The 288,358-nt window shown below is 40.0% G+C and overlaps 1 protein-coding gene across 1 annotated transcript; it reads right to left on the bottom strand.

Annotated features, from left to right (window-relative positions):
* Positions 1–87,657: 87,657 nt before the first annotated feature.
* EYA4 (EYA transcriptional coactivator and phosphatase 4) lies at positions 87,658–210,155 on the bottom strand. The gene is given in 20 exon segments (XM_032216984.1): positions 87,658–88,161; positions 90,414–90,514; positions 91,554–91,675; positions 93,225–93,339; positions 101,304–101,464; positions 101,562–101,620; positions 107,777–107,866; positions 122,888–122,971; positions 123,944–124,080; positions 126,167–126,332; positions 126,489–126,568; positions 128,692–128,728; positions 128,730–128,763; positions 128,765–128,834; positions 128,957–129,099; positions 131,435–131,501; positions 136,602–136,697; positions 140,094–140,218; positions 165,290–165,339; positions 210,071–210,155. Coding segments are annotated over 20 exon segments (1,851 nt in total). The 5' UTR covers positions 210,104–210,155; the 3' UTR covers positions 87,658–88,080.
* Between the last annotated feature and the right edge of the window lie 78,203 nt (positions 210,156–288,358).

The raw sequence follows: 288,358 nt of genomic DNA, 5'->3' as shown, positions 1-288,358 counted from the left end.
TCAAAAGGGTGTTTAGCCCACTCCAAAAAATGACGCCAGATCATCAAAGCCCACTGACCGCAAAAGCCTCCTTTTCTCAAATAGCCCAATGTCTCTCAGTCTCTATTAGCTTTCGAGAGGTATAAGCACAGAGTTGCAAGTTCCCATTTGCATCCGCCTGAAGTAGCACTGTCCCTACTGCCACATCACTAGCATCTGCCTGGATCACAAAAGGTGAATCCATGTCCGGGTGTTTCAAAACTGGTTCAGCTGCAAAAAGCCATTTTAGTTTCTCAAATGCTGCTTGACATTCCATAGTCCAGTTTAAGGGTTACCCGGCCTTGGTTTTGCCCCCTTTGATTTTAGGAGGTTTGTGATTGGCAGGGCAATCTTGGCAAAGGAAGGAATAAATTGACGATAGAATTAGCAAAACCTAAGAAACTCTGCAACTGTTTCCAGTGCAGGGGGCCGCCCATTCAGTGACGGCTTGGACCTTTACTGGGTCCATTTCTATTCCTTCATGGAGATGCGATAGCCCAGGTAATCCACCATCTCCTGATGAAATTCGCATTTAGACAATTTAGCATACAGTTCTGCTGCACGAAGCTTTTTTAGTACTGTGCGAACAGGTTTCACATGTTCCTCACGTGTTTCCGTGTAAATAAGGATATCATCAAGATAGACCATCACGCCTTTGTAAAGGTGGTTATGTAAAACTTCATTAATTAACTGCATGAAAACTGCTGGCGCCTCCTGTAGTCCAAATGGCATAACACGAAATTTAAAAACAACCAAGTGGGCAGTTTTCCATTCATCCCCTTCTTTAATTCTGACTTGGTAGTAGGCCTCCCATAGGTCTAACTTGGTGAAAATCCTCCCTTTACCCAGCTGGGCCAGCATATCCTTCATCAATGGCAAAGGGTAGAGATTTTGGACACAAACACCGTTCAGGTTTTTAAAATTCACACATAAATGAAAGGAACCATCTTTCTTTTCTCTAAACAAGACTGGAGCAGCAACTCGGGTCTAGCGGGTTCAATGAATCCCCTCTCCAAATTTTTGTCAATGAATTTCCTCAATTCGTCCATTTCCCTAGGGGTCATTGAATAAATGAGGCTTAGGGAGCTTTACCAGGGGAAGGTCTATGCTGCAATCAGTGGGTCTGTGGGAGGGTAACTTATCTGAAGATTTTTCACTGAAAAGGTGCCAGTATTCTTTGGGGATTTTTCTTCCCTTCAATTTTTTCTTGCCCTCTGGCCACTAGATTGGGGTCTGACTTATTCGGTTCAGGGACCCTTCTTCCTTTTCAGGGGGTGTGGTAGATCGGATGCATAACCAACCCTTCCTCCAATTTATGTGTGGGTTCCACTTACACAGCCAGGGCAATCCTAATATAAGGGGCCAGTCCATTGCTGGGCTACAATAAAACTTATTGTCTCTTGGTGGGTTCCCATCCACATCTCAATTGGCTCAGTAACAAAATGAGCAGGGCTCCCTCCCGCAATAGAGCCATCCAATTGGCAAAAAGCGATTGGGATTTTCAAAGTTTTTAGCTTCAATCCCAATTTTTCTACTATTTCTGGGCTAATGCATCGTGTGCATCCAGAATCTAAAAGAGCTAGAATTTTCTCTCGTGCGCCAGAAGAGGGCACCCTAAGCTCAACTGGAATAGTCATGGGTCCAGACCAGGAACTTACCCAGTGTCCATCATCAGAGTCACTTCCTTCAGAAGAGCTGGGAGTGTCCTCCCCCTCTTCACCAGGGTTGAAACACTGAGGAGGTTCCTCCCCTTTCAGGGCAGGTTCTTTCCTCTTGCGGGAGGTTTCCAGCCTCTTCTCTCTCCAAGGGGGGCCTTTTGGGTCATCCTGACTCGGCAATTAACTGCACGATGCCCCCCTTCCCACAGCGGAAACACACGAAGGGTTTTGGCTTGCTTGCAGCAGAAGATCCACCTTTCCTTTTGGGATCCTGGGGGGGGGTTGGCAGGGGGGGATTTTTTGCCCTCACCCCTTGGTAATTCAACCTGGACAGGTCAATTCTACATCAGCGACCACTTCATACCAGGGCGGCAATCTACGGGGAGGTCTCCTGTTCACACATGCTGGTAAATCTGCTGTTTAACCCATCAGTGAAATGGTCTAACAATGCTTCTTCAGACCAACCCCTCATAAAAGCTGATAGGTCCCGAAATTCTTGTACATAATCAGCTACTGGCCGTTTCCCCTGGGTAAGAGTTTTAACTTAATTCTGGCTCTTCGCTCTGTGGGGATCATCAAAGCGTTTCTCAAAGCGGCCATAAAGCCATTGAGGTCTCTTAATAGTGGGGAATCAGCGGTGTGCAAACCCACCATCAAGCTGCCGCTTTTTTCCAAAGCCATCATAATCACTTATTTTCTCATCAGAAATCATTCATCGCCATACATTTGCATATAGTTCCAGGCTGAAAAGGAAGAACCCTAGATCTTTCGGTTCTCTCTACATATTTTACACTTAAGGGAGGAACTTAGCCATCCGGCATCTGTGGGGGGTCCCCCGCTTATTGGAATGTCTATGCACGCTGTGACGGAGTCGGTGCTGGGTCATCTTGTTCAGCTCCCCCTTCAGCCACTCGAGTTTCTCTCAAGTCAGGCAAGATATATCTTTTCTCTGTCATCCCAGTCAAAGGTTCTTCAGGGTCTTCTTTCCGTTCCACTCCCCAAGTCCACCTGGGTCAAACAGATCGTTCTTCCAAGTGCAGGCCAGCCATCCGCTCCGTCTCTGAAGGGCATGCTGCTGCTCCCATATCTTCTTCTTGATCACTGCCTTGGTGGGACATCTTTCAGGTTTTGGGTGCACCCCCCTTGGAAGGTGTGTGCAAGATGAGATCCAGCTTAATGTCAATTGCTACTTCACTTAAATCATCAAGAAAGAAACCACTCAACTCCATTTTGCAGAATTAAGAGTACTTTTACTGATTATAAGTAAACAGAAGCTAGGCAAAGCTGGATCTGAGCAAAAGCACGCGAAAGCATTAGATATCAATACATGATTCAATCCCCTCCCCTTGGTACCCCAGTCCATAGGAGGGCTCGCTACGTTACAGAGATCCCTCCTTCCGGCCCTATGAGTCCCACTCCAAGGCCAGATGGCGCGAGTAATCAGGACCCTGGTCTCAGGCTGTTGTCGCTAAATGCCAGGTCTGTAGTTCACAAGGCTCCCCTCGTCCGGGACTTAATTTTAGATGAGAGGGCAGACCTGGCATGTATTACTGAAACCTGGCTGGGCCCGGAGGGAGGAGTCCCCCTCGTAGAGATGTGCCCAGAAGGATTTCAGGTGCTCCATCAGCCAAGAGCTCAGAGAAGGGGTGGGGTGTGGCTATTGTTATCCGAGAGTCTTTAGCACCTCGTAGGATCCCTGCTCCGGAGCTTGTCGGGTGTGAGTCCCTACTGGTGAAGTTGGACCTCAAGGGTCAAGTGGGTTTGCTGTTAACATACCTGCCTCCCAACAGTGTTGCAGCAGCCCTCCCCTCGCTCCTCGAGTCGGTAGCCAAGCTAGCAATTGAGTTCCCCAGACTTATGGTCCTGGGGGATTTCAATTTGCCTTCGCTCGGTGAACACTCTGATGGGGCGCAGGAGTTCATGGCTTCCATGACAGCCATGGGCTTGACCCAAGTAATTCGGGGCCCAACCCACTCAGCGGGTCACATGCTCGACCTCGTATTCCTCTCGGAGCAGTGGACTTGTGATCTTGGTCTGAGGGGTAATGAGATCATACCCCTGTCGTGGTCAGACCACTGCCTACTGAGGCTCGACTTTTGGAGACCAAACCCCCACTGTAGGGAGGAGAACCGACCAGGTGGTTCCGCCCCAGGTGACTTATGGACCCCTTGAGGTTCCAGACAGAGCTTGGGGTTATTCCTGATACCCTCGCCCACAGTCAGGTGGAGACTCTGGTTGCTGCCTGGAACTCAGCAGCGACGGAGTCTCTTGACCAGATTGCGCCACTACGGCCGCTCCGAGGCAGTGGATTCCGGAGGCCACCTTGGTTTACCGAGGAGCTCCGGGAGAGGAAGCACCAGAAGATACGCCTAGAGCACGCATGGAGGTCCAACAAATCCGAATCGAACCAAGCACTTTTAACATCTTGCATCAAGGAGTACATCAGGGCAATTAGGACGGCAAAAAGATCGTATATTGCCACCTTGATTGCGTCCGCTGAGTCACGCCCAGCCGCCCTGTTCAGGATAACCCGCTCCCTCCTAAATAGGAGGGATACGGGGGACCCCCTGCAGGATAGGGCTGAGGATTACTTCCAGTTCTTGGCGGACAAAGTTGCTCGGTTTCGGTTGGACTTGGACTCCGATTCTGCAGATCCAGCCAAGGCACAAGGGAATAATCTGATAGATCATCGCTGGTTGAGTTTCAGGATGTTGCCCCGGGGGATGTGGACAAGGCCATGAGAGCTGTGAGTGCCTCCACTTGTGTACTGGACCCATGCCCCTCCTGGCTGGTTGCTAACAGCAGGGAGGTGACACGGGGCTGGATCCAGGCGGTTGTTACCGCCTCCCTTCGGGAGGGGGTCTTTTCCCCCGCACTTAAAGCGGCAGTGGTGAGACCCCTCCTGAAGAAACCATCCTTGGATCCAGCCGTTCTTAACAATTATCATCCAGTCTCCAACCTCCCCTTTGTGGGGAAGGTTGTTGAGAAGGTGGTGGCCTTCCAGCTCCAGCGGTCCTTGGAGGAAGCTAGTTATCTCGACCCATTCCAGTCCGGCTTCAGGCCTGGTTACAGCACAGAAACCGCTTTGGTCGCATTGACCGATGACCTCTGGAGAGCCAGGGATGGAGGCCATGCCTCCATCCTGGTTCTCCTTGACCTCTCAGCGGCTTTCGATACCATCGACCATGGTATCCTTCTGCGACGACTGCGGGAGGTGGGGGTGGGAGACACTGTTTTGCAGTGGTTCTCCTCTTACCTCTCGGACAGGTCGCAGTCGGTGTTAGTTGGAGGGCAGAGATCGACCCCATGGCCCCTAACATATGGGGTGCCACAGGGTTCGGTCTTATCCCCCCTACTATTCAACATCTACATGAAACCGCTGGGCAAGATCATTCGGCGGCACGGGATAAGATACCATCAATATGCGGACGATACCCAGTTGTATCTGTCTGCCCCGTGCCAACTCAATGAAGCGGTGGATGTGATGAACTGGGGCCTTGAAGCTGTTAGGGACTGGATGAGGGCTAACAAGCTTGTGCTCAACCCGGATAAGACCGAGTGGCTGTTGTGTTTCCCTCCCGCTAATTTGGCAAGTGTTCCATCTCTCAGGCTGGGGGGTCAAACACTACACCCCTCAGACAGGGTTCACAACTTGGGAGTCCTCCTGGACCCACAGCTGACCTTTGACCATCATTTGTCAGCTGTGACCAGGGGGGCATTTGCCCAGGTTCGCCTGGTGCACCAGTTGCGACCCTACCTGAACCGGGAGGCCCTCACAACAGTCACTCGTGCCCTTGTGACCTCTAGGCTGGAGTACTGCAACGTGCTCTACATGGGGCTGCCCTTGAAGAGCATCCGGCGACTTCAGCTAGTCCAGAATGCGGCCGCGCAAGCGATTGTGGGTGCACCTTGGTTCACCCACATAACACCTATCCTTCGCGAGCTGCGCTGGCTACCTGTTGATCTCCGGGTGCGCTTCAAGGTGCTACTTGCCACCCATAAAGCCCTCCATGGTAGTGGATCTGGATACTTGAGAGACCGCCTCCTGCCAATTACCTCCTCGTGACCAATTAGATCACACAGATTAGGCTTCCTCCGAATTCCATCTGCCAGTCAGTGTCGACTGGCAACTACGCGGAGGAGAGCCTTCTCGGTAGTAGCTCCGACCCTTTGGAACGATCTCCCCGTGGAGATTCGTACCCTCACCACCCTCCAGACCTTCCGCACAGCCCTTAAAATCTGGCTATCCCGTCAGGCCTGGGCTAAAGATTTAATCCACCCCCACCCGAATGGTATGAATGTTGTGTTCTTTTTAATTATGTATTGTTCTTATGTGTCATTGTTTGTATCCCCTTCCCCATGAGTTGTAAGCCGCCCTGAGTCCCCCCAGGGAAAAGGGCGGCCTATAAATAAACTTTCAAATTCAAATTCAAATTCAATCCATAGGCCAATCGTATATCTCCCCAGCTGTCAGGTCGGAGACATCTTCAAAAATCATCATCAGGTTGGTATGCCGGAGAGTTGGCCTTGGCGGGAAACTCCCCTCCTTCCACATGCGCAAATGAACAGTGTGAACAACCCCCAATTAACAGTCCTCCTGTACAGATTATTTCCCTCACCCAAATACCATGCCCTCCCTCCCTGTTTCAATGGCAGCCGAAAAGCAAGCAGCAAAACAGAGGCGCTCACACACACACACACACACACACACACACAATAACTTCATTTCACTATAGTGTTCGGGGAGAATTTAACCCTTCCCTACCAATTTTCTCTAGTCCACTATGTACCATTTTAAAATTTAGAGGGGAAAATGGTGATACTACTGGAAGATTTTATTTTTAACTAATGAATGGTGGCATTACTACTTTGATACAAATTGGCTTACCTGGATGCTTAACATTATAAATAGTAATTACACAGAATTTGCTTCTCATAGTACACTAGTATTTTACTCTTGGCCTATATTGGAATGTATCTTTGCCACCATTTCATTTAAAAGCCTTTATCTTTAAAACAATTTAACAGTGTGTAAAGCAATTAAGATATTATTTGGATAACAATAATACATAGATTGGGAAATAATAATTCAGTGGAAGAATCAATGCTTGAAACCAGAGATTCTAAGTTGCTGCCCCTTGCATCTCCAGTTTTAAAAATAAAATTAAAAAAAGGGGTGGGGGAAGGCTGTCAAAGTGTCATCAAGAGAGCTATCAATCAAGAAATAAGTGAAAACTAGGCTAGATGGTATAAGACAACACTGTCTGAAGACAACAGCCTGAAGACTGAAACTACATAATTGGAACCATTGCTAAGTGGAAAATAAAATTGGAACAAGTTTACTTCCTGTGATTCTATTTCCCTTGCAGCAATAGCACTTAGATGTACATACTGCTTCACAGTGCTTTACAGCCTTCTCTAAGCGGTTTACAGAGTCAGCATATTGCCCTCAACAATCTGAGTCCTCATTTTACCCATCTTGGAAGGATGGAAGGCTGAGTCAACCTGGAGCCTGGTGAGATCTGAACTGCCAAATTGCAGGCAGCCAGCCATTAGCAGAAGTAGCCTGCAGTACTGCACTCTAACCACTGCACCACTGTGACTCATAATATTATAGATGATATGCAAACATCTAATTTTCTCCTGGACTTTTTAGGAACTAAAGTATCTGTAATCTTGTAAGCCAATGCTGGTATACATGTTTATATACCAAAAATCATTTTTGTCATATTTCGGAAGCCAAGTGGGAAATGAAATCCTTCCCCTCATAATATGCTTCACCAAATGAGAGCAAATGGTTAATCAGAGGATGAAATCACTGACATAGATCAAATGCAAATGTATCCAAGCAAATAACACATTTTCTTTTTTTTTAAAAAAAAGAAGTTTGGGGACTTGTATGGGAAACCGAGAGCACAAAGCAGTTTGGATTGTAGTCAAAAAGCTATTCCGAGCAGCAATCTCAAACCATGACACATTTCCAGAGAATTTGTAACCATAAGAATCCTATGATAAATTGTAATCAAAGCAGGATCCAGCTTTGTGGGAGGTGCCCAACTCTCAGACATCATTTATAGGTTCCCAGTATGACCTATGTCTAAAAGACATTTTAATGATAACAAGGGAAAGTAGATGGATCGACTTTACAGAGTGTTGAAGGCCCTGTTTGTTGTCATCCTCAGCTTCTATAAAGACCAGAGATTTTTAGAGGGACTCATCTGTCTTGCTATCAGCCCATAGTACCACAAGGACGGAACTATCTCAGATTAAACATGCCAGAGAGACATTCACGCCTCAGCATTTCCTGTGGGAGTCTGCCCCAAATATAGTTGTATTAATAAATATGAATTCTAGACCATTATCATTTCCAGGAATGATTTTGGTGAGGTTTTACTCCTGGATTTTTATAATCAGAAGGAGTTTTTCTCAGGCTGTTTAAACATTAAAAACTGCAAGCAGTCAGAGTTTAGACCTCCCCACTGGGACAATTCTTTTAAATTACATTAAAAGCTCAAAGGCTCAGATCAACTTCCATGATGAGGAGTCTAATTTGCTAAATACTTTAAGTAATGTGGGATCTGCGAGTCTTATGTATTCCAGACCTTTAGAATGCCTGACAAATAGATGAAATCTGGAAGCATTTTGCATTACATTCCCTTGTTTTATTCATTTATTTGTTCATTTGTTCATTCGTTCATTTATAGCAGTGTTTTTCAACCACTGTGCCGCGGCACACTAGTGTGCCGTGACATAGTGTAAGGTGTGCCGTGGGAAAATTACTTTATATATAGTCAATATAGGCACAGAGTTAAAATTTTTTAACATTTTCTAATGGTGGTGTGCCTCGTGATTTTTTTCATGAAAAAAGTGTGCCTTTGCACAAAAAAGGTTGAAAAACACTGATTTATAGCATTGAAATTCTAGAAAAAATATACAATATTGTACTAGTTATTAGTGCTGTAGCAAAGCAAATTACTTGCTCCTCTGGCCAGAAAGCTCAAATAAAGAAAAATCCTACCTGGAACCACTTGTTATTACTTTAGATAATAGTTGTTCTTCAAAGTAAAAATACCTAAAGATAAAGGTAAATGTTCCCCTCGCACATATGTGCAAGTCGTTCCTGACTCTAGAAGGCAGTGCTCATCTCCGTTTTAAAGCCGAAGAGCCAGCACTGTTCAAAGACGTCTCCGTTGTCATGTGGCTGGCATGACTAAATGCTGAAGGTGCACGGAACATTGTTACTTTCCCACCAAAGGTGGTTCCTATTTTTCTACTTGCATTTTTACATGCTTTCGAACTGCTAGGTTGGCAGAGGCTGGGACAAGTAATGGGAGCTCACTCCATTAAGCGGCACTAGGGATTCGAACCACCGAATTGCCAACTTTCTGATCGACAAACTCTGTGTCTTAACCACTGAACCACCGCATCCCTAGAAATACCTAGAGCCACTGAAATAATTGTTCTGATCAAAGGCAGATACTGTGATAAGGAGATAAGGAGTCAAACTCAGTTATCTGTTCTATACCTTTTTTCTTTGTTCATTCACATGCAAAGGATGAACTCAATGAAATCATTTTATTGCCTGAGATCGAATATTCAAGTGGCATTAATTTGCCAAGGTGCACACCCACACTTACACTAGGGGCCTTTCTCCGATGAATGGAGGCTTTGCAGACTATCTATATTTTGCTAGCCTTGTATCATTTTCTATCTTCTACACATGTTGTATTGCCAGTACAGTCCCAAACTGGTTTGTTGGTGATATTTTCACCCTTTTCTGTGGTGCACAGCTCTAAGTTCCAATAGGGCAGTTGTCATGTAGATATTAAAAGTGCATAAGTAATTGATGTTTGATTTTCTTCACAACAGTTTCTTCTTATTTAGCCTATGTTCTGCAAGTCTTTTTGGTGGTGTTCTTAGCTTCTGAAGTAAATGAGGATGTTGGGCATATATTTATTATTTATTTATTGGCTGTCATGCTGTCCTTTCTGGAGAACAGCCCCCCCTTGAGATGAGATGCTGGCATTTCCCAATGAAGTTCTCTCCCATCCTCTCAGTATATTGGATATTTTATTGGTTATAGCAATAGCACTTAGACTTATATATCGCTTCATAGTGCTAATACAGCCCTCTCTAAGTGGTTTACAGAGTCAGCATATTGCCCCCCCAAAATCTGGGTCCTCATTTTACCCACCTCAGAAGGATGGAAGGCTGAGTCAACCTTGAGCCTGGTGAGATTTAAACTGCCAAATAGCAGGCACCAGCAGTCAGCAGAAGTAGCCTGCAGTATTGCACTCTAACCACTGCACCACCTCAGCCCTTACAGTACAACAGCACAGGCAAGGATTTCTAAGTGCTGTCTTCTAAGTTCAAAGCCAGTAATGATTCCAAGAAAATAGCACTGGTCATTGTGTTTTTGGCTCAGCTCTGTTACCAAAATGTTGGTGTTCTGTCTTACCAGAATTAACTGGTTGTTAGAACTAATTATGGGTGAATATGAAAATGAAAAATGGTTGGGAACTTCATTAAGTCAGGCACCAGGCACTGCCTGGCACTGCCTGGTGTACAGGAAAGTGCATCCTTGGTCTTCTCTACCAATGTAATTCTATAATATAACTGAGATCCTCAGTCAGTATTATGATTTCACTGCTGCTTATTAATATTGCCTCTGTGATCTGATTACATTTTTAAAAAATTATTGCAATGTTACAGTGACATTAGCATAGCTTGAAAGATGGCATTGTAACAGCTAGCAAGAAACAATCCATGGTAGAAAGAAAGAAAGAAAGAAAGAAAGGAGGGAGGGAGGGAGGAAGGAAGGAAGGAAGGAAAGAAAGAAAAGAAAAGAAAGAAAGAAAGAAAGAAGAAAGAAAGAAAAAGAGAAAAAGAAGAAAGAAGAAATAGAAAAACAAAGAACCTTGTATTAAGGGTTGCTTCTAGGAAAATGGTTGCATTTTCAGGGGCATTATTTCAACTCTCCTTATCCATTGATTGTTCCACAGTTTAAAGTGGGTCAAGGCACGCCAGCTGAAGCTATGATGTGACAAAAGCTCTGATACATATGTTATTCTGAACAAAAAGATGATAATGAGTAAGTGACATATCTCTGCTTGTTTTACAATTGTGGAAGTCTGTCTTGGTCCTTTACACAATGAACGTGGTTATCCATCAACAAGGGAACCTACTGAAGCCAGGGAAGGTAGCATCCCATGAAGTGGCATGAGATAGAATTTGCTAATCAGGAGACTGCCTGTACAAGGTAGAGGCATTTTTAGATTAGGCTGGAGAGTCTATAGGATAAACAAAGTCCTGGGCAGAAGTCACTTTGAACAAATAATCTATAGTACATTCTGAACATGCAATGTGGTTTTTTGAAAGGTAGAGGAGGTATCAGTCAGCAAAGTTTTTCAGAATTTAAGGGAGTAAATTTGGCCTTTGGTATGGAGTTAGATGAGCAGAGCCCTCCATTAATGAGACCTCCAACTCTTTTGATAAAATATTTGGTGTACTGCCAAGCACCTGCATTGAAATGATTCCAGAGCGAACTTTGCAAACATTGAGTGTGGTTGCAGTTATATAATTGGATTGATATGGAAGGGAAGGAAGGAAGGAGTTACAAAACTTTGTGGTTGGGGGAGAGAAAGAAGAAAGGGGAGAGAGGGAGGGAGAGAGGGAGTGTGGGAGGAAGGAAAGAAATAATATTACTTCTTTGCTTTACAGTAGCAACATCTGGCACCTGAAAATTGGTATAATCAACAGCTCTTGCAGGATTATATTTATATTTGCACCTTAGTATGTAAAAAAACAAAGTTCATTGCAACCAGTTATTACATAATTTAGATTAGATCCCTTATTGTATGTCCTCACAATACATCGTTCTTACATATTACAAATGACTTGTATAACCTCATTCCTTGTTGCAATTGCATTCATAATAAAAAGAGCAGTAGAATAAATATTTTTTGTCTCTCACAATAATATGCTTTTCCTTCTGAGATAATGCAAAATCCCAAAAGAAAGAAGTAATCTGGCTTTCCCATGCAAATAACTATTCTGGGATGTGTTTTTTTTTCCTAAAAAATGAAGCAAAACAACTGCCCTGATATAAAAGAAGGAAAGGGGAAATGATCTGATTTTTGTGATGAAGGAAACTTTCTTAAGCACAAGCTGTGAGACAGGAGGACCAGGCAAAAGAAAACAGGGCCTTATGTCATACATATTGACAAAGGAGGTTGGCCATGTGATGAAATATTTCATCCCAAGTATCCAGTATCTCTCCAAATGGAAACTGAGTAGGAGGAAGGAAGAATGAGGCTTAGAATTAAGAAAGATTGGACAGATAGGGAGCTTGGAAAGATTAGATAGAACTACAAATCATTACCAAAACATGTCCCTGAGGTCATGTGCATTCACAAACATTGTACTGGCAGCCATTGAGGTTTCAACAGTTTAGAAATAATGGATAATTAGTAGAGCAATGAATTATTCAGTAGATTCACTTCGTAAATTGTATTCGTACAGGTGGGGCAACATAAAGATTAATCTACAATATCTAACCTATACCTCTGTTCTGTATCTAATTAATTAATTATTAATTAATTAATTAATCAATCTTCAACCAGAGGTTTCACAAGCAGACCTTAAGGTAAAGGTAAAGGTTCCCCTCGCACATATGTGCTAGTCATTCTCGACTCTAGGGAGCGGTGCTCATCTCTGTTTCAAACCTGAAGAGCCTGTCTGAAGACATCTCCATGGTCATATAGCCAGCATGACTAAACGCTGAAGGCGCATGGAGCACTGTTAGCTTCCCACCAAAGTGGTCCCTATATTTTTTACTTGCATTTTTTACGTGCTTTCGAACTGCTAGGTTGGCAGAAGCTGGGACAAATAACAGGAGCTCACTCCATTACGGGGCACTAGGGATTCTAACCACTGAACTGCTGACCTTTCTGGCTCAGCGTCTTAGCCACTGAGCCACCGTGTCCCACTATAGTTTATCTTATTGTCTTGTTATTTTGTCTCTCTGTTGAAAGAATTTTCCATCAAGGAGAAGACAGCTCTCTGCTCTTAGGTCCTGTTCTGACAATACTCTTAACCCTATCAGACATTAGCCCACTCAGATGTCCTTGAGATTTAGACATTATGATGGGTTGTGCAGCTGGAAAAGGAGTTGGCAATAGCACCACAGCTTCCCAGAGAGAGATGGCAGCATTTTCCAGAGAGAGACCTAGTGAATGGGTACCAGTTGACAGATTCTAGTTCTAGTGCTTCTAATAAAAGCAATATGTGGTGCATTCTTTGTTTCCCTTTTATTTAATAAGAAAAAAGAATGAGAAAATATGGGAGAATTACAAAGAATTCCCCTTTAGCTTAAAAAAAAAATCTAGTAAGAGAATTACATAACAATAACCTGCATCCCTGCTTCTTATTTCAAGATATTTCACTTCATTTTCTGGATAATGAGCCTTCCGGAGAGAGAAACATCAACAGCAAGTTCTCCCTTACCTTCAGAAATTCTTTCTTACAATGTTTTCAGCATACTGGTGGGATTCAAATGTTTTTACTACCGATTCTGTGGGAGTGCCTTAGTGGGCATGGCATGGCTTGGCAGGCATGGCTTGGCAGGCATGGCAGGGGAGGGATACTGTAAAATCTCCAATTCCTCCCGATCAGCTGGGACTTGGGAGGCAGAGAATAGATGGGGGCGGGGCCAATTAGAGGTGATATTTACCAGTTCTCTGAACTACTCAAAATTTCCACTACCGGTTCTCCAGAACTGGCAAGAACCTGCTGAATACCACCTCTGATTCTGGTTCTATTTCTTAAGACAAGAACTTGCTCATACTGAACTGGCTTTGCTGCCTTCTCTCAGGACATCAATGAAGGACCAATTACAGCTGTCACTATTATGCATCTCTGTTTTCTTAAGGGATCCTTGAATCACTTCTCATCTACCCAAGCAAACTGAGGACTAAGCAAGCCTGGTTTGAATGAATGAATTCAATGCCTTGAAGTTGCCGCTTCACACATTGGACATGTCATAGATATCTATAGTGTTAGTTGATCTGATCAGGGAAATAATATGGAGAAGGGTAAAAGGAAATGTCAGGGAATTCTAACTTCAAGAAGTTCTAAATTCAGAACTTCAGCAAATAATTGGCCTTAATCCAGCCTATATCTCACCCCATTCTTATGAAACACTCAAACAGAACTGTCACAACTCCAATGAATGCATGCTTTTTATAATAAAACAACTGTTGAGTACAGCTATAAAATATATGGTAAATTTTCTGTAACATGCTTAAGTCTTATGTTCTAAAAAGTTTTATTCCTGTATTAGCAGATCATTTTCATAGTTTTTCAAGTTTTGTCTTTCCAGAGTCCGTTTTAATGCAAAATGTGAGAATATATACATTCAATACATATATTGAATAATCTGGAAAAAATGCAACTCTGCCCATGTATCATTTCAGAATATGTATAAATATTTACAAAGGATAAAGCTAAATCCAATGTGTGGAAATGAAGTATACTGCAATGAGGTGGGAAAGGTTGTATTCCAAAAAGTATGAAAATGACACATCAAATCCTTTCCAATTAAAGTCTTTTTAAAAAAGACTTTAAAGACCATTCATGTATCTTGTTCAACTAATTTATTTCCCATATTTCAAGAAGAGTCTGTTCCCCAATTGCATATGAGTTTTATATGCAACATAGTATAAAGTCATTATATATCTGACTTTGCCTTTAGAATATTTGGCACCTCTTCAGCATTGGCAATAAAAGTCATCAATTAATTAATTATTAAGTGCTTTGTTTTTTTCCAAACTTTGGCTGTATCATTAGCTCATGATTCATAGTTCATGATCTTTAGATTCAACTTTCCAAAGAACTTTCCTTTCCAACTTTTCTTCCTTCGAAACTGTTAAACATTACTTCCTCCCCAATCCAGAAATCTTCCTTTGTTGCCTTACAGAAAATGGCTGACTTGTAAAGTTTAACTGAACAATACTTAGTCCATGTTTTTGGCTATTTTCAGAGGTTCTTTTAAAGAATTTGGATTAAAAGATGTAAATTATACTAAGGGGATATGGCCAGGCTGACTTTCCAGGCTGACTGGAAAGTTTCTTTTCCAGCTAAGGAAAGGAAAGAAACTCTGTAGCTATGGCCTCAGAAACCTCCCAACATTCTGGAAGACTGTACATTGGGAAAATCTGGATTATCATATAGTAGAAAATAGTTGTGTTGTATATATGTATATATTAGCTACAAACATTAATTAATATGTAGTTAACTTGTTGAGGGATGTGGTGATTCAGTGGCTAAGATGCTGAGCTTGTCGATCAGAAAGGTCGGCAGTTCGGCAGTTCAAATCCCTAGCGCTGCATAATGGAGTGAGCTCCCGTTACTTGTCCCAGCTTCAGTCAACCTAGCAGTTCGAAAGCATGTAAAATTCAAGTACAAATATAGGGACCACCTTTGGTGGGAAGATAACAGCGTTCCAGGTGTCTTCGGCATTTAGTCATGCCGGCCACACCAGAGAGACATCTTTGGACAGCGCTGGCTCTTCATCTTTGAAACAGAGATGAACACTGCCCCCTAGAATTGGGAATGACTAGCACATATGTGCGAGGGGAACCTTTACCTTTCTAGTTAACTTGTGCTTAGATCTGTCCTATAATCAGTTTTCCATAAGGCTCCTTCCTCTTTAAAAGTAGAACTCAATTTCTGATCTCTGGGTGGGGCAGCACTATTTTTTCTACTCCATGGGCTACAAGGTGTATTAAGACTCATGAATTTCACAGAATTTCCCAGTCAGCCATGCTTAAAGTTGCCAAGGTTATTTGGAGGCATTTCCTCCTGCTTCATTCCAAGCTGTCTTTGGTATTTGTCATTTTTTTCTAATTTTTTAAATGATTGAATACTGGTGTTTTAAAATGCCTTTCGAAATTTATAAAGAAATAATCAGCAGTAAAAAAAAGTTTATTCCCATTCCCATGAGTTCTTACTATTCTTCCATAAGAAGTAGGGTCTGCTGGGCGGAGGGTTGGACTAGATGACCTACAACATTAATCTGACCAACTCTGTTAATCTGTATCTAAGTGGGAAGTTGATTGGAAGAATCACTTCCTTGGGCACAGGTATCTAACTTTCTGTCAGGTTTGAAGTCAGTTTTATTATTAACTCTTTTTTTTAATCCCGCAGGAGTTTCCAAAATCCTTGAGAAGCAGATCAGATCATTCTTTTAAACCCCAAATGAGAAGGATCCCATCTCAGAGGTGGGTTCCTACCAGTTTGGCCCGGTTTGGCCAAATAGGTAGTAACTCAGCCGCCCACGCACTTGAACTGGTTCTATTTTTGGTGGCGCCATCTTTATTTTTGCTTCTGTGCATGCCCAGAACAATCTTCATCGCAGAAATGTAATCCCCCCCCCTTTTCTTACGTTCTGTGCATGCACAGACCTTTTTAGGTGTAAATGCACATGCGCACCAAACCGGTAGTAATGCTGGTAGAAACCTACCCCTGTCCTATCTGCCCCACTCTAAAGAAATGTAAAACCATGTCAGTTCATAGACTGGAATAGACATGGCAACAGGTCAGCCAATGGGGACTGTTTGGAAACTGAAATGTAGTATTTGTTTGTATGGGGCCTTAAGAGACAGTTTGGAGTCTGGGCATGGCTTAGACTTGCTGAACTGTATATAAGAGTTAGTTTAGCCTCTGTATCTTTGCAGCTTCTGTACAATATATGGGGCCTCTGTATCTCTCTACTCTGTAATGACTTGCTTCTATGAATATTGCTTCGGTATTCCTGATTTTGTATGCTGACTTCTGCTGTATGGCATTGTATGTAAGTTTCTTATGTAAATGAATCCTGGACAAATTCATTCATTTGTGTGCTGGTTGGATATGCTCCATAAATTCTGACAAACCCTAGGGGTTTCAGTAGACCTCATCTGCATTCCTGATAATTTCAATTTGTATTTTTCACACTTCTTTGTTTTTTTAAAAGATACATTTGAGTGCTAAGCTATTTTTTACTGATGCAATTTTTATGCCTATAGATTAAAAGGATACTTTTAATTTCTATAATTTTAATTAAAGTTAAATTAAAATGGTTAGTATCTCAAACAGCTAGAGGAGGAGCTTAAAATAGTTAGAAGCTGATTTAAAACAAAAACAATACCTTACTACTCCAAGTTGGTTAAATAAAACAAAATGTTGTGAAAACAATCTCCAGCATCCAACTCTTCAACAGCAATTTCTAACTTTTAAAGTTTTTTTTAAAGCTGATCTGAGCCTTGACATAGTCCCATTAAACATCTTTTCCTCAAATTTATTTCCTCCGAGGGATTTTACAAAAGACAAACATATTTCACTCTTTTGGTTTTCCTTGTTGTTTAGTATTGTATTATCAGATTTTCTGACATCCCCCCAAATAAAACAGAAATTCGTCTTGGTCTTAGATTTAGTTTTTTTCTTGGACCTTCCTATTATGTTACATTCTTCTAACTTTGTTCCTAAAAAAGTGGATGAAAGGAAACGGGCAGAAAACATCCTAATATGTACTTTTACAATGTTGGGAAGTTCAGATTGATGAAGTGTCCAGGACTCTGCCTCTTAAATTCCCATTTGAGATTTCCAGCCTTGAAAAAACACTGGGTTGTTTTCTAGCTACGTCCATGTTATTTGTTTCTCTGCAAAAACAATTCTTGTCTACAAAGGCATTTTACTTAAGTAAACAAATACTAGTCAAATCTCTGCTCTGTCTTTGGGCTGCTACTTTCAGCTTCATGATCCAAAGTTGTGGGTGGTACCATGTATAACTACATTTTGTTCTCTTTGGAGAAAAGGGAGACCAAAGGTGTGTTTTATTTCTTCTTAACATCTTGAAATTCAGACCCTTTCTCACAAAAACCAAAAGAGTGCCATGACATTAATTAGTGTCCTTTAAAATGTGAAATCTCATCTTAAATACAAAATGTCAATGGAAGAAAGTATGTATGTACGTATGTATGTTTCGGAGGTGGTATTCAGCAGGTTCTGACCAGTTCTGAAGAACTGATAGCAGAATTTTTGAGTAGTTCAGAGAATCAGTAAATACCACCTCTGGCTGGCCCCACCCCATCTATTCTCTGCCTCCCAAGTCCCAGCTGATCGGGAGGAAATGGAGATTTTACAGTATCCTTCCCCTGCCATGCCCACCAAGCCACGCCCACCAAGCCATGTCACACCTGCCAAGCCCTCCCACAGAACCGGTAGTAAAAAAAATTGAATCCCACCACTGATAGGTTGTATGTATGTATGTATGTATGTGTATGTATGTATGTATGCATGCATGTATGTATTTTTTATTCATGGAAATTTCTATGCTGCTCAGTTCCTGTAGGCTCTGAGTTGTTAACAACCACCAACATGATGCAAAACTAGAAGCACTAATCATATCAAACATACTGAACCAAAGGATCTTAGTAGGGCCATCCAGGAGGCTAGGGCAAACTTTCGTATCCCCAATTATTTTTCCAGAAATCCAAATTTTTATGCCGTTTGGAAGGCCTATTAAATGGAGAAGGATGAATATCTGAGGGCAGTGATTGCATAGAAGGACTACCATCAGCAAGAAGCTTTGTCCAATAGTTGACATTCACCTAAGGACTTTCAGCAAAACCACAACAAAGTTTAATATGAAATTATTCATGACAGTGTTCTTAAGGCTTTACGGCTGATTTGGCTAGAAGTTCTGATCCAGTCCTTCTGGCTAACTCATCCAAGAACGCTTGGGTATGCCCTTAGCATTGACCTCATAGGCTGTCTGGGTAGTTGCCTGCCTGGATATTCAGAATGTGTTATGTCTGTGATCTTTGATTGAAAATCAGGACAAAATGTTTTCTGCAAGGTGAAGGAATCAATTTTAGCAGCTTAGGGCAGAAAACACAAAACTTAATACATGAGTGGAATGAAGAGGTAGATATGAGGATGACAAACAGGATAAACAGAGCCTTTTTTGCATCATTAACTACCGTTATGTGTTCATTTGCACTGGAGCCAATGTTGACTCCTGGCAACTGCCTGGACTGGACAGATTTCTTAAATTTTGTTAGCAACCTTTTGGGAATTGCTTGTTTCCTAGGGCTGAGAGAGAGTGACTGGCCCAAAGTAATCCAGCTGCTTTCATGCTTAAGATGGGGCTTCAATTTACAGACTCCTGGTTTTCTATCCTTGTGCACTTAACCATTAAACCAAATTAACTTCCATGATATTATTAAGAAGCATCAAAGGGGATTTTAAAATCAGTCACTTTTTAAAATAGATTTTTTTAATGGAGCTATTTTAGTCGTGTGTTGTGTTATGTTTCTGTTACCTTTTATCCCATCTTTCCCCTGGCACCTTAAGGCAGCTTTCATGGAGAGCTCCTCTTTTTTGTCCCCATAACGATAACACCGTGAGGATTGACTGAGAAACGATATCTTTAATTACTTAATACAAAATAATTTAAATCATGAATCTCTTTATAGTCTACAGTCTAAACGAGAAAGTTCCAGAGTACTTTCTAAAAAAATATGAAGTCATTATTGGGAACTGAATGATGTTTTCATAGATATGGCCTGGTTTTTGATCTAGAATTTGCAAAAGCCCAATGTCAACATGTAACAGCTGAGGTTAACTGCAAGGGATCAACCGCCTACTCCCTCTTATTTTTAATATTCCATGTTGACGTCATCTTATTTTCAACTATGTCCAGAGGGAGCCTGTTGTTGCATTGCTTTTTGCAAGGAAGTCCAAAGCATAGCTTTCCAGATAGTACTGGACAATGTCTCTCACCATTGACCAAGTTGGCTGGACATGGTAGGAATTAAAATTGGAAAGGCACCCGACATTCCACCCTCATGTTTAAAAAACTTTCTACATTGCTGGGCTAGAGTTACTTTTCCTTTCAGAGCAAATAACACTGTCTGTGTTAATACATTAAGCTGCCTTGTATTGAGTGTTGCTTTGGCTGTCCTAGGACTGATTCAGAGGTGGTATTCGGGCTGGTTCCGGAGAACCAGTAGTGGAAATTTTGAGTAGTTTGGAGAACCGGAAAATACCATCTCTGGTTGGGCCCTCTCTCCCATCCCCATCATTCCCTTTCCTATAGTCCCTTGTTTTTTAACTCAGCTGATTTGTGCGGCAGAGTGGATTTCCGCACTTCAGCTGAGCTAAAAAACAGCTCAGCTCACCAGCGCTGACACTGAGGGCGGTCTTTGAGTGCTGCGCATGCACGCGCATGAAGTGCGCTCTCACAGAACCAGTAGGAAAAGATTTAGAATCTCACGACTGGACTGACTTTGTCAAGCCTGAAGTATAAAATGAAAACATATACTCTTCCTCTGAGCTATGACACCACTCCCTTTTTTCCAGCAAGTTAGCAACAAGGACCTAAATCTCAAGCCTAATCTGCTTTCCATTCACATGCTGTTTATTAAATCCAAGGTAATACTTTACAAAAGAATACATTGCAACTTGCTTAGCACGGCATAAAATAAGATGAAAAGAAAGTGGAGGTGAGTGAATGTGGTATTTAAAAAATAAAATAAAATTAGAAGTTTCATTTTTCAATTACCAGCTGCTAATACTTGATGTTCCTTGCCCTTCTGAATCTATTTCATAACATATCAACAGGCACATAAGGGATTTGGGTTTATTTTTTTGCTAGTGTGGGATAAATGAACAGCCCCTCCCCACTGCGTTTCTGACATGGTGCCAAATACCTATGAGCAAGAAGCTTAAGAATAGTGTGTTTCAATAAATCTTGAAGCTTGTCCGAGATTGATCGTCCTGATATTGTCATCCATTACTGTATTCAAAGGAGCTGCCTGCATGAAAGTTGATAGAGGGCAATCAAATCTTTGGCATGGCTCAAAATTATATCATTAGGTGTCTGCCTATGGCTGACTTGTTCTCAAGCCCCCAAAACTAAACACAGCTGAGATCTAAATCCCCTGACAAATGAAGGAAATGTGCAAGGATCATGAATAACACATGGCAAATGGAATTTCTAAACATCACTCTGCCATGTGGCATACACCTGATAAATGACTGTCTGCAAGAACACTGTTGAAAGATACTGGACACTGGCCGAATGCCTTTCCAATAGAAGAAAGGAAAGAAGCACATTAAGAGAGAATGGTAACGCACATTTTAAAGTTAGGAATTACACACACACACAGGGAGGGAGGGAGGGAGGGAGGAGGGACATTTCCATGTCCACTTTTCTTCATCTGGTAAAATTTGGCATCAATGAATGCAGAGACTAGCCTTTGTCAACACATCAGGCGGGCACTAGATGGCTGGAATGGCTCTGAGTTATCGTTTGTTTCCCCAAACACCTGGAGGTATCAGGTTGAAGGGAATGAGTGTAGGGTAATAGAACGAATGGCAGAGCTTTAGACTCTCCCTGTACCTTCCGTACATATTCTCCTATCAAAATCTGGGCCAAAGCTGCACACAAAATGTATCTGCGCAAATTAAAACAAAAGCATGCTAGTTGACATATCCTGGCATACACCTATCCTGCATAATTGGATTGTTGCAATTAAATCATTAGTACTTGCTCTTGTGCCTGAGGTTACATCAGACACAAACAAGTTTCTTTTTAATTCCTTTTGAAATCATTGACACAGATGTCTAAAGGTTAAATCATGGCAATTGGGCCCACCTTTGTTCATCTGAGACGTTTCGATGCTCATCCAAGAAACTTCATCAGTCAGAGCAAAATTAGTTAGGCAGAAAATTGTTGGGATGCCACACCAACTTCAGGGGTTCTCCCCAAAGTGGCTTGTAATATGTCAATGAAGACTCTATTATCCAGTCCAAAGGTATCTAAAGGTTGAATCATGGCAACCTTGAGCAACCTTTGTTACTCTGAAATGTTTCACAGATGATCTCCTCTCATTCTAAAATCAAGAAAAAGAATGCCTTTTCTTGTTTTAATATATTTCAAAAGTATATGAAGGAATGGGGAATCCTGCTAGCAAGGAATGGCCTATATTATTACCTATAAGAGAAGCAGTTGTGCTCATGTGTCACTTTCTTCCCCTATTTGGTTTCCCTAGTTTAATTGATGTGGATCAATCACTATAGAGTAGACAACTGCTCTGTAGCTAGAAAACTACCAGACGTCTTAGCTATTCCTACAAATGTGGCATGTTTCATGTAACAGCCAACTAGACGCTATGATAGCATCCTTGGGCTGCTATGTTTAGGATGATTGATATTATATAGGTTGTCCTTTTTACTTGGTACCAGTTGCTTGGTAACCATTCAAAGTTATGACAGACCCCCAAAAAGATACTTACAACCTGGGCCACCCCTTCATGGTCATGTGATTGCATTTGAGGGCTTGGCAACCAGCCTGCATTTATGACCATTTGCAGTGTCCCAATGATTTACAACATTTTTTTTTTGCTGGAAATTAGCATTTATTTCCAGTTTCTGGCAAAAAAGACACCCATTGTGGACAACAGGTTTGTTCACTTAAACAATCACCACAGAAAAATGCAATACCCAGGCTCAATTATGGCCGCACGTCAAGGACAACCTATAATTCATAGCATTCTTGACGATGGCCACACTGGGAGCTATAATCTCAGTGCAACTCGTTTGCATGTGAGTAGGGAAAAGTCACTGTAAGAAACTTCAGATTGGTCCCTGCGTTTCTTTTCAGCTTGCTGCTGCTTTTGTCCTATAATCACATCTTCTGAACAGGAAGTACCTATGCTAAACATGCCACCCATTTATTGGAAGATTACAGAAATATTCAAGGATCACAGGAAAGTTTTCCTTCTGCTGCTCGTTTGTTCCAAGATGTGGTTGCTATTAAGGAGATAAGCTTTTGGAAGCAGCCAAATATTCCCAGCTGTTGCATGACTAGCCTTCTATAACAGCAGCAGGTTCTCGTCGCTAGACAGCAGAGCAACCCAGAGCACCCACAGGCATGGCAATGTCGGGAAGAGCATATGTTCCCTGTACACAGTAGCCAAGACCAAGAGACAGCAATTAGCACCAGCTGAATGAAAATGAATGGTCATATACATAACCTTAATAAAAATGTCATAGATGAGGGGTGGGGAAATTCCTACCATGTTGGATCTTTCTTCTTGGTAAGAAAAGATATGGCTGGTTCTCTGCTTGTTCATTCACACTACCAATAATATAAAAACTGCATTTAATTATCTCTCTCTCTCTCTCTCTCTTTCTCTCTCTCTTTCTTTCTTTCTTTCTATCTATCTATCATCTATCTTATATCTATCATCTATCTATCTATCTATCTATCTATCTATCTATCTATCTATCTATCTATCTATCATCATCTATCATCTATCTATCTATCTATTGCAATAATCTCCCCCCCTTCCCATCATCTCCTTGAGGGACCATGATATTCTATATAATCTATATAAATAAAAATGTAAATGTTCATTTGTTCAAAATCTTAAATCTCTGAAAGTTCTTGAAATTTTGACACAATGTTGCATTGGAATATGCACGTGTTTTTATATACCTATAATATAGAGATGTCACACTTGTGACAGGTAAAACATGCTTTTTTGAAAACCAGCGCTATCTGTTGGACGTAAAAGCAACACACGCTATACTAAATATTTCACAATTCCATTTCAATGTTTCCGATTGCATTGTTATATGAATTTTCATACATTTTAATTTATTTTCATTTTGATTTAATTATTTCATGTGACATTGCATTGGAATTGAGCTATGTCGTTTACCATAGTGTTCATTTCGTGAGTATAGTATATTCAGAACAGTTCGGCCTCTGTCCAGCTTCATCCCGATGGTCCCTTTATATGTGTGACTGGGCACCTCCTCTGACGAGCTTCAGCCATTTCCGCCAAGGGGAGCCGAGGTTGCAGGGGCCATGTGGCTCACTTCCATGCGGGGGCTGCCTCTACCAGGGGAGCTGTGGCTGGTGCAGTGAGTGGCAGGGCCCCCCAGGGGGCAAGACCCTCACAAACCTTGCCGCTGCTGGCAACGGCATGACCCTGCCCGGAGGGAACCACCCTGGGAATGTTTCTTTCTTCGCATGCTGTTGGTAAATGTGCCCGGTCCAACCTCTTTCCAACAATTGAAAATTGTTTCTCACATGGACAATTATATTTGCGCGTTCTAGAGTTGGCAAACCAGACAATGTCTATATCTGCACAGACAATGGAACAACAACAAAAAAAGTATACCCACAAGCATTGTGAAATTAAACATATTAGAAACTTGCACTTTCTCTTTTCTTTCTTTTCCATTTAACCAGACTGGGCTACAGCAACACGTGGCTGGGTACAGCTAGTATAATTAATAATTATTTTGTCCTTCTTTCCTTTACATTCATCTTTGCATAGCTACTCCAGGCATCACCATTCTACTTTTGTGTTCTTCTTCTACATTCCAGGTCTTTGATTCCATTGTTAAATTAACTAGGCTAGCCAGACAAATGCAACATTTTTATTCACAAGTTGGGATCTTGTATATACTTTTTCCTTCAAAGGTCAATCATTTCTAGTGATGTAACCAAGAGGAGAATCTTGTTGTCATCATGGCAGATGTCTCCATTCACTTTGGCAGTCCAAAGAAATGACAGAAATCTTGAACATCACTAGCTATGGAAATAAAGGGGGCAGGGGAGGGGATTTTGCTATGAAAGCAGGGTGAGGACCAAGTGCAATTGAAGCCAAAGATTATGTTGATGACCCAATATCAATATAAGCTGATATCAATGATCCATTCTTTATATGATGGGAGGGGTTAGCTCATTCGAGCTATCTTTGCAAAACATCTCTCATTCAGCCTCTAGTGCAGTGTTTCTCAACTTTGGCAGGCAGCCTAGCTGGGAAATTCTGGGAGTTGAAGTCCACATATTTCAAGTTGCCAAGGCTGAGAATTACTGCTCTAGTGTCTTCAAGCAGGACTGAGAACCCTCTTACTTGAAGACCCGGAGCTGTTGCTTTTCAGCATTGGCAAGACAAGAGCAGCATAATTTCCATATTTCCATTAAGGAGAGTTCACCCAGTGCTAACCCAAAGGTAATGCCTCTCTTGCATTTGGGCTTTGCAATTTCCAAGAATGAATGCTCTGTGATATCATAGCTGAGAAAAGGAAAAAGTCTACTTAGGCGATGCATGAATTGGAATAACATGGTTATGAGAGAAAAGATAGAATAACCCTAAGGGTATCTTCAATAGTGCCTACCACTTAAAAAATTAAATCAATTTACCATCTGATAAAAGCCTTTAAGTTTCTAAAATGTGTAATTTTACCTTCATATGTTACAATTTTGTTTGTAAACCCATATTTATTTTAGAGTTATATTTGTGCCCTCCACACCCCAAATGGACATATTAATGCAATGAATGATACTTGAAGTCAGGTTTTCTGTTAGCATACCAGTTGCCCTTGTGTGGAATTCCACAGCATATCCCTGCAAAGTATTTTTTAATATTTGAAATTTTAAAAAATATAATTATATAGCGTGTTTGGTTATGGATATAGGTTCTGCTCCTGACTTGGCAGCCAAGTATGTATGTTATATCTTCTCTGTGATTTTTATTTGTAACTGGCACCTCATCTCATGCAATGCTGTTGTGGGGCACACAATTTGCACACTGGGTTGTAGTGGCCTGGCTGAAGAATAATGAAAGCCATTACAACCATCAGAACAAAACAGTCAAGTCCCATCCTTTAAGATGGAGAAGACAGCTGAAAGCAGGGAATGAGGTGGTGTAGGAAAAAGACATAATAGCTCTTGATTCTGAAGATTATTTTTAAAACACAACCGTGTATTTGAATAGATGAAATATCAAATATACTAAAAATCCCAGTATGCAGTTATAAACATATTCTACAGAGGGTTCTGTACTGCTGAAGAGGGAACATTTATTCCACAATTATCTAGCCCTTTGAGTGTACAGTCTAATTGGATCCGGAGAATGGACTTCATCCAAGACCAGTTGATATGTCTTGTCCTATATGTGTTTCTATCAAGATTGAAGTGGAGTCCTGCCCAAAAATTCTACTGCTGCTGCAGTACTTCCAACCAGCTCTTTACAGTAGTCTAGGAAAACATGTATTTTTCTCCAAGAACACGGAGCCAAAATAGAAGCCAAGTAACTCTGCTTCTTCATTAGTATCCATTAGTGTTTTGCCTACTTCATACTTTTGTCATCCTCAATCTCCTTCGTCATTCTTCACTTTAAATACACTACAATGAAAGTCAGAAAATCTGCCTTTTAGACCAGCTCAGCTATTCAGTATTAAAATACTTTATTAGTTTGCACTCTTCTTCAAATGTACCCAAAGTGTATCTCCAAGTTAGCTCATGCTCTAAAAATTCATGGAGCCTTTTGCTTGTTTACTAACTGGTCAGTGGCATGTAGTGGTGCGCTACTAACTGTTTAAGAACTGATTCTGTTGGCTCCATTGCCATGCTGGGACATGCTGCTAGCTGCAGAACATCTAATTAGTCTGCTAGGCATCAAGGCTCACCTCTGATGTCAAATGGCTTGCAAATTTCAGAAAATTTAATTCTCATGATTTGGTGCAAGTCTGCTGCAGCACTCCAGTGCAGTGGTGGGTTCCGGCTCCTGTTGCAACCAGTAAACTGCAATGGGGCTGGGCGTCCACCATGTGCACGCGTGCAGCACATGCATGCATACCCACTACCCAACATTCCAGCTGCTCAGTGGAGCGTCGTGCAGGCGCCGTACACCCCGTGCGCATGCGCAAATGCCCTAGTCGGCTCAAATAGAGGTAAGGAGAGCGGGCGGGTGGGTGGGCCCTCCAGAGCACCGTACCGGAATGGTACCTGGTGCTCCCAGCAGGCACCGGTACGCCTGTACCAGGCCGTACCGGTGTATCCCAGCACTTCTCCAGTGGCTATAACAGTCAGCTAAAAAATGGCATTAAGGAAATCAACCCTGAATGGTCATCAGAAAATACACTGATTTTGGGAAAGATTCAGGGGTGGGCTTCAAAAATTTCAGCAATGGGTTCTCTGCCTGGTTGCTGGATGGACGTGGCCATAGTGGGCATGGCCTAGTTGGCCTCCTGTACCACATGGGGTACATTTTTGCCTTCCCCAGGCTCTGGAGGCTTTCCTCGAGTCTCTGGGAGGGCAAAAACTACAACCCCTGGGCTCTGGAGGCCTTCCAGGAGTCCCATTTCCCCCACTCTGCACTTACTTCACATCCAAAACAGGTCATGTGGAGACTCCTGGGAGGGGTGGGGTAGGGTGGGAGGGGGCCAGCCAGGGGTGGGATTTGGAGGTTCTCCGAACCGGCCATAACGTTAGCTACGGGTTTGCCTGGTTTCAGCCCACCTCTGGAAAGATTGAAGGCAAAAGGAGAAAGAGATAGCAGAGGATGAGATGGTTAGATGATCTTATTGTTGTAATGAACATGAATCTGAGCAAACTTCGGGGCAATGGAGTTCAGAAAGGCCTGGTGGTTCATAGGGTCATGTAGACTTAGGGACTTAGGGCAGTAGTGGGTTGCTGCCGGCATTACTGTTGGTTTGCTGCATGCATGCTTTCTGCGCGCACTGCTTGCTACACTCACGCGAACCCCCGCCATGCATTGCTTGTGCATGCACAGTGAAAATTGTTCTGTGCATGTGCAGAACATTATAAAATGACAAAAGAAACCATGCTGGCAAGGGCATGGGTGACCGAGGAACCGGTTCAGGGGCAGGCCAGCCTGTTGTCCCTAGCACTTCAGCGACCCAGTCACAATTGCCACTACCAGTTCGCTGGAACCAGTGCAAACCAGTAGCAACCCATCTCTTACTTAGGGACTGAACAACAACAAGAATGGCATGATTTTTCTCTTCCTTAGAATATTAGAATAACTTCACTAGGAACATTATGAACAGCATTACCAGATTTCTGATCAAGGGTAGTAATTACATTGTAGTAATATTTTCCTCTGGGGCTTGGAACTGAGGGCCACTCCAGAAAACCAGCTAATGGAGGGAAACATGAAGGACTGAATGCCACCATATATAACTCTGCCAAGAATATAGGAAACCAAAAATCAGGGAAAAGGATGGGATTTGAGGGTAATGTTTATTCAAACATGCTGTCTTCTATTCGTGCTCTTAAGTGGTATTGCCTGGGGCTAAATATTGTTGTTGAAATGTTACATTCCCATGCTCTAATTGTTAGTGGTCTGTGCCAAGATGATGCTTTCCTTAACTGCTTTACATAACACAGTGTTCCATTAATTTCAAAATACGTGATGAGATTCTAAATTCCTGAAAGAACCTTTCATCCAGAATATACTCACATCCCTTCTTACTGAACACCCCATCTCTGATGGATCCTGGAGGAGAAATCTGATTTTAGCCTTTATTTATTTAACAATAACAATAAAGCCTCTCTATATATTATACATTTGCTAAGCCAAACAGATTTGGTGGGATCCAAGCAAGCGGGATGCCAGTTACAAATGGTGATATGCAGGTCAACAGATGTTCTGTGTTGACCTCACCAGATAAAGAAAAGGATGCAGCTAAAAAGAACAGAAAATGTGCAGAACTCTTTTTGGTCATTTCTAGAACATGAGAGACACACATCTCTGCTCCCTTTTATACTTTGTAAATTTCATGACAATACAGCCTAAATTTTGCATGTCCATTTTAACAAACCGTGATATTAGAAATGGTGTTTATTTTATAGCCTAGAAACTCCATCTTAAATGTTAGTGTAAGTTTATATGACGGTTCTATTAAATATAAAACGGGCCCATTACAGAGAAAACCCTTTCTGCCTGCTTTTCTGTGACTCAATGGCAGAGGCAGCCCTGCAACTCCTCAAGTAAGACGTTTTTAGAACTCTATTTATATTACAGCCATAACAAACTCGCAACTAGAAAATTATAATGGGCACAAACAGCTAATAAAAAAGTGATTGTTGAGAAATACTTCTTAATAGCAACTTACAAGCCATTCCGATAAAAAAAGACTCTCTCTCTCTCTCTCTCCTTGGAAAAAGGCCACTTCTGTAACCGGAGCCACTTGGCAATAGGTAGGCCTGTCTAGCTTTTCATTTTCTAAGATTATTCTTGCCAAGCCATTGTGAGTAAATGGGCATTTCCTTTCTTCTTCATGTGATGGCCTCAAAAGTAAACTGCCCATAATATACTATCTCTGCCAAATCAAAGAGGAATGGCTTGTGGCCAGGGGTGAAATCCACTTACCTTTGCTACCGGTTCGGTAGCAATGCATGTGCAGAGCGTCAAATGTTATCCAGGCAGGTGGGCGGAGCATGCTACCGAGCATGCCTGCAAAGGTAAGCGAACACGGGGTGGGGGAAATCCACTGTGCCACATGATTTAGATTAGCTAGAAAGCAGGAAAGCCTGCTTTCTAGCTAATATAAATTGTGTGTCACAGCTGATTGTCAGAAAAAATGCTTCACCAGAACTAGTAATATTTTTTTTACTACTGGTTCAGGCGAACCAGTAGCATTTTTTACTACCAGTTTGGCCAAACCATTCCTAATCAGTGGCATTTCACCCTGCTTATGGCCCTCCAGTCAGCAGTTAGAGGTGTTCTCCCAGTGATTTGATGATGGCTTGATAGGAATCCTTATTATACTGGTGCAGCTGTGGTTTATGTTGCTAGTTTCCAAGGATTTTTCAGAAATTTCCAGGTCCTTTTCTAAAGTAAACGAAGTCCCAGAAAATGGGAGACATTATTTTGTCCCTACTCCCAAATAAATAAGAGGTAGTAAAACCTTTGCTAGAAAGTTTTTTCCAATTTTCTCATTTTTATATAGTCAGTCTATATGTGTAAATTAAGGAAAGTGTCATTTTGCCATTACTATGCAATGATTGGTGTTTTGAAGGACATCTTCTGTGCATAATTGAATGATAATCAGGGATGCTGGAAAACACTTTGTTATTGACTGGTATCACTTCGGTATATATTCTGTCTGAGAATACATATTGGCCTTCCCTAATCTGGTGCTTTATAAAGGAACTGAGTTTCATTCATATTCAACCTACCATATTTTTTGGACTATACGATGCTCTGGACAATAGGTCACACCTGGCTTTTGGGGAGGAAAACAAAAAAAACATCTGCCTCTGCCTCCCAGCAATTTGCCTCCTTGTAGCAAACAGCAAACAGCCTGGTCAGCTTCAGCACAGGCTGATTTAGCATGAGCAGCTGATTGATGGTTGGATTGGTCTCCCAAAATACCACCCATCACCTGTTCTAGGATGTAGGGATCACTGCTGCCCATCGGCACCATCGCTGCCCATCGGCACTGCCACATATCACCGTCTCCGCATGCCCCATTTTTGGCCTCTGTGTGTCCCATTTTTGGCCTCTGTGTGTCCCATTTTTGGCCTCTGTGTGTCCTGTTCCAGGCCAAAAACAAGATGCACAGAGGCCAAAGTGCATGGAAGTGGCAATAGCTGGCAGAGGCGATGGGCAGTGATTGCATTTCCAGCCACTTTTTGGGCAGGTGGGGGAATTGCTTCTTATAGTCTGAAAATTACAGTAATTGGAGAGTATCATGCTAAAGAAAATAGCTATATCAGATCCCAGTGCTTGAGCTTGCTAGTCATGAAAAACCACAGAAATATGGGAAGGAGAGATGTCACAACTAGAATTAATCTGCCATTCTAAATAAACAGGAATTCAATTGATGCTACTATAAATGTTCATAAGGTATGCTAGTGCAAAATAGCCTTTGGTTTCACATTTGCCTGATTCTTAAAATGAGGGCCTTAATCAAGGTAAATGTTTATCCTCGTAAGACATCAAAGGAAGTAGGTTTAAATGGGACCCTCACAACACTTTACAAAGTCTCACTACATCAGTTATCACTAACCATCTGTGAGTCTGGTGCTCTACCAACAAAATATAACCTGATGAATAATTGAATTGTCCACATTTGAAGTGAAAGATGAATCAGAAGTCTGAAAGCAAGCCAAGGTAATGTGTTACAGGGTGTTCATGGCTGAATCAATGACTGTTTATTAAATGTGTGTGTAGATTAAAAAAAATTAAAACTGCAGTATTCAACTTCAGATTCAAAAGTGCATTTGTCATTACATAAGAATACACACACACACACACACACACACACACACCGTATATATATACATGGTTTCACAGGTATGTTTGAGAAACTCAAGCAAAGTTTAGTTTGAGTTTAGTTTAGTTTGAGTTTATTGCAAGCACTGCATTTAATCAATGTAAACTAATCATGTGGAACAAGGACATTTCCTATGGAGAAATGTCCCTCAAACCACGTGAATTACACTTCCTATGACGAAAGTGAATTGTTTCCTTCTCATTCACCCAGTACACTCAACTGATTTGCTAAGCAGTGATTCTTAAATGTGCAATGACAGAGGGAGTGTAGAACAAACCTGTAGGGCTAGGGAATGGTCATGGGATCAAAGCACTCTAAGGGTTGCACAGGCAATCATTTATATATATATATATACACATATCCCCAAAGAAATACAATATGATTAAATTACATTGAAAAACAAATCTAAGTATTCTGGAAGGTAACACCAGCAGATCTGGCATGATAAGAAAGTCAGTCATTTTGTATATATAAAAAGGGGTGGGGGAAAAGAATCGTTAGATCTAGATTTTCTATAAAAGCTGCTGTATTTAAACAAAAGCTACATCTGCACAGCTCTTCTTGCTCACCCACCCATTAGGCATGTAAAAGAATTCCACCATAAATTCTGCTGGAAACGAGGTTGGGTGTTCCATTTCCACTGGACTTTGTGAAGGAGTTAATGTTAGCATCCCACAAAGTCTGCTGGAGTTCATCATTCCCAGATCAAAAATCTACCCCCTCCCCTTGAATATGATCTCAGTGAAACCTGCGTGCAACCTTCAATATTTATCAAAAGGGTGCAAGGTCTCCCATCTGGAACTTCAACTTGGGGCTCATCCACATAGACTGCTTTCCATGATACAAAAACTCTGTCGACTCCCTATTTGCTGAGGATGAGTCCTCACAATGAAACCTTCACCTTATGGGCAACCCACAGGCTAAGGCAGGTTGGAAATGACCAGTGATGGGTTGCAGATGGTATGCTCTGAAGAGCCCACCCGCCCAGCCGAGCTCCTTACTGGTCTTTTAAGTCTTTGGCACTTCCACACACGTGCATGGTGCATACAGTGCCTGCACAACGCTCCACTGAGCAGCTGGAGCTCGCGGAGGCTCGTGGAAGCAGTAAGATGCATGTGCATGATATGCGCATCCATGTGGACGGCACCAGGCCTGTTCCAACCATACCAGTTGGAACAGGATCCGGAACCCACCAGTGGAAATCACCCAATGTGTTCTATCATGAATGCAGTGTATGCAGTTATGGGGGAATAGAAGATTTCTCATCTGGGCAATCTATGATGCATGGAGAATGAAGATTGGGTGATATGATCAAAGATGGACAATCTTAGCTACAGCTGGCCAACAGGTTTGGTCTGGGGCTGTGCCTTTCTACCCAATCTTTGGACTCTGAATATATTCTGCCATTTGGGTGAGAGAGAACAGAAACCAGTTTCTGCAGATATTTCCTTCTTTAAATTGATTGCTTGATTGATCAATTTAGAGAGTGCAAGATAACTAGCCTACCTTTGACTTAATATATTGAAGGGACTCAGCACTTGTGATTCCTTTCCCAGTGGCTACTGTTCTCAGAAAAATCTGATTCCTCGGTTTCTCTCATGTAATTTTTCCCCATCATCAGTAAAGTAATTTTTATTTATTTGATGAATATGTTTCCTCTGCATGAAAGCAATCAATGACCAAATGGCAGCCCCCCACACAAGAGATGAAAATGCTCACTCTTTGCTGTTCCCTAGTGGGCACATTTGTTTGAAGGATGAGCCAGCCAATGGGTCAAAATTCTGCTATCTCCTATAGTTGATGGGGTCTCTCTCATACATCAAAATCCCTTTCTTCAACTCCAGCTTCATGAATACTTGAGCAGCACATACATCTGGCCTGCACAAATATTGGTGAGCAATATTATGGTGCAATTGAGAGAAGCACTCTGCCTACAAGTACTGTGTTTCCCTGAAAATAAGACAGGAACTTATTTTCTTCTGGCCCCCAAATAAGCACTTGGTCTTATTTTTGGGTAGGTCTTATTTTTGAGGTGCAGGAGGTGGCGAGTGTAGTCAGCTCATGGCTGTCTGTGTTGCAATATTTTCAGGAGGGCTTATTTCCAAGGGTGGGATTATTTTAGCTCATGCACTCAAAAGCCTAATTTGGCTTATTATCTGGGGAGGTCTTATTTTGGGGGAAACAGGGTAGTAGTTGTTAGGCCAATCATTTGACAGTGTTTTTGATGAGTGGGGGAAGGGGATGCAAAAATTGAATTCGGTGAAACATTCAGATCTTCCAAACACTACTCCAGTTCAGATTTGGCATGTTAAGAACATCCTGTTCCCCCCCCCATCACTGCTTCTTACGCTCATCATATTTGATGGTGAAAGTGACAGTCTGCCATTGTCTCCTTCAAGTTCAAGTGAAAGGAAAATGATAACAGTATGATCTTTTCATTCATTCATTCATTCATTCATTCATTCATTCATTCATATAGATTCTCATCTCAATTAATGATTCTGGGTGACTTACAGTTCCAAATCTATAAAACTAATATAAAATAATACAATAAACTTTAAACAATATTTAAATAATAAACAATAATTAAAACAGTAAAAATATCCAACAGCACCTGAGATAGTTGGTCTTGGGGTGGGATAAGGATTCAGAGAGCTGGTAAATGGGGTCCATTCAAAACTTTAGCCCTTTACCATGGCCAAAGTAGACAAACACAGTAGAATACTTTATTGGCCAAGTGTGGTTAGACACACAAGGAATTGGTGTCCTTTGCATAAACTCTTAGTATACATGCAAAAGAACAAAAACAATACTCATAATATGTGTCCAGTGCACAATCTCTTAGTGTATACGCAAAATAACAAAATAATAATTATCATGATAATTGCTATAATGAAAAAAAATCCTTTCTGAAAAGCAGGTTTCATTTTAGTGAGATTACGTGCTGGAGACAGCACTGTTGCCTCTGCAATCGGATGTTGTGAGGTGAAGCAAATCCTCCAGCCTCCAAAGCAGGCGCCATAGCACAATGTTGGAATGCATGCTTCACTCCCGGGATGGAAGACATTTTGGGAATGAGGCTACACATCTACATAACATTTGGATATTCTATACATCGGAAGTTGCAATGTTCTCTTCATGTGTGTGAATGTTCTTGAGAGCAGGCATTGAACCTGAACAATGATTAGTGAAATAGGCTTTATAACTATAACAAAAATAAGATTTATTTGGAAGAAGTATGTTTTATGGGTAGGCAAAGCCTAATCCTACCCTTTTACGGATAGGCAAAGACTAACTTTCCTCTTTCCAGTGTTTGGAATTAAAGCCATTATGTCTTGCTAGACTATAGCTGAGCAAATGTTTGACTCATAGGTAGGACTAAGATAAATGGACTGTCTGTGCAGAAAGCTCATGCTCATTTCATCACATGTAAGTGAACGAAAGACAGGCATGTTCCTAATTCTGATATAAATGCAAAAGAAAAGAAGGCTTTTAAAAGTTTTCGACCAATCTCTCCCTCCCAAGCTGCATAGCCCTTTAAAAATAATAATCACTCTTGACAGTCATTTAATAATGGTGAGTGCTGTATGGCACTATTATTATGTGTTTCATCTAATGATGAATTTCCTTTTACCCTATGGACAAAGTACAAAGCAGGGAAATTATCGCGGTGATACTTTTAATAACTTCCTGTGGGAATGTAAATGCCATCCGGTGCTGTCTCTACAAGAGTTAAATCATGCAATTTCACAGATTAGACAACATAGAGTTACTAATGAGAAACTTCATTTTGGTGATAAAGTCCCCCCCCCCTTCAAGAATATTTTGAGAGGCCTGTAACCTTTGGCTGACACCCAAGGAGGCTATTAGTTTAACCATGGGACGCACCAGCAAATATTCACGAGTCAGCAGAAACTCTCTTTTTCGGAAGGCAGTTCGTAACCTTCTCTACAAAGACTTTGAAAACTCAGGAAGAGCCGAGAGAAAGAAGAAAGTACATCGGAAAAATAAAACATTTGACTTATCAGCTTCCGATAGCTGCTTCGCTTTAGCTTCTAATGTCTTTTCGCCAATGTAGTTTTAACTATAGTGCTCTGCATCCCCTTTAAAATGTCATGCTGCCCTCTGTTCTATAAACATGTATCATCCATCACTAAATATTTAGATCTGAATTGTTGGGGCTGAGTTCTGTGCCAGGGGTAGGGAGATTAATTCTTCTCAAGGTCCTGGTTTGATAGATTCTTCGCTGAAGTAAACATCCGAGCCAAGCATATGCGGAGGCCATAAAATGTAGAAATCTGCTTGGAAGTTTAACAAAGGGGTCATTTGAAGCATGTTATCATAATTTACAGGGAAATTGTCCGGGTTTTTTTGCATGACTCATCAATGTAGGCTCCTCCCTGTTTGACAAAAGCCATTGCCATGCAAATGATACCATAGAAAGAGATATACCCACCCTATCCCCTCACCCCTGGGGAAACACTTGAGGGTTCTCAAAAAGGAGGCATGATGGACTGTTTGCTATCTCACATCTGCCTAATGAACTGAGATGTTTTACAGACACAGGAAAACTATGTCAGGGTTTACAGAAGAGGTGACAATGGGAAGTAGTTCTGAGTGAATTTCTACAAAGTTAGATCTCCCCCCCCCCTTTTGCCCTCAAGAGTGGCAGAACATTTACTTTGGTTTTCAACCTAAGGATCTAATTCTATTGTCATGAGATCATAGGTATTATGTCTGCATATAGATGAAAATTATGGTGCTGGAGAAGACCCCTGCAAGTACTTTGGACTGCAAGGCGATCAAACCGGTCAGTCCTAGAGGAGATCAACCCTGACTGCTCTTTAGAAGGCCAGATCCTGAAGACGAAACTCAAATACTTTGGCCACCTAATGAGAAGGAAGGACTCACTGGAGAAGAGCCTAATGCTGGGAACGATTGAGGGCAAAAGAAGAAGGGGATGACAGGGAATGAGGTGGCTGAATGGAGTCACTGAAGCAGTAGGCCTCAGCTTAAACAGACTCCCGAGAATGGTAAAGGACAGGAAGGCCTAGAGGTCCATGGGGTTGTGAGGGGTCAGACATGACTTCACAACCAACAACAAAATATGTACACACACCAGATTCACTTTTTCAAATTGATATCTTGGTTAAAAAAAAAAGTAGAAAAGTGGAAATTGTGATGGGAAACTGTTCTAAAAGTAAATGGTGTAAGATGTCAAATGGTCCACGACTCTTAAATCAATTAATAAAACATCTTTGTTTCATCTCATGTCTGCTCAGCTGAGGAACAACCTCTAGGAATCTGAGAGAAAGGAATCTGAGAGGAAAAAGTCCTACATTGTATATTATGAAGAATATCTGATAGTCTTACGTATGGTTGCCTTGCTGTATCCAAATTTCTGAAACTCTTTGATGGGAAACTTGCATGGATCCCTACTTGGCTTGAGCATTAATATGAATTAAAATGATAGAATATTAGGAGGTACAATGTGAAAGGATCTACTCCCTTATCCAGCCCTGAAATCCAAATTAAAGTATTCCAGAAAGATAGTAGTTATCCAATGACCGTTGAACATTCAGTAAAGAGGACCTCTTGATATTTGGTGTCATTGTTGAACTCTTTTTGTTTTTGGAAAGTCCCACCTCCAGTATAAAGTATTTTTTGGAGAATAAGATGCACTTTTCCCCCCTAAAAGAGGCTGAAAATTTGGGTGTGTTTTATACTGCTAATGTAGCTCTGCCCACCCGCCGGCCACCACCCTTCGGCCTCCATGCATCCTCTTCCTGGCTGCAGAGATTGCCACAGACAATGGCATGCATTTTTGGACTCTCCAGCTTGCATTTTCAGCCTCCAAATGCCCCATTTGAGACCCATTAGAGACTCAGAGCACATTGCTGCTGATCGCCATTTACACGCATTGCATTTTTTGGCCTCTGCGCATCAGGTTTTTGGGCTTTGCACATTGCATTTTAGGTCTCCACATGCCCATTTTTGGCCTCTGTGTGTTGCATTTTCGGATGGTGATTGGCAGCAATGTGCTTTGGTGATTCCTGCAGCCTTCAACTGGTCTTAAATCAGTGGTGGGTTGCAGGTGGTACGCTCCGGTACTGGCATACCGGAGCCTGCCCGGAGCACCGGGTACTGTTCCAGTACAGTGCTCTGGAGAGCCTACCCACCCAAGCCCACTTGTCCTTTAAAGCCTTTGGCGCTTCCGCGCAGGTGTATGGCACATACAGCACCTATGCGAGGCTGCACCGAGCAGCTGGAGCATCATGGAGGCTTGTGGAAGTGTCTCTGGCAGGTACAACACAGGTGCATGTTGTGCCCATCCATGTGCACAACGCCAGGCCCGTTCCAACCGTACCAGTTGGAATGGGATCCGGAACCCACCACTGTCTTAAATGAAGCATTTGGAGGCTGAAAACGTGAAGCACAAAGCCCAAAATGGCAACCCAGAACAGCTGTTGCTTTGTCTTACCGCTTCTGTGCTTCACCTGCTTTACTAACTGGAGCTCCCTGTGACAATCAGCTGTCCTTTAGAACCTGCTAATCAGCCCCAACACTTACACACTCACAACCAGAGAACTAATGTGCTGAAGCTGACCAGGCTAAGGATACTAGTGGCAGAATTATTTTCCTTTTTTTCTCCAAAACCTAAGGTGTGTTTTATACTTCGGAGTGTCTTGCATTCCAAAAAATACGACATGTATTATTTTCCTCTGAACTTTTCCTATATTTTAGCTTCATAGTTGTGCTTCAGCATAGATTGAAGACTTCCTTGCTTATCTAGTTTAATGAAAAGAAGGACTAGGGGAAACATGATAGCAGTGTTCCAATATCTCAGGGGTTGCCATGAAGAAGAGGCAGTCAAACTATTCTCCAAAGTACCTGAGGGCAGGACAAGAAGCAATGGGTGGAAACTAATCAAGGAGAGAAGCAACTGAGGAGAAATTTCCTGACAGTTAGAACAATTAATCAGTGGAACAGCTTGCCTCCAGAAGTTGTGAATGCCCCAACACCGGAAGTCTTTAAGGATATGTTGGATAGTCATTTGGCTGGAATGGTATAAGGTTTCCTGCCTAGGCAGGGGGTTGGATTAGAACAGTGTTTTTCAACCACTGTGCCGCGGCACACTAGTGTGCCGTGACATAGTGTAAGGTGTGCCGTGGGAAAAACACTTTATATATAGTCAATATAGGCACAGAGTTAAATTTTTTTAACATTTTCTAATGGTGGTGTGCCTCGTGATTTTTTTCATGAAAAAAGTGTGCCTTTGCACAAAAAGGTTGAAAAACACTGGATTAGAAGACCTCCAAGGTTCCTTCTAACTCTGCTATTGTATTGTATTGCATTGTATTTATTTGACACCCCTCCTTTTCCCCTCGACTTTAGATGGTTAACAACAGAGAACATCCCCCTCCCCCTGAAAAAAAACTACCACAAAAACAAAACCATCAAAACAGTATGCAATATTTAACCTACCAAGACCCACTTAAAGTAATTACGGTATTCTTCACTGAACCACAGGGATTAGACTCCCCTAACATTCTAACTCCAATAGTGAGGAAAGGGGCAATTTTAAAGGTTTTCCTAGAGGTTAAAATGGTTTGGACTACCCAAATCTTGGGACAATTTTTTTCCCCCTTTCAGACAGCAGACACCATAATAGAGTAGGCATATCTCCTGGACCCTATTAGATGACATTTCTTCACAGAATGAACCTACAGCATGCCCACTTTTTTCTTTTGTACATTTTTCTAAAATATGGTAGAATCCAATGGTCCTCTTCTATGATACTTTTTCCAAATAATTAAATAGCTACTGCCCTATATGAGACCTCCATTTTTTTTTCTCCAAAAGTTTGATGATGCATCCACAGCTGATCATGAGATACTGCAGAAAGCAGGAGAGGAGCTAAAAGTCCTCCAGTGCAAATAGTCATCAGGTCACATAATGTTGGATGTGTCAGCGTTCTCATAAGCCTTTCCAGTGACAAATATTACTACATCTTTCCAATGGTTTGCTGAAATAGTTGCTCTTAACGAAAATCAGTGATTTTTTTTTAAAAAAAACCTTAAGTTTGGCTGAATTTTGCTCTAAATAAGAACAGAGAAATGAATAATAGTTCATAATTTATGATTCTAACACCAGTATTTCATGTGCAAAGATTCTTGGGTGTGGACAATTTATTTTTTAAATAAACAAAGAAAAAAAAAGAAACAAAACAGTGCACATTTCATTTGCAAGGTTCTTCGAGTAACATCAGAGAAAGAAATGTAGAACACAAGAAAATCCATCCCTGAATAGATAATGTCTGAACTTTATGAAAATTACAAAGTATTCTTGTAAATTACAGAAAGGCTTAATGGGTAAAAAGATTTGTCCATTTTCATTATGTAACATAATGCTGTTGATAAGACCTCTCCAACATTTTTACTATTAGATAATAAGTTTGCCTCTAGGTGGGTTTTGAAATTTAGCCAGGGCTTAATCATCCTGACAGGCTAAAAGCTAAGGGAGTTTCTAAGTTTGCATGTTATTTCAAACATAATATAATCAAAAAATGTTTTTGATAAGATACAAGGAGGCCCACCTAAGAGGAATAGTTGACAATTCAGATTCAAGGTGAAAGTGAAACTAAGAAGGGCTTTCTTCAAATTTGCAACAGTTATATACTCCTCAATAGAAAGAATAAAGAGTGTTGTTCTTGGCATGACAAGAGATTTGTCTAACCAAGTGGTCATTTGTGAAGTCACTGCATTATAATGGCTTAATGTGCTCTTCAGTTGACTTTTAACCCAATGGAACGTTGTTATGGTGTTCTCCTTCAGAAACTGTAATAACAATATAAAATGTAATAATAACAACCAACATTATGCAATCGGATATTTTTTATAAGATACAGGGAGGCCCACTTAAGAGGAATATTTGACAATTCAGATTCAAGGTGAAAGTACCAAGGTGGTTGATGTGTTTGGCCATAATCAAAAGATCTGAATGCAACAGGAGTAGATAGAATCTCAATTCATCAATTACAAAAAGCTGCATGAGTTACAACAGCAACTTTATTAGAACATTATCTTTGACTACTCTATATCCTTGGAAAAGATCTGATAGTCAAAAGGATCATATCTAGTCAGAATTATCTGTTCGGTTGTGTGTAAATACTGTAGCAGGATTAGGAGTAATAATAATAATCCAGAAAGTATAAATATCTAAAAATGAAGTTGAAAGATTATGGTATAAACTGGCCATAGTAGTCCCAGTGGTTATCAGTACACTGGGTGCCATACCAAAATATCTTGGACAGCACTTAGAAAATAGGCACACTGACAAAATCTCCATCAGTCAATTACAAAAGGTCGCACTGCTTGTAGATGATGATGATGACATTGATGATGATTTTGTGTGTGTGTGTGTATGTATGTGTGTATGTATGTGTGTGGTGTGTGTGTGTGTGTGTGTGTGTGTATATATATATATATATATATATTCATTATTTATTTATCAGCACAAATGTAACACAGACACAGACACACAGACACAGACACACAGACACACAGACACACAAACACATATTTGTAGATTTTCACGGGTACAGGTATCCTGGTCTTGTTGTATTTGGGTCTTTTCCCATGTAAGATTGAGATTCTCTTGGCAACGTTTCAGCGAGGTCTCACTCGCCATCTTCACTTTGGGTTTTGGGCTTAAAGTGTGATCGGAGCTGCCCTCTTTCTATAAATCTTGGTGGGGGTGAGGGGTGGAGTGCTGGTTTTGTTTCAGTAAGTGGAATGATTGGTTGTGTGGTTGTATCATGATTGGTAAATTAGTGCTGATTGGTGCTGGCTGTGTGTCTATTGTTGTTTCGTGTTGTAATGGCCTGGGTGATGGGTGGGGCTCATTTGTTGACTAGGGCTGGTTCCAGATGTCTGGTAGGTGGGAGCAACAAACACAACCCCCCTAAACACATCCTGGACCTGACCAACCACTGCCTTACAAACACGTACTTCATCCATAATGGACAAAGATATGAACAGATAGAAGGAGCACCCATGGGATCACCTTTCTTGCCTGTCATCGCAAACTTATACATGGAACATTTTGAAACTAACGCCTTAGATAAATCTGAACACAAACCCAAGCTCTGGCTTAGATGTGTTGATGACACTTTCGTGATTTGGCCACATGGGAAAGAAAAACTGGAGAACTTCCTCACACATTTCAACAGCCTACACCCCAAAACACAATTCACCATGGAAATAGAAGCAAACAACCAACTTCCCTTTCTGGACATCCTAATCTACAAAAAAACCAATGGCTCCCTAGGACACACCATCTACCAGAAAAAAGCACACACCAACCACTACTTAAATGCACAATCCCATCACTACCCTGCACACATCAATTCTGTAGCCAAGACCCTCATCTCCAGAACCAAAGCCTAGCCGACAAAGACCACCTGAAAACTGAATTACACACTCTCACAAATGTATGTATCTCCAACAGATTCCAAAGAAAAACAATTACCAACCTAATCCAAAGGGAGACTCCCCCAAAAAACCAAGACACAGAACAGGACAATGGCATCACCATCCTCCCTTACATGAAAGGCACCACAGATAAAATCAGAAAAATTCTCCACAAACACAATATCAAGACAGCCTTCAACACTGACCAAAACATAGCCAACATCTTAGGAAACCTCAAAGACAAAATCCAACTAGAAAACCAAGAGTCTATGAAATACCATGCAAAATCTGCCCTGCAACATATATTGGACAATAAAAGCACGCATCACAGAACACAAGATCGCAATAAGAAAAAAAGAAAAAACTTCCTCCCTTTTCCAGCACCTTAAAGGTACAGGACATGAAATTAATTTTGAAGGAACCAAATTAATCTCCAAAACAGAACACGTCAACAAGAGAATAATTATGGAATACATAATTATTGAAATAGAGAAACACCCCCACAACATGGATTGGGGCGATAGATAGGATATGCTGTATGGAAAGCAGAAGAGCAAATGATAATTACTGTGAGTTGATGGGAATAGAAACTGATATAATATTGGATAATATAAAATAGTGTTGGTTAAAGATGTAACGGTATACTTGTGGTTACTTGTATGAAAATGAAAATAAAAAACCTTTTTCAAAAAAACCAAATACCTCACAAGGGGCCTGTGTTGGAATATCCCTCTGAACGGTGAAGGGGACTCAGATTCCAGGTTGGCCCCATCGCCACAGGCTGGCCAGACTGAGGCGGGACCATTTTGAACGCTACATGCTCTCCAGACTCACCAGTGGCATCTCCCTATAATAGATCCCCCAATCTTGCATTTTCTCACTAGAAGTTTTTCAGTTAGCTTAATTGGATCTGGGGATGCATTTGAAAGAGTAAAAGCAGAGTTATTGGCCATACAATACAATACAATACAATACAATACAATACAATACAATACAATACAATACAATACAATACAATACAATAGCAGAGTTGGAAGGGACCTTGGAGGTCTTCTAGTCCAACCCCCTGCCTAGGCAGGAAACCCTATACCGTTCCAGCCAAATGACTATCCAACATCTTCTTAAAGACTTCTAGTGTTGGGGCATTCACAACTTCTGGAGGCAAGCTGTTCCACTGATTAATTGTTCTGTCAGGAAATTTCTCCTCAGTTCTAAGTTGCTTCTCTCCTTGATTAGTTTCCACTCATTGCTTCTTGTTCTGCCCTCAGGTGCTTTGGAGAATAGTTTGGCTTCCACTTTGTCCCTGGGATATTGGAAGACTGCTATCATGTCTCCCCTATCCTTCTTTCTCTTAAACTAAACATACCCAGTTCCTGCAACCGTTCTTCATATGTTTTAGTCTCCAGTCCCCTAATCATCTTTGTTGCTCTTCTCTGCACTCTTTCTAGAGTCTCCACATCTTTTCTACATCGTGGCGACCAAAACTGAATGCAGTAATACATAATGATGGCCAATAATAAATAATGATGGCCAATGTTCACTTATCCTTCAGAGCTGAGTGTGGGGGCCATCATGTACAGAACTGGAATGGGGGGGGGGTGTCTAATTTTCCATCCCATCTTTTATTGCTCCAAAGAAAACAGAGATAATGTTTGACAATCTTGCTCAGACGTGTTTGACATATGAGGGGAATAAAGGAGTGCTTTTTTCTTGCCCTGTACTGCAGCACAGATGCACTTGCTGAACTCAAAGTTTTGAGCTCCATCAGCAAGCTACAGTAGCTATCTGGACAATGTTTGGAAAGTGGATTGTTCAACATCAAGGCCTAGGCAACCCTAAGTATTTCTGTGAAAAATACAAAGAATCCGGCATTAGCAAGAGCTTTCCGAAGAAAGTCTGGTGGAAAAGTGAAAAAACATGAGTGTCCATTCTGGCTACTTTGGTCAGAATGAAGAAAGCAACATCATGACCTCTGTGTGCAAGCTCCACCCCTTTTGCACGTGCATGCAACATTATGAAGTACAGTATATGCTACTGTTTTTGTCCTTGTGCCCCACCTGCAGGTGCAGAGAAGGGAAAATACAGCAAGATTCACTTTGTGCTTGAATGATGATTGAAACTAAAGAACAAAAGAATTCAGGAGAAAGGCATCTTTAAGCATTTTATATTTTATTTTATTATTTTATTCTATTTCATTTTATTTTTTATTTTTTTTATTTACCAGTTTATTTTTTTTCACCTTTCTTATTTTCTAAGTAACTCAAGTGAACATAGCAACAACAGCAACCCTGTGAGCTGAGATAAAAGTCACCCAGCTGGCTTTCATGCCTATGGATGGACTAGGACTCACAATTTCCTGGTGCTTAACCACTACACCAAATTCATTGCAAATGAGACAAGTATGACTGTTATGGCTATTGCGAGATAGCCCTCTTGCTGAGAATTTAGGGGGAAAAAACAGCTAAAGATAATTTGGCACAAGGAAGGCTTGTTCTTTTTTTATAAGTTTAGAGCAGTTTATGTGATTGTTCTTTTTTTTAAAATTATGGACCTCATGAACTTGGAGGAAATAAAACCATCCAGATGCAAAATTAACAATAGTAAATGAAGAAATAAATTATTCTGACTGTAAAAAATGTGAAAGCAAAAGAAATATTGTTTGAGAGATCTTATTTATGTATTTTAACCTATATTTTACAAGTATTTTTTATCCCCAAATGTTTTTCAGCTAAAGAAATTGAGGAAATGCCCAAGAAGTCAGAATAACGCCTCAAATGATAGTACCATAACAATTTTGAAAATCTCTTCACATAACTTTGATAATTGAAAATGCAGAGAGACATTGATATCTTTTCTAAAGGGTGGGGCTCTTCCAAATTCTAAATGGGAGCACATTCCAATGTTTGGAATCAACATAGTGACAAAACTATTTTTTCCCCTGTAAATATTGATACTCACAAAAGGACAACGTCTTATTTTAATAGGCTTCTCCTAATACCAAGCCTGTGAATAGCCAGACAATAAACCACTTTAAGGTTTGAATGCTTCAAATCAACACTGGGAATTAAATCTCAAAATCATGTGGCAATAGAGAAGAAATGTGCCTTGTAATTTCTCAGAAATCACCCTTATTTGCAGAGCAAATGCCTGTCTTCTTACTTTATTCTTAATTGCTTAAGGAATTATTTCTCATTTCTCTTCATTTTCCTCCCATTTCCATTGCATAAGAGAGTTCAGCTATGTAACAGAACCTCACCAGTATTGGCTAATAATCTCAAAAAGATATGCCAGATTGGACCTATTTAGTAATCAGATTAGGGGCAACCAGGTATTCCAGGACTGGAATGCAATTAAAAAAAATCCTCCGGAAAATGTAATGGCAAACTACATTCTGTATTGTTACAAAACAAGCTATATGGGCATGTGTCCATGATGCCATCAGGAACTGAACAGATTTGAAGAAGACTGATTTTATTGTATGGGGCAGCTCTTAGCACGTTTGTTTTGTTACTAATCTGTCAATCACTTTGAAGCCTTCATAGCTAACTTCCTAATCTGAATAATCCCCATAAAAATGGGTCTATGTGATGATTTCCTTTGACATTTAAGGAAGCTAGAGCGGATGTAATCCGTTGGAGAGATTATTATACAAATAAGACAGGACATTGACATCCTTGACCAATTCATAACCAAGTTCAGTGTAAGATCAACACACTCCTTCAAGGAGAATTTTACAAGCTTTCTCTTCTCTTTTGAAATAACTTTTGAGCTTCCTTTCATAGAGAAAAAAATATGGCTGAGTAATTTTAGCACTGTATTAATATGAACACTGTGGAGTGGAGAATCTTCAAGGATAATATGATGAGCTTGCCTAAGTGAATACAATGCTATAAAGGTGGAGGCACAGCCATTATTTGAATATTCAGGGATAGAACAGAATTAATCCAACCTATGAAGCTGAAATTATTGAATCATACAATCATAAGGCTGGAAAGATAACAGAGTAACAAGAGTTGGAAGGGATCTTGGAGGTCTTCTAGTCCAATTCCCTGCTCAAGTAGGAGACCTTATACCATTCTGGACAAGTGATTACTCAGTCTCTTCTTGAAAACTTCCATAGATGGAGCATCCAGATCTTCAGCAAGCAAGCCATTTGACTGATTAATTGTTCTCACTGTCAGGAAATTTCTCCTTAATTGGATCTCTCTTATTGAGCTTCCACCTATGACTTCTTGTCCTGGCCCCAAGTGATTTGGTGAATAAGTCAATCTTCTCTTCACTATAACAGCCTCTCAGTATTAGTCTGTTTCTTTGTTACACTAGGCTTAATTTGTTACTTCTCTTAATTGTTCATAGTACCCTGTTCCTCTGAAAATAAGACCTCCCCAGATAATAAGCCTGATCGGGCTTTTGAACGCATGCGCTAAAATAAACCGTCCTCCCAAAATAAGCCGTCCCTGAAAATATTGCACCACGGCAGCAGCCATGAGGTGACTACGTTCACTGCCTCCTGCACCTCAAAAATAATAAGACCTCCCCCAAAATAAGGCCAAGTGCTTATTTTGGGGGTCAAAAGAAAATAAAACCCTGTCTTATTTTTGGGGAAACATGGTATGGTTTAACCTTCGGACCCCTTATCATCTTCGTTGGTCTTCTCTGTACTCTTTGTAGGGTCTCAGCATCTTTTCTGTATCATGATGACCAGAGCTGGATGCAGTATTCCAAGTGCGGCCTCACTAGTATGGTACATAGCAATACTATCATTTCTCGTGATCTTGATAGTATTCGTCTGTTGATGCAGCCTAGGATTACATCAGCTTTTCTGGCAGCTGCACTGCTGGCTTATGCTTAAGTGGCTGTCCACTAAGACACCTAGACCCTTCTCACAGTTACTACTGTTGAGCCAGGTACCACCTATTCTATACCTGTGCATTTGGTTTTTCTTGTCTAAATGTAGGACCTTACTTTTCTCACCAGTGAACTGAATTTTGTTGGATAGGGCCCAATGCTTCTGAATCCCTCAATATCTCTATCTTCCGTCTCTTATAGCAAATCGGAATGGGTGAGTATTTCAAACTATTTTTTTTTTATTCATTCATTCATTCATTCATTCTAAAAAAGACTAACTCAGTATTTGTCCCACTTAGAAGTTTTACAGAAGAATGTGTTCTAAAATTTAATTCTGCATTGACCTATGATCTAAGTTTCATTCAGAAGCTCAAGATGACATACACAATATTCTCTTGTCCTATTTTCTATAAAGCACATTCCTGTGAAGTAGGCTGAGCTGAGAGAGACCCATCGGCCTCCTTGGGAGTGAAGCAACAAACATATGGAAAATACATTGCTCATGCTCTGTAATTCAAACTAATGAGGCATTATAATGATTTTTCTTGATTGCAGTTCACTGGATATTGAAAGTGAAGCTTAGTGTTCCAGAGCAATAGGACCCCGTATCCATTTTTTAAAACTGTGTGAACAGCTCTAAGGACTTCATATTATTGAGTTTAGATAATGACAGGTCTGCTTTTATCTCCACTAAGATAAAACAAACCCCAGTGTGAGAATCTGTGTGAGAGAGATCAACTTTAAAAAAAAAATCTGTTAAATTCTGATAGTCGTTTTTAACTTTTGGCCGTGCTTTGCCTGCAAACAATTGCCTGCAGGTTTATTAGCATATCTTTCAACAATTTAAATGGTTAAAAGGCAAACAATCCCATTCCCTGCTCAACTTTTCCATCTTCTGTCATTCTTGCAGGATAACCCCGACAGAGTTTGAACTTAGAAAGCTAGGAGAGGTGCTTTAACATTTGCATCCCATCTGCTGTCATTCCTTTTCCAGCATTCCATATAGGCTGGGGTGCCTAGTATTAAAATGCTGCTGGTGACAAGTCTCTGTTTTACAAGTTATTGCTGCTCATATTCCACAGTGAATAATAAATCCTCAAGGAGATCTTTAATATAAACATTAATAGTTTCCCACATCTTTGTTTAGAGACTCAGCCAAGGATTTCTAAACTTGAAGAGCTTATTCTTCCCAGAAAAATGGTTCTACTTTAAAAGCTCCCACATTTTAACCTTTCCAAGATTAGGCTTATTAGCAAACTCAGCCCAAATTTACAAACTGTTGTATTGTGTGATTTTGAGATATTTCCCAGGATCTGATAGTTAGATTAGGCTAAGTGGGCAGGTAGGTATTTGTGTGTATGTCTGTATGCCTAGGGTGTGTGTGTGTGTGTGTGTGTGTGTGTGTGTGTGTGTGTGTGCGTGTGTGTATACATACATACATACACACATACATGCAAACACAGTATTTCCTTGTTTAGAGACCCCAGTTGGTTCCCACAAAATGATCATTAAGTAAACCATATAACTGTGAGAGAGAAATAGCAATGGCACTTAGACTTACATACCGCTTTACAGTGCTTTTACAGCCCTCTCTAAGCGGTTTACAGAGTCAGCCTATTGCTCCCAATGATCTGGGTCCACATTTTACCCACCTCAGAAGGATGGAAGGCTGAGTCAACCTTGAGCCTAATGAGATTTGAACTACCGAATTGCAGTCAGCTGGCAGTCAGCAGAAAGTAGCCTGCAGTACTGCACTCTAACCACTGCACCACTGTGGCTCATGTGAAGATCACTGTTTGTTGCTATGTCAGTTAGGTAAAATTCTCTTTAGTAACAATGCCAGCATTATTTGCAACAAGTACAATGTGCATTGTTGTCAGATGCAGAAATGTAGGCATAAGTACACACATTGGTTGGAAGTTGACTTGTTTACTACAGTATACTACTGTGCATTACTGTTTCGCTTGCAAATAGTCACTAATTGAGCAGTTACTAAGTGAGGCAGGAAAGCATTTGTCCTTACGTTTTAGTTATTTTCATCAATGTATACATGCTCATATTCAGAGTGGTGCTGTGGCCGAGAGGTGGAGCTCTCATCTCACAATCAGTTGTGAGACTGTCAGTTTGATCCTAGGTAGAGGCAGATATTTCTCTCTCTGGGCACAATGAAATATATCTGCTGAACAAAACTCTGCATTGGTGACAGGAAGGGCATTCGGCCAGTAAGCAGTTGCCCAAACTCCACCCCGCAAGGGATTATGCAGTCATTTAAAAGAAGAAGAGGATGATGATACATGCTCATATTCAGTTTTGTATTCATATTCTGTCCCTTCATTTTAATGCTCTTTTATGATGAAACATGTCAAATAAAGAACATATTTTTTACATGTACATTTTTAGAGTGAAAATTAGTTATAAAATGCCAGACAACTGTAGTATTTGTTTGTTAAAAAATGGAAAGTAAGTAAGTAAGAAATTTCTGCAACACTGGCTGGTTGGGAAAGAGAAGGAGAAAAGGAGAGATAAAAAAAGTCAGAATGGAAGAATGCTTGGCAGGAAAATGAAAAGAGGTGAAGTATGCTTGGAAGGCTGCATTGGGCAGTAAGAATATGACCTCTAAAAAGTGCTTAACCAAGTGTCTCCAACTCCAGGCATTGGGACAATAAGATTCTGTGGGTTAGACATGAATGATACAGTTATGACCTTTCCTTGATTTTTTTTTTTGGGGGGGGGTTATTTGTACTTGATTTATTTGTCTTTTTATCATTATTGTTAGTCCTTTCCTGTTCCAGAATTGTGTGCTCAAGATTTTGGCCATATAAATCTTATGAATGAATGAATGAATGAATGAATGAATGAATTAATTAATTATTAATGGGTCACAGTTTTGAGATCTGCTTAATTCTCCAACTCTGTGCATACTCAAAGGTGTTGAAGACTGAATAAAAGATCCATTTTACATGTCACATCATCATAGTCTAGCAGTTGTTTTTATCAGCTGCGGTTGCTCCTGGAAAATAAGGTTTTCAACTACTGTCCTTTTAGTGCTGGTAACGTCTAGGTAGCCTTTGTAACATGCTTTATGTGATGCTGCACTTGTTTTGAAACAAACTTGATTCAAACTTTGGCTGTTGTTCTACTGATGAATAGTGAAAGGGCAGAAGAGAGTAATGCACTGTGATAATATATTGCATGTCTAGTCAGGAGAAGATAGGACCTCTATCAACAAGCATTCATCCTAATAAAGTAGCCATAAACTCCCAATTCATTCATAAACATTACTAGCCCATCAGAACACAAGCTATTTTAGAGCTTTCTTTTAAAAAGAAAAAGAAGCAGATATTCAAACGAGGAAGTTAATAATAAAATTAGATTTGATAACTGTTCTTGCTCCCTGGCTTTTAAATTTAATTTATTTTTAAGGTCTCTTCTCCTACTTATGGCATGTGTTTAAAATAATGTGCTTGTAAAAGAAGGGTTTTTTTTAAAAAAAGATCAGGGAAATATGAAATTAAAGACTTAAAAGCCATAATTGGAGAAGTAAACTGGCAGTCTCATAATGGGACATTAGTATTTAACTGTGTCATGGAGCAAACAATAAATTTTCTTCCAGAGCTCAATTCCATGCTGTTTTATAATGAGATAAAGTACTAACAATTACTAAAATATGTGGACACAATTTCTTCAGGAAGATAGTGAGAGCTCATTCCTCTTTATGGCATTTTCACTTTATTGTACAACAATCTAGTGACCTAGTGTGAGTAACAGCTCATTCTACAGGCATCCAGTAACTCCGACCACTTATTATTTATTTCTGTAATCAGGATCTAATCTTCTGGAACCAAATCATAAAAATAACTGTAGTGAAAGGAGGAACTCCACAAAGCTACACATGGATGTCTTATAGAAACTTTATGAGGATCCTGCATATTGTTTGATGTTTTCCCCAAGGAATGAAGTGTTCTAACCTTCAGCACGAAAACTACATGTGGGTGGAACTCTTAAAACCTCTCCATACCTCAGATCCTATCAGACTCTCAACATTCACTCCAAAGGAAAACAATAAGTGGTTTATCACCACATCTTTCTACTGTCATGGTACAAATAGAGAATACAACATATTTATTTATTTGATTTATATTTTAATTTTACACCAGGAGCCAAGGGCAACATAAGCTCCTCCATTTTTTCCCCATAACAACTCAGTGGAATGGATGGCTTGAAACTGATGGCATAAGGTCGCCAAATGAGTTGTCTTCATTGAGCCTCCCCAGGATAAAATGCCACTATTTTAACCCTACACTTACCTGCTTCTTTGTTGTGTAGGAAAATATTCTTACGGGTCCTCTTTCACCAGGATGAATTGCTTGAACATCTTGTAATGTATTTTTTCTCTTAGGTGTGGAAAGGATTATAAATGTCGTGACATGGCTGTGTCATATTTGCTGAGGGACATATTGTTCTTGAGTTTTCAGATATATACTTAAATTCCTAAGGAGTTTCCACAACAAACAAGATTTTAGCTCAATTATACAGATATTTCATGGTGCAAGTTTCCATTCCTGGGAAAGAAAAAAACCCTTGGTAGATAGCCACTGTCCGCATTTGCCGGTTTCCGTAATCTATTCTTTTCATATAACTTGGAACTGCGGTTCCCAAATAACACGGAGGAACAATGTATATTAGATCTGGAGCAGTGGTGGGATTCAGCCAGTTCGCACCTATTCAGGAGAACCGGTTGGTAACTTTCTAAGCAATTCCGAGAACCGGTTGTTGGAAGAAATCTTTGTTTTTTCCCACCTTTACAGGGCTATCCTGTAAGGAAGGCAGGAAGGAAAGATTCTGGTGTTGTTTCTTAGCCTAATCTTTCTTGCCCTGCTTACAGAAACTGCCTCTCCAGTAACCCTTATTCCCATTGTAACAACTAAGGTGAAGTGCCCATCGACCTGAGTGACATTGACTTGGCCATGCCCACAGGATCACATGACCACTGAGCCCCCGCCTATCGAGCTGGTCATTAGGGCAGAGAACTGGTTGGTAAATTATTTGAATCCCACCACTGATCTGGAGACTACAAGCTGGAGGAGGGACACTGTAGGCCGGGGCTGTCAAACTCACAGCCTTCAGGCCAGATGTGTCATGTGCTGGGCATACCGATAACTGGTTTAGCGAAGGGGGGGAGTCACGATACATCACGTGACACTGCCATAATGACGTGGGTTTGACACTCCTGCTGTAGACTGAAGAATCAATGGATTTACACCTTTGCATTCCACCCCCATCCCATTTGAACAAAAAGAGAAAAACAAGTGTGCTTTTAAAATAATAGCTATGTGCATATAACTATTTTGTGAATAATGTTATAAATATTCAACTGTAATGTTGCTGTCCTTAAAAAAGAGCCGAGGTGGCGCAGTGGTTAGGGTTCAGTTACTGCAGTGCCAACTTCAGCTGACTGTTATCTGCAGTTCAGTGGTTCAAATCTCACCAGCTCAAGGTTTGACTCAGCTTTCCATCTTCTGAGGTGGGTGAAATGAGGACCCGGACTGTGGGGGCGATTTGCTAACTCAATTTGTTAAAAATCTGTAAACCGCTTAGAGAGGGCTGAAAGCCCTATGAAGCGGTATATAAGTCTAATAATAAATAAATAATAACTAATAAATAAATAAATAAATAATAAATAAATAAATAAATAAATAAATAAATAAATAGTTAAATAGTTAAATAGCCTCTCATATAAAAATGGGTCTGTCCCACTCAGTTGCACTAGTATATGGTGGACATGTCTTCATGGAGCCTCAAAGCACATATTTAAAGGTGAACTATATGGACTGCACCTGGTTTAGCATTTTAAAGGTTTAAACCAATGTTTTGAATTGAAGTGTAAGACCCCACTAAACAAAGTCCATGACATTAAAAATACCATTGTTTTGCTGAGCACATTTTTTCTTCAAATACCCTGTTCTGGAACCTACTTTCAGGTAGAGCGGCCCACAAATGTGGTATGGATGATATTGATAGTCACTTAAGAGTTCTAACAACTATAGGACTCTTCCTCTTTTTGAACTGCATCCAGGAGGAGGAGGAGCTTCTTCTCCTCCTCTTCCTCCTCCTTCTTCTTCTTCCTCCTCCTCCTCCTCCTCTTCTTCTTCTCCTCCTCTTACTCCTCCTCGCCCCTTCACTCCTCTCTATCCCCTTCTCCCATCTCTTCTGTTAGCTTTGATATATATATATACGGTACATACATATATACAGTACAACAGTGGTGGGTTCCTTATCCCGTTCTAACCAGTACGGTTGCAACAGGCCCAATGGCGTCTACATGAACGCACACTCGCACACATGCATAGTACTGTCCAGCGCCGCCTCCGCGACGCTCCAGCTACTCAGCGGAGCGTCGCATAGGTGCTGTATGCGCAGTGCACATGTGCCGAAGCGCTGAAGACTTTAAAGACAGGTAATAAGCATGGCGGGGTGGGTAGGCCCTCCAGAGCACCGTACCAGAACGGTACCCGGTGCTCTAGCAGGCTCCGGTATGCCTGTACTGGGGTGTACTGCCTGCAACCCACCACTGCAGTACAAGCAACAGTTGTCGGCTTTGATTGCTCACTAAAGCCTTTCCTCTGTGAAAAAAGTATCTTTAGAGTATCTTTGTTGAGAAGGTTCAAGAAGAAGTTTTAGAATTTCTCTGGTCACTTACTTATTAGGTAGAGGAGCCTCTTGCCTTCTTCCCCTGCATTGAAGAATCTCTTCTACTCATGGAAATATGACATTACAGAAGTTGAGCTCCTTAGAGGAATGGTGGGTTCTCTGTGAAATAACAATATTTTCAAGCATAGCGACAAACCATGATTTGATGTTCCTTAATTCAGAAGCCAAGCCAGATTGACACAGGGAGATGCCTAGCATTAGTTAGATGAATGTCTTTTGTAGCATAAGACAATAGAAGCATCTGCAAAAACACAACTGCAAAAAGCTCTGCAATTTTTATTCAGTTCAATCCAGTTTTCATCATTAAACTGTTATTTAAATATAACTTGAGTACTGTTTTTCTTCACACATTTGTTTGTACCTTTAAAAAAAAAAACTGATTGTATATTTAATAATGCATATGGTAACTTTATACCCTTTCAATTGGAAATCTCCTTTTTAGATTAAAAAGGAAAGAATAGAAGAATAGAATTCTTTATTGGCCAAGTGTGATTGGACACACAAGGGATTTGTCTTTGGTCAGGGGTGGGTTTCAAAATGTTATCCTACCGGTTCTGTGGATGTGGCTTATTTTGTGGGCATGGCTTGGCAAATTTATGTTTTCAGGTTGGAGATGGAAAATAAAATATGCTGTAAAACGTTTAAATAAAGGCAAAAGAAAGCAGCAACTCGAGCTGTGGCGAGCTGAACCAGGACTGCTGGAGGGTCTGAAGATTGTGTGATTTGTTTGCTGCCTGTGAGCTCAAGGGGGAGGGGCAGCAGCTGAGTGAGCAAGCCAGCAATCTTCGGCTGCCCAAGCACCCTGCTCAGGAGTAAACACGAGTAAACTTGCTCATGAGTAAACTGAAGATTAGAGGCAGCCGGCAGATCCTGGCATGCACACTTGGCTGCTACCCCCCCCCCCCAAGCTCACAGGCAGTAAACAAAGCTGCTGCCTCCTGCTTCCGTGCATTGAGGAGGCAGGGAGGCTCAATCCCACTTAGGAGGAAGTGGTTGCGAAGCTCCCTGAACAGCCCATGCTGCTTGCCTGTGTGTAGGCACTAGGAGGCAATTGTGTGGATGCACATGGCGAAGATGAGACAGGGCGAGCATCAGAGCGAGCTGATTTGGGGATGTGGCCAGCCAGCCATCACTACCGGTTCAGCAACCCACACATAATTACCACTACTGGTTCTCCTGAACCGGTAGCAACCCACCTCTTTCTTTGGTGCATATGCACCAAAGAGACTTCATCCTGGGTTGTCTACAGAGTATAGAATTTGGTGTCACCAAACATTCCCACTTGTGATACCTATATAAACAATCAGAGCGTAGTTTGCACCCTGTTGTCATCTTGAGCTTTTTAAACCATACTTTGGTCATACACTGCTTGGGATGGTCATATGGAGGCTGAGTTGATGCCGAAGGAGGGTTTCCATACTTTCTGCCATTGTTAAGAAACTTGGTAGAAAATTACATTACCTTTCACTGATAGTAATATAATCATGTTCTCTCATGGTTAGAAAGAGGCAGACGAAGTAAAAATTGCATTTACAGCTCTTCTTGAATGGAAATGTTCACATTTTGTTCTGAAAAATATACTGGGCACTTAATAGTGTAGCTCAAAGTTCAGCTTGTTCAATGTGAAGAGAGTTGTGTGGATGGAGGCCCCAAGGTTAGTATGTAGTGTCCCTCCCTGAGAATGCTTGCTAAAATATTTCTTACAATTGGGTGCATCCCAAGGGAAATAAATTGTATCCAATATGAACTTCTGGTCCTCTCTGATAAAGAACGATCTGGAAAAGATGTGGTAAGAGTTCAAATTCTATCAGGATATTCTATCAGAGGAAAACCCAAGACAATGCTCTGGTGCATAACTCTTTTTAGCTCTAAAAGCCTAATTAAAGACAGGGTAAAAGAGTGGAAAGATTGTGTGCATTTTCCTAGAAACCAGGGAAGAAACACAATCTTTTTTTTACACCTTAAGCAGAAAACTCCAAAATCAGCTCAGGCATTGAATAGCCCAGTGGTTCTCAGCCAAAGGCCACATGGCCCCCTAGAGCCTTAGGATAATTCATAGGGTCCATAGATTTTTAAAAAATGCAACAGGGGGCATGGCACATGCTAAGGGGGGGGCAACAAAAAATCAAAGTGAATCAAGCTGCAAATACATTCTTTCTGATACCATAGCAATGTTTCATGTCCCTATCCAGAATGAACCTGGACAGGAGTCCACAAGAGAAAATGACAGATGGGGATCACAGCAGAAGTGGGTTGCTCCTGGTTCGGCCCAGATCGGACAAGCAGGTAGTGGTGGCAGGGGCAGGCTCCGCCCACACACCCATACACTTTTGCGCATGTGCGCTAGTGAGCATGAGCAAACCAGTAGCGCTGGGAATTGCAACCCACCTCTGGATCACAGGCAAAAACAATAAAACTGAGAAACATTTATATAGTTGATACAGTATTTACTCATCCCTGCAGGATTTGAGTTAACCAGGGCTAACCTATCATGTGCATGTATGAACTGGCTCCCTGTTTTAGTTAGATCTGATGACTTCTTCTGCAAAGATTCTGCATTTTATTGGGGTTAAGGTCTAAGAAGTCCACTCAATTTCTGCATGGTGACATTTCCTTAGGATATATTGCTATCTGGGGAGGTCTGTGATTTGTCGTGCTTTGCATAACTTTGGGGTCTCAAACACATAAGATCTTTATCTGTTGCTGAATCTAGTCCAGTGGTATGCTAAGTATGCTGTAGCAGGGCTTCTCAAACGTCGTGATGCCGTGACCTCCTAAAATAATACAGTAATAAAACTGTCAGACTGCATTCTGATGTGGCTCCTGAGCATGCTGGCTTCTGTATTGACACATTTGTCCTGCTGGAAGAAATGAAGAGGTACAGTACAGATGGTCTAGAGTGGGTGTCCAGCTTAGTGCCAAGATCTAATGTGATGGAGGCACCCTTGGAAGAAATAGGTGAATCTAGATAAAAGTTGATCTAGGACAGGGGTGTCAAACTCACACCATCACGGTGGTGTCATGTAATGTATCAGGACTTTTCCCCCCTTCACTAAACTGGGTGTGGGCATAGCCAGTGTGTGATGCATCCAACCTGCGGGCCAGGAGTTTGGCTGCCCTGATCTAGGGCATTGCAAGAACCTTGATGCCCATGCAAGGACAATCAGAGAAGAATCCTGATATCTAGACCTTGAAGTCTAATCCATTGAGGCAGGACGTGATAGAACACAGCTCCCTTTAGACTTGATCAGCTAGACAAGCCCTGTGCTGCAGATGGCCAAAGTTATATGGTTCTTGAGTAGAGGATTCCTTAAGCAAATGGGCCTGGATGAGATGTGGGTGGGTCAGTGGTGGGATTCATTTTTTTTACTACCGGTTCTGTGGGCATGGCTTGGCAGGTGTAGCTTGGCTTGGTGAGCGTGGTAGTGGAAGGATACTGTAAAATTCCCTCCCCACCCTAGTATGTGCCTATTGGTAATACTTAGATATTAGGCTTTTACTGATAATATTTTAATATTTTATAAAGTGGAATTCAAAATAATGTCATTGCACAAATATAATGAGGAGACCCTATGCTTTGTCCACTCCCCTCCCCCCAACAGAATAGAGCTAAAGCCAGGCACTCCTATAATAGAGGACAATAGACAGCCATTACTCTGGAAGCAACAAGAAAGTAAAATATTTTGTTAGTTAAGAAGAAAAGAAGCTGCACTTCATCCTCTCAATATAAGGTTTTGCAAGTTTTGAGTCAGTTATAAGGATCCTTGCAGATGGAATGATTTGAGTCAATTCTCAAATCATTCCATGTGCCAGGATTCTTATAAGGCCTTTTTGATATGGAAGAAACAATTAAAATGTGATCATGAGGCTAAGGAGTATTTCAAAGCTAAATTCCTACTGTCAGTCTTTATTGTCTCTCTTCCAATCTGAATCTTTTTGGTGACGAGACAGACTAGGCTTCTGCTACGGCTACTTGTGAACTCCACTGTCATCATCTTTGCTGCATTCTTGTAGTACTAAACATGGATGGGCTTTGGTCCTTCATGGTCATGGTCACTATTTGATCCCTCTGTCAGTCAGGCTTTTTTTAAGAAGACGGTCATGTTTAGAAATAACCCAGGACAGGTAGTAGGCATGGAGCACCTCCACACATTCTACCTGTTAGTCATTAGAAGAGCCTACCTAAACTGCCTTATCCTGAACCATTCTTTATTACACAAAATAATTAATGGCTTTGATGGCTTTTCAATTTAATGTTTAATGTTAATGGCTTTTTCCCATCAGCAGATGGTACTCATTGAAAGGAGACGTGACCAACAAGGTTTCTTAATATGTCTCACATAAAGCCTCTAAGGACAGCACCTGAGAATAAACCCAGGGTATCGAACTCAAGGCCCGTGGACCAATCCGGCCTGCAGGGTGCTTAAATCTGACCTGTGAGGCTGACCTGGAAACAGTGATGGGCCAGCCTGTGGTGCCTCTGCCAGTGAAAATAGAGCTTGGAAAGGCCACACACGGCCCTCCCAAGCTCTGTTTTCATTGGCAGAGGATTGCAGGAGGCTGTCATAGCCAACAACAGAGCTCAGGATCCCGTTTTTGCTGGCAGACCGCTCATGTCACCACAGGCGCCCCTGATATGAGTGACATTGAGCTGGCCCTGATGCAGTCCTCAAAGAGCCGAGGTGGCGCAGTGGTTAGGGTGCAGTACTGCAGGCCACTTCAGCTGACTGTTATCTGCAGTTCAGCAGTTTTAATCTCACCGGCTCAAGGTTGACTCAGCCTTCCATCCTTCCGAGGTGGGTGAAATGAGGACCCAGTCAGATATGCTGACTCTGTAAACCGCTTAGAGAGGGATTTTTCTGCATTCCTGCAAGGGTTATAGCTGGAGGGAATTATGCCATAAGCCTGGACTTCCTCAGAGACCAATCCACAACTCTATCCCATGGATTTTCAAAGCTATCCATTTGCAATTGTTTCAAGAACAACTTTGGTATACATGAAGTAATTGCACTAATATAATTTCTGTACATTCTTGGCTGTAAAGTTTCATTAATTTTATCCATCCGTTTATTTAAAAAATAGGAGGATGAACCTGTCATCCAATGCCTATCATAGAAAGTAAAATTAGGTTAGCTTTCATATAATGTAACATCTCTTCTTTATTTTATTAACTATTCAAAGTCCATTTAAGGTCTGAATAATTAGTAAGATTTGAATCAGGATTTATTTATTCTTCACAGAAGAACAAGAAGTTCAGGCTGAGCTTTTTAATTTATTTTTATGACAACGAACACTAGAAGTGATATGAAATCAATACTTTGATATGACCTGTGGCAGTCCAATATTGTTGGTCATATAGACTTACTCCGTCTAGGATAGGCTAAGCATATTGACATGTAGCGGAAATACACCAAAGAGAGGAGTGGGAAAGAAGGATGGGAAGAGAAGGATAGGAGAGAGGGTAAGGGGGGAAGATGAGAAGGATAAGGAGGAGTGGATTGTAGAGAGAGGAGCAGTAGAAAGGGAGGGGAAGTAGAGTAGAAAAGGATGATGGAGGGAAGATAGAAAACTGGAGGGTGGTAGAAGAGGTGTATGGAGAGCAGAAGAGCTATAATGGGTTTCTATTTTTGGGGGGCATTGTTGACAAGAGGAACTGATGTAATTATTATTTAATACTATATGATATGGGCTATGTATAGTATACATGTGAGTGTGTGTTATGAAAATGAAAATAAAAAATTTAAATTAAAAGAAAAAAGAAAAAAAAATCAAAATAGACTTACTCTATTGGTTGCTCTCATTACAGTAATAAGAAATTTCTATTGGAGAAATACTTTTGCCTGTGTTACAGCACATTTTTCAAACCTTGGTTTATGATTGCATGATCAGTACACCAAAACTAAAAACTTTGAAATGAGGAGGTGAACTGTGATTCATCACCATTTCTCATCTGTCAGACCATCAAGGTGGAACTGAGTAGCAGCTAAACTGCGCGAGTGCTGATAAAGCCCAGGAAAGTCTGGATTGTGCTGATTAGCTAATCTGACACGCCTCCCTGAAATTACCAAGAAGATTGAATGGCACACTGATAGGGCTGCTTACCCAGGGGATCTGAAACAGCCTTCCCCATTCATTCAGTGGCAGGAAATGCTCCACACATCTTGTTCTGCGAATTGTTCTGAGCATTCTCTGACAGTGAAGTGAAAGTCTTTTATGGATACATTTATAAACAGTTGCAAAGATATGTAAGGCACCAGCTTTGTACCATCTAAAGCAGTGGTCCCCAACCCCCGGTCCGCGGACCGGTGCCGGGCCGTGGAGTACCTGGCACCGGGCCGCGCAGCGGCCGGGGGCCATGATCGCTGCAGCGCAAAGGCTCCTGGGCCGTCGCGAACAACGCCCTCCCACCCCTGCGCGCACTCAGCGGGCCACGGTAAAATTATCACAGGCTGACTGGTCCGCGGCGATAAAAAGGTTGGGGACCACTGATCTAAAGCAATCCCTTTTCAAAGGATCTACTGGTTCCCAAATGGCCTGAAAATGCAGTAGGGGGGTGGCTGCAGAGGTTAAACAGCGAGAAGCTCAGCAGCTGCAAACTGTCATATAACATCTCACTTAAAATGTCCTGCATGCTACTTGGTTGAAACTGTCACCCCTCCAGCATTAAAGAAAACAATGCAGAGAAAGCAGATGTGTTTTCTATTTAGAATTAAACAGTTTATCTCAACCACTGTCATTGTTGCTGGGGGGAAATAAATAAATAGCCCTGGTAATGTAAACTTCAAAGGGATGGTCTTGCCAAAATGGCGGATTTTGAGTCTGGTATCCACTGAGAACCTTCATTTTGGCCATAGAGATTCTTCTCTCCCCCTCCCTCTTTCTAGAAAAAGAAGGGGGATATTGGCAGCTTGTGCTGGAGTGGAGTGGTCAGAAAGAATTTTTGGCTACTCTTAACATCCCATAACTCATGTCATTTGTATGTAATGGCCCAGAAAATTTAAGTAAACATCATAAATGTCTTCTGTTATTAAACTTTCCATTCAAGCATTTTGTTGAACTCTTAATGGATAGTAAAGGGGGACATAATGAAGCATATAGTGATTTGCCTCCACAGTCCTTCTGACTCACAGACTTTGAAATGGATAGCTGAACCAAAACCACGCCCCAGGTTTTCAGCTGTCCATGTAAAAGAAGAGGCTACAAGAAAAGTTACTAATGAACAAAGCTTTTTTCCAGGTTGGAAATTAATGTCCTCGACTAGTTTAGGTCATGCTGAGGCTCCCTACAACCCCCATCATAACTAGACAAAAAGGCCAAAGGCCAAATACTGATGGGGGAAAGGGGAAATTGTTGCACAACAATAACTGGAAGTTGTCAAATTGGGAAAGGTTGCACTAAATGCTCTTTCAGGGTGTTAATTATTACAATGACTACAATGCTGTCTTTCCTAGGAAACAATCATTGAATTGTTCTTTATCTTCAAAACAGAAAGAACAAATCTTTAAGATAGAGAAGCAAAATGTACAGTATGTTGGAAATAATGAGCAAACACCTCAGAGCAAGGCACAATCACTTTGATCCGGCCACATTTTTAAATAAACATTCAAATAAAAAAACTTCCAATTATTCTAATGTTAACAGTTATATTTCTGGTGAAAAATCTTCCACCAACTTTAATATTTCTTCTAAGAAAGTTAGATTATACTTAGAAGAGATGAAGATGAAAGAACCCTAACTTTAAAGCTACACCCAGTACAATGATCTTTTCAGATCGCCCTTCTTAACTGTGAAAGGTACTCCCAAGCATGGCATCTCCAATGGACATCATCAAACAAGTCAAAAGGAATTGTTAAGAGAGGTCATTTGTAGCCCTTGAAAACTAAGATGATATTGATGATGGTGTTGGCTTCGTATCTTGACTGCCTGGATAAATCACTCCATTTCTTTACCAGATTTTTGGAAGTGGTTTGTCCTTGCTTTCTTCCTTGAGCTGAGAGAAGTGAGTGATCTAAAATTACTCCAATAGCTTGGTGACTAAGGCAGGGCTTGAACTCACACCCTAACCACTACCCCAAACTGGGTCTCATGGATATTTGAAAGCAGAGATGATGGAGTGAAATATAGCTCCCCAAAGAGTGGGTGTTGTAACTTGATGACTGATGGATTTTAATCAGAAATTAAATAAAGAGAATGTTTTGTCTTTGGACAAGAGTTTTACTTTGGTTTAGTTATTTAAGCTAAGCAGTTATTGGATTTCTGTTACACATGATAATCATATTGTGATAAATAGCAATAGCACTTAGCCATATTTGCTGCTCCATAGTGCTTTACAGCACTCTCTGAAAGGTTTAGAGAGTCAGTATATTGCCCCAACAATCTGGGTTCTCATTTTACTGACTCAGAAAGATGGAAGGCTTAGTCAAGCCCCATCAGAATTGAACTCCTGGCTATGGACAGAATTAGCCTATAATACTGCATTTTAACCACCAGGGTTCATGCTAAGGTGGTATAAATCAGAATGTAACTGGAAGCTGAATAGAGAATTGTACCAGGATGGTCTCTGCACTAGAGTTCTAAATGACTGAATGGCAGTCCTTTTCTGAAATGGCCCCATCAGTGTGAAATATGCTATCTTTAGAAATAAACTTGGCTCTTTCAAACCTGGTTTTAGGAAATCTCTAAAATGTCTCTCTCTCTTTTTTTTTAAAGCCTCTTTTTTAAGTCTTGGTGGTCCAGATATCTAGTGAAGTATAGGGGTTTTATCTTAATTTATTTGTTTTTACAATTGTTATTATTCTGCTTGGTTGTGAAATTCTCCTCAACACTCCTTAGAGGTGTTTGATTGGCATTGTAAATAAATCAGTATTAATAAATAAATAAATAACAATGATGTGTTCACTGGAAGTAATTAGAAGGGACAATGTTGTACATATTAGCTATGAATGTTTGACACCTATTTATTCTTGTTTGATTACTTTGACAAGGAAAGTTCAGCCCCACAAGGATACATCTGGGATAATAGACTCAATGCCTCGCCTTGAAGATGGAACTGAATCTTCTTCGTGAAACTGAAATTGAGGATAGCATTTTATTATTTATGAAGCTTCAAGTAGGATTTTAATTATGTTTCTTTTAATATTATGTTGGTCTATATCAGGGGTGTCACACAGGCAACCTGCAGGCCAGATGTGTCATGTGCAGGCCACACCAGGGGTGTGTTCCTGCCAGTTCTAACCTCTTCTATAGAAGAGATTCCACAAATCTACAGTGCTGTTTAGAACCGGTTCCAGCTCCCTCCCCCCACCCGTCCACACATCATCAAGATGAAGAGCGAGAGGAGGAATTCTGGGAGTTGAAGTACACAAGTCTTAAAGCTGTCAAGTTTGAACACCCTTGGGTTTTTTTCCCTAAAGGGTTAGGGGTGCAAGGGTCTTGTAACTTGACAGCTTTAAGACTTGCACACTTCAATGCCAGGGTTTCTGAGCCAACATGACTGGAGGAGGAATTCTGGGAGTTGAAGTCCACAAGTTTTAAAGCTGCCAAGTTTGAACACGCGTGTTTTTTTTCCCTAAAGGGTTAGGGATGCAAAGGTCTTGTAACTTGACAGATTTAAGACTTGCATGCTTCAAATGCCAGAGTTCCTGAGCCAACATTTTGTTTGCTAAGCAAGAGCGTTGTTAAACGAGTTTCACCATATTTTACAAGCTGGCCATGCCCATTCAGTCACATGGCTGGCAAGCTACTCCCACAAAACAGGCCACACCTACAGAAGAGGTTCTAAAATTTTTTGAAACCCACCACTGGGCCACACCCACCACAGCTGTGTGAAGGGAAAAAACACTGCACTATAACATGTGAGGGCAACATGACGCGGTGAGTTTGAAACCCTTATCTATATTGTTAATATGTTTTTATCCATATTTATTTACAAACACTAGCTTTTTTACACACTAGAAAAAACTGACAGGCATTAAATGAAAAATTGAATGAAACATTTCATACTGTGTATTCTGTAAATTCTAAATCTATCTTGAATAACTGCAAACATTATATTTCATTATCCTTTAATAAAAAGTACCATATTTTTCAGAGTATAAGATGCACCGGAGTGTAAGACACACCAAGATTTTGAAGAGATAAACTAAAAAAACCCAAGTTTTTGCACTCTGCAGACCTCCCAAAAACAGCCCGTTTTTTGCGAAAAAGCCCCCCCCCCTTAAAAGGGTATGAATAGCCTTTAGGAGGCTTGTAGAGTGCTCCTGGGGGGGCAAAATGAGCAAAAAATGCCCCATTTTTCACAAACACAGGCCTGTTTTTTGTCAAAAAAAGGGCATGAATAGCTTTTAGGAGGCTTATAGAGTGCTCCTGGGGGCTGGGGAGGCAAAATTGAGCAAAAAATGGCCTGTTTATTGCTCATTTCTGCCCTCCCCAGCCCCCAGGAGCACTCTGAAAGCCTCCTAAAGGCTATGCATGGCAATTTTGGTGAAGGGGGTGGGGTTTCTGGAGGCAAATAAATGCTGTATTCAGTGTATAAGACGCACCCAGATTTTCAGCCTCTTTTTTGAGGGGAAAAGGTGCGTCTTATATTCTGAAAAATACTGGTAACTGTTTGTCTGTAATGCTCCCTACCAGATTGTTTTATTTCTTCTTATTAGAAGCAGGGGAAGGAGAAACAGAAGAATTAATTCTCTTGAAATGAGGGTCTTTTGTTAAGCTTCTAGAAGCTACCATACTGTGAACTAAGACTCACCAAATGAAACCCATTGTAAAGAATATAATGTAAATATAATGTAAGAATGCAATAATTTATTTATCACAAATGAATGGAGCTCAGAGTCAACAACAACTTCCATTATGTCTCAATTTCAATAGGATAATTTAGAACCTTAGTGCTTAATTTGAGGATAATTTGGGCCTAAACCGAGATAATGGAGCAATTTGTAATTGCTTATTTGTAAGTTGAGGATCCATTTGGAGATTGCCACAGCTAAGATGCTTGTGTAAAACAACAGCCTGGGAGTTTGATGGGAAGCAATGTTTTTGAGACTAGGAAAAAGGTAATGTGATCAAGCAAGTTAAGATTAATATTATAATTTTATGTTATAATAAGCATATGTGTATTCATATGTGAGAATAGTTTTATTGCTATTGTTGTGGTGTTAAACAATTCAGAATCAGAATCCTGATTAAATCCACTGCAGGATCAATGCTTCTTATTTTATTTATTTATTAAATTTATTGGCCACCCACCTAACCACAGAGTAACTCTGGGCAGTTTACAATATTAAAAAGTAAAACTATATAAATAAAATACTACAAAAAAAAATAAGTATTTTAAATACAAATGCTAAAAGATAGGGAGAGTACAATGAAAAGAGGGGGAGATGGGATCTGATACTAATGTATCAAATGCCTCCTACATAAAGGTCCTCCTTTGGTGCTCCAGACCAACTGGCAAAGTCAGGTCTTTAAACTCCTGCAGAAGGTAAGGAGGGTGGGAACCAATCTGACTCTGGGACGCAAGATGTTCCAAAGGGCAGGCGCAACAGCAGAGAAAGCCCTTCTCCTAGAGCCCACCCATCAGAATACCCTGGCTGATGGGACCCACAGCATGCCTCCTCTGCTGGCATGAGTAGACCGGGTCAATCGCAGTGGGATGGTTCTTCATTGAAGATTATGAACCATCATTCAGGCCTGGCTACAGCACAGAAACCGCTTTGGTCGCATTGACCGATGACCTCTGGAGAGCCAGGGATGGAGGCCACGCCTCCATCCTGGTTCTCCTTGACCTCTCAGCGGCTTTCGATACCATCGACCATGGTATCCTTCTGCGATGACTGCGGGAGGTGGGGGTGGAAGGCACTGTTATACGGTGGTTCTCCTCTTACCTCTCGGACAGGTCACAGTCGGAGGGCAGAGATCGACCCCTAGGCCCCTAACATATGGGGTGCCGCAGGGTTCGGTCCTGTCCCCCCTACTTTTTAACATCTACATGAAACCGCTGGGCGAGATCATTCGGCGGCACGGGATAAAATACCACCAGTATGCGGACGATACTCAGCTGTATCTGTCCGCCCCGTGCCAACTCAATGAAGCGGTGGACGTGATGAACCAGGGCCTTGAAGCTGTTAGGGACTGGATGAGGGTTAACAAGCTTGTGCTCAACCCAGATAAGACCGAGTGGCTGTTGTGTTTCCCTCCCACTAATTCGGCAAGTATTCCATCTCTCAGGCTGGGGGGCCAAATATTACCCCCCTCAGATAGGGTCCGCAACTTGGGAGTCCTCCTGGGTCCACAGCTGACTTTTGAACACCATTTGTCAGCTGTGACCAGGGGGGCATTTGCCCAGGTTCGCCTGGTGCACCAGTTGCGCCCCTACCTGAACCGGGAGGCTCTCACAACAGTCACTCGTGCCCTTGTGACCTCTAGGCTGGAGTACTGCAATGTGCTCTACATGGGGCTGCCCTTGAAGAGTATTCGGCAACTTCAGCTAGTCCAGAATGCGGCCGCGCGAGCGATTGTGGGTGCACCTCGTTTCACCCACATAACACCTATCCTCCGCGAGCTGCACTGGCTACCTGTCGATCTCCGGGTACGCTTCAAGGTGCTACTTGTCACCTACAAAGCCCTTCATGGTAGTGGATCTGGGTACTTGAGAGACCGCCTACTGCCAATTACCTCCACTCGACCAATTAGATCCCATAGATTAGGCCTCCTCCGAGTTCCATCTGCCGGTCAATGTCGACTGGCAACTACGCGGAGGAGAGCCTTCTCGGTGGCAGCTCCGACCCTATGGAACGATCTCCCCGTGGAGATTCGTACCCTCACCACCCTCCAGACCTTCCGCACAGCCCTTAAAACCTGGCTATCCCGTCAGGCCTGGGGTTAAAGACCGTAACCCACCCAAGTTGTATGAATGTTGTGCTTTTAATGATGTATTGTCTTATGTGTTAATCTGTTTGTTTTCCCCTCCTTTTGAATTGTAAACCGCCCTGAGTCCCCCCAGGGAAAAGGGCGGCATATAAATAAACTACTCCAATACTCCAATACTCCATTGGTTTTCAGTTGTAGGCTGAGATACAGTGACTGGCTCAAAGTCAACTGGCTTCCAGGCAGTGGTGCGATCTTACTGGTTTTACAATTGGTTTGCTGACCACGCGTGTCCAGGCAGTTTAGAGAATACTTACCTTCCGGATTGCTGCTTGGGAACAAAAACAGCTGAGGCACGACAATCCACTCTGTCACGCGACTCAGCTGGGATGATAAAGGTAGGTAAAGCACAGGGGTGGGCAGGTGGGCGGGCTCACTTGCTAGTAGGAGTGAACCAATTCACTCCCAATGGATATTTGGAGCTACTGGTTCGCCCGAACCGGTCCGAACTGGTAGAATCTCACCCCTACTTCCTGGCCTGAAAAGAGCACAAAACCTGGGCCTCTCCTTTCCTAGTCCACCTCTTTAACCACCATAGGATCCTGGCTCTCATTTATTTAGTTATATGAATAAATAAAACCATGGTGATTTCATTTACAATTATGTTTACAAGAATCAGTTGAAGAAACCTGGTCTATGCTTTTCCGCTCCTCTACGCTGTAGATATGAACAATTGATTCCTTCTTATAGAAGGTGTATATTATTCTCATTCATGCCAATATTATCTTTTCTGTGTGTCAGTCATGCGTCCACCATTAACCTCCATAATTTAGAGCAGGGATAATCAACCTTTTTATACCTACCGCCCACTTTTGTATCTCTGTTAGTAGTAAAATTTTCTAACTGCCCACCGTTTCCATAATAATGGTGATTTATAAAGTAGGGAAGTAACTTTACTTTATAAAATTTATAAAGCAGAGTTACAGCAAACCCTTACCACCCACCATGAAAGCTGGAACGCCCACTAGTGGGCGGTAGGGACCAGGTTGACTACCATTGATTTAGAATATCCATCTAAGACATGTGAATTGGCCATATATTAGTATTGTCCTTCCATCTTGCCCTGGATTTACAGAAAAGTAATTTCTCAAAATTGTACTAAGTCTGAGCTATTGCTTTAAAAGGAATGTAAAATTATGCAGATGGTCAATAATGGAAGACCAGGTGGACTGCATCTGGCAATGTTTATCATTTTTAATATTTTGAAAGCAGATGTTGGTGCTGAGATACTATGGGTTGCATTCATAGGAAGCATTGTTGGACAGAGTGACTTACTAATCTCTCGTAAGAAACTACAATGTTTTGATCTAGTTAAGATTAGGTATTAATATACAACAAGCTAAGCATTGCTGAGGTTTTTTTTTAAAAAAAACACAGAACAGATGCTTGATAAAAATAAAACTATCAGCCAAAATCATTCCTGATCTTTATATAAAAATGTAAACTTAAAATATTTTATTTGTCTTTTAATGAACTGCTATGAAACAGCTTTAGTAGTCAAAATATTTCACAAGCTTATGCATATGCAAGTTGTCATTGGTTAACATAATCCACCTTTCAACTGTTGCTCTGAGAAAATAGACAGTATGGACTCTCACGCACCAGGATGGCAAATGACATACACCAGGACCTTCTGAAGATTTTCAGATCTCACATGTCAGATCTGCTGTGTACCTTAATCTGGAATGGCCCATTCTTGAATGGATTGCTTATCTGGCAGCCAAGCCTTGACATAGATACTTACTCTGGAACCTGGAAGTATTGTGTATATATCCTGTGATTTTAAGAAGTGATACGGAGGTGTCACAGGTTGTAAGACCAAATACCACTTGTATCCCAGTGACAATAAATGATTTTTTTTGTGAAGCTGCCTGGTTTAGAGTTTGTTGAGTGGAGCAGATGCAGGGATGGAGTGCAACCAGAAGGGACAAGATCATTCCTCCATTTACCATGCTTTAAAGCTTTCACAGGTGAAGGTTTTTAAGAGTACAAAGAAAGAAGCTACTTCACATGCGACATAAATGCTATTCTTCTTCACTTCCACCCGTTTAACATGGAAGGACAGTTGTCTGAGTAGAATTTATGATAAAGCCGTGAGTTGGGATTCTACAAGCTAAAAACTTCAGTTTCGTTACACAGATATCTTTCATCATGAAAAGACCGCATCAATAAATGTGACCCAATATATAAAATGAGCATTCTGTGTTGAATTCATTTTAATTAATAAATGTACTGTAATCCAGCATTCCTCAACCTTTCCAGATTGACAGCCCGGTCCAGGGAGGGAGGGGGAATAGGGGATGGTTTTATGTGAGAAGCAGGTACATGTGCTGGTTGTGAATAGGCCACAGCCTGGTCATGGTCCATAGGTTGGGAATCTCTGCTGTAACATGTATTATTTTTCATTATTCTATGTATCATTAACATCTGTAAACTCACAAGGATTCAGATGATGGTTAAATTGCTTCATTGTTTCATCCATCTATCCATCCATCCATCCATCCACCCAATCTAATACAAATATCAGACATTGAGTCCAAATGCAGATTTGATCATTTACCCTACAAAATCTGATGTAAATAAAATAGAATTCATGCAAATTAATAACTGCATGACTTACAACTTGATTTAATTTGGTGATCACAGAGATTGGATAAAATCCGTTCTTTCTCTTCACAAGAGAATAAGATTGCATTGTAAGCAAGTATTTGAATATGTCAATAGCTTGATAATTATGACTCACATTCCTCTGTTCTGAATTGGATCTTCTTGTGTCTGATTATTTTCTTTTTTTCTTTTTTTTGAGTGAGTCAGCATTGGACAAACCTAGTTTGAGATATAAGTTATAATATGTCACAAGCTATGGGCATCTTTCATCTGTCATTTTAAATCAGAATTCTGCACCAAGGTCAACTAAATTCTATCCCTAAAGGAAGTCTAGCATAGAAGAATGCCTGTCCTCCTAGTCATACACAGTGTGTAAGATTTGAGTCAATATTCCCATGCACCCAGTTTCATAGTGTCAAGCGTCTGGTGTGCCCACACACACTTTGAAGCCAAATAGTTTGAAAATAAGGAATTATGGCTTTAAAAACATTACAAAGCACTGATTCCTCTCAGGTCTTCATCCTAAAATGCAGAGGTGGTATTCAGCAGGTTCTGACAGGTTCTGGAGAATCGGTAGCGGAAATTTTGAGTAGTTCGCAGAACCAGCAAATACCACCTCTGGCTGGCCCCAGAGTGGGGTAGGACTGGAGATTTTGCAGTATCCTTCCCCTGGCATGCCCACCAAGCCACCCCACAGAACCAAAGTTGTCAAAATAATTTTGAAAGCCTGGGCTGGACTAGCCTGGAATTAACAGAATAACAGAATTGAAAGGGACCTTGGAGGTCTTCTAGTCTAACCCCCTGCTCAAGCCATTTTAAACAATTACCCAGATACCATGAAAAACAACACCTCTCCCAGCACCTTTCCAAATTAAATGTAGCTTAATGTAGTTTTCTTAACATTACAAGCGAAATACAGTTAATTGCTTTTTTTAGATAAAGATGAATAAGATTGAAATATATTGGTAATACGTAAGGGGTGAATAATGAGATATACAACAATTTACCTGCTATAGTGCTTCCAAGCACGTTTATTTGGAAATAAGTGTTAATAATTTATTTTCCTTTCTCAGAAAAGCTAGGTATTGACACTAGAGAAAAAGAGTATAATGCCCTCTTGTGTTATTAAGAGAACATAGCTAGGTTTTAGAACCAGCAATAAAGTATTACAAGTTAAAATTTAAAGATCTACCATTATGTGAGACTATGAAGAATTAAAAAATATTTGATTAACTGAAACAAATTTGGAAAGATAGACAACTAAATTAAAAGCTGAATATAAGAAAGAAGTAATTGAGAAGCGAGCTGAAAATTGGAAAAGCAAAGCTATGCATGGCCAATGCTTGAAAAGTATTGAAGGCAAAGCTGACCAAAAACTAACTTGGAACTGGTTAAGATCAGGAGTACTGAAAAAAGAAACCGAAGGCTTTATTTTGGCATCTCAAGAACAAGCCTTAGCCACAAACTGCATGATGACTACTTACGCCATGACCGCGTTGCTAAGATCATTCACTGGAAATTGTGCCAGAAGTTTGGATTTGAGTACAATAAAAAGCACTGGGAATATCAGGTTGAGAAGGTTCTAGAGAATGAAAAAGTCAAGATTTTGTGGGATTTCAGAATTCATACTTGGCCTACAATGTACCTGACATAACAATGTAAGTGGAGCTCTTGGAGCAATACCCAAAGGGCTACCTCTCTATTTGGAAATTCTAAATTTATTGTACTTGAACATTCTGATTCTACAAAAAACCACCCTACTTGGAACAGCTTATATCCTCCGACGTTACCTTAACAGTTCCTAGGTTCTTGGTTAGGACTCGAATTGTTGAGCTACCAACCAGCCCCAAAAGCTGTGAATATCACCAAAGATTAAACAACAACAACACCTTTTGTCCAATCTCCCAAAGTATTTTTCATGCACCATTATATCATCAGTCCAACTGGAAGTAAATCCTTGTCTCAAATAGTGTAACCTTTTACGCAAGTAAAGCTTTTTTCCCCAGTGTAGCCGGGCAGTATTTCTCCGAGCATAAACTTAATATTGCGGAGCTCCCTGAGATTGTGATTCCTACTGAACCAGACTGAGAGACCATTTAAAGGCTCAGGAACCCTTTGCCGGTGTTATGGCTTAATTAGCTGATTAGAGTGGGACACTTTGAGCCTAGAATATTGTACCTTTTCGCAATATTCTAATTTTCTGAGATTGTGGATTGGGGTTTTTCATGAGCTGTAAGCCACAATCATGACAAATCACGGCTTGAACTATCTCACTTTGCATGTAATGAGTCTATCTCATATATTAGTTTCACCTTTTAAGTTGCATTACTGAAATAAATGAACTTTTGCACAATATTCTAATTTTTCGAGTTTCACCTGTAGGTATAAAAACTTTACAAAGCTTCCCCACTTTATGCCACAAAATATTTGCTTCTTGGTTTTGGAAAGGAAAAATGGATTCTGAGATTAACAGGACCATTCTTAGTGGACTTGGTGTTCATACCATTAGAATTATAGCATACGTCTTGTCCAGCATAGGGTGCTTATCAGTGAGATCTAGCTGCTTTTGGAGGCAGTTCAATTTAAAGACAAATCTATCATTCATCACATGATGTTTTATGATGTTTTTCCAATTTGTGGAGCTGGGTGTGGGCGTGGCCTGCTTGTGACATGACACATTCGGCCTTTGGGCCACTAGTTTGACACACCTGACATAGGCAAAGGCCTGCATTCTGAAAGAGATTAAGTGTAAAGTAAGCTAAAAAAATGTGGGAATTCTAAAGTTCGATTTGCTGAATAGCCCCCTCCAGCCCATCATACTAAGTAGGTTGTAAGCTGAAGTAGTTATATCCTGATGAAGTAAAATAACTTTCTCAATAAAAGCCACTTTCTCCAACACTAAAAACTTTTTTAGAAACTGCCTCCAGAGCTGGTTGAACAGTGGGAAATGGGGGAAGAAGATACTTTTAGTTTCTTGAAAATTTCAAATGTAGCAAACAATAATTCCTGCTCACCAATTATTTTTTAATAAATGGTCCAAAATATTGTTTCCAACAGGTTATAGAGGAAGTGAGAAACCTTGTCAAATCAACTATGGTAAGATTTTAATTTCACACATTTCCTGTTCTTGTGATGAATTCATTTGGACATGTATGTACATACAGTATATGAGGATGCATATTAGAAAAGTAATTCTTGAATTCAGTGCTTTTCTCGCTGCCTTCTTGTATGATAACCAAATGGTGCCAGGTTTGTTTTCTTAGGAAGATCAGATTTTAGGAAATCTACTCTTAAGGATTTGTTGTTAACAATTTGCAGCTGAATGACCGCCATTCATTTTACCCATTCGTTCAGCCTCAAATTCATTCCCATCCTTACCTCCTGCCAAACTGAGAGAGTAAGATGTAGATGAATTGTGTTTTTTTTTATTTCAGACCTTTAAATAAAATTCATAATGCTTACCAGATGAGGGCAGCATTTGATCATTCTAGATTCTTACTTGCATCCAAAGCCTTGTCAAAAAAGTTTAGGGTTGTCCTTTGGCTTTCCAGATATTTGAATCTACAGTTGCAAACAGATGTCCTAAATTAATTCCTTTTGTTGTTCAAAAAACAAGAAGCAAGATGGAAGAGCTGGCAGATTGGCCCCCTAAGCAAATAATGGAGTCACAGCATTGGAAGAATACTGCCAAAGTACAAAAATATGCTTTGTAGCTCAATATTGTGACTTACAATTTCAGACATGGCCTAAATACATTAGAGTTAATACAGCAACAAATTCCTTGCTGTGACGGCAACGTGACGTGGCAAGTTTGACACCCGTAATCTATGTTCTGAAACTGAGTTCAGAAATCCTAGAACTTCTAAGTCACATCAAGATGACTTGACTTAGCAGGCTCTTGCTGTGTTTGGAGAAAAGGGCTGAAACATCATCCCATCTCAGGGAGCTCCGCAATATTAAGCTTATGCTCGGAGAAATACTGCTAGGCTACACTGGGGAAAAAAACTTTACTTGCGTAAAAGGTTACTCTATTTGAGACAAGGATATACTTCCGGTTGGTCTGATGATATAATGGTGCATGAGAAATACTTTGGGGGACTGGACAAATAATTGTTGTTGTTATTATTATTGTTGTTGTTGTTTAATCTTTGGTGAGATTCACAGCCTTTGGGGCTGGTTGGTAGCTCAACAGCTCGAGTCCTAACCAAGGACCTAGGAACTGTTAAGGTAACGTCGGAGGATATAAGCTGTTCCAAGTAGGGTGTTTTTTGTGTAAAATCAGAATGTTCAAGTCTGATAAATTTAGAATTTGCAAATAGTGTGATAGCCCTTTAGGTATTGCTCCAAGGGCTCCACTTACAATCAGGACAACATACAATTTCTTTTTCCACAGTCATTCAACTCCAATTCGCAAGTCCCAGTACTTTGTGATTTTTTCTTATTATTTTACATTTTTCTCTATTACTCTATGATTGTCTACCTATGTGTTCAGATATGTTCAGAAAACGTCTGTGGGATGTCTTTCCTTTCCCTCGGAATTTAATTGAAGCTTGGAAACTTTACAAAGCCTTAGTGCGGCTACACTTTGAATACTGTGTCCAGTTTTGGCCACCGCTATTTTAAAAAGATGAGATTCTGGAAAGAGTACAGACAACAGCAACAAAGATGATTAGGGGGTTGGAAGCTAAAACGTATGAAAAACAGTTGCAAGAATTGGGTATGCCTAGTCTAGTTAAAAGAAGGATAAGAGGAGAGATGATAGCAGTGTTACAATATTTGAAGGTCGTCCACCAAGATGCGGGGGCAAACTAGTTTCCAAAGCCCCGCAAAGCAAGACAAGAAGCAATGGATGGAAACTAATCAAAGAGAACTAAGGAGAAATTTCCCAACAATGAGAACAATCAACCAGTGGAATGACTTGCCTTCAGAAGATGTGGTGCCTTATTATAGCAGGCTTTCAAGAAGAGACTGGGCAATCATTTGTCTGAAATGAATAGGGTTTCCTGTTCATGTTGGGGGGTTGGATTAGATGAACTCCAGGGGCCCATCCAACCATGTTATTCAGTTAGGTCACTGGAGAGATGATTGAACAACAAAAGCTTTCAGCTCTTATAATTTATTTTTGCAAGATTCTTTAAAGGCTTCAGAATGTCATTTTGTTCTGCTCCTTGGAAGCAATTGTACAATTAAAAGCCTCACTGAAATAGAATTAAAAGAAATATGTTTTCTTCTAGGCTCTGTAAACCTGCTATCGAGATTTGAGCACCTGCAAAAGCAGAATTATATTTGGGGTGGGGTGGAGTGACTGATATAACAGTGCAACTTTGAAATGGAAATGCAAGAAACTTGCTTGTGCAAGGAATGATATGAACTGGGCAATCAAAATAAATGCACTTCTAGCAAGGATGGATTATTTGCCACCCCCACCCCCAAAAAATATGTTGTTGACAGAAAATAAGCTTTTAAATATTTCCTGCATTTTGAAATCAAACATTCAGGTGGTGTGAATAAGTATCTTATGCAATAGAAGTGCAGAAACAACTTGGTAAATAGAGAATCAATTAACATAGGGCATTGGAAGTCAGTTCTTAAAATTTGCTGGTCAGATGAGGACACAGTAACTGTGAAATAGACAAATACAGTCAAGAAAGAAGAAATCAACATTACTTGGATTTTCCCCAACAACTCAGAAGCTCAGCTCGATAATGAGTACTTCAGCTGCTCTTATCAACCAAGAGCATTTTCAAGTGCTTTATTCAGTCAGGAGGGGTAAATTTTTATTCTTTCCAGACTGAGAGCTATAGCTCATTTAAAAAATCTAACTGTGGTGGGTGGCACATACTCTAGATTGTGACTGGCCAAGGAAGAGAATTGTGCATCTATTGTTCCACCAAAAGTTGCAGAATATTTCTACGAAGATGTATTTTAAAATATTACAATCTATTAGTTTGATTTTGTTAACTAATAAAATTTGAATAATGTTAACACACATTTTTTCAACCGACTTTAAAAAAGGTGTGCCTCCCATTATCCTTGGAGTCATACTAAAAATCAAAAATGTGTGTACAATTGTAAATAAAGAAATAAAGAAACATGGTAGATGTCAGAAAATTGCAATTCTCCACCTTTCTGTTTTGTGTAGCATTCACTCTTTAGGCAAATATTTGTGTGAACATGGATATAGAATCAGTGCTGGGCTATCAGCAGGTCTTTGACATCTAAAACAAACAGCAGACCAGGATTTATATATGAATCACAACTGAGAATCAAACTGGAAATGGTGATCATGGCCAAAAGCAGAAAGGAAACAGAGATCCATCCAAACATGGACACTTTATTCCTCATACAATCTTTTAAATAGTCAGGGGCATCCAGGAGGATCTAATGATCAGTCCAGAATATTCTTTTCCTCACCAAATTATTCTATTCTTTATTTGAGAAAATAAATAGAACTGCAAGTGCAGATTTATTGAGGTGCATTCTTTCCCTGCCTGTTCTCAACCTTCTACCATCATTTGTTGGAAAGGTGAATGACATAGCCAGATCAAAATATGTTGAAAAGTAAATGTGCTTCATGTGAAAAGGGAATGGTAATTTGCTGCCACCCACAAATGATCATGGGTATTCCAGCATAGGAACTCCCCTCCCCAATCTTCATTGCAGCTCTCACAAATAGCTTTTTACAAACCAACTCCATTGGGGATACAGGTTGAAATGTTCTCCTTCTATGTAACCTGTACAATGCAGCTGAACAATGTAATGATGAATGATAGATTTGTCTTTAAATTGAACTGCCTCCAAAAGCAGTTAGATCTCACTGATAAGCACCCTATGCTGGACAAGACATATGCTATAATTCTAATGGTATGAACACCAAATCCACTAAGAATGGTCCTGTTGATCTCGGAATCCATTTTTCTTCTCCAAAACCAAGAAGCAAATATTTTGTGGCATAAAGCGGGGAAGCTTTGTAAAGTTTCTATACCTACAGTAGAGCAGGGGTGTCAAACTGAAGGCTGGATGCGTCACACGCAGGCCATGCCCACCCAAGCTCCACGAAAGGGGAAAACGTTACGATATGTCATGTGATGGCAACATGACACTGTGAGTTGACATCTGTGACCTAGAGTAATCCAGACTACCTCAGATTAATGAAATTTATTTTGCTTTTGGGCCAAAGTCAAAACATAATCTAAAACTTTACTAATCTAAAACTTTACTATAATTGCTGCCAATAATTTACTGCAGATCCTAATATTGTCATAAGCACATTAAATAAAGGGAATCTGATGAACTGTTTTTTTTCAAAATAGAGAAATATGTTGCACTCAAACTCCATCTCCTAGAACTACATGCTCATTTTCCCTCCTATGATATTTATAGATTTTATTAGTAGTTTCTGCACTTCTTATGATACGTTCATATATTCCATTTATGCTAAGTAATTAAGTATTCCTATGTAGAAAGGGGAAAAATCATGTGGTATTCAATTTTTAAAATACATTTTGTGGTTAGTACAAACATTTTTGTCATAGTTACTTCTAAGTAACTATGAACAGTTTCTATGGAGTTTTGCCCCATTTTATAACCTTTCTTGACAGTTGTTAAGTGAATCACTGCAGTTGTTAAGTTAATAACATAGTTGTTAAGTGAATCTGGCTTCCCCGTTGGCTTGTTAGAAGGTTGCCAAAGATGATTGATGATGTTTGTCCATCATGTTCAAAGAGGACCTTGACATCTAACAGGTTGTGGGCTGTCCATGTGTCTGCAGGTGGCTGGTAAGGCCTATACGGGCACGAAATGTTCTGCCAGATGTTGGACAGATGTGTGTGTGTACCATTGTTGCAGCATTTGCAACTCTGGCTTTGTGGAGTACTTGCTTCTCTTGTGTTATATTTGTCCTCAGACGTCTGGCACCAAGATGTCTTTGTGGATCAGTGTGCGCCATGTCTACCAATCTTGTACTAGGGTTTCCCAAGTGGTGGTGACTTGAATCAGGCTTTCAATTTGTCTTTGTAGATTCCTTTACCCCCCATGTCACTGCTTTCCTTGAGACAGCTCCCCATAGAGGAGCTGTTACAGATGTGATGGTCTAGCATCCTTTCAACATGGCCTGCCCAGCATGTTTGGGCTTTCATCAGTAGGGTGTGAACTAATGGCAGGCCTGTTCTGGAGAGGACTTCTGTGTCTGGCACTTTGTCCTGCCACCTGATCCTCAGAATTCTACAGAGGCAGGTCATGTGGGAGTGATTCAATTGCCTAGCGGGCCTCCTGTACACAGTCCAAGCCTCACTGGCATACATCAGGATAGTTAGCACTACTGCTTGGTAGACTTTGAGCTTTGTAGAAAGGCTTATTCTAAGGCGGTCCCAGATGTTGGTCAGTAATCTGCCAAATGCAGAGCTTGCCTTGGTGAATCTTCAGTTGACCTCAATGTCAATTGTCACTGCATAGGAGAGGATGCTGCCAAGGTATGCAGATTGGTCCAATGCTTTCAGCTATTGTCCCTTCACTGTGATGGTGGGCTCTTGGTATTGGGCTTTTGGAGCTGATTCAAAGATGATTACCTGACCCTGGGGACATTGCAATCATCATAAATATGAGTCAGTTGCCAAGTGTCTAAATTTTTATCATGTGACCACAGGAATGCTGCAATGGTCTTAAGTGTGAAAAATGGCCATAAATCACTTGCATTTTAATTTAGAATTGTCACTAAATGAATGGTTGTAAGGCAAGGACTATTGGTATATAAAATCTGAAACAAAATTGGACATCATTTTGCCCTGAGACAGCAGGTAGCAAGAGTAGATACACTAAACACCCAGCTGGATGAAGTTTCTTGAATAGGCTATTGTAAGGATAAGAGGTATGAATAATATTAGAGGCAGATAGATAGATAAAATGAAGATCTATGTCACGTTTCTTCAGCTGTCAGAAAGCCCATAGATCACATCAGATGAACCCTGAAACTGACTTAGGTGGAAACACCATGCCGGGATCCCCTTCTATGCAGAAGGTTGTCTCTCAGGGATGAACTTGTCTGTCTGTTCTTCTGGATTAATCACATCTGAGGCTTTGGAAAAATAGATTCCCAGCAGCTGGTACATGCCTCAGACATACCATCATACATGGATAAAAAAGTCCACCTAACCATACCAGTCAACTCCCTGCTCTGGATGGCTACACTTGGGATCAAAGATCTGAGATCTTGACAGGCTGATCTAATTCATGAAGAGTTTGGAAGAAACCCTGACATTATGCTATGCTGATTATCATGTCCCCAAAAAGCAAAGGCAGAAGAAATAAGATTCAAGACATCAAGTAGAAACACTTAACTAATGCTTACAGTCTGTATGCATTTATTACCTTTAAAAAAAAGAGGAGAGAGGAACTATGCACATAGGAAAAACCGTATGCCTCACCTTTTCTCTACAATTCTACTTACAAAGATGGCGCGGTTAATAGAAATATAAAATATATACAGGATCCTTTTAAGCGCTAAAGACTGTTTTTAAGAAACTCAACCAAAGGCTTATCTGTCTTGTATATCAAGGCACATGGCAAGGTCACATATTTTAAAGGTGGAAGATTTTTTATTTTAAAAGAAACAGGATCAACTATTGCACTAAACATCACACAATAGTTTTAGGCTAAACAAAAGAATAAATATGAGATGTAGAAAAGGTGAACTACTAATCTGAAACCCACGTTACACAAACACCTGATGAAGATGAGTGAATAGAGCATGTGTGTAGCTTACTTCTATGGAGATAAAGTCATCTTTCAAAGTTTCAGAAGTTTCTCCTAGGCTCATTCTGGAGATGGTGAGATTTAAATATGGGATTTTCAACAAACCAAGTAACAAACCTGTGCTACCTTCATGGGTGGAACATTAATAATGATAATATAAGCCTGACATAATTTAGCAATAGCAATAGCACTTAGACTTATACATTGCTTCACAGTGCTTTACAGCCCTCTCTAAGTGGTTTACAGAGTCATATTGCCCCCAATAATATGGATCCTCATTTTACCCACCTTGGAAGGATGGAAGGCTGAGTCAACCTTGAGCTTGGTGAGGTTTGAACTGCCGAACTACAGCCAGCAGTCAGCAGAAGTAGCCTGCAGTACTGCACTCTAACCACTGCACCACTGTGGCTGATAATTTAGATCACAATAATTAAAATAAACACCATTATGCATCAGTGAATTTAAAAGAATGTTCCTGAAATGCATCAAATATAAGAGCAAATATAAAACTGTATCATGCAAAAGCAACATATTTTGCTTCTTTCTTATGAGGAGGTGCACTCATTCACTTTTTACTTAAAACAGTTTATTTGGTAATCAAATGGATCAGAAGTGCAGCATATCTTCTGCATCATTATTATTTTTTTCCACACAAAGTGAAAGTTTGGAAGAATAATGGAATGGGATCCATCCAAGCATTAGTTGCTCATTGGAAGCTCCTTTAAAATAATTCATCAGGAATTATTGAGGACCCAGAATTGATTCAGGAAATCTGCATTCATGCCACTTAGCAGTAACATCAGGCATCTGTTGTGGGAAAAGGAGTATAAAAGACAAGATGGTTGACCACAACCATGGGACTAAGACTGCCATCTTAACTTTTATTTTGAGCCTTATCAACCCTGCTGATGTATCTGAATACTACAAAACCAACAATATTTGTTGGGCTTCTTGAGTAGAAGCAAGCATACTTACCTATCCTTGAGCAATTGTATAGTTATTTTGTTCAGAAAGCTTTGTTTGCAAACAGTAGCTTTAGATTTCAGATATGTATGAATCAGGTATAGTTTGTCAGATTCCTAACTTGATTTGATTCAGGCTGCTTTTTCAGAAAAGCTTTTCTAAAAATAAGATGACTGCAAGATTGCACAAAGAATTTCCCCCCATTTTATTTGTAAAGGAAGTAGTAGGCCTAGTTTAGCATATGAATAAATCATAGCTCCTGGCTTTTACACTTGGCTGACATTCAGAAACTCTCTGTGTTGCTTATCATGCATGGAGCCGATGCCAAAAAATTTAAACAGTTATCATGCACATTTCCCCCATCTTTCTTAGCCAACTACAGACAATGTAGCCAGTGTTCTGTTTAAACTTAACTGCATCATATCCAATGTGCTCAGATTCCACAAGATCCCAGGTCACATTCATAATGTCACTCCATCCAATAAATCTCTGGGTCTTTTAAAAGCAATTCCTATAAACTCGCTTTTGGGAAAGAGGCCCTAGAATATGATCTGTCTTATCCAACCCAGAATAGAAGCAGTCACTCCTTAAAAATAGGCAGAGCCACTAGTAACATGCTTTAGTCAGTTATATTGGGGTTAATTTTTCAAGTCCTGCATCTAAAATATTTAGATTTTATTTTGTTGGTGGCTTATTTTTAGATATATTTGCCTCAGCTGTTCAATAGCATATACCCGTGAAAGCGAACCTATGGTGAACCTATGGCACGCAAAGCCCTCTCTGATGGCACGCAAGCTGTCACCGAGCTCAGCTCCACCATGCGTGTGTGTGTGCCTCCCACCGGCCAGCTGATTTGGGGGTCTCTGTCGCACACGTAAAAGACACATATGGACACGTGGGAGGCGCATGCACAAGGGGTTGCACACACATGCCTGGGAGAGCATGAGGAGTGCAGCACGCTCTCATTTTTGGTCCCAGGAGGCTTCAGAGAGGCCTGCTAAGCCCAAAATGGGGCACAGGGTGTGTGTGTGCATGCACGGGTGGAGCACGTGGGGCAGGTGGAGTACAGGGTTTTTTGTGTGTGCATGCACAGGGTGCAGGCCACATTGCATTGCGGGTGTGGGCATGCACATGCGCAGTCACATATGCACACATGATTTTGGCACACGAGGACAAAAAGGTTAGCCATCACTGGTTTATACCTTTGTTGTTCATATAGATTTTCATGCACTGCCAATTAGAAAGCTAATCACTTCTATAAATTAACTTATGGATATGGTTTAGTGCATACTGTAAAAAAGCCTATGAAACGTGTCTCAATCATTCTTGAGACTGTGTATTTGTGTAAGATTACAAGGGGAAATCTAAATTAATGTGGGGTACAAATTTTTAGGGATTATTTCTCTCTCCAAATTTTCTTTTCAAATTTACACCCTGAAAATGTACCAGTATATTTTAATTGTGGTATTCTCTTGAAAGTTCCTACTCTATATTATACTATGAAAAAATTGCCCCATGGACTTTTTCCTACTAGAGCCTTGCTGCCTATCTTCTGTTTGCAAATCTTATGAAATTGAAGTCAGTTTAATACCTTTAAACTGTACAGTTTGAAGCTTAGCCCTTTTGGTAGAGTTCAGTCCTTTTAATATTTTTTGCAGTTTTCAATTTTAAAAAATGCAAGAATAAATATACGCAACTGAGCAGCTTGCTACAAGAATCACTCTTATCTAAATGAAAACTCCAAAAGTTGAAAATTGAAGTGCTACACTGGAACATGTTTTCTGCCACAGACTGGGACTGAAATATTGATATCAGTAATAAAAATTTGGTATCTACATTTTTCTTGTTCATAGGAATGGGTGAGCAAACCAGTTTCCAATTGGGGTCAGCGCAGCTCTATGTTTTGTTGATTTAAAAACTTCTGAAGAGGCCTTAGCAGTATCTGCCTATCTTCTCCCTCTTTTCAAAGGGACATTTCTTGCCTTTAGTGCAGAAAAAAGGGGGTCGTATGGAGCGTTTGTAGAACATTGGGGAACAGAAGCCTGTAGTACTTGCAATACCCTGGTTCTGTTTACAGGAATTTGAGGATTGTATAAGCTAAACATTAAACATGCGAATGATGACAATATTTCATTATTCATATGCAGGGAAATTTACGGTGGCAACTGAAATTAGATGCCATAGGCCAGCCTGTTATTTGTATGCTGCAGCTATGATAAGTTTACCTTCCAATGAACAATTTTGCCAAGGGTGATATTAAATAAGGCTGATTTCAGTTGGAAAGAGTTCAAGTTGTGCAAGAGACAGTTAGGTTTAGTGGTTAAAGCAACGGGCTAGAAAGCAGGAGACATGATTTCTAGTCCCGCTTTAGCCATGAACGCCAGGTGGGTGACTTTGGGCCAGTCACTCTCTCTCAGCCCAATTCACCTCACGCAGCTGTTGCTGTGGGGAAAAAAGGAAGGTGACTTGGGTATGTTCGCTGCCTTGAGATATTTGTAATAATAATGTGAGATAAAAATAAATAAAAATGAAAAAGATAATGAAACGATGTTAGAGCAAGCCTGCATTTTTTCTGCAGCTAAATACTAAGAGCAACATAAATCATACTCTATGGGTTCCAGGTCCTGATCAAATTGGTACACCAATTACAAAAGCATAGTATTCGGTACAGGTTTAAGTACCCAACTACTGTGTGCACGTGTGCACAGGCACACGTAAGAAAGAAAGCTATAGCAATCCAAATAATAAGATTTTATTTGCACATTTTTTAAAAAAATCTGAAATTGTTTGATACGGTTCTTTTAGAAGCTTCTTTCTCTAATCCAGGGGTGTCAAACTCAATTTCACTGAGGGCTGCATCAGGGCTGTGGTTGACCTTGGGGGGAGGGGTGGTGGCTGACTGGCTAGGTATTGACCCCACTCCCCAAACTGCAGGCATGATTCCTCTTTACATTGGTAGACTGGGCCAAAGCCACGCTGGCCTGATCTTTCTTCGCACTGGGTAGACTGGCCCAAAACCACACTGGCCTGATCTTTCCTCTTCGCATTGTGTAGACCAGGATGGCCCTGCAGGCCGGATCTCACTACACCTGGCCTTGAGTTTGACACCCCTGCTCTAATCTTATTGCCATTATTTTGACCTCCCTCAAGCCCAAATCCTACTCCTCCCTTGGGCTGTAAGCCCCAGTCAGCATACAGAAGCCTATGCTTTTCAATAAAACATATTGATAGTAAATGTGCTGATAGATCCTGAATGCTCAGAAAACAAATGTCTTAAGTGTATAGGAGAAAGGAAAATCCACTGCAAATTTTTAATATGAAGAGAAAATCTTAGAGCAATCGATTGTGCAAAATAGTCTTCTACCCAAGGATCTTATTTTGATAGAAAACACATGAAATTAAGTCTTGAATATATGTTCTAAAAGCGGAGAATGGGATGCATAAAATCCTTTTCCAAGGGTTAATTGTTCAAATCAGAAAAAGGACAGGACTAGGATATTATTTCTGGCTTGAACAGCTGCTCAACAAGGCGTTTCATTTAGGGAATGACTATATTTGAGGTACTACTTTTTGCAACTTTTTGTTTTTACAATGCATTGCAAAACACAACATTTCAAAAAAGAACATCAAGGATACAGGAGTACTATGATTGTGCAGAAAATGACAATATTTCCACATATATTTATTGAGAAATACTAAAGATATACACATTTTGTACAAGCTTTCAATATTAATTTACAATTTCTTAAATAATAATCCCTAGACAAAATCATGATTTACATTACACAGGTCCTTGGCTTTAAAAGTTCCATAAGGCTGCTATTGCTGGGCATTCAAATGCAATATTGGCTCATGTCAATTATGTTTTACACTAAAGTACTAAATACTGCATTGATTCAAGCATTTAAACGTGGCTCCAACCCTTCTCCCTGCAATCCAAAATGAAAGTCACATCTAAAATTTAAAAGGACACAGCCCCATATTTTTCAACATACAAAAAGATTTAGATTGGGTTCTGTTGAAGAGCAAATTTTGAATTGCAACTTTTTAAATTTATGTTTGGTTTATAATATTTGAGTTGGTCCTAAATAAGATATTATCCTACTAAGAGAATTTGCCAGCGCATTTTACTTTAAATCTGCTCCAATTGCTACCATTATTTAGAAAGTATGACTAAAAAAACCCCAACTGTTAAAATTGATTTGTACGGAAACAAAAAAAAATCTCTCCACACAACTGGAGGCAGACAATTGAAAGCCATGGATAAGTCTGTCACAGCAGTTGATGCACTATGCCAAAGGCTAATGAAAACGGGAGAAAGGAGGACATATTAAGTCCTAAAGGAAGAGACTGTGTGGAAAAATGCAGAAAACTGTCTACTTACTTTATTTTTCCATTTCACTATAGTAGTTTATTGATTTGAAACCTCTATCCATTATTACTTTGTACTTCTCTTAAACTAAATTGTGCTGTTCCTCTATCTCAAGCCCTATATTTAAAGTGCTTCATACTTAAGTGCCGTTTCTGTTCAAATTGGTACAGCAATTGCAATCTTCAGAATATATTGTTTTAAGTGCACAACTATTTAACAAACATTGTGTATATGTGCATATATATATATATATATATATATATATATATATATATATATATATATATATATATATATATATATATATATATATATATCCAAAACATTAATGGATACAATAATAATGGAGCAACGTTTAGCAAACTCAAATGTAAAGCAAAATAAACAAAGGTGATTGTATCAATTGAAAACATTGCAATATCTCAACTCTACATCATTGCCAAATAAACTTGTACTGTATAATAGTGTCATTCTGTCATTTTGATAAAACAACTTCCATTTATATTTTTATAGAATATCTTGAAACTATTGAGGAACACCTTTATAAGAAGTTTAACTACATTAAAAATATACATTATTCAATGATTCATAGGTATTTTTTTATTATAATCCAAGACCTGGGATAAAGGTTTATGAATTTTCACCTTAAGTAACTAAAATATTTGACAAGTATAAAATTGGTTGGATGGCTTGCAGACTTTATGAATATTTTATGGACATTTTTAACCTATTTATTTCTAAATATCCAAAGATGACAAAAACGTTTCTATATTGACAAGTTGATACAATAATTTTCAGAGGGCCTTTAGCCAAATAAAACAAGTTTAAAACAAGCGTGAAAAAATAAAATGTTTGCTGCGTTAAAAATAATCACAACTGAAATTGTGAGAAACACCATCTGTAAGCTCTTTTAAACTAGAATGAATTTTATTAACACAGAGGATAGCACAGAAAAGAAATTCACTTCAACTGATAATAGGTTTTTTATTCATATTGTAGACCAATTCATATCTAAAGACTATTATTTTGTGCATTCCCAAGATGTAAATGTTAAGTATCTTAATCTTAGTACTCACCAAAGGATTTTACCTATTTTTTTAACATTTCATTCCTGTGCATTTTGCATTCTGTAAAGCAAAAATGGCACCTGTGTTTTTCCATTATTAAGTCTCTAAATTTTGCAAGGATTTTCACTCAGCCAATAATAATGGTACAGGTAGACCTAGCTTACATTTCATTGCAGTGACTGCTCAACATTATGACAGCTTGCGAAAAGAGATTTATGACTTGTTCTTCATATTTGCGCTGTTGCAGCATTCCCACCGTTACTAGAGTGCAATTTGGGCACTTGGCAACAGGTGTACATTTGCAATGGTCATGTGATCACTATTTGTGGCTTTCACAGCTGGTTTTTAACAAATCATTGGGGAAGCTGGCTGATAGCTGAAAATCACAGTCGTCACACGTAATGGTTGTGGGGACTTGCTTAATGATCACAGTTAATTTGTTAAGTTGGGAGCAATCACCTGATGTTTCACTCTACAACCAAACTGCTTAGAGTCAGAGCTGCTACCAGTTGTAATTGGTAAATAAGAACTATCTGTACACTATAGAGAGCCACTGTCCCATCACACAGATGGTTACAGAAAAATGTGGTAATAAAGGGCCAATTCTCAGTTTTACCTTCCTTCATTTTCTTATTTATACTCAAGGTGTTTCAGATTTTTTAAACTCTTGTGGTCGTGTTTTTTTAGTTTGATTTGCTACCACAGCTCATTAATTGGGAAGCTCATTCTTTGTGTCAACTGGTAACTGCCCTTCAGCCACATGTGCAAAGCATAACTGCAACAGCCATTAATTACATCAAGAGGCTGCTACCCTGTTCTTAAAAACTATCCAGTCTCATTCCTTTCCTCCCCTCCCACAAGGCTTACCTTAGAAGGCTTAAATTATACATCACTAGAAAAATCACAGAATCATTGAACTGAAATGAACAACCTGTGGCAACTAGACAGGAAAGAATCTGGCCCTAAGACAGGTGTACAAGGCAGTTAAGAGGAAAATATTACAAAATGGACTTTAAAAATAAAAGCAGTACAGGTAGTCCTCGACTTATGACCCACAAGAGCCCACAATTTCTGTTGCTGATACATTTGTTAAGTGAGTATTGCCACATTTTATGACCTTTCTTGCCACAGTTGTTAAGTGAATCACTGCAGTTAAGGTAGTAACATGGTCATTAAGTGAATCTGGCTTCCTCACTGACTTTTCTTATCAAAAGGTTGCAAAAGGGGCTCACGATCCCAGGATACTGCAACTGTCATAAATGAGTCATTTGTCAAGCATCTGAGTTTTGATCATGTGATCATGGGAATGCTGCAACAGTCATTAAGTGTGAAAAACAGTCATAAGTCACTTTTTTCAGTGTCACTGTAACTTTCAATGGTCACCAAATGAATTGTTATAAATCAAGGACTACCTGTGAAATAGAGCATTAAAATAAACAGAGTGGAATTACAGCACCCATCCATCTCATGTTAGAAGTCCTTAAAAGTTAGAAGGAACAAAAGTACTCTTGTTGTCCACATCAAAATCACAGCTTATTTAAATTCTTGGGGAGGGGAGATTCTAAAGTGGGTGGGGTGTTGCCACAGACAGGATAGCACATGCTGCCCACCTCTTTTGTAACAAATGACTTGTACTCTATTATTATGCAAACACAAGATCAAAATAATATGCAAGGCTGAATCTACACATTCAAATAATTGTTTGATTTTGACTTCACATATTGTATGAATTAAACCAATTTATTCAAGAACCCATAATATAGTGCAATGTTAGAAAAACAATTGCTGCAAATAAATGTAAGCATAGTTCATATGCATACGAAAAACTAACCAGAGAGGAACAGAGCATTCCACTGAGATTCATGCTGACCTACAGCTACAAAATCAGTTATGATGGACTTAAGTCCTGGTAGAAACTCATTAACTGAAAGGATCTTTTTTGACTGGACCATATAATGGGCAATTTATGGATTACATTTGTCTTTACTTGACAATGTTAGAAAAATATTATTGTTCATCTAGTAATCTTTTTGTTTGTCTACTGCAGGGGTGTCAAACTCAAGGCCTGCGGGCTGGATCCAGCTCACAATGTAGTCGGATACGACTCATGGGGCTGTTCTGGTCTATCCAATGCAAAGAGGAGAGATCAGACCAGCATAGCTTCGGTCCAGTCTACTCAATGCGAAGAGGAAACATGCCAGCAGTTTAGGGAGTGGCATCATGACCATGCACACCCAGTTGGCCCCACCCAGCCCCCCAAGGTCAACCAGAGTCCTGATGCGCCCCTCAATGAAACTGAGTTTCACACCCCTGGTATACTGTATTTTTTGTTGCACAAATATCAAGCAAATCCTTTTCTTTTTTGATTTAGCTGTTTTCTTTTACTTAAACTTTCATTGGACCACATTCAGCCATGTTTATATCTACCATATTGAATGTTAAATATACTACATTGTAATTTGATATCAGGTCAATAGGTAAAAGTAGCCTGCTAGGTTTTTTTAAACACATATACTATAAATTAAACTCATTGCAGCACAAGTTATCCATGTGTATAATTTTTTTTAAACGCAAAAATTAAGGAAAAATTGTCAAATAATTTGTCATGTTAACTATTTTCTCAAAATACCGAATATTCCAACCTTTTGACATTTTTTTAAAAAAATATTTCCATACAATCAGTGGAATTATTAAGAATTTAAATAAAAACGCTAACTTTCAGTTATATATATTTTTTCTCTTACTGCAACAAACACTTAAACTGCTTTTATGCAGTACTGATTAGTTGAATTTGAAATTTGGTCATGTCAAAAATTATCACAAAGATTTATCCTTTTATCTACATAATTTTAAACCAATGTTACACTGTAACACACAAACAAGATCTTGTCATTTAAGGCACAACACATCATTATACACATTCTGTCTGCCAAGTTTATAAAAGAGACAATTATTATTATTTACCCCCTTCCCACACACCTCCAAAAACAAAACAAAACAATATAATAAATTGCATCCACTTCCAAAGTCAGTTGCTAATGTCACAGTAAATTATTTTCATTAATAATTTACATCTATTACGGACTGAGATAGGACTGCCATTGTATAGTCCAAGTGCATCCCAATTCTCTGGGTCAGGTAGGTAGCCTAAAGTTCGATTCAAACCTCCGTGCTGAGAATATATCCCATTGTGAGGAATGTTGTTGAATACCACCCTTGTCATTCACAAAATGCATTCATTCTTCTTCTTGTCTATTGCAAACCTTGTTCACTCTGGCTAGGACTCATTTGGTGTGTACCAGCAACCATTTTTCTAGTTCTTTAATCATCAAAATGTTGAATATATAAGACCATGTAGAGAATCCTTATGTCGTATTAAAACGTGTGTCTCCATTCAGTGATCTGAATTCTTTGCAATGGAATCCATGTATTGCTTTCTTTTTAAGACGATAATATGTGGAAAGCCAGAGTCACCATATCCAAAGTAAAAAAAATAATCAATGTACTTTGAAATATGTATAAAAAAAGAACAGTTACAAATACTCTAATTCCAATGCTTGGTGTAGAGCCAGGAGGTCGGAGTGGCTAGATATTCTCCAGAAAGGCATGTTATGCTGCATTAGTTAGGTGGGAGAGAGAGAAAGCAAGAAGAATAAACAATATATCTATCATGCCCATCACATATTTTCTTTTATATATTATGATTATCCTTAGTAGGACACAGACAAAAACATAAAACAAAGCAAATGTCCAAATAGATCTGAAAAAATATACAAAAAGGGTCATAAGTACCTTAATAAATTCAACTTTGTTTTTTTATTCAATTGTATCTGTTTCTGAGATTGTCTAGATCAGTCCTTGTAGTTTCTGAGAGAAACTTGTAGTTTCTGAGAGAAACTTGTAGTTTCTGAGAGGCTGAGAGAAAATGACTGGCCCAAGGTCACACAGCTGGGCTTTGTGCTTAAGATGGGGGATTAGAATTCAAAGTCTCCCACTTTCTAGCTTGATGCCTTAACTACTACACCAACATGTTACTCCAACTTTATTTACCAAGCCTATGTTAGGAATAATATTGTTTATATTTCAAAGAAGTAAATTTAGTAGCAATCAAGTATGTAATAATCTTCATTACAAAATATATTTTGTATACTACAGGGGGAATCCATTAATATAAAATATTAATGACTTTTACTGGATCACTGTGCTTAGTTTTAATTTACAACTATCATGCCCTCTGATTTCTTCAGAAAGTACAATACTTGAAAATAAGTAGGCAAATGAACGTACCACACATTTAATTCTAATGCTTGCTTTCAGCTTAACTTTTACAATACAGCTCATTTCTCTCTGAGCAATGATTACCAGAATATACCCCCAAATTGAACCTATACTTCTGTCTATATAGGCGATACAACCCCCAACCCCTGTATTTGTTATATATGGAATTAAATTGCTGTCATGTATGAAACTTTCCTTGAAAGCAACATAGTCACTTAGGTTATATTATTCAATATTCAGAACTTCTACAATGATTACCAAGTATCAGCCAGTGAATTTAGGAAAGCAATCTCTTATGAGGAATATACCCTTTCTGCAATTAAAAACACTGCAAAAGTTCATGAGTATGTCTGTTAATAAAGCTTAATAACTATTTTTACTGACTGCAGATCTATTTGAAAAAAATGCCTTCTTTTTAAAAAAAATCTACAAATGTTCATGCACACAACAGGTAAAGTTAGAAGGAAGCATGCCAACTCTAAGATAATCAATCACCCAGTTTCCTGAATAGGCTACCAGATATTCTTAACACTGTATTGCATCTATAAGGCAACCATTTGGAACCATAAGATTGCCTACTTTTAACATTATTATGAGATTGATGTACATTAACTATATTATATATTTTATATGGGATCCAAGACACATCCTCTTCATTCTGTATGGCTCAGGCAAGCCAAAAGGCTGGGCACCCTTGCTCTAGATGCAGTATATCTGAATCTATATGTTTTCTCCACTTTGCTTATATTTATTCTGAAGTATGAAATGTGTTGAAGTACAGTAGATTTCCTGCTAGATTTCTTTAAGGACAATGTTCATATATTAGGCACTTATATGATCATAAATTACTTTAATAATAAAATACTGTATTTTTTGGAGTATAAGATGCTCCTTTTTCCCTCAAAAAGAGGCTGAAAATCTGGGTGTGCCTTATACACTGAATACAGCTTTTTTTGCCTCCAGAAGCTCCGTCCTCTTCACCAAAATGGCTGTGCAGAGCCTGTAGAAGGCTTTCAGAGAGCTTCTGGGGGCTGGGGAGGGCAGAAATGAGTAAAAAAAGGCCTGTTTTTTGCTCAATTTCCCCCCCCCCCCGGCCCCCAGGAGTAATCACAGCTCTCTAAAGGTAAATGAGGAATAGATACAACTGTGTCTGTCTCGAGAATGAAATCAATTCAAATTATAATCAATTTCTTAAAATATATTTATAGCTTACACTCTGAAATTAGTAGCTTTTTGCATATTATTCCCTTCAGATTTGTAAGAAGATCAATGTGCTTTTTCGATTATATGACACAAAATATACTTTTCTGAGCCTTGCAAATCCACGCAATATGTTTAATTTGCCTAGAGTTAGTTTTTTTTTTAAAAAAAGATCTATGGTATAATCAGCATATATTTTATTCAATTTCCATATCTTGCCCATCCTCATAAAGCCTGTGCTTGAATCCAAATGGTTTGATTATATCTTACTTCTTATGATCGTGGCATATGAAATAATTTGACAATGTGCCATACTAACAAAAATGCAAACAAAATAAGCTTGCGTAAATATTTATAGAACACACCAACATTTCATGAAACAAATTACCTTTTTGGCTGCCTGTTCTTCTTCTACACCATCCCCAATTACAACATATACTACTTTTCTGCCAAACCTTTGCATTATTCGTTCAAAGCAACTTTCTTTTCCTGGAAGATAAATGAGATAAGTGTTCAGAGAGAAGTTACCTGGTTAGCTGCATGCTCTTCATCTCGGCCATCTCCAATCACAACATAAGTTATGTTAGTGCCAAACCTGGACACTATACGCTCAAAACAGCTTTCTTTTCCTGAAAAATAATGCACTATTTATTTGAGCCCTCAAAAAAGAAATATCACAGTGATCTCTAAAAAGTCTAAGGGACACATATGCAAAACAAATGATCACAGACAAGCCTTACGAATAATATCGGTGACTTTTACATTTATTTTCTGCCACAACTCAATGGAAACTTAGGAAAGCTAATATTTGGTATATTAAGACAACATGCAAGGTATCCTGCTAGGACCCTAATAAAGCATGTAATTTGTTTCTTCCTCTGTACATAAACAATCATGTTGTCTGTTCTCTTGCAATCTTGGTATCTCAAAAGCTGCACTTGTTTTCTTAGAGTAGCCCTTTTTATTTTCAAAGTTCAACATTTTGAAGTTCAATACATTTTCCATCCTAGGAGGAGGTCAATTTTCCTGAATAAGGATGTTGTGAGTCAATGAAGCATGCAAAGCATTTTAAAAAAGGTGTACCACAATATGCAGGTGTATGAACAAAACAAATCTCTTCAAATCATCAAAGCAGCTGTATACAGTTGCTTTGAAAGCCATTCAAGCATGCAGTCACTTTGCTTCAGAAACAGTTGTGCCTTGCAAAAAAGAGAGCCTATTTTAATGAGAATACATGTTTGTAAAGTACCTCTTTCAAATGCTTGAATAACATAACAAATGATAATAGTGTGGTTGGTATATCCAAAAGTGTGGGGGTGGGGTGGGGGGGGGAGAGAGAGAGGGGGAGAGGGAGGGAGGGAGAACTAGGAATCTCACTCTACTTGTCTACCTCTTTATATATAGTTTTTACATACAATTCTTACAAGTGAAGACATTTGTTAACTGAGCTGAAATTACATTAGTAGATTAGAAGATGTTTGGAAACTATCAGTAAATTAGGTAAATTGAAAAGAATTGAGATACATACCTATTTTAGTTGCACTGTAAATATTTTCAATAGGAAAAACACCTCCTAAACTATACAGAAGCACTTTTGCTAGAGCCGGTACAAGTTGAGTTGTTGTTACCAAGACATTTACACAGTTACTCCTATAAAGAAAGACAGAGTATATATCTGCATAATGATAAAACAAATTACCTACAGATCAGCCATCAATTACTACTTCAATTAGTACTGCAATAATAATAAATATTGCAATATTCTGTACGTTGAAAATTTCATGGTTATGATGATCCATAGATCATCATACACCTTTAACTGAGTTTCTAAATTCACAGAATATGAATTACTTTATGAATGGAAAAATAGCCTTTTTGTCTCAGATAACATTTTTATTTATCACTTTTTGAACTTACAAAGAAATCAACATAATTTTACAGGCTATACAATTTATAGAATATGACAGCTGGATGGGCGAATAGCCTGGCTTTTTGTAGAGCAGTTTCCTGTACAGTAGTCCTTGACTTACTGCAGCAAAATTCTGAGACCAGAATTTCCATTGCTAAGTGATGCAGTCGGGAGGGGGCCCCAATGCTGTAGGTCATTCCATGCAAGTCATGGAAAGTGCATGAGGAAGTCTGTGAGAGGCACAGCACAAGTGCAGAGGGATTGGGAGAAAGCAGGCAGGTAGGGGAAACGTATCCCAAAGATGTGTGACCTTTCTTGCTGTCTTCCCAAATGACTTCATAGGGAAGCAATAGGGAAGGTTGCAAATATTAATCATGTGATCATCAGGCACTACAACCAGTTAGAAATATTATTACCTTGCCAAGCTTCTGGTCATAATCACATATTTGGTCGGGTGCTGAGATGGTTGGAACTCTGAGAAATAGTTGTCACCACCATTTGTTCAGTGCCATTGAACAAATACCCACCTATCTCTTATATAGGTTGGAGACTACCTCAATGCCTAATCTCCTATTTACAATATCACTTTGCATTATATGAGGGATAGGTGGATACAGTGGGACCTCAGGTCACGACCGTAATCTGTTCCAGGACTTCGGATGGCACCTGATTTGGTTGTGACTGGAAGCAAGAGTGACTGCACATGCCCGGACACACAAAAAAAAAGGCACTGAAAGAGATTTTCCCTGCCATGGTGGCTGTGTTTGATCACCACCCGAGGATGTGTTTGTGAACAGAGTGAAACTTTTAGCAGATTTTTTGGTCAGCACCCGATTTGGTTGTGGTCAGAACCACTCGCGACCTGAGGTCCCACTGTATTCTGTTGGCCAGGGGATGCCTTTGGAATATTAGTCTTACCAAATGCCCTTGATGTTGAGTGTAGTGAGTCAGTAAACACTCATCACTTCCTCTAACCACTCTAATCAATTTTCAAGGGGCAGCCATGCTTCTACTATTCTATTAAAATATTAAAAATATTCTATTTTTATTTTCTAAGAATGTCTAAGGGTACTGGATGCATTCCTGTTAATAAAGCTAATACTAGCTGCTAGCATTTTACCATCCATTTATTTTTGATTAAAACAAAAATAAAAAATGCCAAAAAATGCATGAAGAACATATCTGCAGGAAAATGAATGCCTATAAGTATCTTGTTATCTGCTCTTGCCTTTGATATTGTTTTCCTTGTGTAATATAATATTTTTTTTAAAAAATTGAGTTTGTACTCACCTTGTACTAATAATTGATAATGATTTAAGTGCATTGGTCAGCCAGGAGTCAGTGAGAGCTTCAATCTCTGCTCTTAACTGTAGCCATGCATCTCTTTTTGCAGGGCCAAGAAGTCCTGATTCATAAAGAAAAAAGTTCTTAAAAGTGCATTCTGTTTAACAGGAATTATAGTCCCATGTTAATTTAGACCGATAACATATTTCTCTATAAAAATATTTCAATCCATTTGCTTGTGAATGTAAAAGTGAGCAGAGCAGAGCAGAATAGAACAGCTTTATTGCCAAGTGTGATTGAACATACACGAAATTTGTCTCCAGTGCATATTACTACTTCCAAGTTACTTAATAATATGCATTAAAGGTTATTTTGTTTCAGGTACTCTATGTGGTTTATAGTCATAAAATGTATCTACATTAAAACATAAATAAATTAAGAACTGAAGAAACTTCTTGGACACATCTTCAAGGAAAAACAAAGAAAGTCAAGTTGCCATTTGAAAAAGCACCTTTGGGATACACAAATTAAAACCAAAGATTAATATCTCAGGACATATGGGGAGGGTGGTAGCAGAATGGGAGTAGCATGGATCTGGCGGGAGAATCGCGTCTCTCCCATTGGCCGACCGCTGACATTCGTATAAATAGCTGTCAGGCGGCGCTGTCCAGCGCGCACGTTCTGAACTGTCAGTTGTAGTGTTCCTGTTAATAAACGTTCTTTGAAATTTCCTCAGCGCCTCCTCGTATAAAAAACCTGGTGACGAGGATGAGCGACATCGACCCAGTGCACGTCCCGGCCATTGCCGCCACTTCTTTCTCGCCTTTCCGTCCTGAGGCTGAGAGTTGGGATGCCTTCCTGGAGAGATTCGAAGTCTTCCTTCAAGCCCACGGGCTCACTGACCTTCCTGAGGGGTGCAAGAAGGGAGTTTTTCTCCACTATTGCGGGGCGGAGATGTTTGCCACCACCCGTGCCCTCTCTGCTCCTTCACCGTCGCACGCCATTCCTTTCGATGTTCTCCTGTCCCACCTCAAGGTTCACTATGAACCGGCTCCCTCCCGCTATGCCAGGCGACAACATTTCCATCGCTGCATCCAGCGGGAGGGCCAGTCCATCGCTCAGTATATGGCGGCTCTTCGCACCACCGCCATGGACTGCGAATTCCTCGATTTAGACGATGCTCTCTTGGAGCAATTTATCTATGGCCTCCAAGACTTGAACCTCCACCGCCGCATCCTGTCACGCTAGGAGCTGTCTATGAAGATCGCCGTCAATGAGGCTCGGGCGTATGAGATGGCCGGCCAGTCCATGTCGGATCTTCGCCGGTTACCTCCCCTGGTCACAGTTTCTCTTCCTCCTTTTTCCATCCATTGCCAAGTGACCCATGACGAGCCTCGATCAGACTTCGACCACTCCGTCGATCAACTCCAGTCCCTTTCGTTCAAAGACGCTGGGGCCTGTCTCAGTTGCGGCGGCCGCCATCCGCGTTCCTCCTGCCGATTCCTGGCCGTGCTCTGCCGCCAATGAGGCAAGAAAGGCCACATTGCCGCCATGTGCCGCTCCCCTGCTTCAATGCCGCGGCCTGCCAGATCTCCTGCCGGCTGCCATCCTGCCTCTGTGCCTTCTTCTTCCCAGTGCTACGCCATCTCAGAGCCTGAGGGGTTTGCATCTGAATGGCTGCTAGACTCCGCTTCGACTGCTTCAGGGGGCCGGGGTAAGATGCACCTCTGCGTCTTGCTCGCCGCCTGCCCGTGCAACATGGAGCTCGACACCGGCTCCTTGAGATCCATCATCTCATGGGACATGCTTAAAAAACTCTTCCCCTGCTTCAAGCGGGAACGACTTTCTTCTGCCCCTTGCCACCTCTGGGACTATCAGGGGACTTCCATTCCTGTCCTTGGGTGCCTCACGTTGCCGGTCCAGTATGGGCGGTTCCACGGTCCCTTGCCCCTCACCCTGGGCAGAAATTCCTTGACCTCTCTCCTGGGGCTGGACTGGTTCCGAGCCTTCGGCTTGTCCATTGCTGGTGTTAATTCCCTCAGGCTGCCCTCTGATCTTGACCTGTTGGTTTCAGAGTTCGCTGATGTGTTCAGCGAGTCCCCGGGCTGTTATAATGGCACTCCCATCTCCCTAAACCTAGATCCCCTGGTGGCCCCCATTCGTCTAAAAGCCCACAGAGTGCCGTTGGCGCTGCGGGCTAAAGTCGACGCAGAGCTGGATAAGCTCATCTCTAGAACCCGTGGATCATGTTCCTTGGGAGACTCCTATCATCCTGCCCCTGAAGTCGGACGGATCCCTGAGGGTCTGCGCCGACTACAAGACCACAGTCAACAAGGCGCTGCAGGCCCACCCCTACCCAGTGCCCGTCGTCCAGCATGTGCTGCATTCCTTGGGCCAGGGCAAGATTTTTGCCAAATTCGACCTGGCCCAAGCGTATCAGCAGCTGCCAGTGGACGACGCCACTGCCACTGCCCAGACCATCGTCACGCACAGGGGGGCGTTCTGATGCAAGCACCTGCAATTTGGCATCAGCATCGCCCCTGGCCTTTTCCAGGAACTCATGGAGCGCCTGCTCCATGGCAACCCTGGCGTGATGCCATACTTTGATGACATCCTGATTGCCGCTCTGGACCAATCAGGACTCATCTCCATCCTCTGGACTGTCCTCTCCCATTTCCGTGCCTCAGGTCTCCACCTGAAGCACTCCAAATGTCACCTTGGGGTTCCCTCCGTCGACTTTCTGGGGTTCCGCGTGGATGCCCGTGGCATCCACCCTTTTCCCGCCAAGGTTGAGGCCATCACCAACGCCCCCACCCCATCTAACAAGGCGGAGCTACAAGCTTTTTTGGGGCTGTTAAACTTCTACGCCGCCTTTATACCGCACAAGGCTTTGGTGGCGGAGCCCTTCCACCGCTTATTGGATTCCTCCACCCCCTGGGCCTGGACCAGCCACAAGGCGCATGCGCTCGCGGCTGTCAAACGCCTTTTAACAGCGGCCCCCGTGCTCGCACAGTACGATGAGCACTTACCCCTCCTTCTAGCCTGTGACGCCTCCCCTTATGGCGTGGGTGCTGTCTTGAGCCACTCTTTCCCTGATGGCTCTGAAGCACCCATTGCCTTCTACTCGCGCACCTTGTCCAGGGCTGAAAGGAATTACAGCCACCTGGACAAGGAGGTTCTGGTGGCCGTAGCTGGGGTGAAGAGGTTTCATCACTACCTCTACGGCCGCCCATTCACGCTCCTCATGGACCATAAGCCCCTTCTCGGCATCCTGGCGGGGGATCGCGCCACCCCCCCATTCTCTCGTCCTACATGGCCCGATGGTCCGAGTTTCTCTCTGCTTATTCTTACCAGCTGCACTACCAGCCGGGTAAGCATATGGGCCACGCCAACGCCTTAAGCAGGTGTCCACTGCCCACCCCGCCCCCACCGTGGCCTCCGGCGTCTTCCTCGTAGATGACCTGGAGCTGCCACTCTCTGCGTCTGACATCGTCCGGGCCACCTCCACCGATCCCATCCTTCGCCGCATCTTGGACGCTGTTCGCCGGGGCTGGATGGCGGATTCTCGGGCTCCCGAGTTCCTGCCTCTCCTTCGCCGCCGCACCGAACTCTCCATCCTCCTGGGATGCCTCCTTTGGGGCTCCCGGGTGGTCGGGCCGCCTGCCCTGCGCCAGCTGGTCCTGCATCGGTTCCACGAGGGTCATCCAGGCATTGTCCGCATGAAGGCCCTGGGTCGCTGATATGTCTGGTGGCTCTCCATGGACGCTGACATTGCTGGCTGGGTGCAATGGTGCCCACCCTGCCAGGCTGTCCGGCCTGTCCCACCCACTTCTCCTCCTTGGGAATGGGAAACCCCGCTCCTTCCTCCTTGTAGTGGACACCCTCTCTAAGTGGGTAGAAGTCATCCAAATGCACTCTTTAACCTCTGCTACCACCATCCATGCCCTAGAGTGCCTTTTCTCAACCCACGGCCTCCCGGATACATTGGTGACCGACAACGGTGCCCAATTTGCCTCTGCCGAATTCCGCCTCTACCTGGCCAGCCTGGGGGTTCGCCATGCCTCGGTAGCCCCCTACCACCCCGCCAGCCATGGAATGGCTGAGCGCGCTGTTCGCTCTGCCAAGGAAAGCCTGGCCCGGCTCAGCCACTTGCCCTGGCCGGCCCGCCTCTGTACCTACCTCCAAGCCCAACACTCCACCCCCTGCTCCACCACAGGCAAGTCCCCTGCCAAAATTCTCATGGGCCGCTGCCTCCGCACCACCCTGGACAGGCTACATCCCCACTTCGCCCCCTGTCTGTGTCCCTCTCGGCTGCCCCAAGGTCTTTCCTAGTGGGAGAGGAGGTATACGCCCAGAATTACTTGGGCAAACCGAAGTGGGTGCCGGCCATGATACAAGAACTAACGGGGCCCTGTTCCTACAGGATCCATCTTGGCGATGGACGAGTTTGGCAGCGCCATGTAGACCAGTTGCACTGCCATGCAACCGCCCAGCCGCCCGGACCACAGGGCCTCGCCGCTCCGGCTGCTCCGCCCAACTCTGGCCTCCAACCGTAACCGCAAACACCAATGCCCAACTCTGGCCTCCAACCGCAACTGCAAACACCAACGCGCAATCCACCAGGCGGCCCTCCACCAATGACCACTGCGACCGCAAACTTGCCTTCAAACTCCGGAGCGAGGCAGGACTCCTCCTCCACATCCATCGTCTTCGGCGACCACACCTGAACTGAGGCGATCCCACCGCCTGCGTAGGCGACCAAAGTATCTGGACGACTATGCATGCGCCTTCCGGGGAGAAGGGGTGTTGTGTCCTCCTGACGTAGCCGACAGCCAAGCCATGCCTCGCAAGAATCTGATTGGTCCAGGCACGGCTGGCTGGTGGCGGGAGAATCGTGGCTCTCCCATTGGCCGACCGCCTGACAGCTATTCGTATAAATAGCTGTCAGGTGGCGCTGTCCAGCGCGTGCGTTCTGAACTGTCAGTTGTAGTGTTCCTGTTAATAAACATTCCTTGAAATTACCTCAGCGCCTCCTCGTATCAAAAAATAATTCCTTAAGGATATGTGGATTTTATCTTTCACAACCCCATAGGTTGGGATCTGTGCTTAGTCTTGAGCCCTGGCTGGGTTATAATATGCATAACATATAAGTGACCAGAGATGGGTTGCTCTTGGTTTGGCCCGGATTGGGTGAACCAGTAGTAGCGGTGGTAGGAGGCTCTGCCCACCCAGCTGGACACTTCTGTGCGTGCAAGGGCGCACGTGCCTGAACCAGTAGTAAAAAAATTGGCACCCCCCACTGTAAGTGACATCTAAAATATTATTTACATTGGATTGCATGTGAAGAATGCTTTTGAATGCTACTCCATATATACGAGAAGTTCTTATCTAGCAACTACAATTGGGTCTGGCAAATCAAATAAAATTGTTACTAAATGAAACTGTGACTTATGATCTTACTTCAGCTTTCCTGTGCTTTACAGACCTGTGAAGGTCATATGTACAATGATTAGTCATAAAATTAGTTTTTCTTCATTGACTTAAACTGCAAAAGATCACTGTACAAAGCAGTCATTAAATGAGATATACCGTATTTATCGGCGTATAACACGCAGTTTTAAAACTAAAATTGCAAGCTTAAACCCTGCCTGCGTGTTATACGCCGATACTCCGGGTGGCAGAAGCCCGGGACCCAGTCAAATTCGCTGCGCAAGGTGAAACGGCTGGCAGCAGCCCTGCTCTCCTGCTGCGGCTTCTGTTTCAATAGGGAAGAAAACTTCCTTTCGCTTCCCGGGCTTCTGCCGCCCGGCAGAAGCCCCGGGTCCCAGTCAAATTCGGGAAGCGAAAGGAAGTTTTCTTCCCTACTGAAACAGAAGCCGCAGCAGGAGAGCGAGGCTGCTGCCGGCCGTTTCACTTTGCGCAGCGAATTTGACTGGGTCCCGGGCTTCTGCCACCCGGCAGAAGCCCCGGGACCCAGTCAAATTCGCTGCGCAAGGTGAAACGGCTGGCAGCAGCCTCGCTCTCCTGCGGCCAGCGTCCGTTTCAGTCGCTTCCCTTGTCCGTCTTGATTGCTGGAAGCAGTAACAAACGGCGCGTCCGCTCCGCATCGCCCTGACAACCACCCCAGCCGGCGGCTGCCAGGCCTCGCTGGAGTCAATTGCAAAGCTGTGTTCAGCGCTTTGAGGACCTGAGGCATCTTGGGAAATGTAGTTCCCTATCAGAAAGAATGGAGTAGCTGCGAATTTGTAACAACATAATATAACTTGGTGCTTCGCAGGTTACGAAAATCTCGTTTGATTTGCACACTGTTTTTTAAAAGTTAGATAAAGAAATTATGCTGTGAAAGCGACTAGATAGCCCCCCTCCCCTTCCTGTGTGTGAGAAAGGGAAGGAGAGGAAGGAAGGAGGGAGGGGGGAGGAAAAGAAGAAGGGAGGGGGGGAGAAGATGGAAGGAGAAAAGATGGATGGAAGGAGAAAGAATGGAAGGAGAAGGAGGAAGATGGAAGAAGAAAGGAAGAAAAAGAAGAAGGGAGGGAGAAGGAAGGAGGTAGGAAGAAAAGGGGAAGAGAGGGAAAGAGCAGAAAGACAAAGAGGATGAAGTTGATAGGCAAGAGGAAGGGGGAAGGAAGGGAAAAAAGAGGGAGAGAGTGAAGATGAGGAAGAGGTTTTTGGTTTTCCAAAAAGCAGTGATTCTGATTAAGTTTTTTTGCTCAAAGAGGTGTTTTTTCATTTCATATTTGCCTTTTAAGAGGAGTTAATGTTATAATTCATGTTCTAATGTTATAAATTTTAATCCAACATTAAGTTCCGAGCTTCCAAGTCATTTATTTTTAATGAAAAAAATTTTTACTCAAATTTTTGTGTTAAAATGGGGGGTGCGTGTTATACGCCGGTGCGTGTTATACGCCGATAAATACGGTATCTGTAATGAAAATCCAGAATATACAAAGCTACAACATCAGTGAGAAAACTATACCAGACCAATTTTTCTAGGAAGATTCTCTTCAAAGGCACAGAGGATTGTTTTAACTTGAGATGAAAAGCTAAAGTGACTATTTGTCATCTAAGTTAACTAATGCAAGGGGAGCTCAAGAAACCTGCAATTTAAGCTCCAAACTTCAATCAGAATAGAGCTGGAGGGGATCTTGGAGGTCTTCTAGTCCAACCTCCTACTCAAGTAGGAGACTATACAATTTGAGACAAGTGGCTATCCAGTCTCTTCTTAAAAACTTCCAACGATGAAGATGGAGGCACTACTCAGGTGACAATGAGGCACAGATGAACTTCTAAGAGGCCTCAATGACTCTCTAAAAGAATGCAAATGACCAGCTGTCTGCAAGGAATATAAATCCTTCCATTCCCCACCAGCCAGTCAAAGCTGAAGAAGCATCTTGGATGAGAAGCAAAATGTCTTCAAAGAAAAATAAGAAAGTCCAGTTGTATCATGAAAAAACACCTTGGGACAAACATGACATGGATGACTGAGTATCTCCATAGACATTTACTCTAATGTTAAAGGACCCACAACTTCCGAAGGCAAGCTGTTCCACCAGTTAATTATTATCATCATTAGGAAGTTTCTTCTTAATTCCAGGTTGCTTCTCTACTGGATTAGTTTCTATCCAGTGTTTCTTGTCTTGCCTTCTGGTGCTTAGGAAAATAAATTAATCCTTTTTTCTTTGTGGCAGCTCCTTAAATACTGGAACATTGCTATCATGTCACTGCTCGTCCTCCTTTTCTAGCTATACCCAGTTCCTGCAACCATTCTTCATATGTTTTAGTCTTTGGGAATCATCCCATTTGCTCTTCTCTGCACTTTTTCCAAAGTCTCAATATCTTTTTTGTAATGTGGTGACCAAAACTGGGTGCAGTATTCCAGGTATTACACAACTAGTTAAAGGAAGACTGTAAATTATTCCTTTTTTTTTCTTCATCCAGTTTTCTTCACAAAACATCCAAACCACCCATAGTTATTTTGTATGATTGTATTATTATTATATATTATTTATACTTTACATTATAAATAATTATTTTCAGAAGAGTACAAGATTGATGTTAATGTCATATTGAAAAAAAACCTCTTACCTCCTACATTGTTTTTATAAGTATTATATAATTCTTTGACTCTTCTGTAACGGAATGCCAGCTTCCTCATCCAGTCAACTCCTCCTCTTACACCTGTTGGCAGACAAAGGTTTGCACTACTTGCAGCTGCATGGAAGCCATCAGTTGCAAAACTGTAGGTACTGCAAACACCCAAAATATGCAAAAGTGAATACTATTTCTTCCTAAAAATATATACTGATTTAAATTTGCTTCATTTTTTTTCAAGGCACATCTTACCTTAGATCTTGTCCATTGTCATCTGATGATACATCATCTATATGTACTTGATCACATTCCTAGTAAGATAATATGTTTTAGAATAGGGCAGCAATATCTTGTTTAATGTTTTACATCGATGCTTTAATGTGAAAAATCTAAATGAGGATTACCATCTCTATTGCCAGCAGATGGCAGAATATGAGCATTTACAATTTCATAAGGTGAAGCTATTATTTCTTTTTTCTCCAATATGATCAACTGGTATATTCCTAGATATACTGCAATACTTCAAAGATTGCTAAGTAGTAGATGAAAACACCCACACACACCCACACACCCCCCACACACAAAAGCACGAATGATTCCACTTTGCTCCAATTAAGATTTGCAAGTCTTAACACAATACTTAAGTATATGTTCGCTTGTCCTGCATAAGAAGCCTCAATATAAAACACAAAATGAAAAATAAAAACTTATTATCATCAGAACTATGTCAATAAACAAAACTTAAAATCAATGTATATTATATAAATAAAAAAGTAATGCATAACTTTCAAAAATATCTGTTTATTCATACTCCATTGTTGACTACACTGGCAAGCAATCATATTTATCTTTTTGAAAAATAAACAGACTTTTAAAAGAAAAATAACTTTGAATAAAAATGTATCCAACTGCAACAAATTCTTGATTGTACATTTTGCTTTTTCTGATGGTTTTATCAGTGGAAATAATATCTGAAAATATTGAATTTATGGCACCTGAACACCCAATTTTTAGAAAAATCACTCTGCCTGGAAAATAGCATCTATTTTCTTAAATGCTACCTTATTAATTGTTAGGCCCTTGGTTAGGACCTGATGTATTAAGTTTCTACCAGTCTTAGACTGTGAATATAATTGATAATTGCCCACATATAAAAATGATTACGTGATATGCATAATATAATAATACCCAAGTCTACTGGTTCACTAAGTTGAGACTTGAGCACTCAGGGTTATAATAGTTCTGGTCTTGCTTGTAAGACCAAAGATCAAATTTCAAAGGTGATAATTGTGACATCTCATCATTGTTGCAACCAATAACCTCAGTGCTCTCACTGGAGAAAGCAAATCTTTGGCACAGTGATGATACTTACTTTAATTAGGTAATAACTGGACTGATTCACAGAATTTTCTTTAGAGCAGTTAGAACTGCAACTAGTCCAGAATTTGATGGACAGGCTATTAAGAGGGAAAGCATGAAGGGAACAAACCACTTTACTGCAAAACTATACTGTCTTCCCATATGGAATTCAAAATGCTATGGCTGGTTCTTAAAGCTGTAGTTAAAAGAACTGAATTTCTTCTCTATATTAACCTCTTCCACCTGGTGAGATCCTCCTATATAGCAACATCTCCAGAAATATATACCCAATTGGGACTAGATTTAAAAGCCTGTTTTGTGGCTAAATCTAGGATCTAATACTGCCTTCTATGGTGAACTGAGCATGGAAAGTAACCAATGTCTTGTTCAGTTATTTTGACACAGGGGAAGATACAACATTTGCACTGCTTTATTATGGGCTAGAGGCAAATTCCAGGCTATTAGGGACAATCTATAAAAGGACACTGCAGTATGCCTTGATATTATCAGGGCCTATGTCATTGATGGTAGGTATCCTTCCTTGAGCACAATTAGTTTTCCATTTCTAGTTGATTAAAAAAAATCATCATCACTGATGTAGTATGGCTATTTAATGTCATCATAAGAACTACATTTTAGAGCTCTAAGCAACTATTGCTGACTTTGTACTTTTTACATTTATGGTTGTTTCCTGCTTTTTTCTGGGAGGTATTTTCATATCAGGTTCTAAACAATTATGTCATATGTCACAACTTTGCTGTTAGTTACCTTGAATTCATACAAAAGGGCATGATGCAAAAGTTTCAATAAGATAACCAATACAAACATAGTTTTAAAAAAATCAGATTAATATGTCTCTTAAAATCTGAGCCCTACAAAATAAAATTTTAATACTCAGAATGAACAAAGGAAAAGTTACATGGGGAAAAATCCCAGTCAGGAATTGTAATTTCTTCCACAATTTGAGTGTGGAATAAATGTTCCTTTTTCTATTAAAAACTCAAAATTTCTTCTAGAATTTATAAAATTACAAAGATTCTGAAATAGAAGATTTGAGCCATAGCCATAAAGATGTAAGTGGTCAAATTAGGAAGAATTCTTGCTTCCTTTCTTTAATTCATTTTCTGCTTTATCAGCCTACTAATAGGTATCTGCAATTCTATTTCATTGTGAATTACCATTTCATTTTCTATGCATCATAAAGCAGAATGATTTTGGGATTTCAGAGCACATATCTCACCAATGGTCATGCTCCTGCTGCTACTTTGTTAATTGTTCCATTTGAATTGAGAATATGTGAAATATTTAGTTTAATGACATTCCTCTCCTATCCCAGTAGAGTTAGATAGATTATAGATCAAGATTTCCAACAAATATATTGTTTATTATTGGTACATCCTAGGTTACACTTTCCAATCAAACTAGGCTTGACTCTCTTTCCTTGCTTTCTTTTTCCTGTTTTTTTCTTTCTCTGGCATTTGTTTCCTCTGTATTTGTTTATCTCATTGCTTTCATTCTATCTGCTGAACCCATTTTTAATTCTTTGAAACTCATAAGGAATGTTGGAAATAAATTATGCAAAAAGGCATCTTGTCCTTCCATCAACAGAGTAAATTTCCAAAGGCTGAGAAGCATGGAACCAAATTTGGTGGCAGGGTACTACAATAAATAATGAAGTTCAAAAATGGGTCAGGTGCTACAGGGAAAAAAAACACCTCCTCCAATGGATCCCTATGGAAGAGGAGGCTAAACTAGAATATTGGCAATTGCATAATTCTAAGTTCTTAACTGTCAATCACATGATCCAGAGTGGAACTGTTATTAAAGGGTTGCACAGGAGAATGTTTCAGCACCTTGTTAAGATTATATAACAACAACAATACTTAGACTTATATTCTACAGTGCTTTATAGACCTTTCTAAGTGGTTTACAGAGTCAGCATATTGCCCCCAACAATCTGGCTTCTCCATTTTAATGGAAACTTAAGCTTTGAAAAGAAAGCTCTTGCAAAATGAGCATTTTCCCCAGGTTTCTCTTTCTGAGATCCTTGCAATGTTTATTACTCTTTGTAATGCTAGACGGATCTTTTTCTCATTCATGATTTTCTTTTTTGCTGATCTGCCTGACATTACTTCATGTGATCTCATTTGTTTTTCTCCGTTAGAAATTTTAAAGTCTTCCATCAAATCAACACTATTATAGAATAATTTTGAATATCCATTTTACCCTTGTCTCAAATTTGCAGTGTGGTGTAATATAGTTATGCAAGCAGTGATGAAAGGAATAGAAACGATTGATGTGTGATGCCACCAAGACATTATAAACTTTCCTTTGCCTCTGTACTTCCTAGGGACAAAAAATCTTGTTGTTAATCTCCATCTGGCAAAAGACAAAATGTCAGGCCTGCAGCGATTTCTTTAAGAATCTTTGGCCTGCCACACACTTTCTCTCTATTTCTTTATTATGCTGTTTCATTAGTGGGAAATTCGAGGGGGGATAGAAGGAGTAGAATTGTAGAATGCATTGTTGTCAAAATAGAACATTCCTTTCTAGAAGCCCAAGGTCATCTTTTGTCTCCGCACCTCTGCACCTGACTGGAACTAGATGGGTGGAGATGCCAATCCTTGATGTGAATCCCAGCTGAAGGTATTTGTAAATGTATTATCAAGTTATCTTTTATTAATTATTCATGGGTCTTTTGTTTTCATGTACTTTTTTTATTTTGAAAGATTATAAATTTGCCATAGTCTCTAAAATTAGTGAGGATATACATTTTGTCTGCTGTTCTCTTTTTAAAAAATCCATTTATAATCTGGAAATATGATATAAATGTGGCTTATCTATTTCTCTGACTTAGAATAGAATAGAATAACAGAGTTGGAAGGGAAGTGGGAGATCTTCTAGTCCAACCTCTTGCCTGGGCAGGGAACCCCACACTACTTCAGATAAATGGTTATCCAACATTTTCTTAAAAACTTCCAATGTTGGAGCATTCACAATTTCTGGAGGCAAGTTGTTCCACTGATTAATTGTTCTGTCAGGACATTTCTCCTTAGTTCTAATTTGCTTCTCTCCTTGATTAGTTTCCACCCATTGCTTCTTGTTCTACCCTCAGGTGCCTTGGTGAATAGTTTGACTCCCTCTTCTTTGTGGCAACCCAAGATATTGGAAGACTGCTATCATGTCTCCCCTAGTCCTTCTTTTTATTAAACTAGACATGCCCAGTTCCTGCAACCGTTCTTCATATATTTTAGCCTCCAGTCCCCTAATCATCTTTGTTGCTCTTCTCTGCACTCTTTCTAAAGTCTCCACATATTTTTTAAATCGTGACGACCAAAACTGAATGCAATATTCCAAGTATATTCTGTGGTACACCCTTTTTATTATTTTGTCATTTCCTGTTACATATTTTGAGGAACAAAATAGTGTTTTGTGCGCTATACGATTTGCAGAATTATTTGCAGAATTATTATTGAAAAAATTATAAAGTTATTTAAACTAAACCTCAAACCTGTCAAAATTTTAAGCTAACTATACATAAATCAATTCATGTATAATGAAGTTTTCAAGGCCATCAACCTAAATTAATTCCCTCCCATTTCCAGTGGAAATTTAAACTCTGCTTGCATAATATCAGAATCACTGCTATGTGGTTATAATAGAAATGAGGTAGAAATTGTGTTGTAAGGAAGCTCTCTGTTAATGTTAATTTAAGGTAAAATACCTTTTAAAACAGCTACAGAACTGGCTATACTCAAGTCACAGTGGGCCACTGGCTGTGCAAGTTCAAAACTAAGAAAGATAAAATATATTTTCCATTACTGAGCGTTTACAAATTCATTTTGACTGCTATAACATTAAATTAAATTACTATCTCGGTACAACTAGTTTCTTACCAAAGAATTCTTCAGAACTTGACATTTTTACTAAGGAGTATAAAACCTACAGTTGACCCACAAAAAAAATATTTTGGAAATATCAGTAATTTCATTATCCAATAAAAACAATGACTCACTGCTAGTAAAAACAAAAATTCTATTATGCAGATCTTAGCAGTTGCAGAATTAAGGGTGAAGAACAAATTCTATTCATCTTTATCTGACAGATAATAACAAATTTGGTATAGATTAACTGCCAAATGTAAGAGAAAAGGTTTCCTTGACAGTAAAAATAAAATGTAGGCCAACTATTTGTATAATTTAAAGAGATAAGGAAAATAAAATTGGACTTAACAATCCAACATGTAAATACAATTTTAGCAAATCGTTGAAATGTTTTCTTAAAATTCATTATAAAACTACCCGATGCAAAATTCTGTAACATTAACGAACAATAGCATGGGATTTTTATTTTGCCTAAAAGTGGAACTGAGTTTAGAAACCATTCAGTGCTCTTGTGCATCTTTCTAAGTTTGACACTCATTCAAGTCAGAATATTTTTCTGTACAAATTAAAATTTATAGGAATATAGGAACAAAAAGGAGGCTAGCATACAGAATGTTCCCTGATTAAAAGATGAATACTCTGAATGTCAGGTTTCTGATATTTCTTATGAGCAAGTGAAAATACATTTTAAGCTAATAATGAGAAACGCCTTTCACCTCTTCTTGTTTCCTTTCAGAACTATCAACAGCTATTTTTGTTAGGTTTAGGAATTGGTGTTGTATGTCGAGATAGGACAGGCTGCAAAAAACATGAATAGATGTTGCTCCTATTGTTTGCTATGGGAGTTTCAAAAGTTCTTCATTCTTTTTTAACACCATTCCTTGGCAAATGTATTTGGGTGATAGTAGAACTGAGCATCTATTTTAATGGCTTAGGATGAAAATGAGAGAGCAAGTGGCTTCTTTTTAATTCTTATTATGTCCTATAGTAGAACAACGAAGTTAAAACTAATGGAATGTTCCAAAAAGATCTGATTTTTTAAAAGTTAATAGCAACATAATCTTGTTAATTATTTCCATATTTTGCCAATCTAACCATATAAAAAGTATCTGGGATAATGATATAGTTAACCTAGTTCACTCTCTATTTCTGGCTTCAAACAACTGGAAGTAGTAGAGATTATTGGAAATAGGTGTTCTAATATACATTATATTTTGTACATACCTCTAAATCATTGAAAAATAAATGAGTATCAGCAAGATTAAAAATCATTTCTTCCATGCGAAGTCCAAGAGTCACTGCTACAGGTGGATCCTGGTTGATTTAGGGGGAAACAGAAAAGGTATATATTCTCAGTACCATGTAATGGTCAATACAAATTTTAATTTTATACACTATACATGTATAATAGAAAAATAAAAAATTATTACAAATAATTAAACAAAAAATTAATAAGAATTCTACATAGAAATGAAATAGGTTTTTTTTCCCTTTGTGGAGTGTAATGTTACACTTGAAGCAGAAATTCTTATTATCAAAATCTTGAACGATAAGTAACTGGAAAGAAAATGTAAAGGTAGTGAAAACAGGCATTTTAAAAATGAATATCGACTTCCGGGGCGGGACTTTGCCGTTGGCGGCGGCTTGATTGAGCTGCTCCCAGGTTTCTAGTTGCGTTATCTGCCTAAACACCTAGCAGGTATCTCATTCTTCAGGCGAGAGGATTGAGAGAGAGATCCAGCTGGTAAGAGCTTTCTTTGAAGTTTGCAGCCTTTTTTTCTTTTTTTTTGCTGCGAACAGAAGGGGGGAGACAACCAAAGCTGAGTCATATCTCCGGCCAGAAACCTCGGCTGTTTTTACAGCACAAGGCAAGGAAACCCCTCTTAGGACAATTTTTGAGACATTTATCTGAAACTAATACAAGCAGAGTCCGTACCTGAGAACCTTATTTGCTTTTTCTAGAAAAAATCCTAGCTTCAGTTTTATAAAAGTTTCCTTTGTGCAACTGCTCCCAAGATGGCGATTCTGTAGCTTCCGCATTTGCAATAATGGTACATTCCTAATTCCTTGGCAAAGGATCAAAGGAATAGCCTCTCACTAATTAGTTAGCTCCACTTCTCTGAAGATTTTTTTTTATCAACCTCTAAAAGTTTTCAAAGACTCTTTGCTAATATAGAGACATTCCAAACAGAGGTGTATTTGCTGAACTGTTTTGGTGTAATGCCAGTCTTTTGAAACCTTTCGTAAACTCTCTGCAAAAAGGGAGGAACTTTTCTTTTTTTTGTAAGCTGCACAGCGGGCCAGCAAAGTTTGATTAATTGCTTGAAGCAAAGACATAATGGCATCAAAATTAAATCCTGCGAAATTACCTCGTAGGGCTACGTCCCCAATACCTGGCACAAAGTTGCAGCCCCCACCCTCTATGCCCCCTAGTGGAGATTTACTAACGAAAGAATTCTTTTTGGAAATGTTTAGAGAATTTAGAGAACAGAATTTAGAAACTTTCAGAGAATTCAGAGATGAAATAAGGAATGAGATGAAATTCTTATATGGTAAGTTTGATACTAGGATCGCCAAAATGAATGATGATATGATGGGACTTGTAAATGTACTGACAGAATATGTTTCTGGAATGGAAGATAACTTAGAAGTTCTTAATGAAGCCAATACTAACGTTACATCTAAAACTGAAGTGGTGGAACAAAAAGTTGAAAATGCTGAAAAACAAATTATTATGATACAGTACAAACAGATGGAGCTTGCATTAAGAGTCAGGGGGCTGCGCAAAGAAAAACAGGAGAACTTAAAGCAGATGTTTTCAGAGGCTTTTGACTGCCTGGTGGGAAGACCGGGATCCAATTTTGACTGGCAGATCGATAAAATTTATCGTGTTAATTCTTGGGCGGCAAAACAGAAGCAACTCCCCCAAGATGTGGTAATATACTTTGTTACAAGAGTCATGTTCAGAAACATGATACTACAAGAGTCCTATAATACCAGGCTTCAAATTGGCAGACAGGATTTGATTGTCTTGAAAGAAATACCACCTCAAATGCTAAGAGCCAGGAGAGATTATGCTTTTCTAGTGGAAGAGCTCAGAAAGCGTCAGATACAGTATAGATGGGACGTCCCATTTGGTATTATAATTACATTTGACAAGCAAAGATATCGTCTCAACTCTGTATGGAAAGCTCGAGATTTCTATCACAAGATTCTGAAGGTGGGACACCCTGAATCATCTGGATATGGAGAAAGACCACGAGAAGGACAAGATAAACAGCAAACCACACAACTACCAGACAAAACGTACCATCTCCTCCTCCCGGAAGGGCAAGGGGTCAGGGAACAAAGACCTAACCGTATGACTACTAGACAAATGGAAAAACAAGCTACAACGCAACAATTTCAACAATCACCGGCCATTGATCAAGGAGTCACAACAACAAGCTCAGAAGCCGCGGGAGGAGCCAGGCCAAAGGTTAGACAGGCCATGCAGGAGGCTCTAAAAAAGCTTCAGGCAACCAAAAATGACAACTAAGATTTTGACATGTAATGTTAACAGACTGAACTCTCCACAGAAGAGAAAGAAAATATTTCATTATCTTAAACAGTTCAAGAATGATATAATTTGTCTGCAAGAAACTCATATCAAATCAACTGATCAAAAATATTTGTTTAACCCCAAACTTGGTCAACATTTTGTGACCTCTGCTACGGAAAAGAAAAATGGCATAGTTGTATACTTAAGAAAAGACATTAAAGCTGAACTAATTGAAGCAGATCCCTTTGGAAGATATATTGCACTAGACTTAATCTTAGAAGGGAAAAAGACACTACTTTTGGGAATATATGCTCCTAATCAACAGCAAGATGGATTTTATAGAAATCTTCATGCTAAATTAGTACAGTGGGACTTTAAGTCTTGTATACTATTGGGTGACTGGAATGGCGTGATTGACACTAAAAGAGATAAGAAGACATCTCGCCCAAATACTAAAATCCGAGCTAAGTTACCCAAATCCTTTTTTGACATGATGGACGATTTCGAATTGCGAGATGTTTGGCGAGAAAGAAATGCAGAGGAATATGACTTCACCTTTTTTTCTGATAGACATCAATCTCTTTCAAGGATTGATTTTATACTAATTACTAATGATTTACTTTCTAGGGTAAAGAAGACAAAGATTGCGGCTAGGGTCCTTTCGGATCATAACCCAGTTTGGATGGAATTGGGAAGGGTAGCGCAGGCAAGAAGGTCTTGGAGGTTGAATGAAAATTTATTTAGATATGAAAAGTACATTAATGATTGTAAAAAATTGTTATCTGAATACTTTGTTCTCAACATGAATAAGGGTACATCTATGGAATTTGTATGGGATGCAAGCAAAGCGTATATGAGAGGAGTACTGATGAATATAAACAAAATACACAGACATAAACAAGGGCAAAAACGAAAAGAATTGGAAGAGGAAATTAAAGGGAAAGAGTTGGAATTAACACTGAATCCAGGCGATATAAAGGCTAAGGAAGCAATCTCCATATTAAAATCCCAATTTGATATGCTGATCTCTGACCAGGTAGCCACTAGTTTATTATATGCAAAACACAACACTTTCTGTAACGCAAACAAACCCGGCAGGTGGTTGGCTTATCAGATTAGGAAAAAAAGAAAAACTCGAAATGTATCCAAATTGTGTTATAGAGGGAAGGAGGTGTTTCAACAGGAGGAGATCCAAAAGGCATTTTGGGAATTTTTTACAGAATTGTACAAAAGGGACAAAATTAGGGGTTTAGACATAGATTAATACTTAGATAAAGAGAAAATTCCCCTAGTTAGAGAAAAGTACAGGCAAAAGTTGAACCAACCAATAACCTCTGGGGAAATCCTGCAGGTAATCAAACAACTAAAGTTAGGGAAAGCACCAGGCACAGATGGCCTAACAGCGGTTTATTATAAAAACTTACAGTTAGAAATGGTAGAACCTCTTAGATAATTATTTAATAAAATTCAATCGGAAGGTAAAGTGCCCCCATCATGGAAGACAGCATTTATATCGTTGATACCCAAAGAAGATCAAGATATTACCCAGCCAAAAAATTATAGACCTATTTCACTACTTAATGTAGATTATAAAATTTTTACTAAAATACTAGCAAATAGGTTAATGGTGGTTATTCAACAATTGATACATACTGACCAAACAGGTTTTATACAGGGGAGACAGATGAAGAGCAATGTTAGATTAATCATTAATGCTTTAGAATATTTGGGAAAGAATAATCAAATCCCTGCTGCGTTCATATTTTTGGATGCTGAGAAGGCCTTTGATCGAGTTAATTGGCAATTCCTGTTGAAGATATTGCAAAAAATGCAGATAGGAGATAGCTTTTTACGGTCAATTAAAGCAATATATCAACAGCAAACAGCCCAAATCATAGTCAACGGAAGTTTAACAGACTCCTTTCAAATCGAAAAAGGTACAAGACAGGGCTGTCCTTTGTCCCCACTATTGTTCATTATAACTTTGGAAGTATTATTGAATAAAATACGGGGCTTGGATGGTTTAAAAGGGATCAAGATTAGGCAGCAAGAATATAGAGTCCGCGCCTTTCCGGATGATTTGGTCATAATATTGGAACAACCGCAGGAATCCAGTACGGTCTTAATGAATACGATTAATCAATATGGTCAAGTCTCTGGCTTTAAAATAAATTTAGGAAAAACTAAAATATTAGCCATAAATATGAATACTAAACAAAAGGAAGAATTAGGAGTGATGCTAGGATGTGAGGTAGTTAAAAAAGTCAAATATCTTGGAGTTAATATTTTAACTTCAAATGGGAAATTATATAAGCATAATTATGAACCACTTTGGCATAGTATACAGACAGAGATGAAAAAATGGGAGAAATTGCACTTATCTTTGCTGGGTAGGATAGCGGCAGTGAAAATGAACATTCTACCAAAATTTTTATTTCTTTTTCAAATGTTACCAATACTTAAAAGAGATGTGAAACTTTTAGAATGGCAGAAGGGTATCAACAAATTTGTATGGGCAGGAAAGAAGCCGAGGGTAAAGATGAAAATAATGCAAGATGTACGTGAAAGAGGAGGATTGAAACTACCTAACTTAAAATTATATTATGATGCAATGGCATTATCTGCAATTAGTGATTGGACCCATTTAACCAATGATAGAATATTGAATATTGAGGGACATGATTTGGTATATGGTTGGCATGCTTACTTGTTATTTAACAAAAAATTGGATAAGAATTTTAAAAATCATATTTTAAGAAATGCTTTATTGCGGGTCTGGAAAAAATATCAACACAAACTAAATGATAAGTTGCCCATGTGGGCAATTCCTAGACATGCAATTGAAAATATGAATATAGAACAAAAACACGATAGAACCACTTACAGACAACTTCTCACTTCAGAAAGGGGGGTGTTACAATTAAAATCTTTAGAGGTACTAAAAGAGGAGAAGGTAGTTCAAACATGGTTCCAGTATGGCCAATTACAGGCCAGGTGGAAAATAGATCAAAAAACTGGTTTTGTCAAAGTTGAGGATAATCTGTTTAAACAAATAAGAGATCAAAGCTTAATGCATATAAAGAGGATATATAATGTACTAATACAGATGGATTCGGAAACGGAATTGATTAAAGATTGTATGATAAAGTGGGCTCAGAATATTGAGGAACCAATAATGCTGGACATGTGGGAAAGAATATGGGTAAGAAATGTGAAATTTACACAAGCACAAAATTTGAGAGAAAATTTTTATAAGATGTTTTATAGATGGCATTTAGATCCCAAAAAGCTCGCTTCTATGTATCCGAATGTACAGCCTAAATGTTGGAGATGTGGTTCTCTTGATGCTACATATTTTCATATATGGTGGACATGTCGAAAGGTTAAGGCATTTTGGATAAAAATGTGGTGGATCATGCAAAATATTTTCAAAAGAAGGATAAAATTCACCCCTCAGTTATTTTTACTAGGTATATGTACTGACTTTACAGCGGTAGAGACTAATTTGGTTCTGTACTTAATAACGGCAGCAAGACTGTTGGTGGCGCAATACTGGAAGAAGGAAGACGTGCCTACAACTCAAGAATGGACTTTGAAAGTTATAAACTTAGCCGAGATGGCTAAAATTTCAGCATATCTTAAAGACCACTCAAACGAGAGATATAAACGAGACTGGAAAAAATGGATTGACTATACACAAAGCAAATATGGGACTAAGAAACTCCAGATAGCCTATGCTTAAGATTAGCAATAAGTTAAACTGCTTAAAGTTTGGGTAACAGTAAGAAGCTGAGTCCAACGTAGAGATCTTATCGACTTTCTCTTTTTTTTTCTTTTTCTTTAATCTCCTTTGTTTTAAGGTATTTTAGACTGTGTTTGTTAAAAAGCTATACCGTGTACGGGCTCTGGGAAGTCGGTGGGAGGGAAGGGAGGGGGGGTTTTAGGGGGAGGGGGGGAGGGGGGAAATATAATATGTGTTAGATCCTAAAGCACATGATTGCACTTGTATACTGTGGCTCTTTAATGTTAGTGTAAAAATAGGACAAGCTGAATATATTGATAGACAATAGAAATACACCGAAGGGAGGAGTAGAGCGAAAGAAGAAAGAGGGGTAGAGAGGGTGGGAGAGAGGATTGGAGGCAGGAGGAGAAGGAAGGGAGGGAATGTATTGGGAGAGAGGAGTGATAGAGGTCGACAGAGGTCGACCTCCAGGCCCCTCAAATGTGGGGTGCCACAGGGTTTGGTCCTGTCCCCCCTTCTATTCAACATCTACATGAAGCCACTGGGTGAGATCATACGACGGCACGGGATAAAGTACCATCAATATGCAGATGATACTCAATTGTATCTATCTGCCCCGTGCCAGCTCAGTGTAGCGGCGGACGTGATGTGCCGATACCTGGAAGCTGTCAGGATCTGGATGGGGATGAACAAATTGGTACTCAATCGCAACAAGATTGATTGGCTTTGGATGTTTCCCCCAAGGGACAGTTCAGACAGTCCGTCTTTGATCCCCTCAGAGAGGGCTCGCAATTTGGGGGTCCTCCTGGATTTGCAGCTGACACTTGAACACCATCTGTCGGCTGTGACCAGGGGGGCCTTTGCCCAGGTTCGCCTGGTACACCAATTGCGGCCTTACGTGGACAGGGGGGCACTTCAGACTGTCACTCAGGCCCTTGTCACCTCAAGGCTCGATTATTGCAATGCGCTCTACATGGGGCTACCCTTGAAAAGCGTTCGGAGACTACAGCAAGTCCAGAATGCAGCCGCGCGAGCGATATTGGGTGTACCGAGATATACCCATATTACATCTGTCCTCCGCGAACTGCACTGGCTGCCAATTGGTCTCCGGATGCAATTCAAGGTGTTGGTTATTACCTTTAAAGCCCTACATGGCTTAGGACCAGCCTATCTGCAAGATCGCCTACTGCCACACAGCTCCCAACAGCCGATAAGATCCCACAGATTGAGCCTCCTTCGGATACCGTCAGCCGGTCAGTGTCAGCTGGCAGGCCCCCGGAGGAGAGCCTTCTCTGTGGCTGCTCCGATCCTGTGGAATCAGCTACCCCCAGAGGTCTGGACCTTACCCACTCTCATGGCCTTCAAGAAAGCCATTAAAACCTGGCTGTTCCGGCAAGCCTGGGGCTGTTGACCTTAGTGTTAAGGTCCAGCCCCGATGAGAACGTATGTGTGTTATGTATTTTAAACTATTTTTTTATTTATTTTCTTTTTCTTTTTTTCTTCTTTCATTGTAAGCCGCCCGGAGTCCTCCGGGATTGGGCGGCCTATAAATTTAATAAATGAAATGAAATGAAATGAATTAACTCCTTTCTAACAACTAATCCATACAGGGCCTTGATGGTATGATTATCAACTAGTTCACCTAATACTCAACTCGATCTGTTTATAGAACAAAAGGAATGGTTTTAACAGAATAACAGAGTTGGAAGAGACTTTGGAGATCTTCTAGTCCAACTCTGCTCCAGCAGGAGACACTGCATCATTTTAGACAAATTGCTGTGCAATTTCTTCTTAAACATCTCTAATGATAGAGCACCACATGTTCTGGAGGCCATTCTACTGATTAATTGTTCTCCTTTTCACAGTTTTGAGTAGATAAACAATATAAGGGAAATGCTTATGGCACACCTATGAAACTAATCATTCATCACTTGTTGCTTGCATGTACCCTGAGAGCTTATTCACTGGAGACAAATTCCTTGTGTGTCACACTTGGCCAATAAAGAATTCCATTCTATTCTGTTCTGTTCTTCAGTGATATTGAGTTTTAAGTAGATGTGCAAAAACTGAGTAGTAAGCTCTTCACATCACATCTGCTGTGCTGCTTCTTTTTAAATAATAAAATGCTGCTTTTAGTTTAAATAGAATGATCAATACTATTGGATTACTGTAATGCACTCAGTGGGGAACTGCCCTTGGAAAGCTCTGGAAGCTAAAATTAGGGAAGAATGTGGCAGCTAGGTTACTGTTAGAATTTTATGGCTCAAAGTCCCAGATCAAGTTACATTGAAGAACATATTCAATTACATCATCTCTGTGGTTACTATATTCTTTGAGGGGAGAAGAAAAATCCTGCTATGTGTGTCAGACAGTATGAACTGCTACTTGCTGAAATATGGATGTGAACCTTTCCTATCTTGTGTAATGACATTTCCCTCCATCCCACATCTTTGGGGGGGGGGGAGATCTTTTTTATAGCCCCTTTCCAGTCACTGACACTTTCTTATCTTTCCTTTTTAAGGAATTACTTTTATCCTGCAATATTATTGTTACAGTGTTGTAAATTATTCAGGATTTTATAATTATGAGCAGAATGGAAAATATTAAATACAAAATAAGAAAGCACAGCTGCAGCCAACTGGAAGACTGCTACGAAAGGGTTAGAAGTTACAGAAGGATATTCTCTAGGAACTATTTACAGAATGGTATATTGCTTTGGAAATACAAATAGAGAGAGGGAATGTAAAACATGGATTAATTAAAAAAAATCTATGTAATAAGTAACCAGGATAAAAAGATAAGCATCTGGTTAATACAGAACTAAAACAAAAAAGCCAGGAATAGCATTATGGTTAAAATGAAACAGCAAAAAGAATACATATACCAGGGTAAGTATTTGATTGATAACAATATGCTACAACAAATTGAGCAGAGTGGGTTATTACCTCTTCTGTAGATAAAGAACATTCCAATACAAATAAGAGGTATACAAATTAGTCAAGATCTGATATGACATATCGGCAGCAACATTCTATTTCTATTTGCAATTAAAGACTAAAGGCAACAAGACTCGATTCAAATTGATTTGAAATTCAAGGTTCAACTTAATGAAGTATTGAATCACTAGCTACAATAGGGAGTCATCATAAATGTGTCCAGCAAGTTCATTTTCAGGCAAAGATGGATGAAAATAATAGGGAGGAAAGATACTGCAAAGTATATAGTAAAGTATACTCAAAGGTTCCACAGCAATACATATTATAAATTATTCCTGTTTCTCTTTCAAATGTTAGTGTTATTCTTCTTCTAGAACAATCAAAATTAACATTCTTATCTATTTAAAAGTTAAAATAATAATTGCTTAATTTTATTTGGAAACTGTTGCTTACATAACAATTGAGATGGATTAACAAAATCTTTCAATTGCCACATTAAAACAAATACAAATTTAAAAACAATGAATAACCAGAAACAGGAACCTCAATTTTATTAAATTTGGATGGATTTTTATGGTTTAGTTCAACAGCAATAGATTATAATATGATAATACTTTATATATAAGGCAACAGGTATAGTACCTTCTGTTTATATTTGTTTGTATTTTCTATATCTTTTCTCTATGCATATTGAATATAGAAATGCATATTATGTTATTTTAATTATTTGATGTTTGTTAATCATAGTTCAATAAAAATATATTTTTTTAAAAAAATAGTGACATTTTGGAATAATCTGCAGATTGTCCAACAATTTTTTAAAAGACAAATCTGACAAGTAAATATGTTATCACTATTGTATATATAATATACAAGGCCAACTAGAAATACTTATAAATATACAGTACATAGTCTACTAGCAAGCACACTATCTCAGGCCCACAGAATAAACGAAGAATTTGTCACAGGGCGACATAACAGCAAGGTGATTTTTTTTAAAAAAAATAGTGTACTAAATTTAAGTCTCTCTTTTCTCTCTCCAGCCTGCAACCTAGTTTGTACTGCAAACTAGGGCATACAAAACCTTTCCTAGACCAATTCTCAAATACAGTTCGTCTGTCTGGAATCCACACCTTATATTGGACATTAGCACAATTGAGCGAGCCAAGAGGTATTTCACAAGAAGAGTACTCCACTCCTCTACTCACTGGATGCTGCCTACGGTCTGACCTAAGTGTAGTACACAAAATTATCTGCTACAATGTCCTACCTGTCAATGACTACTTTAGCTTCAACCACAACAATACACGAGCAAAAAATAGATACAAACTCAAGGTAAACCACTCCAAACTCGATTGCAAAAAATATGACTTCATCAACAGAGAGGTCAATTCTTGAAATGCATTACCTGACTCTGTTGTTACATCCTCAAACCTCCATAGCTTTAACCTTAAACTATCTTACTGTTGACCTCACACCATTCCTAAGAATTTTTTTATTTATGTTTATTAATGTTTATTCTTATTCCTGTTATCTTGTACATGAGTGACAAACTAACTAACTAACTAAATAATCAAATTCAAGAAGAGGGAAGCAGGACAAACAGAGCACATTACCCCTGTAGGGTTTGCTTTCTAATATACTCTATTGGAAGGGCCTGGATTTATGGTATGAACCCTGCAGGGGTTCCCCCACCTCCTCGCCTTTCAGGAGGGAGCGGGTCACCCTAAACTGGGCGGCTGGGCGAGATTCTGCGGACGCAATAAGAGCGGAAAAATGCGTGCATTTTGCCGCCCGTATCGCCACTAAGTAAGTCCTAATAAAGGCTCTTAATAGTGTTCGATCAGATTCAGAGTTAATAGTCCTCCAACATCGCTCTAGGCGTCTCTTTTGGTGCTTCATCTCCCGGAGTTCCTCGGTAAACCAAGGTGTCCTCCTGAGTCCACTGCGACGGAGAGGCCTCAAAGGCGCAATCCGATCTAGTGCCTCAGTCGCCGCAACATTCCAGGCAGCGACTAAGGATTAGGTCGGGTTGCGGGCAAGGGAGTCAGGTATCACTCCAAGCTTCTTCTGAAATCCCATCGGGTCCATCAGGCGCCTGGGGCGGAACCACTTAATTGGTTCCACCTCCCTGCAATGGGGGAGTAGTGTCCTGAAGTCAAGCCTCAGCAAGGAGTGATCGGACCATGACAAGGGTGAGGTCTCTATTCCCCTTAATTCCAGATCACGTCTCCACTGCCCCGAGAGAAATACAAGGTCAAGTGTATGTCCCGCTCTATGAGTAGGGCCCTGAACTACTTGGGTCAAGTCCATGGTTGTCATGGAGGCCATGAACTCCTGTGCCCCATCAGAGTGTTCGCCAAGAGACGATAGGTTAAAGTCCCCCAGCATTATTAGCCTGGGGAACTCCACCGCCAACCCTCTAGCAACACAGGCAGGGCTGTTGTGACGTAGCTGAGAGGTACGTACATCAAGAACAAGCCCACTTGAACCCTTAGGTCCAACTTCAAGAGGACTCACACCCCACAATCTCTGGGGCAGGGATCCTGCGAGGAACTAATGACTTTCGGACGACAACTGCTACTCCCCCACCCCTTCCCTAGTGTCGTGGTTGGTGAAGCACCTGAAACCCATCTGGGCACGTTTCTGAGAGGGGGACTCCTCCCTCCTGGCCCAGCCAGGTTTCAGTTACATATGCCAAGTCTGCCCCCTCGTCTAATATTAAGTCCCAGACAAGGGGAGCCTTGTTCATAACAGACCTGGCATTTAGCAGCAGCAACCTGAGACGAGGGCCCCGATCTCCTCTGCCAACAGGTCCTTGAGATGAGCCTGAGGGGCCGGAACAAGGAATTGCTGTAATGTAGCGAGTCCTTCTTCTCCGGTATTGGCTAGCCCTACAGCTCCCGTCATATCTGCCCCTCCCGGTCATAACCGGAATGCTCCGACCCTCCCCCCTCCCCGTAGACCTCCCCCCTCCCATGGCCCCCATTCTTCCCGGCAGGCCATATACAGCATTCACTCTAGGACGGGGGGCGGATCCGGGCCCCATCCACTTCTGCTTCTGCACTCAGTGGAGGGGGCTCCAGGTCGCACCCCCAGTCCTATCATACTCACTAAGTAAACATTCTCCTCAGACACACCCCACAATATCATTAAAAATACAATATAGTGATACAAAATTAATTAAATTAATTAGATTAAAAAGTGGGCGCGTCCTCTCTCACAATCATACCATCATACAGTCAACACACTAATTAAAACGCAGTTCTTAAGTCCGCGAAAACAGGAGCGGTCAGCGCAAGTCTGAGGTGGCTAGGGCTGGCAATAGTTTGGGAGGGAGGGGTTCCTCGTTCTTTCTCACGCATAGTCTGGAAATGGTGTGAAAAAAAAGTCTGAGGCAGCTGGGAGAGTTGGCACTAGTTGGAGAGAGCAGACTCCCCATTCTCCTTGACCCTGTCCTCTCTCGCCTCTTTCTCTGCAGGGGCGACAGGCAGAAAAGGTCCCACGATGCTCGGGATGGTCAGCGGTGGTGATGTCCAAAGGCCATGGTGGAAGAAAGAAGGGGGGGAGAGGGATGGGGGTGCGTCCAGGACAGCAATGGTGGCGGCAAGGAAGCCAGCCACCAGTCCCCAGGCACACTGGCATGGAACTCACCAGCTCCACGGGCAACAAGGCAGGCACAGCGGCACAAACATAGCCCCCCCCTGAAGCAGCAGGGCCGGGCCGGGCCGCGGCGGCCAGATGGGTAGAATAGCAGCCGTGGTGGCTGGAGCAGGCGGGGCGACGGCAGGGACTGTGGGTCCCCCAAAGCAGCAGGGTCAGGTCATGGTGGCTGGCATAGATGAAATGGTGGTCGCGGCGGCCGGAGTAGGTGGGACGGCGGCAGGGTCAGCAGCTCACTCAAAGCAACAGGGCTGGGACGCGGCGGCCGGAACAGATGGAGCGATTGTCGCGGCGGCCGGAACAGGCGGAATGGCAGCAGGATCGGTGGCCGGGGTGGGTGGAATGGCGGCAGGGTCGGCGGCTCCCCCAAAGCAGCAGAGCCAGCCACGGTGGCCGGAACAGATGGGGCGGCGGTCGCGGCGATCGAAGCAGGTGGGATGGCAGCAGGGTCAGTAGCTCCACCGAACAGCAGGGCCGGGCTGCGGTGGCTGGAATAGGTGGAATGGCGGCAGGGTTGCGTCTTCTGAGAGCAGCAACCTCAGAAAACAATGTTTCTTCCCGTTGGCTGCTTCTCCAGACCCCCCTTACATTGCTAATGCCTTATTTTCACCTCAGATCGATTTCCAAACTCGGCTCCGTTTCTTTTTGGCCGTTTTTCCTCTTTGAGCCAGAGTGGAAGAGCTCAGGCAGACATCTTCCTTGCGCATACATGGATATCACCGGTTCCTGGTGAGGAGAGACTGAGCTGCCACCTCCACACCAGCCGTGCGGGAAAGGACTCTCGCTTTCGGTCCCATCACATTCCCTTCTGCACCAGCGCGCTAAGCTAGGCGAGTCAAGAGTACAGTACAGCAGAGCACCTCCAGCACTCCTCTGCCACCACGCTTGCCTCTTAGCACCCCCTGCCACCCCCCCTTGCCTCTTAGTGCCCCCCTAAGTCGTCCCACCACCCACCAGGGGGGCGGTACCACCCACTTTGGGAACCACTGGTCTAGAATATTACAGAATATATTTCTGTAGCAAATTGTACAGCTTTTCTTCCAAAGTAATTTATTAGTCATGCATGAGATGAATTCCATGCATCTGCCCACATATTAAAAAATGAAATGTGAACAATTGTTTTTAAATGCAATATATTAGAAAAGGACATAAAGAGACAGTAAAGAAACCATCATTTTAAATATATACTACTGTCAAATTACTGAAAAGCCAGCAGGAATGCTTCTGTGTTAATCTCCTTTGACTTTAATAATGTTTAAACATTTTTTTCCTTGTAGGTATTGATGCTATAGATATAAGGGAAAGCCCTCTCAGGCTCATGGGAATATGGCCTTATCCAGAGATTGCCAACATTGCAACGGAGGTAAGATCAACTATAACACTTCCCTATATCAAGATACAAATGCCTTTGGCTGCATTAGCAGTTGGCATAAATTGGAGCCAGACAGTCTGTCTGTTGACTTCTGTGCTGGATTGGGCCATCTCTACTAGAATGTCCCTTAGGAGACAAATACTCAAAGTTCTCAGGAGGATGAGAAGGAAGCCTGAGCTATGTTAAAAGCTATGCCAAAATTTATTTAGTTATGCAATGACATCAGAAGAGAATCAAAACTTGTTTAGCTCAACAGAAGCAGAAGATTTTTTTAAGGAGAATTTGGTACCAATTTGATTTCAAAATTGTTTTGTGGGAAATATTAAATAAAACAATAATCATATTTGATATATTTTGTACGTAAGCAGAAAATGGCACTTTTCATGTAAGTTAATATTCCCTTTTTATTATACTGACTCTTCCTAAATTGCTTACCTACAATCTAACTTAAGTTTTTGTCGAGTTATGGATGCATTGGGCTATTTGGAAAGTGTTTGGAATCCTTCCTTCCTCTTATTAAACATATGTTTTTAGACTGCTGATTATTTTACTGTAACTTGTTATTAAAAGCAATAGTTACATAGTGGTTGAGTATTTTCTTAATCAATCACAAAATATTTCAATAGCAGTGTTTAGACTGACAGCTAAATGCTAGTAAAATAAAGTAAAGGAAGCTGATTTTAGTCAAAAAGCAGTAAAGCCTTGAAAAGTTACAAGAACAATGGAACAAAGTATTACTAAGTATCCAGTTAAAGCAATCCTGCATTTAATGGACTAGGAGTGGGGGTATAGGGCAGGGTGTCCATTAAAATCATTGTATATCATTCATGTGAAGTTATATTACTTGACTTTTATGTAATTAATCTAAATAGTATCATTTGCAATAAAACAGTGAATCCTAGAGTAAAGTCTGAAAAAGAAAAAATCTGTCAAATCTAGGACTATTAAAACAAAATTTTATTTATGTACCAGAAATACTACTAAATATTATGGGGATGACTCAAGGTCTTTAAACTTAACAAATAAATTATTGTACTGCACAATAATTAGTTCCACCAAAGCACTGGTATTTCTCTCATACCTTTCCATATTTCTGTGCATAAGATCCTGTAAGAAGCGAATGGAAGACAATGATAGTTTCATCCAAATCCCAAACAAATATACGCTGAAACAAAAGAATCAACAAATCAATATATACAGATAGCACAAGAACTATAGGCAGCTATCTAGCAATATGTGTAGCCCCAAACAGTCTTTGTGGTGGGGTGGGGGGGAAGGTTGTTATGATTCAATACTTCAAATCAAGAAAGACATTGCTTAAAGAAAAGGCAGCTGTATAGTTCCAGAGAAAGTTCCAGGTGCTTTAAGGAGCTGCAGATAGGTCATAAATGAATATTGGACTACACTACAAAGCATATTTTTGACTCCAAAGCACTGCCCAGCCCTCTTGCTGCTTTTTTATATTTGAATGTTCAAGCAAAAAATAGAGATTAAATATATATGCTCCAATTTTCTTCTTTGTGTCCCTCTTTCAAAGAGCTTTGGTAGGTAGAAATATCAAATAGTAATTTTAATTTTTATAACAGAACATCTTCATTTATGGTCAACTTTTATGATCACATTAATGAGGGCAATTATGTTTTTTAACAAATGATCAAATATACTATTCTGTGATATCATACATGTATACATACACAAACTCCTTAATGATGTCCCATACAAATATACTTTGTGATTTGCCTGTTATCTTTTAGCACCAGGAAGAAAAAAGTTTTCTATCAGTTTTTATTCCAATAAAAGATATTTAAACTTTAATAATTGTTTGAAAGGGGAAGAATCTGTCAGGGAATTTATGGACATTCGAAGTTCTTAAAATATTTCAAGCTTGAAGTAGAGAGTTCCAAGCTTGAGATAGTGATCTGTAGATTCCCTGGCTTCTCACACTTCAGTTACATTCTAAGAGTAGGCATAACGTAAGTAATTCCCTTTAAAAATGCTATTCACTCAAAATTAAATACTTACATACTTAATATAATTTTGAGTGAACAGATTTTTTCTATTAATATGTCTTCTTTATATCTCTGAAGTATGAATTACTTCCTGATCTTCATATTGCTATTAATTTAGAAGAATGTACCTCCAAGTCACTATCAGGAGGAGGAGATGGGTTATTTTTTCTCCCTCTGCCCCTTGATTTTGACCCAGAACTCCTACACGTTCTTTCATCAAGATCTTTGATTGGAGTTGAAGGGCTCTGCACAGCATCAAACTCTCCTGTTTTTTAAAAAAAAGATAAATAAACATTTATCAAAATACAAAGTATTCCTCATTCAATTTTATAGTTTAAATAAAGTACTCCTATAGTTTTAAATGTACAATTGGGATTCCCTTAAATTCCTAATTATTCAAGAGGAATGAAAATAATCTGTTTACTGAAATTCCTCACCTTCTTTAACTACAAGTATTTGCCAAATTACAAAGATTGAATAAACAAATATAAAGGCAAGTGTTAAAAGCATATCTGAGGAGTGTAATCTTGCTGTATAATCTTTCAGATAATTCTATCTGAGCAGACTATTTTTAAAATTAGAAGCAAATTTAAATAAATCAATCTATTTTCTATACTATGGGATGGAAAAATTCTGTTCCAGGATAGAGGTCCTTTAACACTCCGTCTTTCAAATATTATGCAATACCTACTTCATAAAGGTCAAGCACTAAATGGAACATGCCCAAATACTTCTTTACCAAAGGAACTCCCATCTCTGAAATTCTAAGAGCAGATGTGAAGGCCACCAATAAAGTTTTTAGTGTTACGGATATTAATGAAACATAACACTCTATTGTGCAGAAATATAAAATGTTTACCACAACATAGTAAATAATTTCTATCTATGAGTAACCTTATTTTTTAACTTTATAGTCTAAGACAGTGAGAATGGAGGCAGTTCAGAATTAACACTTTTCTGAAGCACAGATTGCAGATTAAGATACCCTGACTTTGTATCCTATTTGATGAGTTCTTCCCCAGGTGGTGCTATCTTCTGCAAGCTTTATACTCTATTAACAGAAGATCTGGAAACTAGCAGGTAAAATACATTTGAGTTATGAGTAGCAGCAGTTGCAAAATAGTTTACATGGTACATTTCTGGATGCAAATCTTTGACAATATTAAGTCAGAAGTTATTTTCCAAACGGAATGACTGGGGGTGTTAATACTGTCCAGATCTGAAGATATTCCACCTTTCAAATTGAATGGAGTGGCACTTCTATTCAATGGTAATGTACATTTTGGGGATTATTCTGACCCAGCTCCCAAACACAACAATCCCTCTGTAGTTAAACAAATGTTCCCTTTATTACGAGTGACAGCAGCCCCGGCAAAAAAAAAACCCTTTCTCTCACACACAGCAGGCTAACAAGTCTGTTCAGTAGGGAGATGAATTTGTCTGTCACACCTATTCAGCTCCACCCCCTGACTTTTATCCCCAGAGCTAGGGTCCGGCTTCACTAGCAGCTTTGGATCTTCCATCCCAAGGATTGGCCCATAGATTTCCACTGCTCTCCTCTTCTCTGCCTTCTGCGTATCTGTGCACCAGGCACTGGACCCAGCTGTTCCTCCTCTTACTCATCAGCCACCTCTAGACCTGGGGACTGTTGACTCTTTATCTCAGGGCTGATGGATGGCCCAGGGTCTGTCTCTATCTCCGACAGCTCTATTCTCACTTTGCCCTTGATGCCCTGACTCCCATGCTACCTCCTCATCTGATTTGGCTGCTATAGAGGCTGGTAGTTGGCAGGCCACAACAGGGTTTTTCTGAACTCATGGCTCTTGCTTGATAAACAGCTGTATTCAGGAAGGCCTTTGTCCTGCTTCATTTGAGCTGTCATGGATTGGGTGGTGGTGGGGGAGGAACATTTCAAATAGCCACTCAAGCTCTGATCACCTCATGGCTTAACTACTTCAATGTATTCTACATGAGATTGTGCAATTTCCCCAATAATTCACTAATTCCCACCCTTCTGGCATTTTGAAGGACCCTCTAAATATGACTTGTCACCTAGGCAAGTCCTTTGGTGAGGATGATTGATGCAGTTTTCTTTCTTTCATTGTTTGCAAAAACTTAATCCCGAAGCTTTTGATATCTTGTTAGGGATAGTCGAATTAAAGGATTGATTCTTTACTAATGCTTAATGGATTTTTGCTGATTAAGACTGGATAAGATTTGACTCCTTGGATGTCAAATTTATACAAATGAAATTTGTTTTCATGCATTTAGCTATACTTAGCTACAATTAATGTTCACATGAACCTATGCCATGATTCTAAATGATTGGAACAAAAATCAATGAAAGGTACCTGGTTGGGTAGTAAGACCTGGAAGAGATTCTTGAAGCTGGTATGTTGATGAGGATGAAGAGGTACCATCTGTGGTGTTATTTGATGTCATATATGTTCCATATGTTGATGCTGAATAATACTGTGGATATTGATTTTGGCTGAAAGCTGCATATGATGGATAATCCTAGAATGTTACAAACAACATTTTAATTAAGACTAATACCTTTAAAATTACATCTTTTTTGTAACCTAAAAATAGAAATAGGACAACAGTATTGTCCAAATAAATTGCCAAATAAATTCATAATAGTTTGCGCTTTATAGACAAAAAAAATCATACCTGTTGTGAACTATTGAAGTTTGTAGAATTTGATACTGAATTGTTTGCATAAATAGTGGAGGATGGTGTAAAACTAGAACCTAGAGTTAAAAGAATAATTCCCTATAAGAGCTAAGCAATGCAAAATTCAAAATTCATACAAATAAGAAATGAAATTTTCAGATGAAAATTAAAAGTATGTAATTAAAATATGCATTTATCTCACTTCAACTTTTTAAAATATGCTTAACTATAGCTTAGTGTAGTACTGTTGTAAAGAACAGGAAGTTTAAAAATTGAACAAGCTATCAATAATGTTTGTAATTGTTTCCATATATCCATCTTTCATAACAGTTTGCTTCATATAAACACTGAAAATAGACATTTATGTATCAGCAAATTTACTCCGTTTCAAAACTTTTCTTTCTTGAACACGAAACTTTCGCTTTCTTTAATACAGCTATTGTAAAGTACTAGAAAAATATATTGATAATGGTTTGGAGGGACAGGATGTTTAATGTAGTTTCAAGGTTTAAGAGAACTTCTAGTCCATGAAATGACCAGATTTAAGATGGCCATATCTATATCAAACAGAGAATAATTCATATCTCTCCAATGTTCTCAACATAAATAGTTAAGGAGTAGAATCATGGTGAGGACAGAAAAAAGATCTCTTCAAATATCTAACAGCTAAGGCTGAGAAGCCTGCTGTCTTGGGGTTGTGCAGAATCCTCATTTTATTGTTTTTTTGAAATCTCTCTCCTCAAAGTGCTTAAAACTATGGGGTTTTTTGAAATTGTATTATGTTCCAGGCATATCGCCCATTAAAAAGCAACAAAGAAAACTCGGGAACATCTTCTCTAAACTCAGTCTTGTAGTCTTTGTGACATGCAACTTGGATTACTGCAATGCAATTTGCATAGGGTTGTCCCTGGAAGCTTCAACTGGTGTAAAATATGCTGGCAGCGGTAGTCATTAATGCCAGTTACTCAGCACATGTGAACCCCTGCCCCATGAGTACATTGGCTTCTTTCATGTTCTTCATGGCATAAGACTGGGTTACTTATGGGACTATCTTTCCCAAGTTATTTCTACCACTCCTATTTGATTTTGGGCAAGAAAGTAATGCTCTGGATAACATCATCTGTAGGGTGTCAGATGGCAGGGTCCAGAAGAGGATTTTCGCTAATTCCCCCTGAAATTAGAGTGCCTCATCGTTGTTGGCCTTTCACAAGATGTGAAGACCTGGTGTTGAACTGGGTGGGTGTGGGTTAGAGCTCATCTCCTGGTGTATGTATGACTAATCATGCCTGGCTGCTCTGTATTTTTACTGTCTATTACACATAAAAATGAGTTCACAGACTATATAAATTGAGTGAACAATATTTAAGTAATGTGGTTTTGCTCATTTACAGCCTCAATAAGCCTCCCGCCATGTTAGGTACCATCTTCACCCACCAAAAAGTTGCTTATCCTTGTGATTCTGTTAAAAACAGTGTTCTGTTCTAATGTGGAGACATGTTCATGCTATTCACGGTTCTATTCTCAACTACTAAACCAAAATAACAAAATATGCATCATGATATCATAACATAAAGTCTGTGCTTAATGCTTGTTCATATAACAAGTGCTGCTTGCCTTGTGATATGCATTTTATCACCTGCCATCCCCTACCAAATACCTCTGGATCTACAAGCATTTTATTATTGAAAGTTTTGGGAACTGAATAGAGTTTAAATTTAAAAACTTTTTATCAGGATTTCAGCAGTACATAAATATAAAAGTGTCATAAATATTAAAATAGTAATTTTGTGCATGGTATTTCAGACCAAGAAATTTAAAAGGTGCACATAGTATACAGAGATATGCTCGAGATTTGGATTCTCAAAAGATATTTCATGTAGGCTTTAGTTATGATTGTTGCCATTATTATTCCCATTATCAATCTTTTCATATTAATAGTATGATTTATTACCAACAATGAATAATATTTTGATCATTTGTAATAATTTGGTAGATAACTCTTCCATAAATTTTAAATAAGTTACATTAAATGTGTAAAAATATCAACCAAATTTTCTAACTTAAATTTCAGATTATACTTTTCTTTAAAAAAATAAATGAAAGACTTGGACAGGTAATAAATTTCATTCACAACACTTACCAATTATGTAAAAAATGTATGAATCTTAAGAAAATTCAAAAACAACAAGGAATTATTCACCTGGCATTTGGTATGAATATGGAGCTTGGCCTGGCTGGTGGTGTGGAGAACCCTGGGCTGTAACTAAGGCATCAGTCTGCATGGTGATTGTGTTTGTGAAAGTCCGCTTTCTGTCTTGATGCCCGGCAACATTACACCCAAATCTGTGTAAGAAATTAATGTTCCGCTGATTGTTACCAATGGAAGTAAGGGTAGGGGAAACAATGAAATTCCATGATGCCAAACATATTCATAAGTAAGTAAAGAATAACTGGAAGTTAAATACCGTAAGCAGGTAAGCTGTAAGGTTGCCCAGTCTGTGAGTAGGCTGTATACACTGCTGGTTGCTGCATTCCTGAATACTGGGTCTGACTGGCATAGGCAGACATTGTTTGAGCTGCTGGCGTAGAAAGAATATGTGGATAGGGCCTAAACAGCAGGAAATGGGAGACAAACTATCAGTCACATAAGCTAAGTACGTAGATTGTTGACTCAAGCAATCATGCCTTAGTCACCTCCCAGTAGATTAATTCTACATGCAATAGTACTTGAAAAGCACTTGGAAGCTGCAGTTGGTCCAGAATGCACTGGTAGGGACAGCTTTTGGCATTTTCTCATTACACCCATATTTCTCTACAAGAAGCCAAGTGCAATTCAAAATGCTGGTTGTTACCTATAAAACCATACATGGAATAACAGCCAGATTATTTGTGGGTTCTGGCTTGTCTTCTATCATCCATCAAGTCTAGTATGAGAGCATGATCCAGATCCCTTCTATCAAACAAGTGCATCTTATTGAACCAGGAATCATGATTTCTCTATGGCAGCACCTGCCTTGTGGAACAGCATCCCTCAAGAAATCCAGACTCCATTGGATTTTCACACATGGCTGTTCTCAATGGTGTTTGGAACAATGGTGAGTTCCTACTGGTTTGGACTGGTTTGGCCAAACCGGTAGTGGTTTGGCGGCCTGGGTCGCTGGAACTGGCAACGACCCAGGCCTGCCATGCCCCCAAACTGGTTCTCCTGGCGGCGCCATAGGTGACGCCATCTTGTTTTTTGCTTTTGAGCAGAACAATTTTTATTGTACTGTGTATCAAGTGCGCATGGGTGCACAGCGCCCCACAAGCGAACTGGCAGTAGTGCCTGCTGGAACGCACCCCTGGTATGGAAAGATTAGGCAAGCTCTACTGTTTTTATAAATTGGAATTACTGTTTTGACTGTGGACATGAGGTTTTAGATTGTAAAAGAAAAGATCTAGGAATGTAACTGAAGTGAAGGAATGCTAGGAAATTTATAATAACATACCAAATGTTGTAATTGAAATGTCTAGTTTAATATTAATGATTGAAGGAATGACAAACACATGAGTGTGTAATAATGGTAAAGGCTAAGACCGGGGTGTAAGTATTGATGTTAAGAGGCATTTCAAAATATATATGGATCCACACTGGAAATTGAAAGAATCTTATTGTTCCAGCACACTTTGTCTATGAATCCAAATTAGATAAACAAGTTTATCATATAGAAAAAAAATATGATAGTGTGTAAAGGTTTGAATTTGGAGTTATTACCCAAATATGGAGTTGAAGGTTGGTTGTTCAAATGTGATAATAATGACATATGATTGAAGTAATGCATGCATGACAATCCACATGGTGCTCAAAAAATACCGATAATCATTTGTCGGAAATGGTATAGCGTTGGACTAGAAGACCTCCAAGGTCCCTTCCAAATTGGTTATTCTGTTATTCAATACTGAATAGAACAAATATTCAGTTAGATATTTAAAAATTAAATGTAGAAGATGGCTATAGTGATTGATGTTAGGGATGCATTTATTGGGGACATGAATAGGAAGTCAGTTTGTATGGTGCTGTGCTACTAGCCAAGAACTGAACGATTTATAGTAAACACTAGATTGACTTCAGATACAGCAAGGGATACTCTTCTGAAAATTAATGCATCAAAGACTAACATTTGACAAACATTTGTTTGTCAGGAAAAATATATGAATGAAAAATAAATGGTTTAACTAAATTAAGTAATTAAGAATAAGTTGTAATCTACCGGTATTTTATTATACAGGTTAATGTATTTCTATCAATAAATTACCTACAAATGCAATAATGGATGAAAATTGCTATAAACTAGTACAGACACATTAAAACAATAAGTACATACAATAATATAACAGACCATAAGTCTTTGCAACACAGTCTTTAGATATAAATGTCCTGGGGAATAGCAATGGTTTTTAAGTAGTGAGGAAATTATGTATGGGTAGTTGATTTACACATGAAACTCAAAATCTTTTAGAACTATCATCCAATGCAAAGATACAAAAATAAGAATAATATAGGGATATGCATAAGCATAGAAGATTTAGAGATATATACAATACAGTGCCGTTCTTGTCACCATTACTTCCCCTAGTCAATGCACCCCTGATTCAATCAGGAGGATTCATCCTCCTCCAAGCATGTGTGCTTTTTGGACAGTTGTAGCAGTTATGATTGGTGTATACAAATCCAGAAAATAATTATCCAGCTCACATAGCTCAATTTTAAAACTTTGCTTCTTAATATAATAAATCACCCTAACATTAATGGCAAGCAATGAGTTTAAACCGGGCCAAAGTGTCCATATAACAATGCATTTAGGCAAACCCAGTGTAATTTCTAAATTTAAACCATTTTTTAAAATAAATACTTGCAGAAACTGATATACAAATAACATATTCAAATATACTTGCAGACTAACTTGGAGGGATATAGCTGCGGTGAGTATTGATGTGATGATCTTGGACTGTAGCCACTACTTGTTATCACTGTAAAAGAAAGCATTTACAATGTTCAATTTATCAGCTATTGAGATTTTTAAAAAGGCTTATATTTTTGAATGTTTTAAATAAAATTGGTACCATTGTGTTATTCTTCTCAATTTTTACCTGGAAAAAATAACTAATCTATACAATGTCTAACTTTTATGATCTTTAGTTTAGCAGATGCATTTAAGCAGAACAGATTTTCATAAATATACAAATAAATAACTTTTCAAATACTATTCCTGGCCTGCCATGCCATATTCTGCTCCTGTTTGGCTTATTGAAATGTCTTGTACATGGGCTGCTCTTGAAAGTCACACATCTGCAAAATATCTGGCATGCACAGCTGAGGTGTCCTGAAGTTCACCTGAATAACAACACTGTTGGCTTCCATTTGCTTCCTGGGTACAATTCAAGGTGTTAGTTGTTATCTTTTAAACTCTGTATAGCATATTGCCAGGTAACAGGTTACTTGTGGGCCCATCTGTTCTTCTGTCCCATCCTAATGGATTAATAATGAGACCTTGGATGTCCTGATGACATCCTAGTCCTTTCAAACATCCTTCTTCTGGTATAAAATAGAATAATAGAGTTGGAAGGGACCTTGAAGGTCGTCTAGTTCCAACCCCTGCTTAGGCAGGAAACCCTACACTACTTCAGACAATGGATAACTTCTTAAAACTTCCAGTGTTGGAGCATTCACAACTTCTGAAGGCAAGTTGTTCCACTGGATTAATTGCTATAAATGTCAGGAAATTTCTCTTCAGTTCTAAGTTGCTTTTCTTCTTAATTAATTTCCACCCATTGCTTCTTGTCCTACGTCAGATGCTTTGGAGAATAGCTTCACTCCCTCGTCTTTGTGGCACGCCTGAGATATCGAAATACTGCTATCATGTCTATCTTCTTCCTAAGGTTAAAGGGATCCTTCCTCTCTTAGCCTACCAGAGGACTATGAAGACCTGTCTCTTTTGCCAAGCATTAGCCTGGGATGGGGTTAAACTATGAGGATGATAGCTCTGGTACCCGGGGCAAAAGGATACTTTGTTTTTTTACTATGCATTTTTATGGATTGTTATGAGATGCTTAGAGTCATTCTATAAGATAGGCAGCAATATCAGTCCTATAAATAAATAAACTTTATCATAATTATGCTGTGCTAAGATTACCAATGAAAAGCTTGAATAGAAGATATTTATGGAAATAAATATTAACTAAAATCTGGAAGAAAAATCAATTACTTATGTTTTATGGAATATAATTTTTGTGCAGTTATTTGCCATGCTGATGAATAATTTATAAGTAATATTTTACAACTTAGATTTGTTTATTAGAAAGCTTTTTTATTCAAACAAGTTGTATATTCAATTTTCACCTCTCCTTAGTTATTGGAGACTTCTACCTTAAAAGTTACTATTTTGTTTCAGAGAATTAACTAGAGAATAACAAAAGGATGAAAACCATATGGGAGTAAGAGTCAGCAAAATCCACTGTTTACTACGGACCCCAGATTTAAGAGGTGTGGGAACAGCAAATGCGCAACCACCATGCAAAACATCATGTTGTATATGTGTACATCAACTATGCCAGCAGGTTTTTTCCCCATCCTCTCCAGATGTGTGGATTATACAGGTGGGGAAACGATTGTTATCCAGTTACTCTAGTGTAAGGTTTGGTGGACATAGCATTCCTGACTTCTACGTTCAATTATTCATATGATGGCATGCAGGATGAATTCATTAATGTTAACAGAGAAACTTGCTCATAAAACAGCATAATATGCATTATGGGATGTAAGCATAACGCTCTGCATTTGTAGTAATGAGTTCAGTAAATATGTGATTTCTGTTACATGCGTTTTCAATTTTTTTAAAACTGATTTTTGCAGGGATAAAATAGTGGGGCCACAAAATGGAATTGCTTAAGTTTACACAAGTGACTTTATATTAGTCCAATACAATTTTAACAAATTGGTTCTCAGGCAACGTCATCTACTTTTCACACTGAACTCAGATTCAAAAGCTCTTGTGCTGCATGGCATAGCACTATATGTTTCAAAGAAAACTAGTTTAAAATAAAGAAAATGAAGCATGGGTACAAGCCCATGTTACTGAAATCAAAATTATAAAATCAATTTGGGATCATAGACACTGCTCATTTTGGATCTGTAGCAATTCTTTTTATCATTGGCCAGTTTGACATATCTTATTCCCCTGCTAATACTGTTGAAAGGATTCATGAAAATATTTTCACATTTCTTTGGATTTTTATTAACAGTGCTGTTCTTAGTCTTGGCTAGGGCAATGGATTCTGGCTTATGTTGACAGTATTTATCTTATTATTTCCACATATAAAAATATAATGTTTATGAGGTGAGAGTCAAAGCGGGTACTAATTTTTCTTTAGAAGTAATACATTCATTTAATTTTATACCGAAACGCACCAGTATGGTAACTATCAGTTGCATACATGCCCATACAAAGAGCAGCTGAATTTTTTCTGCAGAAGCTTAAATGATGATAATCATATTCTATTAAAATCGTTCAAGAATATTGCGTAGTCTGGACCGATTCCAAAGTTTCTCTTTCGTCTAACCATCTGTCTTGGCTACGACAAATGTGTTCCAAATATATATACCAAAATGTGAATGAAACCTTTCAGAGCCATTTCATATCAGCCCTCTAACATAGAATGTCTTTATTAAGCCATCTGCATTTCATTCACTTTAAAAGATAAGAGCACTGCATAAAAGGTAGCCCTGAAAAATCCCGTAGTCTAATCCAATCATACTTTTACTTCAAAGTAGTTTCCTGTTTTCAATATGCCAGTCTTTAGTATTTTACAGATAGGTAGCAGTTCCTAATCATTTTGCAAAACACACTTTAGGCAGGAACCAAAGAATCATGGAGTAAGTGTCATGTACTTAAGACCTTTAGTTTCTGGAGCAAAATTCTCTGAATATCACATTTATTTATTTAACCATAATTAAGCTTCTTCCACTTCAGCTTCATGGCATTTCAAGAAACACTGTTAATTTCAAAAGCACTATATGATAAGATATGAATGGGCTGACAATGAAAGAAAATCAAAACTTTCGCTGGGTATATTGACAATTTTTGTCTCCCTCTTTACAAAGCATCTAAATATATGTTTAATATATGACTTTAAAATAAACTCTATATATTGTAGACTTTAAATGCTCCTTTTTAAGTTTTTTCAAATGGCTTTTGAAGCCAGAAGAATGATCTATAAGGTTTTGTAAGTAGTAGAAAAAGTTATGTTATTACATTACAGTATACAATTCTAAGTTTTGTGAAAAGTATGAACTTAAGATGATGGCCATTTACAAAAATTTTAGAACCTAATTAATCTGAGAACAGAGTATAATAAATGTATTATAACTACATACAGCAAAGTCAACTTCCCATATTATCCCAAAACTATTTTTGCATTTCTTTATATTTTAAAGTTTAGAATATATCTTAGATGAATGAAGTTCTTTTTATGAATTTAAGCCAGAAATTCTTCTGCTTCCTTCTTATCTGAGTGACATTGCAACTTTCAATAATAATAATTTAATACATAATTTTGTTTAATAAAATAAATGATTTTAAATTAAATTCTACTGTTTCATATTTATTTCCACAATATTTCATAATATTTCATATTGTACAAAGGTAGGGCATAGAAACTGATTTTAGTGTATTATCTGTGAGATAATACCGTATTTTTCAGAGTATAAAACGCACTGGAGTAGAAGACGTACCAAGGTTTTGAAGAGGCAATTTTTTAAAAGTAAGTAGGTAGACAGAGGGATAGAGAGGGAGAGAAAGAGAGAGAAATAGAGTAGGTAGGTAGGGAGAGAGAGAGAGTAGTTAGTTAGTTAGGTAGATAGGTAGGTAGATAGGTAGGTGGTAGGTAGGTAGATAAAGGGATAGAGAGAGAGAGAAAAAAAACAGTAGAGAATACAATAGGTAGGTGGGGGAGAGACAAGTGTGTAGGTAGATAGGGGGATAGAGAGAAATAGAAAGAGAGAGAGAGAAGAGAGAAATAGAGTAGATTGGCAGGGAGAGGGAGAGAGAGTAGGTAGGCTGGTAGCTAGAGGGATAGAGAGAGAAATAAAGAGAAAGAGTAATGCAGTAGTTAGGTAGGGAGAGACTAAGAGAGTAAGTAGGTACGTAGGTAGATAGAGGGCGGGAGATAGAGAAATACATAGGTAGGCAGGGGAGAGAGAGAGAGTAGGTAGGTAGATAGGTAGATGTTTCCAGGTGTATTCATCCATGTGCTGGAGAAGAAAATCGCTGACAATCTGTAGCACCTAAGACGTTCTTGTTCAATGTAATTCTGATCAATCAGTTAAAGAGCTTTCCAAAAGGAAAAGTTTTTGCACTCTGCAAACCTCACGAAAACGCCTGCTTTTCACGAAAACGGGCCCTTTTTTTAAAAAAAGGCATGAATAGCCTGAGAGGCTTGCAGAGTGCTCCTGGGGGTTGGGCCCCCCAAAAATGAGCAAGGCCCATTTTTCGTGAAAATTGGCCTGTTTTTTGTAAAAAAATAAAATAAAAAAAAAGCATGCATAACCTTATGGAGGCTTATAGAGTGTGGCGGGGGGGGGGGGGCGCAAACATACTCATTTCTGCCCTACCGAGCCCCCAGGAGCTCTCTGAAAGCCTCCATAAGGGTATACATGGCCATTTTGGTGAAGGGGCGGGGCTTCAGGAGGCAAAATGCTGTATTCAGTGTGTAAGACACACCCAGATTTTCAGCTTCTTTTTTTTGAGGAAGAAAGGTCCGTCTTATACTTAGAAAAATACAGTAATTGTGGAAAGGTGTCCATAGGCCAAATTACACTTCCCCTAAATTCTTCTGTCATTACTGTTACTGTCATCCATTATATCTAAATTTTAGTAGCAGAAAATCTTGTCATCAGATATATATTGTATCGATAGGCAATTTCTTGAGCAAGGTAATAAGAATGGTACAAACTAACTGCCAGCACATTTTCCCATACATTAGATGATTTATTGTTTATTTTTGTAAAGAATAGTTTGAAAAACTATAGATATAGATCTACATGCAGTATTATGAGCAAATTATGTGTTTTACCTGACCCAGTAAAATTGTCAAGAGATCCATCTCCACTTGTTGTTGTTGTTGAGTCATTACTGTTCATAGGCTCTGTTTTGACTGCAAGGAGAGACACTGTATAGAAGAATGAACAGATGTGAGATTGGGTTTCTATATTTACATATATCATGCCAACTAAAGCAAAATGTAAGTAAATTTGAGATGTCAAATGATACAGTGAAAAAAATTAGTAAGATTCTTAGAATAACCTTCAGCCATAGAACCATAGTTTTAAAACTATGCACTATTTTTTAAAATTAAAAATACTAACATTTATTCATTTAAACTGAATATTATTTGATTTTGATCAATGGAGACAGCTAGAAGTATTTACATTACATTTCTCAAATATTCATCTAACAAAAAGAGACACGTGGCTTTCAAGATTATTCCCCTCCCCACTTTTCACTTTCAGCTTCTTGATTCCACTTCCTTTTTATTTCTAAAATTTGTTCTTCCAGAGTGATCTATGTCTTAGAGCAGCAATTTTAAACCTTCATGCTGACTGAAGAATTCTGGGAGTTGAAGTCCTCAAGTCTTAAATTTCCCAAGTTTGGAGACCCTTGTCTTAGAGTAAAAGATAATAGACTAAAACTCTAGCCCCAAAGTCTCCACGTAAAACATAATATGCATATGGTGTTTACGTTTGTGTTTTCATTGAGATGTCAATGAAATTTTGAGATTTCATATCAATAATATTGCACACAGTTTCTCTGGAAACCTAGATTCATGTTTGTAAAACCTTAGATTATAAACTTAAATAACTTGCTTCCATTTTAACTAACTACAGTTAATATCAGAGCCAAGATAAACTTTTCTCTAGTAAAGAAATATGACTTTAAATCACAGTTTATTTATTATGGATTGCTTTTCAAATCATAGGGTAAACTAAAATAATTTTAGGTTCATAAATATAAATTATCTATATTGTTGTTAACGGCAATTCCAATCTCTATTTATAGGCAGTTCAGAAGAAAAAAGGATTGTTATATATAAATTAGCAATTCAATTTCCAGCTTTTACTCAAATATGTGATTAAATAAAATTGTAGGTTAATTAAACATAATTATTTTTCTTCCTCAGAATTATTTTCCTTTCTCAGGAAATCTGAGGAAGGAATTTTTAAATTATGTTTACTATATATTTACTGAGATATATTTGATCATATTTATTTTATTTATTATTAAATTTATAAGGATATCCAATTCCATGAAGGCTCTGGTGGTATAAAATCATTAATCAAAAAAGGTAAAATAAAAATGACAGTCATGCAAAGAAGAAAGACCTTTCATTCTAAAATAATATAACACAGAGTACCCATTATCTAGTCTAACCCAAAGTCTTGAGGAAAGACCCAGGTTTTATAAACATGAGAAGGCACAACGGACCTCGGAGGGAATCTGGTCCAGTGGGTGGACACTATGACAGAGAAACATATTTCTCAGGTTTCATCAGCCTGGCACATGCCATCTTTGATCATACCTATGGACAGAAACTATAGAAGATAGAAGGTCTCTTAGAGAACCAGGCCCTATTTATAGCTAATCAAAAGAACCTTCAATTGCATCTGGAAACCTACTGGTAACTATTGTGTGAAGCAAAGGTGTTACATGGGCATGACATGGCATATCTATAATTCTGGGTATTGCATTCTGGACCAGGTAAGCTTTGGCACATGCACAAAGCGAACCGGTAGTGATAGGAACCCACCTGGTCTTCATGTAAGGTGCTCCTAGCACAATGATTAACTGTGAGATAAAGAAAATTCTTCTGAAGGGAACTGTATCTCCATTCAGAACTAAAGATAGAATATTCCCAGTCCTGGTGATTCCAAAAGTTGCAGCTCCTCTTAATTTCTCCAAATACTTTTAATACAATGCATTATATTGGACCCCCATTAATATTATAATGATTTATGTGTGGTACACAGGTCCATTCTCCTTCATACACATTGTTTTTTTCCCTACCAGAGGCTGAAATTGTTTCTGCTTCTGTTGCTTTATTTATTTATATACTTTATATTGATGTAAAATATAGCAAAAAGCCTGTTACAACAAAATCTTACAACTTCCTTGTAAAATATTTATAGAAAGATTTCTAGAAATAGAAGGGGATGCAGCTACAAAGCAAAAACAATAAAGCAAATTATCAGATGCTCAACACAATAAATCATCAATTCAACCACACACATGCATTATGCTAGGATTGCTCATACTTGTGCAGAAGAAGGAGTGCTGCAACTCAACAACCAGTCTGCAGTGTTTAAAACAGTCATGTTGTCTCCTAAGAATTGAAATGGTACACAGTGTTTCATTATCTGAATACCTCCTTAATGTAAATTAATATTTTTCAGAATAAAAAAAATCACACACATCGTGGTATTTGCTCACATACAGCTTTGATCTCTGTGTTGCTTTCAGGCAACAGACAGACCTATACAAGTTAAATAATCACTTATTTTCAGGAGTATGTTTTTAGATACCATGAAAAATGGCCCGAGTCATTAGCATATTTTCAGGAGTCAGAATTCTCAAAAAAAAAAAAACCCTCTTTGATTCATATTGTTGGAAGTGGATACATAAAATAAACAAATACGCTCATGTAAAATTCAATATATCCAGTATAAGTAATCTTTGAGTTATGACAGCAACTAGGACTGGAATTTTCATTGCTAAGCAATACAGTCCTCAGGCAAAACTTCAGGTGAAGTTAAGATAAGGGATTGATTCTTCAGCTTCCTCTTGATCTTCCCTCATCAGCTATCAAACCCCCATTTCTGTCTTTTTGGCTGCTCTGCACAGCAGCACTCCTAGGTGGCAGTTCCAGGGCTGAAGTAAAGGTCCAGAGCCTTCAGAAATCTCAGCACCCACCACCATGGCTGGGCCTCTACTTCATAACTTCTAAAGTCTTCCCAAACATTGTTGAGAATGGGACACATTATTTGGAGAACAGCAGGAACAGCCTCAGGAAGAAGGACTGGCCTAGCCAGCAGTTGCCGCATATAAAGGCCAAGTGCATCTCGTCAACAGGAGGAGGAAGATAGCTAAGAGGAAGCTGGGAATAGGACTTGAAGGAATATGTAAATAAATTTTACCTATTTGAAGTGAAGTAGGAAATTTGGAAACCTTAATGGGATTATAATACAAAAATATGAAACAGGCCCAATGTATAATACAAACAACATGAAAAGGTATTAGTGTCATATTGGAAATGAAAGGAAGAAAAGCTTAGATCTGCAATAGCTGCTAGGGTATTCAGAAGTCTGTAGAATATATTTTTAAATTATACAATAAGGAACGATACAGTAAACAAACAAACAAAATGTATTTATGTAGTCTTACTAACTCATGTTTAATGGATTTTTTTTAAAAAAAATATACTTATATAATTTTTTCATCTTTTTTTAAGAATCTGATTATTGTCCCTCACAGCATTTTATAGATTTAACTGAAAGAGGTAGATTTCACTCACCGCCTGTTCCATTTGTTGTAACAGATGTGTTGCTAAGATTAGATTTCTCCAGTTTAGAACTACCTGGTGCTTCACTGCTTCCCACAAGATTATGAGGACTCGCTAGATCCTGCATTTCCATAGATCTATTAAAGGACAAAAGAAAAAAGGAAGACTATCACTATTATTTGCTTCATAAAAGTGCACAGACCCCTCTAGCCATACTTTAAAGTGAAAATTGAAATGAACAATTTCCTGAAACTTTACATATGAAAGAAAGCACTAGTCTTCAATTAGCCTCATGATTATCATTATCATCATCAGCATATCCTTGAGAGAGAAACTGGTAGAAAAGGAAAAGATGAGAAGATTAGAAACCATTTCACTTGAATCATGTTCTTTCTATGGGTGGGTGGGTGGAATAAAGAATGGGAGGGAGGCATCTGAAAGTTTGTCCAAGAAACTTCAAATGCCTTTTGGATATCAGACTGCAATTACGCATACTATGATTTAACTGAAGTTCATCTTTAATTAAAAGTGGAAATTACAGATAGTAATGGTCACTACTGATTTCACTCAGAATATAAATGTGGTTTGTGTGTGTAGTAATATAGATATTTTGAATTATTCCAGGAGAGTTGAACAAAGAACTATATTAAAAAAAGAATAATATCAATAGGAAATATTCCTCTCCTAAAAAAAACAGGCAAAATATAGGGATATAATTTTAATACAGTATTTTTGCAAAAATAATAATTGATTTAATATCCAAATAACGTAAGGACTTTCATACAACTTCACCAGTCTCAAATCACCATGTATTTGTGGAACAGTAACTGAGATATGGAACTTAGGTAGGAACAGTGAAACATTGACATGAAGACCATTGGCTTACCTGAATGGTCGTTCTCGAAGGCGCTGCAGAGTGTCCAAGCTTGGGTTTAACTTCAGCTTGCTGCCCAAGGACTGAGTTTGATTTTTTTGTGTTGTAGCTCCACCTCCTGGTTGCTCCAGAGACTCAGTTTTAAAAAATGAAGGCGATCAATAGTCCATGACTGAACTAGTCCAAATCCAAGTCCAAGACATGAAGGTGCAATTCACACACCTCGCGGCCCCACCTTAAGGGTGGGTTTGGGACACTCCGCAGCGCCTCGAGAACGACCATTCAGGTAAGCCAATGGTCTTTCTCCTAGGCGCTGCTTGGAGTGTCCAAGCTCGGGACATGCCAAAGCTATGTTGAAGTTGGGAGGGAAGAAGAAATGTCCGGGGCCGCGGTGCTTGCCACGACCCTCTGTAGAACTCTCCTCCCGAAAGACACCTCAGCTGAGGCGAAAGAATCAAGTCTATAGTTACGTATAAATGGAGATGGACCAGACCACGTCGCAGCACGGCAGATTTCTTCAATTGGCGCTTGCGTAGCCCAGGCAGCTGAAGTCGCAGCGCTCCTCGTAGAGTGTGCTGTTATGCGCGAGGGAACGGTCTGGCTCGAGTCTGTAAGACCATCTTGATGCACGATCTGAGCCAGGGTCCAATGGTAGAGGGCGTGACTTTCTTCCCCATGGAGGCCGGCTGGAATGCACACAAATAAGGCCTCGACTTACGGAAAGGAGCCATTCGCTTGATGTAAATGCGCACTGCCCGCCGCACATCCAACTTGTGCAAAATGACTTCCCTCTGGTGTTTGGGGTGAAGGCAAAAATCAGGGAGTATCACTCCTGTACTCTGTGGAAGACTGTATTAACTCTCGGGACGAAGGCAGGGTCCAGTCTCAATATGACTCTGTCGGAGTGGAAAATGCAAAGGCGCCCCTGACAGATAAGGCAGCCAACTACGAATTCTCCGGGTGGAGGTGATGGCGATCAGGAAGGCAGTTTTTAGCGTAAAGTGGCGTAGGCCCACTGTCCGCAACGGTTCAAAGGGTGATGTGGTCAATGCCTGCAGAACCACAGTCAAGTCCCAGGTAGGGTATCTGTGAATGGTGGGCGGGCTGAGGATGTCGTGAAATCGGAAGTTGAGTGTCCGAAGACAGAATGGTGCTCAAGGCAGCCACCTGTCTATGGAGAGTGTTTGGCGCTAGCCCTTTGTCCAAACCGTCCTGAAAAAATTCCAGGACTTGCGGAATGATGGATGCCACAAGGTGGTGATTGAGGCACCAACGGGAGAAAGCCGTCCATGTTGCCTCGTAGATCCTGACGGTGGATGGTCGTTTAGAAGCCTGAATCGTCTGGATGACTCTGTCAGAGAAGCGATGAAGCCTCAGGAGGTCCCCCTCAAGTGCCAGACGGCCAACTGTAGCCACTGGGGCTCTGGATGTTGGACGACCTCCTGGCTGAGGGAGATTTGCTCCTGAGGTATGCGCCACAGCTGGGACACCGACAGGCTGACTAGGTCGGCAAACCAAGTCCTCCTTGGCCAGTGGGGAGCGACGAGGAGCACCTCCGCCCCCTCCTTCAGAATCTTCCGGATAACATGCAGAATTAGGGGAAGAGGGGGGAAGGCCTACAAACGACCCGGAGGCCAGCAGGATCTTAAGGCGTCCGTGCCATCCGCCCCGGGGCAATGGAACGGGGTGAAGTACCTGGGAAGTTGGATGTTGGCCGGCGAGGCGAACAGGTCGACCACCGGGTGGCGAATCTCTGGGACAGCTGGTAAAACAGTCTCGGGTGCAGCTGCCATTCCGAGTTCTGGATGGTGGTTCTGCTGAGCCAGTCCACGGTCACGTTGTCCATGGCGGAGATGTGGTCTGCTCGAATTGACGCCAGGTGCCTCTCCGCCCAGCGACCCAGGGCCTCCGCTTCCGACATCAGAGCCAGAGACCGCGTGCCGCCCTGGTGGTTGATGTAGCCTTGGTGGCGATGTTGTCCATCAGAATCAGTACATCGCAGCCTCTGGTTGAGGAAGTGGCGCAGGGCGAGTTTTGCGGCCTGGAGCTCCAGCCAGTTGATGTTGTGGGCGAGCTCCGCCTGCAACCACCTGCCCTGAACCACTGCTGTCCCCAGATGAGCACCCCAGCCGAAGAGGCTGGCATCTGTGGTCGATTACTTCAGCTCCCTGAAGCGATCTGCCTTTGAGAAGGGCATCCGTCTGCCACCACCGGAGGGAGCGGAGGACCTTCGGGGGGGACCCGTACCACCTGTCTGGAGTTGCTGGCCTTCTTCCTCTGGAGAGGTAGCAGGAACCATTGTAGTTCTCGTGTGTGCAGCTGAGCCCATGGGACCACCGAGATACAAGACACCAGCTTCCCCCATCAGTTGCAAGAGAGAGAGGATCGAGGCCAACCCGGTCGAGCGGATGCTCATCACCAGGGTCCAGATGCTGTCGACTCATTCCTGAGTGAGGAAGACTTGGCAGGTTTCGGAATCGATGGTCGTCCGATGGTGCTGGATCCTGCAGGTCGGGTTCAGATGGCTCTTGGTGAGGTTGACGGAGAACCCATGAAGCTGCAGGGTCTTGATGGTGGTGGCCAGGTCTGCGTGGCCTGCCCCCTGGACGACAAATGGATAAGGATGTCATCCAGGTAGCATTCCAGTCTCAGGGGCAGAGACCAGAGTCGTGTGGCTACAGCCGCCAGCAGCTTGGTGAACGTCTGCGGGACCGATGAGAGCCCGAACGGAGGGCCCTGTACTGGTAATGGCGATGGGCGAACTGGAACCTCAGGAACTGGTGGTGCGCCGGGTGGATCGGAAACATGCAGATACACCTCCTTCAGGTTGATCGATGTCAGCAGATCGCCCAGTCTGACGCAGCCCAGGATGGTCTGGAGGGACTACATCTGAAGCGCTTGTACGCCAGATGCTGTTCAGCTTCTTGAGGGACTGCATCTTGAAGCGCTTGTACGCCAGATGCTTGTTCAGCTTCTTGAGGTCCAGGATCGCCCTCACCCCCCCCCCCCCCGATGACTTGGGGACGAGGAAGAGGATGGAATAAAACCCCCTGCCTCTTGACCCCTGGGGACCTCCTCTATGGCCGCTATCTCTAAAAGGTGTTCTATCTCCGCCCTCATCAGTTGTAGCTTGTGGGCGGATCTGGGGATAGGGCAACGGAGGAAGGTTCTCGGGGGGAAAGACAGGAACTCCAGGGTCAGCCCGTGGCGGACCGTGTTCCTGACTCAGCTGTCCGTCGTGGTTTCCTCCCATTGTGCGGCATAGAGCTGGAGACGGCCGCCTATGGGAGGAGCCCTGTGACGGTCACTTGGACTTTTTAAAGGGCTTGTTGGAATAGCCTCCTCGGAAGGGTTGCGGAAACCCTGCTGCTTCCCTCTGTCCCTAAAGGAGGGCCTATCCTGGGAGCGATCCTGCAAGGCGCCGTAGGCGCGACTGGGACCGGCTGTGGAGGTGGAGGGCTCGTTATTCCGAAAGGAATTCTTGCGAAAGGGCTGACCCTTCCGCTCATGTTTCTTAGTGACCGGAGGAAGCACCTTTCGCTTATCCTTGTTCTCAGTTAGAAATGGATCTAGGGCCTCGCCGAACAGCTTACCCTCTTTAAAGGGGGTGGAAGCCACCTTCCATTTTGCTTTTACGTCGGCCTGCCAGTGGCGGAGCCACAGCAGGCGCCCCAAGGTGACATTTGAGGCCAGCGCCCTGGATGAAAATTTAGTGGCTGCCAGGGACGCGTCAGCAGAGTATTCCACGGCGGCAATGATCTTGGTGATGCCCTGTCTAGTCCTGGAGTTGCCTACCGGAAGACTAGCCCGTAGTTTGCGGAGCCAGAAGAGAGCTGCCCTGCCAAAATAAGAGGAGCTGGTGGAAGTGCGCATGGCCCAGGCAGTGGCCTGGTGCGTCTTAAGAGCCGCGGATTCCGCCCTCTTGTCCTCTGCCTTGAGCCCTTCCAATAGCTTGGCTGGAAGGGCAGTGGGATATGTAAGGGCCATAATTGGATCGTCCACCTGGGGGATCTTGAGGAGCTCCTCCAGGGGAGCTTCCATGGTAAATAGCTTCCTATCCGTCCCACTCAGATTGGCCAGAGTCCCCGGCTGAACCCATTGTCGTTGGATGATGTCCAAAAATAATTGGGGAGCCGGCATGACGTCCAAGGGTGGAGGCACCTCATTAAAAAGGCCTGCACCGGGGTCCTGGGAACCTATGACTACACCCATGACCGGGTCGGATATAGGTTTGGCTGCGGGGGCTGGGAGACACATTTGGGGACCTGCAGCCCTGCCTTTAGTAAGAAGGAGCCTAAACATGGCTGGATTAAATAGAGATGAGCCCGTGACCTGTTCAGGGGCTGGGGTCTCATCGTCGGAGAGAGCCGGAGCCTCCGACTCGGCCTCCTCCTGATCTGACACCTCACTAAGCCCCGTTGGGGTGGGGGAGGGTGCCCTGGCTTCAGAGGCCTTGGGGGCCTTGGCCTGGCTGGCAGCTGGCTTGGGAGCCACAGAGGGCAACTGGTTCGCTAATTGCACCATGCCATTGGTGATGCCTTTGGAAATGGCACGAGCCACTACCTCCTCCATGGCCCTAGATAGAATGGACTCCTGACCCTGAGGGGGAGGGGGCTCCAATTCTGAGGGAGCTAAGGATTCCCCCTCAGCCCCTGAATCCAAATCTGCCAGGGAGTCCATAGCCATGGAATGGCTAGGTGATCCCAAGGATGCCCTATGAGGGTTGGGGGAGAACCCAAAGTCCTCACTACCTGGGCCTAAAGGGGAAGCCCCTCGCTGAGATTCACCCGTGGGAGATCCACCCCCTATCTCACTTGGGAATGACTCCATGGGAATTTTGCGCTGTGCGGCCTGGGCCTTCTGGAACTGTTTCTCCAGGGCCCTTTGGCGGCGCAGTGCCATCTTTTCCTCAGCCTTGGAGGTCGAACCTGCCTTAGGCTGCTTCTCCCCTGGGGAAATACCCCCCCAACTCCCTTGCCCAATGGATTGGGCCTGCAACACTTACTGGGAGTGGGCCCGGTCTTTCCCCCTTGCCTCTCTTCCAGGTAGGTCAGGGCCTTCCAGGTAGGTCAGGGCCTGATCCACGCGTGTGGCCTTCAAGAGCATGGAGGCTTGGCCGGTTGAAGAGAGGAGAGGGAGGCTGGAGCAGGATGACGCAATCAGCCGGGCTCCTGCGGATCCGCGCTGAAGACAGGTAGGCGGGGGTTTGAAGCCCGGGTTCCCTGCAGCCGCTGGAAGAAAGTGGAGGGCAAGAGCCTTCGTGGCCACACAACGTGAGGCTCCTGGCTTACGGCGGCCCTCCGCGGTGATCCACTAATCAAAGGAGGCTGCGCGGTGAATTTTGGGCCCTGGGATCGAAAGCGTGCCAAAAGTCCATTTTAAAATGGCGGCCGTGCTCGCGCCGCGCACCTGGAGCGTCGTCGGGCCTGGATGGAGCCTAGCACTCCTGTCAGAGGCTCAGAGGGGCTCTGACAGCGCAATCGCCCCCCCCCCGTACTCACTGAACCGTCTTGAAGAGAAGACCCGACCTAGAGGCAGCCCAGGTGGTGGCTGGGCTGTGATCGCCCCAGGGAGCCTGCCTGCGCGATGAAGGGAAATAGGACTCCTTGCAGAGGTAGAAAGCAGGAAAAACCTATCTACAATCTCACTAGCAGTCTAGTTAAAGGAGCTACACTAACTCTAACCCAAAAAATAAGAAATTTGGGGTCCAGCTTGCTGTACAAGGACTGGAGCCCCTGGAAAGACGTCCTGTAGGGCGACTGAGTTTTTTAAAACTGAGCCTCTGGAGCAACCAGGAGGCGGAGCTACAACACAAAAAAATCAAACTCAGTCCTTGGGCAGCAAGCTGAAGTTAAACCCGAGCTTGGACACTCCAAGCAGCACCTAGGAGAATAGCAAAATGCAACAGTATTATGAAAGCAAGTCTCTAATGGCATGCTAATTGGAGAAAATGACAATTTACTAAAAGTTACTACCCAAAGGTATTTGCTGAGGGTAGAAAATCATGTGGTGGAAATTAAACACCAAGTACATTTTGGAATAGTGAAAAATTCTTGCAAATGAAAACTTCCTACAGTTTGTCATTATAGCTGTACTGTATGTATTGATAAAAATAAAAGATCCAAATACATAAATTTGTATAATGGGAAAGACAGTAACTTTTTAAAAGAAATCATGCATCTTGGAAATATGTGGCTGATTCAGACAACAAAACTAAGCTTATGGTTTCATTGCATAGCAAAGTGAAAAGACTGTACATTTGTAACAAAAAAACATACTCTGAATGTTTGTCTCAGAAGGAAACAGAATTCTTATCCCATCTCATTTTTATACATTTTCTATGACTTCACTTAAAAAAAATAATTTTCTCAAAGCCTTTCTTTATGATGTAAGAAAGCTACAGTGGGCTTTTACAATAACATTTATATTTATGTATAGTATATTTATAATACTAGTCCACCTGTTCCTCCATTCTCAGATTTCATTCCTGGCATTCTCAAGTACAACTGTAAAAATATTCCTTTCTAAAAAGTAGACATTTGCTGCCAATCAATATAATTAGCAATGATTAGACTAATGATTTGATTATTTATAAGGAAACTATGTTCTATGTTTTTAAGAAAAGGGTAAGAGATGGCAAGTGATATAGCTCCAATGAGAGGAAAAATAGTGATTACAGATCTGATCCATTTTAAGAAAACCTCAGACTTCCATCAAATCCAACATTTATTTAGTAATTCATGTTAATATTTCATAACTATTATTATTCACACTTCTATGTCTTGAATAATATATTTGTATCCTGCCTTTATTATTTTTGCAAGTAACTCAAGGGAGTGAACACCTCTACCTTCTTCCTCTATTTTTCCACAACAACTATCTTATGAGGCGGGTTGGGCTGATAATGAATTAGCCCAGAGTCTCCCAACTGGCTTTTATGGCTAAGATATTAATTTGATACAGATTGAAATATAGAAAAATATTTGATACAAGCAAGATAGGAAATTATTTCCAAGCATGCAATTTTAAAAATGATTTAGTTGCATTTGTATGTGTGCAGAAAGCAAGAAACCTGAACCTCAGACAGATAGTCCATTAAAAAGGTGGCATGATACTTTAACGAACACTGAAAACGTTTCAAGGATTCCACCAAAATAATGGGAATTTGAAGGGTGACTTTTTCTCCTAAGTATTTACAGTTTGTGAACTTGGAATTCTTACTCATTTTCATGATATCCTCTTCCTGAATATGATGTTGTATGATAGACCATATCCTCAGATTCATAGCACCAAGATTAATGTAGTGTACAGAGAAGATGTTGATGACTTGTCTCCAGGTGTGCAAGTCACTGATTAAGGTTATCTGACACAATGCATACAATTCCCTTCAATTTTTTAACTTGTTCAAAAGTGCAATCAAACTTGTTTCAAGGTTTAATTATATCTAACAGTACAACACTAGAGGAAAAATTGCCTTATTTTGTTTTTCATTTGGAGAGGGTCATTCCGGTTAAATTTTAGGCAAATGTTTGTGCTAAAAGAAAGAACTTCATAGGAAATGATTGATTGCCTAAATATTTAAAACTGCTTTTTAAAATTTAGGTTTATCTTCTGCCTTTGGTTTTCTTATATTGCTCAATGCTAATTATCTTAATATGAAATTAAGATGAGTATTGATGAAATATTAGTTTATATCCATAGGAGCACTACATAGTTGCATAGTCAGTGAAGTATCTTCATTTGCTTCTAATTCCTTCCCCAATTTCAATTATTTTGTGCAACATGTCACATTATTCCATTTTCAGAAGATAATTAAAATGGTTTATTTCACGATGCTTCATTAAAATTATTAAAAACAATATTAATATGCTAAATTTACCAACAGCAGTACAAAATCACAGTAAAATGAAACATTTTGTACAAAACCACAATACAAATAAGGTTTTCTCTTTAAGTTCTCTTTAACTTGTAAAATAAACCTTGACCCTGAATTACTGAGAGGAAAATCTATAATTTGTGTAAATTAATCAATAGAACACCAAACAATTACATAGACAAGAAGTCCTTGACTTACGATGAAAAATTGTGTCCAAAATTTCTGTTGCTAATTGAGACAGTTAAGTGCCCCATTTTATGACTTTTCTTGCCACAGTTGTTACGTGAATCACTGCAGTTGTTAAGTTGTTAACATGGTTGTTAAGTGATTCTGGCTTCCCTACTGATTGTCAGAAAAATTGCAAAAGGGGATCACATGATACTGGGACACTGCAAGCATCATTAATATGAATCAGCTGCCAAGCATCTGAATTTTGATCACGTGACCATGGGGATGCTGCAATAGTCATAAGCGTGAAAAATGGTCGTAAGTCACTTTTTTCAGTGCCATTGTAACTTCAAATGGTCACTAAATGAACTGTAGTAAGTCGAGTACCAATAGTTTATTTCCATCAGTCTCTTGTGAATGTTACAACTTCAGCTCTGTTAAATCAATCTAACAAAACTCTAAGTGTAGAGGCAAAAGAAATCGCAGTTCCAACATCTCAGGAAAAAATACGTCAGAATTCATATTTTTTGGCTCACTGCCTTTGTCAGTATTGTAAATGTGAATACAGTCAGCTAACACCCCCCCCCCCACTCTCCATTTATCCAGATTCCATTATTGATGTGTGCACTTTCTAATATACCTCTTCCAACTTATAACAATAGTGACCTGCAACAACCTCATTATTCTAGTTCTGGGCCTCCTTTGAGCAGGCAGACATGAACCTCCAAGGATTGGACTACGACCACCATACTCACTTTCACTTCTAACCAAATCCAGATTTCGCCTTTGAAAACCTAAGGTAGAGAACTGATTATGGAAAGGCAAATCCATTTCTTATGAAAACGCTGGGTAAAGTTACTGTTCTTTGGGAATTGACCTTATATTTAGTCACTTTCAATACTTTTCCGCAAAAATACAGCACGGAAAATATTGAAGTACATCAATTATATTGTAAAATCTGATTATAGTAAGAAAAATGTTAGGTGCATAATATATAGAAGCCTGTTGGCTGTTATATGAAATATCTCAAGAGAGAATGTATGAAACTCATAAAGAATCTTATCTATTGAAGAAGGAATGTGGGGTCAAGAATTAATGAAACGGGGGTGGGTGGGAAATAATCCTTTGGGATACTCGCTTTGTGCAAACATCCCATCTGTGGTTCAACCACATAAAAGGCTAGTGGGCAAATCCAAACACATTAAGAGAAGTGCTTGAGGAATCTGCCAAGAAGCCAGATGCATTGATTGCAGAATTTCTTCTTAAGCTGTCATCTGAATCTCCTAACTGCCATCCAAAATATGGGCAATATGAAAAATTGTGACCTATAAGGCGAGATGCAATGAGTACTACTTAAGTCTAAATGACCATCTGCATCCAGGAATGGATTGTTTAAAAGGATAATGTGAAAGGTAGTGAAGCTATGTAGGCTGATGATAGCATTATTTATAAATCATCTCTTATATTATTAAATTACTATTACAACAGGATTTCCTGTGCCCCTATTTAAGCAGAGTCCATGCTGCTTTTATGTTTTCTTTTTAAAAACTCCCTCAACACTTACTTTTCTTTACCACTGTTTCAGGAGTGGGTTCCAGCAGTCACTACTGCCGGTTCACTTGTGGGTGCTTCGTGTGCACTTGATGCATGCACAGAAGCAAAAAACAAGATGACAGCACTATAGGCGCCACCCAGAAAACTGGTTCAGGGGTGTGGCAGGCCTGGGTCGCTGCCGGTTGCAGTGACGCAGGCTGCCAAACCACTACCAGTTCGGCTGAACCAGTCCAAACTGGTAGGAACCTACCACTGCACTGTTTACATACTGCATCATAATTTTTTTGAAATAAAATTATCTACCTGAAAAAAACCATCTATAGGCTATTCAGGTCTGCTCTGTCACCTTTGTTGTAGTTCCGTCCATTCTTTTTTAATAACATAAAAACATCTTCCATTACGTACAGTGTGTCGATTTGGTTACAAAATTTTTGTGCATCTTTTCCATAATCATCACTTAAAACTTTATATAAAGTCGTGTGTTATCAATAAGATATATTTATACATTATATATTTAGATATAGATACATCATTATTATAGTGTTTCTTTATTTGACTTTCACTATTATTTTTTCATTTTAAACAAGGTATTCTACATATGGGTTCATTTATGTTATCATAATTCATTACATCATCTTCAATATATCCAATAGTGAACTATTTTATACCTATTCTAAATCATTCTATTATTTTGGTATTGGTAACATTCTCTAATAATTTTTAATTCCATATTTATTTGTTTGTTTTTTAAATATAACCACTGATAAAATAAATCCCATATTCTATAAAATTGTTTCTTCTTATTCTCTAATTTCATATGTCAACTTACTCATTTCAGAACATTCCATTATTCATATCATCAATATAATATATGTATACAATTATTATAATTATTAAACATGCATTGAAAATAACTATTATTACATCATTTTTATATGAAGCATGCTAAATTTAGAATAAATTTATATTATGGCATTTCATTATATCATCCTGAAATCATCCAATAGTATTACATCTTTATATTCTCACTTAGTGTTTATATAAAATTTTATATTATCATTTCATATTATCAATCTAGTGTATATAAGTGCAATATTATTGTTAATCATTTATTGGACTATAACTATTATTTCTTTGTCTTACACATAATACTCAAAATTTAACTAAGTTTAACTTAATTTTTATTGTAACATTTCATTTCATCATCTTGTGTCCTTCCGTAGTAGTGCAGTCCAATATCTCTTTCCATTTGTAAAATCTGTATTCTAATTATTTTCTTGATAGGTCTCATGTGGACTTCTCTTGGCAACTTGTTGTTCATTGCATATCTTTTAAGGACTCAAAACCCTCCACTTGTTCCTTCCATCAGCTTGCCTTTGGTTATCACTGGTGCTTCTGCCAAAATTACTCTCGTTGTTTCTGCCAAATTTTCTCCCCTTTCTTTTTCCATGATTTGAAGTCTGAGATAGAGTTTCAGTTCATCAACTTCTCCTTTCAATGTTCCACATGTATCATCTCCCTCCACTCTCAGTTTACTGTCAATGTCAACAATTTTCTTATCACTTTGTTCATATTTTTCTGGAATTTTTTGAACTCTACCCTCAATTTTTATCATCGTTTAGTAAATATTCTCAACTCTTCCCTCCATTCTTTCTGTTCTTTGTTCTATAATCTCAAGACTCTTTTCAATGTTCTCTGTACTTATTAGTACTTTTTGAATTTCAAGCATAATATTTTGCAATGTTAATTTCTTTTCTTCTTCATGTTGCACCATTTTTCCAGATTGTAAACACTGCCACTAAACCATCCAAGGCTTATTGCTAGGTTTCAAACAAATTCACTATAATCTTTCAAGTCCAGGCTTTCTCTTTACTCCAGTCCATCTATTGATAATACTCCACAAGAGCATCTGTATAAAACAAATCGTGCTCTTCTCACTGTTCCTTTCAATAAACAAAGTCAAGGACTTTGAGATATAAATATAAGTCAAGTGTTCATAGGAATTAGCGTTTCCAAGCCACCAGCCTCTAAGTGGCAGTGTTACTTCTTTTTCTTCTGCTTTTACCCTTCTCTTTGTTCCGGACTTGAGAGAAAAAAATGTTTAAAGGTAAAATCCACCCAAAAGTTGCAAAAAGAAAGAGATTCTTACTCCACAGGTACAAAAAGTGAGGAAAAATAGAAGAAGGGGAAAAAAGACCAGTCCAATTTAAAAAGTAAGAGGCATTTGTAAGAATTCCATCCAAAAAAGAAAACGAAGTTAAGGAAAGAAAGATAACACTCTAATTTTAATACAGGCTTAATCTGCCGCTTAATCTTTTCTGTCTTCAATTTTTAAATTTACTCAAAATCTTTTTGGGTTGTTCTCTAATAGTAAAATTTATCTCACCAATTTTGACACACTCTCTCTCCTGCTCTGCTTCCATTGCAGGTGGCTGTCCCAATCTTGTGCAGCCTCAATGGCTGCTTCTCTTGTAGCCAGAAAAAAGAGCTTCTCCTGGATCAATCAGGGGCTTTGCAATGTCTCTGAGATCAGCAGGATATGCCCTTCTCTATCACCGTCTCTAGGGAATGGTTTAGGTCCAAAAAGGACTGTCCAGAAGTAGAGATATTGACAGCAATCCTGGAGCACCAAGACTGCATGTCGTGTTGTAGCAACATCAGCCCCGCCTCCATAGTTCCGTCCATTCTTGAAGGTTACTGCTGGAGATGGGACATACCGTACATACAAATTTGATCTCACATATAAGCTATTTTTGAAGCAAAGTGACAATTTAATATGAAGGTTGTCTTAAGTTTTAACAAATCTGGGACAACCAAAATGGCTTCAAAATACACAAATTGACTTTATCACCATTGCATGCTGAGTCTCAGCTGTGGAAGTAGACCTGTGATTTTCAATGATTCCCTTATTTTTACCACCCCCTTCTGGCTGTAGAACAGGGGTGCATAGTTTGAAGCCTCAGAGCTATATGCAGTTGTAAATTGTTTCTTCAAAGGTTGAACTGCTATTTTTCATGTAATGGAAAGAGACAATATTTCGAAGGTATTCACAATATACTCTACACCTGAAAATTAAAATTCTCCTAGGCGCTGCTTGGAGAATCCAAGCATGGGTTAACACAGTCTATCTGCCCTAGGACTGAGTATCTTTTTTCTTTGACCACACCTCCCCTTTGCCTCTAATATCTCAGTTTAAAAACTCAGTCCACCCAAGAGGACTTAATTTGGGGAGTTCCTTGGCCTTAGGGCAGATAGACTGGACTTCCCATTTTGATTAAGAGTGTATAAGCTTTGAATTGCCATCCTCTGACCACCAGGAAAAAGATTGAGACTCTGCAATCCTGTCCCTTATTAAGGTTGAGAGATTGCTGAGGTAGCTGCCCAGCGCTAAACTCAAGCGCGGCAAGACATGACTCCTTCGCCTGATGGAAGCCGGCGAAGGGAGGGGGGATGACAAGGAGATCGCGGAGTTCTATTGCACCCCCCAGCGCTAGGAAACCTACGTGGCACGAGCCGAGCCTCTGAGTAGCTCCGGCGAGTGTGGGCACCTTCCTCTTCGTCCCGCCGGTTGCGGCTGGGGAGCTCCGGCGATGTGCGCCATTTCCCCCCTCATTCTGACAGTTGCAGTGGCCATTTTAAACTGTCCTTTGCGCACTTTCTTTGGTGGGAACTGTCTCCAACAAGCAGCAGCCTCTCTCAGCAGTGGATCGCCGCCAGGAGGCCAGGGCCTTGCCTGGGTCGCCAGCAAGGCCCTCCCATGAAGCATCTGTCAGCAGTGGAGGGCGGCTGGAGGAAGGGTATTGTCTCCTGGGCTTCCCTCTCCCCCCTTAGATCTGCGGGCACTCACAGCCAGCCAGCTCGGGCCCATTAACAACCCATTGACTCCTTCTGGGTAACCACCGCTACTGAGCCACCATGCCAGATGGAGGTTCTGAGGCCCAGGGAGCACAATCAGGGCCTTCAGCTAAGCAGAGCAGGGTGGAGCTTCCAACCAAAGGGGCAAAAGGGGGCAAGGGTTCTTCTAGCAAAGGCCCAGCAGGGGCCCCAGGGGCTAGTGACAGGAGTGACAGTGCCAAACAGCACAAGACGGGTATGGGATCGCCCAGGCCACGGGGACAAGATCCATCCCCGGAACGTATAGAGATCCCTGAGCCAACCCCAGGCCAGAGGGGGGATAGAGAACCTGTCTCACCTCAGGAGAGCCGGTTTCCCTCATCTGTTGGCAGTATTTCCAGGGATTCATCCCCTGAGGCATCCTGGAGCTACCCTGATTCTCCCAGCTCTTCCCTGAGAGAGGAGGCTGGACCCTTTCCAGGGTATTCCTCCCGCTGAGGAGGGATCTCATTCTGGGGGCAGCAGAGGCTGAAGAGCCTTCAGCAGGGCCCACAGGAGGAGTAAGAAATCAGGCCTCTCTCCTGAGATGCAGGAGATAATAACTTTAGCTATCTCCCAAGGGATCGCGAAAGGCATAAGGCAGAAGGGTAGCAAGGAGGCTGTGGCTCCCAAAGCCAAGCCTACTCCCAAGCAAGTTGAGGATCAGGATCCGGCCTTCCCTGGCAGTTCCATTGCTACGGAGGAGACTGCCCTGGAGGAAGGGGAGGTATAGGACTTCGAGCTGTTGGAGGACGAAGATCTTGCTCCAGATAAGCCAGCATTCACAGGAAGCCCTCCCTCTTCAAGTCCATCCTTCATAAGGTGAAGGCTGCCACTGAGCTGGGTGTTACCCCCAAGGGCTCGACTGCAGGGACTTTCATCACTAAGGACCATAAAGAGGGCTTGTTCAAAGAACCGCCCTCGGCCCAGGAGTCTATTCCGGTCCCGGACCTCTTCTTAGATGTAGTTCAGAGGCAGTGGATTCAGCCTGAGATCCTGACAAACCCCAGTGGGTGAATAAGACCCTATATGCTGTAGAGAATAGGATGGAAGAGGCCCTGAAGCTTCCAGAAGTGGACGCTCCAGTGGTCTCCTTGACCTCTAACTCCAACCTGCTGGCGGACTTCTTGGAAGGTCTCAAGGCAGAAGACAAAAAATCAGAGAAGGCGTGTCTTAAGACTCACCAGGCGGCTGCCTGGGCTATTAGGGCATCCACTTTTGCATCATTTTTCATCCGTTCCTCGCTCCTCTGGTTGAGGCAGCTGAGAGCCAAGCCTCCCTCCCGGAGATCTCAGTGGAGACACAACCTAACTAAAATCATCACGGCAGTCGAATACTCTGCTGATGCTTCCCTGAACGCAGCAAAATTTGTGTCCAGGGTGCTGGCTTCCAACGTGACCTCTCGACGCTTGCTCTGGCTCCGCCATTGGTAGGCGGAAATGAAGGCCAAGTGGAAGCTGGTCTCTGCCCCCTTCAAGGGGGGTCTCCTGTTGGGGAGGCGTTAGACAAGTTCACTATTGAGACAAAAGATAAGAGAAAGATCTTACCTGCAACTCTCAAAAAATCTGATCTCAAGGGATCTGGCTCCTTTCGGAGGCAGCCATTTCGGTCGCAGGACAGTGCCCAGCCTTCCACCTCTTCATCCTATAACAGACCCTATTCCCAGCAGGGTGATAGAGGTCATGTCATGGGTTCCTTCGGGTCGCGTGGTAGACAACAACACCAACACTCCTTTCAAAGACCTTTCATGCGGATCCAACTACCAGAACTTCCATCGTGGGAAGTGACCACCACAGGGATCCCCCTATAGGGGGTCAGCTACAATACTACGCCAACAAGTGGGGGGAAATAACAACAGACAAGTGGGTCTTAAGCACAGTCAGGACGGGACTCCAGCTGGAGTTCCTATCATTTCCCCAACGGACCTTCATCCGTTGCCCCTCACCCAGGAGCCACTCATGCAGGTGGAAATCCGTCATCTCATACAAATAAGGGCTATAGAACCAGTACCCAGGGAGCAGCAGAAACAGGGGTTCTACTCCATCTTATTTCTGGTGCCCAAGGCGTCCGGGTGGGTGAGTGGAGGGCCATTCCGGATCTGAAGCCCCTGAACCTCCATCTGGCATATAGGCAGTTCAAAATGCAATCCCTCCATTCCATCTTGATTGCGTGAGGCGGGGGGACCTCCTTACCTCAATAGATCTGAAGGAGGCTTACCTCCACGTGCCCATACATGCGAATCACAGGAAGTTCCTGAGGTTCTTCTTTGAGGGGGAGCACTATCAATGCCATGCTCTTCCCTTCGGACTTTCCTCTGCACGCAGGATATTTACGAAGCTGCTGGCCGTAGTGGCAGCTCACCTCCATAACCGTCCATCCACCTGGAGTGCTATCTCGACGACATCATTATTCACTCCTCCAGCTAGGCCCAGGCGCGGCGAGACGTCCAGACTACCATCAGGACTCTCCAACAGCACGGTTTTTTCGGTAAACCTGAAGAAGAGCCACCTGGAGCTGACCACACGCATACAACACCTGGGCGTTATTCTGGACTCGAACTCTTGCCAGGTTTTCCTGTTCCCGGAGCGCCTGAGGACTCTCAGGGACAAAGTGCAAATTTGCAGTGCATCCAGATCAGTGCAGATTGTCCAGTTATCCCAACTACTGGGAGTCATGATCTCATGCCTGAAGGTGGTTCCCTGGGCTCGTCTCCATGCCAGGGAACTACAATGGTTCCTCCTGCCCATGCAAAGAGCGAAGGACAGCATTTAGCACAGGCGCATCCGTGTTCCTCCAAAGGTGACTCGTGCTCTAACCTGGTGGAGGTCGAAAGCAGTGAAGAGAGGGTGTCTGTTCAAAGAACCTGAAAGGGTCATTGTAACCACCAACGCCAGCCTACAAGGGTGGGGAGCGCATTGCCAGGGCCATCTGGCCCAGGGACTGTGGGCCAGAGGGAGTCTTCCCACAGCATCAACTGGCTGGAGCTCCGGGCAGCACGGCTTGCTCTGCGTCACTTCTCCCCTCAGGTTGCGGGCTGGCACGTTCTGTTGCTCACCAACAAAGTAGCAATAAATGCCCACATCAACAAAGAAGGCATCACGCACTCCAGATCACTGATGACAGAGAACATCATAGATTGGGTATGTCCCATGCTTGGACTCTCCAAGCAGCATCTAGGAGAAAGACCATTGGCTTACCTGAACGGTCGTTCTCTGGGAGCTGCGGGAGAGTCCCAACCCACCCAGAGTCAGGATTTACCTTCAAGGTGATATCAAGGATCTGTGAGGCGGTCCTTAACGGAGTGTTCTTTGTTTTTAAACTGAGATATTAGAGGCAAGGGGAGGCGTGGTCAAAGAAAAAAGATACTCAGTCCTAGGGCAGATAGACTGTGTTAACCCATGCTTGGATTCTCCCGCAGCGCCCAGAGAACGACCATTCAGGTAAGCCAACGGTCTTTTAACTCTCATCCTAGTATCTTCTACATGTTGTAGAATGATTATCACTGAACAACAAGTCTCTCAGCTCATAAAATACTGTGCACGCCTTATGCCAAGGGAAGGATAAATTAATAAAAACCTTTCAGCCCACAAGAACAGTCACATAATGGCATTCTGAGCAAGCATGCAGCTAATAAAACATCTGTATTTAAATATATTAAGAGTTAAAAATTGTATATACTCCTTGTGCACTATATTTTTCTTTGATAAATTATTTGCAATTTTAAAACAAGATATGATTTGGCATTAATAGTGAATTTTATTTCTTTACACACAAGAAAACTAGAATACTAATAAAACAGACAGAAATTCATTTTTTTTCATTATCCAGTATAAGATAGATTCATATCTAAATTCTCAGACAACTGAGTTTTCAATAATAAATAGTGTCCAAATACATTTTTCTATAGTATAGCAATGCCAATACTAATGTAACCAGGCTACATATGACTATCTTTTCCAAATAGACATTCTATCCACGTAACATTATCAGCTGGAGAAAAATATTTTAGCATGCCACTTCTGTCTATAAACCAGATTCTTTAAAGGAAAGCATTCTTACAGCTAATGATACTCTCTCTCTCTCACACACACACACACAACCCACACACACCACCATCACACTGGTAATGACTCTCAGCGGCCATTTAAGACTCTTCAATGTCTTTCAATGTGGATCCGTTGCTACTATAATTAAATCCATCCACTTTGTTATTATTGTCATCTTTTCCCTCTCTTCCTTTCACCTTTCCCAACATCACAGATTTCTCAAGGGAATTGGGTGTTTTCATAATATATCATTATTTGAGCCTGGTCATTTGTACCTCAGATGACAACTCTAGGTTGATTTGTTTTCTTGGCTATCTATAATATTCTTAAAAATCTTGCCCAACACCAAACTTCAGAAACATTAGTACTCTTTTTATTCTGCTTCTTCAATGTCCAACCTTCACTTTCATATTGTGTCAGGGAAAAAATAGTTAATACCTGCACAATACTGAGCTTTGTAGATAGTGACCTGTCCAGTATCTCAATATTTTTTCCAAGGCCTTCACTGCCACCCTACGTACTTCTAGTTTGTGATATATTTCTTGACTGCTGGTTTCTTTTATAGATGATAATGGATCCTAAAAGGCAGAAGTTACCTCCGTATTGTTAAAGTTATGGATGAATAAGTTGACATTAGTCTGATCTTTATATTTAATTTTAGTCCAAATTTCCCTATGCTCCTTGACTTTGAATACTAGAGCTTGCAGATCATTAGCATTTTCAGATATCTACAAACACCCACACCCACACACATCATTCTCTGACTTAAAGGATCATGCACATCAGTTCCATTAATGAATTGACCCACCTATATAAATAAAAGTAGCTGGCAGGTTCAACTGAACCAGCAGAATTCACATTTACTTCTCTGATGATGTTTATAAACTATGTTATAATCCATTTCAATCAAAGCATTCAGATGTTCCTAAAAATAAAATCCTATTGTCCCACAACGTAGTCACATGACTATTAGAGACAAGCAAGGATAGGCACAAAATAGGACATACTTGTCAAGTGCAAGGAAACCAGGAAATCCAGGCAGTTCAAACGAATATAAAGGTTTATTGCAAGTGTTGTCCCCAAACTGGGATCTTGCTTGGTGTCGAAGCTGATAAGTCACCAGACACAAGGTGTGATATAGAATTGTACTTTATTTTGGTACCAAGATATAAGGACCTTGGTTTGAAAAGCTAACCAAGGGCCAAGACTAGAATCTTACAGCAGTTTTTATAGTCAAGGGATGGTCACATTCAACCTTTGCCCTTTCCCTAATAATGCATGCATAACAGATAATACTGATTGGTTATTTGGATTTCATGTCACTTGTTTTTCACCCCCCAGGTCATGGGTATCTTGCAAAGTGTGCCACCTCTATGTGGGTTTTGGGGTTTTTCTTATAAGCGACTTATTCTTGTTCCTAATACTCTGGCTAGTGGTTTTAAGGTGCTAACTTTTGTCTCGTTGTTAATGTGCAGCCCCCCCCCCCCTCTTTCCTATTGTACAGCAGAATAAAAAAAGAAACAGTTTTATCTGAGGCAGCTCCCCCGTGACTCCCCCTCCCTCTTCAATGAGAGACAAGAAAGAAGCAAAGTTCTTAATTGTCAAGGCAAAGAAATAAGGACAATAGAAAATGTTTTATCAGAATTCATATTCCTCACTCTCATGTCCATTCCATCCCTGGATCTTATCGCCACATATGACCCTTCCTCTGATCCCCAGGGCCTCATCTGTGCATACATTCCATCATCTGATCCTTCACAAGCTTAAACGTTCTGCAATAATCTGAACTACTAATGGTAAAAGCAAATTGGTGGTAGGTAAGAGTCAATGGAATTCAAGGTGGGCTGGAGTTAGATCCCTTGTGAATGCGAGGGGACTCAAGACGTATGACCTCCCTTAGGTTCAGTCTGGTCATCTCCTGCATACTTTTTGTCTTGAGCTCAGAATAAACCGGACACATTTTGACTACTTCAGCCATTGTGATGATTCTGCTTAATCTTAACATCACCCACTTCTTCACCTTTTTATCAGAGATATTAGCAAAGAACACCACAGTTCCTTTTGCCGACTATTTCTTAGATCGGTTACAAAAGAAAGAATTTTACCATATTAAGTAAGTATATATCAAAATGGCCAAGAAAATAATGTTTAAAAAGAAAAAAAAGGATAATTATATGTGCAAAAAGACAATTATGATCTTAAAGTGATTGGCTTTTATCTTTCTTCTGTACTTTAAGTTGCTGAACTCCTCAGAGAGTTTAATTAAAATGAAATTATCTTCATTTATTATCCAGTTGAGAAGAAGAAAATATTTTTCCTCTATGGGCAAGAGTAAAACTGATTTTAAAATCATTCCCTGGCTAAATTTTCCAACATTTTGGTGATAGAGAGCCTATACTATGAATTAAAACTCCATCTATTCTTTTTGCTCTGGAATTACAAAAATAGAGTAATGTTAACGACATTTGCCTTTTCTTTAATTGCCTTATAAAAGGGCAGCCAGTTTGCAAGTTCAGAGAAGAGCATGAGAAAGAAATTGAAGAAATCTCTGACATAAGAAGCTGAAAGATAATTGGATTTAAACGAAAGTAATCCAGTTGCTGAAATTTCTGTAACCTAAGCTTGCTTTCACAGTATAGCTTGCTGCCAAGAGTCAACTATTCTTTTAAAGCGTTGTGGAAGGAGAGATGTGGCTACTCTATGCTAGTCAAAGAAATAGTCTGGTATCATCTTTTAACAGATTTTATATAAGGCATATAGCTTTCTTACCCTTGGAGCAATGCAGAAGAACACATTTACCCCTTTTTGATAAACAGCCTTCTGAATGTATAGATGACTTCAAAAGAACTTATCCCCACTTATCTTTAATGGTCAGACAAATTTATAACATGGCAGCTTTAGGTCTAGCACTGATGAAATTACCTAATTTAGGTAATGAAATGTTTGTAAGAAACAACCAAGCTCAGACAACTCTCTCCTGACAGTTTAATGTTTAAATATTCATAGTGCAAATGATAAACCTTAGAATAAGAACAACACAATTAGTAATTGCATTGAGATAGTAAACATGAGAGAGAGGAAATAGCAATAGCCGTTAGACTTATATACCGCTTCATAGGGCTTTCAGCCCTCTCTAAGCGGTTTACAGAGTCAGCATATTGCCCCCAACAACAATCCGAGTCCTCATTTTACCCACTGCGGAAGGATGAAGGCTGAGTCAACCCTGAGCCGGTGAGATTTGAACAGCCAAACTGCAGAACTGCAGTCAGCTGAAGTAGCCTGCAGTACTGCATTTAACTACTGCGCCACCTCGGCGCTATACCATGTTGCTACAAATCAAAAATACATGCTTCGCTTAATTTTCTCATAAGAGCTATTGGATATTTTCTAATTTCTTGACCCTGAAACTTGCTCAGAAATTTTTGGCCATCAATTGATATGCTAAGAAGTGAATATAATAACAGATGGTTACAGATATAAAAAGTATAATTTACAGGTTTCCCTTAAGAACATAAGACCTTCGTGGAAATATGTGCTTATGTACTTTTATGTGCCCATCAGTGATGAGTTCCAGATCCCGGTGCAACTGGTACAGTGCACAGGGTCCGGCATCCACACATGCACGTGTAGCATGCGCGCACACGGACATGCATCCTTACCTCTACGACACCTCCGCAACATTCAGCTACTCAGCGGAGCATCGCAAAGGCGCCGTATGCTCCGTGAATGGAAGGGCTGAAGAGCTCAAATACAGGTTAAGGAGCTCGGGTGGGCCCTCTGGAGCACCGTACTGGAAACAGTACCCCATACTGGGACGTACCACCTGCAAACCCATCACTGTGCCTATGTTCTGTAATATACATGTATCTTCAACCTACAACCACAATGAGCCCCAAATTTCTGTTGCTAATTGAGACAGTTGTTAAGTGAGTTTGTTCCCCATTTTGCAACATTTCTTGCCAGTTGTAAGCGAATCACTGCAGCTGTTAAGTTAGCAACCGGTTGTTAAGTTGAATCTGTCTTTCCCCATTGATGTTGCTTGTCAGAAGGTTATATGAAGTTGATTACATGACCCCAACACACTGCAACTGTCATCAATGAGTCAGTTACCAAGCATCTGAATTTGATCACTTGACCTAAAGCTGCTACATTAATTGTAAATGTGAAAAATGATCATAAATCACTTTTTTCAGTGCCTTTGTAATTATGAATGTCACTAAGGTACTGTTGTAAGTTGAGGACTACCTGTACTTACAAAGCAATGGGAAGAGCAATTTTAGGATTAATTATATTGTGATTTGAATATGCTAAATATCATTTTTATAGATATTGTGTATTATTGAAATTACTAAGTCCATTACTTTGAGAGTTCCTAAAGGGAACTTTATTTTATTTTTACCACACACACACACAATCTCAAGACGTCAACAATTAATTGTTTCAACAATTAATTGTTTTCAAATTCAAAGGTTTAGAACTTAAGCTGTGACTTTTCAATAAAGTATCTATTTTTCCCCAGGATTTTAACTGATCACTGCCAGCCTTAAGTGAAAATGGCATATCTGTTAAGTTTTGATGAATAAATGACAAAAAACAATTTTTGGGAGATTTTTTGTTGAATTATATCACTTTTATGCTGTTAAAAATGAAATAAAAGCAACATATTGATTATATCTATTTAAAAAAAGGGAGGGGAGCTTTATATCAGATGTACATTTCACATGACTGTGGATGGGTAAGAATGGACTTGGACTTTGCTCTCCTATGACTTCATCTAATAATTAACATTACATTTTAACATTTTAGTGAATCAAGCTAATTCGAGTCGTAGTATAAATGAAAACAATGTGCAATAAGGAAGATGTAACTCTTCTAGGTGAAGCCCACTGATTTTGTCAAACAAATATTAGTAAGAACTGAAGTTACTAAAAAATAAAAATATATAAATTGCAGTACCCCCCCCCCACACACAGAATATTATATAACAGAACCAAGCACAATGCAAAATGAGACTGGATGGATCTGTATTTCTTTGTAGGAAGACTAGTTATCATAGATATTTCAGGAATATATTGTCCTTGTAGTAAGCCATATATAATAATATTAAAATATTATGGCTAGATATGCTCAGTTTTTTGTAAATGTAGGTTTTCTTATAGGTTTATATGATAGCTATGAAAATAGTTTAAATGGAATAAACTATAATGATACTTTTCCTAGCAGGGCATGATTATGAGATCATACATCAATAATGTCTTATCCAATAGCAACTTGAAAAACAAGTTCAAGGAGAGAGCTTCTGATTAAAAACAAAGTCACTCTGAAGAGCCCCATTTATTCTTTGGCAATCACAGCAAATACTTTCATTTATTTGGATGAATTATTGGGGGGAAAAGTCATCACAAACCGGGTGACCATAGGAAGATACTATAATTTGATTTAAAATTAGTGAAGAAAGATCTGCAGTCCCAGACTACACAAGTAATATTGAAGCATCAATTTTAAAGAAATCATTTTCATGCTGTGTATCTTCATAATCTAAATGAAATTTATTTGATGTTTCAAAGTACATATATACAATTTATTTAATGATAACATAAAAATATTTTCAAGTTTCAAGTCCTTATTTAAATCATCATTTAAGTAAATGTCTCCTTGAATTTGAAAAATATATATTAAAATAATGTAGGCAATCTAATGAAAATTACTAACTTACAAAAAGATAACATTAATAATTCATTATTATTCCCTTTCCCCCTTCACTAAACTGCAAATTAAATATTCTCTTTTTGTTCATAGCAGGTATATACTGGACTCATTCTTTCCCTAGATGTGTTTTTATATCAGTAAATTCCTTCAGATAATTATGTAGGCCACAAATAACAGCTTGCATATTTCTTGTAAAAGAAAAGCTAAGACAAAGAATTTGCTGATACACTCATGTCGCTCCAAGAATTCTCCTGACAATGTTCCCACCCAACCTAATTACTTCCCTACTATAAAAACATATTCCATCTGCACTTATTCTAATACTCTCAAGTCCAAAACCAATACACAATAAAGTCAGTTAAATAAATTAAGGATTGAAACCCATATAAAAAATCCTCAGAGATTCTGCAAGGGAAAGCATCTCCAACATCCATTTTATGCTGACATTTCACTTTATGTATAATATTTTCTTAAGCCCTGTTTATGAAAGAATTATCATGTTCCAGGCATATATTCTCCACCATAGCACGCTCTTAGTGTCACTCTAGTTTAAGGTTTATTATTGACTTTATATAATACTTTGCTCTACTGTACAACAAATTTTCATTTGAAATGTATATAGCAGCAATCTCCAAACTTTCTGGCATCAAGTGTCAGTTTTGTGGAAGGCAATTTTTCCACGAAAAAGGGAAGGATTATTTCGTGCTCAATCTACAACCTACACATGTGCAGATGACATTTTGCTTACTCGCCCACTGATTGCACAACTCAGTTTCTAACAGGCAGGTAATAGTCTTATTGTATTGCAAAAATAGAGACAAACACAACAAACACTGAAATGTATTATATGTAATTTTTATTGATATCTGTTCCATTTTTATTTCATGTAAAAGACAGAAACAGATGTTATAAATCATAATCCATATTTTGCCCTAGTTTTAATCTTGGCATATACAGTATATGTATGTATAGTCCAAATCATGGAATAAATGTTCAGCATTTTTAATTTTTGATAATAATCCACCCTCTTATTTTCATTATTTTTGGCTTTAATTATTAGTTTTATAAATAATTTAATAGCTGATTATCACTCAAATGTGTCAAATACCTGGAATTCTGAGATTCTGAAACATCTAAATCTGGGCACGTTTTTTTCACCTGCAAAAAAAGAAATAGAAAAAAATCATGCTTACAAGTGATCATAACCACAAAGATTTCCTCATTTGAAGTTCATGCACTTACCTCATAAAAAATGAATATTTATTACTCACCACAATCTCTGTAAAATGCTTCTCATATTCTACTATATGGACATACGATGTACAGAGAGTGTTTAATTATTCTATCAACAGATTCCAACTTAACAGCAGTTTGAGAAAATTTGAAGTACAGAAATCAAACATCTAAGTTTGTCCACATAGAAATCAGAAAGACAGGCTGTTTTCAATTCTATAGAATTGTTTTCTGAACTGATATCCACTTCAAGCTTTAATTAATAAGAAATATTTATTGATGATGTTCAAAATACAAGTGAAAATCATTGTTGTATTTTATTTAAGAGCAATAAATAGCAAGCCTCAGCTTCCCCTTCCTCCACTTTTGCACCTGTTATCAAAAACTCAAAAGGTATTCATTACCAGTGTTTAATGCATCAAGCAGTGGTGGGTTGCAGGTGGTATGCCCCGGTACAAGCATATAGGAGCCTGCCCGGAGCACCGGGTACCGTTCTGGTATGGTGCTCTGGAGGGCCCACCCGCCCGCCTGAGCTCCTTACCTGTCCTTTAAAGCCTTCGGTGCTTCCGCGCATGCGCATAGCGTGTACAGTGCCTGCATGACACTCCGCTGAGCAGCTGGAGCATCGCGGAGGCTTGCAGAAGCGTTGCTGGCAGCTACAACACATACGCCTGCCTCCTGCATGCGCGTGCTGCATGCGTCCATGTGGGTGACGCCGGAACGGGCTCTGAACCCACCACTGGTACCAAAGTACATGATTTACAAATTAGTGAATTGTTTAATATTTAGAGATGGGGATGTGATGGGTCAGCAATTAAAGACACTGAACGTATGCAGCTGCAAAGGTGACATCCTGGGTTCAAGACCTGAGTGGCACACAATAGGGTGAACTCCCATTACTTGCCACAGCTCCTGTCTACCTGCAGTTTGAAAGCATGCAAATACAAGTAGATAAATAGGTACCAATTTGGTAGGGAGATAACAGTGTTCTGTGTGCCTTTAGAATATAGTCATGCTGGCCACATGACCATGGAAATGAGCCTTGCTAAAAAACCGATATGAGCATTACTTCCTAGAGTTGGATACAGCTAAACAGGAGAAACCTTTATCTAATACTTTGAGAATAAACCAGAGTGCTCAGTAGAGAAAAAAGAAAAGTATTAAGAGAAGAAAAATAGGTAAATGGTCCATAAGGAAATGAAAGTACTTCAGATAGTAGACACAATAGGACTGGGCTAACAATTTAAACCAAGTATTTGTAGAATGTGTTGACACAAGGAAGGTAGCCTCTGTGAAGAGCTAAAGTAGCCACATCCCACAGAAGGTTCTTCCAGAGGTGGCTGTCCATATGTGCTTGTAGAGATAATGTCCTCTTCTAGCTTTGATTTAATGTTACTTAACTATTTAATAGAAGTGTTTGATATCAGGATATGTTTATTAATACAACAGAGATATTCCATAATATATTCTTAAATTCCACTTATATGTGCAGGTGTTATGAGTCTGGTCTGGAGAGAAGTAAAAATCTATATAGAAGCAATGTAGATAAATGATGTTTGAAGATTTGAAGTGTTCTCAAAGTATTAGAAAGGACACTTTGCAGAGTATATGTTGTATAAGTCTTCCTCTAGCTCTGGCTGTGTATATGCATAGAAATCCTTTTCACAGGTGTCACCAGAAATGTAATATATTCTCAAGTATTACAGTATTTAAAAATACTCATTGTTATAAAAGCCTAACTGATTTTATAACAAAATAACAAACAACATTGTAATTCCCTCTTCCAACCCACCCAGCCAACTGAACTAACTTTCTCCCATTTTCTCTCTTCTCTCTAGAAAACAGCAGTATTTACTCCTATTCCATTCCATTCCAGCTGTCTTCTTTCTTAGATGGTCCAGATCAGTATTTGCTAGAATAGAAAGGCAGGCTATAACATAATTTAGTCCATTTATTTATGGTCACTGACTGGTATATATCTACCTAGAAAAAGATGAAAAGAATAAATAAATAGTAATATGCTTTATTCTCATTGATAGGAAGTTCTCCAAATTGGGGGTTGATTAATTCTGACTTCAGATTTTTATAAAAGTTAAAACAGATATGTAAAGTATTATAATCTTACAATGGGAGTGATGGTGTAAATTTGAAAAATATGTTCACTGAAACAATTTTATTTACATATATGAGTAATATTCCTGTCATTTGATACTCGAATCTCAATGCAAAGTTTAGTGATTTTATACAAGTAGTCCTCGACTTACAACAGTTCATTTAGTCATCATTTGAAGTTACAAGGGCACTAAAAAAGTGACTTATGACTATTTTTCAAACGTACAATCGTTGCAACATCCCTATGGTCAGATACTTGGCAATTGACTTGTATTTATGACAGTCACAGTGTCCCAGAGTCATGTGATTATTTTTTGTGATCTTCTGACAAAGTCAATGACAAAGCCAGATTCACATAACTGTTACTAACTTGACAGCTGCAGTGATTCACTTAACAACTGCAGCAAGAAAGGTCATAAAATGGGGCAAAATTAACAAATGTCTCACTTAGCAACAAAAACGTTGGGCTCAATTGTGATCATAAGTCAAGGACTACCTGTATACCTTTGCCTCCCTGTGTGAAAATGACGAATTTCAAATATGAACCACACTTCTGCAGTAACTATTGATAGAAAAATATAAAATACAGTTCAATTCAATATTTTCTTTAGAAATCAGATGCTGAAACTATCTTTAGAGGTGAGATGTTGGTGTAATGCACCTATGACTCCCAGCCTGGAACTGCTGATGCAATCACATTACTTTCAATGTGTAGAAGAGAAAAAACTTACTCCCTTGCAATCCCTTCCCATCTAATCTCTCAATTCTCAGAGGTGGTGGGCTAAAAGGAGGCAAAAAATTTGCCTACAGAAATCACTTGTTTTTCTCCCTCCTTTTTCTCATTGCAGAATGGAGAGATTGGAGACGAAGAGATTTCAAGAGAGTAAGCTGTTTGAATAGTATACCTGTGATTCCCAGCCCTGGGCTTCCAATGTGATCAAATTACTTTTGAAGTGTACAAGATGGCACTTGAGCATTTCAAAGAGCAGGGGAGTGGTTAGGAGGCAAACAAAAACCAAAGGTGTGAAATTGAGTTTATAGTTTTTTTTCTTTTTCAGTCTGAAAGCATAGTCACATGATTTCCTATTCTGCTTAGCAGCAGAATTGCTTGTCCCGCTCAAGTGAGAATTGCCTAGTTATGCTGCTTGGTTTACAATAGAACATGTACTGTATTATTTTACAGCAATCCTAGAACATAAACTATAAAGCCCTATTTACATAAGCTACAAAAAGAAGAAAGATGCTCAAATTGATAAGAATTATTTATTATTCAGCCCTAGGAAACTCCTGCAATTTTAAACAATGTACAATTAATCAGCATACAATTCCTATCAATAAAAATTATTAAATAATGAAAATGCATAATGCAGTTATATTTATATTCTCTTTAAAGAGATTACAAAAACAAAACAAAGTTTAGCTGTAGGTAACTAAAAATAATTAATGCCCAAACCACTATCTTTGGGATTAAGATCATGTTCCAAAAACCTGAAGGACAAAGAAATGGATTTACTTAATCACTTAATTACGTGTTGGTCATATGATTACTCCCTATGTATGTAACAATTTTATGTAATGATATTCCATACTCATAGTAAATTTTCTTAAACGTCATTTTCAAATAAGCAATAATAAATATGTTCCAGTGACATGTTTTGAAGAGATTCTGAGATCTATCAACATTTCACAGAAGTCTACATAAAGAAGATTAAACAGTTGCCAATAAATGCTACTGAATTCTATGTCATAGCTCATGTTTTAATTGCTCTTTCGCTTTTAATTTTTGCACTTTTCGTTTAAAATTTGTAACCAATAAAAATATCAGATCCACCCAGAGTGCGTCCTAATTAAAGAAACTTGCAATCTGATACTCCTGCATGCTGTTCACTGGATCATATAAACTAAACTGAAGAACAAATTGGTTATAATAATTTATCATTCTATTCTACAAAATACTTTCTTTTAGCAACTTCCTGTAACTGTAAATCTCTTTTTAGTAATAATTTTATTTTTTATTTTTTGTTACATAAACAACACATGCCCACAACAGTGGGGAAAAAAAATCAAACACACACAAAAAAAACAAAAAACAAAAGACAAGGCAGAGAAAAAGAAACAAAAAACAAAACAAAAAACACAAGTATATGTTATAAAAAAGTATATCAGCTGGTTACAACATGTTTTTGTGCATCTCTTCCATTAATTCATATTAATTCAAATATCTTAATTCAAATGTTTACCATATTAACATCATCATACCTCCACTTTTAGTTGACTACAGTTGTTTAAACATCCTTCATCCTTAACTATGCCAAAGATTTAATCCATAACCACATGCTAGCATTTCATTTACTTATTTATAAAATCCTCCATTAACATCAAATCCTCATATCCTGTTTTAGCTAAACATCCATAATATTTAATACCAAAAATTCCATCCTCCATGTATATAGTTTTTATCATTCTCCTTTCTTTATGTAACTATATTGTATATCATAGCATTTTCCCCATATTAGTTAAGATTTAACTGTATATAGTTTTGTTTTATTTTTAATAGTAATAATTATGTGATTAATAACCTTATATATGGTCCAAAAATATTTCTAACCTTCCCTTCTCATATCCAATTATTATTTATATCAACTCCACATTATACATTACTATCATTATCAATTATTATTCAACTATATCTATTACAAATGAATTTAATTAGGTTTAGCTAGTTTTGAATTGTATTCTTCCATCTATCAGCCTGTGTCTCTCCAGTAACAAAACCTCCTTAATCCTGTTGCCATTCGTGGGTCAAGTTCTCCAAACGTCTTTATGAGCAAGTCCATACAAAAAAATCTTTGCACCTTTTTGCTTATGGTGCCTCTCATATAATGCTGCCGTCTTCCGTTTGTTTCCTTTTTCAGCTTGTCTTTAATTCTCAGTGGTGGTATCAAAAGTTTTGCAGATGATATTTCATAAAGTATAAATTCTTTAATGCTTCTCATTCCTCCTACGCTCTGTCTTTCGAAGTAAATCTTCTGTGTGGCTGCCCCCCCTTCAGACATTCCATCTTTTTCTCCCTCAGAGGTAAACCAGTTGCCCGGAATATCAGCAAGTTGAAAATCTTCATCTCTAACATCCTTCGTTTGTATTTCAAGAACATTCAAACATTCAACATTCTCATTTTTTTCTTCATATTTTGATGTTAGAAACAGCAAATAATCCAGTTTTCTCTCAAATCTATCATATGTGGCAGATAATTTTTGTAGTGCGGAAGAAATCATTTGAATAGAGACTTGAATAGACGCCATATTTGTACGCAGTTAGTATTTTTCCTTTGGAAACTCTAAGGTATTTGCAAGTAAAAACAAGCTGGGAGCTGTACAGTCTTATCTGATCTTAGACCAAACCAGCCAAGCAATAAAAGTGTCAAGTTGTAAGAAGCCAAATTATAGTGAATTGGTTTACATCCCACTTACAGAGGATCAGCGGAGATGTTGGAGTAATCTTTCCTTTGTCCATGTAAATAGCATTTAAAACATTTAAAAAATAGGGTAACCATCGTCCATAAACCAATAAAGAGATCGAAATCGCCGCTAGATTCTTCCGTTCTTTGGTTTCAATTAGCTTAAATTTTTATGCGGACTGTCTTTCTCTGAATAATAAAATCACCTTACCAGCTGGAAAACTTTCACCATTCTTTGGAGCTATCTGCAGTTTCAGTTAGCCTACGGCTAATCCAGAAGTCACTGGCAAAGGAGGTTAAATTCCAAGCCCCCAGAGACTTTGCGAACGTCTCTGGGGTCACTGGATCTCCTCCTACCTTTCACTGTCTCTCCGGGACAGCTTGGGTTCAAAACGAACCGTCCAATTCCTTCGGAAAGACCATTGGCTTACCTGAATGGTCGTTCTCGAGGCGCTGCAGAGTGTCCAAGCTCGGGTTAACTTCAGCTTGCTGCCCAAGGAACTGAGTTTGAAACTTTGTTGTAGCTCCGCCTCCTGGTTGCTCCAGAGGCTCAGTTTTAAAAAATGAAGGAGATCAATAGTCCATGACTGAACTAGTCCAAGTCCAAGTCCAAGACACGAAGGTGCTAAGAACACACCTCGTGGCCCCATCTTAAGGGTGGGTTTGGACACTCCACAGTGCCTCGAGAACGACCATTCAGGTAAGCCAATGGTCTTTCTCCTAGGCGCTGCTTGGAGTGTCCAAGCTCGGGACATGCCAAAGCTATGTCGAAGTTGGGAGGGAAGAAGAAATGTCCGGGGCCGCGGTGCTTGCCACGACCCTCTGTAGAACTCTCCTCCCAAAGGACGCCTCAGCGGAGGTGAAAGTGTCCAGTCTATAGTTGCGTATAAATGGAGACGGACCAGACCACGTCGCAGCACAGCAGGTTTCTTCAATTGGCGCTTGCGTAGCCCAGGTGGCTGAAGTCGCAGCGCTCCTCATAGAGTGTGCTGTTATGTGCGAGGGAACCGGTCTGGCCTGAATCTCGTAAGACAACTTGATGCACGCTCTGAGCCAGCGTCCGATGGTAGAGGACGTGACTTTCTTCCCCATGGAGGCCGGCTGGAATGACACAAATAAGGCCTCCGATTTACAGAAAGGAGCCGTTCGCTTGATGTAAATACGCACCGCCCTCCGTACATCCAATTTGTGCCAAGTGACTTCCCTCTGGTGCTTGGGATGAGGGCAAAAGTCAGGGAGTATCACTTCCTGCACTCTGTGGAAGATGGTGTTAATCTTTGGGACAAAGGCAGGGTCCAGTCTCAATATGACTCTGTCGGAGTGGAAAATGCAAAGGTTGCCTCTGAAAGACAAGGCGGCCAACTCCGAAATTCTGCGGGCGGAGGTGATGGCGATGAGGAAGGTGGTCTTTATCGTAAGGTGGCGTAGGCCCACCGTCCACAACGGTTCAAAGGGAGATGCGGTCAATTCCTGCAGAACAACAGTCAAGTCCCAGGTAGGGTACCTGTGAATGGTGGGCGGGCAAAGGTTGGAACCCCTTTACCTGAGGATGCCGTGAAATCGGTAGCTGAGAGTCAGAAGACAGGATGGTGCTCAGGGCGGCCACCTGTCTACGGAGAGTGTTTGGTGCCAGCCCTTTCTCCAAACCGTCCTGAAGAAATTCCAGGACTTGCGGAATGGTCGCGGAGGATGCCACAAGGTGATGGTTGAGGCACCAACTGGAGAAGGCCATCCACGTAGCCTCGTAGATTCTGACGGTGGACGGTCGTCTGGAGGCCTGGATCGTCTGAATGACTCTGTCGGAGAAGCAATGAAGCCTCAGGAGGTCCCCCTCAAGTGCCAGACGGCCAACTGCAGCCACTGGGGCTCTGGATTTTGGACGACCCCCTGGCTGAGGGAGATTTGCTCCTGAGGTATGCGCCACGGCCGGGACATCGACAGACTGACCAGGTCGGCAAACCAAGTCCTCCTCGGCCAGTGAGGAGCGACTAGGAGCACCTCCGCAGCTTCCTCCAGAATCTTCCGAATGACATGTGGTATCAGAGGGAGCGGAGGGAAGGCGTACAGCCGACCTGGGTGCCAGCGGGATCTTAAAGCGTCCGTGCCCTCCGCCCATGGGCAATGGAACCGGGTGAAGTACCTTGGAAGTTGGGCGTTGGCCGGCGAGGCAAACAGGTCGACAACCGGGTGGCCGAACTTCTGAGACAGCTGGTAAAACAGTCTCGGGTGCAGATGCCATTCCGAGTTCTGGATGGTTGTTCTGCTGAGCCAGTCCGCTGTCACGTTGTCCACGCCGGAGATGTGGTCTGCTCGTATTGATGCCAGATGACTCTCCGCCCAGCAACCCAGAGTCTCTGCTTCCGACATCAGCACCAGAGACCACGTGCCGCCCTGGTGGTTGATGTAGGATTTGGCGGCGATGTTGTCCGTCAGAATCAGTACATTGCGGCCTCTGACCTGGTCGAGGAAGTGGCGCAGGGCGAGTCTTGCGGCCCAGAGCTCCAGCCACCTGCCCTGCACGACCGCTGTTCCCAGATGAGCACCCCAGCCGAAGAGGCTGGCGTCTGTGGTGATTATCAGCCTCTTTGGCTCCCTGAAGCGTGTGCCTTTGAGGAGGTCTTCCGTCTGCCACCACCGGAGGGAGCGGAGGACCTTCGGTGGACCCGTACCACCCGTTTGGAGTTGCTGGCCTTCTTCCTTTGGAGAGGGAGCAGGAACCATTGCAGTTCTCGCGTGTGCAGCCGCGCCCAAGGGACCACCGTGATACAAGACACCAGCTTCCCCATCAGTTGTGATAGAGAGGATCGAGTCTGACCCGGTCGAGCGGATGCTCCTCACCAGGGTCCAGATACTGTCGACTCGCTCTTGAGTGAGGAAGACTTGGCAGGTTTCGGAATCGATGGTCGTTCCGAGGTGCTGGATCCTGCAGGTCGGGTTCAGATGGCTCTTGGTGAGGTTGACTGAGAACCCGTGAAGCTGCAGGGCCTTGATGGTGGTGGCCAGGTATGTTTGGGCTTGCCCCCTGGACGACGAGTGGATAAGTATGTCATCCAGGTAGCATTCCAATCTGACGGGCAGAGACCGGAGTCATGCAGCTACAGCTGCCAGCAGCTTGGTGAAGGTCCGCGGGGCCGACGAGAGCCCGAAGGGAAGGGCCCTGTACTGGTAAAGGTGATGGGTAAACTGGAACCTCAGGAACTGGCAGTGCGCCGGGTGGATCGGAACGTGCAGATATGCCTCCTTCAGGTCGATCGATGTCAGCAGATCGCCTGGTCTGACGCAGCCCAGGATAGTCTGGAGGGACTGCATCTTGAAGCGCTTGTATGCCAGATGCTTGTTCAGCTTCTTGAGGTCCAGGATCGCCCTCACCCCCCCCCCGATGACTTGGGGACCAGGAAGAGGATCGAATAAAACCCCTGCCTTCTTGCCCTCTGGGGTCCACCTCTATGGCTGCTATCTCTAAAAGGTGTTGTATCTCCGCCCTCATCAGTTGTAACTTGTGGGCAGACCTGGGGATAGGACAACGGAGGAAGGTTCTCGGGGGGAAGGACAGGAACTCCAGGGTCAGCCCTGGCAGACCGTGTTCCTGACCCAACTGTCCGTCGTCGTCTCCTCCCACTGGGCGGCATAGAGCTGGAGCCGGCCGCCTATGGGGGGAGCCCTGTGACAGTCACTTTGACTTTCTAAAGGGCCTGTTGGAATAGCCTCCCCGGAAGGGTTTGCGGAAACCCTGCTGCTTCCTCTGTCTCTAAAGGAGGGTCTATCCTGGCGCGATCCTGTGAGGCGCCGTAGGCTCGACTAGGACCGGCAGTGGAAGTGGAGGCTCGCTATTCCAAAAGGAATTTTTGCGAAAGGGCTGACCTTTCCGTTCGTGCTTTTTTGTGACCGGGGAGCACCTTGCGCTTATCCTTATTCTCGGGAATGGATCTAGGGCCTCTCCAAACAGCTTACCTCCCTTGAAGGGGCGGAAGCCACCTTCCATTCGCTTTAACATCAGCCTGCCAGTGGCGGAGCCACAGCAGGCGCCTCGAGGTGACATTCGAGGCCAGCGCCCTGGATGAAAATTTGGTGGCGGCCAGGGACGCATCAGCAGAATACTCCACGGCGGCTATGATCTTGGTGATGTCCTGCCTAGTTGGAGTTGCCTGCCGGGAGGCCAGCCCGCAGTTTGCGGAGCCAGAAGAGGGCTGCCCTGCCAAAATAAGAGGAGCTGGCGGAAGCGCGCGTGGCCCAGGCGGTGGCCTGGTGCATCTTAAGAGCCGCGGATTCCGCCCTCTTGTCCTCTGCCTTGAGGCCTTCCAATAACTCGGCTGGAAGGGAAGTGGGGGATGTGAGAGCCATAATTGGATCATCCACCTGAGGAACCTTGAGGAGCTCCTCCAGGGAGCCTCCATGGTGAATAGCTTCCTCTCTCCCACTGGGAGTGGCTAGAGTCCCCGGCTGCACCCATTGTCGTGGATGATGTCCAAAAATAACTGGGGTGCCGGCACGAGGTCCAAAGGCGGAGGAACCTCATTAAAAAGGCCTGCGCCGGGGTCCTGGGGCCCTATGACTACAACTGACCGGATCAGATATAGGCTTTGCTGCGGGAGCTGGGAGACCCATCTGGGGGCCTGCAGCCCTGCCTTCTAAGGAGGGGCTTAAACATGGCCAGATTGAATAGGGCTGAGCCCGTGGCCTGTTCAGTGCAGGTTCCTCATCCTCCGATAGGACCGGAACTTCTCTACCTCAGGCTCCTCCTGATCTGACACCTCACTAAGGCCCGGGGGCAGGAGAGGGTGCCCTAGCTTCAGAAGCCTTGGGGATCTTGGCCTGACTGGGGCTGGCTTGTGCGCCACAGAGGGCAACTGGGCTGCCAGCTGTACCATGCCATCTGAGATGCCTTTGGATATGGCCCGAGCTACCACCTCCTCCATGGCCCTGGATAGGATGGACTCCTGACCCTGCGGGGGAGGGGGCTCCAATTCAGATGGAGCTAAGGATTCCTCCTCAGCTCCTGAATCCATGTCTGCTAGGGAATCCATAGCCATGGAATGGGTAGGGGATCCCAAGGAAGCCCTTGAGGGTTGGGGGAACCCAAAATCCTCACTGCCTGGGCCTAGAGGGGATTCCCCTGCTGGGATTCACCCCTGGAGACCCCCCCCGGTCTCGATGGGGGATGGCTCCATAGAAATCTTGCACTGTGCGGCCTGGGCCCTCTGGAACTGTTTCTCCAGGGCCTTCTGACGGCGCAGAGCCATTTTTTCCTCAGCCTTGGAGGCCGGGCCTACCTTAGGTTGCTTCTCCCTTGGGGAAATACCCCCCCCAACTCCCTTGCCTGATGGATTGGGCCTGCTACGCTTACTGGGAGTGGGACCGGTCTTTTCCCCTTGCCTCTCTTCCATGCTGATAGTACTAAGCTGTTGCTCCATTCTGGCAATGGCAGTAGACCAGGCCTGGGGTAGGCCAGAACCTGATCCACACGCTGGGCCTTTAAGGCTCAGAGCCTAGCCGGCTGAAGAGAGGAGAGGGAGGCTGGAGCTGGCTGAGAGGATCGGCCTAGCGCCTGCGGATCCGTGCTGAAGGCAGGTAGGCGGGGGTTTGAAGCCCGGGTTCCCTGCGGCCGCTGGAAGAAGGAGGCAAGAGACAGTGTGAGCACCCCACCTCCGAGTCTCCGGGCTTAAGGCGGCCCTCCGCGGCGATCCGCTGTTCAAGGGAGGCTGCGTGGCAAGAATAGAGGCCTGGAAATGAAAGCGCGCCAAAACGGGCCGTTTAAAACGGCGGCTCTCTTGCTGCGCACGCGCCTGGAGCGTTGTCGGGCCGGCACGGAGCCTAGCGCTCCTGTCAGGGGCTCAGGAAGGCTTTAGCAGCCGAATCCCCCCCCCCCACGTACTCACTGAACCGGCATTTTGGGAGAGACCCGACCTAGAAACAGCCCAGGTGGAGGCTGGTCTGCGATCGCCCCAGGGAGCCTGCCTGCGCGATGGATTAAGGCCTTTAAGGCTCAGAGGCCTAGTCCAGAATTCTCGAAGAAGTAGAAAAGCAGGATAAAATTACCCTAACTGCAATCTATCTATCCAAACTAGCAAAAAAGGAGCTACAAACTCTCTAGGAAATACTAAATTGGGGTCCAGCTTGCTGCACAAGGACTGGAGCCCCGGAAATACGTCCTGTTGGGCGACTGAGTTTTTTAAAACTGAGCCTCTGGAGCAACCAGGAGGTGGAGCTACAACAAAGTTTCAAACTCAGTTCCTTGGGCAGCAAGCTGAAGTTAACCCGAGCTTGGACACTCCAAGCAGCGCCTAGGAGAATAGGGGAATTTCAGGAATAGCCTGAAAATCCGTCTTCTCACTGCTAAGCCCCGCCTTCTTCCGTCTGTAAATCTTTTTTTCTCTCTCTAAACTTTTCTATAATAAAATATTGTTCCTATATAACAAATGTTAATTAATTTTTAAAATTCCTAAATTATGTTGAATATAAATTATCTTCAAGGAAACAAACTGTTCAAACAGTATGTTATAATTTACAATCTACTAATATTATATAATCTGAATATAATACACCATTTACGTTATACTTGAAGTGCACATTGTTTTAAAAACAGCCTAAGAAACTGTGCCAAAGCAACAATAGGCAACATTGTGTTACAGACAGATAAATTAGTGAAACCTCTACAGTACTGAATCTATTTCTAAAAGGAACAAACTATTTCAATGCTTTATGTTATTCTTTTAAAGTACTAGAAAAAACAGGCATGTATCATTGTTTGGTTAAAAAGCAACAGTTTATTTGTTACCACAATTCACACACACACAAAATTATACATATTCTGAATACTCATTAAACAACAGGATTTCTAAGTAAATGTGAATATAACTATGCTGTTGTTATTTAGAAAACCAATTTCTAAAGTTACAGATTATTTAACATTGCTTTCCCCACAAAATAAAACTGAATAATTCAATTATAAATTATCTGAGTTATCAATGGGCATTTATATTTTGTCTATACATTCAGATTATACACAGCTTTATAAAACAATGCTAGATATATAATCAGTTGTGAAGTTCTATAAGCGAATATAATATGAAATTTATATTTTAAATGTAAAAGATCTAATTCATGAAACACTAGTTCCCTTAACATATCAATAATTTAAACCACAATTATTCTTTGACACGTATATTTTTTGTCTTCCCTTGCTTCTTATAAATAAGAATGATATGGAAAATTAAATTTCAAGCTTACCTCATTTTCCTCTTAAAAGATTTAAGTAGATTAGGAGAATTCTCAAGCACAATAGTTTCATTTTTTAGCAAAACATACACACGTATATTAGGTTTAATACCAATTATATTTGACTACTACACATACAGAATTGTACCGAATCAGTTAACCCTACAGAGCATTATTGTCTCATTTCAGATAGCGCTAAAGATACTTCTATCCTCCTTGAGAACAAATTCTAAATTAACCAAAGCCAATTCTGAGTTAGAAGCAAATTTGTCTCAGACCACAAGCTTTCTACATGCTTCTGTTTATATGACTTGCATTCAGAGGTCCCTCACATCAACAGCTTTTGTCTTTCACCTATCTGATGTGGTGCATGTATTTCAAGGCTCTTTTAATGAACCCAATTCCACAGTTCCTACTTGCCTGCTGTCACTATGACACATATGTTTTGTATTTTACGAAGTCTTTTAAATTTAAAGGCAAGTAGGAGATTTACAAACTAGCATTATATTTCATTATAGACAAAGGGTCAGTAGCATTAATGGTTTTTTAAAGATGGTGACATTTTTTAAAAAAGAGAAATAGTAGTAATAGCAGCAACACCTATCCCTACTGCAATGTGTCTTATAGAATATATCAGAAATAAAGGAAAGACTTTGTACTACAGCAATCTACTGAAAAGTGAAATACCAATCCAATTGAAATAGTAAAGTAACATTTGAATTTACAAATGAGCAGAATGAAATGTATGCAAAGGGTACAATAATTTTATTTCATTGATATCTCTATTATTTTTCATTTATCCTTTCAAAACACAGCAGTCTGATGAGTATTTATAAATAAATAAAAATAATAACTATTACTATATTGGGGTACAATATAAAACTCCATATTGAAAATATTATGTAAAACTTAAAATTATTGAGACTATTGAAAGTAATATACATAAAATGTTATAAAGTAACAATTCAATAGTAGTAATATTAGTCAATATAAATGTATACTTCTCACCCTACTGTCATGCATAAAGCAGGAATGAATAAATTTACAGTCAAATGACAAAAAAACCACCTCTCAATATACAAACATACTCAATATTATCCTTCAATAGACATTTGAAACTGAAGATGGCACTCTCTCCAAACTTAGATACTAGTTTGCTACTGGGGAATAGTGTTTGAGTGAAAGTTGCACCTGCAGATCACTGCCAGCATACTCTCCCAAAACAAGCAACATTTAAATGACAGCATCATGCAGTTGTAAATGCTAATAAGTATGATTGATGACTTGGATTAAAAAGCTATCTAAATAGATTAGGATATTTGTGCAATCATTTGACAGTTCCAAGCCTTTATTATTAGAAAGAATTGCAAGGACCACAGTATCATTAATAATAGTTAAATTTAGGGCTATTTCCCATGTCATTATTTGTAACGTGTTATGGTGAAATAACAATAGCAAGAACAGCAGTTGCATGACAAAACATAGAATACAGCTATCTAATTATGTCCTTCAAATAATTTACATTGTTTGAATTAAAAATATAAGAAAGGCAATTAATCTAGTAATAACTAGAATAATCCATACAAAGCCCTAATACAATACTGGTCAATGACAAACACAATACTGGTCTATGACAATTTATTAAGCGCCTTTCAATTTTTAAAATGTTTTGCTCATTCCCTAGTGGTCTGTGGATGCCAGTATGCTAAATTAAAAGTATTTTTCTGTTTTCACAAAATTCTGATCAATAACAGCAAATTTCTAGTATCTTAAATTACAGCTTCCATAATCACCCATGAAAAATTAAATATGCTTGCCAAACAGATGAAAATAAGTGCTGACCCAAATCCAATACTATGATGGATTAATTTAATTAATGTAATCCAGAATTAAAACAGCAGTTTAAAAAGTCTTCAATAAATATTAATCCATTGAGGATTTTTTTTTTTTTAAAAAAGACATGAATTTGTTTTAGCTGACATAGAAACTGAAACAAAGAGCTGGAAGCATATTGCTGAACCCTATGAACATAACGACAAACATTGCTAATATGTTTTTACATATTAGAAGACCTAAACTTACATTCTACTAGGATTATTATATATTCTGTACATTCAAATCCATATCTGTAAAAATGAGGCAAATCTTACGTACTTGGCCTTATCTGAACTTTGCTCAAATAGAAACCAACATAACAATACAATACTACAGCCTAAGGGGACTAATGTTCCTCTGCTAATAGAAAGCTTACATTAGTTGAACAGAGATGAGTGATCTCCCTCTTACTTGTAGCTGCTAATCCTTTCCAAGATTTTGAGAGCCCACTCCAACACAGTAGATATGGAGGGAATGTAGAAGAAGGGGGTGCTCAAAAGAGTTCAATCCCCCTTTTTTGCACTTATCTACCTGTTCTATTTCTCAACATCCCAATTTATTTTACAGCCCTTTACTTCGTCTAAATGGCTGCAGAATAATTTAAAGACTTAAAATTTGACTATTGTAGTACCTAATTTATATGAGAGTGGGATAATATATGCTACAAACATAATGAATACTTTTACTAAAGTTCAGGATCAATGCGCAAAATTTTTGTATACCAAATTTGTTCTTCCACAAAATAAATTTGATGTGCTGAATAATTTAGATTCTAATAAGCAAATAATTCAATTCCTCACTGCTATTACTGAAGAATATAAAAATGCAGTTAAGCATACTTGCTGATGCCCAGGCTTCATCAGAAAAGTGAAATGATTTTGACCACATTCTAATAGTTATGTTTCAACATGTAAACCTTTGGATAAGTTTCTAATTTAGAGATAGGTGTATCACGTCACATCTTAGTTATTTAACAAGATAATATCTGAGTTACAAGCCATTTTGATCTGCTTCTTTCTTAAGAGAGAGATATAGCTACTTTTGAATGCCAAAATTTCACTCTTTTATTACATTAGACACAATACCAAGATCCTATTCAGTTTTTTTTGTGATCATATGAGGTATGCATACACAATATACGTCAGTGCAAAAAATTATGACTCAAAGACTGATTTCTGAGATCACAATATTCAGTAAGAGTTCAAGGTTAAGAACTGAGATATTAAATTCATTCATTCATTCATTCATCTCCCTTTCTTCCTCCCATATTCATTCATCATTCATTCATTCATTCATTCATTCATATTCATTCATTCATTCATATTTTATAACCCACCTCCCTTTTATGTGATTCTGAGTATTCATAATGATTGGTGATTTAATTGCTGTATTTTTAATTGTTAGTTTTTTATGATTGTTCTTTTATTGTACACTGCCCACTATTAATGAATGCAAAAAGGGCAGCTATATAAATATAGTAAATAAAGAAATATTAAAAATATTTAAAAAATAGAAACACATAGTACCTGAGCATAGTTTGTTCTATCATCATCAACCAGAAGGTGGGTTCAGAGTCCCAAGGTTGGACCCAAAGCCATATTTTCAAGACTTTACAAAAGGTCAACAGGGATAGGCTAATCTAATCTCAGAGGAATTATGTTCCAAAGGGAGGGTGCCACAGCAGGAAAGGCTGTCCTTCAGCGCTCTGCCAGAAAACACTTCCTAGCCAACAGTTAAGGAGATTGGGTAGGATGGGTAGAAACAAATGTGCTTATATTATTACTTCTGAAAAGCAGCTAAGATAATAATTTATGACTTAAATATACAATGTTTCTTAAATTCCACATTCAGTGGCAGCAAATAAGGAGAATTTTTTTACAAACTAAATGAAAAATGCTGAATATGCTCCTTATTTTTTATTTAAAAGGATACTAAAACCCATGTCAGCATCAATTTATTTTTGCAAGGTATTTCTCTACCCTCTGATATGTCTATAAAATGATTTACCCAATCCAACAGTAAGATTGTGTATGTACGTACACATACACATAGGTATGTGTGTGTATGTTATATATGTATAACATTATATATATAAGGTAGTCAGTCCTTACCCTATTACCACAAACAAGTTCAACTTGTTAAGCAAGGCAATTGTTACATTAGTCGTGCCCCATTTTAGAAGGTTTTTTGCCATGGTTGTTAATCAAATCACTTCAGTTGTTAAGTGAATCTGCATTTACTTTGCTGGTAAGAATCCAGTGCAACCACCATAAATACATGCCAGTTGCCAAATGCCCAAATTTTGATCACATGACCATGGAAATGCTGCAACACTTGTAAGTGTGAGAACAGGTTATAAATCACCTTTTTTCAATGCCGTTGTAACTTTGAATTACTAAATAAGTTGCGGACTGCTTTTGCTAGGAATATATCTACTGTCTAATGATACATATTGCCATAATGTTATAAATTGAGAAGCAAAATAAGGCCACTCACAGATGAGAATTTCATAAGTAACAACTGCTACAAGAAAAAACACAAAAAGAACATTGGTCTTACCTGAACGTGTCTTTTAAGAGGAAGAGAGGGAATGGTCACATGTGGGTATTCTCAAAGCCTGATTGGTCCAAAGACTGAGAGCAAACTCTTAAATACTGGTGCCTTCCAATCCTGGCCCAGTTTCCTCAAAGGCAAACGGTAGAACTGAAACAACAAAAACAACAACCAACACCCCCCGGGGAACCACCCGGGCCCTCCCCTTGGCCCCGAAGGAAAAACCCCAGGGCGGGTCATGACCACCTCCCTTCCTCTTAAAGACACGTTCAGGTAAGACCAACGTTCTTTTTCCAAAGGAGGGAGGGAGTGGTCACATGTGGGACATACCCAAGCTGTAGTCCCAGGGAGGGAGAACAAGAAACCACTAAGGCCCAAGTGGAGCCTCAGCCGCCACCCTCTGCAAGACCCTCCGACCAAAGGACGCGTCCGCTGAAGCGAAGGCATCCAAACGACGTCGGATGAAAGGTGTCAGAGAAGCCCAAGTGGCCGCGCAACGAATGTCCTCAAACGGGGCCCTCATGGCCCACGCCGCCGTGATTGCGGCACTTCTAGTAGAATGGGCTGTGATGCCCAACGTGGCCGGCTGACCAAATGCTCCATAAGCCTCCGTAATGGCCTGACACAGCCAACGGCCGATGGTGGCCGAGGACACCCTAGAACCCAACATTCCCAGCTGGAACGAAACAAACAAGGCCTCCGACCTATGGACCCCCTCGGTCTGCCGGAGGTAGATCTGCAGAGCGCAGCGGATGTCCAACCAATGCCAGAGCCTCTCCCTATCATTGGACGGGCCTGGGCAAAAGTCAGGCAGGACAATCTCCTGAGCCCTATGAAAGGGAGTATTCACCTTCGGGATGAAGGTAGGATCCAGGTGAAGCACCACCCTGTCCTGGTTAAAATGGCAAAGGTCGTCCCTGGAAGACAGGGTGCCCAGTTCTGAAATACGTCAGGTGGAGGTAACCACCACCAGGAAAGCCACTTTAGTGACAAGAACCGTAGATGAACAGACCAGAGAGGTTCGAATGGGGCCCCTGTCAAAGCCCTGAGCACCAGGAGAAGATCCCACGTGGGGAACCTGTGGATGGGGGGGTGGCCTGAGATTAGCCGCCCCCTTCAGAAAACACTTGATCATGGGAACATGGGAGAGGGAAGAGGAGCCCACCCCTTCCAGGACCAAAGACAAAGCCACCACCTGGCGGCGCAATGTGTTCTGTGAAAGCCCGTCGTCAAGGCCCTTCTGCAGGAAGTCCAAGACATTGGAATAGTGGCCCTATCGGGAACAATGCCAAGAGGAGAGCACCACCGGACAAAGGCCGCCCAGGTAAAATTGTAAATGCAGGTCGTCGAAGGACGCCGAGACGCCTCGATGGTACGAATGACCCTGGAGGACAGGTTAGCCCCCCTCAGCAGCCACCGTTCAAGAGCCAGGCAGTCAGATGGAGCCACTGGGGCTCCGGGTGAAGCAGGGCCCCCTGCCACAAGACCACCTCCTCCCGCGGAATCCTCCATGGAGGGGCCACCGACAGCTGGACCAGGTCTGCGAATCAAGGCTTCCTGGGCCAATAAGGGGCCACCACAATGACCAGAGCCTTCTCCGCCACCACCTTTCTGATGGTCCCCGGGACGAGGGGAATGGGAGGGAAAGCATAAAGAAGGCCCGAGGGCCACCTGCTCCTGAGGGCGTCCGTGCCCTCTGCCGACCTGGACTGGAAATGGGCGAAAAACCGAGAGAGTTGGGAGTTCGTGGGCGAGGTGAACAGATCCACCAGAGTCCCGAACCTCTGACAGATCCTCCGAAACAACGATGGATGGAGCTGCCACTCGCCATTGTCCAGAGTTGCCCGACTCAGCCAATCCGCCTGGACGTTGGAAAGCCCGGATATGTTTTCCGACACCAAAGACAGCAGGTGCCTCTCCGCCCCGGCGCCCAGCCTCAGAGCGTCCAGCCAGAGGGCCCGAGAGTGGGTCCCCCTTTGACGATTGATGGGCCTTGGTGGCCACATTGTCCATCAGAAGGAGCATGTGACGCCCCTCCTGAGGACCGGAACTGTTGCAGAGCCAGGCGGGCTGCCTTCAGCTCCAGCCAATTTATGTTGTGGCGGAGATCCGAGGCCGTCCACCTGCCCTGAGCCATCCGAGAACCCACCAGGGCCCCCCACCCGAACAGACTCGTGTCTGTGGTGACAGTCACCCTGTCCAGCTCCCAGAAGCAGCAGCTGCTGAATGGCCGGGGAAAGCCACCATCCCAGCGAGACCGGACCCCCTGGGAGGCGGAGAGTCCGAAGAGAATTGCTCAGTCGCCCCGCTGAAAGGGGATGAGTTCCCACTGGAGAGGCATAGGTGAAGTCTACTGCGATAGAGAGAGGATTGAAACTAACCGACTTCTGCGAACGGTTCCTGCCAGTTGACGAAGGCTGTCCTGGCGCTCCCAGGGGAGACGCACCATCCCCGACACTGAGTCTATGACCATCCCCAGGTGGAGAATGTGCGTGGGGGGGAAAGATGGCTTTGGAAAAGTTGACCAAAAAGCCCAGGCTCTGAAAGCTCCGAATGGTGAGCCAAAGGTCCGAGATGGCCCGAGGAAGAGAACCCGCCTGAACCAAGACATCGTCCAAATAACATTGGATGTTGGGAATGCGCTCCTGGAGCTTCTTAAGCCACATGACAGTGACGTGGTTAAAGTAGGAAGCCAAGGCCGCAGACTTGATAGCCCATCCCATGGCATTAAAATTCTTCCTCAAGGTAAGCTCCGCGCACTTATCCTCCGGCTTCAATTTATCCGCCGCATTGCCTGATACCACCGGAGAGGATGAAACAATGGCGGCCACCGGGGTGTCAATGGCCAGCAGCTGAATGGCTTGAGCAAAGGTTTGCTCCACGTTATAGTGCTGGCAGTCATTATTCCCAGGAGTCGAGAAATTGGAAGGACAAGCCCACTGGTTGGTCAAAACCTCCAGAAACAGGGGAGGAGCAGGAATCTCCTCCTCGTTTGTGGCTGTGGCAGAAAACATGGCATAGGAGGGGGCACCGAGGATCCCCCGTCCCTACGTTGGTGGTCTGCCGTGCCTTGTCCAAGAGGATTTTGAACAAGACTGGAACAAAGAGGCCTGCAGAAGAGGGCTCATCTGGGAGACCCACATTTCATTATACGAGAAACCCATGTCCTGGAGGTTCTCCACCCACAAGAATGAAGCTTCGCTAACCATGGAAGGAGAGGAAGCACGATACTGGGCCCTGCCTAGCCCCTCATGCCTGGAAGAAAGGAAGCTCTTGTCCCGCTGGGCAATGCCCCGTGAAATGACTGCAGAAATAAGCCTTTTAAGACCTTCAGGGAGGTTATCCAAATCCTCTACATCACCATAAGAAGAACTAGGCCCCTGAGGCACCAACCTGCGAGATGAGTAGGGGCCCCTAGACGTACCCTCCAAAGGATCACTAAAGGAGAGGGGGAACCCCTCTTCTTGGAATAGGCCTGAGGCCTGTCGGGAGAGCTTGAGGAAGAAGGGCTAACCCCCCTAGGGGAATACTGGCTAGAAATAGGCCGAGAGGAGACTGGGACCTGTCTCGGGACGAGGGCCTGGCTGACTTGGCTTGCCTCTCTGCCCTGGCAAACATCTTCTCAATCGCCCTATGCCACCTGGCCTCCTCCCTGGTGGAGGACCTAGATGGGCGCTGGGTAGCCAAGAATCCTGGGGGAGGAACCTCCTGCTCCAGGGCTTCATCACCCCGATCGGGCCCACCACCTGGCCCTGGGGAATCTCTGCTCCCTCGTCCATAGCTTACTCACGTGTCCGACGAGGGAAACAGGAATACGGGCTTCTGTAGGCCCCGCCGGGACCAGGGCCTAAAAGCCTGGGGGGAACTAGGCCAAAACTCCCCTTGCCAGGCCTCACCCTCATTGCAGGCCGAAGCAGAGGCCCCGCACATGTGGCGGCAGCCAATATGGCAAAGCCGGAGAGCCGGTCGCAAACAATGCAAGCGACTCAGCCAGGCTTCCAGGGGCTGGCGCTGCACAAAGTACAGTCGGGGAGCCGGCGGAGCGGCAGCCACTCAGAGCGATTGGTGGCTCCGCAGGTGGCTTGTGCGCTCCATGTGGCGCCGAAGCAGCTTTCACCTCCGACTCTTAAAGGCAGAACTGCTCCTTTTGCAGCTGAAACCTGGAGCTGGCACCCCCACAATCCCGGGAATAGGGCTGAGGCTCCGGGCCCGTGGGGGGAGGCCAAAACGCCCCACAGGGTCCTCCCCAACCACCCGAGGCAGAGAAATGTCCCTTGGGGCCACAGCTGCACAATTTAGAATTTAGGAAAAACTTTTAAAGTGCCCAATTAAGCCAAATGAAAGACCAGATTGAAATAAAGAATCCTACCATGGAATATTCTCAACAGTACTTGGACCAAGAAAGACTGAGAGGAACCTGGACCAGGATTGGAAGGCACCAGTATTTAAGAGTTTGCTCTCAGTCTTTGGACCAATCAGGCTTTGAGAATACCCACATGGACCATCCCTCCCTTCCTCTGGAAAATGAACACAATTTATAATCTCGATAGTTTTTTATACAGCAAAGTGTACCGTAAAGTACAATAGATCACACTACATAAACATATTACAAGGAATGAGAATAAGATACCATCACTTTTCACCTCTTTCCCCTTCGTCCCCCCGCCGCCTGTTCTATCAACCGTACTAGAGACTCTAGGTACACTGAAGTCCTAAAGGACTTGAGATAGATTTCAACACATTGCTTCAGGTTTCCCTAATAACAGAGAACTCTTTTAACTCATAAGAAGCTACAACAGATCAAAACAAACCTGAAGGATTTATGCCCCCCCCCCCAAAAGTAGGCACCTTGTTTAGATTCTCCACAGATAAAAGGAAGGGTCCCTTACCTCATCAAATTTACTCCACTTCTCAGTATAGGAATCTCAATAAAATGTGTGCTGCATTTGGTAATACTGTACCTTTTGCCGTGTTTTTCGGAGTATAAGACACACCTTTTTCCCTCAAAAAAGAGCCTGAAAATCTGGGTGTGTCTTATACACTGAATACAGCTTTTTTTGCCTCTCAAAATCCCACCTCCTTCACCAAAATGACCGTGCATAGCTCTAGGAAGCTTTAGAGAGCTCCTGAGGGCTGGGGAGGGCAGAAATGAGTAAAAAATGGCCTGTTTTTTTTGCTCAATTTTACCCCCCCCCAAGCCCCAGGAGCACTCTATAAGCTTCCTAAAGGCTATACATGGCCCCCTTTTTTTACAAAATATGGGCTCATTTTTGCGAAAAACTGGCCTTTTTGCTCATCCCCCCAAGAGTACTCTGCAAGCTCCTTAAAGGCTATTTTGCCTTGGGGGGGGGGAATAGGCCCATTTTTGTGAAAAATGGACTATTTTTGGAAGGTTTGCAGGGTACAAAAACTTTTTTTAATTTTCCTCTTCAAAACCTTGCTGCGTCTTATACTCTGTTTGTCTTATACTCCGAAAAATACAGTATTTAAATATATGAAGTCAAGAGGAACACACCATTCTACTAGTAATCGGCTTCACTTTCAACCATTAATATGTGGACTTCTTACCAACCAGCCAGAATTACCATATTTCATTTATTACATTTCATTTATAATATATGCTGCTCTTTTCCCCCGAAGGGGACTCATATGGCCATTCTTAAAACTAGATATAAAACAACAGAAAAAAGACTAACACTAGTACAAGGACACTTTTTTCCTTATAAATGAACAGAGCATTTCATGAGTAGGATAATAAAAGATCAAACTGGAGTATTATACTGCACAATTCCAATGATACATGTCAATCAGATTGAACTGCTGTTATTTAAATTTTGAAAAGTAACATATTTAAATATATAATCTATAGTGAAAAGCAGCATGGATCTTGTGATTTCTACTGCAACATAATAGAATTAACAAACATTAACAGCTGGGTCCCTATATTTAACATGATACTCCATTTCTCAACATCCATGAATAAAAAAAAATGTCTTTAACAAAATGATGCCATCTTAGCCAGATGAACCAACATGTAATTCAGTATAAATAGCTTCCATGCTCTCACAAAATGTAACTGAGGGGATAATAAATGTGACATAAGATAGTTGATTTTAAAAAATAGAAAAATTTACATATTCAATTAACACTGGTTAATCATGATTGATTTTCATCCAAAAACATAAGGCAACCAATATGTTATTTGATCATTTAAACTCAAATTTAAATTTATTTAAAGATAGGTGGCCTAAGATGTAATAATATCCGCATTGTCAGTCACAACTGAAAGACCTTAGGAAGTTGGACTCTCCAGATATTACAGAAATATTGATTTGTTTTCAAATGAGTATCCTGGCATCATACTGAAATTCTTGATGGATAAAAACAGTTGCCTTAGATAGCATGGATAAGAGTGACGCGTAAGTGCATAATAAATATGATTCAAAATGACTTGGTACAAGTCAAAGAAACTAAATTTATAAAATTGTGCAAAACATTTTAAATTCAGTATAGTATCTTCTGAGTTCCCAACAGACAGAAATCGGTTGTTTTAACTATTCTAGAAGTGTTTTAAGTCAACATTTCCCATTTTTAATATACCTCTACACACATATTTAGTTCCCTTTTCAGTGTTTTTAGTCATGGATAATTTTTTGGAGGCTGAAATGAAGTACCAGATATTAAACTCTTTTGACGGAGTTATGAAGTAATACTGGTAATGCTGCTCATCCCATCATAAAAAATACAGATACTTTATGGTCATAGATTTCCCATGTATACCCAAATTTAAATTTCTATTTGCTAAATTAATTTTGCATGTACATATATATTTGCTAAAGGTAAAGGTTCCCCTTGCACATATGTGCCAGTTGTTTTTGACTCTAGGGGCGGTGCTCATCTCGTTTCAAAGCTGAAGAGCCAGCATTGTCCAAAGACGTCTCCATGGTCATGTGGCTGGCATGACTAAACATCAAAGGCACACGGAATGCGTTAAAGGTGGTTCCTATTTTATTATTTGCATTTTTACATGCTTTCAAAGTGCTAGGTTGACAGAAGCTGGGACAAGTAATGAGAGCTTACTCAAATTATATGGTGCTAGGGATTTGAAGCATCAAACTGCCGAGCTTTCTGATCAACAAGCTCAGTGTTTTAGCCACTGAGCTACCGTGTCCCTTTGATATATTTGCTACAGATAGACAAATACATATTGTTATAAATATATGATTTTAGGCATCACTAATATGGTAACAATCTACTTCTGTTTTCAAATTCAGCCAGAACAACTTGAAATAAAAAGATTACTTAAATCTGATATAATTATGAGACTGAACATGGTAGTTGATTTATGCTTCAGGAAGAGAGATCTGCAACAAATAGATTTTTTTTTTATTAAATTTAAATATCTCACTAATAAGGCGACTCTTCACCTTATAAGACTCTGCCTCCAACTCATTTGCATCTCCTTGATATCTTTAAATTAAGTCAATTTTAATATTACTATTTACTTTAATGTTTTATCTCATTGCTTTCACTTTGATGTAGGCCACCTAGAATCACCTCAAGGAGAAAGAGGTGGCATATAAATAAAATAAAACGAGCAAAGAAAAGTACACATTCATAAAACTCATACATTTGAATTTATCGTGAAGATGAAGTAAAGATGTACTTAGGTAAGAGTACAGGTAGTCCTTGCGCACCAACTGCTTCTTCAGAGACCTTTCAAAGTTACAAACAGTACTAACAAATAAGACATAGGACTATTTTTAAAATCAACTATCTTAATGGTTGTCACAGCAACCTTGCAGTCAGATGATCACGATTCAGATGGTTGGTAATTGGCAGGCAATTACAACTGTCGCAGCATCCTATGGTCACATGATCATCATTTACCACCTTCTCAGCCAGTTTCTGATAAGTGAAGTTAATAGGAAAGCTGGCAGAAAGTTGAAAGTCACAGTCACATGATGTTGCATTTCATTATTTGCTAATGACTGCATCTAGAACTGCCATTGTAGACAGCATGGTCATGTGACATTGCACTTAATGACAATGCTACTTAGTGATGAATTTCCCAGTCCCAATTCTGATCCATAAGTGATACTACAGGCAATTCTGAACTTACACCTTGTCACTTAATAACTACTGAAAGTTACAACAGCTCAGAAAGGTTGCTTTATGGTCCATGAAGCATTTCTGGCCATAGTAAAATGTCATGCCAACCTAACCCTACTGTGGTTATGTGATCGTGATCATGATCTGGGTGCTAAACTTATGTTCCTCTGATCACCATTTTCAATCTTCTCTGCTGGCTTCCCCAGAAAGTCAAAGGAGAAGCTGGCAGGGAAGGTTGCAACATGCTGTCCCTGCCAAAGGATTCCTTTCCTCCATGCAGAAGGGGACAGATGTCGTAAATCCTAGAATCAAAACCACGTGAAATATTAGTACCACTTTATAAAGCCTTGGTAAGACCACATCTAGAATGCTGGATCCAGTTTAGTCACCACATTACAAAAAAGATGTTAAGACTTTGGAAAAAGTGCAAAGAAGAGCAACTACGATGATTAAAGACCTGGAGGCTAAAACATGAAGAATGGTTGGAGGATTTGGGTTTGGCTAGTCTAGAGAAGGACTAGAGGGACATGATAGCAGTATTCCAGTATTTGAGAGGCTGCCATAAAGAAGAGAAGATCAATTTATTTTCCAAAGCATCAGAAGCAGGACAAGAAACAATGGATGGAAAATAATCAAGGAGAAAAGCAACCTGGAATCGAGGAGAAACTTCCTAACAGCGAGGACAATTAACCAATGGAACAGCTTGCCTTCAGACATTGTTGAGTGCTTCATCACTAGAGGTTTTTAAGAAGAGACTGGACAGTCATGTGTCTGAAGTGCTATGGGAGTCCTTTCCAGCTCTATTCTGGTTGCAGAAACAAAACCCAAATCTTCAGGATCACCAGTTCATTTCCCCAGCCTAGCGCAGGAGTTCTTCTCCCCTGCATGTGCTGAAGAGAAAAACCACACACTGGAGAAACAAGGCAGGGATTGTGAAGATCCAAGCTTCCTTTCTGTAGCCTGAAAAGGATTTCCACCCTGTGCATTTAGGGCAGGAGAAAACTCTTGAGAGGGGCAGCAGCTTGCACTCTCAGCCCTAGAAAGGTCAAATCACGTCTGAAATATTTCCAAAATACCTGCAGGGTTCAGGCAATCAACAGAAGTCAACACTGACTTGAAAGCATTCACACCATACCTCATTTTAAAAAATAGAGCAGGTAGAAAGGGGAGGAAAAAAAATTCCTAAGACTGAATTCAAGCAAGTTGGCCAGCCATTGCAACCCCCACTCCACCTAGATAATATGCATATATCCCCAAGGGGGGAAAACAGAATAACACTGAAGTTACCTGTTAGGAATAAAAGGCCAGAGTGTTTTGAACTTAAAATCTGAAAAAGCAAACACATCTGGTGCTGCTCATATCAATGAAGAGTAACTCCAGTTGACCTACAATATTTATACAGTCGTGTAAATAACTTATTTTTACCAGTAGCACTTTACAGTCAGAAGGGATTACTGAAAATTAATCTCAGGCACTGGAATCCTACTTGAAAAAATGTGCTGCACAGCTAGAATAATGAATGTGGTTGATCTCAATTTATGGAAGAAAGTATAGGGGCTGCTAGCAAGAGGCATAGAAATGGAGAGAAGCTGCATGAGAAGGAATTGAATTCTTGCACACAAGCAAAATATGGATTTTAAAAGAACGAAAAGTGAAGCCCTTAAGTTATAAGTAAGTTTTTGAAACAAAGACCATTTTACTAGTTAATTATACTTGTATTTCAATAAATAACAAGATACATTTTTCCTAGTTTGAAAATGAACTACGGTAAATGTTCTAGAGAGAGGAAATAATTGGAAATATGCTGGGCACAAACAAAAGTGGAAATTGTAATAAGCTGACAGGTGTTTGGTGTGCTCCTGCCCTTGCTTATCTCTTCTGATTATTTTCCTCCCAAAGCAATAGCAATAGCACTTAGACTTAATACCACTTCCTGGTGTTTTATAGTCCTCTCTAAGCAGTGTACAGAGTCAGCATATTGTCCCCAACAATCTGGGTCCTCATTTTATCAACCTTGGAAGGATGGAAGGCTGAGTCAACCTTGAGCTTCGTAAGATTCGAACTGCCAAATTGCAGGCAGCTGGCAGTCAGCAGAATTAGCCAGCAGCACTGCATTCTAACCATGGTGCCACCACGGCTCAGTGGGACTAGATCAGTGATTGTGAACCTTTTTGGCACTGAATGCTGAAAAGAGAGCCTGTGTGCTCATCTGGTCCGCAACCCAGAAGAGGAACTGCCCAGGGTGCATGCGCACACCCAAAAATGAACTTCTGGTTTCCGGTACGTGCATGTGCACCAGCCAGCTAAACTTCTAGGTTTCTGGTGTGCTGGTTTGTGCGCATGTTTACACAGGAAAATGGAAGACCAGCTCTTCTAGTTTCCACTGCTACACTGCCACACACATGAAGGCCTGCTGATTACTGCACACACATGCACGCCAGAAACCCAGAAGAGAAATGGGCAATGCCGCGCGCGCCAGGCAACATGGCTCCGTGTGCTCGAAGTGGCACCCATGCCATAGTTCATCATCACGGGACTAGGTGGTTGGCTAAGAAAATTACTTAATCCATTAGCTACAGAGATGTACAATACCCCCTTGCCCCGGCTTTTGACTGTGCTCAGTAAAGCAATAAGCATGCGTTGTGCTCATTAAGCTTCTCAAATGTAACTCAGGAGCTCCTCTTTGCCCATTTTAGATGTTATACGCGTTTGTATTTTAAGACTATTACAGTATGGTTTTGGGTCAATAATGTTGCTTATTCCTGCATTATAATTAATGTGCATTTTCTCCCCTCTTCCTGTTTCCACTTGCTATTGGAATTTGACATGGATTGATTACCATTTCATTATCTCTGATGTTGAGTATACTGACATATAATACTGATTGATCACTATAGCAAATATAGAAAATGGAGCATAACCATATTTTTGCATTGAGCTGTTGTTACTACTTTTACTGTTACTATTTTTATAGTTTTGTAAAAATAAGCAAACTATAGTTTGGATCAAAAATAAACAAACTATAGCAATAGCAATAGCAGTTAGACTTATATATCGCTTCATAGGGCTTTCGGCCCTCTCTAAGCGGTTTACAGAGTCAGCATATTGCCCCCAACAACAATCCGGGTCCTCATTTTACCCACCTCGGAAGGATGGAAGGCTGAGTCAACCCTGAGCCGGTGAGATTTGAACAGCCAAACTGCAGAACTGCAGAACTGCAGTCAGCTGAAGTAGCCTGCAGTGCTTCATTTAACCACTGCGCCACCTCGGCTCTTTTATTATCTAATATACTGTGATGCTGTATTTTAGGAATTGCGAAATTATAAGAAATAAGGAAGGGACTTGGTTAATTTTTTGGATTTCTGCCCTGACCAAATATAATTTAAGTTAAAATGAGAAAGTTCACCAAAAGTTCAAAAAGTTGTTTCACTGTTGATATCTAAATTCCTATAAGGATAAGTTTAATAAATCCACTAAGAGGTCCAAAGGACTATATTGACAAAGATGAAAGTGTAAACATAATTATATTTAATTGTCATGCAAAATTTCCGTGGTTTTGGAAAACCAGTTTTATTTAAATTAGAAAATAACTAACCCTGATACTGGGACTATGCTGGACTCAAAGGTGGATTTATTGTCAGTATTCAAAAAAGCTAATGCAAAATAATGAAAAAATGTGTTAGTAACTGCTAGACAATTTCTAACTCATGTATGGAAGATAGTGAAACTGAACATATATATAATGTATAGCCTCCAGCTAAGAGAATGCTTTATACATATCTCAGTTAATTGAATTATTATCCTTTAAAATATTCCACCATAAATTCAAATGTAATGTTCTTGGATGTATCCAACTGATATTATTTAAATAATTAGTCCTTAAAAATAGAGTGGAATTCTGCAATTCCAGGAAAATAATTTACTAATGAAGTAACTCAGTAAGCATTATCTCCTAAAGCCATTGTTTAAAATAATATATTTAAATTAGAGACACAGCTTACATAGAAATAAGGCCCTAACTAGATATTATACAAAACAATTGAGCTTTATAGTATCCTGCATTTAAAATGTGATCACAGCTTATATGTCTCTGTAAAAGAAAACAACTGTTTTAACATAGCATTTCACAATTTGCCAACCCATTCTGGATTTAAAATAGAAAAATACCCAATAGTTTTTATAAAGCCAAGCTTGGTCTTATTTACACTAGCTGCATAAACACTGTTCCTTTGCTGAATCCCAGGGGACAAAAATTTCATGCCAGAGGCTAGAGATTCACACAGAAAAGCTGCTGATAGTATTTTACTATTTGCTTGCTTCCAGTAATGCTTTGCCAACAAAAATAATGAGCATGTAAGAAGAACAATGTACAATGCTTTAACTTCTAAGTTTTATCTATATTTTTCAATTTGACAATGTTCTGGCATTAATATATTTGAGTCTACAAGTCTGTCCAGACAACATAACATCATTTCTAATCCAGATGTCCATATAAAATCTATTAAACGTTCCTCATGCGTAAGACAATGATCAAGCTTAACTGTATGTGACTTCAATCTCTCTTCAGGTTTTATGGTACAGAACAATAAAAAAGGTAAGGAGACAAATGTAAACAATAAAGCTAGCACAGATATCCCCATATCCTTTCTACACTCAGACTTCTGAACATATTATATACTCTTATATAAAACACATCCAATGCTTTGGTTCATTGCAGGGCGAGTTTATAGTATGTGGACAAATATGTTGGCTTGGAAAGTAGACCCAAGCTTCGAAACTCCAGTTTCTACAAAATAGAGTGACTGTAACAGAATAAATATTCTTGAAAGTGCTTGTTGTATACTACTTGCAATATGTCACACCGGCCAAAAAGAATGTTGGTCTTACCTGAACGTGTCTTTTAAGAGGAAGGGAGGGAATGGTCACCTGTGGGTATTCTCAAAGCCTGATTGGTCCAAAGACTGAGAGCAAACGCTTAAATACTGGTGCCTTCCAGTCCTATTCCAGTTTCCTCTAAGGCGAACAGAAACGACAAAAAGACAACAACAACGAAACCCCCCGGGAACCACCCCGCCCCCTTGGCCCCAAAGGAAAAACCACCAGGGCGGTCGTGACCATCCCTCCCTTCCTCTTAAAAGACACGTTCAGGTAAGACCAACATTCTCTTTCCAGAGGAAGTGAGGGAATGGTCACCTGTGAGACATACCCAAGCTATAGTCCCAGGGAGGGAAAACAGGAAACCACTAAGGCCCAAGGGGAGCATCAGCCGCCACCCCCTGCAAGACCTACCAACCAAATGACGCATCCGCCGAAGGCAAAGCATCCAGACGATAACGTCAGGCGAAAAGGCATCGAAGAAGCCCAAGAGGCCACATGACAGCACCAGCAGATGGGTGTGGCCGTGGCCATGGCACTCCTGGGAAAACGGGCCGTGATGCCCAACGGAGCCAGACGACCAGCTGCCCCGTAGGCCCTGCAATGGCCTGACGCAGGCAACGGCCAATGGTGGCCGAGGACACCCCAGAACCAAATGCACCCAGCTGGAACGAAGCGAACCAGGGCTCTGATCTACGGATCCCCTTGGTCCGCTGGAGGAAAATCCGCAGAGCGCGGCACATCCAACCGACGCCAGAGCCCCCCATCATAGGAACGGGCATGGGCAAGACAAACTCCCGAGCCTTATGAAAGGGAGTGTTCATCTTCGGGAAGAAGGTAGGAGCAAGGCGAAGCACCGCCCTGTCCTGTAGAAGATGGCAAAGGTCGACCCTGGAAAACAGGGCGCCCAAATCCAAATACGCCGGGCGGAGGCAACCGCCACCAGGAAAGCCACCTCCAAGACCAGAACCGCAGATGAACAGACCGAAGAGGTTCAAAAGGGGCCCCTTCAAAGCCCTGAGCACAAGGGGAAGAACCCACGTGGGGAACCCGTGGATGGAGGGAGACCCGAGAAGCCGCCCCCTACAAAAAAGCTTGATCAGGGGAACCTGAAAGAGGGAAGAAGACCCCACCCCCTCCAGGACCGAAGACAAAGCTGCCACCTGGCGGCGCAACTCCCATGAAAGCCCGTCGCCAAGGCCCTTCTCGTAGGAAACCCGAGATGTTAGGAAACGAGGCCCTGTCGGGAGAAAAGGCAGGAGGAGAACACCACTGGACAAAGGCCGCCCAGGTGGAACTGAGGGAAGACTCTCTCATCGCCCGTGCACCAGAAAACGGTGTAGACGTTCGAGGACCCGACAAGCCCTCCAGCCACCCGTTTGGAACCATGAACAGGTGGGAGAAGCAGTCCAGCACCCGTTCCTCCAGAGGAACTGCCTCCACTGCTGAATGCTGAGAAGAAGGGCGATGGTCTGAGCCATCAGGCGGCGGCAGGCTCCGGGACGGAGGGAATGCCCTGAAGAGAGCCGGTGGGGTAGAGAGAAATTCCAACCCGGGAACGTGACGAACCATGGCTCGGACCCAAGCGCCCGACGTGATCCCGCCCCATTGATCTGCCTAGAGGGAAGACGGCCTCCGATGGGATTACCCGAGTTTGAGTCACTTCCCTTTGCAGTAGGATGGCCACCCCCTCTGCAAACGGGCCACCTGGACTGGTGATGGAAACCGTTTCCATCCTGAAAGGACGACCTGACAGAGTGGAAAGAAGAGAACGCTGGTTATCGACATAATCTGAAGCCCTATACTGTGGCACATGACAAGAATGAGACTTAGACCCGGGCTTCACAGCCACATACGGACGAACTTTTCCTTGCCCCCATTTTCAGAACGAGGTTGAGCCCCCCCAAAAGGGATCAGGCACCTCGAATGGAACGGCCGCCCAGTTCCATTAGGCCAAGTTGGCCATCAGCCAGTGATACAGCCAGAGGAGCCCGTGAGATGTGACCGAAGTGGCCAGCGCCCTGGGCACAAACTTGAGCAAGCCCAGGTCGCATCAGCGGAAAACTGGCAGGCTGCCCTGATCTAGAAGAGATCCTGGTGGAGCCGCTCGCCTTGGATGGGAATGCACTCCTGGAGCTGCATAAGTCACAAGACCAAGGCCCAGCTAAAAACAGGAGGCCGAGGTCGCGGACTTGGCAGCCCATGCAGCGGCAATCAAGTGCTCCCTTAAGGAAAGCTCAGCATGCCCAGTCCCTGTACAACTAATCTGCCGCATCACCGATGCCACCCAAAGAAGGATACCAGGGCAGCCACCGGAGAGGCAACGGACAGCAACTGAACAGCCTTGGCAAGGGCCTGTTCCACTCTAAGTGCCAGCGGCCAATGCTCCCAGGACACAAGAAGTCAGGGGAATGCGCCCACTGGATGGTCAGCGCCTCCCTAAACAAGGGAGAGCCAGAATCTCCTCCTAGTTCATGGCCGTGGCAGAAAACATGGCCATGTCAGGATCCCTAGGTGGAGGAACCGAGGCCATTCCCCACCTAGGTAAGTTCTGTGCCTTGCCCAAGAGAATTGTGAACATGTCTGGGGCTAGGAAGCCCAGAGAAACGGGCCCATCCAATGGGGCTGCACCCTCGTCCTCCAAGCAACCCAAGCCTTGGAGAATTTTCCTCCCCCATGAGCGAAGCCTCGCTACCATGGGAGGGGATGTAGCCCAATACTGGGCGTGGCCCAGACCTCCATGCCTGGAAAGGAAGCAGGGAGCAGATCCAATTCCTCCATATCACCATAGGCAGAACCAGGCCCCTGGGGAGCCAACCTGCGCAAGGGTAGGACCCCCTAGAAGCACCCTCTCAGGATCCCCTGAGCGGGAGGGAGAGGGGACCCCACTCCACCCGGAAAAAAAGGGAAACCTGCCTGGGGAGGCCCACGATGAAGAAGGATTAAACCCTTAGGAGCAGATCGGGCCGAAAGGGGCCTGAGGGAGACCAAAACCAGTCCCTGGTATATATGGCAATAGCCCTCACACTTAGAACTTATACATCTCTTCAGATTGTTTTAGAGCCCCATGTTAAGCTGTTTACAGAACCAGTCCTCATTTTGCCAACCTCTAAAGGATGGAAAGCTGAGTCAACCCTGAGCAGGCCAGGATAGAACCCCTGGCAATCAGCAGAATTAGCCTGCAATACTGCGTTCTAAGTACTGTGCCACCATGCATCCCTTGACCTCCTCCCTCGAGGAGGATCAAGATGGGAGTTAGGGCAGAGGAAAACCCCACCCCCTGCAGTGGGCCACCTCACCTCTCACCAGGTCTGCCACCTGGCCCTGGGGAATATCCTAGCCCTCCTCCATTACCCCACTTACGCATCCAGCCGGAAGGAATGGAGGATTACAAGCCGCAGTAGGCCCCACCGGGACCTAGGCCTGCTGTCCCAGTCACCTGCTATGCCAAAGGAGAGCCACTGTACCAGCCTTAATGGCCATAGGCCAAAGCGCGATCCTCGCGCACGTGGCGACCAAAGCAAAATGGCTGCCGGAACTCTCTCTGCCAATCTAGTGGCTCTACCGGGCGGCCGAAGGCCCGTGCTGATGCAGGCAAGGTCGGGGGAGGCCACGTGGCATCCAGGCACGCACCCCCTCCCCCAGGAACACTCGTAGCAGCCCGAGCCGAAAGAGGAATGCGGTAGCTGCCCAAATCAAGCGGCGGCTCCGCAAGTGGCTCATATGCGCCTTGTGGTACTGCTGCCGCTTCTCCCCCCATTTAAAGGAGAAAGCTGCCGCTCCAGCAGCTGGAATAAGAGCTGGCACCCCGCAATCCCGGGGATAGGTCTGAGGCTCTGGCCCTGCGAGGGGAGACAGCATGCCCCACAGGGCCCTCCCCAACTGCCCGGGGCAGTAAACTGTCCCTTGGGGCCGCAGCTGCAGAATTTAGCAATATAGAGAACTTTTGAAAAATGCCCAATTAAACCAAATGAGACCAATTGGAATAAAATTAAATCCTACCATGGGATAATTCTCAAACAGTTCTTGGACCAGAAAAGACTGAGAGGAAACTGGGAGAGGACTGGAAGGCACCAGTATTTAAGCGTTTGCTCTCTGTCTTTGGACCAATCAGGCTTTGAGAATACCCACAGGTGACCATTCCCTCACTTCCTCTGGAAAATGTACCAGTAATTAACAATACTGTCTTTACTATTATCAGTGACTGCTGCATAGTAGTAGCATAGTAGCAATTCAGTCTACATCTTCTCTATCATCACTAGAAACATTTATGTAGAAGTCTCAATTGACCAAGGCCATGATAGCCATTGGAGATCAGTATCAATGGGTACATCGTTTCATAATGATTATGAAATACTGAACACACTGACTTATAATTTAGAGAAATAAGTGTTACAAGATGAAGTAAAGAAGAAAGAAAACTAGACATGTTGTGTGTCTATGAAATGAAAAGAAAGGGGAAAGATGAATGATGTGATCTGATTTCCCTGAATGGGGTTGGTGAATATGTGCAGGGAAGTGAAGCTATAGAATATGTGCAAGGAAGTGAAGTTATTATGGATAAAATGGCTAAAACAGTAATTGGTGTTGAGGGTGCATATGGAAGTGGGAATCAACAACTATTCTGATGATAGTTGCCATGTAAAGGAATGGTGATAATGATGAATTAAAAATGACTTTGGGGTAAATTACGGGACATTCTGAATGACTGCAATCCAAGTCTGTTAAGTGACCTGAATAGATGGATGGATATGAGATAAAAGAGTGGCGAAGTCATTAAGGACCCAAGAATTAATGGAAATGATTCTGTTTGGTAAGCATATCCTTAGAAAAAAATATATCAGTTTACTTGAATATGCAGTATAAGCATAAGTATATACAAACATGGGGCAAAGGAATGAAAACCAGTATAAAAACACAATTTGTTTAACCATTTATGATGAAAGGGTGATGAGAGATTCTGAATGCAAGACAAAACATTTTGGTAGTGCCAAAACGATCTTGGGGGGAAAACAAATCAGACATGGGAAAAGAAAAAAAGAGAGTAAAACAGAACAAAGGCAGGAAGAAGCAATTTGTGTTCTGAATGAAAAAATTAGGAGACAGATTGATTTTCTAAAAAGAGAGCATAAGAAAAACAGGTGTTATATCTGCCTGTTGTAGAGTGAAATGAATTTATATTATAAAATGACATGGGGGTAGTCATGTTAATGAGAAATATGAAAAGGGATCTTAAGGTTAACGAGATTATGAAAGGAAGAAAAAGTATACAGCAATTGTGATGGAGATTTAAAAAATGCTTCAGATGTAGATATAGAGGGTTAAGCAAGGAGTTTCCATGAGACTGAATTAATTAAAAATAAAAGTAATGAAACAATTTGAGAGGAGGAATGTCGGAATGGAAAAAATGTTAGTCCAAGTAAAAGAAAAAGAAAAAAAATGCTGTGAAATTTGTTCAGAGATAACAACAGGGTAGTATAAATGATGGGTGGTAGGTTTAAACTTCATACACTTTAAAATATGGATGTTTTGTTTATAAACAGCTTTGTGAATTATTTGTATGAACCTAGCATAGGCCATGATGGTGAAAACTTTTTTGGCATGCGTGCCATAAGGGGGGGAGCGCAGGGGGTCGTGCGCAGGCGTGCCACACCCATAATGCAGCGCATGGCCCTCCCAGTGTGCATACGTGCACAAGGCGTTCCTCCCATTTTTTGCCCTCCCCAGGCTCCAGAGGTTTTATAGGAGCCTGGGGGGGGGGCCGAAAAAAGCCTCCCCCCTCGAAGCCTCTGAAGGGCAAAAAATGACCCTATGAGCAAACCGGAAGTCACTCCAGTTTGCTCGTAGGGTCGGTTTAAGCCCTCCAGAGGATTCAGGGACCTTCAGGAGGCTTCCCTGGAAGCTTCTGGAGGACTCGTAGTGTCGTTTTTAGTCCTCCGGAGACTTCAGGGAAGCCTCCTGAAAGTTCCTGAGGCCTCCAGAAGGCTTAAACAGACTCTATGAGCAAACTGGAAGTCCGTTCCCAAACTTCCAGATTGCCCATAGGACTGGTTTTTTGCACTCCGGAGGCTTCAGGGAAGCTCCGGAAGCCTCTGGAGGATCTCCAGGGGTGCACAGGGGGGCTCTTTTCACCCTTCCCAGGCTCCTATGAAGCCTCTAGAGCCTGGGAGAGCGAAAAATGGCTTTAATAAACATTATTTTATATTAAATATTTACATCAATTCGTCTTACCATCAACCCCCCAAAAAGATTATTGGCTCCATACACCATATTTGTACCATATCCATCATTTTCTTCTCCCTCTATTCTCCTCCTCCCTACCCCCTTTCTTTCCTCTGTCATCCTTCTCTTCTCTGCTTCTCCTTCCTTTCTCCTTCTCCTCTTTCCACTCCTTTTTTCTCTTCTCCTCTTCCCACTCCCCTGCCCACTCTCCTAACACTCTCTTCTTCTTCCCTCACCTCTCTCTAAAAAAATCTTTGACAGGATAACATCTAAGCTTAAGAGTTGTCCTCAGTACCTAACTGAATACCATATAGCAACATACTCAGAACATTTGCTTTAATTAATTAAATGATGACCAGGATAGTTATTTCCGAAGTGACTTTTGAATTTAATAACTAAAAGGGGCTCTTATAATCAGCTCTCTCACATTAAAATATTTAACCTATTCAGTAAGTTTACTACTGAACACCTGTCTACTTGGAGACTTAAAGGGTTTTCTACAGAATATCAAGACTTTCATTTTGGAGTAGTTAATTTCAAGATGTTCTCTAGCACAATAAAGGATAAAGGAAGGGGAAATTCAGCAAATTCTGACAGGTTTTGGAGAACTGGTAGTGGAAATTTTGAGTAGTTCATAGAACTGGCAAATATCACCTCTGGCTGACCCAAGTGTGGGGTGGGAATGGAGATTTTGCAATATTCTCCCCCTGGAGTGAGGTGAGAATGGAGATTTTTCAGTATCCTTCCCCTGCCATACCCACCAAGCCAAGCTCAGAAAACCGGTAGTAAAAAAAATTGAATTTCACCACTGGATAAAGGTTTTGGGATATGGCTAGATGTCTCCTTGGGAAACAGACAGAATGGCTTCATCATTAGCCAACAGACAGACAGAAAGAAAAGCAGTAGCAGCAGCACCAGGTACATTTACATTTAATTATGTCCATTTAGCCTTGAAAAAGATGACTAAGGGGAGATAGAAATTCACTCTTCAAATAGCTGAAAAGAGGCCATATAGAAAGCAGATTCCAATTAACTAGTTTTAAAAAATTCTAAAAATTTGTCATTGGAACTAATTCTCAGAGAAGGAGGAGATTTCCCTTCAAGGGAATTGTTCCACCATTGAGCAATGGGTTAGATTTTTTTTAATTAAAATCCCTTTTCAACTCCATGACTCAATAATCAGAAGACAGGAAAACTGTGCTTTGGGGCTACTGTATAATCTTTGGGGGATTTTAAGGTTTGTTTTTATGATGTTATTGCATTTCTGTATCTCCATATACTCCTTTGGTAGTTTTTGAAGAAAGGTAGTGAAAACTAACAGATAAAATACAAGTCTTGGGGAAATGGGTTAATTTATTTCATACCAAAGAAGTTCAAGAAGTGCACCCAATCTCTCTTAAATACTGAGAGAAAAGAAAGAAGGAAACAAATGAACACCAGAAAAATTATGATGAAAAATAAAGAAAAACTAGAATAGAGTCAATGGAGATACTAGGAGGGCATATCTTTCTCCCAGTATATGCTTCTTCACATAACTTCATTATTTTTCCCAAAAAATATTTAAAGTTCTACAATATTTTCAAAGTAATAAATACTTTAGGATATAATTTGCTAGTTTAAAACATTCTACCAGCAATGGAAGTGTTCATTTAAGATTGCAGTCTAAAGAAGATATATAATGCCACTACAGAAAGCCTAATGCCAGTTTGTTAAAAAGTATTTCTGCAGTGAAGTAGGTTCTCAGCTAGAAACAGCAGACACAGCCTTCATCTATTATTTATGCTGCTTTGTGCCTATGTCAGCTCCTGATTAATAATTGAATTTAATCTCATTATGGCAGATTTTATTACAGTCTAATATAATTAAACGGTGAATTGCCTCCCAGATGCCACCATTTGTACCATCTTTTAAATAAAGCTGATACAACACAGATTTGATTGCAGTTTCATCCCAAGTAAAAACAGCATAGAACCAAATTGACTCAAACGTTTTACATTGATATCTGCAATGGATCCACTGTTTCTTATAGATCAAATGGAAGACACAGAGAGGTTTTGATGTGAAAAATACATTTCAACACAGGCTCAGTAAAGTAATAGTTTCTATCATACTCAGTTCCAAATATCTGGATTATAAACCACTTTCTCTCCAAAGAAACTTTAAGGAAAAGACAAAAGTTTTAATATGTGAACATGGTGTTAAGCCTTTATATGAAAATTGTTTCAGGCTTAAGATGGTAATGGAAGGTTACAAGCTTAATTAGATAGTACTTTGCCATGTGTTAAGATCTCAAGTTACATAAAGGCATTCTGAGATAAAGAAGCAATGAAAGGACTTCCTTTGAAGCTATAAATCAGTCTTCAGCCTTGCCTGACTTTAGCACAAGAAAATTATGTGAATTATCATCAAACAAATAATATGTAAGCAATCATTACACTATTTTTAAATTTTCTTAAAATTTAAAGCTTTACCAAGATTACACACACACACAAAATTATTTCCAATTAACAATTTTGTGCAAGGTTTGTAAAGCATTGATGTGAAAAGTTACTGTACTTGTAGAGAATTGTGGTATTTACAGCAATGATTAGTTCTAGCTTATCTATACTATTGGTGTCAACATAACTTTATAATTCAAGAAAACTATGAATGTAACTTTAGAATTCATCATTATTACTATTCCTTGTTGACAGAAAATACTGTTCTAAGCTGAGCAAATCACTTCCTGATAATCAAGTTAGTTGTCAATTCATGATGTGGGTAGTAACTTCATGTGATAAATACCATACTTAGAAAATTTTCAAGTAGTAAAAATATTACTGTGGTAGATCTGTGAAGTATCTAGATACCCAAATGATTGTTAGGTTGTTTACCTTAATGCAGTTGACCAAAAACAGATAAATAAATTGAATGAGCTACTTTTGATAAAAGGAAAACTGTTGTAACCACTATTGGGCACATTTCTTAAAAACAAATAAAACCAAACAAATGTATCCTATTTTATCTTGTTCTATCATATTCCAACAACATGTACTACAAGTATAAAATTATTTTTAATTTGCCATTAACACAGCATAATTCTATAAGTGTACCTACAACTAAATTGTACTGAATTTAAAAAAAACATACACAAATTTGGTGTTTAAGAGATTACAACCTTAATCAATATTTTTATTAAAATACTGGACACTCTAATTTGTCTTGAGAAATTGTTCTCAAGACAAATTGAATTACGTTTCTGTTCAAACACTGAGATACCAATTAGGAATCCCCAGACACTCCTGTCTAAAATTAAACCTCCAACCTCAACAAGTAATCCTACATATTAATTGCCTATTAGTTTCCAGAGTTTCCATCATATATATACACTTCCTGCAAAACCCCAAAAGAAAAGAAAATGGAAAAGAAAAAAAGAAAAGAAAAAAGAATTAGCAAAAGGAAAAGAAGTAGAAAAGAAGCAAAAACAACGGAGAAATGACTTTAAAATTTTATGGCTTCTCCAGAATAATTGATCTCATTAGAAGGCTCCAATTACTGTATATTATTATAGAAACAAAAAAAAATACAACTTCAACTGTGCATTTTTAAAAATAAATTCTTATGTTCACATTCATGCCTATTTTGTATGTTATATGTAAAATATATGTTCTTTGCTATTGTAAAGAAACCAGGCAGTTTTTAAAAGAATACAGTTAGGGATATTTTTAGATGGCATATAATCCAAATTATTCCCAATTTTATTAATTAAAATCCTCACATTCTCTTAGAAAATAATGGCCCCATGTAGTCTTAGAAAAAGTGCTTGTATCTTTCTAAATATAATTTTCACAGTTTTAAGGTTCTGCTCGCCCTTTTTAAAGATGTATTGATAGTATCTACCTTTATAGCTTGTTTTATTTTAATCACTTAAAATATCACTTAGTGTTTTAAAATTATAAATCCTTTTATTATTCATAATCTAATATGAATTATTCATAACACTCTTGGACCAGAAAGGAATGTCCCTTATCAAATGATAAGCTATGTCAACTAACGTCCTCCATTAAATTGCCATGATAACTAAGGCAGCCAGATCTACATCTGGCTAAAAGTAAAGTGCATCCCAGCTAGGTTCCTAAGATAAAAAGTATCCCATTGACCTATAGTGATGGACTCCAGCTTTTCTGGCTTGGTAGACAGTTGGAGGTGGGGTGGGGGAGAGGGAATGATTTTGTGCACATTCGCTGCTTTCACATATGCAGCTGCATGCGCGCGTGCACCACACACACACACACACACACACAACAGCCCAGTTCTGACTAAGCTGCAGGTTCTCGATTTTAATTCAAAGCATTCTTATAGAAATACAGTAGTTATTTCTTCAAAGCAATCATGACAAGCTTACAAATCTTTTGCAAAAGAAACATTTACAAACATTCACAATCATGTATTAAATAATTACATACTGCAGTGCATGTGTGTGTGTACACACACACACACGCACACACATTGCAGAGTGAGGTGGTCTATTTAATTTTTTCTGGATTTCCCTGAAACAGGAATACTAACTCTTCATGACATAGCTAAAGATAAAAATATCTCATTATATTCCTTCCATTTTCTTGGTTTTCAGTATTACAAAACAAAAGATAATGCTGTTTAAAACAGCTTTAATGTTTAAGGGTATTATTCATGATACATTTCCAGAGAACTCAATAACCATGAGATTAATATATTTTGTACTAGAAAGTTGAATGAGTACAGTGCCTGAAAGATCTCACCCCACCTTGTGTTTTGCTTTGTTAGTTAAATAATGAAAACCAAGGAATTGGAAGGAATATAATGAGAGTTTTTTTTGCCATTATATAAAAATTTTCACTGGGGAAAACTTTTGTCTTCTGCTTCTATTCGTGAATCTTTTCCTGGTTATCTTTAATCATTCATTTTGCCATTTCAGAAAACATGTGTTACAATGAGGTGTGCTTCTGAAACTTGAAAAACAATTTTAGGATTTGTAAACCTTTTCCCAAAGAGGTAATCCTTCCATGCAAGACATTATAGTATACAGAACCACAAACCTAGAAGCTTTGCATTCGTTTTTCATTTATAGTTCATTTATAGTTTTTCATTTATTTATAAAGACATGTGGGTATTACAATAGATCCTGTTGTCATTAAATTATGGAAATGTGGAATTGGGAAGGCAAATTAAGAGTGAAAAATAACATGTAAAAAGTAAGTTATTTGCAGTACAGATAGATCACAATTAATGCAAGTTAATTGTAAATAATGAAATATTATACTCAGTGCAATTTGTGCAATGATGCCAAGTCACATTTAATGTGAACCAAAATTCAGTTTAAGGCAAGACTAGGACATGCACAATTGAAGTTACCAAGCTGCCACTGGGGTGTTTTAGTTTTTTGTAATTACTTTGTATAAATTAGAAAAAGCAATGTCAGAAATAGTATTTTAGCTTTCCTTTGTAATGCTACATGAAGAAAGAGCTGTCTCATAGAATATCTAGAATTATATTATTGGTATGTTAGTTGCAGCTTAATATCAATATTTATATTTGAACCAGAAGGGATAAAGTTGACATACATTTGATAATTAGCATAAGTAAAATGAGAAAGACTAATATTTACAGTGCAACCTCTTAGTGTGTATATTAAAGATTTCCAACTAAATTCCAAAATATCAAATTGGAAAGACTTTTAGTAACAATATTCTTTCTAGATGTTAAAGATACGTTGGGTAATCCTTCTTTCCTCTACAGTAAAACAAATGTACATGTATGATATTAACATTCTGCCCTCAGTCTCATCAAATTAAATCAACCGTAATTGCATATTATAGTGAATGTATTATTTGCAATTGTTGAATCTCTTGTTTAAGTTAAAATGAGCTGGAATTATGGTTGTAAATCATGGTAGTTGTTAAAATGGGTCACCATGTAATTATACACAATTTTGCAACATTTTTTGCAGATACGGTGGCCATAAGCGAAGCTGATTTCACCAATGGGCATTTTTTGCTAGAAATTGGAAGTAAATGCTGGAAATTGGCAAAAAAAATGTTGAAAATCTTGACCTCATACTACAGGACAATACAAATATGAGGCAGATGTCAATTGTCCAAAATGTGCTTATGTAACTGTAGGGCATCAAATCTGGATTTCTTGGATTCAATACCAGCATTGAATCTCTGATTATCAGAGTCCAGATGTGATAGGGGGGACATGACATCAGAATGGATGACTGGTGTATGGTCCATGAGTGTACTGGAATCCAGGAAGAGACTGAGGTCAACAACACAAATGTTACAAAGATACTATGAAAGAAACCTAGTGCCACTATGACATCCACAGCCAAGAAATCTAGAAGCTGCAGCTCCTCTGCTATGAAAGCCTTACCAACTTTGGAGATAGACACAAAATATAACTAATAGAAAACCATGAGAGATGTCCAACTGTGCTAGGTTCTGCACTTGTAGAGCCACCTCCATGTTCAAAGATAAATTTCATTAACAATTCTTTGAACCTGAAGGACTACCATGAATATACTTTACCTATACTTTAAATTTGGCTACCACAGATGCATTTTCTGCAGTTTCTCCAAATTTGCATTGAATTCAAGATTGTTCAGAACATGGATTAATTTGTTAGTAATATATTAAAGAAACTGAAAATTAAAACCACTGCTTTTAACTTTCTAATGATTGTTGAACCTTGAAAAATAGTTTTGGCCTTCAATAAACATATACACATCTTAAGGGATGGGCTGCTTTTCTCCTACCATCCCACCATTTTTAAAAGAAAAAGTGTGGCTGTGTTTTCTAGGGGTTTGGGATTAAGCCTAAGTCAGCTTTTGATGGGGGTGGGAAGGTGAAGATGGGTCTGAGCATTTACTAAAAGTATATTAATCCTAGAAGATGAATGTTCTTATTTTAAGGGTTTTAAAAAAATTATAAAAGAAAAACAAAAACTACAAAAACTATATTTTAGAACAATTTAATCAACATTATTTTCAGGGAAAGATCTAAGCATTGCAGGAAGGAAGGAAAGAGCTTTCATGGAGCCTATGAGCTGTCCATTTTGTCAATTCTGAATTGCACTTGGAATGTGCCCAAAACCTGTATAAAGATATTGCAAATCATGTGTAGTTCCTAAACCAACCCATTAAACCCATTACGCCTAGAATTGTTGGTTATTATAATTATCTTACTGACTACTATTAAACTGTATAGTTTTTTAAAGCTTGATGATGAATATTAATTATTAATTCGGAAAAATATTTAGCCAAATAATTATTTCTATAAACAGAAATAGAATATAGAATATTTAATTCAAAACCAAAAGCTTCTCCAAAATAAAGACATGCATATGAGGATATCCTATACTACATTCAAGCAGTCCAACTTCTGGTTAAATATATTATTGTAGCAGTAGTAGTAACAGGAGGAGGAGCAAGAGAAGTATTTGGGACAGGAATGCAGTCAGCAGATATAGCAATAATACAAAAAACTTTGTCCATTTTGTTAAAATGTGCTGGTAGTCCTCAATTTATGATCATCATTGAGCCCAAAATTTCCATAGCTAAGCAAGGCAGTTATTAAATGAGTTGAGATCTATTTTATGATTATAATTTTTTTGCCAAAGCTGTTAAGCAAATCATTGCAGTTATCCAATGACTCATGTGGTCTCTGAATCTGGCTTCCCCCACTGATTTTGCTTGTCAGAAGCCAGTAGGGAAGGTTACAAATGGTGATCACATGACCCTGGGACATGGCAACGGTCAGAATTCCTACCAGTTGCCAGCTATGCAAATTTTGACCACGTGACCACAGGGAGGGGTCAATGGTCATAATTGTAAAAATACGATCGTATGTCATGTTTTTCAGTGCCATTGTAATTTACTAAACAAATGGTTGTAAGTCGAGGACTAACTATAGTATGTAATATAATCTATGTATGTTATAAAAACACAAATGGCCACAGAAGTACACATTTTCATATACAGCTGAAAAATATCATTGAGCATGTGGATTTCTACTCTGCTATAAAAACTGCATCTGTCAATGGTACAGTTCTGTAATTCTCCCCATCTATTCTGCAAGGCTATGAAACCTCCATGGGGAGACAAGAGGACTGAAAAGTGAAATGAAAAGTCCCGCTGTTTGAGCAATTTTCTCACATAATGTTGGATCTCTCCCATTAAAAATAAATGTGTGACAATTTAGCCAAATATTTACTTACTGACTGTTCATTTAAATCCTGAGTATCTTCCATGGAGGTTACTCACTTTTCTTCCACAAAGAGAAGCAACTGAGAAGTAACTGGATGTCCTAATTTTAAAAAACAACAAGACAAAGTATTACTTCGTTTCTGCAGTTGTATATAAATATATACAAATATAAATATATACAACTACATATTAGAAACTAGGTTCTATTCTTACACATTCATTTGTTCATAGCTGAAAGAAAACCATCATTTTAAGTACAGCAACTAGTGCCATTTATGTTCAAAACAGATCTATATAATTAATTGAAAATAGAACTGACATCAATAGTAGAATGTTCACATTTTATTTTATTTTATTCATTTTCAGCCATATCGTCCTTCAAATCATTGTTTGTTGATGGAAATAGAAAACTGTATCAAATTTTTCAAAATTTATCTGCATTTACAACTTTTGGTGGCAACTCCACATGAAATGTAAATCAAATTCCAGTTTTCATATGCAAATGAGTCTTTTGATAGAATGATAGAAAAATCATTCTAGAATCAATCAGCAAAAGCATTAGCTAAGAATCAGAATTAAATAAGCTTAAGATTTGATGAATCCATATCTAAACTTAGAAAAAGTTATAGAAATATCCAATACAACATTTTAAATTTGTGATCCAGATCTCAGAATATAAGTTAGCAGTTTCATTTAAAAGAATTACTTGCATTGTTTAATGTTTGTATCTAAAAAGGAAGATAGTCCACTTTAATACCCAATTCATGAAAGTATGAGAATGACACTTCAGTTAAATAGAATATAACTTCATGCTACATGGTAAGTAACACATTCCATCTTTCCTGCAATAACTTGCTAAGTAGTACCTTTTTACAACATGGAATAATTCCTCATTAAATCATTTTTAAGTTTATACATGAAATTTTAGTCTCTTAGAGATTGGGTTATTGTTGATATATTTGTATACTGCTTTATTCCAAATGACTCCATGCAGTTTATAATAAAAACATATTCACTAACAATTACACAAACCTCTCAACATGGAAATAACTATTTTCATGATGGCTTGAAGCATAATTAAGCTTGATCATAGGACTTCTGAAAAAGTACAGTTTTTACTGCTTTTTTGAAGAATAGGTTACTTCAAAGGATTTTAAAACCCAGGGAAAGTCATAGTATGGTTATAATTGCATCTATTTTCATGAAACATGCCTAAAAGTGTACTACTAAGACAATAGAGCTGCTCCCCATAGCAGGCCTTAGTCAACAAAGCATTCAATCTAGCATTCTAAATTGGCTGAAATTTCAAAACCATGTAGAAAACATTAATATAGGCCAAATGATTTTCAGGTTTGAGAAATTCAGAATTATGTACAATTGACAGAGACGGCATAGTTCTGCAAATACAATCATGTTTTCAAAATTGGAAATTTAAAATAGAAAGGTTCTTGTATATTTAAATAAAGTTTATTTTTATCGGCATACTAAAGGCATTGAACTCTAAAACTGAAAAAGCCATCTAGTGAAGTCTTGCCATCCTTTTTTCACCACTTCAGGTGAGCAGCCTGAAGCCATAGCATCAAAACAAGATCAGTCCCATTTTTTGAAATCACTTATCTTTATATGCATCAAGTTGTTCCCAAAATCTAGTATGTTATAATAAATTGGCATAGTATATGTCTGGATACATACTGTGGCCTTTTGCAATTAACAGATGGAATTTGATTGATGTGAAAGTTTCTAAGTGCCATCCAAGATGTTTTGGTATGGCACCAAGTCTCATGTATTTCCCAAACATTTTTCTGGAACAATTAACGATAGGTGCTTTCCCTCCATTTTTATGACAAAAGCTGATAAGCTCAAGACCAAGAATGATGCCAGATTGAAAGCAATCATAGTTCCCCATGCCATCAAGACTAATCAAAATTTAAAGCAGACTTTGAAACTACTACAAAAATGATCAATAATGCAGGAGGCACCTGCAAGATGGGATAAAAAGTCAAGACCGCAGCTTTAACTGAAGTCTTGCTTCTTTTTATGTGCACCACACATTTAACATATTTTTTTTAAAAGTCAGGGCTTTGACTATGTGTTCATGGCCACTGTGTTTTGTTGACTGCCTGGAGTATCCCCTGCAATATACAGCAATATTTAGGACAGATGGGAAACAAACTCCTTTTAGGATATGATTGCCCTGGATTTTATGAGCAAAAACATTTAGGAATTCAAAAATTCTAAAAAAGGTAGTAATATCTTTTATTACTGATACAACTTGTCTTGGTTACCAAGTCAAGTTACAAGATACATTTTATGTTAAAAAATTGAAACAGAAGATTGATCATTTTTATGCCAGTTATAAATCAATTTTCTAACTTTTAAAAAATATTTTCAACAGTTTATAGACCATTTAGTGTGAAGATAGACATCTGTCATCTGTAGATGTAATTTAAAGTTAAAGTATTTTATGTTTAAAGAGTCCCCCCCAAATTGTTTTATGTTATTGAAGAAAATATACTTTCTATATTAACACATTTAATACACTTTTACAAAACTCTTTTACAACACTCTAATTTTTATACCAGATGTCAACTAATATGTTCATAAATAATAATTTATTGTCACTTGACATCTGGTATAAAAATGTATCAAAGTCTTTGAAACTTAAACCATTGTACCATACCTAAGCTAAAGTACATGACTCAAATAATTTTGCACACTTCTTTTGCTTACTGAAAGTCTCTTTTTTTCTCTAGTTCCCAGACACCTTTTATTTTATATGTGTGAGTGTGTGTATCTGAATTGTGAATATATTCCCCTATTTTTTAAAGGATGTTATATAGTTAATGAGCTTAACAATTGCTCCTATTGTATTGACAGTATTTTCATCTTCTGATGCCCCAGATTTCACTACCTTTCTTCTGTCTTTACTATCCAACAGATAATGATTATTTATCGGGCAAAACCAGAAGTGAGGCTACTCTCAATTTATGCTTTTATACTTTCCCCTTAATCAATATGGGCAGAACTACTCCAAGTAACAGTGGTACAATCATTATAAGATCTGACTGCTAACATTACACAGCAAGCAAAATATCAGCAGGAATAGAGACAGCGATCAGGAGAAGGAAACACTACGAAGCCATTAACTTTTGCTGTTCAGACAATGATGTAATCTAATTAAAGATCTAAGATGTAAAATATCCATAGTACTTAAACAACATGTCAACTAAAATTGCCAAGTATCAAAGATAAGGAAAGTGACAAATATGATTTTCTGAATGCTATAGAGCTCTAAAATAACAATTACAATTTGAAAGGTCAGAGATACAGGCCAGGAAAAGTTCCAATACAACCACATTTGACAGTTTTATCTCAGATTTTCAGATGAAGTTTGTAAAAAAAATCTTCAAAGCTGATCAGACTTTAACTGGATATTATTTTGTTGCCTAATACACAGATATTTCCAACATCTTGTGCCTTTTGCATGTTGTTTCACTAAGTCAGCAGTCCCCTATCTTTTTGGCACCAGGGAATGATTTCATGGGAAACAATTTTTCCACAAACCAGGAGGTTAGATGTCACGCATGTGCAGATGAAGCTTCACTTGCTTGCGCAGCTCAGTTCCTAACAGGCTGCAGACCAGGACCAGTCCATGGTCCAGGATTGGGAATCCAAACACTAAGTGATTTTATTTATTTTAGATCAATAGAAAATATTATCGGAATGGTAAAAATAATGACCATACCATATGTATCTTCTATAAATACATGGTTGTTATTTTCCTAATGTATGAAATATCCCAATATTATTTTTACATCCCCTAACTCATAGATAGTACAGTAATGTGTGTGGACACACACACCTTCACAATTTACTGTACACACATACACACAAGCACTTGTAAGAGCTACTTCCTCAAATGTTCACATACTTCATCAGATGTTCACATCACTATATTGTAAATTAAAAACAACTATGCTTCAGTATGAGAGTAATGAAATTCTATCTTTGCAACTGACATAAAGTTGATATATGATTCTGAAGTCATAGGAGTGTATAGCCTTTCAAATTAGTACATTTGTACCTACTGTACAGAATATTGTGTTCATGTGCATACATATGTACATACAGTACATAGTTTTTAGCATACTGTATGTGGACAAAATTGTAAATATTTCTTTCTACTTTATTTCTTTCTTTGAACTTTTACATATTCAATATTTTAAAATCATCTCCAACAGTGTTATCATTTGCAAGATACTCGGCAAATCCAAACAGATCACCAAAAGAGAACAAATCAATACATTTTATTTTTTCTATTTATATAGCTTTCTCATTCATTTCTTCTTCCATAGCAAACTTGCTCCAGGTATAAAATCTATCCTCATATGAAACTCCATTCATACATTGCCACATACATAATAGGAAGTGATTGTACCCAACTAGATTAATATACATATTTAGCCAAGTATGAAGAAATATAGATGTAAGTAAGCCTTTACCAACTGCAAATGTCTTGGGTTCAAATTTATAATATTTGAACTGACTTAAGCATTTTATTGTACTTGATTTTTTTTTTTTTAAATAATAGCAGAATCATGATAGGAGACAATTATCAGAATTTTATGGGGTTTTTTTCATTTTGACTAAGGAATAACAAAAAACATAAAAAATAACAATAACTGCATATCGTATACAATGTTTCAACAACACTACTTTTCCATTTCTTCTCATTCTAATAGGTCATTAGTCGTATACATTTCTACTCAGAAGGAAGTACATTAAGCTAAATATAATTTACTCTGATGAATTCTATTTATGTTTCAAAGCTACTGACAAAGGGTATATTTCCAAGCAGAATTTGTTCAGAGCCACATAAACAATACTTTAAAAACATATGTATCCAAACAGGTGAGGTTCTTATTGAAAACCTCTAATGTAGAACACTAAAGTAGAAAGAAAGTAAATTAAGGCAGTTGGCATGGGCATACAACCAATGAAACATCTGTGCCTGTTCTCATGATATATTTATCAAATTTTACAAGTCTCTGAAAACCTAGAGTTTATATCCATTCATGCTGGTTTACAAATGTTTTGTAAAGGAACTGCATTATCCAAACTACTCAAAATTATGAAAAGACTTCTATTTAGGCATTCCGCTGTGGTTTTATATACGTTTATATTTACACAAATGCACACAACTATGTGAAATTCCATTTAGAATGGTAAGAAAGGAAAACATTAAGCTTACCTAAAGAGATGACTTTCATTAAAATACAGTTTGTGGTGCATTGGCATTGTTCATAGATTTATTTTATTTTACTGACCTTTATCCTATGCAAACATTTAAAACATATGCTTCAAGTAAAAGTTAAAAAAAATTGGGCTTGATTCCTGATGACTTTATAGGCATGTTCATACAGCTTTCTTGACAACAAAAGATGTTTCTTGTTGCCTACAAGCTTTAAACTATCAAATTCAAGGTATATTTGATTGTATATACAAAAGCAACTTACTGGGTTGAATTCCCTAATGGATGGGTTTTCTAATGGTAAATTTAACTAAATGGAATTAGTATAACTTATAGCTAGAGTTCAACAAAATTATTTAAACAAAATACAATTACATTTGTGGGTCAGGATTTAATGAGTGATTTATCTACCAATTTTAAAACTTCCTGATTGTCAGAAATTGCATCTCAATTCCCAAAGTGAACTTTGGATATAGTTACCTGCTTATTACTTATTTTTCCCAAAATATTTTCCCATAGCTTCTATTTAGCCCACCAGATAGAGCACAAAAGGCATGAGCTGGGTTCTCTCCATTCAACAGGGTCATCCTGTTGGATCTAAAAGTTGTATTTTAATTGTGGCACCTCATGCCTTGTGGAATAGTATCTCCAGAAATCCATAGACCCAACCATGTTAGCCTTTCACAAAGCTTTGAAGACCAGATGTTTGGGTCAGATGGTTGAATGATCTCTGTGCTTTTGAAACTAGGTTTTTGTGTTTTTAACCTTGGACATCATGGGTTATATGTGGAGGCAATAGTGGTTCTAATCATTGAGTCACTGTTTTGAGATAGATAGCCATGTAAACTATAGAATTAAAAATTACAAATCCTGGCTTTCACAAACACTATTACATTTGACTTCCGTTTATTTTCAGTTGAAGTGAAATTATGTAAATGATTTACACAGATAGTATTTTGCTCTTCTGTGTATATTGATATTAATTATTTTTATAGGTATAAAATATACCACTATTCTAAACTTCCACAAACTATCTGTCATGTATTCTCTACTGCACTGAAATATTGTCTAACAATATAATGTGCAATTATTGTCACTTCAAAAGGTGTACGTCAAAAAGCTCTATCATACATATGTTAGTTTTATCTAAAATTAACTGACCTAAAAACTAATTGATGTTCTTTTTTTTAATGAAGACTTATCAAAAATGAAAGGAATTTCATTTTCAATTTCAGATGGTTGGATGACCTCTGTGCTTTTGAAACTAGGTTTCAAAAGTGCTAAGTGCTAAGAATAACTATATAAGTTTTCAGAATATGTTGAAACTAAACTTCTACTGGAAAATGAATAGTGAACCTTATATAAGTAGCAAGGGTCAACCCTTTACTTGAATAAAATCAAACTAGCATGTAGTCAAATAATAACAATTCAAAAGGTTCTAGATGTCTAAATAATTAAATTAAATAGAAAATGATTGTTACATTTGGACTCCACTATTAGTCATGGTCTTATCCTGAGGACCTCTTTTGTCCCTTTTGTGTTTTGATATGGGGAGATGAGGGAAGAGAATAATTGCCATAGTTTACTATTCCATCAAAAAATTATGAAGTTGATTTCTTTTGACTGTGATATTTTTGAACTACATAAATATCAACCTCTGATTAATACAGCTTGATTGGTGAATAGGCCATAAAGGTTTAGGATTCAGGCATAACTTGCATAATTTAAAATGCATGCAGAAATATCTAATCTTGTCACTGATGTCCTGAAGCACAGGATTAAAAAAGGTTATATCCAGTTTTTAAGAAAAATAAATACAAATACATGGTTAGTATCCAGATTTATCATTAAATCATAATTTCATACAAAATAATGAGATTAAAAATACTTTAAAAAATATGTCATAAGAAAGTTTGAAGCATCTAAAATTGAAGCATCTAAATAAGCTATTATACTTTAAGCGTAATAGTATTTTAATAATATGCAAAAGTTTCATTCAGCTAAATACCCAGTTTTTGAAAAGTATCCCAGGTAAAATGTTCCATTTACAGTTAAATCAGAGCTCAAATATTCACAAAATAATTTCTGCTGCTAAATGTAGTATTTTTGATAACTATCTGCTATCCAAAGCAATGTATAATTATTCTATTTAGAATCAATATGTTTATGTATTGTTCCCAAGATATAGCCTGAAGGCATGACAATGTTCATACTATTAGTGTACATATAAGACATTGTGCATAGCTTGTTATTACTAATAAACTGTGCCAATAAATGCTATTTTATTATGCTTGACATCAAATTTCAAATCATACCTATTTGTCCTTGGCATTATAAGTAGGTTTATACAATAATATTTGTGTTAATTCATAATAAAATTATTAACTGAAAATAAAATAAATATATAATGTGAAAATATGTAGATTTTAGACGTTATTGTATAAAATTTTCAATTTGTCACAGGTTTGCAATGTGGAAAATAGTTAAGATTTCATTGCACAAAGAACATAAATATGTTCCATATTGTAGATTATTTATTTTAAACAAATGTTAAGTGGAGGTAAAATTGATTATGAAACAATTGCATTACAAAATACCAAGCAAAGATATGTTTTAACAATTTCTTTACAGTGGAGTCACTTTTCAAAGGAGACTAAAAGCATATAGAATTACAATAAGAAATAAATTGCAGCTATTCTTTTTTTAAAATTTTGAAACTGTGCTTGCTTTTGTTTAGCAATGGATTTTAATGAATAACTCTTCCATTTATTTCTTTAAGCAGCAATTGAAAATATTTACTACTAGGCAGTACCTAATTTTAGTTTTTAAGTGCTTTAACAGCTCTATGAAATATGATCAGCAGCTGCTATATAAAATATGCCGAATAAACTCCTCTTGTTAAAAAAAGTCCTCTAAGTAGTTTGAATATTTTCATTTTTAAAGGTTACACCAAGAACTTTATCAAAATTACTTCAATAAATAAATTAAGTCCCAGGTGACATTACCTGAAAATGAGAAGGCAAATATCTAATAAACTTTCCCTCTTCTGTAAAATAAGCACAGCAGTAGATTTTGTCCATGATAGCTTGCAAAATAATTTGGTTCTGCCATTTTCAAAAGAATGCAATATTGTATATAATAATTTAACTATTTTTTGGGGGGAGGGGCTATTTGTTATAGTTAAGCTTCTGCACATCTTTCATTTCCATCGGTATTAATAATATTTTGATGCATTAATATTCACTTTGAAAAATTCCTTTGATATCAGAACTCCCATATTTCTGTCTTTAAAAATAGAGATTAAAAGCCTACTATAATATTAATAACGTTATATTATAAAGATTGCGCAAATAAAGAGTAAAAATGATGGCAAGATAAGTTATACATTTATTAATCCTTTCTTACAGTCAAGACAGGTCCTACTATCAAAAATTCAAAATTATGTCTCATTAGAAAAAAGTATTATTGATTTAGTACTAGTATTTGTATATTCATTTATTTATTTATTTAATTTCTATAGTATACCTCACTATAAAGATACTTGACTACCAATAATGCTTATAACAAAGCTATAAGCACATGGTTTTTATTTTATAATAAGGATACCTTAAAAAATACTGCCACAAACAAAACAAAACATTGGTAATTGATAGGATACTGCTTAATAAAAAAATCTTACACTAACAAAAATGCCAAGCATTTTAAAACACATGGATGAAATTAAGAAAAATATCTGCATTCTTAATGAAACTACTGGACTGAAATATGGTACATTCACGTATTTGTATCATGATTATGACTGTAGATTAAGTTTATGCTGCTAGATTAAAGGAAAAAAATACAGTGTTTGGATCTCTATTTCTGGCTGGAAAATGAAGGATACACATCAAATGCAGAGAAACCTACGTATGAACTACGTTGAACTAGGAACTGAAACCAACCAATACATTCATTTATGAAAACTAATCATTTAATCAAGTGTCTCTTAATATTCTAATGTAAATTAATTTTATATTCCAAAAGGACTAATTATGTCGCCTGCTGTCCATTTGTCAAGCCTTGCTCATTATAACCATGGCAGATATAAAAACATGAATAGATCAGTTTATGTCAGGCTTTACTAACAATAATTTTCTTTCAGGTAGATAAAATCCAGAGTCAATAATTGTCTTTGGAAAATAAAACTCTGTAATTGCCAATATCACTGCAGAATGAAATAACTGCAAGTAGAAGAGCAACATACAATAACCTAATAAAGACAAGATAGTTGGATGTATTAAATCTGTCACTATTTAGCTGCAGAATTTTCACAGAATGCTAAATTTGAGGTGGTCCAGAACATACTATTTTGTCATAAAGCCCACATTCTTCTTTTCTCCTGTACTAAAGCTTCTAAATGAGAACACAACATCCAATTAATAACTAAAGCCCTTGGGGCTGAATATAAATAACTTCAAGGGGACCAGCCACAAAAAGTATTCCAACGTGGTAGTATTTTAGATCAAAACACAAGTCATTGATTGAATAATGTTAATCGCACCTCACTCACCTGATCTACAAAGTCAATTCCTCCGTTGCTCAAAATAATTTTAAGGAGGGAAGTTTTGCTAAGGTTTAAAATCGCTCATAAACGTTTCGGTTTTTTTTTTAAAAAAATCTATTACACAAACAATGCAGGTGGAACCGCTTACATCCCCCTTTTTTAAAAAAATAAAATTCCTAAGTTACTCGAACCTTAAAACAAACTTTCCTCATTAAACCCCTGCATGCCAACTTACTTCTTTAGGATAAACATGAAGACAGACCGAAAGTTCCAGGCTTTCATGCAACACAAGTAAGGTACGATTAGCTTCAACATTTATAATCCAAGTTAGGGGGAGAAAAAAAGAAAAACCCGATTGTTTCCTAAAAAAGGCTGGCAGAGAGTTTCTCCAATTGAAAGTACAGTAATTTACAAATATATAATAATAATAATAACCCCCCCCCGGTCAGAGTTTGGGAGATTTTTCACAATTTTTTCCCCGTCCCCCACTTCACACTCAACCCACCCCACCCCACCGTCTCGATTCCCTGCCGAAACGCCCAACTCTGTTCCGGTTTGAAGGAAGTTCCAGTGGAGCGAAAAGAAACACAACGTTTAGAAAAAAAACAAGCGACCTTTGGAAACAGAAGCCGAAAAGTGAGGGGGAACCCAACCCGGGGCGTCAAAAGCGGCCGTCTGAATCTCTCTACCGGTTATGTCACGTTTTGTTATTCTAGCGACCCTAAGCGACGCGGAGGAGGCAAGAAACCCGAGATGGTGGTGGGGAAACTCAGGACGGCCGAATTTGGAATTCTGGCCAAAGAGCCAAGGCGAACTTTTTCTCAAATGCGACATTTCGTTCCGAAGAGGCCTGACTTAACTTACTCCGGAGGCGATGTCCTCGGTTCTCTGAGGGGGGGGAGGAAAAAAAGGCACCGGGGCGGCAACCCGAGTGCCCTCCGAGCCCGCGACAACACCCCCTTCCCCGTCCCTCCCAACAGAGCCGGCCCCTCTGAGGAAAAGAGTTCGCTTGGTTTTTATGCGTTTTTTTCCCCCGTCGAGACCCAAACGCACACGCGTCCTCTACCGGCCCAGGTCCCGGGACGCTAAGGGCAAAATGGGATTTGGGGAGAGCCACTCGCCGGGCACCGAAGTCAGGCTCTCTTGGTTTGTAGCCGAGGCCGCTTTGGTCAGCGGCTGTTTCTGTTTCGGTCGCCAAACTTTCGTCGTCCGTCCGTCCCGCGCGGTGGTGGCTCCCTTATTAAAGGAAAGCGCCGTTAAAGCCCAGGGACCAGAGAGGCGTTTTCTTTCTCCATACCGGTTTTAGTCGCGCCAACAGAAGAGGTTGGGGGGATTGGTGGGGAAGCTCGGAAAGGAGGGAGGGAGGGAGGGAGGGAGAGAAGAGAGAGAGGGTGAGGACGGGAGGGAGGGAGAGAGGGAGAGAGGGTGCGAGGGAAATAGTCGTTACCCACCTTTTTCTTGTCCTTTCTCTCTCCCTGGCCAGGACTCCTCGCTCCCTTCTTACAAGTTGCTGCTCCTGCTTCCTTTCTGAATTATGTTTTTATTCTCTACCCGGCTCTAAGCACGAAGATCCGGCCTTGAACGACTCTTCATTTATTTATCTTATTATTGGTAAGAGGAAAACGATCCCTTTCAAAGTTACATACTCTCCCCGTCTTCCCTTCACGCAACAAAGTACAACGGGGCGAGTGGGGAGGGAGAGAAATAAGAAGAGAAATTTTATTCACCGCGCGGCCCATTAAAACTCCCCCTCCAAAAAAAAAATCCTTAAACTTTCTTGAGGGGTCGTAGTTTTGCCCTCGCGCTTTTCGCTCCTCTCCGTCTTTCCAAAAAAAAGAAGAAAACTCTCCTCTTTGCAAGCGAGTCTCGAGCTCAGATGAAACACCCAGAAATGAGCGTCCGGGGAAGAAAGAAAGGGGGGTTTGGAAAGGGTATTTTTAAAAAACGCGCGCCACGTTGTCTATTTTTTTTTTTTTTGCGAGATGCCTTTCCTCCGTTGTTGGGGGTTTTGTTTTGTTGTTGTTGTTGTTGTACTCGTGAGGCTACTCGTTGAGAGTTCCGGAGCAGCGCTCCCGAAGCGACGGAAGGTCGGGCGCGTGCGTGTCTAAGTGTGCGAGGTGAGGGCGGGAGGAACCGGTGTTTACAGCTGACGGCCGCCGCTTTGCCATTGGCTGCTTTCTCGCGTGAGTAATTGGTCTAGCGCGGGGCGCGGGAGGGAAATTGGCACGTGGATGGATGCTGGCCCCGGGGGTCCTCGGGTACCTGGCTGGCGGGGCTGAATTGGCGAGGCGCGCCTACTGTGCGCTGCGTTGCCTTTTTTTCAGTATTCCGCGTGGGGTTTCTCAAACCACCCACACCACCCCATACGCTCCTCCTCTCCTATGGAGTAGTAAAATTAATTAATTAATCAAGTTTGTGGCCTGTAGTAAGCAAGCACTGATCCAGTGGTGAAATTAATTTTTTACTACCAGTTTTTGTGGGTGTGGTTTGATGGGCGTGGCAGGAGAAGGATACTGCAAAATCTCCATTCCATCCAACTCCAGGGGAAGGATACTGCAAAATCCCAATTTCTTCTGCACTCCTGGGGGAAGGATATTGCAAAATCTCCATTCTCACCCCACTCTGGGGCCAGCCAGAGGTGGTATTTGCCGGTTCTCTGAACTAAATTTTTTCCCACTATTGGTTCTCCAGAACCTGCTGAATTTCACCCCTGCACTGATCCCTTCCACTCGAAGGTTTTAAGGCAATGTTTCCTTAAATACATACCCACACACAGTTTTTGTCCTCTCACCAGAACCAAGTAAGGAAAGTCACTGAGCCTTATTCTTAAATCAGTTGTTATAACTACTGGACCATTAGCCAATTTCTGTTAGGCCACATCAAGCCTGTTGAATGTCTGAATTCTTGCAAGTCGCAAGCTGTTTGCTTCATTTTGGAAAGTAATCACTGTACATCTCTGGGAATGGATAGTTCTGCCCAAGTGCACTTCAGTTAGTTTGCCTTTTCAAGCTTGAAAGCATGGGACCAGATAGCAGTCTGGGCATGTGGTTTCCCCCTTCTGCTTCATGGATTTCAGAGTGAGCCAACAATTGACTTGGATGTAAAACATTCAGTCAAAGCTAAGAAGGCAAATTCTGGGCAGATGGCAAGTCTATTAGTGCCTATCAGCTACTGCAAACACAAAAGAAATGTCAAGTGCTGCTTTCAGTGATTGCAACATGCCAGAGGACAAATAAGGATGAGTGGCTGACATTACCTATCCTGTGAACTCAGAAAACAACTGTTTAGGTAGTCTGGAAATAATATGCAAGAGACTCCCTCTAATATAAGCATAGGCACTAAGGTGTTGGTCTTTGGAATACATCCAGCTGTTCCTGAAGTCACATTGCCCTGAAATTGGTCATACAGTTAACATTTCACTTCAGAGGTTTAAGGTAGCAAATAATTTCTTACTGCATAATACTAAAGATGGATATCATTGGGTAGTATTGACGTAATACTGGCTGGGTACTGAAATTATGTAGATCAGTCAATAATGAAATATCTTTTAGTCTCGCCTTTTTGCTCACTGACTTGCATAAGATTGGAACTTTCCATTTCTGCTTCTTTGGTGGAAAAGTTGAAGAAAATAAATATATTTATTAATATTCTATTAATGAAGAAATAAGAGCCAAGGTGGCGCAGTGGTTAAATGCAGCACTGCAGGCTACTGCTAGATCAGCAGGTCAGCGGTTCAAATCTCACCGGCTCAGGTTGACTCAGCCTTCCATCCTTCCGAGGTGGGTAAAATGAGGACCCAGATTGTTGGGGGCAATATGCTGACTCTCTGTAAACCGCTTAGAGAGGCCTGAAAGGCCTATGAAGCGGTATATAAGTCTACTGCTATTGCTATTGCTATTGCTATTGCTATAAATATATTCCTATTCCTTGCTGAAAATAATCAGATTGTTAGCAAACCTAGCAACCAAAATGTCTCAGGATAACTCTAAAATAGAGTTGTCCTTTATGTTTTAGCTACTGCAACTTTAAAAAGAACCAGCTTGGTATAGGGATTAAAGCCCCAGTCTAAAAACTGGGAAATGGTGAGTTATAGTCATACCTTAGTCACAAACAAATGTAATAAATATTTTTTTAAAAAATCCTGTTACGTGGCCTTGGGCCAGGCACACTCTCTTAGCCCTAGGATATAGGCAATGGCAAACCACTTCTGAAATATTGGCAAAAAAAACTTCAGGAATTTGTTTAGGCAGTTGCCAAGAGTCAACACCGATTAGAAGGAACAAACAAACAAAGCAACAAATAAAACTATTAATCTTGAATTAATTACATGTTCCTATGTAACTAGTAAATAAAAAGTGTATTGTAAACCTCTACTTTCATTTGTTGCATAAAATGTCTTTCCCCCTTTTATGTAGTTTAAAAAGCAGATCTTTAAGCCAGCATTTTCCAGACTGTGAGTGATCTCAGGTAAGACAGAAAGATTATTGGGAAATGAATAAGCTTATCTATCATCACTGTTTCATTCTATTTCAAGTCCATGCTTTTTTTTTAGTACAGTAGTTTGTTTAGTTCAGAAGAAAAGCTGTGTTTATCTTACAGCTAAAAACCCCAAAGGTAAGGAGGAAGAGGAGGAGGAGGCTATATAGTTCCATAGTTCCATTTTCTTTTGCCTATCATGTTACTGGACCTGGTTTGCAGTTCCTCCATAAGAATGACTAAAGTATGAAGTAGCCTCAAGTATCCTTCTGAACTAGGGATATGGTGGCTCAGTGGCTAAGACGCTGCTTGTTGATTGGAAGGGTCGGCAGTTTGATGGTTGAATCCCTAGTGCTGCATAACGGGGTGAGCTCCTGTTACTTGTACCAGCTTCTGCTGCCAACCTAGTAGTTCGAAAGCATGTAAAAATGATAGAAAGTAAAATGGAATAGGCTATTTTTATTTCTGTTCCAGCTGTCAAGTAAAATGAAGAAAGGAAGCTAAACAAGTATTAGACTCTTACAAAGCAGCCTTAACTTCTGATGATTTTCATGTACAATAATAATGGCAATAATAATGTTATTTACCATTCCTTGTTTCCAGTTTTGTTTGTTTCTAATTTCATAGTCTAACACAATCCTGGAATTTCCTGAAAATTGCTCTCATTCAAGCATTAGTTTGGTCTGACCTTGCTTATCATTTTGAGATAGGTCATGGTTGGCCTGACCCATCTCAAATACCAGCTGCTATAGATAAAGATAGGCACCTTATTCAATAATTCATCATAAATGTTTTCTATGGAGTTTATATACTACCTTTTTCCCAATTTGGGAAATTATACATTGTAAATGTGTCAGCTATACCTCTTTTATTAATAGCTTAGTTTAAAAATTGAATATATACTTTGTACAATAGTATAAACATCTAAGCAAATATTAAAAACAGACTTAATCATAAAACCTAAGATAAATAAATGACTTTCGGTGAACCGAGTTTAAACTTTCAATCATTTAATGTTACTAAATGAATCATTTATTTATTTGACATATGCTTATTTGCTGCACCAAGATTGGTTGCCATTAGCTTTCTCCATTGTCTTGCATCAGTTTTTCTTTATGAAGCGTTACTAGCTTTCCATTTGAATGTGATAAATTTAATGTAGACAGATGTTACGTTCAGTAGGGTCATTCTGCTGTTAAGCAGCACCAAACAAATAGCAATAGCACTTAGACTTATATACTGCTTCCCAGTGCCTTACAGCCCTCTCTAAGCATTTTACAGAGTCTGCATATTGTCCCCAACTATCTGCGTTCTCATTTTACCAACCTCAGAAGGATGGAAGGCAGAGTTAACCTTGAGCCTGGTGAGATTTGAACTGCCAAACTGTTAGCAGCTGGCAGTCAGCAAAAGTATCCTGCATTACTGCATTCTAACCACTGCACCACCATGGCTCTAATAGCTGGATATACAGTTAAGGTATGTAATTCTTCATTATTAATATTTTTTTAAAAAAAATATTATGCTTTTTCAGTATTAAAATATTGCTTGGAATTGTTTTTTACCACATAGTTTACTTGGGCAAGTGAAAGTTACTTCTCTCTCTGAAGTATCTTATAACATAGTCTTGTATTGTTATGAAGCCCTATTGAGCTTAATGGGATTTAATAGCAGGTAAATGGGGTATAGGATGATAGTTTTAATTAACATAATTAACTCATTAATTTTATATTTTAAGTAAATCACTTTAAAGATGATACAGATGACAGTTAAGCGAAGAGGAATTTTAGAACTGATTTTTAAAAATACTCAGTAATTTTCCATAATTTCACACATATTGCATTAAATATCCCAGGTGTCCTTGTGCTATTAATTTACATCTGATTAGTAGAATGCTAATTCTGTTGTTATTAAACGAAGAATACTTTTGGGAAATTTGATCTGCCATCTTAACTAAGAAATAATGTTTTACATAAGATCCTGGTGGATCCAGAAACAGGCCTTCCTTGTGGCTGCCCTAGTTCTTGGTTGTTTATTGGTTTGTTTGAGTGGAAGAATTGGAGGTTGTCCTATTCTGGACAAATCTAGACAACGTTTTAGAAAACTTTGTTACTTTTATCCAGATAATTCTACTTCCCTCTTGCTGAAGGCTTTTGGGACTGCCTTCAGAGGACTATCCAGTCTCTGAAGACCTCCAATGAAGTGGTAGAATAATTTCTAGCCAATCTTTTCCATTGATTGACAGCTCTTATCATCAGGTTGCTCACTGGTTGCTCTCCAAGCAACAGGAACCAGGTCCATTCCGTCTTCTGAAACAGAGCATGCCAATTTTATGTCTTTTTAAAAAAGTACTCCCAATATTTCATTTCCATTATCATGTTGTCATCCTCTGAACTTGTTTCAGTTTGTTGGTGTCATTTGATTGCAGTGCCCAAAATTGTAGATTGTACAATATTCCAAGTGGGAAAATAAAGCAGCTATCTCCCATGATTTTGTCTCCATTCTTTTTGTCATTTTATCAATTGTATCATGTTGCTGGCTCAAATTATGATCTCCCAGACTATCTTGATCCATTTCACATGTATTACTGCTAAACTGGGTTCTATTACCCAATCCTACAGTATTGGTTTTCTTTTTTCTTTCTTTTTTCTTATAAGATGCAGGCTTTTAAATTTCTAAATCTAAATCCACCTGCTTACTGGACCCGTGTCCCTCCTGCTGATCTCGACCAGCAGGGAGGTTACATGAGGCTGGCTCCAGAGGATTATTAATACCTCTCTACAGGAGGATCTTTCCCACAGCCCTTAAAGGATGCGGTGGTGAGACCCCTCCTTAAGAAACCTTTCTCTGGATCCAGCTATCCTTAAAAATTATCGTACAGTCTCCAACCTCCCTTTTGTAGGGAAGGTTGTTGAGAAGGTGGTGGCCTTTCAACTCCGACGGACCTTGGATGAAGCAGATTATCTAGATCCCTTTCAGTCGGGTTTCAGGCCTGGTTACTCCACTGAAACTGCTTTGGTCGTGCTGACTGATGATCTCTGGCGGGCCAGGGATAGAGGACATTCCTCTATCCTGGTGCTTCTTGACCTCTCAGCGGCCTTCAATACCATCGACCATGTATCCTTCTGCGACGATTGGGAGAGGTGGGAGTGGGAGGCACCATATCTACTGGTGGTTCTCCTCTTAACCTCTCAGATAGGTTGCAGTCGGTGTTGGTTGGAGGACAGAGGTCGACCCCTAGGCCCTAAAGTATAGGGTGCCTCATGGCTCGGTTTTGTCCCCCTCCTCCTATTTACATCTACATGAAGCCGCTGGGTGAGATCATTCGCCGGCATAGATCAATATCACCAATATGTGGACGATACCCAGTTGTATCTGTTCGCCCCGTGCCAACTCAGCGAAGCGGTGGAAGTGATGTGCCAGTGCCTGGAGGCTGTCAGGGTCTGGATTCCAAAGCTGGCACTCAATCCAGACAAGACCGAGTGGCTATGATGTTGCCCCCCAAGAATGGACCAGATATTCCATCTCTCAGCCTGGGGGGGGGGGTGAAACCCTTCACACCCTCAGAGAGGGTCCGCAACTTGGGTGTCCTCCTGGATTCGCAGCTGACATTAGAATACCACCTGTCGGCTGTGACCAGGGGGGCTTTGCCCAGGTTCGTCTGGTGCACCAGTTGCCCTACCTGGACCGGGATGCACTTCAAATAGTCACTCATGCTCTCGTCACCTCTAGGCTTGATTACTGCAATGTGCTTACATGGGCTGCCCCTGAAGAGTGTTCAGAGACTACAATTGGTCCAGAATGCGGCCGCGCGAGCGATATCGGGTGTACCTAGATACAGCCATGTTACACCTATCCTCCATGAGCTGCACTGGCCTCCCATCGGTCTCCAAACGCGCTTCAAGGTGCTGGTTATTACCTTTAAGCCCTATATGGCTTGGGACCTGGATATCTGCGGGATCGCCTCCTGCCACATACCTCCCAATGACCCATAAGATCTCACAGGCTGGGCCTCCTTTGGTACTGTCGACCGGGCAATGCCGGTTGGTGACTATCGGGGGAGGGCTTTCTCTGTAGCTGCTCTGACCTGTGGAATGATCTACCGCAGAGATCTGGATCCTTCCCACTCTCTCGGCCTTCCGGAAAGCCTTTTAAAACCTGGCTGTTCCAGCAGGCCTGGGGCTGTTGACCCTAAAATACAGTCCAGCCCCATTTAGAACAGAGTGTATGGTGTGTTGTTTTTTTAAATCTATCTTTTCTTTTTCCCTGTATTTATTTTGATTTTATTTCTGTATTGTAACCCGCCCGGAGTCCTACAGGGATTGGGCGGCATATAAATGTTATTAAACTTTAACTCTTATCCTATGGGTTGCAACCTACTATTCCATTGGATCTATTTTTCTCTTTCAAAGTGTTAACCATTCTTCCCAGTCTGGTTGCCTCTGAAAATCCGATCATCGTTTCTCAACCTCTTTATTCAGTTATTAATAAAAATATTCACTAGCAAAAGGTCCTGAACAGAGTCCTCTGGTACTCCATGTGATACTATATTCCAGTCTAAGATTGAAGTGTTATAAATATAACGAATGTAGTCAGACCAGCCAGAATGACTCCAATAAATTGATAGTTAACATTCAATAGTCTGTCATGTATCCTCATTAAAAAAATGGGGAAAGTATTGGATGAATGAAAAACCTATTGTATGAATGAAACAAAAGTAAATTTGTTGTCTTGTTGACTTTCAAATTCTATAACTGCTTTTGTTTGCCAAAAGATTTTAAACTCCTCCTCCTCCTCCTCCCCTTTAATTAGTACATTAAAAAGTGCCTGTCGATATAAGTCTATATGGTATATATGTGCCCTGGTTTACCTTTTTTGTGTTATGTAAATTAGCAAGCTCTCACGCAAAGCCCATTCAGTTTCTATGTTTCTAAAAACATTCCTTTTTAAATTTATGAATAAATGCTTTTAAATTACGTCCATGCTCAGAAGCAATAACAACAGCACTTAGACTTATATACCACTTCACAGTCCTTTTCAGCCCTCTCTAAGTGGATTGCAGAGTCAGTATATTGCCCCCAACAATCTGGGTCCTCATTTTACCAACCTCGTACAGATAGAAGGACGAGGTCAACCTTGAGTCAGTGAAGATCAAACTCCTGGCAGTGAGCAGAGTTAGTCTGCAATACTGCCTAAGTTATTGGTAAAGCATATGGGTATACACAGGTATACCACGATGTGTCCTTAGTCAAGGAAGTAAGTTCCTCTTCATTTCCTAGCAATTAGGACTTTAAAATTGGAAAAGTATACGGGACTATAATACTGCATGTCATTCAACTATTTTTATTTTTTTTTTTTACTTTTTCATTTTTTTTTTGAAGGTACAAATCTTTTTATTTCCATTTCATTCTATACACTCACATGTTTACTGTGCAACCGAGGCATATAACATTGAGTAATAAACACAGCCCTCGCTTTTATAGAGAATGCCCCTACAATACAAACCCAATATACCGCCTTAGCCACCATACACCCTCTTTCATCCCTCCAACTTTCATTCTTCCTTCTCTCATACCCCTCTACACCTACTTCCCCTCCCCCTCTATCTAACCCTAACCCCTATCACTCCCTTCTCTTAATCCATTCCCTTCCTTCCTTCTCTCTACTCCTCTCCTCTCCACTCTCTCTTCTCTCCTTCTTCTTTCATTCAGCTCCTCCCTTCAGTATCTCTTACTTTCCGATATATTCAGTTTGTTCTGTTTTGACACTAACATTAATAAAACCACAGTATACAAGTGCAATCATGCTTTAAAATTTAACACAGATATATTTCCACCCCTCCCCCCCTCCCCCTAGATCCCCGCCTCCCTTCCCTCCCCCCGACTTCCCAGAGCCCATACATGGTACTAACTTTGATAATCACAGTCTAAAATATCTCTACATTGAACTCAGCTTCTTGCTGTTACCAAGTCATTCAACTATTCATTTGGATAACTGAAAACGTCTCAATAACTAAAAGCTCCCACAGGTCTGATTCCAAAGCATTATTTGTCAATTGGGAAGAGTTTCAATGCCACAATTATTAATAATTGGAAATGGAACAGCAGGGAGAAATATAAAGTAGCTCTTTAGAGACCCAACTTGAGACAAGGGATATCCTCTTGAGAGAAATAACTGAATGTGAAATGTAGCACAGCTGCGGTCTTAACTTTCAGAATGAACATCAAGACCTGACGGATATATATATAGATATATATATATATATACTATATATATATATATATATAAATATACCACACATATACATATACAATATACATACACATACACACCTACACACACACACACACACACACACACACACAGATATATATATATATATATATATATATATATATATATATATATATATATATGAATATCAAATGCTGCAGAACAATTCAGCAGCCAAAGAAGGACATAAACTGTACTTGAAAAATGCAGAAAAATTTGTATTTTATTTTTATGATTTCAGGCAAAGCATTAATGTATATTAAAATTCTTTTTGGTACACATGATGATTCAGTGAGTTACATTTTTATTTCACAAATACGTTCCAGGATAAATATTCAGTAGTGTTAAAGAATGAGAAAACAACAAGAAATAACTTAAAGGTAAAGGCTATAAGGAAGTCATTCGGAGGTCAGTAACGTAGTCAGTAGTCAACAGAAACTCTATAGATTTAGGTGGCATTACATTTTGTTTGCCTCTAAGGACCTAAGTTTGTATATTGAGCTAGTGTTATTACAACCTTTTTAAACAGGAATATCAAAATACTTTACTTAGGGGCTTCCTGGGGAGGAGCTTGCTGGTGGTGGCAGCAAAAAAATCAGCTGCCTCGCAATTCCTGGCTACGTACCTGTTTAGAGGATCTTCCATCTGACGTCTTATCAGGTTTTCTTATCCTTCAGGCAAGAAGGAAAGAAGAAACTGTTTTGCTGGCAAATGCTCTTCGATTTTTGCAGCTTTTGTGCTTGCAGGGAAAGGGGGGCTAGCCCAAGGCAGAACGGCTGTCCGTGCTGGGAACTTCAAACTGCCTTGTGCAGGACAAAGTAAGACTCCCCCACTCTGACTCAAAGTTTTGTTTGATTTAATCTTATCACGAGCTGAATCCATTTCCGTGCACAATAATTGTTTATCAACATTTAGCTTCTTTTCTTTTTCTCCTCCGAAAAATTATTTACTTAGAGGCTTTAAAATGGCGCCGAGCAGGCTGGTTTCTCCGGTAATAATGAACACTTTTGTTAATCCTCACAAGAATTCACAAGAATCCAAAACAAAGAGATTGCTTATCACATGTTTTGGTTTCACAATAGGCCAGCAGAAGCTTTTTAATTAGCTTTATTTCTACAAGAATGTTATTCCTTCATTAACTTTGCTTATCTGGAAGTTAAATGGTGATGAATCTGCTGAACGGTCTTGTTACAATGTTTACCTCACTGAAAGTTTTTGCCAAGCCTTAACTTCAAAATAAAAGGGGAATTCAGCCTCTTCACTAAAGCTGCATATTCAGGCAATAGAGTTTTATTAACTGCAGGCAGATAAATTTTGAAATGGCTTCAAAACCAAATATTAACTGAAGTTGTAATTTTTTTTTTCTTATTACTATTCAAAATACCAGCTTCAATTTTGTAAAAGGCTTTCTTATCCAGCTGCGTTACAAGATGGCGATTTATAGCTTCTGCGTTTGATATATGACACACTCAATCAGCTCTATTCTCCTGAAGACTTCTCATTATTACTGTTAAAAATCTATAAATAGTACCCCATTTAAAACCGAGGGGAGCAGAGACTTTGTTTGTTTGTGCGTTTTTTATAATGGCTCCCAAATCGAAGCAGTCTAAGCGTTTCCTTAATAATACATCTCAAGAAATTGTTACAAAATCGCTGCCCCTTGCCTCCCACGCCCTCCACTGGAGATCTCTAACGCAAGAATTTCTTTTGAAACCCTTAAAGAGTTCAGACCGGAAATTAAACAACTTTTATCGGACTTATATGATAAACTGGACGCCAAGATTGCTCAAACAAGGGAAGATACGATCAGAGTTATGACTGTTATGACAGGCTATGTTTCTGAAATGGAGGACAAATTGGAACTTTTGGAAAAACTAATTCTAATTTGACATCTAAAATTCAAACGTTACAACAGGAAGTTGAAAATGCTCAAAAACAACTCGTTATGATAAATTACAATAAGACTGCATTTGCAATAAGAGTCAGAGGATTGCGTGAAAAGGAACAGGAGAATTTGAAACAGACCTTTTTTGAAGCTTTCAGACGTTCGGTGGGAAGTCCGGGATTTAACTTGATTGGCAGATTCAAAAAATTTTATCGCCAGAACTCGTGTGTAGCAAAACAACGACAGCTTCCGAGGGACATAATTATATATTTCACCACAAGAGAATCCAGAAATGCGATAATACAGAAGTTTTACAATAACAGGCTGCGAATCGATGGACAGGACTTGATTGTTTTTAAAGAAATACCATCTCAAATATTAAGAGCAAGGAGAGACTACACTTTCTTAACTGAAAAACTCAGAGATTCTCAGATACAATATAAATGGGAAGTGCCATCTGGTATCACAGTCACATTTGAGAACCAAAAATATCGTCTCAATTCTGTTTGCGAAGCCCGAGATTTTTACTACAAAACCCTGAAGGCGGGACTTCCTGATTCATCCGGACTTGGAGAAAGACAAGGAGAAGGAGAAGATAAGCAGCGGGACACGTGGCTACAAGGCGGCGGGTGTTGCTTTCCCCTTTCTGGAAGGGCAGAAGAGTAAAGAATAAAGATCCAGCTATGCCTTTAAAATACTTCTTAAATTTTTAATTTGAATAAAATTTCAGGACTCCTGTCTGGTATAAAATGACAAAGCTGTATACCGATGAAGAGATATTGAGACTGAAGAAGCGGTGCTGAATTTGGACATATATTATATGGGACTTATATAAGACTTGTTTTGAATCTTAATTAAACTGCGCATGATCTATTCTTTGGGGCGAGGAGAGCGGAGATCATAGTTTTCTTGGATTGTGGTTGGGATGAATGGAGTCGGGTGCGTGGGGTAGATGGAAGGGTAGTGAAGTCAATTAGATTATCTGATTCAGAATGTAAGCTGATTTTTTGTATAAATTGTTATTGAATACAAGGTTAAGAAAGATTATCTGGAGAGTCACACGAGGGTGGAGTAAATATGAGAGGAGCAATGGATGAGGATAAAATAATATGCGGACACGGGTAAGGCAGGATGGGAGGTATAGAATTATATGCGGAGCAGGTAAAGACATTGTTTAAAATTTTAAAAATAATGAGAAGCTGAGTTTAATGTTAGAGAGTATATTGACTTCTCTCTTTCTGGGGGGGTGTTTACCCCCCCTCCTTTTTTTATTTTTTATTATCTTTTCTTTTGTTCTTTATTTTTTATTATTTTTTATATTTTGTAACTTCTAATCTATTTGGTTTCAATATACTCCCGACTTTGCTTGATAAAGAACGATGCCGGGAATGGGGACCTGGAAGTCGGAAGGGGGTCAGGGAGGTGTGGTTCAGGGTGGGTGGGGGGGGGAGGGTCGAAGTAACAATGAATGCACTTGGATACTGTTGCTTTTTCTTTTTCTTTTTTTCTTTTCTTCTTTCTTTTCCTTTTATTTTTCTTTGTTTTAGTACAAAACAAACAGACCAATGAATACTAGAAATACACCGAAGCGAGGTGTAGAGGGAAAGAAGAGGGGGAATTAAGAGGGAGTGAGAAGGAATGTAAGGAGGGTGAGATGGTGGGAAGGGGAGAAAGGAATGCTGAGGGGGAGGGGAAGTAGAAGAGGGATTGTTGGAAGGGAGAAATGAAAGTTGGAGGGGTAGAAGGAAGGGTGTCTGTAGGATAGAAGTGTTATGAGTTGTTTATTCTTCTTTTTTTTTAACTGCACAGTATTTAAGTGATTGTATAAGGAAAAGGAAAATGTAATAAAAGAATCTTTGATAATAAAAAAAAAATACTTTACTTAATTGTCAGTGAATGTTTTGCCTTTTTGTCCTGCTAGCTGGCTCCCATTGGGCAGTAAGTTCTGAATACAGCAGTGCTGTGGAGATAAAACATGATTCACTTCGGGGGGGGGGGGGGCAAATTTAATTCACTATTTTGTCCTGGGTGCTATACTTACTTATTATGTCAATATATTTAAATGGATTGCTTCCATGTAATTATCGTTAAGCCAGCTTGAAACTCTGTTTTAGAACATGACCAGATGGATCCATATTAACTAGGGCTAAAATTCAATAAAATATATCTCATGCTGCAATATTTATGCATGCATAGTTAAAGACAGAGCCATTCCCAAGACACAAAAGTATAAAATAATGTTTTTTCCCATATATTTCTATACATTTTATGATGCTACTTTGTCAACTGTTTCAAAGGAAGATTCAGTTGGTACAAAATGTAGGACCTAACTGGTCACATACTAGTTATTGTTATGTTATTTAGCTGTTCAGCTGTTTTGATTGTTAAATTGAGTTGTCTGAAACAATTAATCAACCTCATAATAGGACTGGCCTTTTCTAAAGGTAATTGTCATTAAATTAATTGTAACCTGCTTCTAGGCAAGTGACTATAGGGAAGATTTGGGGAAATCATCACTTAATCAAATCATTACATTTCATTATATTATTACTATTATTAAACGATTTTAAAACTTTTAAAATAATTATTTAGATTTTTATATTTTTTATATTTTCTGTAAGGATAGTTCCGTGATGGCAAACCTATGGCACGCATGCCACAGGTGGCATGCAGAGCCCCTCTGCAGGCATGTGAGCCATTGCCCCAGCTCAGCTCCACTGCAATGTACACATGCCTCTCGCTGGTTTTTGGGTCTCTGCAGTGCATGTGTAGGGGCAGGAGGCATGCGTGGGGGTGGGGTGCATGTGTGGGGGTTGCACATGCATGCGCGGGATGGGGGTATGCCCCCCGTGACCCCTTTTTGCTCTCAGGAGGCTGCAGGAAGGCCTACTAGACCCAAAACGGGGGTGGAGGGGGTGCGCTCCTCCCACAGCCCTTTTTTGCTCCCAGGAGGCTGCAGGGAGACCCCATTCTTTTCTTGAGATGACCTCATTTGCACTTTCAGTCACAATGGATATCTTTACTCTGAGAAGGATAACAGAGATGGCTCTAAATCAAGTATTGTGAGGTAACCAAAGCTATTCAACCTATCATTTCCTTTCAGAGAGATCATTTCCTCTTGGCACCAAACATTTTGCTTTTATCTCGCAACAAATATGTTGTCTAACCACTGTATACAACTGAAATATGGATTATGGATTTCAAGAGATCATTTGGTTTGGGGTTTGCTTTTGTTTCTTTTTGTTTTGGCTTTAAAAAGATGTTTTTCTTTTAAACAAGAAGCATTTTTACCACATGCAAAACACGCACAAATAATTAAACACACATTAAGGAGGAAAGTGAAATGTTGAAACAGTAGATAAAAAGTTTGTATATCATATTATAGGAAACAAATGATTTTTTGTGCATCCATTTTTCAGTTTCAATTTGTCACTAAAATTCACTGACTGGTTTTAAAGAAGGGGCATATGAGTGTGCAAGCAAATACTGCTCATTTGATTATAAACTGCACCAATGCTCTTTACTGAAGACCAAATTAATGTGTTACCATACTAAAATATGTCTGTAATAAGGTTGCTGAGAACTGTCAAGCCCTTTTGTCAAAGAATTTTTATTGATTAGCTCTGCTTGCAAACCATTATTGATCTACCTTATTGGCTAGGAAAAATAAATGAATTCATACATGTTTCTGAATATGTATGCTTATTTAAAATTGACAATATGGCATTTAGCATATAACTTTACATATATGGGTGACAATTTGTATCAGATACATAATTTTATGATAACCTTGCTTTCTCCTATATATAGAAAACTAATATATTTGAAAAAACTACATTCATACAGAAAATATTGATATTATTATTGGATAATATTAATATCCAAAAGAATGAATACATTCTTTTGGAAATATTGCCTAATACCTCTCAGCAAAGCATTGGTTCCCACTCCTTTCTTATCTTCCTGCACAGTTGTTCAGTCCAACTTCTACTACAGAGGGACAGAATATATAATTAGCTACATTCCAGCTAGTTTTGTACCTGCCAAAAAATCTTGGCAAAGTAAAGTTGCTTCAGTAGAAATGTATCAACTGACAAGCAAATTCATTCTGAAAATTCATTTCTCATGGAGGGTCACGTAATAGAATTTTTGGAATAGAATGTGCTATACGAGTTTCTTTTCGTCACAGCAATCCTTTGAAAAACAGACACAGTAAGGCCTCAGAAGTTGACAAGTATTGTCGATAATGTGGAAGAGATTTTCTTACTGTGACAACTACAGTATAGACCCTGTTACTTTATTTCATCAGCTGAACTCGCCTCACATTTGAGAGATATGGTTATTAACAGGTCACAGATATTTGGCATATAGATTCTTCTCTTGTAGGCAGAATCTTAGTTTAGTTTCTGTGAAACACCACTACATAGATATTTGCATATACAATATAGAATATTATATTTTTGTAGTATTTTTCATTTATAGTGCATAATATTGGATCAAACACCATGCCAAAACTATGTGATATCACATATCTAATTGAGACATCAATAATTATGGTTCACCGACAACAGCCCGTCGACAACAGCGCACCTTCAACAAACCGCAAGTTCTAAACCTAACCCTAAACCTAACCCTTACCTTAACTGAAATCCCTAAACCTAACCCTGAATGTAACCCTTACCTTAACTGAAATTGCGCTTTTTGGGCGCGGTTTTGTCAGCACATTGTTGTGGGTGCGTTTATGATGTCGCGGTTTTTGTCACCGTGGTTCATTGGCACGCTTTTGTGTGTGCGCATTTGTCGGGTCACGAATAATTATATCCAATTAGTATTATGACAATGTTGCTATTCCCTTCTGAAAGTGCCATCATAGCTCCTACAGGGTCAGAATTTTGTGCTTAATTAATCCAATAAATAAATTCATACCACAGTTTTAAGATTTCTTGCAAGCTTCCTCTAACCAGAGGCTTACCCTAATATATGCATGTGTTCCTAAACACAATAATACCAGGATGATTAAATGTATATTGCAAACTGCAGCAAAAGCTGTATTCATATTTGTATGCACATAAGACTCTTTATTTATATTCCACTTTTATTATTTTTACAATTAACTCAAGAGGTAAACATAGCCAACACATTACCTCTCCTATTTTCCCCACAACTACCCTGTGAGATGGATTGAGTTGAGAAAAGAGTGATTGGCTCATGGTCACTCAGCTGGCTTTCATGGCTAAGTAAAGACTTGAATTTACTGCCTCTTGCTTCTTTTAGGAAAATGAATGCAGTTTTGCCTTCTAGACACACAAGAAATTTGTCTTTGGTGCATATGCACTCAGTGTACATAAAAAGATACATTCATCAAAATCATAAGGTACAACACTTAATGAGAGTCATAGGGTACAATAAGCAATCAGGAAACATTGAATATCAATATACCGTATATACTCGAGTATAGGTCGATCCGAATATAAGCCGAGGCACCTAATTTTACCACAAAAAAACTGGAAAAGTTATTGACTTCGAGTATAGCCTAGGGTGGGAAATGCAGCAGCTACCGGTAATTTCAAAAATAAAAATAGATACCAATAATGTTTTTGAATATTATTTCAAAGAAAACAGTAAACTAGCTCTGTAAGTGGAAAAGAGGGTCAACAAAAACAATATGGTATCAACAATAACTTTAAAAAGTACAAAAACCTTAGCTCATTCAGCAACAAGCTAAAACCGAGTAAAATCCTTCAAAACTCATAGGCTCATAATATACATTCTACCAGTGTCCTGCCTGTGCCCATTGAATATACAGCCTGTCCTGTGTCCATTAATTACAGCCTGCCATTGCCATTGAATAACATATACAGCCTGCCTGTGCCCATTAAATATACAGTAGCCATTGTAAAAATTTGCTCTGGATAACAAATTATTATCACACAATACCGTGTATTCAATGAAATACTTCACTCACCTCATCTCCATGCAGTTTAAATCATCTCCCTGGAACACTAAGTTCTCTTTTTATTTGCTAACTGTTGGACTCCTACAGTAGCATGCAGCTTCATTTCAGACTTTGCTCTATTGAATGATGCCAAATAAAACTTAAAAAGAGGAGATTTCTGCAAAGTTTGTCCAAATGTATGCATGTACAACATACCTGTGTTAAAAATTCTTCTCTGACACACACACACACACACACACACACACACACACAACCTTATTTCTTGGTTATCCAAAGGGCACAAAAGCATCCCATTGCCACTGTTGCTTTCAGCATGTTACATTCCACCATGGATATCTTTAAAGAAAGAATTTGAAACTAATAAAGGATGTGCTGTCCAATTTCTTAATGAATTATATTTGGTGTAATAAAATGAACCCTGAAACAATTACGTTGGCCATTGATGTGTTTGACCCTTCCCTTGGGCTCAGCTTGGTCATCTCCTACAGCTATCAGTCTTTTGCATACGTGGATACCAAAGAACAGTTTACAGATAATCCTTATTTAGTGAACATAACTGGGACTAGTATCTTGGTCATTAAATGGTTGTTAAATGAAACTGTGACTGGGCTGAGGATCCTATTCAGTTTTCCTTTGCTTTACAGGTCTTTTTCACCATCATTATAGCTGCAACAAACAATCACTAAACAAGGCAGCAGATACAAGGGGGTAATTCAGTCCACCTCATCCCTTTGTAAAACACCCCCCACCCCAGCCGCTCTGTGACACACCCCCCACCCCCAGCCGCTCCTCAGCCCCACCCGTTCCCAGACACCTGATGAGTCAGCACTACTTTCCCAGATGGGGACAGCGCACCCCAACGCTTAGGTAGTCCGAGAAGAAGCGGGGAAGGGCCCCACTTCTTCTTCTTTCCACCCCACCTCCGCAGAAGGAAAACTCAAAGCATCACGGCGATCCCGGGAAAAAGAGGCGAGCCGGGGAGCGGCGGCATTTCTCTCTCTCTCCCTCTCCCTCTCTTTGCCGCGACCTGCTGCCGGCGGGCAACAAGGACGGCCACCCACGCCGCAGATCCACGTCCAGCAGGGAGGAGGAGGAGGGAAACCCACCCACCTGTCAGCCACGGGAGAAAGGAAGTCGGCGAGCGGAGGAAAAGACGGGGGGAAAAGGAAGCTCTGCGGGTGAAATGCGGTCCCCGCCAGGATCTCACCTCGCCCTCTTAGCCTCCCCACCCTTGACACACATGCACGCACACGCACCCTCCGCCTAGCCCGCCAGAACATTCCCGGGTGGGGAAAAGCCGGGGGTGGGGGGAAGAGAGAGAGAGAGAGACGCGATCGCGTTCCCGGCAGTCCAGAGCAGGAGGCGCTTTTTTCCCAAAAATAAACACCGTGGATCATCTATCTCAGTGTTTCTCCACCTGGAGACTTGAAAGTGTGTGGACTTCAACTCCCAGAATTCTGGGAGTTGAAGTCCACATATTTTTCAAGTCTTCAAGGTGGAGAAACACTGATTCTATCTAATTAATATAATTAGTTATAATTAGTTGGGAGGGAAAAGCGCTTGGTGCAAAGAAGGACTTTCTTTCAACCAGCGGAACCCCCTGGCGCAATCGGGCTGCGATTGGCGGCCGTCCTTGCTACAATCCGCGCCGAGCTCTGATGAGGGGGAAATTAGATTCCGGCTGATGCGGCAGGGGCTGCGCTGGTGGGACGGGTGGAGGGGATGGGACTTGGAGTCCTACCATCTTGGCGAGTGGGGAGTCTCATCCCACCCCGCCCCGCCCGCCCCGCCAGCGCAGCCAGGCTGCGATCGGCGGCCGTCCTTGCTACAATCCGCGCCGCCCGCCTCATCAATGGGGTAAAGTCCTTACATCCAGCTCTGATGCGGGCGTAAGGAAAGTCCTCTCTTTCCCCCTCATCAGAACACAAGCCCGGGAAGCGAGTGGAAGTTCTCTGCGCGACTGAAACGGAAGCCACGGCAGGAGAGTGAGGCTGCTGCCGGCCATTTCACCTCGCGCAGAGAACTTCCACTGGGTCCCGAAATGGAGGAGAAAAGGGGCGCCCCTTTTTCTCCTCCATTTGGGCAAATTTTTCACTGACTCGAGTATAAGCCGAGGCAGCTTTTTTCAGCCCAAAAAGTGGGCTGAAAAACTCGGCCTATACTCGAGTATATACGGTAAATCGTAAGGATACAAGCAACAAAGTTGCAGTCATAAGTGGGAGAAGATGGGTGATAGGAATGATGGGAACACTAAGGGTAATAGTAATGCAGCCTTAGTGAATAGTTTGATGGTGGTGAGGGAATTATTGTTTAGCAGAGTGATGGTGTTCGGGAAAAAAAAAACTGTTCTTGTGTCTAGTAGTCTTGGGTGCAGTGCTTTATAGCCTCGTTTTGAGGGTAGGAGTTAAAATAATTTATGTCCAGGATGCAAGGGGTCTGTAAACATTGAGATTGACTTAATGACATCACTGCAATTGAAATATGCCAGTGGTTATGTTGTGGGACAGCATGGTTTGAAATTCCCATCTGGAACTGTGATTATTCATTTTGTTCCTCCTTTTGCATCCTTTCTTTAATTATTCCACCATTTCTTAGATATTAGGTAACTTTTATCCTGCAGCAACTTGTCCTGTGGTGAGTTGGCTATAGCGAACTGTTGGCTGTTCCATGATAAAGTAGATGTAGTGAGTTGGCTGTGGAAAGTTGGCCATGGTGAGTTGGCTGTGGCAAGTTGGCCATGGCGAGAGACAGGATGAGTGAGACTTCCCATAAAATTAGGAATGGACTGTGTAAATATTTGCTACAGATTTGCTACAAATAAGTGCTATAAAGCTAGTAATAAATCAGCTCAGCCCCCAGACCTTCCATTGTCATAAAACAGATAGGTTAGAAAATGATTCCAAAGTTTCACAAAGACCTTTGAGAAACTGTGGGATATAATACAATATATAAAGAGAGAGAAAATGAAAACCATTATAATGTGGAAATTAAAGTGCCAGGCTAGGGGAAAAAAAAGAGAAATGTATACAAATCCTCATTAAACCACAAAGTTGGAGAAAAGTCAGTCACTACATCACAAGATTGTTATGAGGATAAAAATGTTAAGACTATTATTGAAAAATATTATATATCCACTTCTTTTAATAGAAGGGTGATCCCATGTATGTTACCTAAAACTCATATTAAGCATTGTGGTTCTCTTTAAAAAATCTTTAAAATGCTGGAATTTGAATATGATGAATCTCATTGAATCTCTTTACGGCCCAGAATTTCCTTTAAAATTCTTGTTATAGGCAATCGGGATTAACCCTGAACAGTACTGAAAAGTGACAATACATATTATTAAATTTAAACTTTTCTAGATAGTGTTTATAAAGATGAAAAAAAAATCTTTATGCATTATTATTACAAATGGTAATGCTCAATTAATTTCTCCTAGTTGAAATTACTGAATTTCCTTGGCTGAAAAAGGAGACTTTGAGAAAATGTCCCAGCAACTTTTCATAATGAATATTGCTATTGATATATTATTTATCTGTACTTTTTAGGACATAAAATTATGTAAACTATGAAATTGGTGGTAACTGTTTAGTTGCTGAAAAAACTGAAGTATTTCATTAGATCGGTTATATTTGACAGTGTGAGAAACTGCTGTGCCTGAAAACTTAATATGTATGATTGGAAAAGCATACAGCAAATTATACATTTACTGAAATCTGATTGTGTTTGTAGCCTCATTAAGCCGCATTAAAACAAAGTGAATTTGTTTGTACAGACAACTGAATAGAGAAAGTGAATATAGACATTTTAAAATGTGTGTGTGTGTGTGTGTGTGTGTGTGTGTGTGTGTTAGAGAGAGAGAGTATGCCTACATTGTTCACCTCTTGTTTTAGTTTTAATTACATTTCTTCTTCTGATTTTTTTTAGGATTTTTTAATAGCTTTTCTCATCCTGTTTTCTTGCAAAAAATAAAAGTGCAAAATGGGTAAGGAAATTACCATGAACCTTATAGTAGGAAGATTTAATGGATTTAAAAGTGAAATATTCAATCAATTAATTCAGTAGACTTGTTTGGCTTCATAAATACGGAAATAGTAGCCATATATTCTCCACAATGATTCTTGCCAACATAACAAGGAATTTGCATATTTGATGTGCGAATTATAAAGCACTGTAATGACAGAAATGTCTGCCTGGAAAATCCAGTATGCATAGTAGAGTATGATCATGTAATCACGAAAGGAATATATACAGAATAACTTTATTAAATAAACAATTGATTCCAGATTCTATGGGAATGTAAATAAACAGATAAGGATATGGGGAAGGGGAAGAAATGAAATTGATGAATCATATACAGCCTGTGAGTAGAAATTATTCTATTTTCATTTAAATTCTACATTTATATTGATAATAATCTGTCACTTAGGAAAAAAATTGAAATATTTTCCCACTGTACAACTTTCCAGCCAAGAAAGAATTTGAATATTGGTTCTATTACATTTTAGTAATTACATTTTGGTCCCCAAATATTTAATTTCTAACAGAATCAAACATATTGTTAAATCATACTAGGGTTTTATCAAGGGAATTTCTCTTGTACTTCATAGATTTAAGAAAACTTTATCACCATATGGAATACCTAAAGATAATTTCTAACCATTGTGATCTGGAAATGAATAAACTTGTCACAGCAGCTTCCACTGGTTCTGAACTACTGTGCTGTTGAACATTTTTATGGACTAGAATAGGAAGTCTATTTTAGTTCATCAAAAGAAAGTATAAGAATAGTTATAAAACACTTAAAATCTCTAAAATCATTAGCTCATGGTGAAACCATGAATCCATATTTAACTTTCATTTTTTGGCAAATCCTAAAAACATATGTTCCCATAATAACACTCAGTAAAAGCAGAGGAAGCTCTTGTATATTTAGCAATAAGCAATAATAGAGGGTTTTATCTTAGCATGTTCTGTTATCTTTCTAACTTTTTTCTTTCCTAACTCCTGACTTGGAAGATTTTTGGCCCTACTAGCTAGAGATTATGGAAAATGAAATCCAAAATAGCTAACAGACAAAGCCTGGAGAAGGATTGCTTAGTCTTTGACTGATGTTGTACCTTTTATTTGCTGGCAAATTAAATATCCACTAAGCAAAACACAGAGATAAAATATGAAGATTTTGGGAGACCAACCATGCAGATGGCATTTGGAACAGATACTTTGCATCTTGCAATTTTTTCTAGAGAAGGGGGGGGGGGGGGGCAGAAACGGACACTCCTCTCCCCATTTTCTTTCTATAGTACAAATTTCTCCTTTGATTCTTCAAGTGGTCTGAATACAATTTAGCACTATATCTGCATCAGTATAATCATAACATTCATCAGGTTTTTTCCTTAATCCTGGTTTCCAAACCTACTTCAAAATCTGGTTTGGATGATGGGAAAAAATGAATGAGCAATTTGTTTATACTCATTCGTCAAAAAATTCGTAATTCGTAATTTAATAAGTTTATATGCCACCCAATCCCGTAGGACTCTGGACAGCTTAAAAATACGAGATAAATAAAATAACAAATAGGGGAGAAATGAAAACAGTTTAAAAACACAACATACATTCGGCTTAGCTGGGGGCTGGACCTGATTCATAGCTCAACAGCCACAGGCCTGCCGGAACAGCCAGGTTTTGGTGGCTTTTTGGAAGGCCGCGAGAGTGGGAAGGGTCCGGATCTCAGTGGGGAGATCGTTCCACAGAGCTGGATCAGCTACAGAAAAGGCTCTCCCCCGAGGGGTCGCCAGCCGGCATTGTCCGGTCGACGGCACTCGGAGGAGGCCTAGCCTGTGAGTTCTTATTGGCCGTTGGGAGGTATGTAGCAGGAGGCGGTCTCTCAGATATCCAGGTCCAAGGCTATGTAGAGCTTTAAAGGTAATCACCAGCACCTTGTAGCGTGTCTGGAGACCAATAGGGAGCCAGTGCAGCTCGCGGAAGATAGGTGTAACATGGGTGTACCGAGGTACACCCGATATCGCTCGCGCAGCTGCATTCTGGACCAACTGTAGTCTCCGAACATTCTTCAAGGGCAGCCCCATGTAGCGGCCTTCGATACCATCGACCATGGTATCCTTCTGCGATGACTGCGGGAGGTGGGGGTGGGAGGCACTGTCCTACGGTGGTTCTCCTCTTACCTCTCGGACAGGTCGCAGTCGGTGTTGGTCAGAGGGCAGAGATCGACCCCTAGGCCCCTGAATTATGGGGTGCCGCAGGGTTCGGTTCTGTCCCCCCTCCTGGTTTAATATCTACATGAAGCCGCTGGGTGAGATCATTCGACAGCACAGGATAAAATACCATCAGATGCGGACGATATGCAGCTGTATCTGTCCGCCCCGTGCCAACTCAGTGAAGCGGTTGATGTGATGTTCCAGTGCTTCGAGGCTGTTAGGGACTGGATGGGGCTTAACAAGCTTGTACTCAATCCAGATAAGACCGAGTGGCTGGTGTGTTTCCCTCCTATTAATTGGCCAAGTGTTCCATCTCTCAGGCTGGGGGGTCAAACAGTACGCCCCTCGGACAGGGTTCGCAACTTGGGAGTCCTCCTGGACTCACAGCTGACTTTTGAACACCACTTGTCGGCTGTGACCAGGGGGGCATTTGCCCAGGTTCGCCTGGTGCACCAGTTGCGTCCCTACCTGAACCGGGAGGCCCTCACAACAGTCACTCGCGCCCTTGTGACCTCTAGACTGGACTATTGCAAACGTGCTCTACATGGGGCAGCCCTTGAAGAGTATTCGGAGACTTCAGCTTGTCCAGAATGCAGCTGCGCGAGCGATCGTGGGTGTACCTCGGTTCACCCACGTAACACTATCCTCCGCGAGCTGCACTGGCTGCCTATTGGTCTCCGGATACACTTCAAGGCGCTAGTCGTCACTTATAAAGCCCTTCATGGTATTGGACCTGGTACTTGAGAGACCGCCTGCTGCCAATTACCTCCACTAGACCGATCAGATCCCACAGATTAGGCCCCCTCCGAATTCCATCCGCCGGCCAGTGTCGACTGGCGACTACTCGGAGGAGAGCCTTCTCTGTGGCTGCTCCGACCTCTGGAACGAACTCCCCGTGGAGATTCGAACCCTCACCACCCTCCAGGCCTTCCGCAAGGCCCTTAAGACCTGGCTGTTCCGACAGGCCTGGGCTAAAGAGCTGTTGCCCCTGTCTCAAATGGTATGACTGTTGTATGTTTTTTAAATTATACATTGTTATGTTTGTTTTTTAAATTTCTTTTGTCTGTATTCCCCTTCCCTGGTTGAGTTGTGAGCCGCCCTGAGTCCCCTTCGGGGAAAAGGGTGGCATATAAATGTAATAACTGAACTGCACTGAACTGAACTGAGTGCATTGCAGTAATCAAGCCTTGAGGTGATGAGGGCATGAGTGACCATTTGAAGTGCCTCACGGTCCAGATAGGGCCGCAACTGGTGCACCAGGCGAACCTGGGCAAAAGCCCAACTGGTCACAGCTGACAAATGGTGTTCTAATGTCAGCTGTGGATCCAGGAAGACACCCAAGTTGCGGGCTCTCTCTGAGGGATGTAGACTTTCACCCCCCAGGCTAATAGATGTAGAATCTGGACTATCCTTGGGAGGAAACATCAATAGCCACTCGGTCTTGTCTGGATTGAGTACCAGCTTGTTCACTCCCATCCAGACCCTAACAGCCTCCAGGCACTGGCACATCACTTCCACTGCTTCGCTGAGTTGGCACGGGGCGGACAGATACCATTAAGTATCGTCCGCATATTGGTGGTATTTAATCCCGTTCTGGCGAATGATCTCACCCAGCGGCTTCATGTAGATGTTAAAAAGGAGAGGGGAGAGGACCGAGCCCTGTGGCACCCCATATCTAAGGGACCTAGGGGTCGACCTCTGTCCTCCAACCAACACCGACTGCGATCTGTCTGAGAGGTAAGAGGAGAACCACCGTAAAACGGTGCCTCCCACTCCCACCTCTCCCAGTCGTCGCAGAAGGATACCATGGTCGATGGTATCGAAGGCCGCTGAGAGGTCAAGAAGCACCAGGATAGAGGAATGTCCTCTATCCCTGGCCCACCAGAGATCATCAGTCAGCGCGACCAAAGCAGTTTCAGTGGAGTAACCAGGCCTGAAACCCGACTGGAAGGGATCAAGATAATCTGCTTCATCCAAGGACCGTCGGAGTTGAAAGGCCACCACCTTCTCAACAACCTTCCCAACAAAGGGGAGGTTGGAGACTGGATGGTAGTTTTTAAGGATAGCTGGATCCAGAGAAGGTTTCTTAAGGAGGGGTCTCACCACCGCATCCTTTAAGGGCTGTGGGAAAGATCCCTCCTGTAAAGAGGTGTTAATAATCCTCTGGAACCAGCCTCGTGTAACCTCCTTGCTGGCCGAAACCAGCCAGGCGGGACACAGGTCCAGTAAGCAGGTGGACGGCACTTACCACTCCCATGGCCTTGTCCACTTCCTCAGGAGTACAGGCTGGAACTCACTCCAAGAAATCTGATCAAGGCCCACCCCCGGCATCTCGGCAGGTACTGCCCAAGTGGAGTCCAGGTCCATCTGAATCTGAGTGACTTTGTCCGAGAGAAACTGAACAAATTCCTCGGCTCTACCCTCTAAGGGTTCCTCCGCATCCCTCCCCTTCAGGAGGGAGCGAGTTATCCTAAACAGGGCAGCCGGGCGAGATTCTGCGGACACAATAAGAGCGGAAAAATGAGTACATTTTGCCACCCGTATCGCCACTAAGTAAGACCTAATAAAGGTTCCTAACTGTGTTCAGTCAGATTCGGAGTTACTGGCCCTCCAAGGTCGCTCTAGGCGTCTCATTTGGCGTTTCATCTCCCGGAGTTCCTCAGTAAACCAAGGAGCCCTCCTGGATCCACTGCCGCAGAGAGTCCACAAAGACGCAATCCAGTCAAGAGCCCAGCCACCGCTATATTCCAAGCAGCAACCAAGGACTCTGTCAGACTGCGGGCAAGGGAGTCAGGTATCTCCCCAAGCTCCGTCTGAAATCCCGATGGGTCCATCAGGCGCTTTGGGCGGAACCATTTAATCGGCTCCACCTCCCTGCAGTGGGGGAGTAGTTTCCGAAAGTCCAGCCTCAGTAGGAAGTGATCTGACCATGACAGGGGCGAGATCTCAATGCCCTTCAATTCCAGATCACGTCTCCACTACTCCGAGAGAAACACGAGGTCGAGTGTGTGTCATGCTGTATGAGTCAGACCCTGAATTACCTGGGTCAAGTCCATGGTTGTCATGGAAGCCATGAACTCCTGTGCCCCATCAGAGTGTTCGTAGAGAGATGGCAGGTTGAAATCCCCCAATACTATCAGTTTGGGGAATTCAACCACCAATCCGGCTACTGATTCTAGGAGCGCAAGCAGGGCTGTTGTAACGCAGCTGGGAGGTAGGTGCGTTAACAACAGACCACTTGACACCCAAGGTGCAGCTTCACCAGAAGGGACTCACATCCCACAATCTCCGGAGCAGGGATTCCGCGAGGAACTAATGACCTTTGGATGATGGCAGCCACTCCCCACCCCTTCTCTGATGTCGTGGTTGGTGAAGCACCTGAAACCCTTCTGGGCACATTTCAGAGAGGGGGACTCCTCCCTCATGGCCCAGCCAGGTTTCAGTAATACATGCCAGATCTGCCCCCCTCGTCTAATATCAAGTCCTGGATGAGGGGAGCTTATGAATCACAGATCTGGCATTTAGCAACAGCAACCTGAGACCAGGCCCTGGTATCCCTTGCCACTTGGTCCTTGAGATGAGCTATCAAGGCCGGAACAAGGGATCGCTGTGACGTAGCGAACCTTCCTTCCCAGGTAATGGCCAGCCCTGAAGCTCCCGCCATACCTGTCTCTCCCAAACGTAACCAGGATGCTCCGGCCCATCCCACCTTCTGTAGACCTCTCCTCCCATCCCACGGCCCCCACTCCCCTCGTCAGGCCATTCACCCCATACACTCTGGGACGAAAGGCGGTTCCGGGCCTCCATCCACTTTTGCTTCTGCACTTAGTGGAGGGGGCCCCAGGCCGCGCTCCCGGTCCCCTCGTATACACCAAACAGCCATGCTCAACATGCATACCCCACTATAACAATAAAAAGAGAAGGTACACTAAAAACAGGGTATACATACCAAGATAGTTTGCGCAGATCTTAAAAGTTGTGCAAATAACTCAAAAGGTCCAGAATGGTTGAGATGGTTGGGAACCGGCAGTGGCAATAGATGGTAAACAGGAGAATATCTGTCTTCTCTTCTCCTGTAGGCCTGAAGAAGGTCCAAAAGTCTGGGGTGGCAGAGACAAATCAGAGTAGAGGGGGGGAGTGTTTCAGGTGTTCCCAACATGTCAGCAGACCTTCCCGCACGTTGTAAATGCCCCCATCTGACCACAGTCCATAGCGCCGTAACAAAACGGGTTAGATGGATTAAATGGGCGTTGTCCCAGTTGGTAGTCCAGGGGTCATGGTGGGAGGCAATAAAGATGGCAAAGATGGTAGTCCAGGGGCCGTGGTAGGTAGCAATGATGAAAACAGTTGGGGCTAAGAAGGCAAATCCAAAGGCCCCAAAATTGCAGTTAAGGAAAGTCAAGTGTTCAAAGCCCAAAATAGCAGGAGACCAGATGCTAAGCAGAGGAGACAAAAGGGGACTCCGCAGCAGCCAGGGCAGGCAGGGGGGAAAGGCTCGCCAGAAGGAAAAACCCCATCAAGTAAAGAACGACGGGAAGAGAAAGTAGCGTTGGTGGAGAGGACGAGCTAGGTGTAAAGGGGGGCATCCGGGGAGGGCCATGGCCACGGCATACAAAGCCAGCCGCCCGATTCGCCCAATCCGAGCAAAAGCCCAGGTCAATCTCCCCCCTTCCGAAGCAATGGCAACAGCAGCAATCGGCAGACAAGGTCACTAGAGTCTCACCAGGTCACAAAAACAAAATTAAGAGGCCTCGCAATCGCCGCAAATCGATCACAAATGCCGTCGTCGTCACCGTGGGGCTGCCATCTTCACCACCGAGCCTGCCGAGTCGCACCAAGGATTTCAGAGTCCAGGGCCGTCCAAAGGTATCGGCTCCCCCTGGTGTTTGATCAAAATAGTTTTGGTGGAGATATAATAGCCAAAACTAGCAAGAAAATCAAATGAGAACATACAATACAGATGGAAGAAAAGGAGAAGGTATTAAAATAATGGCTTTCCAGATTGTAAACAATAGATTTTGCAGGGTATGGGCTTTGATAGGAAATCACTGAATGCAATGTATTGGTGCACTTGCACTAGTTCTTAATCCAAGACACATATGTGTTCCCTGAGATAGTGATTCTTCATATATTTGCTCTGTGATCAGATACTGCATTCTGTATGTGAAAATCCCAAGTGGTATGTTCTTCAAAAGAATGAGTCTTAAGACTACCTTATCAGAAACAAGTGCAACCGTCATTATGATCACTGAAATTAATTGCAACTACAAGAGTGATGGAGCTTAAAATAGCCTGAGCATGTTGATGACCCAAAAAACCACTCACAGCATGTCCAAGCTAGTATTTGGCAGAGCACATGCAGCTTAAAAAAAGAACATAACCCTTTACGTTCAGGCAAGCAATTAAACATTTTGTGAAAATGTCAGACCATAAGTAGGAAAAGAATTTTCAATTGTTCATGAAGCATTTTCTTCCAAGTTAGAGATATTTTAACTTTTACCTGCTTTTTTTTCCTCCTTGAAAGAGCCAGATAAGTTTACATTTTAGAGGGCAGCTGTTCAATTAAAAAACAATAATTCTTGCCAAGATAGACCCCATGATTCTTATGGTGGAGTGAGGGAGTATGAGTAAATGCCAGTCAGCTTAGCAGTATTTAAAGATATGTAAGGAACTTAGTTTGGAAGCTCTGCTGACGATGTAAAACGTGGAGATATTTCCAGAAGTGTCTGTCAGACAAAGTGTAAAAATAATCAGAGGCTGATGACATCAGTTAATGAGACTTTCACTGGAAGGCTGAAGCACAAAGTGGGCAGAAAATAAAATAGGCTCCATTGTTGCCTTTTTATTGATCAATAAATTAAGAACAACAAAAGTGGTGTTCCAAAATGTGACATGTCACACAGTTTATACACTTGTTTAAAACATTAATTGAAATTCTGAAATCTTACAACGGGAGCACAATCTTGTTGTGTGATGGAAAGTATCACAGAATGTGATGACTATGAAAGTTCTCAAAACAGAAAGGAAGCATGTCCAGAAAACTTAGATATGGTTTCCACCTACTTCTTTTTCTTAGGATGAGACACATATTATTCCCATGTACTATAAACAACTAAGGGGGTGGGAAAGGGAACAAGTGGCAAAATATGTTTTGTGACATCAGGACAATTAAATATAGGACACTAAAATTTTTATCATGTTGTTGCAATTTTTGTAGTTTGCATCAAATGCAATGTCAAAAAGATAGAGTAAATTGTCCCTTCATTTATTATAAAACTGCATGTCACTCAGAGAAAATATTGTCACCTACCCCCTCTAGTGAGCAAACTACCATTATATATATATATATATATATATATATATATATATATATATATATATATATATATATATATATATATATATATATATATATAAATAAATAAATAAATAAAATAACGCTGATAAGAGCCTGTGGCCTAATGGCTAAGATCTCTGCCTAGTATGTAATATAGCCCAGGTTCAAATCCCAGTAAGGGTATGGCTAGCTGATGAGAGCTAAATAGCTTGAAATGGATCTATACTAGTCTCCCTTTATTTATTTATCAGCACAAATTAAAAAAAAACATATATATATATACACCTCAAAGTGATGAGCATACAATACATACCTAATACTTCTTCCTCCTATTCCCCATCCAACAACCCCATGAAGTAGAAGGTGCTGAGAGAGATTGACTGGCCCAAAGTCACCCAGCTAGCTTTCATATCTAAGGTGGAACTAGAACTCCCAGAGTTTCTAACCTGGGGCCTTCACCACTAGATGAGTGGTTCTCCACCTGTGATCTGCGGACTTCTTGGGGGCCACGATGTCACCAGAGGGGGTCTGTGAAGGCTTGAAGAAATGTTAAGATTTAAATCTTGAGTTAAGTCTTGCGGGTCTGTGGCCATGGTCCTTGGCCACAAAAAGTATTTAAAGGGGTCTGGGGAAGAAAAGATTGAGAACCACTGCACTAAACCAAATTAGCTCTACTTTCTCAAAAGAAGCATGTTAATAATGATCACTTCACCCTTTGGGATTGTCCTTTACAAAGCTGAATACTTGTGAGCAAAACAGAAATGCTATGAAGAGTTGAGAGTCAGCATTAGAATAGAGTCCACCCCCCTTTTTGGTGAAAGCAGTAAACATTTGACAGTACCTAACAGCTGGCATTCACTATTTAATGGTATGTAACATGCAACAGGCAGCATTTGACAAGACCTGACAGGTGACATGCAGCAGCAGCAGGTAATACATGACATTATTTTGGTTGGCATTGAGTTTTGGAATGACTAATTCAGACATAATCTCTTCCCATTTGTAAAACCCTTACCAATTATATAAAGTATAGTCCCTAGTCAGAAGTTTAGCACTGCTCAATTCATAGAGACAGATTTTCCTACCACCAGTTGCCTGCTTCCTTCATTTTCCAACTGAATAGAAATGGGTAGCACACACACACAAAACCAACTAATCACAGCGAAGCCAATTTTTAACTTCTAATGTTCCTGAGAGCTTTCAGTGCTGCTGAATACTATTATTTAAGTTCTTTCAGATAGAGGAATGAAAGGGATCCCAGGATCTCTAGCAGTGACAGAGATGGATAAGAATGTTTGAAAGTAGTGGCATTACTGCAGGCCAGAAATGTTTAGACCATAATACAAATATACCCACTTGAAAAGATGAAATATATAATCACTGGACCAACCATTTATGGACCTACAGACCTTGGATTTAAAAATCCTCTGTTTACATGATGAAAAGCGCTGAACATTGGGCTACAAAGTTAAAATGGTTAAACTTTTTGAACTGAAGGATATTAACCCAGTGTTTGATGCTTGTAAATGCTCTTCAAGTATTTTCCTAATTTTTTTTACCCAAAGGACTTTTTACTGAATTAAACACTTTTAACTTTTAAAAAAGGGATGTGGTGGTTCAGTGGCTAAGATGCTGAGCTTCTTGTCATTCAGAAAGGTCAGCAATTCGGCGGTTCGAATCCCTAGCACCATATAATGGAGTGCTCCCATTACTTGTTCCAGCTTCTGCCAACCTAGAAGTTTGAACGCATGTAAAAATGCCAGTAGAAAAAATAGGAACCACCTTTGGTGGGAAGGTAACAGCATTCTGTGCGCCTTCGGCCACATGACCACAGAGATGTCTTTGGACAGCGCTGGTTCTTTGGCTTTGAAACAGAGATGAGCACTGCCCACTAAAGTCGGGAAAGACTAGCAGATATGTGCAAGGGAAACCTTTACCTTTTCCTTTACCTAGCTTGTAAAAATATGTCCACACTCCAAATTGTACTTTTCTTCTTCCCCAGTCTATAGCAAGGAAGAAGAGAGATTACTTCTAGCCACCAGAAAAAACAACCAAGAAGGGAGGGCAGAGAAAGAGAGGAACAGATGGGATTTCCACATATTGAACTGTAGGACATTGATTATTCTATGGTGACCATATTATTCATTCAATATAAGCATATAGTAACAATATAAAAGTCCAGAATCACACATCTTCATTGTTTCTCTTGAATGTGAGATGACGATTACTTAGGACAAGCTCCTGGTTGCTTTGTAGCCCATTCATGCTATTTCACCTCCTATCTGAAGCAGCTGCCCTGACTCAGTCCTTTATCCCTTGACCATGCACAAACTTTAGTAGCCTTGCAGAGGAAATTATTAGAGTGACTCTACATTCCTGGGTGGCCTACATCAACCCTAGCATGTAGCCAGACCTCAATATCAAACCATCAGAAACAACTGAAGCATTTCATCTGACACTGTGGCACCTTTTAATATAATATCCAGTATTAGAGAAGATAATCTTTATTTCTCTTTTCCTGGGGGTGGCAGTGAATACTGATTTTTTAAAAGGAAGGAAAGGGTGTTCTGTTTTGCTTTATATGAACAGATAAAGAAAAAGAGATAAACTGTGCCCTATATAAGTATTCAACCCCAGGAAATTCAGAATGCCATTAACAGCTGTTGCTGTACTACCTCAATCAGTCGTGCCCATGGCCTACTACTCTAGACTGTAGTCTCTGCTACATGTGAAAATGAGAGCAACCTAGTGGGGGAAATTTTGTTAGACTAGCATACAGCTACAGTATTTGCTTTAAGAAGAATCTACAGACAATAAAAAAGAGAAAATATGAACCCCACCATATTCTACCATACTTCCAGTGCTTTGCTGGACAGCTCCCTGACACGAAACATTTAAGAGAAGGTAAAAATGGGCAACAGAGCACTTTGTTTCAAACAAGAAAGTATCTTGTATGTCATAAGAGATAAATTATAGCGGGGGGGGGGGGGGCAGAGACAGGACAGACAAGTTCCTATCTGCTTCTGTTTCTGGTTTGACTCCTCAGCATTTAGTTGGGATGAGAATAATTATGCTGTCTCTTTGCATGAGATGTGATTGAAATGAAAGCATACCAAGTCACTGACCCAAGCAGCACAGGCATTCCTATTTTTTTTATATCAATTGCAGATACAGTTTGTCATGGAAAACTTTCCTAGCTTTGGAAGTTAACTTAGTTAACTTGATGTTCCCAGATTATATACATATGCTATTTTATTTACATGTTGTATTTTTTATTAACCTGATTTATGTATGGATATGTATGTTTCTCAGAAATGATTAGTGATTGGAACAGCATATAAGCCCACAAAATAAACAAGATAAAAGACTGAAATAATTTTACTTGCTGCTTTTATTAGCTTCTGTTCCATAATATTTTGGATTGGTATGTTCTGTGTTTTTTCTCCAGTTTTTTGGTGCTTTATATTATAGAAGGTATATGGTAAGAAACATAATTTAGTGGGTTTGAATGGAATATGGGCAAGGAAGTGCTTCTTTACTATAATGTCTAAGCCTCTAGCTCTATAATCAGGGGACAGGTTTAGTTATTCTGCACAGTGACTAATAGTATATTAAAAAAGAAAAAACTTTTAATCTGCAGAGATGATATGTTGAAAACTTTGGTATCTCTTGTTTATAAGTAATTAAGAAAATACAGTAAATCTTTATCACTGCCTTTCTATGGGGGCTGCAATTATATAAATAGTCTTTACTTTTCTATACCATACACTGGTTGCTGGATTTATCTGCCTACTTAACCATATTTTATATGCTGAATTTAAACATCTAAATAAATGACAAATTAAAATAAGAATATCCTATACTTATACTTGAGAGGTTATTGCTCTCACTGCAGGAACCTCCTATCCCTGTTGCTGTCATTAAACCAAATTTGCAAACCTTTTTTTTAATATAATAAGTGCCTTACCATGTGTCTCCACTACAGTCAGTCATAATTGCTGGTGCTCCTCTAACAATAAAGATTATCCATGTAAAAAAAAAAGAATGGATAGGAACTGACAATTATTCTATCATCCTCTTTTTGAAGCATCAAGTTTACTGCTACTGGAATAGTGGACAATGTAGAGCCTTCATCTGATAATTCCTTCTCTTTCAAGTTTAGGTAATCAGTGTATTGATACCATGATACCTTGCATAAGACCAATGCAATATAGTATAATGAAGATTTAATATTTTTTAAAGAAGTGTTAAAATACCAAGTTGTTCGTACTTTCGACAGTTACCACAAAGCTGTGTAAAATAGCTATAGCTTCCATGTACAGCTAGTTATCACTGAGAAGTGGTAATCTCCCCCCCCCCCCCAATTTCTGCACCAAGCTACCACTGGAAAGAACAAAAGAAATATTTAGCATATTGTAAGTTATTTTGCAACTCCAAGTAGTCAGAGTTCAGATTACAAATTTAAAACCAACACTTGAGAGCAATTTTGGCTGTGCTTTAAGAAGACACCTAAGGAGGATGCTCCTCATTGTTTCATCTAATGTTAAAATAAATATATGCAGAGTAAGATGTAACAAACAGACATTCATGTACACTGGCCGATTCAGGTATGCTGGAGGAAACAAATAGGCCACAATAGCACGATATCTTCCATCTAGAACAAAAAAAGACTAAGAGATTATATAAGGAGATTCTCCCTGAGGAAGCAGAAGTGAGTCACCACTGAGGTTAGAGAAAGTTACACATAAGAGGCTATGAGGGAACCAACTACAGGCACCACATCTGTGATCTGCATCACAAATCACAGATCATCAAAGAACATCAACAACTTTAGAGGGCTAGTTTGAATGAACCATTTGGATTTAGATGGAATCTATATTTTTGTTTATAGCTGTTGTCTTGGACCATTTTCATAAGGACAAGGGACAGGATAGTTGTATTGTATCAAATTATTACTAATACAAATAACCTGTGGTTGAATTTAATTTCTGATATTTGAAAGGGCCCATGTGGATGTTTGGTTTGGTTTGGTTTGATTGGACTTATATGTCACCCTTCTCTCAAAGGACTCGGGGCGGCATACAACATAAAAACACATATGACAAACGTTAAAAAAAGATTAAATAGAAAATCCAATAACCTTTAGTTGACAATTTACATCAAATTTAGGTAAATTAAAATTGATAATTTAAAGTTAATAATTTACTTTATTCTATTCAGGCCAGGCCAGCTTGCTGAAAAAGCCAACTTTTTAGGGCGCACTGGATATACTGCCTCACAGTACATCACAACATCACATCACACAACATATAAGACTGAACTTGTAGGGACAGGAATACACAACATCATGGTTTAGGTTCTGAAAACAGAGTGCAAGTAGAAACACTGTGTAGGTCACTGAAGGATGCTTTGCTTTGTGAAGACTAAAAGTACCTCTTCAAAGTGAAGCAGTGTCTTGGTTGAGAGAGAAGAGCAGCTTTGATTGCTCAATACAGGTAGTCCTTGACTTACAACCATTCATTTAATGACTTACAATCAGCTCTTTGGGCCTCTGGCAGCCAGCATACAACATCTTGGGGTTATGATAGTTTATTTGTAAACTTCCCAGCTGGCTTTCGACAAAAGCATTGGGGAGAGGGGGGAGCCAGATTCATTTAACAACTGTATGATTCACTTAACAACTGCACTGATTCTCTTAACTATGGCAAAAATGTCAGTAAAATCAGGTGCAACTCACTTAACCATCCTTCCTTAGCAATAGAAATTTTGGTCCCAATTGTAGTGGTAAATCAAGACTATCTGTAATTGTGGCTTCATAAGTTATTATTATTATATTAGCTATGATGGCACAGTGGTTAGAGTGCAGTAGTAAGCCTTTGCTTTTCAGTGTATTGTGTTATTGTTTATTATGTTTATTATGTATATGTATTATGTATGAGCCATGTGGCACAGTGGTTAGAGTACAGTACTGCAGGCTACTTTCTGCTGACTGCCAACTGACTGCAATTTGGTAGTTCAAATCTCACCAGGCTCAAGGTTGACTCAGCCTTCCATCCTTCCGAAGTGGGTAAAATGAGGACCCAGATTGTTGGGGGCAATATGTTGACTCTGTAAACTACTTAGAGAGGGCTATAAAGTGGTATATAAGTATAAGTGCTATCGCTATTATCAAAGTGGTGCATCTCGTCCAAGATAAGTCCTGCCTCAACTCTCCATTAAAGCAAAGCAACACTCCTCACAGAAGACATAACAGGTGATTTGCATTTCCCTTCCATCTGTCCAACAATGGCTAATACAATAAATCTTGGTTAAAACAACCATGATTGAGTGCACTATAAACCCAGGCCTGAATAGAAATACTTTCACAACAGATGCTACGGCAGTTTACTCTGATTCACCTAAACATCATACGATTGGCCAGTGGCTCTTCTGTCCTATGTTTCAGTTATGACTGGAAATCCTGGAAACAATGAATCTTAAATTAACTAATTAAGAGGAACGGGTGTGATCTAAAATTCTGATTGTTTAAGACTGGAAGAAATACATATATTTGTATATGGAGATGTATATATGTTTCCTCTAACAGTGTGATACACAATAAAACACATTCTTTAACACAGTATCTCACCCCTGATAATGCTTAACATTCTATTGGCAGAATTCATTTGCACCTGGCCTATTCAAAAACTACTGATCTTCTGCTCATTAAAGAAATTTAATAAGCACATTTCACAGGTGAAATAGCTCAGAATTAGATGCTAAGTTTTTAATGCCTTACTTTTTTTAAAAGTTGGCCTGGGTTGTTTGTTTTGTTTGTTGGTTGAATGCCAATGATGTTCCTCTATCCACCTTTTTAAAAGGTTATTAAAAGCCACATTGTAAACACACTTGTATTAATATAAAGATTTCTGAAGACAATATGAGGTATGACTTCTTCTGAATCTCAGTCTTTGGAGGCCAAGGATGTACCAAGTGGGTAGCATCAGGACAAAAATAGTAAATTTAATGACAGTTAGTTTTCAATTAGATTCAGTTATTGACAGATTACAATTTACTAACTCCTTTTGGAAATTTGTTGTAATCAAGAGCTTCTGGACCCCCCTTCACTCTTGTAACTTAAGCTGTGTGTTTATGGGTGTTTGTGGGGTTTTTGGTGGCCTCGCAGCTTGGTTTTCTTGAAAATATTTCATTATCGAAACTAGATAATATCATCAGTGCTAGATCTCTAGCATTGCTGATATTTCCTAGTTTGGGTAATAAAATGACTGCAAGAAAACAACCAAGCTCAGAGACCACCAAGGACCCTTCATTTCAACCCTGAGCTACAAATTTTCTCCTTTATTGTATGGAAATGTATCAGACAAAACCCAGCCCACAGGACTTCTGCTTTTGGGTTTCCAGGTAACCATTTGTCACAGTAAAAATCAATGTCAACCAAATGGGCTAGAAGTGGTATTCATCAGATTCTGACCAGTTCTGGAGAATCGGTAGCAGAAATTTTGGGTAGTTTAGAGAACCAGTAAATACCACCTCTGGCTGGCCCCATCCCATCTATTCTCTGTCTCCTGAGTCCCAGCTGATTGGGAGGAAATGAGGATTTTGCAGTAACCTTCCCCCGGAGTGGGGAGGGACTGGAGACTTTATAGTATTCTTCCCCTGCCATGCCCAGAAAGCCATACCCACTAAGCCACACCCACAGAACCAGTAGTAAAAAAATTTGAATCCCACCACTTAAATGGAACTCATACTTCTGGAAGAGAAAATAAAGAACACTTCAGAATTAACACTTAATACCAAGAACTATTTAAGGCATATCTTTCAAATAAAAACAATGCTAGGTTTTTCCCCTTAACACCAGCCATTCCAAACCATTTTGACAACTATTACTTTTTGAAGATCTGTCCCATAGCTGCTCAAGGCAGAACTGTCAGCTTCACAAACTCAATAACTTCTTTATTGAACTGAACTACTTCATACTTCTTTGAATCAAGCTGATAATTTCTTTTCATTTGTTCTTCAGTGAACATTTGTTTTCACTTTTATTTCTAAACTCTTTTGCATGCTTCTGTTTTATAAATACATTTTTGTCTGTCTTTTAGCAGAATATAAATTTACTGGAGTCTGTGGAGCTTTAGGTTTGTTTTGTTTTTTGGATACAGGAAGCGGTGCTAAAAGATTAAAAAATAAATAAAATCCACATGTGCCAAGGTGAACATTGTTTGCAAAAGTGGATCCTGACAAGCATCCAAGCTGCTTAGGTTCAGGATTTTGCAAATACCTTAGATATTTAAATTTGCTCCAGAAGACAAAATGCTGCCTGGAACAATTTTAGTAACCACTTTTCCTGCTTATATGAATTCTTTAATGTCTACCACCTTATCCCTTGAATGCTGGTCATGGCCTGTTATTGGGGCCCTGACCTCAGTCTGACTTGAACATGGTTATGGCTTGACACCTTGTAACTCCAACCAAAGGCTAAGACCCAGTTTATGGTTTTTGTAACCAAATATGATAAGCAAATGGGCTTGATTTTGTTCCCTGTTAGGGAACAAAAATGTCTTCTCGTGTTCTCCAACATCTGCTTTTCAGAACTGTGCTGCCTTTGATATTGAAGGAGAGCACTTGTGACTTAAAACCTCTATGGATTTGCTGATTACTCTCTTAAAGTTAAACTGATAGCCATCAACATGTTAGGTGATAGCAAAGCCTACTATTTAATTACAGATCTTTCTCATTTAGTGACCACAATTGGGACCAACTGTGTGGTTAAATGAAGCAGCTTCTAAGTGAAAACTCTTGTCGTCGCCCCCTCCAACCAGGTATATATTTTTACTTCCGCTTTCCTTTGCTTTACAAGATAAAAAAAAATATGATCCCCAGGGATGGGCTTCGAAAATTTTAGCAAGGGGTTCTCTGGCCAGCTGTTGGGTGGGTGTGGTCATTGTGGTTGTTGCCTAATCATCTTCCTGCACCATGGCGGAGGATTGCCCAAACTTTTGGTAGGCCCATTTTTTTGCCCTCCCAAGCCTCCAAGCATGCCCTGCACTTACCTGCACCCAAAATGGGCCGTGTCTGGACTCCTGGGAGGGGAGGGATGTGGTGGGTGGAGCCAGCCAGGAATGGGATTTGGGGGTTCTCCGAACTGCACATAATCTTAGCTAGAAATTCTCCCGAACCCCTGCGAACCCCCTAGCAACCCACCCCTGATGATCCCAAACAATGGATGACTCAAAATGTCAGGGAAGGAATTCAAGGAAGCCAGGTAAAAGGACAACTTTTTCTGCATTCCCCTGCTATTTAGAATGATCCCTAGGACTGGGATAATTAGAAGGGAATTAATATTTATATTTACATTCACTGGAGAGGAAGGGGTTAACAAGGGAACAAGCAGGTACACAGTGAAGAATAGACTAGATAGACCCTAGCTGTTCTGAACCTGCAGAACTGCTTAGAAAACAAACAAAAGACTTTAGTGTGAAACTGATTACGATCAGAAACTGATCTTGTTAGTGTCAGGCAGCAGCATGAGCTGGTGGGAGGGTTCTAATCAAAACAGAGTTCAGCTTGTTAATTTGTTGTTAGTACTTTTTAGGGATGCACCACGAAGAAAAGCAGCTCAAATGAGAGCTTATTTAGGCAATTTTTCCACTCTGCAAGAAGAGAAAATAGGTCAGGCACAGTTCAGTGCATACTAAATGACTGTGAAGGTGAACATGTGACTGAGGGAGAGATATTGCAAAGGTTGCAAATGCAGCATCTGTCGCAAAGTCACTTTTACATCACACACAGACACACACATACATCTTTTTAAAACTCTGTAGATTTAAATCTGATACAGAAGATTGTATGTTTGAAAAACAGTACAGGCAGTCCTCAGGTTAAGAATGTTCAACTTAAGGACAACCCCTATTTACAAACAGGCTGCCTATTATTAAAAACTAGCCAATAACCTGGCATTGCACAGGTATTTATTTATAGGGGGGAAATGCCCGGCCCAAACGTAATTTCTAATATTGAATTTTCCCGCTTACCAGAGGGAGCTCCCATGTGGAGTACTATGAAGCCATTATCATGGCAACTCCACTGCACTGTACAGTAGAAGCCATTTTACAGCAGTACAGTAGAAGCCATCTAAAGCAGAATAGGGTGCATCTTAACAGAACACACACACCTAGAGGTATTATGGGTGTCTTACTGCCACAGTATTTTTCTCCAGAGAGTAAGTCATCTGTGTACCAAATTTGGTTGAAATTGCTCAAGGTGTTCCAGAGTTATGCTGGAATATACATACATAGCTATGTATGCTATATATATATAGCTATATGTGTGTGTGTGTGTGTGTGTGTGTGTTTTATTTGTGCTGATAAATAAATACAAAAAACACAAATATAACAAAGGCAACAGTAAAAATATTGGGTTTCTGTCGTGATGGACTCTTGTGACGAGCCGATTGACAGATGATGGAAGCCGTTAGCTTCCTCCCATAATTGGGGCTTACCAGGGTTGTAAAAATCATATATATATATATATATATATATATATATATATATATATATATATATATATATATATATATATATATATATATATATATATATATATTTCTGAGGTTTTCACGGGTGTTAGTATGTAGGTCTCTAGTTATTCGGGTTTTCTCCCGCGTAAAATTGGAGATGTCTTGGCGACGTTTCGACGAAGTCTCATTCATCATCTTCAGGCTTCTTCAGGCTTGGTGCTTCCAGGAGCAATGTGAGATCTCGACTGTTTCTTCCTTTTAACTGCCAGTGGGGGTTTGAACTGATTGGGTGGGAGCTTGGCTGTGTCCTGATTGGGTGGAGGTGTGTCCTGATTGGGTGGAGGTGTGTTCTGATTGGTTGGGGGTTTGTGTTTCATGTAAGGATAGGAGGGATTTAAAGAGGCTAATTGTGCATTTGCAGTCTGGCTTCTGGTCCTTGGTCGTGCCTCCTCATCAGTGTGGGTTTTTGTCTGCTTTCTTTGTGGATGTTTGGTGGTGATATTCTGTGTGGCTCTTGTGAGTGTGGGCCTGATGTCATTCATCATGTTTGGGACTCGTTTATCAAAAAGAGCAGGCTTCCAAATGGCTGGCAGGTGGGAGGTATCGTCCCACCTGTTCATGCTATGTGGGCGTTTTTCTATCTCAATGGCTTCTCTGATTATTCGGTTGTTGAAATGTTCAGCCTTGGTGATAGTTCTAGTCTTATTAAAATCAATTTTATGTCCTGTGGCTTTATGGTGTTGGACCAGGGAAGAAGTTGGTTCCTCTTTTCTGATTGCGTTTTTGTGTTCTTCAATGCGTGCACTTATTCTTCTGTTGGTTTGTCCGATGTATGTGGTGGGGCAGGTGGGGCATGGGATTTCATATACTCCTTGATTTTCTAACTCAATTTTGTCTTTGGGGTTTCTTAGGATGGTGGATATTTTTCGGTTTGTGCATAATGCTGTCTTGATGTTGTGTTTGCGGAGGATTTTGCTGATTCTGTCTGTGGTGCCTTTTATGTATGGGAGCAGGGCTTTTCCGTTTTCTTGTTCTCTGTCCTGGATTTTAGTGGGGGTTTCTTTTTGGATTAGGTTGGTGATCTTATTTCTTTGGAATCCATTGGATGTCAGTACGTTAGTGAGAGTGTGTAGTTCGGTTTTTAGGTGTTGTTCATCAGCTAGGCGTTTTGTTCTGGAGATGAGAGTCTTGGCTACGGAGTTGATCTGGGCTGGGTGGTGGTGTGAGAGTGCGTGCAGATAGCGGTTAGTGTGTGTTTTCTTCTGGTAGATGGTGTGTCCTAGGGAGCCATTAGATTTCCTGTAGACTAAGACGTCCAGGAAGGGAAGTTGGTTGTTTACTTCTGTTTCCATGGTGAACTGTATTTTGGGGTGTAGGCTGTTGAGGTGTGTAAGGAAGTTGTGCAGTTGTTGTTTCCCATGTGGCCAGATTGTGAAAGTGTCGTCTACATATCTGAGCCAGAGTTTGGGTTTGTGATCTGATTTTTCTAGAGCTTGGGTTTCAAAATTTTCCATGTAGAGGTTGGCAATGACAGGTGAGAGGGGTGATCCCATGGGTGCTCCTTCTATCTGTTTGTATTTTTGTCCATTATAAATAAAGTATGTGTTAGATAGGCAGTGGTTGGTCAGATCAAGGATGTGTTTGGGGGAGTTATATTTGTTTTGGATAGCTGTCAAGGCTTCTTTGATTGGCACTTGGGTGAAGAGTGATACGACATCAAAGCTCACGAGTAGGTCACTGGGCTGTAAGTTTTGTTTCTATATGATCTCTATGAAGTGGAAAGAGTTTTTTACATGTGAGGTGATGGAATCTGCATAGGGCTGTAGTTGTTTGGTGAGAAATTTGGCTAGATTTTGTAGAGGTGAGCCTATGGAGCTGACTATGGGTCTAAGTGGAGTTCCTTCTTTGTGTATCTTGGGGAGACCATAGAGCTTGGGGCATCTGGATGATTTCTCTCTGGGAATGATTCTTTGCTGGATCTCTTCGCTGATGGGGGAGGCTTTTATTTTGGATCTATGAATTGAAGACATAGTTGGAAACAGAACTAGTTGTTAACCAAGGGACTACCTGTAGTAGCCATGAGGAAATTAGCACATTTATTTTGGTCAATCAGTTTGGCCAGATGTAAATGATAAATAGGACCAATTAGCTTACTAAGTCACATTATTGCAAACTCCATATTAGGACTGCATTACAAACAAGACCAGGACCTCAGTCAACTGAGTTTTGGTGGTGTGGGGATGAATAAGATGCTGAACTTTGATTCTGTGGGGATATGTGGCCCATGGGATGCACTCTAGCATTCTGTGGTCATTGTGAAGAAATCTTACCAGATGATGAAGACCAACATTTATTACATGTTAGAAGACTGATAGAATTTTTTATAAAAAAATATTATGTTGGAATTCCACCTTGGATATCATCGACTTCTTCAAAGAGTAAATTTCAAATGATGTGGGGATTTTCCCCATCACTATTGATAATATTGACAATTTCTTAACCATAACCAACATCTTGTTGACTTAAATGAAGAAAATGTGAATTTACCACATCAGTGCTGCAGTGGTTGAGTCACGTTCCTGAGTCAGTGAGAACGTTTAGCTAATGAGTCTGGCTACCTTTTTGGAGTTAGTGAACTTCAGTCTGCATTACAAAACTACTTAAAAAGATTATTGGAATCAGATTTGACAGTTGAGAACTGAATTCTAAATTAACAGGTGTCTTTCAATTTTTATTTGGTATAAAATAGCACTCTTTGTTGGAAAATACAAGTCTGCATCCTATTTAAAATGGCATTCCTGACAGAAAATATCCTTTTCATAACTCTTGGGGGGGGGGGCGAAAAGCTCACTTTTAAAAGATACCTGAGACTTGTCATTTCAAAAAGCAAAATGATTTTGTTTCCACATTCGTTTATAATAAAATATTTTTCCCTCTATTAATTGCTTGGCTGCAATCTCATGCACACATACCTAGCAATAACCTCCATTCAGCTCGCAGAGTTACAATTGTATCTTAATTCTATTCAGGAATACAGCCTAAGGGTATCATCCTTTGTACACACACAACAGAATATGTGTAGCAGATTAATTAGGTTTTAGAGATAAGTGCATATGTGCCTTGCACACTTAACCTGTGATCTGCACTTTTGCTGGCTTGATTCTAATGCGTATTAAGAAAATCCTGCCCAGACTTGAAATACTTTGCCAACAAGTATTGCAAGATATTCAGTGAAAATTATAGGCTACCACATCCTCCCTTTGGACAGTTCTTCAGTTCAATGAGTGAATGAGATACTTCCACACAGACACAGTAAACAGACAGATATACAGAGAGCTACGAGTGGCCTGTGCTGATAACAGGAAAACCGGAAGTATGGATAATGAAATAGAATAGAATTGAATATATCTTTATTATGGTCAAAGACCAGCAATAGACATCACTTTTTACAATAAGTTTTTAAAAAGTACTGATATAATAAAAATACTAGATAATGAAATGAGATTACAGCCCAAACAAGGGTTTTTTTTCTATTTCTTTTATAAATTACTTACCTATGTTTTAAGATTCAGTTACGTTTTCCAGGAAACCAAGAAAAGTTATTTATTGACTTCACAAACATCCAGATAATTAGTATGTAAGCTACAATGGATACTTTGTTTTTGAAGAGTTATGGTGATATACATAACAAAAATGCAAAATGCAAGTTATGTGTGAATAAAGCATAACTAATACCTCCAGCACATTGCAACCTGAAATAATGATGCAGTAATGATATAAGATTGTCTGCCTCAAGAGTACCTTTCCCAGGCAAAATGTTTTTACAACCTCTGATTTCAGGTTGTAAATTACAAATTACAAACATATTTAGAAGGCTCAGTGAAAGGCAGGAATGCCCAAGATGTGGAACATATGATCAAATAACAGTAGTGGAAGGCTTTCCATCAGATTGCATAGTGTGCAGAGAACATATTTGCTAAAGCACAATATCCAGTTTTTAATCTTTATAAATCTGTCTTCATTCCATATAATATGTAGCTGTAGACTATTTGGATGTGAACAGAATTAAATAAACAAAATAAAAAAGTAAAAAGGATACATGGACACATAGCCAATTCATGTAGATGTACACAAACATCTACTACATTTTAATAACAAGAAGCAACAACCCTCCCAAAAAAACTGATTTTGAATTTCATCAAATTTAGTGTAGACTGGTTTTTATTTTTTGCTAATGTTATTATTTCCAGAACTTCATGAATAGGGGAGGAAAATATCCTACTTTATAGAATATATTTTTCTTCTCTTTACATTTCACCCTTATCCCCTGAAGAGGAGGTAAATATTCCTTCCTTCCTTCCCTCCTTCCTTCCTTCCTTCCGTCATTCATTCAACTTTATGTTGAAATTGCCCAATTCTTCAAAACAATTTTATTTATGTTAGTTATCTGACTACGGGAAGAGGAATTGCACACAGAGATATTTGAATCCATTGGTAAAACACACTTTCTTATTGACCCCAAAGTCAGCAATCGTAAGCCTGGTTTGTCAATAACATAATGGACTGTGTGAACCCAACCGTCATTGGCAGCTCCCATGTTCAGTTTTAAAATTATTTAAGTGCTTTAAAATCTGTAAAGTACCATTGAATCCAGAGTAAATGTGTTTTGAATAGCGCCATGAGAAACTGACCGATTCAGAAAACCATTGAAGCATGCCAGAAATTGGGCTGAAGTCATCTATGTTTGCCATTTTTCCATGGTAAATTGTTTAGCAGGAATGTGAAACAAGTCCATTCCTCTTCTATGGAGACCCATTTCCATCCACTCAAAAAATGATTTGTACATGGGAAAAATGGCCACTTGGTTCTCTAAAAAATATTTCCATTTTATGAAAAGTCTTTAATCCTTTGTATTTTGGAAATAAATGGTTAAATGCTTGTGTGGCTGTTTCACAGAATTCATATGTAACACATCTTTCTGCTCTACAATTGCAATGTGTTTGGATTAATGATTATTAATGAAAATCAATGAAGTTTATAGCTGAAATTTTTAGAAATAAGAAATCCTGATATCTTTCCATTGATGATGCTTTAGAATAAAGCCACTTTCTTAAAACCACTGACCTACAGCTTCACCTAAGACAAACCACATTATTTTGACTCCCCAAACACTAGCATAGCCCTTCTTTCGCTGTGATGATAATTTAAATCATAAGCGGCAGTAACGAAGTGAGCTTCTACATGCTGTCTATTGGTCACAAGCAAAAAACAAAAATAAAAAACCCCAAACCTTGAAAGTTTTAAAAAACCCTTTTTCGAACCTTCCATTAGGTACTACAAAATCATTGGTGCAAAAGCCATGCAAGAAACCTTGATATAGAGGTTTTGATTCCCCCTTGATTTCTCTGACCTCACTGCCACACTGTAAAAGTATTTAATAAAAAGATATCACATTATATAGTCAGGGCACCTCTTTGGCTCTGAGCCACCTGAATTATATTGGTTGATTATAAAACATTCAATATCAAATACTTTATCCAATTGCATACTTTACCCAGTACTCGAAGTCATGAAAAAAAGAACATTTGATTCCCCCTTCCCCAGAATGTTTGGTTAATTGATGATTTGGGGTTATTACCTATCTCTGGTTAAGTATCTCTACTAATGGACCATGTGCTCCACCGAACCTGATAAAAGATTTGCTTTACCTGCTACTGTGGCCTAGAAGTGGAGCTCTTGCGTCACAATCAGGAGGTTGTGAGTTTGATCCTAGGTAGAGGCATATGTAGGGTCTCCTGCTTGGGCAGGGGGTTGGATTAGATGACCGGCAAGGTCCCTTCCAACTCTGTTAATCTGTTAATTTTCTTTAGGACAATTACTTATACATTAGTATTTTTTTAAAAAAAATCATTGATTAAAATAACAGTTGCACATTTTAAGTTACAGTGATGCAATTTTAGAAATGCCTAATTAAAATGAAAATTGGAAAGATTTCACCATATCAGAAGAGAATGTAATCAGAAGTGTTCCTTGTTCACTTTATATTTAAAAATCACATAAAATTTTAATCTGCTGACTTTTGACTACTTTTTCAACTAATGTTCCCAATTTTTTGTTATTGACACATGATAATTTTTACAGATCCAGATACAGATACAGTGTATCATTTTGACACTGTGTTATGTGATGGTTTATAATCAGTTTGTGTGATCTTCTTCTATGAGCTGAATATATGACCTATTGCTGCATCTTCTGCTTCTTTGAGTAATCTTCACTTTGAATCATCTGTTGTGATTTTTCAATTCTGATTGAAAAGAAAACTAATCTCATTAGATTAGTTTGAATAGCTTGCTCTTAAGTAATCAAACTGAAACCTTCAGTTTCTTTTTCCTTTTTAATGTTCCAATTTAAGGAATCTATCTGAAAAATCTTAAGGTACTGTACTTATTTCATGATTCAGAACTCCTGAAATGCCAGATGGTAGGAAGTGTAGGAATATTCTGATCTGAAGGAGGAAAGAAAGAGAGAGAGGTTGGGAGAGTATGGAGCTTCCGCCTTCCTCCAACAAGGCTTTAGCACTCTTTCTTGTACAGTATGTTGCATGGTTTAACATAGAGGTGACATAATGCCCCTGTGGAGCTGAATAAAGGAAAGGTGATTTATCGGATTGTACAATGTATGTATTAAGGGCTATTAATTGTTATACAGATAAGGAGCAATGTGAAACAAATAGAAAATGCTACCACTACACTCTTCTATAACCATATGAAAATTTGCTTTTGAGTACAGTACTGAAAGCAGAATTTAAACCAACATGAAGTTTCTTTTGAAGGCCATGCCATTTTTGCCATTGTGTTTGAACAAACATTCTGATTTGTTTAGGAACCTTATCTTCATGGGAAGACTAGTTGAATGGGCAAAATCTTTCCATGAGTAATGCAAGTCTTGATCATGTCTTGATTATTCTGGGATGTTCAAATCTTCCTCCTTTGAAGGGACAAGGGGATTCAGAGGGGAGGAGGGGGATTCTTTTTTATGATGATATGTCACATATTATGTAACTCCACAGAGCATTTTTAGAGTTTGCATCCTCCCTGAGAATAGATATCCACATACAGTATGCGCACATGCATCAATCAATCAATCAATCTCTATCTATCTATCATCTATATATCTATATCTATATCTATATCTATATCTATATCTATATCTATATCTATATCTATATCTATATCTATATCTATATCTATATCTATATCTATATCTATATCTATATCTACCTACCTACCTACCTACCTACCTACCTACCTACCTACCTACCTACCTACCTACCTATCTATCTATCTATCTATCTATCTATCTATCTATCTATCTATCTATCCCATGCATTTTTAAAAAAAGTGGTGGTGTCCATGACCATGTGATTGAAGCTTTTTTACATTTGGTAATATAAAAAGAGTAGAACTTCAATCATTAAATAGGTCTACCATCTTAACTTTTTTTTATTCTTTCCTGTCCTGCAAACAACCCTAATACTAGTCAAAGTTTATAAGAACCAGAGGTGGTAAAATTATTTCAATAGTTGATATTGAAAAATCCCACAACTGTCTCTTCTGTTCTACTTAAGCCAACAATAATAACTGAAATCGTACTAGACAGTGTCTAAAGATAAGCCCACCTGTCTCTGCACCACAAAAACCAGTGCTAGAAACAGTCTGAAACCCTGTTCTCTGTATATCAAAGGGACCCTGATATTTCTAACTGGGAAAGCATAGACTTTCTGTTGAATAAACTACCATCCTTAAAGACAACAATTTTTTGATATCTACAACTACATACTCCAAACTTTCATGGTAGATTCTAAGCACAAGCAATGTAATATTAGCACAATTTGAGTGGATTAAGCTATGAATCCTTACATTATCTCTTCACCGTTGTATGTAGTTCCCCAGGTTTGTTTAGTTTGGAATTCTATAGGAACTATAATTTTCATGTTCTCTGCTCAAAATATTGACATAAGTTTGAAGAGGAATTTGCATTTGTACATTTAATTTATTTAGATTTGACTAAACAGTCAAGAGCAAAAGAATAAGATCTAAAAAAATACACCAGCTGAGTTAACAGGGTTGGAGAAATAAATTCAAAACGATCCATTTGAAAGTCAGAAGATAGATAAACCTTTTGCAGGTTTACCTATTCTTGCATGCTTTTCCTGCATGCCAATTTTTTGCCCTTCAGCTTTTTGCTGCTTAAAGGAACTTTTGCATATCAGGTTACAGGAAGCTAAAACACATGAAGAACAGTTAGAGGAATTGGATATGTCTACAGTAGTTTAAAAGAAGGACTAAGGGTGACATGATAGCAGTGTTCCTATCTAAGGGGCTGCCCAAAGAAGAAGGAATCAGCCTATTCTCCAAAGCACCTGAAGGCAAAACAAGAAGCAATGAATGGAAAGTACTCAAGAAAACCAAACCAGAAATAAGGATAAATTCACAGATACAGAGAACAATTGCTCACAGGTACTCATGCATATGTTACCTCACAAATGGACTATTGCAACATGCTCTATGATGGACTGCTTTTGAAAACCATCCAGAAGCTACAAATGATACAAAATGCAGCAGTACAGGTAATTATGGATGCTTAAGACCCAGCTCTTTTCTAGATTTTGGCCCAGGTAACTACAGCCCCCATTTTAGGCAGTATAATGTAATTTAATCATGTTTACCATTTATTGATTTTAATGATATAGGAGTTCTCAATTTACAATTATTTGTTCAGCTACCATTGAAAGTCATAGTGGTGCTGAACAAAGGAACTTGCGATAACAATAAGTTTCGCATGGAAACCTACTATGTATATTACTTTAACAACCCAGAATGATATAAGAGGAGACGCAGCATGAAAATGAGAAGTATGCCACCAAAATCCATTGGAGCCGGTCAACTATAATCAGTAAAAATAATAAATAAATAAATAAATAAATAAATAAATAAATAATAAAATAGCAAGATTCAAACCCACACTCTGACTTAGCCTCTACAGGTATATGTTCCTATAACAAGTCAGAATGCATTAAAGGTGAAGGTAAAGGTTCCCCTCGCACATATGTGCTAGTCATTCTCAACTCTAGGGGGCGGTGCTCATCCCTGTTTCAAAGCCGAAGAGCCAGTGCCATCCAAAGATGTCTCCATGGTCATGTGGCCAGCATGACTAAACACTGAAGGTGTTTATTGGAATCATTTACCGAAGTGAATGATTCCAATATATATATGTCCATTTTGCTATGTCTTACCCACCATTGTTAGCCTGTTAACACAAAGCTAATAATGGTAGGGCTACTAAATCTATCCTGCAAAACTCTAGACTGCAAATGGCTGATCACAACGAAATACAGAAATTTGTTAACACTTTGCTGCCATCTAAAGGTCCTCCATATTTTTGTAGCCCAGCTCTGGTGATCCTGTAATGGAAACAGAAAGGATTCCTTGTATCAGCACTAGAAATGTCCTCTTCTGCTCATACAAGTCAAAGCTAAGGACTACATTGGTAAAGGTGAAGGAAAAAGTTCCCCTCATATGTGCTAGTCGTTCCCGACTCTAGGGGGCGGTGCTCATCTCAGTTTCAAAACCCAAGAGCCAACACTGTCCAAAGACATCTCCGTGGTCATGTGGCCGGCATAACTAAACACCAAAGGTGCACGGAACGCTGTTACCTTCCCACAAAAGATGATTCCTTTTTTTCTACTTGCATTTTTACATGCTTTTGAACTGCTAGATTGGCAGAAACTGGGACAAGTAATGGGAGCTCACTCCATTATGCGGCACTAGGGATTCGAACTGCCAACTGCCGATTTTTCTGATCAACAAGCTCAGCGTCTTAGCCACTGAGCCACCGCATCCCTAGAATGGCATTACGTTAAGAATATTGTTACTAATTGAAGTGGCTATTCTCACATCCTTTCCTGTCTATTTTTAATGGCCCAAGGCAGGGATCCATGATATCCTGATATGAATCCATCAGCAATTAAAATATGTTGCTGATACCAGACTCTTATATCAACATTTTGCCCTTGTTAACCCCTTGTAAACATCGTAATTAGGAAAACAAAAAGGAATTGGGAACTTTTTACAATAAAAGGTAAGCTGTAATTTGTTTGAAAAATTAAGTTAGAATTACTCAAAGATCAATAGAACATTTCATAGATTGAGCATTGAGCAAGTTTAGATGTTATCAAAGAATTATACAGTCTCAAAACTAACACTCACCCACTCTCAGTCCTTCTTTTATTTCTGTTGTTACATTAGTGAACTTTCCTCTGTAATTCTGGTATGTAATGTTCATTCAATGACAACTAAAAATGTAAGAGACTAACAGTATAATCTTAGGTATGTCCCCAAAGGACTCAACTAAGTACCAAATGGGCTCATACGATTTATTCTTCCTAGGTAAGAATGTATCAGATTACGGACTAAGACTTAGTAGTATCAAATGTGAAACCCTACATCACACATTTTTACACTCTCAGTTATATAGAATAATTACATTACTAAAGACAATCTAAGAAGAAATGGAATGCCATTCTTCTATTCCCTCCCCCACCTGAGTCACATCACAACTCACTCTGCTTTTAAGTTAGTGTTGTTTTCATGACCCTCTTCCCCTCCCAACCTCTGCATTACTTTATCTATATCTTTGGTTTACCGTTTTGAGTGGTATTTAATTGAGTTCATGTGCAAGTCTCTGGAGTTACTGCTTGCGGCTTCAATAAAATTGTTCTTGTTTGCAAATAAAAGCAAATACAAATAGCATTTGAACCTTGTTGTTGGGCACAGAAATATGTGCAGACTCAGGAAAAAAAAATTTTTCTGAATGAAGTCTCACCTTTCCAATGAATATCTTGAAAGGAATCTTGCAAGACCATCGGGAGACTGTAGGAAATAGAAACCGAAGACACTATGAGAAAATCATGAATTTTTACAGACTACTAATGTGAACACAGAGCTGAGGTCCTGGACATGGTGCTGAATTCATAATGGTTCTCCCTCCCTCCCCCTCTCCCTCTCCTCCCTCTTTTAATGAGCCAAGGTGACGCAGTGGGTAGAGTGCAGTACTGCAGGCCACTTCAGCTGACTTCTATCTGCAGTTCGGTGGTTCAAATCTCACCGGCTCAAGGTTGACTCAGCCTTCCATCCTTCTGAGGTGGGTAAAATGGGGACCCAGATTGTGGGGGCGATATGCTGACTCTGTAAACCGCTTAGAGAGGGCTGAAAGCCCTATGAAGCGGTATATAAGTCTAACTGCTATTGCTATTACACACAACCAGAAGAGTTGTGTCCAGAAAACCTGTAACCAGGGGTGGGCTGCTGTGGGGTTGGCATGGGTTTAAGAGAACCTCTAGCTAAGAATCTGCCCAATTTGGCTGGCCCCACCCCTCCCTCCCAGGAGTCCCCACGCGGCCCATTTGGGATGCCAGGTCAGTACAATGCTCATGCGGAGGCTCAGGGAGCGCAAAAAATGGGCCTTCTGGAAGGTCTGTAAGGCTGGAAATGAGCCCGTTTCAAGCCTCCAGAGGGCATCCGGAGCCCAGGGGAGGGTGAAAATGCCTCCCACCATGGTGCAGGAGGCCAATTAGGCCATGCCCACCATGGCCATGCCCACCCAGTAACCAGGCAGAGAACCCATTGCTGAAATTTTTGAAGCCCACTCCTACCTGTAACCAGTCATAGGCAGGGTGTGTAGGTGAAACAATTTATAAGGTAAATCTTTCAGTAATTCTGGTGTCACTGTTGAAATATGTTCTTGAAATTTCTGTGCTTGGAAATACATGTGACAACCAAAACCAAGTAGAAGATCCCTGTCAGATGGTATGAAAAAGCTAACCATTTCCTTTTTCCAGTACATTGCCCCAGCATTCTAAGTGGTAAAATACAATATAAAAAAAAAATTGCCACTGACATTTGTCAGCCTACTTGTAGCTACTCTGACATATATTCTGCAGTCTGGTAACTATTATGGTGAGACAATCAATATTTCTCTCTTCAACAGAGGAGTATAAATAATGATTTCCAATAAAAACCTATTTCAGACTGTTCTGACTAGAGAACAGAGACAAGTCATTAAGAACGGTGCACTTAAAGACTCCTTCTTTTTAAAAGCCTGAATAATGGAAGAAGATCTAGTGATAAGGTGTGGGAGAGAACATGTGCTCATGCATGCATGCATACACAGAAAGAGAAAGAGACACACACAAGGATTTGGCCCAGAGCAGTTTGCTCTACTAATGGCTGTAAGCTGATATCCATAATGAAATAAAAATGTCTCATCCCAAGCACATAGCTCCACAATTATTAACAGCACAAGTCCTTCTTTACAACTTAAGAAATGTGCACTGGAACTGTATATTTTCCCCATCAAAAAAAACAAGGTGAAAGTCTGCATAAATAAAAGAAGATTCATGCTTATTTTTATTTGACACATTTTTGTCCTTTTAGTAACCTCTCAGTGGTGATTCTGGGAGGCATTGTCTGCCATTTTAAATATAATAAGTAAGGAAAGAGGAAGTGCAATGCAGAAGCTAATATAATGTTGAGAGAATAAGCTTTGTAAAACACACATGTGCAAACACCAAAGACCTGCTTGTGTATCCAGCGATTCTTTTTCATGGTCTCAGTACATCTATATTGGGTACCAGACAGTGGTGGGTTTCAGATCCCATTGCAATTGGTACAGTTGCAATGGAGCCCGGTGTCCACCACATGAATGTACGCAGCGCACACGCACATGCATGCACTGCATGCATGTGTCCTTATCTCTTACGATGCCTCTGTGATACTCCAGCTTCTCAGCGGAGCATCACGCAGGTGCCATGCGCTCTGTGCGTGGAAGCGCCAAAGAGCTCAAATACAGGTAAGGAGCTCGGGCGGGCAGGCGGGCCCTCTGGAGCACCATAACAAAACAGTACCCAGTGCTCCAGGCAGGCACCGGTACGCCCATACTGGGGTGTACTACCTGCAACCCACTACTAGTACCAGAGAAATAATAGTATTGTGATTTATATATAATTTATCCTATATGCAAAGACCTGTCATAGATAGGCAAAATAAAAATAGCAAGCTAGAAGTAAGGAGGAATTTCCTGACAGAACAATTAATCAGTGGGACGAATTGCTTCCAGAACTTGTGGGTGCACCACAGAGGTGGATTGCTCCTGGTTTGGCCCAGATCAGTAGTAGCCGCGATGGGAGCATGCCCAAACCGGTAGTAGAAAAATTGCAACCCTAACCTCTGGTGCACCAGTACTGCAGGTTTTTAAGAAGAGATTGGAAAACTGTTTTTCTGAGATGTTATAGGGCTTCCTGCTTGAGCAGAGGGTTTGACTAGAAGACCTCCAAGGTCCCTTCTAACTCTGATATTCTGTTTAAAAAGATACTGTTCTGTTAACAAACATGATGTTGTGAAATAGATGAGGTATTACAGTTCCAAAAAATATTAACGGTTCATAAGAAAATGCAGTAGAGGAATGGAAAACAGAGAGAAAGACAGAGAGAGAGGGAAAGAGAGAAAGAGAGAGAAACACTGTCAATATCACTATTTATTGATTGATTTATTGAACAAAATATATGCATTTAAAAATATACTTGATCACTGTCATATATATCTACAACATACTTCGTTAGTTTTTTTCTTTTTACAACTATATATTTTGGGTGCAATGGTTCTTCTCAACCATTAAGTTTAATTAGTAGTCCTGATAAAATCTTCTATTGATAACTTTCAGTGATTTTCAATGCTTTTTTCTTATTTATTACCACATAATTTCTTTTTGGAAAGGAAAGTTAGAGGTCATTACAAACAGCACAGATGTCAGATTTTAGTTTGGAAATGGGTCTGTTTTGAATTCTCAGACTTGATAAGACATAGTTATGACATGGAATATATGTAAATCAGGTCTATTCCTTTTTTACAGAATATCAAGGATATAAATATAATTCTTTATGAGGTTGATTTATTTAGCAAGTTCATTGTGCAAATGGTGTTTGGTTATTGAATACAAATGATGTTTCAGCTCCCCCTCTGTATTCTTGTATCTGCTTTCAAAGGAAAATGGGATGAGGCAAATTGTTTTGTGGCGTAATTGTTCTTCCCTTCTAAGATTAATTTGTGTTCTTGCTTACAACAACATTACTTCTCCTAATATAACAATGTGCCTATCACAAGATGTAAATTGCTCAAAGAGTTAGTCAAAGATTTCAGCTAAATCTTAGCTGTCAACTATACATACCCAGTTCCTGCAACCGTTCTTCATATATCTTCAAATAAGTGAATACTGAATTTTGTGAGCTTAATAACACACCCCACATGTTTAATATAGAATCCAGTTCCCCAGTTTAGTTTCATTTTATCACCCTAGTTCCAGTTTTCCAAACTGCTTCAGGTGAAAGACACTATATGGCAAGTGCATTCAAACTGTATTGCCCAGGTTAAAGTGTTCATTCCTGGATCTCCTCACAGTTTGCAGTTATTTAATTTCAATCAGAAGTAGCTCTCTCTGTTTCTCCCTCCATGTGTCTCGTCATCAATCTTTTCCTGCTCTTTTATGAACATCTCCCAACATGCAACAGCTAAAATAACCTCAGTCTGCAGAGCTTTCACTGCTCAGTTATTAATAAGCATTATTTTGATAACCTTCGTTATAAGGCCTAATGGAATCTCTCTCTCTCTCTGTCTTCATATAAAAGGCAAGCCTCCTCCTTCAAATTGAAAGAGCAGAGAGATGGAACAACAGCTGGTTTCCATCAATGGACAACTTTTTATGGGGGCATTCAGTCTTTTTGCCCTGCTTAAAAACCATTTCAAATACTGCCTAATTTGGGGCCTGTCAATCTCAGTCTAACCCAATTTAAAGTCTTACAGTAAAGAAATAAAATGATAAGGAGAATTATGTACAGTCCTTGAACTCTCATTGGAAATAAACACAATAGCAGCATTCAGTGACAATAGAATCTGAGATTATTATCATGATACTACTTTAAGGTGACCAGATTTTCAGATTGGTAAAGAGGGACACCTTTGACCAGGGGATGGGGGTGGGGTTGATTAAACATTTTATGCGGAGCAACAAAAATTTTCATACAACGCAAAAATAGTATTGTAATATTTTTTTTATTTCAACATAACTACAATTTACAAATATAAATTGTAACTGTTGCCAAACATCAAAGTTTTGATCACGTGACCATGAGGATGCTGCAATGGTCGCTAAGTGTGAAAATGGTCATTAAGTGTGAAAAATGGTCATCAGTCACTTTTTTCAATGCCATTGTAACTTTGGTCACTAAGCCCATTATACCACGTTTCTTGCCACAGTTCTTAAGTGAATAACTGCAGCTGATAAGTTAGTAACATAAGTGAATTTGGTTTCCCCATTTGACTTTGTCAAAAGGTGATTATATGACCCTAGGACACTGAAACCATCATAAATACGAATCTGTTGCCAAACATCAAAATTTTGATCGCGTGACCATGAGAATGCTGCAACGGTCGCTAAATGTGAAAATGGTCGCTAAGAGTGAAAATGGTCATCAGTCACTTTTTTCAATGCCATTGTAACTTTGGTCACTAAGCCCATTATACCACGTTTCTTGCCACAGTTCTTAAGTGAATAACTGCAGCTGGTATTTTGTATTTTGGATAGAATCTTTTTTTAAATAGCCTAAGACAATTTAAAAAAAGAATCCACACAGAATAAATTGAAGTAAAACATTTCAAACTATTCTTTCTATGCACAATATATTTCAAAGTATTGTGCATAGAATTTTTAAACATGGTTTCACTTCAATTTATTTTGAATAGAATCTTTTTTTAAATAGTCTAAGACAATTTAAAAAAAGAATCCACACAGAATAAATTGAAGTAAAACATTTCAAACTATTCTTTCTATGCACAATATATTTCAAAGTATTGTGCATAGAATTTTTAAACATGGTTTCACTTCAATTTATTTAGTCTAAGACAATTTAAAAAAAGAATCCACACAGAATTTTAAAAAATCCTATGCACAATAAATACAATATCATTTTAAAATACATTAAAAAAATAAAAGAAAAAAACTTACCAGCAGGCTTACACTACAAGTCAACCCAGAATGATGTAGATGTTAATACAAAGAACTGAGCAAATTGAAATGGTGAAATTAGTCAGGGAAATATTTTTCAAAGAAACTTTGCCAGCATTTTGGAGCAGACCTCCAACCTCCGTGCCCCTCCCCTCCGGAACATCCAGGAAGTAACACTCCCGACCACTCTAGCCACGTGTTTCCTGGAACTCTATGGTATTTGGTCATTTTTTTCTTATAAAAGTGAGTAAAAGGGGCGTGGGGGGGGTCCGTTTTGTTGCTTTAACGTTTTAATATCTTCAATGAAAGTACTGAGACGGAGAGAGAGAGGGATTAGACAGGGTGTCTTTTGTCTTGCCCCGGTTAGGATTTCTTAAGCAAATCCACTGGGCTTTCAACATGAAGCCAGAAAATCGGGACTTTTTAAAAACGGCCCGAGACACGGGATAAATTGTTATAAAGCGTGACCATCCCGCTGAAATCAGGACTTCTGGTCACCTTATACTACTTGCCTGTGGAAAAAAGATGTAAATTGCTCAAAGAGTTAGTCAAAGGATTTGGAACGTGTTTGATGCATTGTGTATCTGTATTTATCTGTATGTGTGTGCATTTCCTTCATTTTCAAATTCCATTGCAATCACATTTCTGGTGATAGGAATCCAGGGAAAATAAAAACATACATGCATACACACACACACACACACACACACACACACACGATTTTAAAAAAAAGACAATCTGAGTAACTTTATCATTCATTCCAACTCATTATTCACTTCTTGGCTGGGTTCAATGACTAACAACAGCATTTGTAGGTATTCATGTGCACAATATGGTACGTATCACATTATTTATAGCGTTTTTATATGAAGGACTGAATCAGTGGTGGGATTCAAAAAATTTTTATTACCGGTTCTATGGCCATGGCTTAGTGGGTGTGGCTTTCTGGGCATGGCAGGGGAAGGATACTATAAAATCTCCATTCCCTCCCCACTCCAGGGGAAGATTACTGCAAAATCCCCATTTCCTCCCGATCAGCTGGGACTTGGAAGGCAGAGAATAGATGGGGACGGTGCCAGTCAGAGGTGGTTTTTACTGTTTCTCCAACTACTCAAAATTTACACTACTAGTTCTCCAGAACTGGTCAAAACCTGCTGAATATCATCTCTGGACTGAATTCTACAGTACATACTTCCCCAATATATTTAAATGTCTTTGAAATTGAAACTTATTTACTATTGTGCTCAAACCTATATACCACCTATTTTTTCTTGTTAAATATTGGGATGCAGCATTTTTCCTAGTTAGGCTAATGTTGAAGGACTTCTAATTTAAAATATAAATTTACTGCCTTAATATATATAAATTGTAAACCTCCCTAGACATTAATTTAACAGCAGCAAGAGGACTGATATTAATTCATCTTTTACAGCACTTTTTTCATGTATAATTATTTCAATTTTCTTGAATTTAGAAGTGTTGGTTCTCTAGCAGGATAGATTCTGTTCCACCTGGAGCTGCAGCAGACTGTTAAACATATGCAATAAATAAAGTTACAGACCTACTTTTTCAGGAAATAATGTTTTCCTACAGACAAAAGTATTAGTGTATTTCTGGTTTGCTTCACTCTCAACTTGAGGGTTAAAAAGAGTTCACTCGATTTCATCTTAACTCTTAACCTTTTTACAATTTAGAATTCCAGAAAACTTGAAGGAATGAAATATATGTTTACTGGAAGTTTTTGCAATGCAAATTTAACCACTGGTGAACAACATCTTTTAAAATGTATATAAGAACCATTTTCATTGGTAATGAAAATTTAATTTCCATTTTCAGATTTGGCAACTACTCTAGTAAATGTTTAGATATTAAAAAAAAAAAATGTCAAACCCAGAAGAAAATAATATTTGATTTAATGTAATTAAACTGTAAAACAACTATAGTTGGAATGTTAAAATCATTAATTCTATCGTGATTATTATCACTGTTCACAGCTATAATGTTTAATAGGTTTTTAATGTTGCTTTTATTTGTACTTTTTAAATTAATTTATTGATTTAATGAATCATGTTCTTTTTCTTTTCATTTTGGATTTTTGCCATGGTCATTTAATTTATATTGCATATTTCTAATGTAGCTGCTGGCAGTAAGAAAGATTCAGTGACATATAAATCTAATACAAAAATAAACCATTTAAAACTGTTTTGATCCTTCCAGCTGTCTGACTTTTGGGCCTCTATTTCCTTAGATCGTAAACTGTTCATTTAGTCTTAGATTATTTTCAAAAAGTTGTTTGGGTTTGGAAAGGCTTTTAATAGCTAACCATGCTTGAAATAATAACATAAATAATAATAACTGTATTACTATAACCCCTCAATCCACTAAGAAAGCTAGTATCAAAACCTTATTTAAAAGCAGTGCCCAACAAAAACAGCAGAAACAACTAGGCAGACATAGTAAACTAAAAAGATAGTCAGTTAATTAATTTCCAAAATATTTCTCCCTAATCACCACAGTAGCTGAAACAAGAAATATATTATGTGATGAGGAACAAGATGCTCCAAAACGTGGTTTCAAATTATGGCTGTAATAATCCTGTACATACTCACCTGTGAAGGAAGGGATGGGAGTCCTTCAAAAGAAGCTCTATTGAGATGTAAAGGACAAAAGAGGTAGTCCCAGCAGCCGTGGTCAATGCCTGGAATGCGCTACCTAACTCTGTTGTTACATCTTCAAATCCCCATAACTTTAACCTTAAATTATCTACTATTGATAATTTAATTTTCACCCCATTCCTTTTTTTAAAAGAATGTTTTATTTTTGGATAAACACAGAAAAAAAACACAAAAAACACCACAAAACCATATTCCATTACAAATTGTAGAAAGGGTTCTTCTTCCATTGGTTACAAAAAGCTTTCGTGCATCCCTTCCACAGTCATCACCTACAATTCATATCAAATTATATATTTTCTCATAAAAAAACTTTTGTTATTTTCCATTTTCATAACATATAAATCACATGTATACTATTACATAGCCAATATCATGTTGTGTTATTAAGTAATTACATCAATTCATCTTGCCATCAACTACCGAAAAAAGAAAAAAAAAAGAAAAACCAATTATTGGCTCTTCTGCTCTCCATACACCATATTTATACCTTATCCAACACTTTCTTCCACCTCTCTCCTCCTCCTTCCTACCTCCTTTCTTCCCTCCATCATCCTTTTCTACTCTACTTCCCCTTCCTTTCTCCTTCTCCTCTCTCCCCTTTCCACTCCTCCTCATACTCCTCATCTTCCCCCCTTGCCCTCTCTCCTATCCCTCTCTTCCTATCTTTCTTCTCTCCTCTGCTTCCAACTTTTCCTCTCATTCACTTGAGAGTGAGCAAACTCCATTTTGTGTTGATGGTATTTATAATTCCATTTCAATATACATAACATATCTTTGTTTAAAAAAAATAAACAAGGCATGACAGTATACACGTACAATCATATTACCTTAAAACCCAACACCCCTCCTCAAACCTAGTATACTTCCCTCCCTCCCACCCTCCCCCCCAACCCCCCCAACCTCCCCCCCTGACTTCCCAGAACCAATACAAGGTATAAGTCTTTAACAAAAACAGTTTAAAATATATTCGAAGAGAGAATAGAAAATTAATAATGTCTTTAAATTGAACTTAGCTCTTCCTTGCTAGGCTAACTCTAAACAATTTATATCATTCCTGATCTTAATCATAAGCTATCTGGAATTTCTTAGACCCATATTTATTTTGAGTATAGTCAATCCATTTTTCCAGTCTCGTTTATATCTCTCGTTTGAATAGTCCTTAAGATATGCAGATATTTTAGCCATCTCGGCTAAGTTTGTGACTTTCAATGTCCATTCTTGGATAGTAAGCAAATCTTCCTTCTTCCAGTATTGCGCCACCAGCAATCTAGCTGCAATTATCAAGTGCAAAATCAAATTAATCTCTACAGCTGTACAATCAGTAATTATACCTAACAAAAATAACTGAGGGATAAACTTTAGCCTTTTTTAAAGAACATTTTGCATAATCCACCATATTTTTATCCAGAATGCCTTAACCTTTTTGCAGGTCCACCATATATGAAAATATGTAGTGTCCATACAATCGCATCTCCAGCATTTAGGTTGTAAGTTCAGATACACAGAAGCCATTTTTTTAGGGTCTAAATGCCATCTATAAAACATCTTATAAAAATTTTCTCTCAAGTTTTGGGCCTGTGTAAATTTTACACATTTCTCACCCATATCTTTTCCCATGTATCCAACATTATTGATTCTTCAACATTTTGAGCCCATATAATCATACAGTCTTTAACTAGTTCTGTTTCCGAGTCAATTTCTATTAATACGTTATATAATCTCTTTATATGCATTGGACTTTGATCTCTAATTTGTTTAAGTAAATTATCCTCGACTTGCATAAAGCCAATTTTTTGATCTATTTTCCATCTAGCCTGTAGCTGCCCATACTGAAACCAGGTTTGAATTACCTTTTCCTTTTTTAATACATCCAAAGGTTTCAGTTGTAGTACACCTCTTTCTGCAGTAAGAAACTGTCTGTAAGTAGTTATATCCTGTTTTTGTACTATGTTCATATTTTCTATTGCATGTCTGGGAATAGCCCACATAGGTATCTTATCGTTTAGTTTGTATTGATATTTTTTACAAACCCGCAGTAGAGCAATCCTTAAAATATGACTTTTAAAATTCTTATCTACCTTTTTGTTGTATAGCAGATAATAGCAATAGCAATAGCAGTAGACTTATATACCGCTTCATAGGGCTTTCAGCCCTCTCTAAACGGTTTACAGAGAGTCAGCATATTGCCCCCAACAATCCGGGTCCTCATTTTACCCACCTCGGAAGGATGGAAGGCTGAGTCAACCCTGAGCCGGTGAGATTTGAACCGCTGAACTGCTGATCTAGCAGTAGCCTGCAGTGCTGCATTTAACCACTGCGCCACCTCGGCTCTAAGATAAGCATGCCAACCATATATCAAATCATACCCTTCAATATTAAGTATTCTATCATCTGTTAAGTTGATCCAGTCACTAATTATAGATAGAACTAGGCATCATAATATAGTTTTAAATTGGGTAGTTTCAAGCCTCCTCTTTCACGCACATCTTGCATTATTTTTAGTTTTACTCTCGGCTTCTTCCCTACCCATACAAACTTATTAATACCCTTCTGTCATTCTAACAAGTTTGCATCATTTTTAAGTATTGGTAACGTTTGAAAAAGAAATAAAAATTTAGGTAGAATATTCATTTTTACTGCTGCTATTCTTCCCAGCAGAGATAACTGTAATTTCTCCTATTTTTTCATCTCTGTCTGTATACTATGCCATAGTGGTTCATAATTGTACTTATATAACTTCCCGTTTGAGGTTGAGATATAAACTCCTAAATATTTGACCTTTTAAGCTATTTACATCCTGTCATTCCTTCTAGTTCTTCCCTTTGTTTAGTATTCATATTTATAGCTAGTACCTTTGTTTTCCCTAAGTTTATTTTGAATCTGACACTTGACCATATTGATTAATCATATTCATTAAGACCTTACTAGATTCCTGTGGTTGGGTTAATGTTATAACCAAGTCATCCACAAAGGCCCGTACTCTATATTCTTGCTGCCTAATCCTGATTCCCTGTAGGTCCCCTGAACCCCGTATTTCATTCAACAATAGTTCCAAAGTTATAATAAACAATAGTGGGGATAAGGGACAACCCTGCCTTGTACCTCTCTCGATTTTAAATGAATTTGTTAAACTTCCATTAACTATGATTTGGGCTGTTTGTTCCTGATGTATTGCTTTAATTGATTGTAAAAAGTGCTCTCCTATTTGCATTTTTTGCAATATTTTCAGCAGGAATTGCCAATTCACTCGATCAAAGGCTTTTTCAGCATCTAAAAATATAAGCGCAGCAGGGATTTGGTTGTTCTTTCCCAGGTATTCTAATGTATTGAGGATTAGTCTTACGTTAGTTCTCATTTGTCTCCCTTGAATAAAACCTGCTTGATCATTATGAATCAATTGCTGGATAACCAACATTAACCTGTTCGCTAGTATTTTAGTGAAAATTTTAAAATCTATATTAAGTAATGATATGGGTCTATAATTTTTTGGTTGAGTAAGATCTTGATCTTCTTTGGGTATCAAAGATATAAAAGCTGTCTTCCAAGATGGGGGTACCTTCTCTTCCACTTGGATCTTATTAAATAATTCCTTAAGCGGTTCTACCATTTCTAAGTGCAAATTTTTGTAGTAAGCCACTGTCAAGCCATCTGTACCCAGTGCTTTCCCTGCTTTTAGCTGTTTAATTGCCTGGAGGACTTCCCCGGAGGTTATTGGTTGATTCAGTCTTTCCCTCTGCTCGTCTTTAACTATGAGCATTTTTTCTTTATTCAGGTATCTATCTATATCTAAGCTTTGGATTTTATCATTCGTGTACAATCCTATAAAGAATTCACGAAAAACCCTTTGAATCTCCTCCTGTTCCTTTCCTTTAAAATGCAATTTCAATATGTTACGAGAGTTCTGTTTTTTTCTAATCAGATATGCTAGCCATCTACCAGGTTTGTTTGCATTACAGAAAGTGTTGTGTTTTGCATATAGCAAATTGGTAGCCACCTGATCTGACATCAGCATGTTAAATTGCTCTTTTAATAATGTGATTGTTTCTTTAATCTTTTTGTCTCCTGGTTTTAAGATTAGCTCCTGCTCTCTCTTCCTAATTTCATTCTCAAGTTCAATTCTCTTTTCCCCCTGTTTGCGTCTATGTAGTCTATTCATATTTATCATAACTCCTCTCATATATGCTTTACTTGCATCCCATACCATTTTCATAGATGTACCCTTATTCATGTTAAAAACAAAATATTCTTTTAACAATTTTTTACATTCATTAATGTTTTTCTCATATCTGAATAAGTTTTCATTCAGTCTCCAAGACCTTCTTGCTCGAATCCCAACTCCCAACTCCATCCAAACTGGATTGTGATCTGATAAGGCTCTGGAGCATATCTTCGTCTTCTTTACCCTAGAAAGCAAATCATTGGTTGTTAATATGAAGTCAATCCTGGAAAAGGATTGATGTCTATCAGAAAAAAAGGTAAAGTCATATTCTTCTGCATTCCTTTCTTGCCAGATATCTCTCAATTCAAAATCCTCTATCATATCAAAGAAGGACTTAGGTAGTTTTGCTCGCATTTGGGTATTGTGGTGGAGAGCCTTTTTATCTTTCTTGGTATCCATAACGCCATTCCAGTCACCCAGTAATATGCAGGATCTATAATCCCAATGTACTAACTTAGCATGAAGCATTTTATAAAATTTATCTTGTTGTTGATTGGGAGCATATATTCCCAATAGCAGTGTCTTTTTCCCTTCTATTGCAATATATCTTCCATGGGGGTCTGCTTCAATTAATTCAGCTTTCAAATCCTTCCTTAAGTATATAACTATACCATTTTTCTTCTCTGTGGCAGAAGCTATAAAGTGTTGTCCAAGTCTTGTATTAATCAGGTATTTTTGATCAGTTGATCTAATATGAGTTTCTTGCAAGCAAATTATATCATTCTTGAATTGTTTGAGATAGTGGTTTATTTTCTTCCTTTTCTGTGGGGAGTTTAAGCCATTGACGTTCCAAGTTAGAAACTTAGTTGCCATCTTTAGCTCTCTGAAGCTTTTTAAGAGCCATCTGAACATCTTGGAATTTAATCTTTGGCCTGGCTCCTCCCACTGCTTCTGAAGTAACACCTGTAGGCTCTTGAACGGTGGCTTGTGCTTGTTGCTTTTTAAATTCCTGTTCCATTCGCCTAGTGACCACGCGGGTTTGTCTTTGTTCCTTAGCTTCTTGTACCTCTGAGAGAACAAGTTGGTCCACCCTTGTTAATGCTTGAGTGGTTTGCTGTCCATCATGTCCTTCTTGCTCTCTTTCTCTGGATCTAGAGGGGGGTGTCCAGCCTTCAATATGTTGCTGTAGAAATCTTGGGCCTTCCATACTGAATTGAGGCGATATCTTTGTCCAAGATAGCTGAACGCAATGCCGGCTGGCGCGTCCCATCTAAACTGTATCTGGCGATTTTTAAGCTCTTCGACTAAAAAGGCATAGTCTTTCCTAGATCTCAACATTTTAGGTGGTATCTCCTTTAAGACAGTCACCTCCTGACCCCCAATTTGAAGCTTAGTTTTGTAGGACTCCTGTAATTTTGTGTTCCTCATATCTCTAGTAGCAAAATACACCACTATATCTCTTGGTAGTTGCTTTCGTCTTGCAAGCCAGGAGTTAACATGATAAATCTTTTTAATTTGCCAGTCAAAATTCCCTCCTGGCCTTCCCATCATCAGGTCAAAGGCTTCAGAGAGAATCTGTTTCAGGTTCTCTTGTGTTTTTTCCAGGAGGCCCCTTATCCTTAAGGCAAATTCCATTTGTCTATACTGTAACATTATAATTTCATTTTCTGTATCGTTGACCTTTTGCTGGAGCACACCCATCTTCATTACCAAGTTCATATTAGAGTCGCTAAGATCTTCTAGCTTTTCTTCAAGTCCGAGTGTGTAGCCTGATAGGGAGTTCAAAGCCATCAGGAAATCCCCTCTAATCACTTGATCACATGTCATAAGTTCTTCGGACATCTATTTGTTAGAAGCAGATATCACTTCTTTGATTTTTACTTCCATCGTATCAGCATGATTTTTTAATGCATCAATTAATTCTTTCTGCAAGATTTCTCTTGTCACGGGCTCCCCTGCAGAAGTAGGAGGAAGTAATGACTGTAATTTAGTAGAGGGCGCTGGTGAGCTCCCGGCACTTTTCGACGCGGGGGGAGGAGGGGGAAATTTTTGCTTAGAAGCCATCTCAAGTTTAATCTTCTTTAGTCAATTAAAAAGTCCAGGCAGTCCAATTATACAGCAGTTGCTATTTAGTTTGATAATAAATCACTTCTAGGCTTCGCAAGAATGCTATCAGAGTCTCGCCCCTCCTACACAGCTCCTACACAGTTCGGCGCCATTTTGTAGATCTTTCAGCAAGTAATTATCAGAAGGAATTCTTTACAAATGGAGCTAAGGATTTATACATACAATTATAAGTTCACAGGTATTGGTTCAGCTCGACTTGAAATCTGCAGTAAATCATTCATTGTGCTGAGGATGAGCGAAGACCTTCGTTCTGCAGCAAAAAGCAGAGTGAATCCTGGCGCGGAGCTGCTATGCTGCTAGTGCCCCTCCCTTCCTCCCAGATTTTAGGATGAGAGGATTAGTTAGAGGGCTTCCCAAGCACAGCTTCTCGCCTCCCCTTCTAAGCCCGAAGGGGAGGTAAACAAACTGCTAAACAGTTTGATGGATTGCTGTTTAAACGACGCCAAGATTCGACAGCTGTTAGAAATAACAACTCCCTGTCAGGCCCTGCCCATCGGAAGCCTCAAGTTGTATATTTTAAATCAAATATATTTATATATATATTACTATCATCATACCTCAACCTTCATTTGACTATAATTGTTTCTATGTCCTTTTATATAAAATATTCCATTTTTTTTTAAAAAAAACCATATAATGGCATTCCTTTAACTGTTTCCATTATCATCCGGTAACATTATATCTTTATGACATGTTCTAAATAAAAAAATGATTGTATTTAATAACAAAGTTTCTAGACCTCCTTTCTTAATCACTGTTTACAATATATATCCAATTTCCTTTTATCAAACCAGTACATATATATACATTATTTTTAACTAAATTTGACTTAATTTTTTATTATAAGGTTTCATACATAACAGAGTTTTTAAACTTCCTTTCGTAGTCACCATTTGCAATTTATATCAAATTTCCTCTTATCAAACCAATACATATGAATGCATTGTTATCATTATCAATTATTTATCTAACTATATCTATTATCACTTCATTTTTTACATAATGCTCTAAATTTAACTAAATTTGACTAATTTTTTATTATAAGCTTTCATATATCAACCTGTGTCTTTCCAGTAATAGTGCAGTCTTATGTCTTTTGGCATTTGTCTTCTGGTTGTTTCCTTAATAAGATTTGTATGGACTAAGAGGTCAAGAGGAAACCCAATCCTAAGAGGTCTGTAAGGGGCGTGCATAAGCGCACCATCATGCCTACCATCCCTATGCTACTGTCCTAATTTATTGTACCCATTTAATTCATATTCATGTTTATTCTTATATATATTATCTTGTAAATGATTGACAAATCAAATAAATAAATAAAAATAAATAAAACATTCAGGATGATACAATTGCATTAATTGGGCTTCTAAAAAAACAGACAGCTATTTGCTGAATGACAGACTATTGCCACTACATTTTGTACCAACTGCCATCAAATTTCCCAACAATTCACTCCCAGTATTACTGAAAAATGAAACTAAAATAAACTAAAACTAAACTAAACATAAAAACATCAAGCTGGTTTAGTATAGTGGTTAAGGTACTGGCCTAAAAACCAGGAGACTGTAAGTTCTAGGTCCACCTTTAACACCTTATGGAGAATTGTGTGGGCCAACCCACTTGGTGAAGTGTTTGTTTCAAAGACTTTGCACAAGTTACCTTGTCAAGGCATGAAGGATATTAATCTTAACTTACATATGATGGAAGTAGGAAAGTTATTCTACGGTGTCACAGATACGTTCATTCCTAACAGCCTTCCATTCTTTTATC

This window comes from Thamnophis elegans, chromosome 4 (assembly GCF_009769535.1).
Source record: "Thamnophis elegans isolate rThaEle1 chromosome 4, rThaEle1.pri, whole genome shotgun sequence".
NCBI lineage: Eukaryota > Metazoa > Chordata > Lepidosauria > Squamata > Colubridae > Thamnophis > Thamnophis elegans.
This window is presented reverse-complemented; position numbering and strand designations above follow the sequence as displayed.